The sequence below is a fragment of the Taudactylus pleione genome, unplaced genomic scaffold, assembly GCF_031769625.1.
Source record: "Taudactylus pleione unplaced genomic scaffold, aTauple2 ptg000533l, whole genome shotgun sequence".
Lineage (NCBI taxonomy): Eukaryota > Metazoa > Chordata > Amphibia > Anura > Myobatrachidae > Taudactylus > Taudactylus pleione.
This window is the reverse complement of record NW_028284935.1, coordinates 5402689-5691046: the sequence shown is the minus strand read 5'-3', so window position 1 is coordinate 5691046 and position 288358 is coordinate 5402689. Positions and strand designations below refer to the sequence as shown.

At 46.5% G+C, this 288358-nt stretch overlaps 1 protein-coding gene across 4 annotated transcripts; it reads right to left on the bottom strand.

Moving 5' to 3' along the window:
* Positions 1-84497: 84497 nt before the first annotated feature.
* On the bottom strand, positions 84498-216115 carry SLC4A11 (solute carrier family 4 member 11). 4 transcript variants are annotated; one of them, XM_088450891.1, is made up of 21 exons: positions 216026-216115; positions 177673-177723; positions 164658-164816; positions 151694-151740; positions 145893-146124; positions 138359-138440; positions 132589-132712; positions 128917-129120; positions 127761-127829; positions 124003-124087; positions 119667-119792; positions 115397-115510; positions 111831-111963; positions 111280-111353; positions 107774-108008; positions 106727-106833; positions 105311-105479; positions 104502-104675; positions 103075-103270; positions 87554-87723; positions 84498-86975 (listed from the first exon to the last, which is right to left on the bottom strand). In XM_088450891.1, exons 1-21 carry the CDS (start codon positions 216063-216065, stop codon positions 86912-86914), a joined length of 2655 nt encoding a protein of 884 aa, XP_088307017.1. In that variant the 5' UTR covers positions 216066-216115; the 3' UTR covers positions 84498-86911. The 4 variants fall into 4 exon arrangements, with proteins under 4 accessions (XP_088307017.1, XP_088307018.1, XP_088307019.1 ...); XM_088450892.1 differs by having other exon boundaries at positions 151694-151737; XM_088450893.1 differs by lacking the exon at positions 127761-127829.
* Between the last annotated feature and the right edge of the window lie 72243 nt (positions 216116-288358).

Below are 288358 nucleotides of genomic sequence, written 5' to 3'. Positions count from 1 at the left end.
GGGGGAGACCCTGGATAACGCCACCCCCAGGTGGCGTTATTATGACCGGGATTTCCCCGATATTTTTTCACATTTTATTTTTAGTCACTTTGGCCAGATCACATTTCCCATTACAATTATGGGAAATGCGATCTGCTCACTACAAATAAGTGATACTTAGGGGTTGGAGTAGAATTTTACGAAATCTACTCCAATTGCCCTGTAATAACTACAGGTGATACTAACATAATGTGAAAAGGGTGTGAAAACACAAAACACCCTATTTCACTTCATTTTAGTAAAAATAATGTTAATAAATAGAGCTCATAGTCACATACTTGAGGTATGAAATGACAAAAAACCAGATGATTAATCCACAGTGGATTAATCTCTCGGAGACAATGAAGTCATTTGCCGCCGGGCTCCAGCCCTTAAGGGGGCACCTGGCTCCATTGTCCCCCGGGTCGTTCCGGGCACTGCTATGGAGATGGAGCACTCCTGATCAGTGCTACACCTCCAGCGGCGTCACTACGGGGGGTGCGGTTGCACCATAGTTCCGAGGAGCGGGCGCCGGGGACGGAAGGCAGCAGCACTGGAGCGGGGATTCAGGTAAGTATTGTTTTGTTTTGTTTTTTGTATGTGTGTGCGCTCGCGGGGGTGGCTCACTACAGGGGGCATTACTGGGGGCTCACTACAGGGGGCATTACTTGGAGCACTACAGGGGGCATTACTGGGGGCTTACTACAGGGGGCATTATTGGTGGCTTACTACAGGGGGCATTACTGGGAGCACTACAGGGGGCATTACTGGGGGCTTACTACAGGGGGCATTACTGGGGGCTTACTACTGTGGGCACTACAGGGAGTTTATTACTGGGGGCACTACATGGGGCTTACTACTGGGAGCACTACAGGGGGCTTACTACTGGGGGCACTACAGGGGGCTTACTACTGGGAGCACTACAGGGGGCTGACTACTGGGAGCACTACAGGGGGCTTACTACTGGGAGCACTACAGGGGCCCTTACTACTGGAGCACTGCAAAGGGGGACCACTACTGGAGGTACTGCATAGGGGGACCATTACTGGGGAGCACTACATAGGCGGCACTGCATTAGGGGGACCTCTACAGAGGGCACTGCACAGGGGGACCACTACTGGGGGAACTGCATAGGGGGGCGGCAGCTGGGGCTGGCATAGGTGCTGGGGGGTGGTACATTTTAATTTTGGGGGGGCGCCAACATTAATCTTACCTCCAGGCATCTGGGATGAAGTTACACCACTGTTAATCCATATTCATGCAAGATAACTCCGATGGAAAAGTGTGTAAATCTCCATCACCAACAGTATAGATCCCTCTCCTTCTCACCCCTATGTGGCTGCCCTTACTGTAAAGGAAATGGTATACAGCGTTGTCGAGGTTTCTTTATAGGAGCTAATCTTCTCCCACATCAATTTCTCCAGCAATCAATCTTGCATGTAAAATGAATGAATAAAAACATCTAGTGCATTATCCCTATGGGAAACCAGCTTTAATATACATAAAATACACTGACAAGAAAAACAACTTTTAAAAATGCATGATATAAAATCCTTCATTAAAAATCGCAGCTCTCCTACCAGACGGTTCGGTGTTACAGGCGGGTAGCGAGATCTATCTATGCCGCAATGGTTTGCTCAAGGTGGATCAGGTTGGAAGGTCGACACTAAAAAGATCGACAATGTATAGATTGACACCAATTGGTTGAAAGTCAATAGGTTGACATGGACAAAACAATCCCATTGTAGGCAGTTTTCGGCAGTGGACAGGGGTCATCATAGGCACTCTGACCGGTCTGTGGATACGCAGCCCCATACGCAGCAAGCTGCTATGCACCGTTCTGGCGGAATCGCTATGATATCAGCTGCCGGCTGAAATCCTTACACTGGAAGGCCGCCTGGTGCAGAATCCCGGCAGCGGAAGGTAAGTACCCCACGCACATCAATATGACCCTGTCACCGGTTGTCCTTGGACCACTTTTGGTAGGTACTTACCACACCATACCGGGAACAGACCACAGGACCTGCCGTTACGGAGATTCTCTGGCCCAGTCGTTCAGATCCTTACACTCCCCAGTATTCCTGCTTCCAACACATCAACTTCAAGAACTGAGTGATTACTGGCTGCCTAATATTCCCCACCCCTGACAGGTGCCATTGTAATGAAATAATCAGTGCTATTCCCTGCACCTGTCAGTGGTTTTCATGTTATGGCTGATGGGTATATATAACAATGAGCCTAATTCAGAGATGGACACAAATAGCTTCTCAGCTGCCTTCCCCGTACGCAGTGTGCTTGTAAAAGTCTGCAAATGTCTCAGCCGCCTAGCTTTGCTTTGAGACACCCACCGGCTGCTGCTCAAGTCTGCCGCTAGCCGACAGGGACACAACTATTGGACGCAGAATGGCCCCTGGGAACTGAGACGCTAGAGCCATTTTTACTGCATATGGGATCGTAGTCACACACTGAGACATGCCGCAAAAATGGTCACTACACTCCTGCGTTCCTGCTGCCACTTACCCGCTACCTCCCACAAATGCTCCCTGACTGTCAATAACACTGTGTCCAAATCCTCGCTGTGACCACCGATGGTGATGAAATCTTAAATATGTGCGGTGCAGACTAGGGAGGCCAATCTCGGGTGGGATTGGCCTCCCTAGGATCAATCCCAAGATTCCCGGGATACTCGGGATTGAGTAGGCCAATGGGACAGACAGGCACGGCTGAAGGGGTGGGCCAGCGTGGGGCTGTGCAGCGCGACATTTGATATCACGTCATGCTATGCACAGCCGGGGGCCAAGGCAGCCGGGCGGCGTCTGAGCAAGTGCTACAGGTGCTCAGCGCTGCCCGGCATTAAAAAAAAATACTAAATAGCGCATGTGAACATTAGTCCTGAAATCCCAGGATTGGAAGCTCCAATCCCTGGATTGACAACCCACCAATTTTAGGCCAAAATCCCGGGAACCTGCTGATCCCGATCCCAGGATTGGCCTCCCTAGCGCAGACCACCAATAAACTCTCAATAGCAAAAACATCGTCATTGCAGCCACCTCTGAATTAGGCCCAATGCGAATATAAGTTCCCGGTATGTACAGGTACGGCCGTATGCACACGCATGGTTATGGTGCACATGAGCTTCTCTGCTGATTGGATGACTATGGGCGGGCTGAGTGAGGATTGGTTCCGTAATAAAAAAAAGTTGTGATGGTTGCACCAAAGCTCTAAATGTCCTCTGGGATGCTGCCTAGGGGGTTTACAGTGATTCTCCTTCCTTGTATAGAATATTTATCAAACAAAAGAGGGGAGTATCCCTTGGCGCTTCACCTGTGGACTTATTTAAAAAGAAAAAAAATTTCATGAATCAGTGATTATATAAGCAAATCTATATTTAGCAAAAAATCAATTTGTAAATATATAAAAACATTCCCAAATCACGGTAGGTTTTAAAATCTCTATATATATATATGAATCGACAGACTACTACCATTAGACAAACAAATATACAGACAACATGTACAACAATTATCACACAGTGCAATCCCAGTATAGGAGAGAGGTGATCAAATGCGAGGAGAGATAGACCTAGGGTGTTTTACTCTATCCTCCTATAGTCAGGGGATGTTTAACACCCACCGGGGTGCAATAATTTGTAATTCCAGAGGGAGGGTCAGTGTCTGGTAGTAAGTCAATACCTTACTTTCACTGTTAGGCTGAATATCCAAATGGATGTCCTTGCAGGTAGAGGCAGTGAGTCGGAGAAGAGGTCATTTGCAAACTTGTAGGGGTGAGGGACGTGTGGGTCACGTCTCTAGATATCCCTTTCCTCACTAGTATCAACGCGTTTTGCCCATGCGTCGGGCTTCGTCAGGATGGTATGTCCTTTTCTTACTCCTTAAGTACCCACTAGTTTCGAGGGCTGTCCTTCTTACTTCCACTGGCTCTCCATGTGTTGACTTCCGCCCGGCGGCACTTCCACCCGGCTCGTACAATGTCCATTTAGTCACCATGTCTTTGCTTCCATTCTGGCTGCCTGAACGTCACTTCCGCCTGGCTTTGAGTGAGATCCGTCTGGTTTCTATGCCATTGCTCATGCCCGCAATAACTGATGTAGTCTCTATTCAGTGAGTATTTAAGGAGTAAGAAGAGCCCATACTCACCATACTGACGAAGCCTGAAGTGCGGGCGAAACGCGTTGATGCTAGTGAGGTAAGGGCTATCTAGAGACGTGACCCACACATCCCTCACCCCTTTCACTCTCATCCTGTTATGAGGGTCTACAGTAGCAGAATTATTGATTAACATGTATAAGAATAAATGTACAGTATGATTTTAAAAGTATTTTTTATTCTGTCATAAAAATGAACGTCATACAAACGTTAGCAAGAGAAACCGCTTTCGCAAGAAGAGGAAGTAAAAAACCCATGTCTGGAACCGGTGGTTAAGCCAGAAGTTTCCTGTGACAACGAGCGTAATTGCTAAAGCAAATGCTTTATATGTATATCGTATTAGACACATAGACTGTATCCAATCATTACAAGCCATATCATACATTAGAAATGTATTTGATTGGTGGGTAAGAAATGTATGCCTATAAGCAGTGGCGTAACTAGGGCAGGGCGAGCGGGGTGCCCTGGGCGCCGTTGGACCGGCGGTGCGGGGGGCGCCGCCGGCCACGGTACCGGCCCGCCCGCCCTAGTTAGCCAGTGTAGCGCCAACCGCAATGAGTGCGGTCAGCGCTACACATTTACACAGTGTGCTTCACACCTGAGCCCGTTCCCTCCCCCTGAGCGCTTGCCCAATAGCGCTAGGAGGCGGGCTCAGGCTGTGCATAACACACGCATCGCCGCCAGCGCTGGCGGCGATGCGTGTGTTAAACAGCAGCCAATGAGAGTCAGATAGACTCTCATTGACTGCTGCAGCACCCACTGCAAGAGCCGGGCTTCCGTCCGGCTCCTGCAGTGGGTAATGAGACTGACGTCATGACGTCTGTCCCATAATGCTGAGCGCGCCAGTCCGGGCGGACTGGCGGGTGGCAGCGGCGTCGCGGACAGGAGCAGGAGCAGGGATTCAGGTAAGTATATTTTTATATATATATATATTTATTTTTTTAACCTATCTGCACAATGGGGGAGGGGGGTGGATACTACTGGGGGGACCTCTACTGAGGGAGGGATGGCTACTACTGGGGGCGCCATTGGGAGGACCTCTACTGGGGGGGGGCTACTACTGGGGGCACTTAATCGGGAGGGGGAACCTCTACTGGGGACTACTACTTGGGGGGAACTACCACTGGGGGCATTATAAAAGGGGCCTATTACTAGAGGCACTGCACTGGGGGGACCACTACTGGGGGCAATAATTTGAAGGGCCACTACAGGGGGCACTGGATAGGGGGGATCACTACTGGGTGCCTGCAAAAGGGGACCACTACTGGGAAAACTGCATGGGGGGGACTACTGCTGGGGGTACTATATAAAGGGCACTGCATAGGGGGGGACTACTACTGGGGCACCATATAAAGGGCACTGCATAAGGGGATACCACTACTGGGTGCACTGCATTGTGGGGACTGCTACTGGGGGCACTGCATAAGGGGGAACACTACGTGGGGCACTGCATTTGGGGGGCCACTACTGGGGGTACTGAGTAAGGGGAACTAATTGGGGGCTGTATAAGGGGGACCACTACTGGGGATACTGTATAAGGGACACTACTATGGGCCTGCATAAGAGGGACCACAACTGCATACTGGGGGTACTGTATAAGGGGTACTACTGGGGTTAAGGTGCATATGGATATGAATGTTCAGTTTGAAAATAATGGGGTGTGTCATGTTGACACGCCCCATTTTTAAGTGACCACACCCATTTTTTTTGCCGCGCGCCCATCTGGGGGGGCGGCTCCCTTTTCAAATTTGCCCTGGGCTCCAAATACCCTAGTTACGCCACTGCCTATAAGCTTTTTGGTATAAATAAAGACAGACTGGGGTGTGGTGCCCAGTTCTGACTGAGCAGACTTGAACCATGTATTGTGTCCATCTCTTCTCTCGCTGGCCAGCTGTAAGAACCAGAAGGCAGATTTTCCTAGACCTTGGTACTCGGTTGTACCCTGACACTGTCATTCCTTTCTTTCTACCTCGACTTTCAATTTTTCTCCCTGTCTGTTCTCTGCTACCATGTCCTGCCCCCACCTCTCTTCCAGTGCCCCCACCTGACTGGCTGCCTACCTCATTCCTCAGAGCTCTGCAGCTGCAGGCTCTCCTGATGTCCCCCTGCTGCAGCTGTGGCCATCGACCCCGCCTGTGCCTCACTGGTAGGAGGCGGGCGGCACTTCCCGTCACTCCTGCCTCCTCCTACAGTGTCCGGCATGGCCGCCATACCCCGGCCTGTAATGGGATTGGGGTCGCGGCCTTCAGCGTGTCAGGGGGTGGAGCCGCTGCTGGGGAGCTTGCCCCTGGCTCCGCCTCTGTATTTGAGGATCAGCCTCAGGATGTTAATGAGGGGAGGGCTGCTGCTGCACACTCTAGGCATGGAAGGTAGCCCTCCTCAGTGCGCCCCGCTGCCCCAACATTATCAGGGGTCACTCCTGTGTTCTCTCAGGCCAGCACTGTCCCTCCTCTCAGTCAGGCAATATTGCTGTCTGTGGCCACATGTACTGCAGCACCTGCATCCAGATCTGTCCCCATGGCTTTAGCTGTGGGGCATAGTGGTGCACAGGCGGATGACAGGGTTGGGCCCACAAGGTCCGTGCGAGTTGTGGCTTGGACCAAGGGTTTGGCCCATCAGCGCCTGTGTCATCCGTCGGGCTTTCCCCCCTGTTTAGACATAGACAGTCCTGTTTACAGCGGGCTTGGTTTGTCCCTAGGCTGTTGTCCACCCAGGCCATCTTGGTTACACCTACGTCACCTACGGTAGCCCCCACGTTGTTGGCCTGTTCCTCTGCGTCTTTGGCGGGCACGCTGACTTCTTTGTTGTCAGCGACGTCTGTCTCTCCGGGTGCTCTTGCAACACTGTCCTCATCTCTGTCCTCTCCGGTTCCTGCGCAGCTGGGCCCTTTGGCTGCCCAGCTCCTCTCTGCATTGGGCATCCAGGCCCCCATTCTCTCGCCTCCTCTGATTTCTCCTACACCTGTACCTATGTCTCTCATGCATTGTCACAATTCGACTGGCGGCGGTTTAGGTAATTAGCCCCTCAGGCCGAGTTGTCTGGTGACCCATGTCCTCTTTATGTTTGGCAGGTCATCAGGCCGGCATGCAGGAACTAGCTTTGCGGCAACTGCCCCCAGGACTTTACGCTGTTATCAGGCAGGTTGGCTGGAAAGGAAGCGTTTTCCGGGTCTCTTGCAGGTAAGAGCTTGCAACCGGTCATGCCAGCTATTATTTGGGATCTGTACTCATGAGGGCGCTCGCTCACTGTAGTGTGGCGTATTTTAGCAGGCGTGTAATTTTTTCTCTGCATTATATGACAGGCCCGACCCCTCCAGGTCCTTCATAGTCTCGAGGGCTTTGAGGGGTTGGTCCAGGTTGACCCCTACAGCAGTTAACTCCAGTCGTCCCATTTACATTTCCATTTTGCCTCGCTTGTTGTCTGAGGTCCCTGCAGTTTGTTTTTCACATTTTTAATGCTTATTATTTCAGTTAAGATTTGCCATGGCGTTTCATGGAGCGTTTCGGGTCTGTAAATTAGTTTCCCCCTCTAAGAGGGCTGACCCACCACTCACTGTTGCGGATGTAATTGTACGCCCGGATGCGGTGCTATGCCTTATACGACGCTCCAAGATGGACCAGGCTGTTAGAGGGCGCTGGCTTTCCCTTCAACCATGTCCCATTCCTGCAGTATGTCCAGTGGCACTTTCGCACGCCTTCGAACAATTGCGAGGCGAACAGGATGGGGCGTGGCTGATACACGAAGATGGGTCCCTGGTTACGAAATACCAGTTTTGTCATGTCTTGAAGCGTTGCTTGGCATCTATGGGGCTCGAGCCGGGTGAGTTCTGTACCGACTCGTTTAGAATTGGAGCTGCAACTTCTGCGGCTTCTGCTGGCTTATCCGACGGGGATATACAATCCCTGGGTCGGTGGCGCTCTGCTGCCTTCCGTCACTATATTAGTTCAGGTTTATCTGTTGGCTCCAATGTAGCTCACCGGAGGCCTAACTACTCGCCGACATACTGCGGGAATCTGTGAGGAATTTTTTATATTCCCCCAGGGGGCCCAATTGTCTTCTGAATTATATGATATACCGTGATTAATAGTTTACTCTGGGTTTTTTTTTAGGTTTTTTGCCTCAGGTCCGATTGGCTACGTTCCCCTATTTTTTGTTACGCTTTCATGTCTTGTCGGTGTGGTGTGTATGTCATTCGGCTGCTTTGTATGTTTTTCCTTTCCACCTCTCCTTTCCACATGTTTTCAGGTGGATTCGATGTCAAGCCGATCTGGGTGTTGGGGCATTCCTATATTTTCTGGGCTGCTCAATCCCCATAAGCATTTGATACTAGTAGTTTCTCTCAGGCACATTTGATTAGATGGTTAGGTTTTCGAGGGATGTGGAGCATGTGTTCATCCAATTTCACAATGTTCATTTATATCGGGGTGATGGTGTGCACCTTAGTCCTGCAGATATGGCTATTTTTCTGGAAGGTATATTCTGCTGGTTAAGGTGTTTCTGTTTAGAGGTTTGAGCTATGGTGGTGGTGCATCGGCTTAGGCCTCGCTTGGCAGAAAAGAACGGCACTTGGTTAGTTATGTTAATAGTTAGGCTTAGTGGGTGCTCTTTCCTTGAAAGTGGAATAAGCCAATGTCAGCCAATTATCTTGGACGGGAAATGGCTATACCACACGGACGGGTGCTTAAAAGAAAGGAGAGTTGATCACCAATGCTTGGCTTCTGTGTGTGTGTTTGATCTGTTTGTGGTTATTGTCACGTGCGTTCTTTTTGTGCCATCACCAATATTCGTATTAACTTATAGTCAAAAAATCTAGTGTTTGTTTTAAAAGATTTAAAACGCCAAAGCTGTTGTCTGTGTCTTTATTTTAGGAGTTAAGTTGCATTATTTATAAGGTATTATAAGGGTACACGAAATATACATGTTAGTGAGTTTAATGTGACACGTGTCATACACCAGAAATTCTCCCACTCTCCTGATTTTATTAAGACACATATAAGATCCAAATGAGGGGAATTTAAGAAGAACAAACTGTAATAAATAAAGGGTGCCGGGCATAAAATGTTAGCTGGTAGTATTTTTACCTACTGTACGCTATCTTGTGTATTTCCACTTTGCCAGCAATCCTGCAAACGCCCACGACTTTAGTTTTATAGATGATTTTCTCTCAGGAATGGTACATTTATTAATGACTGTACATTGCAATCTGGCTGTACCATTAATATTAGTTTTCTCAGGTGTGCGTGAAGAGATACTGCAGGAACTGTGCGTACAGTATTTGTAATAGCGCAGATTATATACTTTGCCAAGAGGGGATCCTAGATAGCACCAGAGGCCTATAGACCTCCACTGGTGAGGCACAAAATGGGGCAATCTCGATAGAGCAGAGTCAGAGGGGAGGCCACAGGTCTGTTGACCAGGTTCTGCGAGATTGCCCTAGACGCCGCAGCCAGGGGCGTCTTAAGCAGGGCCGGATTAAGGATTTTGGGGGCCACGGGGCAAATAAGTTGTGGGGGCCCCATAAAAAACGCAGGATATAGAGTGGGGAGATATTTATATAGATAGATAAGATAGACTGAGATATATATATATATATATATATATATACAGTCAGGTCCATAAATATTGGGACATTGACAGAATTTTCATATTTTGGCCTCTATTCACCACCACAATGGCTTTGAAATGAAACAAACAAGATGTGCTTTAACTGCAGACTTTCAGATTTAATTTGAGGGTAATTACATCCAAATCAGGTGAACGGTGTAGGAATTACAATGGTTTCTATATGTGCCTCCCACTTTTTAAGGGGCCAAAAGTAATGGGACAAACTAAACAATCCTAAATCTAACTTTCACTTTTTAATACTTTGTTGCAAATCCTTTGCAGGCAATTACAGCCTGAAGTCTGGAACGCATAGACATCACCAGACGCTGGGTTTCATCCCTGGTGATGCTCTGCCAGGCCTCTACTGCAAATGTCTTCAGTTCCTGCTTGTTCTTGGGGCATTTTCCCTTCAGTTTTGTCGTCATCAAGTGAAATGCATGCTCAATCGGATTCAGGTCAGGGGATTGACTTGGCCATTGCATAACATTCCACTGTTTAGCCTTAAAAAACTCTTTGGTTGCTTTTGCAGTATGCTCTTCGGGTCATTGTCCATCTGCACTGTGAAGCGCCGTCCAATGAGTTCTGAAGCATTTGACTGAATGTGAGCATATAATATTGCCCGAAACACTTCAGAATTCATTCTGCTGCTTTTGTTAGCAGTCACATCATCAATAAATACAAGGGAATCAGTTCCATTGGCAGCCATACATGCCCACGCCATGACACTACCACCACGATGCTTCACTGATGAGGTGGTATGTTTTGGATCATGAGCAGTTCCTTTCCTTCTCTTCTCTTCCCATCACTCTGGTTCAAGTTGATCTTTGTCATCTGTCTATAGGATGTTGTTCCAGAACTGTAATGGCTTTTTTAGATGTTGTTTGGCAAACTCTAATCTGGTCTTCCTGTTTTTGTGGCTCACCAATGGTTTGCATCTTGTGGTGAACCCTCTATATGCACTCTTGTGAAGTCTTCTCTTGATTGTTGACTTTGACACATATACATCTACCTCCTGGAGAGTGTTCTTGATTTGGCCAACTGTTGTGAAGGGGTTTTTCTTCACCAGGGAAATAATTCTTTTGTCATCCACCACAGTTGTATTCCGTGGTCTTCCGAGTCTTTTGGTGTTGCTGAGCTCTCTGGTGCGTTCTTTCTTTTTAAGAATGTTCCAAACAGTTGATTTGGCCACACCTAATGTTTTTGCTATCTCTCTGATGGGTTTGTTTTGATTTTTCAGCCTAATGATGGCTTGCTTCACTGATAGTGACAGCTCTTTGGATCTCATATTGAGAGTCGACAGCAACTGATTCCAAATGCAAATGTCACACCTAGAATCAACTCCAGACCTTTTACCTGCTTAATTGTTAATGAAATAACGAGGGAATAGCCCACACCTGTCCATGAAATAGCTTTTGAGTTGATAGTCCCATTACTTTTGGCCCCTTAAAAAGTTGGAGGCATATTTTGAAACTGTTGTAATTCCTACACCGTTCACCTGATTTGGATGTAATTACCCTCAAATTAAATCTGAAAGTCTGCAGTTAAAGCACATCTTGTTTGTTTCATTTCAAAGCCATTGTGGTGGTGAATAGAGGCCAAAATATGAAAATTCTGTCAATGTCCCAATATTTATGGACCTGACTTGATAGATAGATAGATAGATAGATAGATAGATAGATAGATAGATAGATAGATAGATAGATAGATATATTTATAGATATATACAGTATAGATAGAGAGTGGGGGGAGGGGTGGAGGGAGGAAGGGACAGGCTGGGCGAAACTAACTCCTCGCAGTACTTACCGCTGGACACCGCCTCCCTGCTGATCGCATAGGCACTAATATATGTGATCAGCAGCACAAAGGACAGCTCTTCCAATAAGAGCTATCATATGCGATCTGCCCTGCGCCATGGACTTCCAGGTTTATGACCCGGGAGTCCATCTGCGCATGTGCAGAGTGAAGCGGCGGTCGCGGGGCATGCTGGGAGGGATCCAATCGGATCCCTCATAGCAGCGCGATGCGGTAGAAGCCCATAGGCTTCTATAGGGTTACGCCAGCAAAAGCTGGCATTACTCTCCGCATCGGAGCCCGGGGGCCAGGAGATCGAAGCATACAGAAAATGCGGTAAATGGGTTTTACCGCATTTTCTGTTTAGTGCATCCCGGCAAGGGAGAGAGAGAGAGGGCGGGAAAAAGGCAGGATAGGAGAGGGAGGAGAGAGACAGAGAGGGAGTAAGGACAGAGGTAGTACGGAGAGAGAGAAAGGAAGGGACAGGGAGGGAGGGAGGGAAGGAGAAAGGGAGAGGGGGAGGGAGGGAGACAGAGGGATGGGGAGGGAGACAAAGAGGGAAATAGAAGAAGAGAGAGGGGGAGGAGGGGACAGAGGAAGAGAGAGATGGAGGAAGGGAGCTCACACACTAATCTCTTGCAGCTGCAGCAGGCAACCCATCAACCTTCTGAGGGGGCAGGCACTTCTCTGCATTAAACCTACCTGTGCACCAGCGAATCGCGCCAACAAGGGGGCGGAGCTTCCATAGACAGCCACTGTCGGGTGAATCAGTGGCAGTGAGGCTGTGATGCTGCCGGGACCGGAAGCCGGCCAGGGTGAGTGGCCAGGTTCCAGTCATTATTTTCGTCAGTGTGGGGGCCATGTTGGCCCCTCCTATAATCCGGCCCTGGTCTTAGGAGAGGAGCGGGCCCATGTGCATTCCCTGACCGGGAGCCCCTCCTCTCTCCCTTGTAGCCGACTGAGGCGGCTGGCCGGCCACTGCAGCATCAGTAGACTCTGGGCACTAGAGTGTGCCCAGAGTCTACTGCGCATGCGCAGATTGCCAGGGAAATGGCGCGGCTGCCAAGTTCCCAGCGATTTCCTCACTGTGCATGTTCAAAATGTCGGAAAAATAAGCGTTACTCAGCTGACCAATGTATTATCACACAGCCACTGACTACAAAGATGTAGCGGCTCTGATTCAGGCCTGTAGAGCGCTACACAACTAACAGCCAATAATAAGGGGTATAACATCTGTACTTATTATCATTTGCATCTAAGGACATAAGTAAGATGGCTGATCCTGATGGAGCTGGAAGACTCCGACCACAGAACTAAAGCGCTACCAGTTATTTATAGCGTGTACACACATTCCGCAGCCCTTTACAGACAGTATTTGTCCATTCACATCAGTCCCTGCCCCAGTGGAGCGTGCAATCTATGGGCCTGATTCAGAGCCGCTCGTAAGCGGCCGCTCGTTCGTTCCGAGCGATGTTTGCTCAACCAGTCAGTGCGGCCGAAAATTGTTTGTTCGTTAAATAGCGAATGCCTGCTATTTTGAGTGACAGGAGGAGGCGTATGTGGGTGGTAACAGGGGAAGGTGCTTGAAAACGGGGAGTGGAGATCCGAACGCAGGCGTGCTTAAAGGTCAAAATGGGCGTTTTAAGGGTGTGCATAATTAATACAGCAGCGTCAATGACCACGTCACTGGGTTATTTTCTAGTCAGAACTGCTCGCAAGATTGCGGTCGGAAAAACCAACCACAAGAATAGCGAGCAGTTCATACGCTGGTCGATGTACTCGATTAATCTAATAAATAGCGGACATGACATAGGATGCGAGCGGCCAGGGGGCGTAGTTATCCAAAAAACGACCGCAAGTTTTGTTCGCTCGTTCAGACATAGAGGCGCGAACAGACCGCAAAGAGCAAACAGTTCATTTGAATAGCCACCCCTTTTTTCTGAACGAACGACCGCAAACAGCGTCCGGCTCTGAATCAGGCCCTATATTCCCTATCACATGTATGTACACATACACACTAGGGCTCATTTTTGTCCAAAGCCAATTACCCTTCCAGATTGTGGGTGCACAAGAGGGAACCCACACAAGCATTAGGAGAATATACAAACTCCACACAGTTAGGTTATGGTGGGAATCAAACCCAGGACCTCAGTGCTGTGAGGCAGTAATGCTAACCATTACACCAACCGAGCAGCAGGTATATTATCTGTGGAAATCTCTTTTTCTTCTTCACATCAACTGCCCAGAAAAAAAACAGTAACAGGTAAACACCATTTACAGTCCATTTATGAAACAAACAGAGACAGCTGAAGCCCAAATAATATTGCTGCAAAATGTCAAAATATTCCTGTTTTCCCATTTACAGAAGAGCTTGTCGCTGGCATCTTACTACACATTGCAGATAAATCACAACGCTTTACGGGAGAGCGTCTCCCAGGTTGAACGCTGAGACTATAGTATGACAGTTTAATCCCAGCCCATCTGCCTAACATAACGTAGATGAATAATTAACGATTTTATTCTTTGCTGTGGTAACCACGGACGTGGAACATTGCCTGACTAATGGAGACACAAATCTGTAGCGCACACTCCTGACAACGTTCCATATAGCTCTGCCTTAGATTACAGGGAACGCAAATAAATGTTTTGTGACAGACTAGACTGGGAGATGGATCCTGGAGGACACAGAACATTTCCTGAGCAAACCGACTTTCAGCAGAGCCAGTTTTTGATATACGATTTATAAGACACCAGCAAAAGTAATAATTTATATACAGCTCTTTACTGAAAATGATCCCAGCCTGACACACAGTGCTGAAAGTCAGAACGGTAATGAAAGTCTCTGAAGCCTACAGCTTCTATAGTAATTGGCTTGGGATGCAGTCAGGAAGCCGACGGTCGAAATGCCGACTGCCGGCCTCCCAACTGCCTACTCCCGGCAGGGGTCTAATTACAGACATCGAAATCCCGACGCCTGTCATTTTACCTACTCTGGGAGCCGGACGCCCCCGGCATACTGATCAAAGGGAAGCCAGGCGCGGACAGCTGCGGGGGGGGGGTTAAGTTAGGGGCTCCAGGGGGGGACTTAGGGTTAGGTTTAGGCTGCGGGAATGGGGAGTTAGGGTTAGGTACCCCCATGGGGAGGTTAGGATTATGCTAGTGGAAAGGGGGGTTAGGGTTAGGCACCCCCCCCCATGGGAGACTTAGGTCTAGGCTGCGGAGAAGGAGGGGTTATGTTTAGGCACTTACAGGGGGGGTTAGGCACTTAGGGGGAGGTTAGGGTTAGGCACCCTTACGGGAGGGTTGGGGGGGGTTAGGTTAGTTAAGAGTAAATATACTCACCTGTCGGGATCTTCACTGCCGTCGGGATTAGAACATGCGTCCGGCGGTATTCCATACCGATCCCATTGGCTTGTGGTCTCCTGAATCAGGTGAACTGCCCTGATAGGTTGAAGTTCCTGGTGCATGGATCTCAAGAAATACTTGAAATAAGTGTTTGGCCACCGCAAACCGCCAGTGATTGTTGTCACGCCGTCATCCGCAAAAACATGGAACTTGCATCAGCCCTGTGGTGGGTGGAGTTTCTGGCTACGGCCCTCCTATGGCTGCAGCCGTACAAGAAGCTAATTTCTACCCACCGCGCAGTCACTGCCTGGGAACGCCCAATCACTTTCCACAGCAATTCTCATACTGTCTGTCTCAATCACAGCAGCGCCGTTGTGCGTACTCTCTGTGTAACGCATGCACCACACGACTTTTGAGAAATTTTTGCACATGTGCAGTTGCAAAAAAAAAATCGCACAACTACGTGAAAATTGGCACGCGAATCAGAATCAGGCGCTATGTCTGGAAGGACCAGCTTTCAATATACTTTCCATCCTCAATGCCCGAAGTGTTACCTTTTAGTCAGAGATGCGTAGTTCCGTTTTCCTGAAAACCGAACACACTCAAACTTTGGGGTTCCGAGTCTAATAGAGTCACGGCTCTGATCACTTTTGGGGATTAGAACTGAGTCCCTTTGGGGTTCCGAGTACAGCGAAGTCCCGGCTCGTGTCTGCTGTAAGTACGGAATTCGGATTTTAAAAAAACAATCTCGGCGTTTGGATTGCATGTGACAGGTCCAAGCTATACGATTTTAGCTGTTCTTATCAATTTAAACAAAAAACAAAACCGAATACGAACCAAAGCCAGAAAATTTGAGTGTGGTCTTACCAAAACCAAAACACGGCGGTCTGCACACATCCCTACTTTTAGTTGGCACTTTAACCAGGGCCGCAACTAGGGGGGGGCTGAGGGGTCATGTGCACCTGGCGGCATCCTCCAGCGGCACCGGGCACACACTTTTCTGTGCCGGAGGTCTGCAGATAGAGACCTCCGGCTGTGGTGCGCGCCGGACATTGAATATCGGCGGAAGATCCCGCCCTCCCTCCTGCCGTCGGAAGGTAGGGTGATCGCTTGGGGGGGGGGGGCGGAGAGTCAGTGAGAGGGGCGGCAGTGCTGCACTGGGCGCACTGCCGTCTAGCTACAGCGCTGCTTTAACACTTTAACATTTTCCCAGAGCATTATTTTACTTTTGATCTTTTTGAAATTCATCGCCATCATCATTACGTCATGTCATTAACTTCAGACTGCCGGGAAGTCTCTGCTGTTTGCTGATGGAGCAGGATAGAATACTGGTCTCCATCTCGCTTTATTTGTAAGGCTCGCTCGCAAATAGGCGCTAGGAAAATGGAAATACGTAGGTTTTAATAAATACTGTATCTGCTGTACTGGAAGGAGAGGAACGTCCTACTGCATTCTGCAATTGTATATGTAGTCCTACAATGTTAGGACACCAGGGGTCTCCTTTGACTCTAACCTGACACTTGTTTTTAGTGTGCTTAATTTTTTTGATAGGAGAAAAGTGCCGATAAGTAATTGAACATTTCGCTTTACATCCACTCTTTTTACCTAACCATGGACCTGATTACGACATGAACGGTACTGTACATCTATGTACGCATCGGCAGTGCTAAAATATGCAAAAATCCGCAGGAGGCGCCTGTAGTAGAAAGACTCCAACTGACGGCTATTGTCATCCGCTGCTGCGTCCAAAGTCTCAGCATTGGATTATCTGCTTGAACATTGGTCACCTGAGCAGTGCTGTCCCACCCCGCGGTGTCACCAGGTGCGGAGAGGGACGATGTCTGCGAGGCACCGCCAAAAAGGGAGGGCGGCTACGTGAGAATGGGGAGTGGCCACATGAGAGGGGCGTGGTCACATGAGAAGGGGGTATGGCCAAACGGTTCAAACCCCCGTGCCTATTGCTTGGGGGGGAAGGGGGGGTGTAGGAGGTCCCAATGTGAAGTGACGGTCGGCTCCCTCAATGACAGGAGCTGAGTATTGCTACAGTGCAGCACCCGGCTCCTGTCAGTGAGGGGGAGTCTGCACCTTGGTGTCACCCCTCGGTGGGTGACACCCGGGTGTGGACCGCACCCCCCTTGCGATGCCACTGCGTCTTAGTAGCCCCCAGTTTATACAGGGTGGCCGGTGTTTTCACTCTGGCAGGGGCAGTGAAGCTGCGTCAGAGGTTGCAGACCCTGGGCTCGGCACGCCTACAAAACAGGGCCACGCTGACCTCCCTGTTTTGTAAAACTCTCTCTCCCTGTCACCAACACCCTCCCTGCACCAAAGTGATTGCGACTGTCACCTGTCTGCAGCTGCACTGCGTCCAACAGCGCAGGACCCGACCGGCACATTCTCAGTTCAACAAATATCGGAGATGTACGTAAACCATTGGCCTTTACATTTTTATGTATTTTTTGGTTCTTTTTTTTATTCACTGTGAGGTCGGCGACGGTCACAGCACTTTCCAATGGGTTTAACAATCTTTTGCAGAAGGGAATTTTGTTTTTTGCTCTATCCGGCTACTTTATTGTTGTTATTATTAGTTGTCTATTTGATTAATGCGCAGCCGCAGGCAAACACATCCACTTGTATTATCATTTAATATACATTCTCTACGAGAATTGTACAATTACCTCTTTTGCCCAGTTTCTTCTTCTTCCTCGTATTAATGGCCTCCAACTATTTTGCTAATTCAGTATAATATTCATGTTGAATAACAATGCAGAGCGTATAGCCAATACCTACAGGGCAAAAAATGACAATAAAAATAGAGCTTGTAATAGCAAAGAGATGAAAAATTACAACGCTCTTAAGCAAACTGAGGTATAGATGTGTCCTCATACATTGTTGCTCCAGTCGCTCCAAATAGCTCCTCTTGCTGTTGCCAGGTCCCGTGTGACAATGCTTAGGCCAAGCATCTTTTTTTTGTATCGTTTTCGGATAATGTATCTTAGTTGCAATGCGATCGACTACTAAGATGCACCAGGAGACTGCACTGATTCATTTGATATACAACACTGGTGTATCTGTGCAGTGCTGGGACCAGGAAAAGTTCTGGAAAGATGCTATCCTCTGAAAAGGTTAGTGCCATGGACCCACTGCAGCGACACATGGGGGTACCCGAGGAGACAAAGTGGTAGTTCTGAGTCAGGTAACAGGATCTCAGAGTCCAAAGTTGTGACAACAGATCACTGGATCGCTGCCTACTCTGACCTTTGCTTGGGAGCTGACTACTCCCTGGATTTCTCCCTATCCTGACCTTGCTAGGGACCTGGACTGCTCTCTGGGTTGATGCCTGCTGTGACCTCTGGGACATCACTACACTCTGTATCACTGCCTGCCCTGACCTTTGCTTGGGAACTTACTGCTCTCTGGGGTTGATGCCTGCTGTGACCTCTGGGGACATCATACTCTCTGTATCGATGCCTGCCTGACCTTTGCTTGGGAACTTACTGCTCTCGTGGGTTGATGCCTGCTGTGACCTCTGGGACATCATTACTCTCTGTATCACTGCCTGCCCTGTCCCTTTGCTTGGGAACTTACTGCTCTCGTGGGTTGATGCCTGCTGTGACCTCTGGGACATCATTACTCTCTGTATCGCTGCCTGCCCTGTCCTTTGCTTGGGAACTTTCTGCTCTCTGGGTTGATGCCTGCTGTGACTTCTGGGGTGATTGGTATGAATGATATAAGACATAGGTCCGGCGGTTCAAATCCCGATGCTGGAACCCTGGCAGTAGTGACAATCCCGATCAGTATATAGAGGACTATCCCTAACCCTTTTCCCCCCAAAACCCTCCTTTAGGGGTGCCTAACCCTAACCTCCCACCCTATTGCCTAACCCCTGTAAGTGCCTAAATCTAACCCCCCCATTCTTGCAGCCTAAACCTAAACCCACCCAGGGGGCTGCCTAACCCTAACCTCCCCCCGGGGGTGCCTAACCTTAACCCCCCCTTCCGCTAGCCTAACCCTAACCTTCCCGGGGTGGTGCCTAACACTAAGTCCTCACGGGAGCCCTGAAACCTAACCATCCCCCCCCCGTGGCTGTCCGCGCCCGCCGCCCGCGCTTTACCTTCGTTCAGTATGCTGGGCGTCGGGCTCGCCGGGGATAGGGATAATGATAGGGCATCGGGATTTCGATGCATATCATTAGTCCCATCGGCATTTCGACCATCGGTTTCCTGACTGCACCCCCCCTCTGGGACATCACTACTCTCTGTATTGCTGCCTGCCCTGACCTTTGCTTGGGAACTTACTGCTCTCTGGGTTGATGCCTGTCCATGACCTTTGTTTGAGACCCTACCTACTCTCTGGAATGTTCCCCTGCCATAAACCTTTGCATTGATCATGACTACGCTCTGGATTGCTGCCTTATCTTTTGCTTGAGACCTGACGATCTCTAATTTTAAACATAACATGAGGTGCTACCGATGCTGAGGACTTGTAGTACCGTGCAGCAAAAAGAAAAGCAGGTGCACGCTCTGCGGCCCAGAGCCGGATTTAGACCTCATGGGGGTCCTAGGCAAGACACCGGTTTTTGGGGCCCCCCTCCCCCAAGCAATCCATAGCACTATACTTTCATTCCTAATTCATGCTGCTGTACAGCACCCCTGATACGCCCCCGGCCTTGAAACGTTGGCTATGTATGTATAAATACACTTGATTTTTGCTAAGCTTTTCAGAGTTTGGCCCCACTGATTGCCCCCTCTATAGCTCTCAGACTGCCAGTCCATATCACACTGACTCACTGCCCTCGTCAGCAATCACTCATTCAGCACACTGACCTTCATCCCTACTCACTTGTTTCCCCCCCATAGTACATCGACCCCCCAATGCACAAACTGACCCAGTTACTGCCCACTTCACAGCACCACATACTACACCCCCTTCACTGCCCCCTCACAGAACCACGTATTGCCCCCTCACAGAACTACATACTACCCCATTCACTTCCTGTCTCACAGCACAGAACCCCTGTCACCTCAGAGCACAGAACCCACTCAGCACAGACCCTCTCCCCTCACGCACAAACCCCTCTCAGCACCCCTCTCCCTTCACAGCACCCCTCTCTACTTGGCTCCGTCTTGACAAAGGTCCGTGCTGTAGGACCGAAACGTTGACATTATGCTGTTCCCATGTATTCTATGGATTAATTAAAGGACATTTTTATCAAGTCTGGTGGGGTTATATAAAAAACAATGTACAGACCAGCACGCCGAAAAACAACAGGAGTATCTGCAGGCGGTGCCCCCACAAAGAGTCCAGTATACATATGTAAGATACGGCACTCGTCCCAAAAGAATCATCCGAGTCAGGTATAAAGTAGGGGTGAGCGGGTTCGGTTCTACTCGGTTCCGTTCGGATTTAAAAAAACGAATCTTATTATCGACATTTCAGTGTTTTTAATACATTATCTTCAGGATACAAAAGAAATAACAAGCCATCTTACCTTATAAACACTCCACCCCTGAATACCTGATGCGGATGATTCTTTTGGGACGAGTGCCGCACCTTACACACATATATATATATATATATATATATACGGGTTCGGTTCTATTCGGTTCCGTTCGGATTTAAAAACCGAATCTTATTGGCTATCAGCTGTCATGAGTTTTGGATAGCCAATAAGATTCGTTTTTTAAATCCGAACGGAAACTGAGTAGAACCGAAACCGCTCACCCCTAATATATATATATATATGTGTGTGTGTGTATGTTGCCTTGACAAAAGGACGAGTGTCCTGAAACGTTGGCTATATATATATATATATGTGTGCATATATATATATATACATATACACACGTACATGTGTGTGTGTGTACTGTATATATGTGTGTGTATATATATATATATATATATCCACATATATAAGATACGTACATAGACTACGTACATATATATACACACATATACATACACACATGTGTGTATATATATATATATACACGCATATATTATGTACATACATACTGTATATATATATATATATTATATACATAACACATGTACATACCAATATATATATATACACACATACAATGCTATAGGACCCAGTGCCTTCAATTACAGTAATTACATTTCATTTGGTGACAAAAAAAAAAAAGCTCTTCAACACTGTCTGTCTTACTTTTATGATGATGCTGACAGACTGTGTGACACACTGGCTCAGTCACAGCCGCCCTCGAGCTGCATCTCGGCATGTTCCAGCTTCTACCTTCTCTTCTGTGGCTGTGTGCCCAGCGCCCGCCCCCTCCTTTCCACGTCACACCCCTCTCTTCCCTGCAACCTGCGCGCCAACCAGTCACTGGGAGCCGCAGGCTGCTACTCGGCATTTGATTGGTCCACCAATGTAGCACTGCTCTGCGGCGTCGGCGGGGACTCTGTGAATGCTACTTCAGTGGCTGCGGATCGCGGGATCGGATCCGATCGTGCGGCGGGGGGGCCCGGGAGGGCTTACCTCCAATGACCACAACCCCCCCCCCCCTTTAATCCGGGATTGATCAGACTGCTTCCTCCCCGGGGCCCCAGCTGGTGCGCTCAAAGCGCAGAGCAGCACTGCAGGTTCTCTCCAGGGTCGGATTACCGGGGGGGGGCCCGGCTACGGGCCCCTGGGGGACCCCGCAGGGCCCTAGGCGGCCACCTTGGTTGCCTGGCGGTAAATCCGGCCCTGCTCTGCGCACTAAGAATAATGATACCGGCAGTCAAAATCACTGTGATAAACTCTAAAATTAAAATGGAGCATAAATAAGGTTCTCAGCACGTTTGACCAAACATTCATGCCCGTCCGCTTGGTATAAGCATTAGGCATGTTAGGGACCCATCTCATGAGGATCACCTTGGTAGATGGGTATGTATTTTTGGTCAAACGTTCTGAGAACCTTATTTATACTCCAGGTTAATTATAGAGTTAGCCAAAACGATTTTGATAATCAGTATTCCTAGTGCTTGGAATGTGCACCTGCATTTTCTTTTTCCTGCATGATTCATTGTCTCTGCAAGCCTTGGCCTTTGTTCCGGACATTGACAACTGATAGGCAGATTCCAGGGAGGGAGCAAACGTGACTAAAACTGGGTTATATCTGCAGATGATGGTTGTTCATACACACTGAACAACCTTCATCTATGCTGTGTGTGTAGGAGGGGGGCGTGTCGCGCCCCCCCCTCCCCGCGGCTGCCGCTGCAAGTACATAGGTGGTCGGCTGACCACCCGTACACACAACACGATGCCCCGATGTGTCTGAAGATATATCGGGCATCGGCTGTGCAGCGCAGCCGACGTGACATGTCTGTGAACTACGTCGTTCACAGACATATCGCTAGTACACCCTGGCCGACGGGCACCCGATATATTGGCTGATCAATTGATCTGCCAATATATCTGCCAGTGTGTGCCCAGCATAGGATCTGGGGACAGTAAAGTACTAAACATAACATATCGGTCTATGGGAAAGAGCCTGCCATATTTATCCTGGCTATAGGGGCTCGGTGTAGAAATGTCTGGTCTCACGTCTGATAAAAATATAACTCTTAAGGTGCGTACACACTGGGCGATAAAGTGGACGATTGAACGATAATGATATCGTTATTGTTCAGTCGTCCACTTTATCGTCCATGTTTAACCCTAAAAAGATGAACGATGACGACGACGCGCGTTCCCGCGGGTCGTTCATCATCATCGTTGATCGGGCTGACATGCAGGCCAACCTGACGACCTCGTCAGGTTAGTGCATGTCAGGGAATGGGGGAGAGAGCCCAGTGCTGAACAATATCGTTAATGATATCGTTCAGCGGCTCTGCTCAATGTCATGAACGACATTGAGCACAGCCTGCCGGGGACAACACTACACGATATCGCTCAGGGAGCATATCGTGTAGTGTGTACCCACCATTACAATGATGAGTCTCTGTTGTTTGCATTTTATCTCAGAAATTATAAGTAGTTTTCTAAAACTTAACCATAAATGGACAGTACAGGAGTAGAAGATCTAAATCATCAAACTGAATCAATGTACAGTAAGATCAAGGAATGCGATCATGCATCGCCGCGTGTGTGCCCACAATACAGCCCTTTTGTTTTGAGCTCAGATTAACTATTTACACCCTTTTAAAAAATTCAAGATTAATAAAATGGGCTTGTTCCTTAATAATTATTAGGGATGTGCACCGACCCCCGTGTTTTGGTTTTAGTTTTGAATCTGTATCTCCTTCAAGGTTTTGCATCTGGATTTGGTTTTGCAAAACCACCCTCAAGTGCTTTGGTTTTGGATCTGGATTTTAAAAAAATAAAATAAAATAGATAAAAAGTTTTAAAAACAGCTAAAATCATGTAATTTATGCAATCCAAAACCCAAAATTCGGATTTAAAAATCCGAATTCCGAACCGCAAAAAGATCAGAACCATGACCCAGATGTACCCGGAACTCCTCAGGAGATTAGAATTGCAACTTGGATTTACCCGGATTCACGAAATTCGGGTTCGGATTTCTGGAGAACGGAACCGCACATCTCTAATAATTATAAGGGGTAAATTGACTAAAGTTAAAATTTTTAGAAGTGGAGATGTTGCCCATAGCAACCAATCAGATTCTAGCTATTATCTTCCAGAAGGTTTTAGTTAAATGTTAAGTAGAATCCGATTGGTTGCTATGGGTAACATCTCCACTTCTAAAAACCAGCACTTTAGTCAATTTACTCCTAAGGGCCATATTCAATTTGAGGCAAAAAGTCAGAGGTCGGACTTTTCGCATCATCGCCGTTTTTTCCTGGGATAAAGTATCGGGCGCGTGCCCGCTTATCCCCGTACTCAATTAGGAATCCGCGAAAAAAGGACCCGGCAGAAAGGTAAGTATCAAAAAATCCTGTCACTTTGGGAGAAATCAGCCTGTCACCCCCTAGAAGATGGTCTGACATGGGGGATCACTATGGGTACCCCCCGATTTGGCCTGCTGAAGGTAATTGGGGTTTTTAAACAGCCATGGCAGGTGAATAAATGTGGCTTTGAAGAAGTGGTGAAGAATAGCACTTAGCTTTTTTGGGGGGGGAAATAACTAGTCCCATCAAATTTGGGGTACATGAAAATGGGTGCAAGCATATTTTTAAGTCCCTAAAAGGATTTTTAAAAATTCTTCAAAAATCCACCTTCCGCAACCACCCGCATTCCACAAAACACCTGCCGCATACCTGGGAACCCCTCCGGGGTCGATGTCGCTAGTTTAGAAGTTTGTCCCCCATTTTTTTTTATCGCCTCCAAAATGAAAGTACCTTTTTTGGGGTATCCAGAGGAATTCGTTTTTTAAAATGTTGACACAGAATACCTTTGGGGGACATTCCAAGGGGAGCAGGCTACTTTTTTAAAGTCTGCACCCCAAAATCCCAATTCTGCACTTTTTTTCGCCACCTATTCTATGGTGAAAAGTTATCCCCATTTTTTTACAAAGACTTTTCGCACCTGCGAAAAGTCTTTGTAATTGAATATGGGGATAAGTGAAAATGGCAAAAATGATAAATTATCGCCGATAATTGCCGTTTTCGCAGGCCAATTGAATATGGCCCGAAGAGTCTACAGAAACTAAATAATATTTGTTTTTACTGACCCCTTGAAAGACAATGGTGTAATAAAATTTTATTTGTGTTATTTCACTTTTCCCTATTGTATAATAAACCTTCAAATGCTTTTTTATTTACAAGGAGCGATGGTCAGTGATATATTCACAGCTAACCTCCCACACATTTCTGTGTAATAGTCATTAATGAAACACAGTTTATGATTTTCCCTCTGGGAATTTGCCTTGTTGTAAATGCGTTTTTATTATACAGACGAGGGGAGGGAATGCACTAGGACTTTTAAGTGGGATTCCCCTCAAAGGGTGTGATTCAGCAGGGGACGCAATGCAGATTTGTACGCAGTTCGAACGATTATTTGCCATTGCGCATGTGTGTAGGTCGCACGGTCCACATGTCGCAATTGCATTGCGATTAAGTAAGTACAGAGAATCCATTCACAAGGTAAGTGTTATGTGGTCAGCGTTTGGGGGAGATATCGGGGGGGTGGTTAAGTAAACGCAGGCGTGTCTGGCCGTTTCGCCGTTGAATGGGCGTGCACAAATTAGCCATAGCGATTGCATTCACAGCAGGAGACATCTCTGCAGGTAAGAAAGGCTAAATGCACCAGAAATGCGCTAAACACTTACCCGATTCTCACCAGAAAATGGCTCTGACCAGAGAGATTATTAATCATTTGCAGTTTATTATGTACTATCTGGGGCGGGTTCTGAGCTGGGAGCAAAGCATTAAAAAATAAAAGTAACTTTGCACCTTGGCTAAACAATTGAAATGACTGTATAATATTTCTGAGCGATCATTGGCCCAAGGTTGCGGATGTGTTTTTGCTGTTTGGGACATGATCAGCTTTGCTATTTTAACTTTTTGACCCACATCGGTAACCCTTCAGTCATTGAATGCAAACATTAGACTTTTTTTTTTTTAGTCACTTATGAACGGTGAAACAAACTCACCAACGCATTTTATTTAGAAGCAGACATTTCTTTTTTTTTAGAAGCAGAACCTTATTTTTCTCGTACTCAAGAAACAATCCGCTCAAATACTGCAATATGGTCTGGCTCAAAGCCCTGACTGTATTTTATTAATGGCTTCATGCCTTAAGTAGTCATTCATGCACAAAGCATTATAGCCTATGAGGGACTAACAGTCCTCCGCTACAAGCTGCAACATATTCAATCCATTTATTTTGTGACATCTGGGCGACCTCTGCAAGGGAAGAACATATATAATGCATATCTTCGTATATCATTTAAAACTTTGCTGTAAAGTGCAATCACAGATAAAGGACTGTCTTTTGTTGCCAAAGGGAACACAACTCCCCCCCTCCTGCTCCATCCAGCAGCTAATTATTACAAATGTATCTTGACTCAAACATTTCCAGCAGGACTCAAAATGAATTCATGCTAAAGGATCAATTAGGCTTAAAAAAAAAACTACTGAGGATAGTGTGAAAGCGTATATTTATCTTGTTCTAAATGTGCTTTTTATTATAGAAACAGGAAAATGTAGCCGCAAAATCAATGTGGATTCACCTCCATTTAAACAATGTGCAATTTAATAGTTACGTCTGTTTTTCACATGCAGCATCCATTGGGTCTGAAATGATGGAAAAGAATAGCAGCCACTGGAGGCCACTCATGGCTAGCAACCAGCTATATATACAAGATACATTAATGTATGAATTGTATGGCGGTGTTGGGCTTGAGGGAGATCCACCAATGAATATTGGGCCCGATTCAGACCCGGACGCTAAGCCGCGATCGCTCGCTATGGACGATTGTCAGCCGTCTGCACATGCATCGCAGTGCGCTAGCCAGTCACTGCGATGGGGAATCGTGAACTCGTAGCACAAAGACTGAGCGCTACCTTGAGTGACAGACAGTGCCGTTTGTGGGTGGTAACAGGGGAAGTTGCTTGTGAATGGGGGAGTGGTGGTGCGAATGAAGGCGTGTCTGGGCGTCAAAGCGGCATTTAAAGGGCGTGCATAATTAGCATGGAGGCGTCATTGTACACGTCACCTAGTTAGATTTCAGTCAGCAGTGATCACAGTGCTTGCGGCAGGGTAGGGTCTACCTGAAGCGCTGCGTGCAGCTCCGATGGCTCTCGATGTTACCGATTAATCATACACTTCCTGGAGATGACGTGTACTAAGAATGGAAAGTGGGCGTCTTTATACACCAGCATATGCTCACTTCCGTCGCTCTATAAGACATAGTGGGCGTCCTTACGCCACACAGTGTGATCGCGGAATTTGCATACCCGGCCCCTTTTGGCAGCAAGCGATCGCAGCTTAGCTTCCGGGTCTGAATCAGGCCCATAGTTCCCAATGTACCTAGTTCAATTCATAGATGTCTAGTTAGACAGTCAATAGGTCGACACCAAATGGTGACACTGGCAGGAGGAACCGCCAGTAGACGTAATCTCTCAGCACACACTGACAGGAGGAACCGCCAGCAGAGGTGATCTCTCAGCACACACTGACAGGAGGAACTGCCAGCAGACGTGATCTATCAACATACACTGACAGGAGGAACCACTAGCAGATGTGATCTCTCAGCACACACTGACAGGAGGAACCACCAGTAGACGTGATCTCTGCACACAATGACAGGAGGAACCACCAGCAGATGTGATCTCTCAGCACACACTGACAGGAGGAACCACTAGCAGATGTGATGTCTCAGCACATTTGAAATGATGAACCACCAGCAGATATGATCTCTCAGCACACACTGACAGGAGGAACCGCCAGCAGATGTAATCTCTCAGCACACACTGACAGGAGGAACCACCAGCAGACGTGATCTCTGCACACAATGACAGGAGGAACCACTAGCAGATGTGATGTCTCAGCACATTTGACATGAGGAACCACCAGCAGATATGATCTCTCAGCACACACTGACAGGAGGAACCGCCAGCAGATGTGATCTATCAGCATACACTGAAAGGAGGAACCGCCAGCAGACGTGATCTATCAGCATACACTGACAGGAGGAACCACCAGCAGATGCGATCTCTGCACACACTGACAGGAGGAACCACCAGCAGACGTGATCTCTCAGCACACACTGACAGGAGGAACCACCAGCAGACGTGATCTCTCAGCACACACTGACAGGAGGAACCGCCAGCAGACATGATCTCTCAGCACACACTGACAGGAGGAACCACTAGCAGATGTGATGTCTCAGCACATTTGACATGATGAACCACCAGCAGATATGATCTCTCAGCACACACTGACAGGAGGAACCGCCAGCAGATGTACTCTCTCAGCACACACTGACAGGAGGAACCACCAGCAGACGTGATCTCTGCACACAATGACGGAAGGAACCACCAGCAGATATGATCTCTCAGCACACACTGACAGGAGGAACCGCCAGCAGATGTAATCTCTCAGCACACACTGAAAGGAGGAACCCCCAGTAGATGTAATCTCTCAGGAGGAACTGCCAGGAGACGTGATCTCTCAGCACACACTGACATGAGGAACTGCCAGCAGATGCGATCTCTCAGTACACACTGACAAGAGGAAGCACCAGCAGACGTGATCCCTCAGCACAAACTGACAGGAGGAAAAGCCAGCAGAAGCGATCTCTGCACACACTGACAGGAGGAACCACCAGCAGACGTGATCCCTCAGCACACACTGACAGGAGGAAAAGCCAGCAGAAGCGATCTCTGCACACACTGACAGGAGGAACCACCAGCAGACGTGATGTCTCAGCACACACTGACAGGAGGAACCACCAGCAGACGTGATCTCTCAGCACACACTGACAGGAGGAACCGCCAGCAGACATGATCTCTCAGCACACACTGACAGGAGGAACCACTAGCAGATGTGATGTCTCAGCACATTTGACATGATGAACCACCAGCAGATATGATCTCTCAGCACACACTGACAGGAGGAACCGCCAGCAGATGTACTCTCTCAGCACACACTGACAGGAGGAACCACCAGCAGACGTGATCTCTGCACACAATAACGGAAGGAACCACCAGCAGATATGATCTCTCAGCACACACTGACAGGAGGAACCGCCAGCAGATGTAATCTCTCAGCACACACTGAAAGGAGGAACCCCCAGTAGATGTAATCTCTCAGGAGGAACTGCCAGGAGACGTGATCTCTCAGCACACACTGACATGAGGAACTGCCAGCAGATGCGATCTCTCAGTACACACTGACAAGAGGAAGCACCAGCAGACGTGATCCCTCAGCACACACTGACAGGAGGAAAAGCCAGCAGAAGCGATCTCTGCACACACTGACAGGAGGAACCACCAGCAGACGTGATCCCTCAGCACACACTGACAGGAGGAAAAGCCAGCAGAAGCGATCTCTGCACACACTGACAGGAGGAACCACCAGCAGACGTGATGTCTCAGCACACACTGATAGGATGAACCGTCAGCAGACATGATCTCTCAGCACACACTGACAGGAGGAACCGTCAGCAGACGTGATCTCTCAGCACACACTAACAGGAGGAACCGTCAGCAGATGTGATCTCTCAGCACACACTGACAGGAGGAACCATCAGCAGAAGTGATCTCTCAGCAGTAGTGCTTCAGTCAGTTCTGTGTGTGGAGGAGCTGATGGGAGAGGTCAGGTCTACGGGCAGCTCCTCTAGGCATCTCTCCACCACGTCACTGCCTGTGAGGAGACGGACAATGCAGCTGCACAATGTTTCTTAAAGGGCACCAGCTAAAATCTTTCCTATGGCACCATGTTAGTCAGGCCCCTGCTCTGCGTATCAGTTTATTTATTCAGTTGATTATGGGGACATTTCATTGGAAGTCATTCCTCTTTGTCAGAGCCTCCTAATGAGTGTGATGTGGACCTTTTAGAGCCCTGGGTGAGATAGAAGGTGGCAAACTACACACATCTGCTGGGGTGTTACACGTCACACTTGTTCCAGATTACATAACTGCCTTTTGGCTGTTAAGTTTGACCATACACATGTGTGGGGCCAAGTACAGTATGACAGATTCAGCCATTCAGGACCACTATGCAGTCTCAGGATGGCCATACTACCATCGCTTTCAGCTGACTGCAACCCATAGTCTTTTCGAATCCATACACTCAGAAATTTCCATTCAGTCTTAGCTCAAGGACATTTGTATTGAATCATTTTGGTTTATTTTTCTTCATATTTCATATTATTATATAATTTTATATTATTTTCTATGCCCTACTTGAGTGTTATACTGTCTACTAAAACTGGACTGATTGTTTCGGACTGGGTACGGGATGCAGGCATTTAGGATACCAGCGGTCAATATCCTACCCCTCCCCCTCCACTGCCTTAACCTAACCTCCGACCCTAGTGCCTAACCCTAACCTCCCCCTCCACAGCCTAAACCTAATCCTCCCCCTAGTTCCTAATCCCATACGCGCATGCAAGGGGGGTTTCTGAGTACCTGTTGATCAATGGCCTAGCGCCATCGGTTTCAGTAAGTGTAGCGTGGACCACAGTGAGTGTGTAACACCCCAAATCTGGTAGTGTCATGTAGAGTAACCTACCACTTACTCAAATCTCTCTTTCTTGGGAACACTTCTGTAGATGCCCCCCTTGTTTGCTAGTAGGGACATAACCAGATGGCTACGAAGTATCTCACGCCAATTGGTGTTATGCGATTTATAATTGTTTACTAACAATAGAACATTGACAACTGCAAACTCTAAGAGCCATTCTACTGTACTCAATACGTTGCCAAGGTCAGGTACATACAACAACAATACAATATAAAAGATTGACACACTAGTTGCCCATGGTGGTAAAAATTACAGCTGATATTTTATTTCACTGGAACCCGTAACTACTCGATCATTGTGGCAGCGTATCTGTGAATAGAATTGGTTATAACATAGCCACTAAACGGGTTATAACATAGAACTAAACCTGGTACATCCTCTTTTCATGTAGCAAGGGTACAACACAGTAGATATTTTAAATAACAAAGACAGTATATATATATATATATATATATATATTAGGACAAGTCCCGCACTCACATCTGTAACGGTCAGAGGAAGTGACATCACTTCCGGGTTGTACGTTCCAAGTGGTGGAGCGCACGCGGTGGTGTAGCACGCGCAAGTTTTGATTGCTGGTGCTATATATGGTATCCCCGAGGTAAGGTAAGTCAGACCTGCGGGCTGAGGCTGTATCTTTGAAATACCTAAAGGTTGTTGTGATATGCGGCTGGCTTGATAATGGTCCTGATTGGACCAAAACGTTGCTGCTATTTGTATGCTGCTGCTAGAACCTACTACCTTCACATTGTGTTGATGCTGGAATAAAACTACCTTGAATGTCTCCTTGGTGGGTGCATCCTTTTGGATATATATATATATATATACATACACACACACACACATATATATGAGTATATAGTTCACAAATGGCTGGCCAGCTAAATATAGGTGGTGCACATTGAACTTGCTGTTCCTAGTGTCTTTAGGTAGCTGTGAACCACACTGTCCTACAGAGCTTATATAATCCTTTTATAACTCCCAATGCAGCTCAATACTGTTCTGAAATGGCAACAAAGTGGAACAACTTTTGCTTCATTTGTAACAGTAGTAGGAAAGTGTTCCAAAGGGAGTAAACTAGTTGCCAATGGTGATAACAATTACAGCTTCTATCCCTGTGTACATTGCGTGATCTTAATGTTGCATAAACTGTAGCGATGACCTCACTGTAGGATTAACTTTGTATGGTAGCTGAATCACTCCTTACTGCAGACTGTTACTCTCTCCCTATGTCCTTTGGATTCGTAGGTGAGGTTGTCCTGCGTGTAGGTAGCAGACTTTGGCAAAAGGGCCTTGCTGTCTCTCCCTAACTGAATCTTGTTGCAAATTTGGGCAGTTATTTAACTGAAGGCAAAGTAATAGCTGGGTACAGTCTTGTCTCTACATCAGGCTGACTGCTTCTACTCCTTAATGTCATTTACTGCGAGCACCAATGCTGTCTGTAGTTCAGGCAAGTCTAATGCTAAACATGAATTCTCAGCTCCTTGCTGAGAGAGCTATATGTTCTCTTGTGCAGTGACAGCTGGGTGATTATGTACTAAGGCCAAGTGGGGTTTGTTTAATTACAGATCTCTGCTGAAGACATCAACGGTAGAAGGGACTTTCTCCTTGGAGCACCACAGCCCTCCAAAGGCCGCTCCTCTCTCCACTTGGGTGGTCTCTGGAGCCTTACTGCCACCCCCAGCCTGCCTCCTGTTCTCACAAGCCCGCCTCTTCTCTCGGCTAGCACCGGACTTCCTAACAACCAGTTGCTGATCACTGCCTCATGGCAAGCGCGCAGGTCCAGCGCTCCACGCTACTCCCTCAGGTCTGCCCAATGGTCAGTTGGGCAGCCTCTTTTATAGCCTTCCGCCGGGTCTCTTAGCACACGCCGGCTCCCTTCCAGCCGGTTCCGCATGCTCAACCACTGCTCCTGGTTCGTAGACATGCAGGGCTCCCCTCCCAAGTCCGCTGGAGGAGTCCTGGCCTCGCAACCCATTATTATTAGTAGTTTAAGGCAGGGGGGGAAGTTCACAATCCGGAGGGATTAGGGCACAGTCTCTGGCACACAGTGAGGCATACAATTACCAATTCAAGGCACAAATACAATAAATATATACATATCTCATAAACAGGGGCACTTTAACCTTAATAGGGCTCCGAGGTGGTACTCTCAGAATTAGGAGTACCACAAGTGCAGTCCACACTACACAGTAACAAACACGCCGGTGCCGCCTGTGGTGATAAATCTGCCTCATCTATTAACAAGCTCAACACAGGTGTCTGCAATCATTAATTAGGTGGGAAGCCCAGGAGCAGAGCATTTTGTCCTGGATGAAAGAGGACATGTTGGAGGGTAGGGGTTTCCCGAACCAGAGGTCATTATGGCCCTCATTCAGAGCCGTACGCTCTGAGCAGAGCGCACGCTCTGAATGAGGGCCGGGCTCCATTTTCATGGAGCGTCCTCCTGGACGCTCGTATAGCTGTGGGTCACCACCCACAGGCTATACGAGCGTGCATTGTGATGGTCGCGATGGTCGAGACCATCGCGACCATCGAATTTGCGAGCCGGAGCCTGCGGTTGAGGTTTTCAACCGCAAGCTCCGGAGTGATTTTGGCTCTATCAGAGCCAAAATCACTCCCACTGACATCACTAGTGATGTCAGTGGGCCGGCTTTTGACGGGAGGCGTTCCCGTGGGAACGCCCCCGTCAGGGAGGCACGCCCCCGGCACGCCCACCAAAGGGGGCGTGCTGTCAATCAACATTGACAGCACGCCCCCTTTGATCGGACACAACGAGCGAAGGACTTTCCTTCGCTCGTCGCGTCTGGCGCATGCGCGCGACGGAGCTCCCTCCGTCGTGCGCATGCTCAGTCCATAACATCGACCCACTTGCGAGCGGACAGCCGCTCGCGAGTGGGTCTGAATCAGGCCCTATATTTCTTAGTTAATAAATGAGTCAATCAGAGCCTCGTCCAGTAACCATTAACACGAAGGGAGCCAGGTCGTGCACCAGCAGACCATATTTTAATAGAAGACATTTAGTAAATATCTTTTTCTCAGGATTTTTTACACTGGAAAGATGACGCGTCTGAGTAACAGGTTGGACATATTGTTACACCACCATTTGTCTTATTAGAGCGCACAGCAACGGCCGTCACGGCTATTACTCACTAATAGTAAATATACTGTCTCTCTAGCTGGAAGGAAACTTGTACGGAACAGGATCAGTGTAACATACAGTAACGTTCTCCGAAGGCCCCGCGGTCTCGGAGGTTTCTTTAATGTGGCTTTAGCTCCCCCTAGAGATTTATAGACATTTTTTTGTCATACAAAGCAGTGTAGGAACTAAAAGGATTTGTCATACCCATTTACTATCATTTGTGATCATTTAGCAAATTGTTTTCTTATAAATAGGAAACAATATATAAATAGAAAACCTTACAAATTTTTTTTTTATAAAGAGACATAGGGCATAATAATAAGAATAATTATAATTATTATTATCATTATTATTATTTTTGATCTGCACCAAAAAATAAAGATTCCTTTATCACCGCAGTTTGCAGCAATAAGGAATCTTTATTCGTCCAGATATTCTGTTTCTGTGTGACCGGGACACGATAGGGGCCCGTCCCGACGATCAGTGAGAAGTAAAGGGATGTTATTGCGATTAATTTAAATTCTGCTTAGCTACACTACTGAGCATGTGCCGACACCTGTCTTGGAGACGTGCTGAGCCCAGGGTCTGCGCCGACGAATGGACGGAGACTTCTGGGACCCAGCTGTCCAATTTGAACGGCCAGGCTGCATAAGCTTCAGCTTACGCAGCTTGGCCAAAGCGGCAACCATTGCGACTGATGGTCACCATGGTGATCCGAGGCAGCACATACGGATGCTGCCCTCAGATCGCCGATACACGCAGGAGGTGTCTATTTCCTACACACCCCTCTCTGCATTTTAGTTGGACGGTATTTGTGCAGCTGCTTCTTAACGGCTGTGCAATATGATCCTTTTCTGAATCAAGCCCAGAATAGACTTAGCTTCACACTGATTCTATGGCAGTTGGGGCACGCTGAGATCATACCATTCTTGGGGGCACATTTATCAGTGATCACTTTTACAAAGCGATCAGGGCTTCCAGTAACGCCTCTGATCGCTTTGCAAAAAGCGATCTCTTCGGCCGGATGTATCATCCGGGACATGCAGGAACACGTGCTCTGAAAGGAGCCCGCCCCTGCGATGTCTCCAGAGAGCGGCTGGCCAGCGCAGGGGGTGGTGCGCCATCGCAGTCCCATGCACATCCACCATAGCCGGGGAGGGATCTGGCGGATCACTTCGCCAGCTAATAGTGCGTGGTGTAGATCACAGGCTACAGCGGCTAGCGCCATGTTCAGACAGCGTTAGCTGCCTCGGTCAATATCCAGAATGCATCGCATTCCAGATATTGATACATTTGGCAGCATCGCTTCCCCCATAGAAACCTACGGGGGAGGCAGCTGCCAGCGGCAATGGATTTTACCTCAAATACACTTTGATAAATGGGCCCCTTGGTGTTACATCGTTAACATGAAAACTTTGACAGCTAAAACTTAGCAAATTGTAAATAAAAGCTAACTAAGTAAGCAGTGCTCAGTGGCTAGTTACAAAGGTGAAACCATTTCAGGATACATTGCTACAAAGTCTCATGAGAAAGTGATTATCATATAAAGAAACATTTCTCCTCCCAGTAATTGCTTTAGAGAAAGAGCACAGACTCTGGTAACAGACGCAGTTAGTACAAGTTCGCAGCGGCGAATTCGCGCGCACCCGGCCAATGTTTGTGTTCTGCGCATGCGTATGCATCACGGTGCGCGTGTGCAAACCAGCCGGGGAGCACGCTGTCTCAGCACACATTGATTGACAGGAAGTGACCATTTGTGGGTGGTGACGGGGGGTGGTCAGTGAAACGCAGGCGTGCCAGCGCATTTGAATGCCGTTACAGAGGCGTGCATAATTAAACCTCTGTGACGGAAGACGCAGCCAGAGCTCTAGATGCACACAGGAAGCGGCCCACATCCTGAGTGAGGTCAGGTCAACCACTATTATGCTAATGGGTTCCATGGTTCTCAATGTTTTCGCTGTCTAGCGAGGTATTGCGGATGTGAGTACAGGGAAGTGGACGGCATTATGTAGTGGGTTCATTAGCATATTTTCACAGTGGCCGGGTGTGTGCGTATGCAGACTTGCTTTCTGTGCTGAATCAGGCCCACAGACTGAAATGTAACCTAACAATCTCCTATATCTCCTACAACATTTAACAAACAGTGAAAAACTTAGCAAGCCTGGGCTGAAGAAAACAGGAATAAATACAAAATGTGCACCACCGAGGCCTAACATACAGATGTGTCCTCCCTCGTTGCTTAGGTCGCGTCATACAGGCGTCTTAGTAGTGTTATGAAAATACCGTGGAAGGGTGCAAAGAGACGCGACTGATTCCACGGCATGTAACACACAGCTTATCCGCTGGGTGGCCAGTGCTCCACTGATGAAAACTACAGATATGAATACAATAGCAGTGGAATATGTCTTTAATACAATTAGGTGTTTTCATGATGAGACTTGTACTCTAGTTAAATGATGACATATCCTCTAACAGCTTACAGTACAGTATCTTATTGCTTGCAATAATGGTGCAAAGACAAAGGCCTTATTCAAAGCATGAACTTCTCATACTGATGAAGTACAAGCACAGTATAATGCATTACCCAATTGCTGCTCTCCTGATCATGGTGAAGTTACTGTGAAAAAAAACATGGTACTGTAATGCTGCATACACACGGGATGATTTTCCTGAACGATATGCACGATAACGATATCTATCAGAGATAAATCATTCAAATCGTTCATTTTTATGCAGTGAACGATTGACCAACGATGCGCATTCCAGCATGAACGATAATGATGTCTATGGTCGCCCGTACATGCAGGCCAACTTGGACGATTTTGTCGAGATTTGCCTGTAAAGAGATGACTTCACTGATATATCTGTCATAGATATCTATCAGTGTTTACACCCAAAATCGTTTGCCCTGCACTACAGAAAGTTGGAGGGAAATCTATCAGCGATATCTTTGGTTGTGCAGGTTGTACCGAGTGTATGCAGCTCAAAGTTTGCCTCAACCCCAGGGCCGTAACTAGGATAGTGCGACCAGTGCCATGGCACAGGGCACCGCAGGGCAGGGGGCGCTGTTTTGGCCGGTCAATGTCCCTGTTTATTATCATTCTCACTTGTAGCTTCCTCTTCTTTTAGCCCCAGCATCTCCTGGCCTCCCCTATCTCTTCCCTGGCCCTTCCCCATGGGGCCATGGCCCTTTTTCAGGTGCACTATCTTATGTCCCTATTTAAAAAATGTGGGAGGGGCGCTAATGCTCTCTCTAGCACAGGGCACCAAAAAGTCAAGTTAGAGCTCTGCTCAACCCCATTTGAAAAAATAAATTAAACCCCTCTCCTGCACTACAGTACAAGTTTTTAGAGAAAACCTCAAAAATAACAGAAATAAATACACAGAAATAATGTATTAGACATGAATTCCAATACAGTACTGTACAAGAGTTACACTGGGCAACAGTGAAAATACTGTAGTTACTTTTAACGGATTTCTCAATTTCTGATGATGGACAGTACTAGGGGTATTTTGTTAGTGTTAATAATATGGAATTTTGTAGTCTATAAAATATATACAGCACAGCAATATGCAGTCATGTGCATAAATATTGGGACATAGGCCCTCATTCAGAGCCGTACGCTCTGAGCAGAGCGCACGCTCTGAATGAGGGCCGGGCTCCATTTTCATGGAGCGTCCTCCTGGACGCTCGTATAGCTGTGGGTCACCACCCACAGGCTATACGAGCGTGCATTTTGATGGCCGCGATGGTCGTGACCATCGCGACCATCGAAATTGCGAGCCGGAGCCTGCGGTTGAGGTTTTCAACCGCAAGCTCCGGAGTGATTTTGGCTCTATCAGAGCCAAAATCACTCCCACTGACATCACTAGTGATGTCAGTGGGCCGGCTTCTGACGGGAGGCGTTCCCGTGGGAACGCCCCCGTCAGGGAGGCACGCCCCCGGCACGCCCACCAAAGGGGGCGTGCTGTCAATCAACATTGACAGCACGCCCCCTTTGATCGGACACAACGAGCGAAGGAAAGTCCTTCGCTCGTCGTGTCTGGCGCATGCGCACGACGGAGCTCCCTCCGTCGTGCGCATGCTCAGTGCAGACCATCGACCCACTTGCGAGCGGACAGCCACTCGCGAGTGGGTCTGAATCAGGGCCATTGACAGAATTTTCATATTTTGGCCTCTATTCACCACCACAATGGCTTTGAAATGAAACAAACAAGATGTGCTTTACCTGCAGACTTTCAGATTTCATTTGAGGGTAATTACATCCAACTCAGGTGAACGGTGTAGGAATTACAACGGTTTCTATATGTGCCTCCCACTTTTTAAGGGGCCAAAAGTAATGGGACAAACTAAACAATCCTAAATCTAACTTTCACTTTTTAATACTTTGTTGCAAATCCTTTGCAGGCAATTACAGCCTGAAGTCTGGAACGTATAGACATCACCAGAGGCGCCGAGAGGGGGGGGGGAGCGGGTACAGATTACCCGGGCCCGGGCTTCCTGAGGGGCCCGGGTCCGGCGCTGCCCCCCCTCGCTCACAGCAGCCCAGCACACAACGTGTGCTGAGCTGCAGTTGGAGACTGCTCGTGGCTGCTGAGCAGCAGCCGCAGCAGTCTCCTATGCCTGTGCGGGGGAGCGATCACACTGATCGCGCCCCCCCTGGCTTTGCGCTGGGCTGAGGGGGCTCAGAGTGCCCCACTCCCTGGCGTGCAGCGCCGCTTTGCGGCGATGCAAATCTTTTTTATTTATGTTTTTGTCAGCAAGGGGGCGTGGCCACGCCTCCCGTGATTAGGCCACACCCCCTATTACCGGGGCCCGCCTTGGCTCTTGGTGGCCCTGGACATCACCAGACGCTGGGTTTCATCCCTGGTGATGCTCTGCCAGGCCTCTACTGCAAATGTCTTCAGTTGCTGCTTGTTCTTGGAGGCATTTTCCCTTCAGTTTTGTCTTCATCAAGTGAAATGCATGCTCAATCGGATTCAGGTCAGGGGATTGACTTGGCCATTGCATAACATTCCACTTTTTAGCCTTCAAAAACTCTTTGGTTGCTTTTGCAGTATGCTGCGGGTCATTGTCCATCTGCACTGTGAAGCGCCGTCCAATGAGTTCTGAAGCATTTGACTGAATGTGAGCATATAATATTGCCCGAAACACTTCAGAATTCATTCTGCTGCTTTTGTCAGCAGTCACATCATCAATAAATACAAGGGAACCAGTTCCATTGGCAGCCATACATGCCCACGCCATGACACTACCACTACTATGCACCTGACTGTATGTTGACTGGCAAACCTGAATACGGGAATGCTGAGTCAGTGTGGTTTACAAAAGAAGCACAGTATACTGTAAGCAGAGTCACAATTGACTGTAGTAAGGCTTTTGACACATTCCCACATCGAAGACTGCTACTGTAATCACTGTACTGTCATCAGAAAGACTAACAGATCTTATTATGTATAGTTTTGACCAGAGAAGGTGAAGGTGGGACAGGAGAGAAAATTTCAAATACTGTACATTGAAGGTTTTATTAAACTATAGTACAGGAGATACTGTATACAGATATAAAAGGTAGAGAAGTACAATAGTAGAACACGCTGTACAGTACTTACTGGGAGGGTGGCTAGGTCCTGCCTCTTCCTCCTCCTGATGTTGCGGTTGAGGTACTGTACTGTACACAGATATAAAAGGTAGAGAAGTACAATAGTAGAACACGCTGTACAGTACTTACTGGGAGGGTGGCTAGGTCCTGCCTCTTCCTCCTCCTGATGTTTCGGTTGAGGTATTGTGAAAAAAAAAACTGCACTGTAAGTTTTCCTCAGCACCATTTAAAAAAAAAAAAACCTTCTGTACAGTACAAGTCTTTAGGTGAAACCTCAATAAAACCACAAACAAGGACACAGAAATATTGTATTACACAGGAATACCATCACAGTACTGTACAAAAATTACACTGGGCAACTGAGAATCTTCCCACATGAAAATAGTTATTTTAATTGATTCCCCAATTTATGATGATGTACAGTACTAGGGATATTTTGTTAGTGTCAATAATAGACATTCTTAAAAGAAAGTAGTGGAACAAGTACAGTACTTAGGGCCTGATTCAGAGCTGGACGCTCTTTGAGAGCACTCGCTCTGAATCAGGGCGTCTCTGTTTTTTTTCAAAGGTGGTCTCCTGGCTGCTTGCTAAGCTGTGGGTGACCACCCACAGCTTTAGCGAGCGGCCAGGTAATGATCGCGATGGTCACGACCATCGCGATCATCGGGGCTTGCGACGAGACCCTTGTCGTAGGGTCTCAGTCCCGCAAGCCCCAGTGAGCTTTCGGCTCTAATAGAGCCGGAAGCTCACCACTGACATCACTCGTTATGTCAGTGGGGCCGCCCCCAAACGGCAGGCGTTCCTTCGGGAATACCTCCGTTTGGCCAGCCACCCCCCCTGCCCGCCTCCAAAACGGGGGAAGCTGTCAATCACAATCGACAACTGCCCCGCTTTGGCGTGCGACCCGTAGCGACGGAGCGCCCGTCGCTGATCGGGTCTCGCACATGTGCACACCAGAGCCGGCTCCGGCATGCGCATTCGCAGTGGGGGACCATTGACCCGCTTGCGAGCGCTGTTCGCTCCTGAGCGGGTCTGAATCGGGCTCTTACTGTGCTGTGGAGGGTGTCTTGACCCTACATTTTCCTGTTGTGCCAGCCTGCCAGATCGCTGACATTCTGTGAAAATAAAAAAATACCAACTACAGTATATCCATAGCTAATACTTTAGTAAGCGTAACAAAATAATTGTTAGATTTTAAATAAAAAAAATCATTCAACAGAAGAGAAACAAAGAAATCCCAAACACATTTGCCACTGACAGGATTAACATAAACGCACAATAGGGGGGTATAAAATAAAATAAAAAAATGAAAATCACATTGTCGCAAACATGGTAAATCAATCCATATGATGTACCCTTATGGAAAAGAAAAAGAAAAAACACACAGGACTTGCCACCAATAGGATAAAATGAAACACATAGCACCGCATAAAAAAAAAAAGAAAGAATTGTCCCCTACAGGGTAAAAACAATCCATACAATGTCCCCATATGGAAAAAAAAACATATATTGCTGACATGATAAAAAAAAAAAACACTCAATAGCCCCACATGGAAAAACAAGTCTCTGGTTTAGGGCAGTTTTCATGTGCGGCCAATATGTTTTAATCTCATTGCAGTGATACTTAGGCACCAAAAGTTTAAAGCAGAATTTGAGACACTTTTAGGGGCATGTTCCAGTACACATTCCTGCAAGAAAACATTCTGGACGTGAGACGCTCGCTAACTCTTTGGTCAACAAATCGGCAATATTGTTTTCAGTGTATAAATGAAACACACTAACTAAAGCACCCTCTATCAGCTCCCTGACAAAGGGCCTAATTCAGGGATGGATGCAGCATCGATGTTTGCGCAGTTGAGCGATGTTTTGCTACTGTGCGTGCACGAAGTCTAGAAAAACCTTACTGCGTATGTGCAAACCAATGTGTGCATTGCCATTCACAATTGCGCACAGCAGCGCTAACACTTGAGGAGGGGTTTGCTATCCCTAAGAGCTTTTCTAGCAGGTTACTGGGAGGTGACCTAAAGGGGGCGTGTCTGGGAACGCTGCTGCGTACTCCATGGAAACTACAATGCCTCAGAGGCCATGTTTAGTTGGATTAGAGGAGAGTAGCTAGAATAGACCCTAGGCAAATGTAGATGTTGTGACTGATGTTGCATCGATGTTGGAGTGTTTACAATCTCCATCACAAACGCGCAGACTGCACAGCCTGAAAGTGGGCATCTCATCGCTCGCACACCCCATCGCACCGTCCCGAACAAAGGGAAAACTGAGATTAGCATTTGCAGATCGAGCGATTGTTAGCCCTTGCTCAGGCGTATAAGCCGTACTGCGATTGCACTGCGATTACTCACGCGCAGAGGAATCCATTGCAGAGTGAGTGATAGGCTGTGAGCCTTTGGGAGTGGTGATGGGGGAGTGGTCAAAAGAAAGCAGGCGTGTCTGTCTGTCTGAACGCCGTTGCTTGGGCGTGCATAAATCAGCCACCGCGATGGCATACGCAGCTTGAGAGCCAACTGCGTGCCAGGAGACTTGTAGTGTCTACGGCTGGTCAGAGCTGCTGTAAATGCTGCGTGAGTGGTCGATGGTACCGATGTTTACACGGAAGAGCGACACTGGACGGATATGAGAAAGCAGCAGTGGGCGCCTCTATGCCGGCTGAGCTGTGGCAGCCATTAGCATATCATCGCAGCTGCATTGCGTGTGATTTGGCAGCCTCGATCAGAATTGCGATGTATACTGAATAAGGCCCTTAGGGCCTGATTCAGAGCCGCTCACAAGCGGCCGCTCGTTCGCTCCGAGTGATGTTCGCACATCTGCGCATGCGTATGGGTCGTAATGCGCATGCGCCAACCAGTCATTGCGTTCGGAAATCGAGCGCTCAAAAAATAGCGAGTGCCTGCTAATTTGAGTGACAGGATGAGGCGTTTGTGGGTGGTAACAGGGGAAGGTGCTTGAAAACGGGGAGTGGAGATCCAAACGCAGGCGTGCCAAACTGTCAAAATGGGCGTTTTAAGGGTGTGCATAATTAACAAAGCAGCGTCATCGACCACGTCACTTGGTTGTTTCTTAGCCTGAACTGTTCGCATGATTGCGGTAGGAAAATCCAACCACAAGCACTGTGAGCAGTTCAGACGCCTTTCGATGTACTCGATTAATCAAATAAATAGCGGAGATGACGTAGGATGCGAGCGGCCAGGGGGCGTCTTTACAAAATAGCAAGCACATGTTTCATTCGCTCGCTCAGACATAGAGGCGTCAACAGACCGCAAAGAGCGAGCGCTCAATTTAAATAGCCGGCCCCTTTTTCTGAACGAGCGAGCGCAAATAGCGTCCGGCTCTGAATCAGGCCCTTAGTCCTAACAGTAGGTATGGCAGCTGTAAGTACGTCTCTATCTTCCCCTATTGCATTTTGACATACATTGGGCCTGATTCAGACCCACTCGCGAGCGGCTGTCCGCTCGCAAGTGGGTCGATGTTCTGCACTGAGCATGCGCACGACGGAGGGAGCTCCGTCGTGCGCATGCGCCAGACGCGACGAGCGAAGGACTTTCCTTCGCTCGTTGTGTCTGATCAAAGGGGGCGTGCTGTCGATGTTGATTGACAGCACGCCCCCTTTGGTGGGCGTGCCGGGGGCGTGCCTCCCTGACGGGGGCGTTCCTAAGGGAACGCCTACCGTCAGAAGCCGGCCCACTGACATCACTAGTGATGTCAGTGGGAGTGATTTTGGCTCTGATAGAGCCAAAATCACTCCGGGCCTTGCGGTTGAAAACCTCAACCGCAGGCTCCGGCTCGCAGTTTCGATGGTCGCGATGGTCAAGACCTTCGCGGCCATCAAACTGCACGCTCGTATAGGCTGTGGGTGGTGATCCACAGCTATACGAGCGTCCAGGAGGACGCTCCATAGTTATGGAGTACGGCCCTCATTCAGAGCGTGCACTCTGCTCAGAGCGTACGGCTCTGAATGAGGGCCATTGTTTTATACCTTCACACTTGTCTTTAACTTCAGGTTTTAAGGTAGATTATTTCCATTCTTGTCTGTAACAATCGCTGAATACTTACAGTATATTGGGGAATAAAAATAATCTCAAATAATTACAATGTTGCTAAAAGAATCACATAGCATAAAATCAGCTGGTAATAGGATTAGCCTATACTGCACACTGATAATCAGATTACTGAATTCAACACATATATTAAGGGACCTCATAAAAAATAAGAATTGTTTCTTAATTGGATGAGATTCAAAAGACAAAGGGCCTGATTCAGACCCGCTCGCAAGCGATATGCGCTCGCAAGCGGGTCGATGGTTGTGCATTGCGCAAGCTCGGCGTGTGCAAGCCCCGTAGCGAGAGAGAAATTCTCTCGCTCCGGGGCTCGCTACAAACAGGGCGGCCGTCGATGTTGATCGACAGCTCGCCCTGTTTTGTAGGCGGGGGGGGGGGTGGTGGCTGGACAAACAGAGGCGTTCCTGAAGGAGCGCCTGCCATTTGTGGCTGGCCCTACTGACATCATCATCTATTAGAGCCGGAAGCTCACTGGGGCTTGCGGCAGACGAGACCCTACCACAAGGGTCTCGTCGCAAACCCGATGGTCGCAACCATCATCTGGCCGCCCGCTAAAGCTGTGGGTGGTCACCAACAGCTTAGCGAGCGGCCAGGAGGCCGGATTAAAAAAAAACAAAAATGGCCGCCCTGCTTCAGAACGAGCGCTCGCTTTTTGCGAGCGGCTCTGAATCAGGCCCAATGTCCAATGTCATAAAATTAAGCGCTTCACTGGTATTCCCTTTGTCGGCTAAATAAGGGATGTAGTTAATAGACCGACAGACGCGATGCTGCCGGTCTAAATCCTGACTCGTCCTGCCCGACAAGGGACTTAAGATAGGCATTGAAATGCCAGTGCCTATCTTAATCCCGACGCTGGAAGACCAACCCCCACCACCCCGATCGTCCTCTGATGAGTAAGTAGAACACTTAGCCCGGGGATGGGGGGGTTAGATTTAGGGACCCCCAGGGGAACTTAGGGTTAGGCAACCCCCCAGGGAAGGTTAGGGTTAGGCTAGGGGAAGGGGGAGTTAGGGTTAGGCACTAGGGGGGATGTTTGGGTTAGGCAGCCCCCGGGAGGGTTAGGGTTAGGCTAGGGGAAGGGGGAGTTAGGGTTAGGCACTAGGGGGGAGGATTGGGTTAGGCAGCCCCCGGGAGGGTTAGGGTTAGGCTAGGGGAAGGGGGAGTTAGGGTTAGGCACTAGGGGGGATGTTTGGGTCAGGCAGTCCCCGGGAGGGTTAAGGGTAGCGTGCGGGGAGGGGGAGTTAGGTTTAGACACCCCTGGGGGGAGGTTAGGCACTAAGGGAGGAGGTTAGAGTTAGGAACCCCTAAAGGAGGGTTAGGTGGGGGTAGAGGGGAAGGTTAGGTTACTTACCTTTCCCTGTCGGGATTTCCACCCACCGGGCTGCCGCTGTTGGAATTTGGCTCTACATACCGATTACCTAAATAAGGAGCAGGTAACCCATTAAGCTTCTTTCCGAAATATTAACAAATGGAGATATATAGTCTGCTTAAGGAAATATATGGAATTATTTTATGACATTGGACATTGGGCCTGATTCAGAGCCGCTCGTAAGCGGCCGCTCGCTCGTTCCGAGCGATGTTTGCACAACTGCGCATGCGTACGGATCGTAATACGCATGCGCGAACCAGTCAGTGCGGCCGAAAATCGTTTGTTTGCTAAATAGCGAATGCCTGCTATTTTGAGTGACATGAGGAGGCGTATGTGGGTGGTAACAGGGGAAGGTGCTTGAAAACGGGGAGTGGAGATCCGATCGCAGGCGTGCTTAAAGGTCAAAACGGGCGTTTTATGGGTGTGCATAATTAATAAAGCAGCGTCATTGACCACGTCACTGGGTTATTTTATAGTCAGAACTGCTCGCATGATTGTGGTAGCAAAAACCAACCACAAGAATAGCGAGCAGTTCATTTGCTGGTCGATGTACTCGATTAATCTAATAAATAGCAGACATGACGTAGGATGTGAGCGGCCAAGGGGCGTAGTTTTCCAAAAAATGACCGCAAGTTTTGTTCGCTCGTTCAGACCTAGAGGCGTGAACAGACCGCAAAGAGCGAACGGTTCATTTGAATAGCCACCCCTTTTTTCTGAACGAGCGAGCGCAAATAGCGTCCGGCTCTGAATCAGGCCCATTGTCTTTTGAATTTGTATTCCTCAATATAAGTATTCATCAATTGTTATAAATAAACGAAAGAATATATTTTAGAATTGATAAGAGCCTCTGACTGATTTGAAATTTACCAGCACAGTTCTTTCTAAATTTTCTGTAGTTTTCCATTCTTGCCAATCATAACTTGGTTTTGGGTCATGAAGTGAGTTACACAGCAAATAAGCCCAGCAGATTCCTCACTATACTTTCTTGGAGGTTTCCCCTTGTTGCTCCTCATGGAACTCTGCTGCAGGCTCGTGTAGCGTCACAAATCACTGTGGCTGCACAATACTCTGGTTGTCATTAGCTGAAGTTGTCTCATGAAACCTAATGTCCCGGGACAGTATGTGCGTTTTGTTGGTAGAGCCCCATAGGCAGTATGCTCTGCTCTGATTACAGTATCCCAGCATGATGCACTCAATGGAGTTTGTGTCCTCTCTCTTTAGTTACATGAGCATAAGCTTTGCTTCCAAATACATGTAAATGGCTGATGTTTGGGTTTTTTTACCAGTTGACGTCTCCATGGTGTCTCGCCTTTGACTGCTGCTGTAGGTGATACATTTTTTAGGTAAATAGCTGTTTGTGCTGCTTCAGCCCAAAGTCTTGTATCATTCAGCATATCTCCAGTTTTTTAAACCATTGTCCTGTTTGCTCGCTTAACTCATGCTTTTCTGATCCAGCGTACAGGTGATAGTTAGCTGATGCTGTACGCCATTTTCTCTAAGGTAGTTGGCTAGATCTTTATTCTCATATTCTCTGCCATTGTGAGATATTAGTACCTTCAGTTTTTTTTTGTTATACAACATTATTGTATACTTGGAACTTACTTGTTACTTTGATTTTGTTCTTCAGAAAATAACATGCATCATCCTTGTAGCATCATCGATGAGTGTCATGAAGTAACGTTTCCCACTCACTTATTCTACCTCCATTGGTCCACACACATCAGTATGTACTAACAATGGCACTTGTGCTCTGGAAGCAACTGAGAGAATGTGCTTGCCCTTCATGCAGCTCTGACGTGCTGGTCTTACAAGATCGTCCATCAACATCCCAGTCACCATACCACTTTGAAGCTTCTGTATATGGTTATAGCCTAGGTGTACTAGCCTCCTATTCCACAACTCCATTGACTGGTTGGATTCAGCAGCTACCATTGCACTGCATAACACTGTGTATAGTTTTTGGTACAGGGTTGCTGCAGCAATTGCAGTCCCTCTTTGGTTGTAAACAACACACCGACCCTTTGCTAATTGGACTCAGTATACTCTCCTTTCAAGTACACTGATGGCAATTAGATTAGTTTCTAGGTTAGGCACAAATAATACATTTCCTTGTTTTTCACATTCATGCTTAGAGAATTGTATTGTCTCCAATTCCTCTCACCTTTACAGACTCACATGATTTTAATGTTTTGAACTAATGTACGGTGCAGCTAAAATGCCTTGTGGCTCCTGGGTCCATGTACTAGCTGTCCTTACTGTTGGCTATCTGCTACATTCAAAGCTGACTCATTCCCGTTATTATGTTTAAGTGACGAGGTGTCAATTTGTTCTGCAGTCTGAAGCCTTATGTTCCACTTGTGATATCTGAAACATCTGTACTTAGGTTTCTGTGATTTGATCTATTAAACAATAGAATTAAACAATATTTCAGCATTTATTTGTGTAGGTATGTGTTCTTGGAGCAGCAATAATTTTGCCCATACAGTCTCTGTGGTTTGCTTCTTAGTAATTGACTTTGATGCTACTACCAAGAAGAAGTACTCATACGTAAGGTTTTGCAGCACTGCCATTGCAACCTCCTTGTCATTTATTATGATGCACTAAGAAGTCAATTGCTGAGAGAGGGATAACATTTTGTCTGTATACTCATTAATGCGCTTATGCACACTAAGCTTTGTTGCATAACATGTGCACCTAAAGTTAATTCATTTCATTAGCTCTTTATCTTCATAAGCCATTTGCAGAGATTTTCACATATCACGTGCGGTCACTTTAGCATGGATGATGGAATAATCATGCGATTCCCGCTCATACCCATAGTTCTATCTACTTCTTCCAAGCTAGGATTACCACAAGAATTGCTAGTAACTTTCCATAACTTCTTTCGCTTTAACTGCATATCTATGGCAAATCTCCATGTAGCATAGTTTTCTTTTGTAGACAGCTTCTCAAAACTAATACTGATCCCTGCACTGTACATTTTCATACAGGTGAATAAGTTATTTTCTGTACTCATTCGAATTCTCTTATTCCTTGTCCCTGCAGTATGTATTCTTAGTATTGTCTACTTCGGCCTGGTGAGGAGTCCGTAACCTAGTAGCAGAGTGATAGCATCAGTGATCTGGGTCTCAGAACCTATTAGCAGAGTGATAGCATCAGTGATCTGGGTCTCAGAACCTATGAGCAGGGTTGCTGGGGTTCTGGGCTGGATGCGCAATTGATGTGCGAGTGGCAGTTAGTCCACACAACAAGTAACTTAACCAGGTGGAAAGTTTATTAGCCAAGTAGAAACAGGTGGCATTAGACACAGGGTTTATCACAGGTACAGATTGCAGATATAGTGCCAGGTACAGCCTGGAGCTTATAAGTTACACTGGGCATTGTAGTGCACCTGATAGTATTAGCAGGGTTGGGTACATGATACCGGCGCTGATAATGCCGGTGGTCTGAATCCTGGCAGTGGAACCCAGATGGTGGAAATCCAGATGCATGCAAGTACTCACCCCTCCCACAGCCTGACCCTAACTCTCCCTCTAGTTCCTAACCCTAACCCTCTTCCCAACCCCAATACTCACCATCAGGATCACAGCTGCCTGGATTCTGGAGCCGGGATTCTGACTGCTGTCGGGATTCCGGCACCGGGGTCCTGACCGCTGGCATTGTGTGTTCTGAGATGCCGACTACATTCCTATTAGCACATATGTGGTGTGTAGCGTGAAACAGGGTATTAGGGCACAATGTAGGGTCTTCTATGGCTCAATGGAGAGTCTCAGGTGTGCGTCAATGCAGTATGGATGGTAAAGGTGCACATGTAGTGCACGTTGGAGGTCAGACCTCTAGGAAAGAGCTTTCGGCAGGTCCTAATGCCTGCCAGCTCTCAGCAATGAACAGAGGTGGCATTGGGCACTCCTCACCTAGCAGGAAGTGACCTCACTCTCAGTTTTGGATTCGGCAGCTCGTATGCTGCTGTGGGTCACAAGCACATCATACTTAGGGGTAAATTTACTAAAGTGAGAGTTTTTAGAAGCGGAGATGTTGCCCATAGCAACCAATCAGATTCTACTTAACATTTAACTAGCACCTTCTAGAAGATAATAGCTAGAATCTGATTGGTTGCTAAATTTGCCCCTTACTCGGTTCCTGCCACTGCTTCGTAGCAGCTGCAGGCTTCCAGCTAATGATAATACCTCCACTATATATGGATGCAGGGTAACTCTCTGTTGGTACTCTGTTAAGATAACATAACAAAATAGTGACAAAACCACCACGTTTTCTACAAAGCCATCATCTAGCCTATATATATATATATATATATATATATATATATATATATACGATGGTTAGTATTGCTGAAGTACATATATTATAGCTTATGCCCCTTGACTGGCATCCCATCATAAAAGAGGTTTGTTCATCAAAATCATGTACTAGGAGAGACATTCCGCTACACAACGTCACACAGCAACAAGCTGAGCGGCCATGATTTCCACCACATAATCTCTGAAGCTGCCACTTCTGCTTAGCAGAGAGAAGGCTGCGCTGAGTGAGCAGGTTCCAGGGGGAGATGAGTCAGGACGCCAGCTTGTTACAGCTGCTGCTGGTCGGATCTGCTGAAGCCATGAACCAGAACGGCGGGGCCAGCGCAGCATACGTGGTGGGGTTCTTTAAATATTCATCATATAAATACAACATTTATGAGTCTAATTAGAGTTGAGAACATTATGCCCCATAAAACCTTTAATCCTGATTAGTTTAAAAAAAAATACAAAAATACTCCAAATATTTGGTCGTTAGAAGCACGGTATGCAGCGTGGATATCTACTATATAAAGGCGAAAATTTGTCCTTCTGTCTTTCTATACAAATCCACAGTTTACAAGCCAAGATCATGCAATTTTACATACGAGCGTATTAAAACACGCCCGAGGCAACTAAAAAAATGTGAAATTGAAATTAATTACTGTTCATTTTTAATTAATTTAAAACCTCAATTTTAGCTGTGCGCTCATTGTGGGGCCTCACGGCATATGGGTAGGGCCACGGAGCCTGCGTTTTGTGTTGTCATGTTTTGTCATGATCTTAATGTTTATTATCGGAGAGAGCTTTAGCAGGCTTACCCTGCCTGCTCAGCTCTCGGTCTATACCAAATTACGCAACAACATTCACTTCTTTCTTTGAACTGTCTCAAAATGATGACTTTGCAAGGACCCTCTGTACTGTGAGCTGCCATAATATTACACATGGAATGCTTCTGGAAAAGATTGTATGCGCAGAAAATTGGGAATCGCTGTAGATGGTCATCCTGGTATCAGAGCAACAGAAGCTCTTGGCCGTGTTTACACTGTACATCCGGCAAATTTTTAATGCTTTTATCTCCGAAGTTTGCTTTACACCATTACAGGTCCTACTTCCTTCGAAGACCTTAGGACTGTGGATGGGGAAGTTTGTCACACTTTTCGTGAAGCCTGCCTAAGGAGAGGTTGGTTGGAGGATGATGTCTAAACAAACATTCTTAAAATCCCGGGCAACGCCGGGTACTCCAGCTAGTAATGAATAAATACAGAAAATTTATTACACTATGTAATAACATCAATAAACAGAGTAAGGCATACTTGCTGGCATTGTAAAGCCGGGGGCAGGGTGACAATGACGTGATTCAGCGGAAAGTGGGTGGACGCAGGCAACCCCGGGAGACTTGAATTTTCTTATAGGCAGCCGGGATCGCCACCCAAGATTGGGGAGCCTAACGGCCGCTCTGGAAGAATAGGCAAGTCTGGAGTAAGGAGCCCTGGAAGATGTCATCTCCTTATTGTTAGAAAACAAACTATGGTTCGGTGAGAGGTTGGTATCCACTTAGAACAGTGATGGGCAACAGACAGCCCTCCGAGACTAGGGCGAGTCAACCCATAGGACTTAGCCCTGTGCTCCCACCAACTCTGATTTAAGCAGCCCACACAGAAGCCCAGAGAGGAGATGCAACTGACCACTATGGAAGTGATCAGTGGGAGGAGCTAAAACAATGTTATTTGCTTCATTTTATCCATAACCCTCTCTATGGACCTGCAATTCCCAGTATTCTTTCCAATTCGGCTTACTTACTTCATGAGGAAGTGGGCGGGATATGGAGAGCTTTTCCCTCCCCTGAAAAATCGGGAGTCTCCAGCACCTCCTGGGAGAGTAGGTGAGTATATCATGGAGCCCCCTGCTGTGACACCTATCCAGCACCCCTCTATGCCCCAAGGGGAAAAAAAACAATAGTTATGACCAAAAAGGAAAGAAAACACACCCACCCGACAGGTGGCCCAATCAGCACACTGTTAATATTTCTAGTGTGCCCTATGACTAATAAGCCTCTGGCCACAAATCACCTGGAATTTATCACACATTCTTGGGCATACAGCCACTTATGTAGCCATCAGTGTGCAGGAGATTGGCGGCCATTGTCTTGTAGCTCACATTCTCCTTTCTCATTGTTTCTTCCATGGTGGACAGAGCAATGACATCATCACTGTATTGCGCACTTGGACTAAGGAAAATTGCTAAACTCTTCAGGTAGATACCTACAGGTGTGTCCTCTTATATCTTTGCTGCTGATGCGGCAAATCGCGCCACGTATGGTGGGAGTCACGCGCCTTTGACCATGTACACGCGCTGCGTTTGCACCCGGGCTCCATAGGATTGCATGGTGCGAACACTGTGGTGGCTTGCCATACCATGGCGCACACATGCACAGCAAGTCGAATGGCGCAATGCGTGCGCACGTTTGCCATCAAAGCGGCAAAGATGGAAGAGGAGACACCTCTATTATTTCAGGGGGTCTCCCTGATATACATGGATAGTAGGTAAGTACAGAAAAGTAATTTAAGCCTGTCATAGAGGATCACACGTTGGGCCTTTGAAGTCTATCAGATTACCCATCTCTGACTTAGGAGAAAGTTAATTAGGTATTCATAAACTAATTAAGTTTTGTGAAAGAGAGCTAAATGGCTATTTTGTTAAAATCTTTAAAAAGTCCTTCCAATATATATATTTTACATTCATATCCCCCAATTGATTAACTGAGTTCTCCAGTATACAATAAGCACAAAATAAAGTTGGTCTTCAATTATCTATTTGTGAGCCAGAGACTCCAGATGATTATAATTTTTATATATATATATATATATATATATATATATATATATTGTGATAGGATCACTGGTAAAGTGGTCGGTGGCAGGTACATTGGTCCCAGATTCCTGTCTTATGTGTTCTAAACCCCCAGGAGAAAGTCTGCACTGTAGCAGGCTTGAGTCTCGGCTTTTTGAAAAGCCGGTTTGGGACCTGGGGGTTGTGGGTGAGAGGAGAGGGAGGGCTCCACCTACGGCCACTCCAGGTTTTGGTTCTCTTAGCCTGGTAACAGGCTTGTTAGGGTTTCCACCTGAGAGTGGCCAATATAAGCCTAGTGTGTTGAGTGTGTTGATTGTCTCACCTGGGAGAGCAGACAGGGAGTTTGCTCAGAGACACTTGAAAACCTAACTGTGAGTGTTGGTGAGGGCATTAGGCCCTGCCAGGTTCTGGTAGTGAGGGAACCACCTGTGAAGTTAGTGCCCCGACAGGGCTAGGATTTATGTTTATGTTTTCTTTATGTTATTTCTGTTTTGCACAATAAAGACTGGCGCCGACCAGCTTGTACTCGCATCCAGACTGGTGTGCTGCTTCCCTGCTGCTGTGTGTGTGTAAGGAAGGAGTCCCCTACCCAGGAGAGGGACCTCCTAATCTGACTGTGTCACAATATGAAAAACAAATAAAGGGCACTCAGTGGGACTTGCGCAACTAGTGTAAATAAACTAGGCAGAGCCACAAATAGCTGTCAACGTTTCAGCAACTTAATGCTTTTATCAAGACATTCACATAATGAAAAAAACAGTACTATATATAACAGATAACTCACCCATGTGCTGTCACCTCCACGATCCCCAGCCGCGGCTCATGCTGCTGACGTCATCGAAGGGAACACCAGCGCGCGTGTTGGCCTGGGGGGCGTGGTCAGAAATCACCCAGTGCCATCACCATGACAACCTGTATAACAAAGCAGGAGGACTGACTCCTAGGGATAAATGAACGGTGTGAAGCCACCGCAAAAGTGCGGATAAGGAAACCTGACTGTAAGCAAAACACGAGTGGCGTGCATATAAGCAACCGACCACCAGCTGCAATAGCACAGTAAAGCAGGCATGTCCAAGCACAATGGATACTGACCAAGGCATATAGAAAACGGTAAAAGCATACATAAAGGGACACTCACCAAATGAATAAAACATGTCAGGGATACATTTTCATTGAGACCCAGGGGGTGTACAGTCTGCGGAATATGGATCCATTTTGCCTCTTTCTGAAGCAAAATGCGACCCCCGTCTCCACCCCTAATGCTAGGGGGCACCCAAGCGATCATTTTGTATCTGATACTAGACAGATTATGTTTGAACTGTAAAAAGTGGCGTGCGACCGGCTGGTCACAAATCTTGCCATCCAATGCCACCCTGATGCTAGAGCGGTGCAACGCCATGCGTTCTTTAAGTTGGCGTGTCGTCTTCCCTATGTAGAACAAACTGCATGGGCACTTGATGTAGTAACCGACTGTGTTAATAAAATGTCCAACTCCTTCTTAACTACCATGGTGGGATCTTCTGATAATTCTTCATAAAGTAAGGTAGTGTTCAGCTGGCTATAGGCCTCCGCCTTATATGTTGATACATCCTGCACTGTTATTCCGCCACCCTTAGTCATCACAGTCTGTACAGGACAACATCATTAATCAATATACTAAAGAAGCTCGTATGCAGCCTTTCCCGAGAATTTCTGTATTCTATACCATTCCCAAACTTCACAAGAATGCCACCTTGCCTCCTGGGATGCCGATTATATCAGCCCGTGACTCTTTATTTTACAACATTTCACGATACCTGGACCATTATTTACAACCGTTGATTCCGTTGATTCAGAAAGAGTCTACTTTTCTAAAGGACACTACATCCTTCATTTTACATCTTCAAGCCTTGTCACCCCTTCAAGGACAACATCTGATGTGCACTATAGACGTTTCTAGTTTATACACAAGCATTCCTCAGGCGGAAGGGATTGAAGCAGTTTGCAGATATATCTTAAGCCATTCAGATTACAAAGGCCCGCATATTGATTTTTTTCATCCAACTTCTCACATGGACCCTTACTCGCAATTATTTCATTTTTGACAAAAACATTTATTTGCAACGCTCGGGGTGTGCCATGGGATCATGTTGGCAATAGAGCAAGATTTCTTCTTTTCAGACATCCAAGTGGCCCAATACATTTATGGATACCGCAGGTATATAGACGACATATTCCTATTGCGGAAGGGCACTAAAAAAAGATTTTGATAATTTGATTCAGAAAATTAATGATGGCGATTGCCCCATCAAATTGACATCTGCTAGTAGCTATACCTCTGCCCACTTTCTGGATGTCTCTATCCATCTTACAAATGATGGCATTATTGAAACATCCACGTACTATAAAGACCCTGCTAGCATGTGACAGTCAACATCCCAAGTCACTTAAATATGGCCTGGCTTTTTCCCAATTTTTAAGGGTGGTGAGAATTTGTAGTGATCCTGATGATGCTAGATTTCAAATCCACAAAATGATGTTAAAGTTCCTCTCGAGGGGCTATCACCATTCCTCGCTCATTAAGGCTAGAGACCTGCACTGACAGTTAGTCGTAAAGATGCACTGGTACCTGTTTCAGCAAAAAAATCAGAGAATGCATAGTTTGGACACAAACCTTTACGGATGATAGTAAACCCCTTATGCAAACAGCTAAGGCTATGTGGCCACTAGTAGCCACTGATAAACAGATCCCGTCGGTAATGGGATGTTCCATTCTGCCGTCCTTTAAACGAGGGAGAAGCATTAGAGATAGGGTGGTACATAACGATATTAGTGATTTTGCCATCAACCAGCCGAGCCATTTTCTTACTCGGAAGCCAGGCAATTATAGATGCACAGGTTGCACGACGTGCAGTTTTCTAGAAACAGATGACAAATTCACCCACCCTAGATCGGGCAAAGTATTTCTAATTAAGTATGCACTGACCTGCTCGAGTAGATATGTAGTACACTACATCAAGTGCCCATGCAGTTTGTTCTACATAGGGAAGACGACACGCCAACTTAAAGAACGCATAGCGTTGCACCGCTCTAGCATCAGGGTGGCATTGGATGGCAAGATTTGTGACCAGCCGGTCGCACGCCACTTTTTACAGTTCAAACATAATCTGTCTAGTATCAGATACAAAATGATCGCTTGGGTGCCCCCTAGCATTAGGGGTGGAGACGGGGGTCGCATTTTGCTTCAGAAAGAGGCAAAATGGATCCATATTCTGCAGACTGTACACCCGCTGGGTCTCAATGAAAATTTATCCCTGACATGTTTTATGTCATTTGGTGAGTGTCCCTTTATGTATGCTTTTACCGTTTTCTATATGCCTTGGTCAGTATCCATTGTGCTTTGACATGCCTGCTTTACTGTGCTATTGCAGCTGGTGGTCGGTTGCTTATATGCACGCCACTCGTGTTTTGCTTACAGTCAGGTTTCCTTATCCGCACTTTTGCGGTGGCTTCACACCGCTCATTTATCCCTAGGAGTCAGTCCTCCTGCTTTGTTATACAGGTTGTCATGGTGATGGCACTGGGTGATTTCTGACCACGCCCCCCAGGCCAACACGCGCGCTGGTGTTCCCTTCGATGACGTCAGCAGCATGAGCCGCGGCTGGGGATCGTGGAGGTGACAGCACATTGGGTGAGTTATCTGTTATATATAGTACTGTGTTTTCATTATGTGTATGTCTTGATAAAAGCATTAAGTTGCCGAAACGTTGACAGCAATTTGTGGCTCTGCCTAGTTTATTTACACTAGTCGCGCAAGTCCCACTGAGTGCCCTTTATTTGTTTTTCATATACATTTAACCTTTGGTTGACTGTGGCACCAGGGCTATTGATATTGAACAGGAGAGTGCCGGACTATTATCTTATATATATATATATATATATATATATATATATATATACACACATATACATACATACATACATACATACACACATATACACACACAGTGCATCCGGAAAGTATTCACAGCGCTTCACTTTTTCCACAATTTGTTATGTTATAACTAGGGGTGTGCACCGGCCACTTTTTGTGTTTTGGTTTTGGATCTGGATCTTTCTTCGTGTTTTGGATCTGGATTGGTTTTGCCAAAACCACCCTTCCGTGTTTTGGGTTCTGGGTTTTGTGTTTTGGATCTGTATTTTTTTGAAAAAAAGCATAAAAACAGCTAAAATCACAGAATTTGTAGGTCTTTCTGCTCCTATGCTATTATTAACCTCAATAACCTTAATTTCCACTAATTTCCAGTCTATTCTGAACACCTCACGCCTCACAATAGTGTTTTTATGTCCAAAAGGTTGCACCGAGGTAGCTGGATGACTATGCTAAGCGACACGAGTGGGCGGCACAAACACGTGGCCCATCTAGGAGTGACACTGCAGTGGCAGACAGGATGGTAGTTTGAAAAACTAGGCCCCAAACTGTACATAATGCAAAGAAAAAAAAGAGGTGCAAGATGGAATTGTCCTTGGGCCCTCCCACCCACCCTTATGTTGTATAAACAGGACATGCACACTTTAACAAACCAATCATTTCAGCGCCAGGGTCTGCCACACAACTGTGGCTGAAATGATTGGTTCGTTTGGGCACCCACAAAACAAACTGGCAATTAATCTGTCCCTGCACAAACTGGCTCTACGGAGACAAGATGTCATCCTCTTCCTCCTCATCCACCGATTCCTCACCCTCTTCAGTGTGTACATCCTCATCCTCACAAAGTATTAACTCCTCCCCACTTGAATCCACCACCACAGGTCCCTCTGTACGTTCTGGAGGCTGGTCTCCCTGGAAGAGCTGATAATTCATTTTGATGAACATCATCTTCTCCACATTCTGTGGAAGCAACCTCCTACGCCTTTCGCTGACAAGGTTCCCGGCTGCACTAAACACTCTTTCGGAGTACACACTGGAGGGGGGGCAACTCAGGTAAAATAGAGCCAGTTTGTACAGGGGCCTCAAATTGCCTCTTTTTCCTGCCAGTACAGGTATGGACTGTCTGACATGCCTACTTGGATGTTGTCACAGATGTAATCCTCCACCATTCTGTCAATGGTGACAGTATCATATGCAGTGACAGTAGACATGTCAGAAATTGTTGCCAGGTCCTTCAGTCCGGACCAGATGTCCAAACTTGGTCCTGCCTGCCCTGCATCACCGCCAGCGGGTTGCTTAGGATACCTAAGTTTTTTCCTGGCAGCCCCAGTTGCGGGAGAAAATGAAGAAGGAGCTGTTGACGTGTCACGTTCCGCTTCAGCTGACAGTGTGTTCACCAGCAGGTCTTTGCACCTCTGCAGGCTTGTGTCGGCTGGAAAGAGAGACACCACATAGGCTTTAAACCTAGGATCGAGCACGGTGGCCAAAATGTAGTGGTCTGATTTCAACAGATTGACCACCCTGGAATCCTGGCAAAGCAAATGAAGGGCTTCATCCACAAGTCCCACATGCTGAGTGGAATCGCTCCGTCTTAGCTCCTCCTTCACTTTCTCCAGCTGCTTCTGCAAAAGCCTGATGAGGGGAATGACCTGACTCAAGCTGGCAGTGTCTGAACTGACTTCACGTGTGGCAAGTTCGAAGGGCTGGAGAACCTTGCACAACACGGAAATCATTCTCCACTGCGCTTGAGTCAGGTGCATACCCCCTCCTTTGCCTATGTCATAGGTGGATGTATAGGCTTGAATGGCCTTTTGCTGCTCCTCCATCCTCTGAAGCATATAGAGGGTTGAGTTCCACCGCGTCACAACCTCTTGCTTCAGGTGATGGCGGGGCAGGTTCAAGAGTGTTTGCTGGCGCTCCAGTCTTCGGCACGCAGTCGCTGAATGGCGAAAGTGGCCAGAAATTTTTCGGGCCACCCAAAGCGTCTCCTGCACGCCCCTGTCGCTTTTCAGAAAATTCTGCACCACCAAGTTTATTGTGTGAGCAAAACATGGGACGTGCTGGAATTTGCCCAGATGTAATGCCCGCACAATATTGGTGGCGTTGTCAGATATCACAAATCCCCAGGAGAGTGTAAGTGGGGTAAGCCACTGGGCGATGATTTCCCTCAGTTTCTCTAAGAGGTTGTCGGCGGTGTGCCTCTTACTGAAACCGGTGATACACAGCGTAGCCTGCCTTGGAACGAGCTGGCGTTTCTGAGATGCTGCGACTGGTGACGCTGCTGCTGTTGCTGCGTAAGGTGATACATCTACCCAGTGGGCTGTCACAGTCATATAGTCCTTAGTCTGCCCTGTTCCACTTGTCCACATGTCCGGGGTTAAGTGGACATTGGGTACAACGGCATTTTTCAGGACACTGAGGACACTTTTTCTGACGTTTCTGTACAGTCTCGGTATCGCCTGCCTAGTGAAGTGGAATCTACACGGGATTTGGAACCGGGGACACACTACCTCCAGCAATTGTCTAAATCCCACTGCACTAATGGCGGATACCAGACGCACGTCTAACACCAACATAGCAGTCAAGGCCTCAGTTATACGTTTTGCTTCAGGATGACTGCTGTCGTACTTCATCCTCCTCGCTAAGGACTGTTGGAGGGTCAATTGTTTAGTAAAAGTAGTGGTGTTCCTACTTCCTCTCTGGGATGATGAACAACTCCCAGCAGCAGCAACAGCAGCAGCGGCAGCAGGAGGCGTAGCAATGCAGGATCCTCCGGAGGAATCCCCGATAGGAGAGTCAGTCATGCCAGTGACATGGCCTGCAGGACTACTTCCGATCCTGACTAAGGAGGAAATTGACAAGGAGGGAGTTGACTGTGTGGTTTGCAGGCGCTTGGATACAACAGGACAACGGGATTGAGGTGTCCCTGGACTGCTTACGGTCTTAGCCAAAGTTTCAGAACTTGACAGTAACTTATTATGAACGCGCTGCAGGTGCCGTATAAGGGAGGATGTTCCTAGGTGGTTAACGTCCCTACCCCTACTTATTCCACCTTTACATAAGGTACATATGGCAAGACAGTTGTTGTCCGGATTTGGATAGAAATATTGCCAGACCAAAGAGGTGGAATGTTTGGTCTTCTGCCCAGGCATGACCGTGATGGGCTTTTTCATCCCACGGACAACAACTGTCTCCCCCGGAGCCTGATTTAAACAAACCACATCACCATCAGAATCCTCCTCGCCAACTTCTTCCTCAGCGCCAGCTACACCAGTATCCTCATCTTGTTGTACTTCAACAGTGACATCTTCAATTTGCATATCAGCAAGTGGACTGTGGGTGCTCCTTTCAGCACTTGCAGGGGGCATGCAAATGGTGGAAAGAGCCACCTCTTCCCGTCCAGTGCTGGGAAGGTCAGGCATCGCAACCACCACCACACTTGGACTCTCCTTGGGGATTTGTGATATCTTCTTAGAAAGCACAGTTCTTCGCTGTGCTTTTGCCAGCTTAACTCTTTTGATTTTTTTAGTGGGAGGAGGGCTTCCATCGTCATGTGAAGCTGAACCACTAGTCATGAACATACTAGGGATCGACCTTAGCCGTTCCTTGCCACTCCGTGTCGTAAATGGCATATTGGCAAGTTTACGTTTCTCTTCAGCTGATTTAAATGTTTTTTTCAAGGTCATTTTCCTGAACTTTGTCATTTGGGATTGTATGTGCCCTCTATTATGACATTGGGCATCGGCCTTGGCAGACGACGTTGATGGCATGTTATCGTCTATGTCATGACTAGTGGCAGCAGCTTCAGCACTAGGAGGAAGTGGTTCTTGATCTTTCTCTATTTTATTTTTATCGGAGAAAGTTTGGTCCTCCATTTATGTTATATCGATTTGATATATACGTGCGGCTAAACACAGAAAATATTTTTTTATTTTTGCTGGAGAGTAGTGCACTTTGTGGGTTACACCAGCCTTTAAGAAATGAGCCAGCCGGCTCTTTACTTATGGGACACAGGCGCACGCTTGGCGCTGCTCCTTTGTTGATGCACGTGCGGCTACTGCGCACACAATTCACAAACACAGAAAATATATTTTTTTTTGGTTTGAACTGGAGTGTACTTTGGGGGTTACAGCACCCTTTAACGGTCAAGCCAGCCGGCCCTTTACTTATGACACAGGCGCACGCTTGGCACTACTTTGTTGATGCACGTGCGGCTACTGCGCACACAATTCACAAACACAGAAAATAATTTTTTTTTGGTTTGGACTGGAGTCTACTTTGGGGGTTACAGCACCCTTTAACGGTCAAGCCAGCCGGCCCTTTACTTATGACACAGGCGCACGCTTGGCACTACTTTGTTGATGCACGTGCGGCTACTGCGCACACAATTAACAAACACAGAAAATAATTTTTTTTTTGGTTTGGACTGGAATGTACTTTGGGGGTTACAGCACCCTTTAACGGTCAAGCCAGCCGGCCCTTTACTTATGACACAGGCGCACGCTTGGCACTACTTTGTTGATGCACGTGCGGCTACTGCGCACACAATTCACAAACACAGAAAATAATTTTTTTTTTGGTTTGGACTGGAGTGTACTTTGGGTGTTACAGCACCCTTTAACGGTCAAGCCAGCCGGCCCTTTACTTATGACACAGGCGCACGCTTGGCACTACTTTGTTGATGCACGTGCGGCTACTGCGCACACAATTCACAAACACAGAAAATAATTTTTTTTTTGGTTTGGACTGGAGTGTACTTTGGGGGTTACAGCACCCTTTAATGGTCAAGCCAGCCGGCCCTTTACTTATGACACAGGCGCACGCTTGGCACTACTTTGTTGATGCACGTGCGGCTACTGCGCACACAATTCACAAACACAGAAAATATATATTTTTTTGGTTTGGAGTGTACTTTGGGGGTTACAGCACCCTTTAACGGTCAAGCCAGCCGTCCCTTTACTTATGACACAGGCGCACGCTTGGCACTACTTTGTTGATGCACGTGCGGCTACTGCGCACACAATTCACAAACACAGAAAATAATTTTTCTTTTGGTTTGGACTGGAGTGTACTTTGGGGGTTACAGCACTCTTTAACGGTCAAGCCAGCCGGCCCTTTACTTATGACACAGGCGCACGCTTGGCACTACTTTGTTGATGCACGTGCGGCTACTGCGCACACAATTCACACACAGAAAATAATTTTTTTGGTTTGGAGTGTACTTTGGGGGTTACAGCACCCTTTAACGGTCAAGCCAGCCGGCCCTTTACTTATGACACAGGCGCACGCTTGGCACTACTTTGTTGATGCACATGCGGCTACTGCGCACACAATTCACAAACACAGAAAAAATATTTTTTTAGCACTTGGGGGGAGCACCCCTGATGGACAGAGCACCCCCTGGACAACACTACAGCACCCCTTTAGGACTGGGACACTGCACAGGACTTTGGAGTGGACACAGCCCCTATGGAGAACTGACTGCACAACACAGTCCAGCAAGCCCCTATGGACTTTGAAGTAGTGGACACAGCCCCTATTAACAACAGCAGCACAGCACAACACAGCCAGCCCCTATGGACTTTGAAGTAGTGGATAACAGCAGCACAGCGCAGCACAGCACAGCACAACACTACTCTGCACTACACTACACTACACTACACAGCCCAGCCAGCCCTAACTCCCACCCTCCCTCTTCACTGTCCACAGCCGAGTGAGAAAATGGCGCCGACGCGGGTACCTATATAGGATCCAAAACCCGCGAGACTCGGAAGGCGGGATGATGACGTTTTGCCTCGATTTCAGATCCGAGTCAGGCGGGAAAAGTCGAGCCTGACTCGGATCTGCCTCGGATCGGGGGGGGCTCGGGGGGGTTCGGATTTCAGAAATCCGAACCCGCTCACCCCTAGTTATAACCTTATTCCAAAATGGAATAAATTAATTTTTGTCCTCAAAATTCTACACACAATATCCCATAATGACAACGTGTAAAAAGTTTTTTTGAGATTTTTGCAAATTTAATTAAATAAAAAAACAAAGAAATCACATGTACATAAGTATTCACAGCCTTTGCCATGAAGCTCAAAATTGAGCTCAGGTGCATCCTGTTTCCACTGTTCATCCTTGAGATGTTCCTACAGCTTAATTGGAGTCTACCTGTGATAAATTCAGTTGTTTGGACATGATTTCGAAAGGCATACACCTGTCTATATAAGGTCCCACACTTGACAGTGCATGTCAGAGCACAAACCAAGCATGAAGTCTAAGGAATTGTCTGTAGACCTCTGAGATAGGATTGTCTCAAGGCAAAAAACTGGGGAAGGGTACAGAAATCTATCTGCTGCTTTGAAGGTCCCAATGAGCACAGTGGCCTCCATCATCCGTAAATGGAACAAGTTCGGACCCACCAGGGGAAAAAGGGAGGGAGAACAGGAGAAAAAGGGAAGGAGAACAGGGGAAAAAAGGAGGGAGAACAGGGGAAAAAGGGAAGGAGAACAGGAGAAAAAGGGAGGGAGAACAGGGGAAAAAGGGAGGGAGAACAGGGGAAAAAGGGAGGGAGAACAGGCGAAAAAGGGAAGGAGAACAGGAGAAAAAGGGTAGTGAGAACAGGGGAAAAAGGGAAGGAGAACAGGGGAAAAAGGGAGGGAGAACAGGGGAAAAAGGGAAGGAGAACAGGGGAAAAAGGGAGGGAGAACAGGGGAAAAAGGGAGGGAGAACAGGGGAAAAAGGGAAGGAGAACAGGGGAAAAAGGGAAGGAGAATAGGGGAAAAAGGGAGGGAGAACAGGAGAGGAAGGGAGGGAGAACAGGCAAAAAAGGGAGTTAGAACGGTGAAGAGGAAGGGAGAAGAGGGAAAATGCAGGGCGAACAAGGAAGGACGAGTGGGATCAGATGTGAAGAAGGTAGAGAGAAGATGGGAGGAAGAACTGGGGAGAAAGGGAGGGAGAATAGGTAAGGAAGGGACGGAGAAAGAGAAGGGGTGGTAGGAAGGGAAAAGAGAGGAAGGAGAAGATGGGAGGAATGGAATGACAATAGGGGAGGAAGAACAAGAGAGGAAGGTAATAAGAACAAGAGGAACGGAGTGAGAACAGGGGAAGAAGGGAGAAAGAACTGGAAAAAGGAGGCAGAACTGGAGAAAAGGGAGTTGGAACAGGGGGATAATTGTGTTTAGGAATATTACCAATTAGAACTCCCAGGAGAGGGATCTGACAGATCCCTTTCTGTTTTCCCATGGCTAGCGCATGCACAGGGTGACCGCACATCCCGGGTGTTAAGGCTAAAAGTCCTCACAACGCAAAGGACAGCACATATCGAGAGAACTGTCCTTTGCATTTTATTTCATGCATACGCTGTTAATATACGCGGCTATGCATGTGATAAGTGGCGGGATTATCACTTGTAATATGCGATGCATGATACTTCTAGGCCTATATGAGAAGGCGTAATACAGGGGCTTCAGGTCTGTTATGGTACTGTCTTCATCCTAACCCAAGAGTGCGAGTCCCCACCGCCCTGGGATTAAGAAGGAAACTACAATGTATTAAAGTCAGCTGTATGAATCCCCAGGTACTGTTTTTGACTTTGGGAAACATCTTCGTTTGATCCCTACTGCTCCCCCTGCAAATAGGCACTGAAAGCAGAAACAAAGATTTGTGATCTCCATAATTAGATTGAATCTGTTTGTATAAGAGGAGATGTGCAGTAAAAACTCATAGGAGAAGCCTCAGTCACTAGGATGAAAATTATGTTCAAAATGCATTAAGAATATTTATTTAAAAAAAAAAAATGAATCCAATTATTTTATTAAACCAAACGCAGGCAGTTACCTCATCTCTAATTGTAATTATAATCATTATGACGCAACTTTTTTTTTTTTTTTTTAGTCGTAAAACTTCACATGGACACTAGATGGCATCAGGTGGCAACTAATTTCACTTTTGGGAATTTGTCACCATGAACGGTATTGAAATGTTTAAAAATTAACATTGAAGTTCTGCTACTCCATCTAAACAGACCGGACACATTTTATTCCTAATATTTGAATTTTATTATATACAGACAGCACAGATGAAGTGGTTAGCATCACTGCCTCACAGCACTGGGGTCATGGGTCCGATTTTTACTGGGTCAGGGACTGAGGTGATTGACCAAAAAGTCTCTGTAAAGTGATGTGGAAGTACCATGTAACATTCAGAGGTGGACGCACTTGCGTCAGTCACGGCCGCCGGAGATTCTTTGCACGCCACCATCGACATTTGCACCTGCGTTATGGCAGTTGCAGCTTCGTCTATGGCTTCTATTGCTGCGGCTCTGCCTCTAAGAATGCAGCTGCTTTTATGGATACGCCCACGACATGCCCATGAGAGACTTTTTATTTATTTTTTTGCGTTCACTTCAAGCCACCTCCCAGTCTCTGTACAGGACGCCCATCACTTTGCCTTCCCATTTCTGAAATCATCTGTCCCGATTCCAACAGCGGCGTTGTGCGTAGCTTCCATGTAACACGTGCCATAGGGTTTTTTTTAATTTTTTGCGCATAAGTAGTTGCAAATAATCACTCAGCTACGAGAACATCGGCACATACCAGGCCCTAAATGTTAATAAAAAAAAATACGATATTAGCAGGCGTTTGTTGAAATTATGACCAAAACATACACGTGACGTGGGAGCAGGGAAATGTGTACCTGCACACTTACAGTGCATCCGGAAAATATTCACAGCACTTCACTTTTTCCACATTTTGTTATGTTACAGCCTTATTCCAAAATGGAATAAATTCATTTTTGTCCTCAAAATTCTTGAAAATTTACATTTTTGGAAATGCAATTAAAAAAACAAAAACAAAGAAATCACATGTACATAAGTATTCACAGCCTTTGCCATGAAGCTCAAAATTGAGCTCAGGTAAATCCTGTTTCCACTGATCATCCTTGAGATGTTCCTACAGCTTAATTGGAGTCCACCTGTGGTAAATTCAGTTGATTGGACATGATTTTGTAAGGCATACACCTGTCTATATAAGGTCCCACACTTGACAGTGCATGTCAGAGCACAAACCAAGCATGAAGTCCAAGGAATTGTCTGTAGACTGCCGAGATAGGATTGTCTCGAGGCACAAATCTGGGGAAGGGTACAGAAAAATATCTGCTGCTTTGAAGGTCCCAATGAGCACAGTGGCCTCCATCATCCGTAAGTGGAAGGATTCTTCCTAGAGTTGGCCGAACCTCTAAATTGAGCGATCGGGGGAGAAGGGCCCTAGTCAGGGAGGTGACCAAGAATCCGATGGTCACTCTGTAAGAGATACAGCATTCCTCTGTGGAGAGAGGAAAACCTTCCAGAAGGACAACCATCTCTGCAGCAAACCACCAATCAGGCCTGTATGGTAGAGTGGCCAGACGGAAGCCACTCCTTAGTAAAAAGCACTTGGCTGCCCGTCTGGAGTTTGCCAAAATGCACCTGAAGGACTCTCAGACCATGAAAGAACTCTTTGGCATGAATGCCAGGTGTTATGTTTGGAGGAAACCAGGCACCGCTCATCACCAGGCCAATACCATTCCTACAGTGAAGCATGGTGGTGGCAGCATCATGCTATGGGGATGTTTTTCCGCAGCAGGAACTGGGAGACTAGTCAGGATAGAGGGAAAGATGAATGCAGCAATGTACAGAGACATCCTGGATGAAAACCTGCTCCAGATCGCTCTTGACCTCACACTGGGGCGACGTTTCATCTTTCAGCAGGACAACGACCCTAAGCACATAGCTAAGATATCAAAGGAGTGGCTTCAGGACAACTCTGTGAATGTACTTGAGTGGCCCAGCCGGAGCCCAGACTTGAATCCGATTGAACATCTCTGGAGAGATCTGAAAATGGCTGTGCACAGACGCTTCCCATCCAACCTGATGGAGCTTGAGAGGTGCTGCAAAGAGGAATGGGCGAAACTGCCCAAAGATAGGTGTGCCAAGCTTGTGGTATCAAATTCAAAAAGACTTGAGGCTGAATTTGCTGCCAAAGGTACATCAACAAAGTATTGAGCAAAGGCTGTGAATACTTATGTACATGTGATTTCTTAGTTGTTTTTTTAATGACATTTGCAAAAATCTCAAAAAAAAACTTTTTACACGATGTCATTATGGGGTATTGTGTGTAGAATTTTGAGGACAAAAATAAATGTATTCCATTTTGGAATAAGGCTGTAAAATAACAAAACGTGGAAAAAGTGAAGTGCTGTGAATACTTTCCGGATGCACTGTATCTACACTTTAATAATCATAAATTCACCAAAAATCCTGTAATCCTGTACCTCACATCTAGGAATGCACATCGATAACCGTTATTTCAAAATCATCGATAGTACAGGCTCATGATATTTCAGCCGATACGGTGCTCTCGATATATCATAAGTATCAATTCTACTGCTATGATATATCTTTCCCATCCCAACCTACTCATGCATTCATTTCAGGCTGTCTTGAGATTCCCTGAGAGGCTAAAAGAGAAATTAGAAGATACCACAAACTTCTTGGTGTCTTGTGAGACTCTCAGAGGCTCTCTGAGCAGCAGCCCTGCGCCCTGGACCTGCCGTATACTGTAGTTGCATATGCACAGCATTCAATATTAATCTCTATAAATATCTATATATTAATAGTAGAAGAACGACTTTTACGAGTGACATATTTCTATGATGCCGTTCTCTGAGCATCATATACCAGATTAAAAGGTCTTGGTCCGCAGATTTGCAGAAAAATATTGGCTCTGCAATTGGTTGCTTCGTTTCGGAGTTATGTGGCAAAACGTCCGCCTGCCATTTATAATGCATCACCATTGTGCACTGGAAAATGTGACAGTTGGTGGACTCTCCCTGTGCTGGGTGACGTGGAACATGTAACCTGCTGGGAAGTCTGGAAACTGCAACAGTTATTTGCAGCCACATATATCAGCGTGTCTTGCGGGGACCTCAATCACCGACTGCTGTGTTATTTCACTATTCACTTCACCTGGCATTGTTATTATTATGCTTTATTTCTATGGCTCCGCAGGGGGTCCCCGCTGCACCTTACACAGTACATAAACAATGGAGCAGAACAAGAGAACAGTGACTTACAGTTCAAGACAATGCAGGACAAGTACATGGTATATAAACATGGCTGCAACAGCTTTCATAAACCTCAAATAAGTAGTACAGAGTAGTAGTACAGAGGCAGAAGTCAAGGGTTAGGTGTTGAAGATAATAGTAAGGGAAGGGAGAGCAAATGGGGGGAAGAGGGCCCTGCTAGTGAGAGCTTACATTCTATAGCTTGCATCGGACATGACATATTCGCCACAATACTACTCTATGGGTCCTATGGACGGGCAATGTGTGAGCTTAACTGTTTTAAATTCAAATATGATTAATGTAATGGGTCATGGAAACTCTGTTGAAAACTGGGAGATTGAGCTTAGAGCACAGGAATTGTTTAACACTTTCCAGTACTATTGGGTCTTTTATAATAAGTATTTACTGTGTGGTGCAGACCCCATTCCGGCACCATTAATATATACTGGTAACCGCAGCAGCATAATAATAATCATCTTCAGGGCTCTGGAGGGTTCAGCATTGTAATTATCTTCATATCATTGGCACAAAATGTAAAATACATTCTCTACATAACAGGACCAAGAAAGGTCTATGTGGTGCATGATATACGAGCGTTGAGCAGGAATCCTGGCCCCTCGCCATCCCTTAATGCTGCTCCGCGGCCCGGCATTTAGGACGTGTCATTCTTCCTGTTCGATATTAATTATTCTCATTCCATTACTGTACAAATCTATCCAGAAATGACTATACACAATATTAAAATGCCAAAGCTATCAGTGTCGTGTAATTAATTGCTCTATTACTGTATCTGTGTAATGTCTCCCTATAACATTATTTTATAACATTGTAGCAACACTAGTATTTTACACCCATCATTTGCTGTGTTGGGAACAAGAAAATGCATAAAAAAATACAGGGGTCTATTTACTAAGCAGTGTTAGGAGACAGAGTGAAAAGTGATAAGAAAGTGATAAGGTGCCAGCCAATCAGCTCCTAACTGTCATTTTTCAAACACAGCCTGTGAGATGGCAGTTAGGAGCTGATTGGCTGGCACCTTATCACTTTTCACTTTTTTGTCTCCTAACACTGCTTAGTAAATAGACCCCATAATCTGCAAAGGTACCTGTACCCGCTGGTTTTGTTTATCGTCTGTCCTCCCTCCCCTTCCCATCTCTCTCTCCCCCTTTCTCCCTCAAGTTTTTCTGTCCCCCTATTCCCCCCCCATGCCATTCCTCATTCCCTCCGTCTTTGCCCCTCACCTCCCTATTCTATTCTTTCCACATCAACCTGGTCTGAATTTCCCACAGTGAAGCAGCACTCACCCCCTTCTCTAGCAGGGACGTGCAGCCAGTGGAGACAGAACCTCCCCTGTCCTGCTCCTGAGATTTGATATAAGCAGGATTAGAATAATACAAAGAAGATATTTATAACTTATAAATATCAGCTTTGTTTGTTGTAATAATTTTTATAGTTAACACTCACCGGCTTTGTGGAGCTCCCTGGGACTGCAGGGAGACATGAGATGAGGCAGCAACAGCTCAGCCTCGCTTCTGTATAGTCAGATACTGCTTGTGGAGCTGGGGGCGGGGCCACACCACAGGCAGTAAGCTGCACAGAAAGAGAGCTAATAGAGGCATGCCTGACTATGGGGGGAAGGGGGGGCGCGTGCCTTGAGCACTGCAGTGTTTAGCGATCGGAGCTGAGTCAGCAGCAAGAGAAGATGCAGTGATGTAAGTAGGAGAATCAACGGAGACTGGAGCTTAGTGTAGTGAGGAGAGAGTTACAGTGAGTAGGGGGTGAGGCAGGCTCCCAGCACTCAGACCCATCTACTTGTGTGCCTCCCCAGTCATTGACCTCACCATACGTCACTGCCTACCTTTCCTGCACCCTGGCCTCTCGCTGCCCATCCCAGTTACACATGCTCTGTAGGTGGCCTGTGCTTAGTTTACATACAATCTGTATATCTTCTCTGCATGCACACACGGTTGTATTGCAGGGGAAAGCTGCATGTGCTGTGTTGTTACATTTCACTGAACAATTCTGTATATTTCCTAACACAAATATGTTTATATAATGTTTCACTTTACTATGACGTTCCTCCTGTACATTGCTATCTGCATGCTGTACATGTGGCCCTATTACAGGTGCTGGTGATAAAAACATTATTCCTCATGTAGCCACAATGCTTTGTTAATGTAACGGGAAACGTCGTCCTGAGGACCAAGGTTTCCCCTTAGTGACACCCAGCACTGGGCCTGATGCAGGGATGGACGCCGGTCACAGCCGCTGCCTCTGTGTACACAGCCGCTAACGCCGCAGGAGGAGTCTCGTGTAGTTAGACACTTCCTGTCTGCTACTCTGGTCCGCTGCTGCAACCGAGGACATAGCATGGGATAAAATGCATAACATCGGTTATCTGAGTGACCCGCGGGTTACGCGGGATGACTGGGGAATTCCCGCTGCTGAAGCTACGTCCAAGGATGCAGCCACTGGACTCAGCACGGCCAGAAAACAGGCGTGTCACCCGTGCTTCCCGCCGCCGACCCCAAACGGCTGCAGCGTCCAGGGCACGGCGTCCGAGCTCGCAGAAAGAGATCTGCAAATGCGCAGTGCGGTATCTGCGCAGATCTCACACCATGGGAGATGTACGTAAACCATCGGGTGTGCGCACACCTCTGAATTAGGCCCACAAAGTGATTGTCCAGCTGATACACAAACGCACGGTCAGAATTGGGTTAGGCTAGAGACACCTGTTGGTAAATATCATAAACATAACCCTCTCCCCTGCACCCTAACCCTAGCCCTAGCCCTCCCCCTAACCTCAATACTTGCAGTCAGGATGCTTTCGCTGGGACTCTGACTGGTGTAGGGTTTCTGGCGCGGATTACTGGGTGTCGGCATCACGACAGCCAGGATATAAACTACATCCCATACAATAGATTTATTATATTAGTCAGCAAAAAGCATTGAGGAAAAGAATCTTTGGAATAAGGAGTTGGCAGCGTGGGGGTGTATTCTATTTGTACTGTAATTAGGCAGATGGAGGTCTAGTTCTGCAGATATACTTCTTGCTAGATAGAATTGCAGACTTGGCCCAGAGGTAGGCGATCCTTGGCTCTCTTGCTATTGTGGAACATTAAATTGCGTCTTTATTTATTATATGCTGGGACGTCCTGTATTCAGGACCAACACTGCCATTCATGCAGTATTTCTCAGATTCGCACATGAACCTTTAGGGGACCTGAGGACTGAAGGGGTCATTCAGACACGCTCGCGAGCGGCAGGACGATCGCAAGCGGGTCGATGTTCCCCACTGCGTATGCGCACGACGGAGGGAGCTCCGTCGTGCACATGCGCGAGACTCGGCGAGCGACGGGCTCACCATCGCTCCGGGTCTCGCACCAAAGGGGGCATGCTGTCGATGTTGATTCACAGCACGCCCCTTTTGGTGGGCGTGCCCGCCAGATGGAGGCGTTCCCATGGGAACACCTACCGTCTGAAGCCGGCCCCACTGACATCACTAGTGATGTCAGTGGGAGTGATTTTGGCTCTGATAGAGCCAAAATCACTCCAGGGCTTGCGGCAGCGAGACCCTACCGCAGGGTCTCTGTCGCAAGCCCGATGGTCGCGATGGTCAAGACCATCGCAACCATCATCATGGACGCTCACTATAGCTGTGGGTGGTAACCCACAGCTATGCGATCGTCCATGAGGACGCTCCAAAAAAAGGTAGGAGGGACCTGATTCAGAGCGAGCGCTCTGGTCAGAGCGTTCAGCTCTGTATCAGGCCCTGAGTTTGAGAAACTCTTCATTAGACAAACCAGGGCAGTTGCCTGATGCACCGGGGGTTAGGGGCCACCTAAAGCAATGTAAGAGTGACAATGTCCCCCACATAGAGAGCTGACCTGTAACGAGGAAGAGAAGGAGCTAGCATGGATAACATGGAAGGCACCATCTATGTATGAAATTATGCCATGACTATAAGTGAGAGAGCCGGGGGCTCCGCTGGACTGCTAACAGCTGAGCTGAGCCAGTGTTAAGTCAGCGAGGCGGGCCAGCACACCCCAATTTCCGGCACACGTGACGTCACACACACACTGACTGTGTGCGCGTGTTGTTGAACCACTGGACTCTGAGCCAATGGTGACTTGCTGACAGCCTAGTAAGTTCTGCGCTTGTTAGGAATCCCACTGCCTGCTCCATGTGAGACCACTAGAACCCGGCTAGCGAGATCTTCTGCCAACAACAACCGCCCATTGTTCCCTTAGAACTAGGATACGTTCACCGGTACTTAGGCGGCCACCTGGACTTATGCTCGAGGTAGTAGCAGCTCACATGGATATACAGAGGAATTCAAAAAGGTAAAGAATGTACAGTTAGGACTGACACAGTTGATGATTATAAGGATATCGGTGGTACAGATGTTGTGAGAGTACAGTTTGATTTTTTGGCCAATAGCTTGGGAGTCGATGGTGTGGCAGCTGTGCTGATGGTGCAGCAATGGTGCGGCAGTGATGCCGATGGTGCGGCAATTATGCCAATGGTGTGGCAATGGTGCAGATGGTGCGGCAATAGCCGTAAACAGTCTAGGGTTAGTAAATGGCTCTGAGAGTTGATGGCACAGCAACTATGCCGATGTTGCAGCGATGGTACCGATGTTGGGGCAGTTTCCGTAGATAAGCAGTCTATGGTTTGATAACGGCTTTGAGAGCCGATGGTGCGGCAAGTGTGCCGATGTTGCAGCGATGGTGCCGATATTGGGGCAATTGCTGTAGGATGAACGTTGGTAGCATGGGAGCTGCTGGATACGGCTAGGAAACCATTTGGTGGTAGCATGGAAGCTACTTGGAGCGGCTAGGAAGCCGTATGGTGAACGATGGCAGCACGGGAGCTCCTAGATATGGCTAGGAAGCCATTTGGAGATAGGTGGTAGCACAGAAGCTACTTGGAGTGGTTAGGAAGCCGTGCGGGAGTTCAGTGAACCGGAGAACAGGAACAACCTGACTCTGCAGCCAGACTGAGGGAACTCACACACACTCTATAGTCGGCACAGGTGCAATAGATCAGTGAGTATAAATAGGCTGAAGTCCCAATCAGGTTTGCACTTGTGGAAAACACATCACTTCCTGAGGCTTGCCGATTACCTAGCAACAGGAAGAACTGGAGTAACCCCGTCCTGTCTGGGCATACTATCAAAAAGTGTCAAGTCATGACCGCGACTTGTAACAGTACTCCCGCCTTGACGCGGGGTTAAAGAAACCCCCAGAACCTTGTTTGTCTGGAAACTCCTGAAAGAAGCATGTTCTCAACCTGGGAGCATGTAATGCAGTATCAGGAACCCAGGAACGTTCCTCCAGACCATAGCCCTTCCAGTGGACTAAAAATTGTAGACGACGCCTGGAAATTCTAGAGTCCAAGATCTTCTCCACTATGAACTCGTGTTGACCATGGACCATCACCGAAGCAGGCCTGAAAGAGGACCTGAGTTTGAATTTGGCTGAAGAGAAGACCGGTTTGAGCAAGGAACAATGGAAAGTATTATTAATATGGAGAGAGTTGGGCAATTGAAGTTTGAAGGCTACTGGGTTCACCTGTAAAATAATTCGGAATGGACCAATAAATCTGGGACCCAACTTCTGTGTAGGCTGACGGAGCTTGATGTTTTTGGTGGAGAGCCAAACCAAATCACCTTTCTTAAAGCAACATGACCTCCGATGCTTGTCAACAGATTTTTTGGTGCGGAGAGAAGGCTTTGATGAACCTTGCCCCAAATATGTCGGAGCCAAGAGACAGAAGAAGAAGCTGGTGATCCGGTGTCAAAGGCATTAGATCTTGGATGTTGTCCTGTAACACAGAAGAATGGGGATACAGAAGATGCAGAATGGCATGAATTATTAAAAGCAAACTCAGCAAGCGGCAGATGAGATAACCAGTCATTATAACACTTGGAAACATAGCAGTGTAGATATTGTTCCAGACACTGATTAATGCGCTCAGTCTGTCCATTCGACTGAGGATGGTAACCTGAAGAAAGACTAAGCTCAATGCCCAGAGAGGAACAGAACACTCTCCAGAAGTGTGCCACAAATTGTGATCCTCGAGAGTTCCTTAGCGGAAGGAAGTTTTTGCAATGGTATGAAGTGTGCCATTTTGCAAATCCGTTCCATCACCGTCCAGATAACAGAACATCGAGCAGATAGTGGGAGGTCAACGATGAAATCCATGGCAATGTGAGTCCAGGGTCTCCTCGGTATGGAAAGTGGAAGTAACAGACCAGAAGGAGCCATCCGAGGTGTTTTATTACGGGCACATACCTCACATGCCAAGACAAATTCAAGCACATCTTTGTTCAAAGACTGCCACCAAACAGAGCGGGAGAGTAATTCTAAAGTCTTACTGATGCCAGGATGACCAGCAACTCGAGAGGCATGAAAATCCAGGAGAGCTGCTCTTCTAAACTTCTCTGGGACAAACAATCGACCAGAAGGCTTCTCCGGAGGTGCTTCCGATTGACATGCCCGAATGAGATCTGCCAGATTTCGGGTGAGTGAAAGAGGAAGAGAGAGTCAGGAATGATAGCTTCATCTGACCTGGATATCTGTGGACTAGGTCCAAAAATTCTGGAAAGGGTGTCAGCCTTGATGTTCTTGGAACCAGGACGGAAGGAGATGAGGAATTTGAACCCCGTAAAAAATAAAGCCCCGCGTGCTTGCCAGGAATTCAACCTTTTAGCGGACTGAATCTAGGACAGGTTCTTGTGGTCAGTGAGAACCAAAATTTGGTCTTTGGCCCCCTCCAGCCAGTGTCTCCAGTCCTCGAAAGCCCATTTAATAGCTAGTAATTCCCGATTTCCTACATCATAATTGCATTCAGCAGAGAGATGAATGCACATGGGTGCAATTTACTATCTGCAGGGTCTTTCTGTGACAAAACGGCTCCAGCTCCTACTTCAGAGGCATCTACCTCTAAGATAAAAGGAAGGTCAGGATCAGGATGTCGAAGAACAGGAGCCTGAGTGAAAGCAACTTTGAGAGTTTTTAAAGACTGGATCGCCTCAATTGGCCAGTTTAAAGTATCTGCTCCTTTTTTAGTCAGATTAACAGTGGGTGCCACAATGCTGGAAAAGGATTTAATAAATCGGCGGTAATTTTAGAAAAGCCAAGGAACCGCTGGACGGCCTTAAGGGAAGTTGGTTGGTCCCACTTAAGTATGGCCTTGACCTTTCCATGATCCATTGAAAATCCCTCGGACGAGATTGTATACCTCAGAAAAGAAACCTGAGTGACGTCAACTTCACATTTCGCCAACTTGGCGTACAGATGGTTCTCCCACAATTTTTGGAGAACTTGTCGCACGTGGTGATGTTGATCCAGTGAATGGGAAAAAATTAGGATGTCGTCCAGATATATGACCACGAACATACCCAAAAACTCCCGAAGAATGTCATTGATCAGGTCCTGAAACACAGCTGGGGCATTGGATAAGCCAAACGGCATGACTAGATACTCGTAGTGTCCAGAATGAGTACTGAAGGCCGTTTTTCACTCGTCTCCACTCTTGATTCGAATCAGGTTGTATGCCCCTCGGAGGTCAATCTTGGAGAAGATATTAGCCTGACACAGTTGATCAAACAGTACCGGAATGAGAGGTAACGGATATGAATTTTTTACCGTAATGTTGTTGAGTCCTCTGTAGTCAATACAGGGACGAAGAGATCCATCCTTCTTACCCACAAAGAAAAAAAACAGCTCCCAATGGTGATTTGATGGACGGATGAATCCTTTAGCCAAGGCATCCTCAATGTACTCTCTCATAGCTTTGTCCTTCGGTATAGAAAGGGAATACAACCGACCTTTGGGTAACTTGGCATCTGGAATCAAGTTGATGGCACAATTGTAAGATCTATGTGGAGGAAGAACATCCGTAAGTTGTTTTGAGAAAACTTCAGTGTAATCCCGGTACTGAAGCGGAATCGCTAGAGACGTCTCAGCAACGGTAGCAAGTACGGAATGAATAGGCATGGTCAAACAACGATTCTGACAAGTCTGACTCCATCTGATTATCTCACCGGATTGCCAATCAATCACGGGATTATGTTCCTTAAGCCATGGAAAACCAAGAACGACTGGAGCCAAGGGACAATGGAGGAGATAAAAAGACAAAGTCTCCGAGTGTAAGGAACACACCGATAAATGGAGAGGTGTCTTAAACTTCACATGACCTGATGAAATCAAACCTCCGTCTAGACCGCAGATAGGAATTTCTTGTTCCAAAGGGACAGCTGGTACTCCCAGAGTGCGGAAGAAAAGAAAATCCATAAAATTGCCTGCTGCCCCACTATCCAGGAAGGCTGAAGTAGACAAAGTGGAATTGGTGAGCTGGATAACTGATGGGATTAATATAGAATTTTTGGAGGAAATGGATGCCAGGCCTAAGTGCAAATCCTCCCAAACACTTAGGCCTTGTCTTTTACTGGTCTGAGTGGACAGTTATTCACAGTGTGCCTCTTGTCGCCGCAGTACATACAGAGGCCAAGAGACAGTCTTCCGCATCTCTCTACTGATGATAGGCGAGAGGCGCATATCTGCATAGGTTCCTCTGTGACCGAGGATGGATCCCAAGCGGGAGAATGAGGTGATCTGACGGGAAGATCTTTTTCACGTTTGCGTACACGTAACCGCCGGTCAATCCTTATGGCTTGTTGCAGGAGGTCATCCAAGGATTCAGAGGTTGAATGTTGCACAAGGATGTCCTTGATGGCCTCAGAAAGACCAACACGATATTGGCTACGTAAAGCCGGGACGTTCCAACCGGAGTCAGTAGCCCATCTGCGGAACTCTGATGAGTAATCCTCTGTTGCCTTCTGGCCCTGTTTGAGAGCACACAACTTGGACTCAGCCAAAGCAGCAAGGTCTGGGTCGTCATACAATAGGCCCAAGGCCGTAAAGAAAGCCTCCACTGACTGTAATGCCGCGTGAGTAGAAGGCAGTCCGAAGGCCCAAGTCTGTGGGTCCCCCTGAAGGAGAGAGATTACCATTCCAACTTGTTGCAACGGTGTCCCTGAAGAGACCGGACGATGTCACAAATAGAGCTTGCAACTTTCACGAAACTTTAAAAACTGTCGGCGATCCCCAAAAAACCGATCCGGCAAATTCATCTTAGGTTCTAGATAAGGAGCTGCATGCACAGGAGAACGGTTCTCTTCAACTCGCATAGTGAGTTCCTGGACTTTCTGGGTAAGAGTTTGGATCTGGGCTGCAAGCATCTGAGCAAGACTCTGGGCCTCATTCAGAGGCGGTCGTAGGATGCAAGGGGTCGTTCTGAAACAGGGCGGCCGCTTGCATCCTGAACAGCCACCTCCATGTCGGTCGTTTGGCTGTGGGTTAACACCAATAGCTCTAATGACCGCTAAGGGTGATGGTCAAGAGCATCGCGACCATCGGGGCTTACGACCAGACCCTAAGTTAGGGTCTCGTCAACCTTAAGCCCCAGGGAGCTTCCTGCTCTGTTTGAGCAGGAAGCTCCCCACTGACATCACTGATGTCAGTGGGGCCGCCCCCAAATGGCAAGCGCCCCCCGGCCCGCCCAAACGGAATGAGCTGTCACTCAACATCGACAGCTCGCCCCCTCTGCTATGAGACCCCTAACGACGGCTCACCAGTCATTAGCCAGGTCTCGCGCATGCGCACGACGGAGCGGCTCCGTCGTGCGCGTGCACACTGGAGCAACATCGACCCGGTTGCAAGCCCGTAGAGCTAATGACCGAGTCTGAATAAGCTCCTCTGTTCCTGTTCCATGACAGCAGAAGTTATAAGTCCGACACAACACTTTCTGTAACTATATCCTAGTGTATCAACTATTATCTTGGGCCGACTATAATGTTAGGAATCCCACTGCCTACTCCATGTGAGACCCCTAGAACCTGGCTAGTGAGATCTTCAGCCAATAACAACCTCCCACTGTTCCCTTAGAACTAGGATACGTTCACCTGTACTTAGGCGGCCACCTGGACTTATGCTCGAGGTAGTAGCGGCTCACATGGAGATACAGGGGAATTCTATAGGTAAAGAATGTACAGTTAGGACTGACACAGTTGATGATTATAAGGATATCGATGGTACAGATGTTGTGAGAGTAGTTTGGTTTTTTGGGCAATAGCTTGGGAGTCGATGGTGTGGCATCAGTTAGGACTGACACAGTCGATGGTGTGGCATCAGTTAGGACTGACACAGTTGATGATTATAAGGATATCGATGGTACAGATGTTGTGAGAGTAGTTTGGTTTTTTGGGCAATAGCTTGGGAGTCGATGGTGTGGCAGCTGTGCCGATGGTGCAGCAATGGTGTTGATGGTGCGGCAATTATGCCGATGGTGTGGCAATGGTGCCGATGGTGCGGCAATAGCCGTAGATAAACAGTGTAGGGTTAGTAAATGGCTGAGAGCCGATGGTGCGGCAACTGTGCCAATGTTGCAGCGATGGTGCCGATGTTGGGGCAGTTGCCATAGATAAGCAGTCTATGGTTTGATGATGGCTTTGAGAGCCTATGATGCGGCAAGTGTACCAATGTTGCAGCGATGGTGCCAATGTTGGGGCAATTGCCGCAGGATGAACGTTGGTAGCATGGGAGCTGCTGGATACGGCTAGGAAGCCGTTTGGAGATTGGTGGTAGCACGGAAGCTACTTGGAGCGGCTAAGAAGCTGTATGGTGAACGATGGCAGCATGGGAGCTGCTAGATGTGGCCAGGAAGCCGTTTGGAGATAGGTGGTAGCACGGAAGCTAATTGGAGCGGTTAGGAAGCCATGTGGAAGTTCGGTGAACCAGAGAACAGGAACAACCTGACTCTGCAGTCAGGCTGAGGGAACTCACAGACACTCTATAGTCGGCACAGGTGCAATAGTGAGTATAAATAGGCTGAAGTCCCAATCAGGTTTGCACTTGCAGAAAACACATCACTTCCTGAGGCGTGCCGATCTCCTAGTAACAGGAAGAACTGGAGTAACCCCATCCTGTCTGGGCATACTGTCTGAAAGTCGTGACCGCAACTTGTAACAGCGCTGCAGTGCAAGCATGAAATATGAAACCATCGAGCTCAGGGCTACCATCGGTGGTGGGAAACTATCCGGACCTCTGTCTTCAATGGAAAAAACCATCGCCGGTCAATGTCCATCCATGCCTGTGAAGGTGTTGGCTGCTGCTTTGGCATGTAGGAAAGGCCCGTTGGCAACAACCAATATCTCCATTCCAACGGAGATGCTTTTGTCATTTGATGCAGAGACTGTCCACACTATCGCGCGCGTCTTTCATATCTCCTGCTGTGAACAGCAGGAAGCAGACATTGTGTCCATTAGCAAAACTCATTTGGGCACCATCAAACTACAGCTGCCCATTGTGCATGCGCACTACACTAGCATGGAGTGGTCAACAGGCAATAATTACATGCCATCAGAAGGCAGGGTGCAAACTTTTAATGGCGCCCTTTCAATGGCCGTGCCTACTTCAGTGGCAGTTATGAGAGTGGCATTGGGCCGAGCACCGCAGTCCCGGATTGAAAAGGCGGAGATGTTGCCCTCCCCTTTCCTTCCCATGTGCTAAGCTGAATAAGCAAAGAGGTGTGTGGGAGCTCTCTCTGTAGGGGAGTAATGGGTGCCAGCTGCTTTGATTACCTAAGTGCTTCCATCACCACTGCCCGCACCCGTACAAGTTAAAGTGATTTGTGCACTGGTTCCCTAAGACTCTTAGCTATGAAAGTAGAATGATTATAATGAGGGTTACTGTGTGGAACTGGTCACTTTTCCAAGTTCAAGTTTGCAGAGAGAGCAAATTGTGAGAGATTACAGTACCAACCAGCGCTGGTTTTCCAGACAAGCAGGTTCAGGAACTCATTGGTGGGCGGAGCTGTGGATAATGTGGGTGGAGCTACAGCAGGGTGGGGCATCAATTGGTGCATAAAACATATATATTTTTTTTTAAATTGTCGAAGTTTGGGCTGTAGGGGCGGGTGTGAGTGTAACATGTCAATCATATCATATATAAAACTATACAAATATAGAAATATAGGAGGAAAAAAACTGCTATAAAGTCACACGCAGAAAACCCAAATCCAGAATAAATATATGGGGAAAGCCGCATAGAAAATACATAAATATAGAAGAAAAGCAGGATCAATATTAATATTGAAAAGGCCAGATCCATATATACATTACTTTGGAAAAGCCAGATCCACATAAAAATACATTGAAAAAGTATTATCCACTTAAAATAACTTTGTTGAAGAGTCCCCCAATGCTTTTCGAAAAAAGCAAAAATTAACCTGCCACTTTTTCTTTCTGTTCAGTTGAGGCGTTGAACACGTTCTGGTCTCTGTTCACCTATTATTGATCCTCAGTCACCAGCCTTGGGTAGGAGGCAAAGGGGCCTATTTATCAACAGTAAAATAACATTTTTAAGGACATTTTCCTTAATTAACGTTATTTTAGTATTCATGAAGAGAATTAACACAGGAGATATCACAGATATCTCCTGGTTAAGTCCCCCTGCGTTAATTTCCACACTCCCCATACATTAGTATGGGGATGTGGAAATTATGGTATTCATCAAATTCCGAAAATTATGTATTTTCGGAATTTGATGGAGTTACTATTCGCCACTGTGAGGTGGGAAATAGCAGGTGACACTTACCTGTGTCAGCGTGGACAGGTCCCCCGGCGTCTTGCTCTGGCCCGACACAGTGTTCTCCCAGCAGAACACAATAAAGTTTAGGGGAAAAAAAAAAGAACTTTTTTTTTTTTTTTTCTAAACTGTACAGTGTGCTGCTGGGAGAACAAGTTTCTGAACAGGCACCGGAGTCAGAGGGCAGGTAAGTGCGGGACGGGGAAGTGACACACAAACTTACCGCCGCTGTAGGTAATGCTGCGCATGCGCTGGTTTTACAGATGTAACAGCGCCTGCGCAGCACAGGTTACAGCTGCGATAAGGTAGTGTAGAGAGGGAAAAGTATCTATTTCCCGAAAAGCTGTCATCGCAAAAATGAGAGCTTTTCAGAATAGATAGTTATGGGGAGGAGGAATGATGAATTCCTCCGGTAATTAGGTAGAACTCCATGCGAGCTCTAAACCCAATTATCTCCAGAAAAGTTTTAGGTATGATGAATAGGCCCCAAAGGCACAGTTGGGAACAGCAGTGTGGTCACAGTAAGAGATGGGAAGGAGGTCAGAGGCACACATGGATAGGGGGGATCAGAGGCACACCTGGGTAGGGGACATAAGAGACACACTCCTGAGCTCCGGCTTCCGGGTCCCGCAGTGCACTATGGGAGTGACGACTCCCATAGTGCCGAGGAGCTGGCGCCGGGGACGGACGGCAGCAGGCACTGGAGCGGGGTTTAAGGGGGTTTTTTTGTATGTGTGTGTGCACGTGTGGGGGGGGGGGCTTACTACTGGGGGCATCATATGAGGGCACTTCAGGGGGCATTACAGGGGCCTTACTACTGGGGGCATCAGATGGGGACAGTACAGCAGCATAGCATTACTACAGGGGCCTTACTACTGGGGGGGCACTGCATAGGGGGACCTCCACTGAGGGCACTGTATAAAAGGAACTGCATAGGGGGTGGCGGCAGCTGGGACTGGCACAGGTGCTGGGGGTGTGGTACATTTTAATTTGGGGGGTGGGGGGGCACCAACATTTATCTTTACCTGGGATAAAGTTACGCCACTGGGCACACCTGGGTAGGGGGTAGGGAAGGAACAGAAGCACACCTGGGTATGGAAGGGTCAGAAGCACACCTGGGTAGGGGGGAAACACACCTGGGTAGGGAAGGGACAGAGGCACACCTGGGTGGGTAGGATAGTGAAGCACACCTGGGCAGGGAAGGGTGAGAGGCACACCTGGGTAAGGAAGGGAGAGGCACACCTGGGTAGGGGACAGAAGCACACCTGGGCAGGGAAGGGTCAGAGGCACACCTGGGTAAGGAAGGGAGAGGCACACCTGGGTAGGATAGTGAAGCACACCTGGGTGGGGGGGGGGCAGAGGCACACCTGGGTGGGGGGGCAGAGCCACATGGGTAATCTCTCTGCAGGATCTGATCTCCCTCTCCTCATCACATTCTCTGCAGGCAGATATCAGGCTGTTTGGAGGGTGGAGGGCCGCCCTGGATGAGTGACACACTGTGGAACCTGACTGGCTGCTCAGGGTCCTGACTCCGGCCAGCCAGGACTCTCCAGGTTCCCCAGCATTTTCGCTGCCTCCAGCTAGCCGACCCTGACTTCCAGTCTGACAGCCACATACACACTGTGTATAGCGCCTCCTGTGCTCCTGGGGGGCAATATACTGTGGTATTTGGCCAACCCCAGCAGCACAGCTCGTCTTTGAGCGTTTCGGCACTAATATAGTCCTGGTACCAGCCAATCAGCTCCTTCAAACACAGCTTTTAAAATGTAAGTTAGAGGATGATTGGTTGGTACTTTAGCTCTCCAACTTTGATGGAGTATTTAGTGTCCCTGTATATTACTAATGATTTGAAGGTGGACAGTCTCGCTGTTAGTAAATGGTTTAGGAATTTCATTTATTTAGGCTGTATCGCTGGGTTATCCCTGGAGGACACAAGGACAGACGCGTTTACATCATTAAACCCGAGTGATGGGCGATTGCGCAGATAACCAGGAAGACCAACCACAAACCGTATCCATTGATAAAGTCAGACCAGACAATGCTTCTGAACTGCCGGAAATGCTATCTTAATGCCTTTATTGATTTGCTGGGCAGCATAATGCATTTCGACGGTAATCTAGACTGACAACGTCCGATGGAAACCAAACTGATCAACAGCTTAATGCATGTTGAGCTTTCTGTAGAGCTAATATGCCTCAGCCTCCTAGGTTGATTCTTGTAGCATTCAGCATAATTGATTAAATTTAGCCCTAAAATCGTGGTAAGTCCATCGTAAAGCTCAAGACATTTATAGTCTACTAGTCAATGTAATAGTGTGCTGGTTCCAATACAAAAGCACACAAACAATATTCGCGGGCATTGAGGATGATACCCCAAAGAAACCCAGTTACAGTAAAATGCCCAGTTCAGTTACCACCTCCTGTTACATCATAGCAGCACAGTCCCTTAGGTATGATGCCCTCAGGGCAGCAAGACTTTAGGCGGATACAAATCAGTGCCAAGTGCCGCCATGATGTCCTGCTGCCCATATTGCTGTACAATACAGTAATATTGGTAATTTTCCTGCTCACCTGCTGGTGAGACGAGGGAAAGTCACAGATGTTATTGGTCGCAAAGGGTCTTCACCCACCGTTCCGGGGTGGCATTTTACTGCCACTGGCCTCACCGCCTAAAGGCCTAATGGCAAAATCTCCCTATAGGTCACTGCACAACCCTAGTGTGACCCATTGCAGAAATACTATTTATTATTATTATAGCGAGAGACAGGCATGGACCCGAGAACGCTGTGTGCAACATTATTAAAATAATGCTTTCACTCTTCACAGAATTACAGATTTGAGAAGTTACTGTAAGAGTTGGTGGCAACTAACCACAGCAATAGTTATAATGGACCATGTATATAAGAATGGCCCAAAATGTACGACTGGTCTGTAATGGCAATGGATAGGTAGTGTAGTGCATACTGTATTCTAAAATTCTCCAGCTGTGGCCCTGACAGAGTTGCGGAGAGGAAGCAGAGGTGCAGAAGGGCCATCTTAGTTTTACTGCCAGGAGAGCAGCATGACCAGGGAGAGAGCAATGTCTAGGAAGGCTCCCCATCACCTGCTCTGGCAGAGACCATCTGTGCAGGGGCTTGAAGAGACACGGGTGGGCCTGGAGAGATACAGAGGGGCTGGAGAGACACAAGGGACTTTGGGAGATGCAGAGGGGCCTGGAGAGACACTGGGGGCAAAGATGGAGAGACGCAGAAGGGTGTGGAGATGAAGAGACACAAGGGGAACTGAAGAAACAAAAAAGGGGGCCCCACATCAGGCCACAGCTGTCATCACTATATACATATGTACCATACATGCAGAGTAAACCGGTCGGCGTGCTGGAGGCTATGCTGCGTTTATAGCTCAACTCAACAAGCCAGACACAGTGGGGCCCGATTCAGACATGTGCACTAATGCGCCGCAGCAGCAAATTTGTACCCAGCGGTTGTGGCAAAATATGCAAATGCCACAGCCGCCTGTATTTGTATTGAGACTCCCAACAGCGCCTTCACAAATCTAAGCAGCTGCGGGCAAAGGGGCAGCATCCGTCGCAGATCAGTTGATGATCGGCCTTCCGTGTAACCCTTTGGTTGTGCAGAACGGCTGCGGGAACTGAGATGCCAGAGCCATTCTGGAATTGGGCTTCCGATGCCTAAACGTAAACTCTTCTTCCTGCGGTTATAATGCTTCTGTTCCATCATGTCTTCCCGGAGTCACCGCTGCAAGTCTCGCCTTCACATGCGCCATTCTACTATACACAGCGCAAGCATTTAGACGTTTTGGGGGGCACATCGTGACCATGGTGCAGAACTAAAATGACCTCCCCGCTCCCTCTGTGTTAGGCTGCACTCTCCTGAATGGTGGTTCCACTCACAAACAGCTGGCCAGGGGCACTGTGAGCAATAGTCACCCACCCCTGACCGTATCCCTAACTGGCCTGCTCCACCTTTCCCATTACACCATGGACGTCATACCTCTTACCCAATGTTACATGACTGATCCATGCAGCAACCCAGACGTTACACGTAAACTCACTCCCACCTCATCACCAGCTAACCCCCTCCTCGGTGTCCCCACCATATAGATGCCTCTAGACCAAACAGACTGAAGGGGAGGTGCATGAAGCCTTGGAGAGATATAAAGTGGAGTGGTTGCCCAAAGCAATTCAATAACGGTGACAGAAGCTGAGCAACTCTCCCCTCTCTCCAAGACGTGATACCTCGCCCCCTAAGAGTTGGAAAATAACCCACATGGGCCCTTTTCAAATCTGTGACCCGTGTTCTAGATGAGGCTCTAATTAATGGACGGAATAGTCCAAAATCCCCCCAAATAATCAGGAATGTTTTTACCCGGTAGTTTGGCTCGCAGCGGCTCTATTCTATGTCTACAGCGTTAGGCGCATATGCAGTACTGGCACCACCGAAGGTCAACTAAGTGCAGCAGTTGGGATTGATCTAATGGCATCGGCTTGCATTGATCATCAGCAGGTAAGGGGCATGATTTGCTGCCAATCAGCGATGCAGAATTCAACGCGGCTCAGCCAATCGGTGCTCTTCCTGCTGGCTGCAGCAGACCGCATGCTGTTATATAGCGACAGATCCTGTTTGGTCCCTGCAATGGCTCCTATGCAATACAAGGGATCCTCTATACCTATGATGGCAACAAGGGTAATATAGCACCCATCACCCCTCCCAATAAGCTTTCATTTTTCGTTACTGGTTCCATATTGGGAGTTACAACCTGTAGCGTTACATGCCAATGTTCTCCACAGCATAGAGTATTTAAGGAAATGACAGTGCTGTTGCTGTGGGAGGCAGGGACCTGTCACCTGTTTGAGGGTTGCATGTGACAGGGGCAGTGACATGATTTGAGGAGGGGAATGGAAGCAGCAGGAAGCCACAGGCTGAGAGTTATATAGAAAAAGGAGCAGGTTCCCCCAGCAGCACAGAGTATATCAGGAGATGAGTGATGTGTCAGTGAGGACAGGGCTGCATGTGACAGGGGCAGTGACATGATGTGAGGAGGGGAATGGAGGCAGCAGGAAGCCACAGGCTGAGAGTTATATAGAGGAAGGAGCAAGGTCCCCAGCAGTACAGAGTATATCAGGAGATGAGTGATGTGTTAGTAAGGACAAGGTTGCATGTGACAGGGGCAGTGACATGATGTGAGGAGGGAATTGGGGAAGCAGGATGCCACAGGTTGAGAGTTATATAGTGGGAGGAGTAGGGTCCCCCAGCAGCACAAAGCAGTGACCAGAGGCTCATCATATCGAATCAGCATTGCAGAGTCAAATACATGCTATATAAAGACATTTTGTACTTCTAATGTGTTACAGTATATAGACCTAGACAAAGGCAGCTATAACAATGTAACGTGTAATTGTCACCATGCCACTCAGTTTTTGTTTTAAACCATTGTTTATTAATAGAATTTTCTTCGGTGCTCTGTTCTCTTTGATTCCAGACATATCAAATATTTACAAAAAAAAAAAAAACAATTGACCCGCTCATAACAAACGCTAGACTTAAAGCAGCCAGTGGCCATCAGGACCCATCCGACATCGTGCATGCACAGTACGGTTACACAGAACAAGGGAGGGTCGACACTTTGCAGCTCTCGTAATACATTCATCTGTCTCAATGTGACAAATCGCAGCTAATGGGCTGTCTGCCCTGCGCAGGGAGGCAGCTGCCGCGAGACACCCGCCGTTGCGCACACACACATAAAAACTTGTGTCTCGTGAAGAGGACAACTCATCCCATATCTGCCAGAAGAACGTAAGGATGGTGCCAACAGAAATACTGTATATTTATTGACGGTATCCTTTTAAAACAAGTATTTTGCTTTCAGATGTTGTGCAGTCAAGTGCTTATAGTGATACTTAGTATCCAAATAGGCTGCAGCATGCTCAAAGTCAAAAACGAGTGGATTGTTTTTCTCCATCTTCTTCTCCCAGAACATGGTACTGCTGTCTTAAGTAACCAGGTTTCATGCAATTTTTTTTACAACGCAATAAGAGATAGCAAAACAAGTAAAACAAATAAAAAAACAAAAACTCAAAAAACATCACTGCAAAAGGAGACACAGAACAAGTCCTGGACAAAATTTTTTGTCTCAATGTCATTTAGAACCTGAAAACCAACATACACGTATGTACAAAAATAGCCTTTTTTTTCTCATAAAACTTTAGCCCATTAGAATATCAGGGACACATTGAAAACATCATACAAAAATTCACGTCAGATACAACAGATTCTGGAGAGGTCAGTGGAGGAGCTCCTGGAGCTCTGTTGGAGATGGGACCTTCGCCAGATTCTATGGAGTGGGTTGGGGTGGGTTTGGGACAGGCAAAAAAACAAACAAACCATACCCTGCATTTTGCAGGAAGTAACTCAGCATCTCGCCTGAAACACCAGCAATGTAACAGGTGACCACAAACGTATCTTTGGTGGCATGGCATGGCACAGGATGTTCAACCTCTCCATATAGACTACATTCAAAAACGTATCGATCATCCATACATGAAAAAGACCACAATGAACCACACACTGGGGATACCACCTGTCCGACCAATGTGCAGAGAAGACATTGTAGTCATTTTGTGCAATGAAACCCTCATACGTGAAGATGCATCGGATGGTCCTCTAGTTGGACCAATGGTGGTTCAAATGTCATGCATGGGTCCGGGACCATCTTTCAGGAAAGTGCAGCAGAAGATGTCGAGTCATTGATGATCACAACGCAGTCATCCATGTTTTTGACCTCTTATTGACTGACTACGAGAGAAGTGTGAAATCCGGCCATCACCACTGTGAAGCTGTTTGGACGTCCAGAAGGAGGTCATATAAAAACGCTAGTGTGACACCGTGCACTAGTGTTGTATAAACATTATACATAAAACATGCATTTTCAATGCACTGTTGAGCATATACGTGTGGAGGTTTGTCAACACACACATACACATATATATATATATATATATATATTTATCTATAATACACAAAAGCTTTAGAGTTGAAAAAGTGCTGGTATCTGAGTGAATTTGTGCATAATGCCAAGTCTCTGCTGTGCAAATTTACAACTCCAATTAAACATTTTTTTTTTACTTATATTACAAAAAGGGGACATACACACACACACAAAAAATAAAAACAGAAAAAAAACAATACAAAAAGATAAAAATAGCTTAAATTCTAAGGCTGGTTTAGCTACAAAAGGGGGAGAAACACAAACAAACACTTTTGGTTGATCTGTAGACATCGCCATTCCTGTGCGCAGTGACACCATAGTTTTAAAAGTACTTTGTTTTTTTCAACCTGACTCAATAAAAAAAAAAAAACACAATAAACCGGTCTCAGACTCTGCTCAGCCGCAGTCCTGTTCACGCTACACTTGCATACAGCTACCGTTTCATTTAAAAATGTGGTTCATCGGAGGAAAAAAATAAAAAATATGTATATTTTTGGGAAAAAAAACCCCCTCACCGTTTTATACCCTAGAAAGGAAGTCTGTAGTCCTCGGACACATGGACATTTGGTTCGCTGGATATATAAAAAAAAGGTACAACACAAAACGTCAGGTTCAGATGCGAGACGTGCCGGGCTCCGGCGCAGCAGAGGATCTTTGGGGTATTCCAGTTATGGTTATGACAAATTCTCCGCGTGCACCAGGTTCCACTTCTGTCAATCGTTACAGTAGAGATCCAAAAAGTTACATGACTCAATATAAAGCTTAAAAAAAAAAAAAAAAAGATGAAACCCTACAATTCTTTCATCGCAGAGGGACGTCCACACAATCTTGGCAGAGTAAGGCCACCCCCTAATGCTCAGCATCCATAGCATCCAGGTATTTGGATTCAATTATTTTCGGTAGAAGGTTGTATCTAAGGAAGGATACAGACTGCATTAGATGGAGGCTAGAAGTTACAGCAGCTTTATAATTCAGCCAGTTGGGGGAGCCGCAGAGTCAGTTTGTGGCTAATATATTATATATATATATATATATATATATATATATATATTATATATATATATATATATATATATATACACATACATATATATACACACACACATATCTGCACAAGTCTGCAGTTAAAGCACATCTTGTTTGTTTCATTTCAAAGCCATCGTGGTGGTTAATAGAGGCCAAAATATGAAAATTCTGTCAATGTCCCAATATCTATGCACCTGACTGTATTTTATATATATATATATATATATATATATATATATATATATATATATATATATATACACACACACACACACACACACATATATATATATATATATTATATAGGGGATACAAAATAATCAGATAAAAAAAAAAAAAGTGCAACATAAACAGGTGGAACAAATACAGTATTCATTTATTCATTTTCTGCACCTCACACTGATTACGTGGCAAAACAAACCCGCCGTTAGTGAAGCGCACACATTTTGCTTGCGTGTAACATACCTGATTGGGATCATTCCTATCATGATCAGGGGAAAGATCATCTTCATGTAAGGGAGAGGTGACATGCCAAAACCGCACAGAATGACCAGCTGCAGGACCTGGAGCCCCGTGAAGTAGTGAATCTTCCTCTGGGGGACTCTCCTGATGTAATGGGTGGGGGGATACGCAGTCTGTAGGGAGAAACCCACATCAGAGTGAGGCAGGAACGCGGGAAATGTAGATACAGCTCAGGGATTGTGACTTATATAAAAGACACGAAACGTGTCCAGTTCTCATGTACTATAAGTTACTTCATGATCACAAAATGATTAAAAAGTAATGCCATTACTTGCCAGCCCTATATATCCAAGGTAGTGTATTGCTGAGCTGACTGATATTCAAAATATTAGAACTGCAAGGTGGTGCTTCTCTATCTACAGGATTACAGCGGGAAAGGCTTGCTCTGTAGGACCGTGCTGTGTGGAGTGGGGGATTCATATACAAGGACAGGATCTAGTTATGTTACCAGCTGCATAACACAATATATAGATGTGTCCACATCTATCCACAGAGCTCTGTGACTGGTAGCGCTGAGCGACTTTTCATGAGACGCATTGTCTTATTCAAACAACGGTGTGAATAGGACGCACAGGCAGCTTCTACTGATTAAAATGATATGAAGCATGCCTATATTCTGTGAGCAACTGCGGGTGTATCTGCATGCGAAATGCTACGTTACAGTGTCAGCGGCTGCGAAATGCTACTTTACAGTGTCAGCAACTGGGAAATGCTATGTTACAGTGTCAGCATCTGGGAAATGCTACGTTACAGTGTCAGCGGCTGTGAAATGCTACGTTACAGTGTCAGCATCTGGGAAATGTTACGTTACACTGTCAGCGGCTGTGAAATGCTACGTTACAGTGTCAGCATCTGGGAAATGCTACGTTACAGTGCCAGCGGCTGTGAAATGCTACGTTACAGTGTCAGCATCTGGGAAATGCTACGTTACAGTGTCAGCTAAATGCTACGTTACAGTGTCAGCATCTGGGAAATGCTACATTACAGTGCCAGCGGCTGCGAAATGCTACGTTACAGTGTCAGCGGCTGCGAAATGCTACGTTACAGTGCCAGCGGCTGTGAAATGCTACGTTACAGTGTCAGCATCTGGGAAATGCTACGTTACACTGCCAGCGGCTGTGAAATGCTACGTTACAGTGTCAGCGGCTGCAAAATGCTACGTTACAGTGCCAGTGGCTGCGAAATGCTACGTTACAGTGTCAGCGGCTGCAAAATGCTAGGTTACAGTGTCAGCGGCTGCGAAATGCTACGTCGCATTGTGAGCGGCTGCAAAATGCTACGTTACAGTGTCAGCGGCTGTGAAATGCTACGTTACAGTGTCAGCGGCTGTGAAATGCTACGTCGCATTGTAAGCGGCTGCGAAATGCTATGTTACAGCGTCAGTGGCTGCGAAATGCTACGTTACAGTGTCAGCAGCTGCGAAATGCTACGTTACAGTGCCAGCTAAATGCTACGTTACAGTGTCAGTGGCTGCGAAATGCTACGTCGCATTGTAAGCGGCTGCAAAATGCTACGTCGCATTGTAAGCGGCTGCAAAATGCTACGTTAGTGTCAGCGGCTGCAAAATGCTACGAAACAGTGTCAGCGGCTGTGAAATGCTACGTCGCATTGTAAGCAGCTGCGAAATGCTATGTTACAGCGTCAGCGGCTGCGAAATGCTACGTTACAGTGCCAGCTAAATGCTACGTTACAGTGTCAGCGGCTGTGAAATGCTACGTCGCATTGTAAGCGGCTGCAAAATGCTACGTTACAGTGTCAGCGGCTGCAAAATGCTACGTTACAGTGTCAGCGGCTGTGAAATGCTACGTTACAGTGTCAGCGGCTGTGAAATGCTATGTTACAGCGTCAGTGGCTGCGAAATGCTATGTTACAGCGTCAGTGGCTGTGACACTGTAACGTAGCGTTTCGTATGCAGATACACCTGCAGTCGCATACAAAATCCAGACGCACTGGAAGGTAAAAATTCACACAAAGATGATCGGCGCTATAGAGTCACGTCACGGCGCGACTAGAAGGACTGGGGGGGGGGGGGGCACATCCTTTGCAGTAAAAGGAAATTTCCCATATAAAAGGTGTATGCCGTATGTTATACTTAATTCAGGTATACAAGAAGGAGAAAGAATACTCAATACTACAATCCTTAGGATAGGATAGTGGTGGGTTGTGGGTAAAACAGACTAGATGTGTGGGAAGTGGGAAGAATAGAGATGGTGAAGTCTGGGACAACATGAGACTGGGGGACAGCCAAAAGCTCTAATGCAACCAAAATAAAAGAGGCTGCATACAAAACGTATTGTAGTTGGTTTATACCCCTGAGAGACTAAAATGTTCCAGTCTTCTTCACCCGATGGTTGGCGAGGCTGTGGCTGCAGGGGTGCTAGGATCCACATTTGGTGGACCTGCCCAATTATTGGGACTCTGGTCACAGCCTCCTGAATTCCCTCCTAGAAGCTCCGATTTCAAAAGATCCCCGGATAATTGTATTGTGTCACCCACCCCTGACATTGGCGGAATCCCTTATTGCTCTAAACTGGAAGTGACCTCTCCACCTTTTTATGATGCTTATTGTGTATCAGCCCTTATGATGATGTCATGTCACCCCGGATTTCCCCTCATCCTACTTATTGATTACCCCTTTCCCTTCTATTAAATACTTGTTTTGTTTTTTCGAATGTTTATTACAGTTTAAAAACTTTGCTCTGTATTGGGCTCATGTTTCCCCCTTTTTTCTGCATTAACCTCTATTTTGGCTGACCATATAAAATAAAGAATTATACAGAAACAAAACAAAAATAAATAAAAGAATAGAGGCTGGGGTAAGCAGGTAGAGTAGAATAGAGGTGGGGTAAGCAGGTAGAAGAGAATAGAGGTGGGGTAAGCAGGTAGAAGAGAATAGAGGTGGGGTAAGCAGGTAGAAGAGAATAGAGGTGGGGTAAGCAGGTAGAGTAGAATAGAGCTGGGGTAAGCAGGTAGAGTAGAATAGAGGTGGGGTAAGCAGGTAGAATAGAGGTGGGGTAAGCAGGTAGAATAGAGGTAGGGTAAGCAGGTAGAAGAGAATAGAGGTGGGGTAAGCAGGTAGAAGAGAATAGAGGTGGGGTAAGCAGGTAGAAGAGAATAGAGGTGGGGTAAGCAGGTAGAGTAGAATAGAGCTGGGGTAAGCAGGTAGAGTAGAATAGAGGTGGGGTAAGCAGGTAGAATAGAGGTGGGGTAAGCAGGTAGAATAGAGGTAGGGTAAGCAGGTAGAAGAGAATAGAGGTGGGGTAAGCAGGTAGAAGAGAATAGAGGTGGGGTAAGCAGGTAGAAGAGAATAGAGGTGGGGTAAGCAGGTAGAGTAGAATAGAGCTGGGGTAAGCAGGTAGAGTAGAATAGAGGTGGGGTAAGCAGGTAGAATAGAGGTGGGGTAAGCAGGTAGAATAGAGGTAGGGTAAGCAGGTAGAAGAGAATAGAGGTGGGGTAAGCAGGTAGAATAGAATAGAGGTGGGGTAAGCAGGTAGAATAGAATAGAGGTGGGGTAAGCAGGTAGAAGAGAATAGAGGTGGGGTAAGCAGGTAGAAGAGAATAGAGGTGGGGTAAGCAGGTAGAGTAGAATAGAGGTGGGGTAAGCAGGTAGAGTAGAATAGAGGTGGGGTAAGCAGGTAGAATAGAGGTGGGGTAAGCAGGTAGAATAGAGGTAGGGTAAGCAGGTAGAAGAGAATAGAGGTGGGGTAAGCAGGTAGAAGAGAATAGAGGTGGGGTAAGCAGGTAGAAGAGAATAGAGGTGGGGTAAGCAGGTAGAGTAGAATAGAGCTGGGGTAAGCAGGTAGAGTAGAATAGAGGTGGGGTAAGCAGGTAGAATAGAGGTGGGGTAAGCAGGTAGAATAGAGGTAGGGTAAGCAGGTAGAAGAGAATAGAGGTGGGGTAAGCAGGTAGAAGAGAATAGAGGTGGGGTAAGCAGGTAGAGTAGAATAGAGGTGGGGTAAGCAGGTAGAGTAGAATAGAGCTGGGGTAAGCAGGTAGAGTAGAATAGAGGTGGGGTAAGCAGGTAGAGTAGAATAGAGGTGGGGTAAGCAGGTAGAGTAGAATAGAGGTGGGGTAAGCAGGTAGAGTAGAATAGAGGTGGGGTAAGCAGGTAGAAGAGAATAGAGGTGGGGTAAGCAGGTAGAATAGAGGTGGGGTAAGCAGGTAGAATAGAGGTAGGGTAAGCAGGTAGAAGAGAATAGAGGTGGGGTAAGCAGGTAGAAGAGAATAGAGGTGGGGTAAGCAGGTAGAAGAGAATAGAGGTGGGGTAAGCAGGTAGAGTAGAATAGAGGTGGGGTAAGCAGGTAGAATAGAATAGAGGTGGGGTAAGCAGGTAGAATAGAATAGAGGTGGGATAAGCAGGTAGAATAGAATAGAGGTGGGGTAAGCAGGTAGAAGAGAATAGAGGTGGGGTAAGCAGGTAGAATAGAATAGAGGTGGGGTAAGCAGGTAGAATAGAATAGAGGTGGGATAAGCAGGTAGAATAGAATAGAGGTGGGGTAAGCAGGTAGAGTAGAATAGAGGTGGGGTAAGCAGGTAGAATAGAATAGAGGTGGGGTAAGCAGGTAGAATAGAATAGAGGTGGGATAAGCAGGTAGAATAGAATAGAGGTGGGGTAAGCAGGTAGAATAGAGGTGGGGTAAGCAGGTAGAATAGAGGTGGGGTAAGCAGGTAGAATAGAATAGAGGTGGGGTAAGCAGGTAGAATAGAATAGAGGTGGGGTAAGCAGGTAGAATAGAATAGAGGTGGGGTAAGCAGGTAGAAGAGAATAGAGGTGGGGTAAGCAGGTAGAAGAGAATAGAGGTGGGGTAAGCAGGTAGAGTAGAATAGAGGTGGGGTAAGCAGGTAGAGTAGAATAGAGGTGGGGTAAGCAGGTAGAATAGAGGTGGGGTAAGCAGGTAGAATAGAGGTAGGGTAAGCAGGTAGAAGAGAATAGAGGTGGGGTAAGCAGGTAGAAGAGAATAGAGGTGGGGTAAGCAGGTAGAAGAGAATAGAGGTGGGGTAAGCAGGTAGAGTAGAATAGAGCTGGGGTAAGCAGGTAGAGTAGAATAGAGGTGGGGTAAGCAGGTAGAATAGAGGTGGGGTAAGCAGGTAGAATAGAGGTAGGGTAAGCAGGTAGAAGAGAATAGAGGTGGGGTAAGCAGGTAGAAGAGAATAGAGGTGGGGTAAGCAGGTAGAGTAGAATAGAGGTGGGGTAAGCAGGTAGAGTAGAATAGAGCTGGGGTAAGCAGGTAGAGTAGAATAGAGGTGGGGTAAGCAGGTAGAGTAGAATAGAGGTGGGGTAAGCAGGTAGAGTAGAATAGAGGTGGGGTAAGCAGGTAGAGTAGAATAGAGGTGGGGTAAGCAGGTAGAAGAGAATAGAGGTGGGGTAAGCAGGTAGAGTAGAATAGAGGTGGGGTAAGCAGGTAGAGTAGAATAGAGGTGGGGTAAGCAGGTAGAGTAGAATAGAGGTGGGGTAAGCAGGTAGAGTAGAATAGAGGTGGGGTAAGCAGGTAGAATAGAGGTGGGGTAAGCAGGTAGAAGAGAATAGAGGTGGGGTAAGCAGGTAGAGTAGAATAGAGGTGGGGTAAGCAGGTAGAGTAGAATAGAGGTGGGGTAAGCAGGTAGAAGAGAATAGAGGTGGGGTAAGCAGGTAGAATAGAGGTGGGGTAAGCAGGTAGAATAGAATAGAGGTGGGGTAAGCAGGTAGAATAGAATAGAGGTGGGATAAGCAGGTAGAATAGAATAGAGGTGGGGTAAGCAGGTAGAATAGAGGTGGGGTAAGCAGGTAGAATAGAGGTGGGGTAAGCAGGTAGAATAGAATAGAGGTGGGGTAAGCAGGTAGAATAGAATAGAGGTGGGGTAAGCAGGTAGAATAGAATAGAGGTGGGGTAAGCAGGTAGAAGAGAATAGAGGTGGGGTAAGCAGGTAGAAGAGAATAGAGGTGGGGTAAGCAGGTAGAGTAGAATAGAGGTGTGGTAAGCAGGTAGAAGAGAATAGAGGTGGGGTAAGCAGGTAGAAGAGAATAGAGGTGGGGTAAGCAGGTAGAGTAGAATAGAGGCTGGCGTAAGCAGGTAGAATAGAGGTGGGGTAAGCAGGTAGAATAGAATAGAGGTGGGGTAAGCAGGTAGAATAGAATAGAGGTGGGGTAAGCAGGTAGAAGAGAATAGAGGTGAGGTAAGCAGGTAGAAGAGAATAGAGGTGGGGTAAGCAGGTAGAAGAGAATAGAGGTGGGGTAAGCAGGTAGAGTAGAATAGAGGCTGGGGTAAGCAGGTAGAATAGAGGTGGGGTAAGCAGGTAGAATAGAGGTGGGGTAAGCAGGTAGAATAGAATAGAGGTGGGGTAAGCAGGTAGAAGAGAATAGAGGTGGGGTAAGCAGGTAGAGTAGAATAGAGGTGGGGTAAGCAGGTAGAATAGAGGTGGGGTAAGCAGGCAGAAGATAATAGAGGTGGGGTAAGCAGGTAGAGAATAGAGGTGGGGTAAACGTGTAGATTCTGGAATACATTAAGCTGAATTTCTGGGTGATGTCGGAAGGTTGTGATGGTTCAGATCAGAACATTTTTATTTAACATTAAACATAGTGCAGGATACTGTGTGTGATATTGCTCAGTGCAGCTACACGACGGTCTGTGACTCCAGTCACACTGCATGATACCAGCACAAGAATCTGCTATATAACATGAAAGGCTACAATAATAATCCCTGCTCTATGCAACACTTCTAATTAGGCTTTAGCAGCTTGTTAGCGGAGGCATTTCAGCAAATCACTTGACCATATCTTTCACCAAAATACGACATCACTTCTGAGGCCGGAGACCTAGGAATGAAACGTGTTTGATGCATGAGGGAGCCCTGCGTCACCTTCCTCATGTGCCTTCACCTAATGGCCTTGTTACACAGCAAGCGGTTAATGAGCAATTAGCAGACTTTGAGTCGTCACTTCGGCCTGGTGCTGAGGGAGCACTTGTCTTAAAAGTTTTAGGCAGGTGTGGAATGCTTTCACAAATAGAAGTGTTAATAGTTTATTTTTATCAATTAACAAGATGCAAAGTGAATGAACAGGGGAGAAATCTAAATCAAATCATTATTTGGTGTGACCACCCATTGCCTTCAAAACAGCATCAATTCTTCTAGGTGCACTTGCACACAGTTTTTGAAGGAGCTCGGCAGAGAGGTTGTTCCAAACTACTTGGAGAACTAAGCACAGACCTTCTGTGGATGTCGGCTTGCTCAAATCCTTCTGTCTCTTCATGTAATCCCAGACAGCCTCGGTGATGCCGAGATCAGGGCTCTGTGGGGGCCATATCATCACTTCCAGGACTCCATGTTCTTCTTTATGCTGAAGATCGTTCCGCATATATAGGCTTGAAGTTGATGTGGTGGAGGCAGGAAAAATGGCCAAGCTGAAGGATCCGAGTGACTTTGACAATTGCCAAATTGTGATGCCTGGGGTACTCGATCAAAGATTCTCCAAAACCACAGGTCTTGTGGGGTGTTCCCGGCATGCAGTTGTTAGTACCTACCAAAAATGGTCCAAGGATAGCCAGTGACAGGGTCATGGGTGTCCCAGGCTCATTGATCTGCGTGGGGAGCGTAGGCTAGCCCGTCTGGTTCTATCCCACAAAAGAGCTACTGCAGCACAAACAGCTGAAAAAGTGACCGCTGTCTATGATGTAAGGGTGCCAGAACAAACGGTGCATCGCCGCAGACCGGTCAGAGTGCCCATGCTGACCCCCTGTCCACTGCCAACAGTGCCTACAATGGGCCCGTGAGCATCAGAACTGGACCACAAAGCAATGGAAGAAGGTGGCTTGGTCTGATGAATCAAACATTCTTTTACATCATATGGATGGGCATGTGTGTGTGCGTCATTTACCCGGGGAATAGATGGCACCAGGATGCACTATAGGAAGAAGGCAAGCAAACGGAGGCAGTGTGATGAATGGCAGGGCCATGGGTCCTGCCATTCATGTGGATGTTACTACGATACGTATCGCCTACCTAACCATTGTTGTAGACCAAGTACACCCCTTCATGGCAACGGTAACCCTGATGGCAGTGGCTTACTTTAGCAGGATAATGCGCCCGGCCACAATGCCAACATTGTTCAGGAAAGGTTTGAGGAACATGACAAAGAGATCAAGGTGTTGACTTGGCCTCCAAATTCCCCAGATCTCAATCTGACCGAGCATCTGTGGGATGTGCTGGAAAAACAAGTGTGAGCCACGGAGGCCCCACCTCTTCAGGTCTTCAAGGATCTGCTGCTGACGTCTTGATATCAGTATAGAGAAGGCATTCAGCAGAGGTGGCCAGGAAAGCAACAGTAGAGGAATGCAATTAAAGCTGGGATGGGGTCGTTTATCCTAAAAAAAAATCTATACTAATATAATAAGAACGTTGTGTCTGTCTGTTCCAAGTTGGTGTGAAGACTACTGAACAGATATCCATGAAAATTACATCATTTTGTAGTGGAGACTCCGAGAAATAACCTGCACTTTGTTTCAAAACCAAAATGTATTGTCACCATCAAGGCAAGAGATGGGTGCGACACTATGCGCGCGGCCAGTAAGGGGTGGGGGGAAAGGTGCTTTGGACCCGCGAGAGGTTACATAGCAGTCTGTGCACAGGGCACACAGTGTCACTGGTGTGAGTGGTGGGTGAATAGGAGAGGTTACATAGTCTGTGCACAGGGCACACAGTGACATTGGTGTGAGTGGTGGGTGAATAGAATAGGTTACATAGCAGTCTGTGCACAGGGCACACAGTGACATTGGTGTGAGAGGTGGGTGAATAGGAGAGGTTACATAGCAGTCTGTGCACAGGGCACACAGTGACACTGGTGTGAGAGGTGGGTGAATAGGAGAGGTTACATAGCAGTCTGTGCACAGGGCACACAGTGACATTGGTGTGAGTGGTGGGTGAATAGGATAGGTTACATAGCAGTCTGTGCACAGGGCACACAGTGACATTGGTGTGAGGTGGGTGAATAGGAGAGGTTACATAGCAGTCTGTGCACAGGGCACACAGTGACACTGGTGTGAGTGGTGGGTGAATAGGAGAGGTTACACAGCAGTCTGTGCACAGGACACACAGTGTCATTGGTGTGAGTGGTGGGTGAATAGGAGAGGTTACATAGCAGTCTGTGCACAGGGCACACAGTGACACTGGTGTGAGTGGTGGGTGAATAGGAGAGGTTACATAGTATGTGCACAGGGCACACAGTGACATTGGTGTGAGTGGTGGGTGAATAGAATAGGTTACATAGCAGTCTGTGCACAGGGCACACAGTGACATTGGTGTGAGAGGTGGGTGAATAGGAGAGGTTACATAGCAGTCTGTGCACAGGGCACACAGTGACATTGGTGTGAGTGGTAGGTGAATAGGATAGGTTACATAGCAGTCTGTGCACAGGGCACACAGTGACATTGGTGTGAGTGGTGGGTGAAGGCGCTGCTGCCAACAGTCTATATAGTGCTGCTGGTCACGTGGGCAACTCCCACAACAGGGCCCCTATGCAAAGCAATACAACTATAACACCTCAAATAAATAAATGTTGGCAGAAGTTATTTCATCGTGTGCGAAGCCGCGGGCAACAGCTAGTGACTAATAATACAGAGTAGATGGGGTCCTATGTATCACCAACATTTTATCTATATCACCTGGACCTGAAATACTAATCATTCTAATTCCTACACAGGAGCAGATGTAGAACGTTGCTGGGCTCAGGAGGAATGAGGTAAAACAGAAGCCATTATCTATAGATGTGGAGCAGAAATAGAGAGTTGGACAGGGGGATGGGAAAGAGTTAAGGGACACACGCCAATGAAGGCGCCAGAACGGATGATAACAATTACAACAGAATTGGTTTCAGATAAGATTTATTACAGTGATAACTGGTTTGCGTCTTCCATCTGAATTTATGGTGATGACGGGACTGGACGGGGACTGGTTGCGAGCCAGATGATGAAGCTGCACGATGTGATGGGAGTAAGCGATTTCAGGGGACAGAACAGGCAGGAAATGCTATAGACATCAAATATAAACACACATTCCAGGTGAATCGGCTTTCACACTAAAGTCAGACAATTTATTCAAATAAACACATTAACCATTAATTAAGGTGAATAACTAGATCTCGGTTGCAGACCCCCGGCAGCATGGATAAAAGGACTACCCTAATTATCTACACCAGGAACGCTACACTCCATGCCATTCTTAGAAGCACACCATAACCAATGAATCCAAATGTTCCAGTGGTACAAGATTATTTTATAGCAGAGGTGAAACGCGTCAGCAGTCCTTTCCTGCACTGTGCAGTTAGTTTATATGGAAGCGTATGCATTTGAAACTCAGCAGCTAAAGGACGTCTTGGATAGGATTAACCAGCTATCTTGCCCAATATTGGTGGCCGCCCGATGGGTTAAATAACATATTCTCTCTTTAATTACTCTGATCTACACTGGACAACAGCTTTCTTACTATTATACTGGTAACAGCTGCTGGATTTAAGGCACTTGTTAATTGAAGGCACGCTTGGTGGTGGATTGCTGGGCATCTCAGTGTTGGATTACTTGTGGGAGAGTAAGCAGTTTGCATACGCTCGCCTTATACGTGCGAGTCGAGTTTTGTATCGACAACTAATTACTAATTTCTTGGGGACTCTTAATACTTGAACATTTGGATTAATCTGGGATTGTATTCTAATAGCGGGGCTGAGTGTAGAGCTCCTGGTGTCAATGTGTACATAATTACATCCCATTGTCCTTGCTGTCAGGGGTTCACAACTGATATACAATTAAACACTTTATTAATAATCACTTTAAGAGGGAGATTTATCAAATCTCGGGGAGAAAGAGATAACCTACCAACTAATTGGCTCCTGTCATTTTTCAAACACTGCCTGTAAAATGACAGTTAGGAGCTGATTGGTTGATATTTTATGTCTCTCCAAGATTTAATAAATCTCCCCTCTAGGCGTTAATGTAAAACGGCCAGAACTTATCGTGAAAGCAGATTAATTTGGAATTTGATATTATTACTATGAATACTTTATATTTCTGATATTCAGCACTGAATCTTTTTTCTATTTACTTTTTTTCTTTTTCAGAAACAAGTTTAAGCAGCGCGAGGTGAGGTTTAATTTGCACTTTCATTGCCGATGGGGGAACTCTGACCGAGGGCGAGCGGCCTGATCATTTCATGGTGACAATCCGGGGAAGTCGTGTCCGATGTGCCTTTCTGTTACAGGGGTCTGGCAGGCGATCCATCCATGTGCAATTAAGGATTATACCCGAAGTAAGGAGTACTGTATCCACACAAGGGCAAATTTGTGTTATTGGTGAATTCATGAATAGAATCCACACCGATGAATGAATTTCTTATCCTATTGGAATAGGGCACCTTTCTCTCATGTACACAACATTGTCTGATATTTGTATGGTATCGCACTATTGTGTATTGTTTACTTTTTATCTAAGATCAATCTGTACTACAGAGCAAGAAGGCAGTCGTCTTTCCTGGTGCAGTAACAGCAGTATTTAGCAGGGTTTTAGATTTATTTCCAAATTTTATAAATTGCAGCAGACCAGGCACCCCCATAGCGGCGCCTGTAACTCACCACGCGTGCAACTCCCCATGTGGCGATTACGCATGTATTCTGCGCATGTCTGCCTAAGGCTCTATAACATGGTACTTGTGTACCGTACACTGCAGCTATGTAAGTGGCCACTGCAGTCTGATAGGAACTTTCACTTCAGCGATTATAAACACTCTCTATACACCGAAAAGGGACAGGACACAGCCCCAAAACTCTAACCATAAAGCAGCAAAACAAGGCGGTGTGTATATCAGTGTGTATGAATGTAAATAACACCGGTACAATGTATAGAAGGGAAGAGAGAAGTGATATCAGTGTGTATGAATGTAAATAACACCGGTACAATGTATAGAAGGGAAGAGAGAAGTGATATCAGTGTGTATGAATGTAAATAACACCGGTACAATGTATAGAAGGGAAGAGAGCAGTGATATCAGTGTGTATGAATGTAGAAGGGAAGAGAGCAGTGATATCAGTGTGTATGAATGTAAATAACACAGGTACAATGTATAGAAGGGAAGAGAGAAGTGATATCAGTGTGTATGAATGTAAATAACACCGGTACAATGTATAGAAGAGAAGAGAGCAGTGATATCAGTGTGTATGAATGTAAATAACACAGGTACAATGTAGAGAAGGGAAGAGAGCAGTGATATCAGTGTGTATGAATGTAAATAACACAGGTACAATGTAGAGAAGGGAAGAGAGCAGTGATATCAGTGTGTATGAATGTAGAAGGGAAAAGAGCAATGATATCAGTGTGTATGAATGTAGAAGGGAAAAGAGCAGTGATATCAGTGTGTATGAATGTAATTAACACCGGTACAATGTATAGAAGGATAGAGAGCAGTGATATCAGTGTGTATGAATGTAAATAACACTGGTACAATGTATAGAAGAGAGCAGTGATATCAGTGTGTATGAATGTAAATAACAGGTGCAATATATAGAAGGGAAGAGAGCAGTGATATCAGTGTGTATGAATGTAAATAACACCGGTACAATGTATAGAAGGGAAGAGAGCAGTGATATCAGTGTGTATGAATATAAATAACACAGGTACAATGTATAGAAGGGAAGAGAGAAGTGATATCAGTGTGTATGAATGTAAATAACACAGGTACAATGTAGAGAAGGGAAGAGAGCAGTGATATCAGTGTGTATGAATGTAAATAACACAGGTACAATGTAGAGAAGGGAAGAGAGCAGTGATATCAGTGTGTATGAATGTAAATAACACAGGTACAATGTATAGAAGGGAAGAGAGCAGTGATATCAGTGTGTATGAATGTAGAAGGGAAAAGAGCAGTGATATCAGTGTGTATGAATGTAAATAACACGTACAATGTAGAGAAGGGAAGAGAGCAGTGATATCAGTGTGTATGAATGTAAATAACACAGGTACAATGTATAGAAGGGAAGAGAGCAGTGATATCAGTGTGTATGAATGTAGAAGGGAAAAGAGCAATGATATCAGTGTGTATGAATGTAATTAACACCGGTACAATGTATAGAAGGATAGAGAGCAGTGATATCAGTGTGTATGAATGTAAATAACACAGGTACAATGTATAGAAGGATAGAGAGCAGTGATATCAGTGTGTATGAATGTAAATAACAGCTACAATGTATAGAAGGATAGAGAGCAGTGATATCAGTGTGTATGAATGTAAATAACACCGGTACAATGTAGAGAAGGGAAGAGAGCAGTGATATCAGTGTGTATGAATGTAAATAACACCGGTACAATGTATAGAAGGATAGAGAGCAGTGATATCAGTGTGTATGAATGTAAATAACACAGGAACAATGTATAGAAGGGAAGAGAGCAGTGATATCAGTGTGTATGAATGTAGAAGGGAAAAGAGCAATGATATCAGTGTGTATGAATGTAATTAACACCGGTACAATGTATAGAAGGATAGAGAGCAGTGATATCAGTGTGTATGAATGTAAATAACACAGGAACAATGTATAGAAGGGAAGAGAGCAGTGATATCTGTGTGTATGAATGTAAATAACAGCTACAATGTATAGAAGGATAGAGAGCAGTGATATCAGTGTGTATGAATGTAAATAACACCGGTACAATGTAGAGAAGGGAAGAGAGCAGTGATATCAGTGTGTATGAATGTAAATAACACCGGTACAATGTATAGAAGGGAAGAGAGCAGTGATATCAGTGTATATGAATGTAAATAACACCGGTACAATGTATAGAAGGATAGAGAGCAGTGATATCAGTGTGTATGAATGTAAATACACAGGTACAATGTATAGAAGAGAAGAGAGAAGTGATATCAGTGTGTATGAATGTAAATAACACCGGTACAATGTATAGAAGAGAAGAGAGCAGTGATATCAGTGTGTATGAATGTAAATAACACAGGTACAATGTATAGAAGAGAAGAGAGCAGTGATATTAGTGTGTATGAATGTAAATAACACCGGTACAATATATAGAAGGGAAGAGAGCAGTGATATCAGTGTGTATGAATGTAAATAACACAGGTACAATGTATAGAAGGATAGAGAGCAGTGATATCAGTGTGTATGAATGTAAATAACACTGGTACAATGTATAGAAGAGAGCAGTGATATCAGTGTGTATGAATGTAAATCACCGGTACAATGTATAGAAGGGAAGAGAGCAGTGATATCAGTGTGTATGAATATAAATAACACAGGTACAATGTATAGAAGGGAAGAGAGAAGTGATATCAGTGTGTATGAATGTAAATAACACCGGTACAATGTATAGAAGGGAAGAGAGCAGTGATATCAGTGTGTATGAATGTAAATAACACAGGTACAATGTAGAGAAGGGAAGAGAGCAGTGATATCAGTGTGTATGAATGTAAATAACACAGGTACAATGTAGAGAAGGGAAGAGAGCAGTGATATCAGTGTGTATGAATGTAGAAGGGAAGAGAGCAGTGATATCAGTGTGTATGAATGTAAATAACACCGGTACAATGTATAGAAGGGAAGAGAGCAGTGATATCAGTGTGTATGAATGTAAATAACACCGGTACAATGTATAGAAGGATAGAGAGCAGTGATATCAGTGTGTATGAATGTAAATAACAGCTACAATGTATAGAAGGATAGAGAGCAGTGATATCAGTGTGTATGAATGTAAATAACACAGGTACAATGTATAGAAGGGAAGAGAGCAGTGATATCAGTGTGTATGAATGTAAATAACACAGGTACAATGTATAGAAGAGAAGAGAGCAGTGATATTAGTGTGTATGAATATAAATAACCCCGGTACAATATATAGAAGGGAAGAGAGCAGTGATATCAGTGTGTATGAATGTAAATAACACAGGTACAATGTATAGAAGGGAAGAGAGAAGTGATATCAGTGTGTATGAATGTAGAAGGGAAGAGAGCAGTGATATCAGTGTGTATGAATGTAAATAACACTGGTACAATATATAGAAGGGAAGAGAGCAGTGATATCAGTGTGTATGAATGTAAATAACACTGGTACAATATATAGAAGGGAAGAGAGCAGTGATATCAGTGTGTATGAATGTAAATAACACCGGTACAATGTATAGAAGGGTAGATAGGTGTTATTTACATTCATACTTACAGATATATCACTAATGTGATGTATAATACAGTACATTCCGTTACTGCACAATGAGTATTAGATTTCTTGGCTTGTGATTAATTCTTTAACATAAAGCCACGTCTGACCCTGTAACCCAGACAGGAAGACAGCAATGCGGTGATCTAGGCTGTGCACAGCACAATAGCGTCTTTGATGTGTGTTCTGGGTCAGTGATACACACAATAAATCCATTTCCTCAGGATGCAGATAGTGAATCTATACCTGCCGCACATCCTGCGCACACTTTCATCGGCATAGCTCACGTACCTGCTCTTTCAGCAGCAAGGCCACCCTCTCAAAGAGCTGGCTGCCGTCGATGGAGGTCAGGGCGATGTACAGGAAGAGCCCGTACAGGACGGGCTTGGGGATCCACTGCAGGGGACGAGGCAGGAGGAAGAGGGAAAGGCCAACCAGCACGTTGGCGACCAGCGATGTCAGACGAGTCTCCTTCACGCTGACAATCCTGTGACAGACACAGACAGAGCTTACCGACAGGGCTGCTGGCATGAAAACACCGGACGATAACATATTTGTGTGTCTTGGTTGATATTTCACTCAAGGGGCCTGTAGATAAACCCTGTGTAATCAGACATGCCCCCTGTTGTTCGTGCACCAGCGAGGGCCGCCCTGCCCGCTTACTATGCATCCCTCCGTCCCATACATGGTCCTTCTATTGTGGCTTATGGATGGCTCATAAGAGTACAAGGTAGACCCTAATTGTACTCCACATTGGTATTACATTCCTGGACCATGAAAGTGAATATGATCTTTAAGTGTACCTGACTCTACATGACGTGTTGACACATGCGTGTACGAGCTTGTATTTGCTGGTGCACCGTGAGGTATGTACTAACTGGCATAACTTCCTCCATACCAGCCAACACAAAGAAGCATCGAGTTACTTCTTGCCTATTAGTACGCTCACCTCCTAACCTCCTCGGAACAGCACCTCATTGTGCAAATAATAAACCCATTCTGTTATTACACTACGGCAGCCCATATTATATAACCCGTCTTGATACAGAATGCTGCTACATGATTCTACATGTTAAATATAAAAGCACATAAATATACAAGTATACAGGCTAGTATAAAGCCTGTATACACATATCAATCAGTTTCGGGAGGTTTAAAAGCCTCTAGAGTGACTTACTTGCTGCCGATCACCGGGAAGCAGGGACCGGAGACGGGGCGGGCTTACAAGATGCTGCAGAGACTTATGGGAAAATTTCCCTCTGTCCCCGCAGTTTTTCAGGATATTTAAGTATTTTCTTCGTATAACGCTATTCTGAAATGGCGTTATATACAGGAAATATTTAATGAGTGATTTAACACTTTTTGCTTTGCTGAATAGCAAAAAGCGTTAAAGCACTGTAGAGATCAAATGGCCTGATCCCTACAGTGCGGTACTCTGCGAGATGGGAATCAATGGAGAAGATAATTGCGTTATCTTCTCCATTATCCCATTGCTGAATAGGAGAGTTACATAAAAAATACAGAAATCATAGTTTCCATATTTTTTTATGTAAAAAAATCAATGCTGAATAGGCCCCTCAGTGTTGCACTGGAGAGGGACCTGGGTATACCATACATCTCTCTCCAGGACTGTAAAGAATAGGGGTGTCACCTTAGAATCTGATTATATTTCCAGCATGCACTGGCCAGGGTAGTGCGACTTAATAATACCCACTTACGTCTCATATATATGCCCGTGTTCCACTCTCTCTTCCACGTTAGCCAGGGCTCGCACGTGCATGGGAGAGTGCGGGAAGGCAGCGTGAATCCAAGGCATACCGAAGACCGACAGTCCTGTATTAATAAGTGCAACGAGGAGCAGGTCCCAGTGATAGGCTGTGCCCTTTACCAGCCTGCAAGAGAAGACAAGCGACATAAGTCTGTACGAAGGGCTGAGTGTCGGCGGCTGGTGGCCGGGAGGCTTCCCAGTACATCTTCTACGTCCAATGAAAACGGAGCAACAGGGAAAACAAAAGCCAGAGACGAGCACAGACGTGTGTTGTGCAAGGTGCATTACAGAAAAGGGCAACCCACAGGTAGATATCAGTGCCATCACTAGAACTATACCGTAGATCTGGTTTATGTCATTAAACGGCCAAACCAAGATAAGGATCTTTACCGTGACTCTTCTCTATGGACAGGTGTAATAAAATGATCAGATAACATTCAAATCTGAACATCAAAGTAGGGAATGAAATATCACAGAATCTTCTTTTGCCGATGGCCAAATGGAGACTCTAGCAGAAGCCTCCGGAAACCCGTATATAACAACCTGCGGTACGTAAACCACAGAAATCTTTGTATCTGACTATATAAAGTTAAAATTACCCCCTAGTCCTTTCATTTCAACCTGGGTTTTCCACAAATGAGAAGGGGGGATTGGTAACAAATTTCCAGCATGGGGGGTGGGGAGGTATTTAGAACAAGAACTTGTACTGTGATAAAGGTGCAATGTTCCAAGTTGACTGACCAGAGACGGTGGACTTACCTGTTCTCCGGGGCGTTGGTGAGGGAGGCCACAATGTTCTGCTCGATGAAGAACAGCATGGAGAGGAGGAACCCTAACCCCATGGCACTGGTGATGGAGCCCATGGACAGAGACCCGATCGGAGCCAGCACAAACAGACTCTCCGTGTCGATGTAATTAAACTTGGCAACTGCAAAACAAAAACCGGAGAGGTTTGCGAACAAGTGCGACCTTTGACGTCTCCTAATCGACCGCCAAGGTTTGCACGAGCATTTTCCAAAAGAATGTCATCAAAACAAGTATTGTCACAAAAGCAAAAAAAATATGAGGACATTGACAATGAGCGAAAGACAATGATGTTCCCATTAAAATTGCTAACGTCCCCACAGGACGGTGGGAATTCCTGGCTGTCCTACATGGCTCTTCCTGAAGCGGAAAGGTTTCACCCTTTTTGCCAAACTGATCTGATTCAGTTCCTATAACCCCCATTGTGTACAGAGGTGGTCGGTCTGTACCAAATGTGGAAAGAGAAGACAACAACACGGACTCTGTGGCCCAAACACCTGCAGAACGAGCGACATATCCCCTTCCTGTTATTTGGGTGAGAACAATTTAAAAAAAAAAAAAAAGAAACTGGGTAACTTAGAGAAATTATTTTCACTGCGGCAACGCTGACCATAGAGTGATACGAAATACTGGTGAGCACGGACATGCCATCCACAGATTATAAAACGATTCGGTAGCCTGGGCCCAGAGAAAAGCTGGGACAGGCAATCTCATGCCGTGTGCAATACGGAAGCCTCAAACTAGTATGACAATGATCCCTATAGCCGCGCACCGCTCTATAACTTAATGTAGGCCAATAAATATGTTACATGAGGTCACAGGGGACCTGTAGCTGTAATAAATGCGGAGAATGGACAGTCTGGCCCTTACTGCCTAGTCTGGAGCTGGTTAGAATTGATCCCAGCGTTGGCTGAGTCTATCCTGCAACTGCTAGGGGGATATGCACCAAGCCTTTTAAAGAGTGGAGAAGTGGTCACCCATAGCAACCAATCAGCGTTGAGGTAGCATATATTAAGTCCAGTCTATAAAATGACAGGCGGAAGCCTATCTGTTGCTATGCACAACTTCACCCTTTAGAAGGTTTAATACTTGAAAGAGTGAGGGCACCACAGCTCCTTAGGTATAGTGAGGAGTGTCTCTCATAGTGTTTCCCTGTGTAACGCCCATCATGACCATGGTGAGAGGTGCACAAATTAAACAGCACCAGGAGCTCGTGTTATTTGAACATGAAAACCGGCTTAAAAAGGATCTTTAATTCCCTTTAATTGTGACATTAATCTGAGGCCCCCATGAGACCAGCGCTCAGGCACTCACCCGGAGCCAGCTACTGCTATGTCAACAGAAGGAAATAGTATTGACTCGTGGACTTACTGCTTATATCCTGGAAGAAGTAAGATCCCACCGCGGAGAAGGTCAGGACGGAAATGGGCAGCGCACAATCAGACAGCAGTTCACGCACTCGCGAATGCAGGTACGGGCTGAAAATCACAGGGACGCTGTTAATCATCTTGAATTTGTACATTTTGATTATTCATTAATACTTTTTTTAAAGTCCCAATCGAATTGTACAGAATCCTTAAGGCGGATACACACTAGACGGTATGCTCCATGAGTGATATCGTCCGCGTTTCCCCTTGAACTCCCGGGGAAAACGACACTGGGCATCAGACTGAACGATATCGCTCAGTGATGTCACCCTGCCACATCCCCGAACTTGCAGTATCAGACGATATCGTCAGATTATCCTGGAAGTTCAGGCATTGGAAGACATCGGTAACGATTTGCGGGAGAGCGCATCGTTAACGATATAGTGCATACACACTGGGCGATCTCATTCACTTTTATCGTCTAGTGTGTATGCCCCAGTATTAGATCTAACTAACACATTGGAACCACAACAAACCATAGCGGTCACTCCCTAGAGCTAAAATTACAATACATGACTTTTTATACTATTCAATTTTAATATAGTAATTTCAGTACAGATTAGGCCTGGCATTCAGCAGAGTCTTTTTTTTATTTTTCTAAAGAATTCTGTTTTGGTCAGAACTTTAAACAATGAGATTGGTGCATTCCTATCATGCAAGTAACACAATTCCCTATGCATTGGTATTCGTACTGGCTCTAACGGGAAAGATTAATAGTCCTCTACCTGGGCCGGGTTTAAATTGCGACACCCGCAGCACTTCTAAATAGCACAGGCAGCGTTCAGGTGACAATCTGCAGAGACCCAGTGTCCCTATCACTGACCCAAACGCATCTAATGACAGAGTGTGGGATGTAATAGTTCCCATGTAGTGGAAGCTTGGTAACGGAACAGTTCCAACTCTCCCGCAGTCCCTGATTGGCTTAGAGAGAGGACTCTTCTTCCATTGAAAGGTCTCTCATGTATCTGGCGCAGAAGGGTCTCCCCCGTACCTTTTCTTGAACTGGTACAGTGTGTGACCTAGCCACAGAGTCCCAAACATCAACATGAGGCTGAGGACGGCGGACTCCTTGCCGTGCTGTGCGTCCTCGTGATCCAAGCTCTGGTTTGTGTGGATCGAGTTGTTCAATGTGCCGTTTAATAAAGGGTCCATAGTAAAGCTTATGTTCGGCACCATTTGGTAATTTAGTTGTTTTCCTGGAGATTCCAGATAATACTTCTTGAAAACTGTAAGACAATGATTGCAGAGAATGAGTGGGAGAGGGAAAACGAATTCGCTCATTTTATATCGTTCCCATAGAGAGGAAATGTAGGGTCCCACAATACGTCCAAAATTCAATCCCCAAAATACAATTGTATTGGCAACTATTTACACAGGGCTTCAAGTAAGACTTAAGCTGCATATATACACACACACACACACACACACAACGATTTAGTAAATGAACGATTTTAGTAAACGATTTTCGTAAATTTTTTCAAGGGGAAAAATTAACGAAAATCATTTACTAAAATCGTTCATTTATTAAATGGAATGAACGATTTTTTTGAACTACAAACGATTTTTTCATATTCCCTTACTGAAAATCGTTGAGTTGGTCAGTCTGACTAAACTACAAAAGTGAACGCGCATGAACAATAATCGTACATCGTTTTAAATCAGAAAGTGAACGATTTTTTCAACGATTGAACGATATCGTTAATCGTTCAAAATATCGTTGTGCGTGTATGCACCTTTAGTAATGTACATGTATCATTCTCATTCAGTTTTACAATCAGCAGTACACAATGCATTCATGTCCCACACACCACTTTTCAAAATGTGACATCATGGTAATTAGTCTGCTGCCTTATGGATGAAAGCAAGCACTTGTGAACGCAGGTACGAGCACAGCAACTTGTACAAAGCAGTGTTATGTCCCCTTTTATCAGGGAAAGAGACTGGCGTAGATTTGCTAACCTGCGGTTTGTCAAATCCGCCGATGATCTGCGACCGATGAATTTAAAAACGCCATCAGAAATAAACGTTACATTTAGCATTTATTTCCGCCGAGGGGCTATCAGTCCACTGGCCAAAGCCGTCGATCAACAGTGGCTTTGATAAACCGCGTGTTAGTAAATCTACCACCAGGTACTTTAAATAACCATCTTTCTACCACTCATCAGCCCCAACAAGATTGGGAAAATAACCTATTAACTATACAGGGGAGCTGATAAACTAAAAAAAAGAGATTGGAGTACCCCTGTTAATCCATGTGTGGCTGCTAGTTAGGAAGGCAGAAATCACCCTCATTTGGGATCCCTAAAGCAGAGCGGCTAGGTGACCGATCCATGGTGGATTGGTGTCATGTACTCCTGGTTAGAGGGTATATGTGAAGAGGTCGGTGGTCACCCACATCTGTCGTAGGCAATGGGCTGTTTCCCTGTGTTTTTTCCTCTTTGTGATCAGTGAAGAGAACATTTGAGGGAGAACGTTGATAACTAAGGACAGTTTTCCCCGGAAATGACAGCGGCCGGAGCTGGATTTAGCAGAACAGGTGTGGTAAGAGAGAGAGAAGGACTGTTTCATGTGCCGAGTGTATCCAGATGTTTGATCCCCCCGGCTTCCTGAGCCCCAACCAGCCAGCCATGTGGGGGAGGCCGAAATGTGTCAACTCCTGTGGAAAAGCCTGACCTGCATTGTTATACCTAGAGCCCTATGCTGTGCATTAGGAGGACACTAATGAAGCACGTTCCAGGTCATTTTCTGCAGCAGATATTCATTATTAGGTGATGCCCTAGTCTTAATATGGGACACTGCGGCCATTTACTTTCTGACATAAACGTTTTATGTATAATCGCTGCCATTTCATCATTGCCCTCTCACGCTTAACCATATCTACACGTCCAGTTGTTTATAATATAAAGCGTACGGTCGCCGCTCCATACAAATGCAGTTTTCCACAGAGGAAATATCTCCAGTTAATATCCCTGTGGATCACCACTTATAACGCTACTCAGGCTTAATATCTTCTATTTGTCTCCTATCCCTCAGATATATATGTATATAGCGTTTTCCCTAGTCCTAGAACAGGCATTTTTGGAACAGTATCAAACACTTTTGTAAAAAAATTAAAATATAAAATTAATTGTTCTACCGTGAGCCAGATTGACATTTAATTCCTCACAAAAACAAATCATATTTATATATATTTCATGAATAATCCTTTGTGACGGGTCCTTCTTTATAGTGACACTGCATTATCAGATCATTACATTTGTCATAATCGCGTCCCCTCCGGATAATTTACCCACAACACAGGTCAGCGCTCTATAACGTCCCGATGTCGATTTTGTTGCCTTTTTAGCGATTTCTACTTTTCATTGACTTCCTGGCAGCTCTGAGGCGCAGAGCCAGTAATAAGGGAACCCATACATAAATGGGGAATACATGACTGAACTTAGCTCCCCTTAGCACACACGGGTGGAAGCCATCTGATTGTGGTGCCTTCAGTCATCTCTAGGTACAGGATAACTGCAGCTGCTCCTGTGCTAGTCCATACAAGATACTGTAGGTCGTCTTCATTTTTGCTTCAGAATATATATATATATATACATACATATATACACAAATCAATCAGTGACAGGTTACATGTTCTATTTTTCTTGATTTATATGTATTTGCAAAACAGTTTGTGACTGGTTGTGTTTTGCGATCCATTACTCAGCTTAGGGGGTCTATGTACTGAGCCTTGGAGAGAGATAACGTGGAGTGGAGGATAAAGTACCAACCAATCAGCTCCTGTCATTTTTCAAACACAGCCTGTGACATGACAGCTGACTGGCTGGTACTTTATCTCCGTCCTCTATCTCCATTTAAGGCTTAGTAAATAGACCCCTTATCCAAGGACCTTATCCGCGGCCCCACAGGCAACACCTCCGCGGCCCCACAGGCAACACCTCCGCGGCCCCACAGGCAACACCTCCGCGGCCCCACAGGCAACACCTCCGCGGCCCCACAGGCAACACCTCCGCGGCCCCACAGGCAACACCTCCGCGGCCCCACAGTACCACTAATACTGTATATATGGTCACACAGGGAATACATACACATGCAGCGTTGCATACATACTAAACATAGCAATATGACAGAAGGTGTAGAACACGTCAGTCACCAGACTTTCCACAAAGGTCATAATGAGGCTTATGGGGAATTGTGTAAACAGGAGACGACAACAACAAGCGTCCAAAAATATATCTGCCAACGCTCTCATGCCTCCAGCAAATCCTGCTACATCCTCATAAAAGACAGAAAAAGACCCCGTCCTCTCCACAGGGTCCTATGTCCCCTCCCGCATCACATACCCGATACCAAGATCACCTGGCACTAAAATCCCGGTTATAAAGCGATGATCCGCAGCTGCCATTGCCAGTTACTGGTCTGCTGTGATACGCGTGGCTCGTAGAGCCTCAGTACATACCTGCCCGCGCTATAAATATATATTACACAGTCACTTACTTTTGATGATCCCTTTAAGTGCATCCAACACAAACGTTATGGATATAAAAAGTGCTATGATTTCTTCTGTGGACCTGAGGAAAAAAAGGGACACAAAATGTAAGGAGAGACCGGACACAGGACCACATCACAAAATGGCTGACAGAGCTCACAGGTAACCTGCCTCTGCGTTACACTGCTTGTCTATATTATACAGATGTAGGTCATGACCCACTGAAAACTCGGAACATATGTAATTTATATTACACGTTACATATCCTTATATATAAAAGAGGTCAGCAAGACTAAAATTACCACAAGTCATATCAAAGCCCCACTGATCACGTTTGACAGATATGTCTGTGTTAGCTCTCAGGAGCCGCAGTTAAATAAATAAACTAGGCTGAATAAAAGCTATAATTATGGGTTGGGGGCTATATATTGCTCCCCTCCCACACATCGCTGGATTTCTGACACGGTCAGCGACGACAGGTGACGACAGAATTATAGCTCTCTCAAGAGTACAGACACTTCCACATTACATACAATATAAATGTCAGAGAGCCAATCACCTCTTGAAGAGTTTCATCAGCAGGCTACAATTGAACAGAGAGTACAAGACAAGAAAACAGCTATTCCACAGCCCCGTCCAGGCATAGAACGCCTTAAAGTCCAGGTCGTAGTCGTCGCAGATTCCTCGGATAACTGCGGGGGGAGGAGACCGGTGGTTAGATGCCGCCTGGTGCGGATTGACATGACACATTCACAATGCACATATATTTAGCTCAGTGTCCACCAGTAGTCACGCAATGCCCTGAGCAGTACAACAGTCTCCTACGTCTTATATGTAAATACAAAACAGGACTTACAGAGCTACAGCGAATAATGAAATCTTACATCTGTGTGTAACTAAATGAGTAATGGATTGTTTATCATCCAAACTTTAAATGTGTATTAATGTACATCCTGCCAGAGAGGAGCCCTCGCTACTCCTACCATCAGCTTACATGCATGATGTCCTGCACTGTACATAGCAATAACTAATCTACAGTAACACATGGCAGGAGGCTACTGACAGCAGCATATACGATGTAGCTCTCTATTTATCCCGTACACGTCCCCCCCGTAGGTCCCCTTCACTGGTCTCTGGCTCATGTTATCTTGTACCTATGATGCAGCAAATGTCAGACCGTAGGAACAACCGGAGGGGGGCGCTTGGGTGCTGCCTCAGCCTTATAGTCTGTTGCTGCCCCAATACATTTGTTAGTTTCCCGATAGTTTGTCATTGCCCTGGGAGCCGTCAGTCAGGCTGGAGGGGGCAGCTGGCTCAGTGGTAGCTCTGATCACAGGATTAGTACACTCTGTGCCCGGCAGCAGAGCCCACCTCATGGCCAGCAGCTCCCAGGCCTCTGAATTCCTGAGTTAATAACCAGACGCTGCACAACCTCCAACAGAGCAATGCTAGCGAGGGCTGCGTTCCTACAGGCGTGATATTCTGGGCTATTACAGGAGCAGTCAGTGCAGTGGTTACCTCCATGGGCACAATGCACAGAACGCCAACATTTCTGGGGAACACTGCCAAACGCAAATGTATAACTTCAGTAAAATGACATGCAGTGCTTTGCGGTGTGGGCAATGTGGCACCGGGGAGTATATGGTTATTGCCAGTGATCGCTGTATGAGCAGTAAGACAGCACACAATGCTGGTCCTGTAATACGGTTATACCAGGCCACTTACAGAAGAAACCAGCAGAGCCGCTGAATGAGCATCACTTAGCCGGCAGCGCCTCGAACGCCAACTCATATAAGCAAGTGACAACGATATAGTAATATAGAGGGAATGGAGATGGGATTTATGCTCTCAGGTAGGAGACACAAAACCAGAAATATTCAGGAGAAAAAAAAATAGATTTTACAAATGTATCCGGCCAGGAGAAGACTATTACTGATGTAAGATGAATAAGAGCCCATATATTGTACTGTTCACCTTACTGATGTATGGACAATGCACAGCACCACTTCTCTTGTTGTGTACACTGGGCTATATGACAATGCACAGCACCACTTCTCTTGTTGTGTATACTGGGCTATAGGACAGTGCACAGAGCTCCTTCTCTTGTGTATACTGGGATATATGACAATGCACAGCACCACTTCTCTTGTTGTGTATAATGGGTTATAGGACAGTGCACAGAGCTCCTTCTCTTGTTGTGTATACTGGGCTATAGGACAATGCACAGCACCACTTCTCTTGTTGTGTATACTGGGCTATATGACAATGCACAGCACCACTTCTCTAGTTGTGTATACTGGGCTATAGGACAGTGCACAGAGCTCCTTCTCTTGTGTATACTGGGATATATGACAATGCACAGCACCACTTCTCTTGTTGTTTATAATGGGTTATAGGACAGTGCACAGAGCTCCTTCTCTTGTTGTGTATACTGGGCTATAGGACAATGCACAGCACCACTTCTCTTGTTGTGTATACTGGGCTATAGGACAGTGCACAGAGCTCCTTCTCTTGTGTATACTGGGATATATGACAATGCACAGCACCACTTCTCTTGTTGTTTATAATGGGTTATAGGACAGTGCACAGAGCTCCTTCTCTTGTTGTGTATACTGGGCTATAGGACAATGCACAGCACCACTTTTCTAGTTGTGTATACTGGGCTATAGGACAGTGCACAGAGCTCCTTCTCTTGTGTATACTGGGATATATGACAATGCACAGCACCACTTCTCTTGTTGTGTATAATGGGTTATAGGACAGTGCACAGAGCTCCTTCTCTTGTTGTGTATACTGGGCTATAGGACAATGCACAGCACCACTTTTCTAGTTGTGTATACTGGGCTATAGGATAATGCACAGCACCACTTCTCTTGTTGTGTACACTGGTGTATATATAGTGCAATGCACAGCACCACTTCTCTTGTAGTATACTCTAGGCTATATGGCACTGCTCAGCGCAAAAAAAATCTTGTGGTGTATTCTGGGATACGTGGCAATGCACAGTGCCACTTTTGTATAATATGGGATGTAGGACGATGCACAGCAACACTTCTCTTGTGCATTCTGGGTTATAGTACAGTGCACAGCACCACTTCTCTTGTGTATTCTGGGTTATAGTACTGTACACAGCACCACTTCTCTTGTGTATTCTGGGTTATAGTACTGTACACAGCACCACTTCTCTTGTGTATTCTGGGTTATAGTACTGTGCACAGCACCACTTCTCTTGTGTATTCTGGGTTATAGTACTGTACACAGCACCACTTCTCTTGTGTATTCTGGGTTATAGTACAGTGCACAGCACCACTTATCTTGTTGTATATACTGGGTTATAGTACGATGTACAGTGCCACTTCTCTTGTTGTATAGGCTGGGATATATGATGATGCACAGCACCACTTCTCTTGTGTATTCTGGGTTATAGTAATGTACACAGCACCACTTCTCTGGTGTATTCTGGGTTATAGTACTGTACACAGCACCACTTCTCTTGTTGTGTATACTGGGCTATAGTACAATGCACAGCACCACCTCTATTGTTGTGTATACTGGGTTATAGTACAATGTACAGTGCCACTTCTCTTGTTGTGTAGGCTGGGATATATGACGATGCACAGCACCACTTCTTTTGTGTATCCTGGGTTATAGAACAAAGCATAGCACCACTTCTGGAATCTATAGTGGGTTATAGGACTATGCACAGCACCACTTCTCTTGTTGTGTATACTGGGTTATAGGACTATGCACAGCACCACTTCCCTTGTGGTCTACTCTGAGATATAGGACTCGGCTCGGCACAAGTTCTTTGTGGTGTATTCTGGGAAGTGTGACAATGCACAGTGCTATTTCTCTTGTTGTGTATATTCATCTCAGCCTGTATTCTGGGATAGGTGATCATGCACAGTGTCACTTCCCTTGCTGTGTGTACTGGGGTAGAGGATGTGCAGAGCCACTTCTCTTATTATCAGGGTATGTTATCAGCACCATATTCACAAGTCACATGTAAAAAGTCGTGTTTTTCAAACTAAGAAAAGTTTGTACATCCCCCTACAGGCGTCACCCTGAATTACACCAGGGTTTAGCACAGTCCTGTCTGCAATTTCTGCGCACCGTTATACGTACCGTTAATATACAATGCCAGGGGTGCCGTCGTCAATAATACAACCAGAGGCTGCCCAGAAAAGAGGGCGTAAATAACACCCCCAATGCACTGACCAACAATCGTCTTCTGCACATCTGGAACGAGAGTGAAGTGGTGAACGGCATTAGCTCATGCGCTATGTATATCTGTGCTCATGAAATATTAGCTCATGCTCTATGTACTGTACATCGGTGTGCATGTAATAGGAGGACATCTCTTGCATCAGGTAACCTATGTGCCGCACACTATGATACAGATACTGTGACATTTTGAAAGGAAAAAAATCCAAAAAGAGATATCACCTTAAGAATCAGAGGAATGTGTTTAGGCCAATAAAGGAGATATATGGACAAAGAGGTTGAGCTCAGTCAAAAATCAGCCACTGAACAGGTGCCCCAGGTAATTACTATAAAAGGTGTATGTCTAATAGGAGAAGCAGCTATTATCTGGGCTTAATCAACATCCAGTCACTAGGGGCCATAGACATCACTGAGATTGCAGCCTATCCAGTCACTAGAAGTCAGTGACATCACTGAGATTGCAGCCTATCCAGTCACTAGAAGTCAGTGACATCACTGAGATTGCAGCCTTTCCACTCACTAGAAGTCAGTGACATCACTGAGAGTACAGCTTTTCCAGTCACTAGAAGTCAGTGTCCAGTCACTTGGGGTTAGTGACATCACTGAGATTGCAGCCTATCAATTTACTAGAAGTCAGTGACATCACTGAGAGTATAGCCCATCCAGCCACTAGAAGTCAGTGACATCACAGAGTACAGCCTATCCAGCCACTAGAAGTCAGTGTACAGTCACTTGGGGTTAGTGACATCACTGAGATTGCAGCCTATCAATTTACTAGAAGTCAGTGACATCACTGAGAGTATAGCCTATCCAGCCAGTAGAAGTCAGTGACATCACAGAGTACAGCCTATCCAGCCACTAGGAACCAGTGACATCACAGAGTACAGCCTATCCAGCCACTAGGAACCAGCGACATCACAGAGTATAGCCTATCCAGTCACTAGAAGTCAGTTTCCAGTCACTTGGGGTTAGTGACATCACTGAGAATGCAGCCTATACAGTCACTAGAAGTCAGTGACATCACAGAGTACAGCCTATACAGTCACTAGGAACCAGTGACATCACTGAGGTACACTGTACTGTGTATGTAGTGATTGGATAGGCTGCTTACTTCTGATTATTGGTTTAGCTCATCAGATGCTGCCCAGTTGCCCAGTGCACACACACAGGAAGGATAACTAGGACACACAATTACAGCTAGACAAGTCTCCCAGCCAGCGAATGTAATCAGCATAATGAGATAGACTTAGACCACACATATATTTTACATTGAAAAAGAACACTGTGAATTTGGTTTACTGCATCCCACGGTATTGTGGTGGATTACATGCTGCAAGGGGCTCTAAAAGAACAGAGGTTTTATAAACAACAACAACCTCACTAAGTGCCGAACTGAGCAATTATACTGCTAAAATTACATAATTAGGTATAACACAGAGTCTGATCATCACCGGGGAATACACCAAATGCTGAGAGACCAATGAGAGTGGCAGTTAACATGAAAACCTTTCCAGAGTTGTGTGTTCGTTTTTTTTTGCTCTAATACTTGCAATAATGTATCTGAGGGGGCATTATACACATGTTGTCATAATGGTCACTGACGTGCTGACACCTGAGTTTATAAGTTGTTACAGCAAAACTCGCTATTTATACAGATACATTTTACATTACATCACAATGAGTTTATAAGTTTGTTCACACATTTGCATAACTATACTACATCTACAAAGAAAAACACTGTACCATAAAAATAGGACACAGCCCAGTCCTAAAGTACCACCAACAGGTCATGTTTTGTGGATTTCCTTAATCATGCACAGGTGAGATAATCTATTTTGCTGGATCGGTTCTCATCCCTCCTGTTTCCCCAGACAGAAATCAAATAAAACATGACCTGTTAGTGATACTTGAGGGTGGTGGTGTGGGGGGGGGGGGGGGGGGAGAGAGAGAGAGAGAGAGAGAGAAAGAGGGGAGAGAAAGAGGGGAGAGAGAAAGAGGGGAGAGAGAGAAGGGAGAGAGAGGGGGAGAGAGAGAAAGAGGGGAGAGAGAGAGAGAGAAAGAGGGGGGGAGAGAGAGAGAGAGAAAGAGGGGGGGAGAGAGAGAGAAAGAGGGGGGAGAGAGAGAGAAAGAGGGGGGAGAGAGAGAGAAAGAGGGGGGGAGAGAGAGAGAAAGAGGGGGGGAGAGAGAGAAAGAGGGGGGAGAGAGAGAAAGAGGGGGGGAGAGAGAGAAAGAGGGGGGGAGAGAGAGAGAAAGAGGGGGGGAGAGAGAGAGAAAGAGGGGGGGAGAGAGAGAGAAAGAGGGGGGGAGAGAGAGAAAGAGGGGGGGAGAGAGAGAGAAAGAGGGGGGGAGAGAGAGAGAAAGAGGGGAGGAGAGAGAGAGAGAGGGGGGGAGAGAGAGAGAGGGGGGGAGCGAGAAAGAGGGGGGGAGAGAGAAAGAGGGGGGGAGAGAGAAAGAGGGGGGAGAGAGAGAAAGAGGGGGGAGAGAGAGAAAGAGGGGGGGAGAGAGAGAAAGAGGGGGGGAGAGAGAAAGAGGGGGGGAGAGAAAGAGGGGGGAGAGAGAGAAAGAGGGGGGGAGAGAGAGAGAAAGAGGGGGGGAGAGAGAGAGAAAGAGGGATGGAGAGAGAAAGAGATGGAGAGAGAAAGAGATGGAGAGAGAAAGAGATGGAGAGAGAAAGAGATGGAGAGAGAAAGAGAGAGATGGAGAGAGAAAGAGAGAGATGGAGAGAGAAAGAGAGAGATGGAGAGAGAAAGAGAGAGATGGAGAGAGAGAGAGATGGAGAGAGAAAGAGAGATGGAGAGAGAAAGAGAGATGGAGAGAGAAAGATGGAGAGAGAAAGAGAGAGAAAGAGAGATGGAGAGAGAAAGAGAGAGAAAGAGAGATGGAGAGAGAAAGAGAGATGGAGAGAGAAAGAGAGATGGAGAGAGAAAGAGAGATGGAGAGAGAAAGAGAGATGGAGAGAGAAAGAGATGGGGGAGAGAAAGAGGGGGAGAGAAAGAGGGGGAGAGAAAGAGAGGGGGAGAGAAAGAGAGGGGGAGAGAAAGAGAGGGGGAGAGAAAGAGAGGGGGAGAGAAAGAGAGGGGGAGAGAAAGAGAGGGGGAGAGAAAGAGAGGGGGAGAGAAAGAGAGGGAGAAGAGATAATGAGGGGTAGGGGTGAGAGAAGCAAAGATGGAGAGAGGCAAAGAAAGAAGAGATGGGGAAAAGAAAGCGGAAAGAGAGCGAGTGAGAGTGAGGCAGGGAAGGGGAGAGAGGCAAATAGAAGAGATGTGAAAAAAATAGTGGAAAGAGAGGGAGAGAGAGAAAGGAAGAGGAGGGAAGAGGGGGAGAGAGAGGGGGGAGGGGCAGAGAGAGAGAGAGAGGCAGGGGGAGATGTAGAGAGATAGAAGAGATGTGGGGAAATGAAAGGAAAAAGAGAAAGGGAGAGGGAAAGAGGAAGAAAGAGAAAAGAGAGGGAGCGAGAAATGGATAGATGGAGGTTTATTATTTATTATTATCATCTTTGCACTAGGAGATGTGAAGGAAGGAGAATATATATATATATATATATATATATATATATATATAAATAACCAGTACCCGCTCCCTACTCCAAAGAAAAACATACTAAACAAAAACATATTTGTGCAGTACTCCCTCAAGCAGTAAGGAAATGTGGGTGGCTTGTTTCCTTAATGACGGAGGGCCCTGCGCTGCTTGGGAAGAAACAGCTGTGACACTTACTCAGAGACCGCGAGAATGGTGGCCGAGCAGACACTCGCTCATCTATGTGACCTCATAAGTCTCCTGCGGTTGTCTGGATTCGGAGAAACACTGTCTACGGCAAGGTCAAGTCTTATAACACAACTTGTGAAAATGGCGGACGGGGCAGCGTACAGCCAATACACCCTATAAGACACCTCACGGTCTATAGGAAAGTCGCATCTCCAACATCTAACCAAAGGTCATCTTGGCCTGGTCGAAAAAGGACCATACGCAAAAGGGGCCACTCAGAATCCAGGCAAGGAACTCGTTCACAATGTCCAAAAAAGAAAGGCATGAGATGTCTACTCGCCCACTCGTCTCGCCAGTGGGTAAGTAAGTGGCACTGCTGCCTGATGCCACCTCTGCTACCCACCTGTTCAATCTCTTCCAAGTTGATAGTTGCAAAACAAATGATCTTCAAAGAAAATCTTACCAATCACCCCTCCAGTGCTTTCATCGTTCAAAGAGCCAAAGGCGATAGAGGGCAGGAGACAAGCAAAGTACAAGAAAATCATAGTTGTAATGTACTTTCCGATGGCCTTGTTATGTCCGATAATGCCTGTGAGGAGAAGCAAAGTGTAGTTACTGTATCACCACCAGGACATCTGTTCTCACATAGGCTCACGCATAATGGATTACATTGGCCGGCCCAGGTCCAACCTATGACATCGGCAGAGGTAAAAGTGCACCACCACAAATCGGTGCAAATAAACCTGTTGTGTACATTGCACCAATATTTATGATCATGCACAATATGGATTACTAGGAACCACTGAGGCATAGAAAGACTGGACCAGTATTCAGGAGATGTATTGAGACGCCCGCCGTCAGCTATGCGAATCCAAACACCTGCGAGTGCACATACGAAGCATCAGTAGGTAGATCGTTCACTTGTCGCAGTCCTGGGTAAGTCTATGGTTCCACAGAATGGGCGTAGGAAGTGAGACGCCGGGGGCCATGCTTCCTGCGTACGGGAATCGAAGATGCAGGCAGCGACACTCCCTGAAAAAACAGCTGCGACATGCCTGTGTTTTTGCCGCCTCCCCCCAAACCCTGCCGGCCTGTCAAGCACAAAAAAAGCAGCGAGTAATTACGGTAAAGTATTTTGACGCATGCGCAGTTTACAGATAAACCCTCTCTGAATTAGGCTCTGTATGGGGGGGGGGGGCTGATGCAGAGTGAGAACTGCGCCCATTTGCGCAGTGTATGTTGCGTATATATGCTGAGCATACCCAGGAAAGCTACCGTGCACGTGTGCACAGATTTCTGGGATTCTGACACCCGAGGCTCGGTATAACACAGGCCAATTACAGCAAAAGCCTGTTCACGAAACTGAGAACTGATGCAGAGCGGCGCAGATACTGAATATACCGCAAGCACTAGCGATATGACCGGGTAGCTGCTAACGGCCCATTATTTGCTTCCTTTATTACTTGTATGTATATTATTTGCTCTTGTTTGCCTGATTGAGCTATCTTTTTGTTGTTAGTTTTTGTTCAATGTCTTTTCCAATCCTAAAGACAAATGCCCAAATCACAAGTTAATCACACTGTCTAGAACATGTCTGGAAGTGCATGGGACGTAGGATAGGACACATAATGCATGCTACTGCTGCATCTGGCGATATGGATGACTGCGCATTTGCACACAATTGTGGCTTTTAGTAAAAGCATTTTACTCCGGTGATTCGTATAAAATGCTACTCAAGCCCCCCCCCCCCTTGAGTGTAGGCACCAGGTGCTCTTTACCAATGCAGTTTGTCTAAGATATTCAGGAAGCTTCACATCAGGGGCGAGCGCCAAACTAGGTCGGATTTATAGATGAACTGTGACCGGTCACCTGAATGATTCCCAGCTTGTCTGTTTCACATAGAGGACATACATTTTTGGGTGTGCAAACCACGCTAAACCGCCTGTATGCGGGCCATTCATTAAAACATGTAGAAAAAGGTTAAGGCATGGCGGCTTCCTATTGGAGAAAGACTTGAAAGTAAAAATCACCCTTAAAAAAAATGAAATAAAAATGTGCAGCAAATATAGGCGACTTCTGGATCGCGAGCGGTATTGTAACACTATAATCCAACACCACCCTCTCTAAACTGGCGGCGATGGAGCTTTGTAGTGCTACAGGATGCAAAAACAAAAAAGGACCAAATAAACCGCAGCGTCAGTAAGTGACCTGGAACATGTATGACGATTGTTGGGAAACTAAACGGTGACAGCAGCAGCTTACGGCCTTATCTGCGCGGCCGCAGGGGTTACGGATTTAAGGGCCATCCGTCATTTCATGGCAGGCAGAACTTAATTGGCTTTGTGAAAGTGGCTCAGGTTATAGCAGAATATATCACTTAACCATTTATCCTAGGGATAAATGACACCATTAGGCATTAAATGGATACAGGTAGAGAGCAATACTCGTGGCGGCTTATTAGTGCCCTGCGCCGTCTGCAGAGAGAGAGCTTCTTGACCCACTTCTTAACGTACAAGATATTTTTCAAGAGAAGAGATGTCTCAGGCAATAACTGGGTCACATAATGATTACCAGTGAGATAGCAGCATTCCTTTCACTAACTGCTATTTATCCGCTGGTTTGGCTCAATGGCCTCCCGCTAAATAATTACCAGTAAGGGATGGCTTACACCCTTCACGCCGCGGGGGATCTGTGCGCTCTCTGGCTAAACGCCACTCCGTCTGGGCTTCTGAAAGGACGCGTAGAAACATGTGGAGCAGAGGCTAGTGTAACGAATGGTGCACCACGTTTAGAAATAAATTACATTTCTCAGATTAATTTTGGCTGCGGATAGCTGAAGACTATCTGCGTGAGCCGTATTATGGCCCTGATTCAGAGCCGGACGCTCTGACAGAGCGCTCGCTCTGAATCAGGGCCGTCCTTCTGAATTTTTATAGCGGCCTCCTGGCCGCTCGCATAGCTGTGGGTGACCACCCACAGCTATAGCGAGCGGCCATCGGGCTTGCGACGAGACCCTTGTGGTAGGGTCTCGTTGCCGCAAGCCCTGGAGTGCTTTTGGCTCTATCAGAGTCGAGAGCACTCCCACTGACATCAAAGGGGGCGTGCTGTCACTCATCAATGACAGCATGCCCCCTTTGTAGCGAGACCCATAGCGACGGCTTGGCCGTCGCTATCCGGGTCTCGCGCACGACGCCAACATCGACCCGCTTGCGAGCGCTCAGAGCTCGCGAACAGGTCTGAATCAGGCCCTATATACCATATATAGTGATGTCACTCTCCAGGGCATATACTTGCCATTCCCTGTTTTGCCGCTGTAAATGTATTCATAACACGGCCCGATTGCTTCTCTGCTTACCCTGCAGATTGTCTCATTTGTTACTATTATTTAGTATAATTTATGTGGCGCCAGAGAGCGGCTGCTGCGCCGTACACAGGGGGGAAAAGAGCGGCTGCTGCGCCGTACACAGGGGGAAAAACATACAAACGCAGCGAAAAATTACAATATGGCGCAGGTAAGAACATACATATATACATAATTGCAGCACTCAGATTTCATCATTATGTACAGGGTATAGAGGGCCCTGCTCGTGAGAGCTTACAATCTAGTGGTGCAATGGATGGACACAGGGGGCGAGTGGAGTAATTTATATATTACTGTAGGATGAGCAACAAACTCAATATAATGGAAGAGTATTCCACAGGGCAATAGCCCAGCTGCTAATCCCCAGAGATTATGGGGTAGAATTACTAACATGACAGTTAGGAGTTGATTGGTTGGTACTTTCTCTCTCTCCAAGGCTTAGTACATCCTTGATGTTTGGGGTACGGAGTTTGCTTTGCTATGGACATAACCACCAGAGATTAGTCCTCTCTCGGAATTTCGCTTCACGTCAGACCGGCGTTTATGGTGGGCTAGGGAAAGACTAAGGAGGCACATCGGTGCCCAGTGTAAGGCCACAACGCCAGCCAGCCAACAGCGGGGAGACTTCGACTTGGCCACGGCTTGGTCTGCAGGGAAGAGGTGGAACGCTGCAGGTTTTGGGTCCAAGGATCGGAGGACATCAATCTTTGATGTAGTGCTATAGGCAAAGCTACTTCCCTTGTAAGTTATCCAGTGTTTTATCAATGGGTTAGTTCAGTATATTGTTTTACTGTTTCATTTGTGAAGGGTAGTATATGCTCAAAACAAACGTTTTATTATTACATGGACCACTAATTGAGCTGTGATTCCTATAATGTTCCCTAATTTCTAATCCCTAGCAAGGCGTATTTTCAGGCTGAGTGGTCATACTGATGGAACATCTGTCTAGTAGGGACCAGCATTTCCTTTAGGTACGGCCAAAGGTCCCCTACGACCTTCTCTTGGTAAAGGCTGCTGTGGATCCATGATGATCGAGAAGGTCCACCTGAGATATTTCTAGGATAACTGGGAGGAATAAACCCTGTAACGAAAACTCATTTCTGACACTTTTACTGAAAGCTCGTGATGAACCCTGTCCAAAAACTAAGCTCCCGCTTCCCTACCACGAACCGATAAAAGTTTCCGCAACACTGCGGCCATTCGGCTTGCCGATCTCATGGTCCGAAACTCCTTCACCCCTTGCTATCGGGAGGCAGGTGACAGACGAGACCAGGTTCTGGCAATACAAAGGGGGTTATCCCAAGTGATCGTTACCCAGGAAAGAAAAAAACAAGTGCATTTTAATTTGTGGGGGTTCAGCTGGGGCGTCCTAGCACAGCCAAACAAATGAGTTACACTTTACATGAAGGATAGAGAGGAAATAAAAAAAGTTTCTTACCGTCCGTGAAATCCAGAGGGTAGACTGGCAGCCTACGCGCAATGTCATCGAAAATTCCCTTTCCCACATTGAAAAATTCTTGCAGCTGGAGAGAGGAAGGAAATCGTGAGAGACGAATTGCGATCGTGGCGCTCACCTCCACCATAGCTCACACAGGGACAGCCACAGGGGTCACAGAGAACTAATGAGGCCTTTTCAGCACCGTAACTAAAACCAATGCTCACAGGATGTCCTGGACAACGGCAGATGACAAACACAGCCTGTAGCCATTCGCAGTTAACACATTCAAAGCTCGTCTGCGTTCTCCAATCATCGTCTGTCAATCAACATTCTTCTTACCGTGAACATGCCGGGACCACTTCTACAAAACAACATGTCAATTGATCGGAAATCACCGCCCGCTGCGCACAATGGATTTCACACATTACATTTTTTTTCTTTTCCTATCTATTGTCTTCTTCTAACTGGGGCGGCAGTCACTAAGGGGCCTATTTACTAAGCAGTGTTAGGAGACAGAGTGAAAAGTGATAAGAAAGTGATAAGGTGCCAGCCAATCAGCTCCCAACTGTCATTTTTCAAACACAGCTGTGAGATGACAGTTGGGAGCTGATTGGCTGGCACCTTATCACTTTTCACTCTGTGGGCGGAATTGAATTGATTCCAGCCCCTATCGCGCCCGACGGAGCTATTCAATTCTTGCTCCTGTCGGGCACGATGAGCTGCCAGCGCTACATTTCAGCTCGCAGCCCCAGGGGGGTGAGAGCTGAATGAAATGTGCGAAAAGTGACATGTTTGGGCGCCCAAACATCACTTTTCGCGATCGCGCCCAGCACTTTGGTTGGGTTTAGCTGCTTTACGCGGCTAAACCCGACCACTTTGGGCGCGACCGGCACGAAAATCTGGAACAATTGCATAGCGGCCCGCGATCTCCTGTCACTTTAGACGGGAGATGAGGCAGCGAAAAAAATTGAATTCCGCCCTATCTCCTAACACTTTTAGTAACTAGGCCCCTAAATCTGTAGCGTACGGTGTGCGAGTGCCTTGGGACAAACAGATTTAGCGCTTGCAAAGCCTAATGGAGCACACTGACATTTTGGGCCTGATTAGGACTGGCATGCGATGCCGATGTTCACGGGGGTTAAGCGATAATTTTGCGCAGATACTTGGATCTGCAAAGCCACTGGCGAAAGGCTCAATAAATCTCCCGGCAACTGCGCCATTTGCATATTCTCGCTTAGCAGCTGCATACACAGGCGCAGCGACCCGGAGGCATTAGCGTGCAATTTTGAATCGGGCCCCGACAGTAAGGAGAGCGACCCTTTTCAGACCGATGTACGAAGCCGCGAATTCGGAGCTGGCAGACCGCCTTTCAGAATTAAGAGCGGCAAACGCCGGAACGCACAAAGGGAACCAGCAGCGTAGGTTCAAATGCACACGATTTAGCACAACTGCACTCTATAAAATAAGCCCTCGCACTTACAAGCCGTTCATTTTACGTGCTCTACGCTTAATGGATAAGACGCGATTTACCACCAGTAGCCCAAAATAATAAGAGCCTGGGCGCTTTCTGACAAACGGACCCATTTCTTTAATAACTGCCTCGTGCGGTCAGACGCAGCTCCGCTCGGTGCAATAAGAACTACATACTACGCCACACAGCAGCTATGAGTAATGTTGGCGTGTAGCACCCTAGTGAGTGCACAGTACAGGGCTTAGCAGGACAAGGTTCTCCAATCCCTGTGTGTATGAGCAACATGCAACAGACACAGGGCTTTATAGAGAGTTGTACGCGATGCTGACGTTTGTGCAAATGGAGAAATATCCTGCAGCTGCGCATGCGGAAAGGTACATTACCACAGTCGCGCGCTGCCAGCCTTTAAATCGCATTGTGAGTGACAGGCAGGGAGCGTTTGGGGGAGGCAACAGGGATTCTTGGCTAAAATCGCAGGAGTGTCCCGACCGTTTTGGGGGTGCGTCACACCCGGCGTCTGAGATCCCGTACGCAGTAAACATGGCGTCTCGGTTACGGCGCCCATTCCCGAGTGACCGTAGACTCACTCGAGGAGTCCATGTTTGCCGTATCTGCGTCAGATGCTGCGTAGGTGTACGCAGTTTCGGACAGCTGCGATGGCTCCGGTGGGCGTCTCAGTACATGAATGAAAAAAAATGGCAGCCGCGGCAGCTATAGCGTGCAATTCCGAATCAGGCCCATAATTCCTAACACGAGCACGCCTGTGTATTACAGAACGTGCTCATACAGGACACTTATTGTGTGATGGACGTTGCAGTGTAATGTTTCTTATGATCAGTATTCCAGTGGCGGAGGCACAATATTACAGTATTCCGTTGCAGAAATGGGTTCCGCATTACACCAAATTGCTATCCAAGGCACTGGACATAAAGATCACTTTATATGATGCCCGACGTGCAGATGAAACCCTGACAGCAAACACAGCAGCTGAGAGTATCGTGCACTGGGATGATCCGCCAGTCTACCATGGTAACACAAGGAGATCTTATGGCAAACATCCGGGAGGGGAACATTGCAGCACAAGGGAACAATGCGGCATAAGTATCCACTCATCTTTATGGTGCACCTTATACACTGCCCAGACAAAGCAGAGAGAGGTGCACGAGTCCATGTCATTGTGGTCTGAGTGGATGCAGGAACCACTGCACAGAGATCAATGGAAGACTTTGCTGCGCTGGGTTCCCCGAGATGCTTTTGGAACAGTACACGAGAGGAGACGAGCGGTTGAGCCCTTCGTGAACCTGCCCAAGCCCCATCAGTTGCGATAAGATTATGTTCACAGTAAGAGTTATCTACTAACATTGCTCAATGGTGCAAGACATCACTGGACCACCGGCAACCAATCAGCGATGAGCCTTTATCTAGCACAGATTAGACAGTGAAAGCAAACGTCCGATTGGTTCTACGGTGTTGCTGCACCTTTTCGCAAGGTAATAAATAACCTGGCGAGTCAAATACAGTAGCAGAGCTAAATATATAGTACAAACACAGATGGATCATTATGTGCATTCACATGCAAACAGTACGCTGCGGAATACCTCATACAAGCCAATGTTGGAGATGTGCAGGGTTTGGGTATGATATAGATAAAGACGTATTATATATATATATATATATATATGTTACTTTACATGAATAGCACTGCGTGTCTATCAGAAACTGCATGACGTCAATGGAGAACATGAATTATAATGAAGCTTTTGCAGAATGTGCTCCTAGCGCTGCTGGACTGAATATGGACAGATGTTATAATAGCGGCATAATAGCAGTATGTTATCCAATGTGTGATATCGCAGGCAGCTTGCATGGAACTTTGTAAAACTGCAAAAACAGAGTGAAATGAAGCACAAACAGGTCAGAACTATAAAACAGGTTTGTAGGGCTCATCCGCTTCTAGTGCCGGGGGCCGGCTGGTTTGTGCCGAGTGATGAGATTTTTTTTTTTGATTTTTTTTTAAATGTTCTTCGATCCACCACTGGAGACCTGTGTCCCACAGCGGTGCTTACCAGGAGACTGGCCGTCCCTTCCCAAGAAGCCTTGAACTACCTGGTCACCGACAGGTGTTCGTCTACCTTGGGAGCACAGAATGCTCGGATCCCACTGCTGTCTCTCTTGCTACAGTAGAAATATAGAGGGTCCCCATGATGAGACACCCCCAGGAAGAGCTGCCAGCCGGCCCCCGGTCGCTAGAGCAGATAGGCCGGAACGCGGCTCTCGGGACACAGACCAGCAGACAGAAGAAGGAGTTGTGGCAGACCTGCCTGGGAGGCCCAGCCCTCGGAAACAGTAGCAGATCCTCCAGAGGCAGAGGCAAGGGGCAGAAAGAAAACAGACGTAAACCAGCAATAATACAAAGTACAAAAATAACCCCAAAAAGTAAAAAAAAAATTTAAAAAAATTATATTATGGGCTCTGAAGATGATAAAGGACAGGTTGTCAGGGTTTCAGGGTAGACGGGCACGGCCTATGGGTCAGAACAGGCTATCAGTAGAGGTTGGCGTGACTTATGGACCAGGACAGGCTTTCAAGGGAGGGGTCTCTGACTCTCTGTTGCTGATGACAAAAGTGGGCGTGGCCTATTGACCAGGACAGGCCGAAGCCCATCTGGTGGATTGGGGCACAGCCAACGTTACTTAGGACGTGGTCTAGGGTGCCCCATATTTGGGGATAATTTTAGCAGGTGTGTGCCATAACGTGAATCCTGCAATCCTGTCCTGTCACTACACATTCCTCTCTCCTGTATCAGTGCAATGTCAGGATTACATATACAGGGAGGCAGAGCAGCTACCTACCAGTATAACGGGCTGAGCGGACAATCGGACTGCGGGGAACCTATACTGTAACCTGCCGCAGATACACTCTGTAAACAGATTCTGAAATCTTTGGGAATATTTAATGTGCGTTATCCTTATCTCCAATATCTATCGGGTCCCTGAAACACGCAAACTCAGATCCTTTACTCAATAAGACAGAACACTCCGAAAGCCTATGTATGGACAGGGGGCAGGGGCAACTTATATCAGAGCACAGAGAGAGAACGTATACCCAGATGTCAAACTCTGATCATAGAGATCAATGGAAGACCAATGTCAGTCCTCGGCATGGTGAAGGGGTTGGGAAATCTGCGTCTGAGCTTATAGTATAAAGGGTCCGGGAGAGGGAGGGGGATACCAATCACCCAGCCCAGAGAATGATGGCCGGAAACCCACACAGAACAACAAGGAGAGGAGTATGTATGTTATATGGGGGAAGGGGGGGGGGGGGGGGGTATATATCTGCACCATGGTGGCAAGGGGAAGCTCTTTATTATTTCAGAGCACAGAGGAGGTGAAGGAGCACGCACATTAGATGACAGATCATTAGCGGGGGTCTGCGGCACTTACCTTTAAAGGTTTGTGGCTGTGGACCTTGTGGCCGTCATTCACGGAGGAATGCCTGTTTACCACGGTCAGGAGATGCCTCTGGTGCACCAGCGCCTCCTTAAACTCCTCTTCCGTTTTGGTTTCTAAGAGCTTTTGCCGGAAGGCGATGTCCGAGAACATTGTGGAGAACGTCCTCCCGACTTCCGAGGCGGTTTTGGTGCTTTTCTGAGGAATGGGGAGAAAGGACGGTGGTGAGAGGGCATGTGTGCCCACAGTACAGCCCACACGGCGACCATTATACTGTCCACAGGGCATTTATACCCATCCACACATGTACTACACTGTCCACAGGGCATTTATACCCATCCACACACTACACTGTCCACAGGGCATTTATACCCATCCACACACTACACTGTCCACAGGGCATTTATACCCATCCACACACTACACTGTCCACAGGGCATTTATACCCATCCACACATGTACTACACTGTCCACAGGGCATTTATACCCATCCACACACACACTACACTGTCCACAGGGCATTTATACCCATACACACATGTACTACACTGTCCACAGGGCATTTATACCCATCCACACACACACTACACTGTCCACAGGGCATTTATACCCATCCACACACACACTACACTGTCCACAGGGCATTTATACCCATCCACACATGTACTACACTGTCCACAGGGCATTTATACCCATCCACACATGTACTACACTGTCCACAGGGCATTTATACCCATCCACACACACATGTACTACACTGTCCACAGGGCATTTATACCCATCCACACACGTACTACACTGTCCACAGGGCATTTATACCCATCCACACACACACTACACTGTCCACAGGGCATTTATACCCATCCACACACACACTACACTGTCCACAGGGCATTTATACCCATCCACACACTACACTGTCCACAGGGCATTTATACCCATCCACACATGTACTACACTGTCCACAGGGCATTTATACCCATCCACACACACACTACACTGTCCACAGGGCATTTATACCCATCCACACATGTACTACACTGTCCACAGGGCATTTATACCCATCCACACATGTACTACACTGTCCACAGGGCATTTATACCCATCCACACACACATGTACTACACTGTCCACAGGGCATTTATACCCATCCACACACGTACTACACTGTCCACAGGGCATTTATACCCATCCACACACACACTACACTGTCCACAGGGCATTTATACCCATCCACACACACACTACACTGTCCACAGGGCATTTATACCCATCCACACACGTACTACACTGTCCACAGGGCATTTATACCCATCCACACACACACTACACTGTCCACAGGGCATTTATACCCATCCACACATGTACTACACTGTCCACAGGGCATTTATACCCATCCACACACACACTACACTGTCCACAGGGCATTTATACCCATCCACACATGTACTACACTGTCCACAGGGCATTTATACCCATCCACACATGTACTACACTGTCCACAGGGCATTTATACCCATCTACACATGTACTACACTGTCCACAGGGCATTTATACCCATCTACACATGTACTACACTGTCCACAGGGCATTTATACCCATCTACACATGTACTACACTGTTCACATGGCATTTATACCCATCTACACATGTACTACACTGTTCACATGGCATTTATACCCATCTACACACACACACACACACACACACACACACACACACGTACTACACTGTAAATAGGGCATTTATACCCATATATAAACTAGGGATGTGCAGGCTCGGATAGGTTCGAGTTTGCACGCCGGGTTCGGATTTTTCCCTCCAAAAAAACGGAACTCAGAAAGAGGCAGGAATGATGATGTTCGTCCATGCAAGATGACGTTTTGCCTCTTTCTGAGTTCCGTTTTTTTGGAGGGAAAAATCCGAACCCGGCGTGCAAACTCGAACCTATCCGAGACTGCACATCCCTAATATAAACACACATGTACTACACTGTACACATATCCTGCAGTGCTTAGAGTATTTCAGTCATTCAGTGCCACCATGCACACTCTCTCACACTATCATATCACACACTCAAACCATACACAAACCGCACACACACTCACACCATACACAAACTGCACAATGCTAGGGGGCGCTCAGTAATGACTTATATCACATCAGGCAGCAGGATGTCCTTCCTTATATTACATGGTTGGGGCAAAAGGTACATAATGACTGAATAGTAAAATGCCCCATTTACCAGCATCTGGCTATTGAAAATGTCTTTTTCATTCACAAATGGCACTAATTATTCTGTATCCTTAAGCAGTCATTTCATTAATGTATATATTTGGAACTGGACACATAAAAAGGAGGAAATTGAGTCACACAGTAATTTAAGCCAGTGTTCTGAGACTTGTAGTTCCACAACGTTCATTTTTTTGGGGGGATTCTATTTGCTAAAAACATCTTGCCTTCCACAATATTATTTAACGGAGAGACTTAATGGGTGGTATTAATTGGGTGCTATAAATGAAAACGTTTACATTGATCAATCGCCCGCGTGGCAACAAGTTAAAGTGAAGGGGGATGTTTCTGTATAACCCCGAAATTCAACCCAGGTAAGTGGCCAAACTGCATTTTTATAAAGGTGCAATCCCTTTACTTCGCTGCCTATCATTAACTTAAATCACTCTAGTTAGCTTTAAAAAGACTCATGACTCGTTAACGTCTCCCTCCAGCCGCTAGCAATGATTTGCAGTTTACTAAGTGTCATGTGATGACCGTAGTACCCCAATCACATGACAAGTAGTAAATATAAAGGCTTTGGAATGTTCATAGCATAACCCCACCCCCACACACTTCCTGAGCCGTCACATGACCAGAGAAGAGCTGGATGACTGACTGACATCAATTTCCCCCAGAGAGAAACTTTGCAAAGGGAAGACTGTGTTATGTTAGAACCTCCTAGAAAATGGGCTACACTATATATAAAGAGAAAAAACTAAATAAAAAAGTATAACAGCTATGTGGGATTGCACCTTCCTCTAACCGGTTTCATATTAAATGATTTGACTGAGAAGGGGCAGATACTGAATCTTTGGTTTATGATAAAACCATACCCAAAGTTTAGGTCAAGCTCTAGGTCAGGCTTAGTCAACCTCTGGCTTTTCAGCAGTTGTGAAGTTAGAATACCGAATGTACAGCCAACTCCGGCTATGCTGGGACTTGTAGTTCCACAATAGCTGGAAAGCCAAAGGTCGCCTACCTCTGCTCTAAATTGTGAGCTCTGATCATCATGGACTTGAACGGTTATATTTTAGGGGCGCAGTAACAACGCTCCTCTGAGCCTAGGTGAATAGGAAGCAGTAGGACATTTTAGGCTGCTGTATATGGGCAACTAGAAAAATTTGATTAAATAAATAAACTAGGCACTTCAAAGTAAATGTACAGAAGAGGACCATGATGCAGGGAAATAGACCGTCTATTAATGTTCTATTATTATAGTTGGATTACGGGCAAGGCAGGTGTGCCATAAGACAGATCTCACAGATGGAGTATTGGGGGCACCACTGATCCTGACACCTCTACACGTTCTGACAACTTATCGTCCTCACAAGGTAAAGTGTTTGTGCACCTTGCACTGCTGTGTGTATCCAGGACCACGGGTCGTGTACTCACCATTTTTGGCGGAGCTAGAACCAGGATGACGAACCTCACTTCACAGGAGTTTTCGCCCCAATTCTGCGGCCTCTCCAACCGGCTGATACAAACATGTCGTCGCTGAAGGGACTTTATAGTGCAACTGCGGAGGATACAGAGACCACGTCACTGCTGGTTCCCAACATTGCACAGAAAACATGGCACACGATGGCATGGGACACAATAACGGGTCCCTGGCACACTGCATTTAGCAGCGGATTTATACTAACTTTCCCGATCAGCTGCAGACAGACCACACTGCTAACAAAGTATATACTCATGTTACTGTACTGCTTCAGAATGACAGAATAGAACATCTGAAATCACATGTACCCTTTAAAGCCAGCAAAGGTGCATTTCACCCAACAATTATACTTACACCACTTAGGCCATGTGGTCGTTTACTTTTGGAGATGGACTACATGTTGGTCTATAGCCCAGGCTTGGCCAACCTGTAGCTCTCCAGCTGTTGTGAAACTACAAGTCCCAGGATACCCTCCCTCCGATCAGCTGATAAAGCATGCTGGGAATTGTAGTCTCACAACAGCTGGAGAGCCACAGGTTGGACAGGCCTGGACTCTAGCCTTTTCCCCACTAAGGCTGGACACATGTACATTAACTCAGCTAAAACACTCTGTGCTGCGCTTAACAATTTAAAGATGTGATTTGTGACAGGGCGTTCCAGCTTGTCCCGTTTAGTTTCCTGCTTACAGAATCCACTGTTGCAGCGGTTTACAGTATTAACACAGACACAGATGAAGTGGACCATCACGTCTTATCGATGATAAGCCGTTAACCCCGTAAGTGCTGCGGCAATAGCAGTGTCACAGAGGCACTATTACAGCGATTACCTGTTTTGCAATAGGTGCAAAGACCCCAGCAAAACACACCTGATAATGACAGGGCCCATTAGTCGCTATAGGTTACAGCAACTTGTATCCTGTGCATCATTTATAAATGTCCCTACCTAGAGTTTGCAGCTATTTACACAGAGGAATTACAATACTTCTAACACAAGACAGAAGAGGTAGAACTGCTAGGACCTATGATAATAGTATCACTTGGTATTTACCGCACTGCTCCTGGTGTCATTATTATTGATCTGTCGAAGCCATCCTCATCCTGACGCCAGCCTGTAGAGTGCATGCGAGCGTGCGCAGCAGCAGACGGGCATAAGGGAGACTGAATGAACGCATTGTTCTGTGCAGACCTAAACAATTAGCTTGTAAGCAGATCCATATGGGGGATTTTACTTGTAAACTGATTTTTTTTTTTTTTTTTTTTTGATGGACCCTCCGATAGTTAAATTGCCAGGTTTATGCAATTGAACGCTTTGGCAAACAGACGGAAAGCCTGGGGACTTAGTGCGCTTCCATGTAACATATTTATTCCGCTGTTATCTGAAATCTATTTGGAACTCCCTGAGCTCCAACATATTATTCCACTTTATTTTTTTTTTTAAATGTAATTTGCTAAACGTCCTATTTTCTTCCAGGCTGATAGAGAAAGATACTGACCTCCAGATGAAAGGATTCATGGGCATGAGCTGGTGATGCATCCACTTAAATTTCCTTTAAAAGGGGGAGGTGTGATGCCTGTGCTGTGACTGGTCTTTGGTTGTGTGACTACAAGTCTCAGCATGCCCATCAATCTTGGACTTTGGAGATCCTCAACTTTTGTATAGCCCAGAGTATGCCTGGAGCTCCCTTATATTATGAATCCTAATACTAGAGGGCAATAAGGTTTCGTAGAAATACTGCCAAATTAAGCAGCACTGCACAGGAGCTTCCAAGAGCGAGGGAGTTACTTCCCCAAAAACGTTCCGCAAAACACGACCCCTAACCAAGCAGGAGTAGCCGGCGTGTAGCTCGCCCCTGACACGCAGCAGGATGGATCATTATCACAAGGTGCAAAGCCCTTCGTCAGGTGCTTAGAAGTGAATACGATGATGTTCCCCGCACCAGCCCTTTGTAGCAGCTACAAAAACTTGGCCTACGATGAAAACCTTTCCCCCCGTTGAATAACGACAAGTTCCAAACATAGCTCCACTTCAAAGATGCGCTCACGGATTGGATGAGAGAACTTAAAAATATCTGACGTACCAGAGAGGGAGAATACACAAACTGTGAGCGGGCTTCCCCGCAGGTGTTATGGGGACAGTAGCGGTGGGGTACGGAGAGGACAATCAGAAGACTTCTATCCATAACAGAAGAGAGGATGCAGAAGGCAAGGTCATGGGCTGCTACCAAGCATGCAATTACACTTTTTCCTTATGTACTTTTTAGCTTTAGAGTTCCTTTAAGATATCAATTTCTGAGACATGAATATCACCCATTAGATAAGAGCTTGTCGCTGCATTTTGTTTTCCATCGTCTTATCTTGCATTAGGACATCGTTTCCCCAGATACAAAGCCGGTTTCCATGATCATAACCAAGCATTTATTTGCAGTAGAGGTTTCCAAGGTCTCGGGTTTTCATTGTGTACGAATTCCTGGGAGAAAGACGATACTTCATACATGAAGCGGCACGCAGGGCATTGTCCAGGAGTAACACCTCACTGCCGGACCCCCCCCCAGCGCCGTTACACAGGGCCAAGCTATTTGGAAATCCACCAAACTGGAATTTGTTTATCAACTTATCACAGAGAATAACAATTGCTGACGTGTTCAACCTTTTATCTCGGATTAAATCCTACACATTACTCATAGACCATGGCAGATGATGCCAAAAGGACATTGTAATGGAGATTTATTTATTATTTGTGTGGCGAGACTCGGATATTGCTGTCGGTAACCTCCTGATACACATGGTGAAGTCCAATGGTCGGCAGTAATACATGATCCTAAATATACAACGTCTGTCAAGACAAGCAGGAGGAAAGCTACAACCTGGTTCCAGTACTTCTTAAGGCATGGCGTTGGATTACCAAAGATGGAGTGCCTTGCCCACTGGGCAAGACTGTTTCATGGTGTACGACACTCCACTTGAGATGAAGAACACGACTAGTGGCCTTGCTTTCCCTAAAGACCACCAGCCGTGCAGAGTAGGGTGCTGCAAGCCAACGATTAAAGCCTGATGGCTGGCGTCTGTAGGCCTTAAAGAGGATGCAGCCGTGGCTCAAGTCGCCTGTCGCCAGCCACCACAGGATAGAGACGGTCCTCACCTGATAAACCTGGTGGCAAAGTGACAGTTGAACCAGGACACCCCTATGCAACCAAGCTCAGAGTAGTCTGAGATTCGGGGAATTCTCCCATCTACTTGTAAGGGGCTACCGCATACAAAACTGATGTGCTCTAGTCAGTCCAGACCGTTCTCTCTCACTATGGTTCAAAAGGACCTTGATGTACCGAAAACTCTTAGCAGGTCTGTGTTTTATACAAGGCCTCAACGCACACGACACAGAGATGGGGTCAGACCTGAGCATTTAAAGTCTACAATCTACCCCTTTAGAGAGACTCCAACAAATCTTAGTGAATTGGAGGTGGATTCATCCCTGAAGGTGAGAACACCTCAGTCCTTGCTGCAGCAATTCAAAATGAGAATAGTTTAAATGCATGGACAGCAGAAAATTCCTCCTGCTTCATACTAACCCGGGACAGATTCTTTAGGGAATAATAAGTACAATAGGTACTTATCAGGTATAAAATCCAATATTAGGCCTGAGGAAAAGCCCCTGGGTCCTCCATTCTCTCAAACCCTGAGCACTAGACCGAATGATGGAGGAGCCAATTTGACAGCCCGTTACTCAGGGATACCCCTTTTAAAGGAACTCTATAAAAGAATACCTGCAGTAGATCCGTTCTGGGGTCTGGCTGTCCCCTGGGCTCCAGAAGGTGGGCAGCCAGATCTCCAGGCAGCAGTCTCCCTACTACTGCTACTGAAGCCCTCCATGATCCAAGGTAGCACTTTGCTGCCTGGGGCTGTCTTGAGTCACTGCGCCTGCAGTGTTCATTCAAACTCACGAAGCGTGATGGATAGACCATGCAGCAACTGCTGGCTGGTGTTGCTACAGTACGTCCACTCCTTCATTAAAGGGGCTGCGTCTGCGAACCCTCCCCCCCCCCCCCCCCACTGGAGCCCCCTAACATGCTTCCGACGCAATAACTTTTGAAACAACCAAAAGATTAAATACATATAATAGTAAACAAATGGCAGCGATATTTGCAGTACTGATGGGGCATTTTGGCCATGAGAATCGGTCTCCCCGGCCACACCGGTATGGCACTGAGAGATTAGTGAGAAGGAAGTGTAGTGCCAATATTCAGGGAGATGGTAACTAAACGTGTAATATAGCGTGGAAGGTATTCGAGGAACTCTGTAAGAGGGCACTTTATTGTGCCATGTTCACGAAAAGAATATCAGTGGCAAACAATATGGTTTTATAAAAGACTGATCTTGTCTAACAAATCTACATGCAATATAGGAGAAAGTGACAGAGGGCCATCTGTATATGCAGTAGTTATACAATGATTATGAAGTTGCGCGTTGATTCAGGACGTTGTCCGGTTGCCAGTATGGAACCAGCAAGGATTCCCCCCCCCCCCCCCCTACACACTGTACTGTGCTTTATTGGGTTTATTTCTGCTTTCACTCAAATCAACGGGAATATTTTAATTTTTTTTCGGGGAAAATATTAATAAAAAAATAATAATAATTTTATAGGTCACGGGAGTTTTTTTTTTTTACCAAATTCATGACTTCATCTTTATGGCGTCTGCATTTATTTTTTTAGCCATACATTGACCTAACCAGCACAAAGCATTTAATTTTCATAAAACGAAGCTATGAAGAGGGATACATAGAGCAGTTTTGTGTCATATCCATGGGAACTGGGAATAAAGCGCCCTAAACAACTGCACAAAGATGTGTATAAAAAGCGCAGAAAGAATAAACAGTATTTATTCATAGGGGCAGGTTCTAAGCTCTTATCTAAAGGTCATGCGCAAAAAAAAAAAAAGGGTCTGCCAACGGGGCAGATTACAGTCTCACCCAAAATCAGTGATTTAGGAGTGGTACAGAGAAGGATACACTGTGCAAAACTGTAAAAGTAATAGATTCTCAGAATGATGAAAACTAGTGTAATAACCAAGGGCCAGTGAGACTAAATAGTACCGTACACCTCCCTAAGGTAACTGTAATAACCTGAGCATTCCACCAAGTCACACTGGGCTCGATTCAATTGAACGTGAATTAAATAGCGTCAGGAGGGATCTCCCGGAGCTATCCAATTCAGCGCACTGTTAATGATTTCTTCTCACACCCCACCAGGGGTGCGAGCAGAAATCCGACAAAAGTACAGGCGCAATGCTGTTTTCTGCCCTTAGTGCCGTGGAAACAGCATCGCGCCGGGAAGATTAGTCGGAGAATGCCCGTTCTCGCAACTAAACACCCTGTTTAAGGCGTGAGGGGCGGGAGAACGGGCATTCTCCGACCTAACGGCGCGCTGAATTGAATAGCTCCGGGAGCTCCTTCCCGGCTCTCTTTAATTCGCATTCAATTGAAATCGAGCCCACTGAGCACTTTGAGGGGTCGACCCCTCTGCTTTAGATTGCTACGCGCCTGTTCACCAGTGACATACTATACATGCATACAATAGATATTATATCATAGTAACGTGCCCCTAGCACAAATAGGAAGTCAGTGGGAAGCATCTGTGACCATAAATACGTTTATTAGGATCCACAGTCCACTTTAGTATTTGCATTTATATACAGTAGATTATCATTAAGGATTCCAGAAGCATACTCACATTATACAGAGCCAGGATTGCTGGTACTGAACCCCCATTGCGGTGGCCGTAACCCCCTGAATTGTATCAGAAAGGAGGTGAACTGGAAAACAACAAAAATACACAGTTTTAGGATGATGTAACAAAACAATCCGTCTAACATTTCTTTATGTGACGGAAGCCGCTCTTCACGTGTTGTCACAGCCAGAGCCCTGGCGATTGGCTGACACGTGTGCGGTATATATAAAAGCGGCTGATCTACAGAGTTGTCTGTGAATATCGCCGAATGCACTTCCACGGCCTAATGATGCAGACTCTGACCATACAGACCGCCGCAGGCCTCTGCCAAGGTATAACAGACCGCACTGACGCACTACGGAATGATGTAGGATTGGCAGGTGGGACTCGTGCCACTATATACGCAAATTTGTTACTGCCCAGCTACAAGCGGCAAAACCCCCGCGCGGAGGAATCTGTGAAATACGGGCACATGCTATAAAGACAGTTTATTATCAGTTATTAAAATAACGCGTAAATATCCCATAGCGCTTTACAGCGAATATTTGGCATTCACATCAGTCCCTGCCCCAGTGGAGCTTACACTCTATATTTCCACATGTTCACGCATACACATATACACTAAAGAAAAAATATGGTGCACTTTCTGTTTAAATAATGTCTGATACCGACACCAAAGGGATTCCTGCAGAATGCCCTCCCAAAAGAACATATATAGAAAGTAGGTGTCTGCGCTGAGGTACTGTGTCACCAGAAGGTGTCTCTCATTGAGACCTTCTGGTGACACAGTACGCAGTGTGTGTATCCAGAAAGCCTCCCCCATACACAGTCTGCGATATCTATCACCCCCTCTGGGTGTAGGCGCGATATATTCAATACGTAAAATAGTTAATGACCCCGGATCTTTCTCATGAAATCTACTGAAATGCCTTGGAACGCTATGCTGTTCAAAGCCATTAATAATGTTCCTCCTGTGTTCACAGAATCTAATCTTAAGTGATCTTGTGGTGCGGCCGATATACTGTAATTTACATGAACATTCTAAGAGATAGATAATAGAAGTACTATTACAGTTTATGAAGGACTTAATTGGAAAACTCCTATCAGAGTCCTTAGCCTTAAACATAAGTGTCCTATGTCTAATAGAGTTACACGTAATACAGCGAATATGGCCACACTTGTAGCGCCCCAAAATTCTTGTCAATTTGTCAAGTGCATTATAACCATCAGGTCGTACAACACTAAGAGATTTATTCTGGTCTTTAATTTGCGTTCTGCTCCTAAAAAAACTAGGGGCTAATATATCCTTTAAGTTATTCGCTTTTTTAAAAATCACCATCGGACCTAAGCCTACTTCTGATCTGAGAAGGGGATCTGTTTGCAGAATCTTTGACTTCTTTTTAACAATATTTTTAATCTTATGTGCACAACAATTATATTTAGAAATAAATATGTTTGATTTGTCCAAACTCTCTCTAGTCTTTTTGGTCCCTTTTGCTAATGGGTCCAGTAAATCAGTTCTATTTAATTTTGACAATGAATCAATATTATTTTGCAATATTTGTTCGGGATAGTTTTTACCTTTAAAAGCTTCAACCAAAACAGCCGCCTGTTCCTCATAGGATTTATTGTTTGAGCAATTGCGACGGATACGTCGCAACTGTCCAAAGGGAATATTCCCCAACCACTTCTTGTGATGATTACTATGGTAATCTATATAGTTGTAAGAATCAACTTCCTTCCGATGTGTACACGTATGTATACAACTATCTACCACATCCAGCTTAATATCCAGAAAGGTAATGGATTTGGAATGACAAGTGCTCGTGAAAGAGAGATTAAATCATTGTGATTCAAATAACTAATAAACTCAGATACAGAACCCTCATCCAAAACCCAAATAAAAAATAAATCATCTATATATCGTCGATAGAGGACAAGGTTCGCACCGAATCTACCACCCCATATCATGGATTCTTCAAAGTGACCCATGTAAAGGTTCTCAAAACTCGGTGCGAACCGGGTCCCCATCGCGGTGCCGGTGCGCTGTAAATAAAAATGGTGATTGAACAAAAAATAATTGTGCTTAAGTATGAATGAAATGGAAGAGAAAATAAACTTACGCTGTCTCCCTGAAATTCCCTCATCTCCCATGAGATAGAAACCTATAGCTTCTATACCACCCTCATGTGGGATATTGGTATAGAGTGAACTAACATCACATGTCAAAAATAGATAACTGGACTTCCACTCAATATCTATCAAACAATTCAAAAATTCTGTGGTGTCCTTGAGATGTGATTTGAGGGAAGCAGCGTGAGGTTACATGGGTCACTTTGAAGAATCCATGATATGGGGTGGCAGATTCGGTGCAAACCTGGTCCTCTATCGACGATATATAGATTTATTTTTTATTTGGGATGGGGATGAGGGTTCTATATCTGAGTTTATTAGTTATTTGAATCACAATGATTTTAAACTCACTTTCACAAGCACTTGTCATTCCAAATCCATTACCTTTCTGGATATTAAGCTGGATGTGGTAGATAGTTGTATACATACGTGTACACATCGGAAGGAAGTTGATTCTTACAACTATATAGATTACCATAGTAATCATCACAAGAAGTGGTTGGGGAATATTCCCTTTGGACAGTTGCGACGTATCCGTTGCAATTGCTCAAACAATAAATCCTATGAGGAACAGGCGGCTATTTTGGTTGAAGCTTTTAAAGGTAAAAACTATCCCGAACAAATATTGCAAAATAATATTGATTCAGTGTCAAAATTAAATAGAACTGATTTACTGGACCCATTAGCAAAAGGGACCAAAAAGACTAGAGAGAGTTTGGACAAATCAAACATTTATTTCTAAATATAATTGTTGTGCACATAAGATTAAAAATATTGTTAAAAAGAAGTCAAAGATTCTGCAAACAGATCCCCTTCTCAGATCAGAAGTAGGCTTAGGTCCGATGGTGATTTTTAAAAAAGCGAATAACTTAAAGGATATATTAGCCCCTAGTTTTTTTAGGAGCAGAACGCAAATTAAAGACCAGAATAAATCTCTTAGTGTTGTACGACCTGATGGTTATAATGCACTTGACAAATTGACAAGAATTTTGGGGCGCTACAAGTGTGGCCATATTCGCTGTATTACGTGTAACTCTATTAGACATAGGACACTTATGTTTAAGGCTAAGGACTCTGATAGGAGTTTTCCAATTAAGTCCTTCATAAACTGTAATAGTACTTCTATTATCTATCTCTTAGAATGTTCATGTAAATTACAGTATATCGGCCGCACCACAAGATCACTTAAGATTAGATTCTGTGAACACAGGAGGAACATTATTAATGGCTTTGAACAGCATAGCGTTCCAAGGCATTTCAGTAGATTTCATGAGAAAGATCCGGGGTCATTAACTATTTTACGTATTGAATATAACGCGCCTACACCCAGAGGGGGTGATAGATATCGCAGACTGTGTATGGGGGAGGCTTTCTGGATACACACACTGCGTACTGTGTCACCAGAAGGTCTCAATGAGACTATAGATATGGATTTTTGATTAGTGTTCAATGCATTAATTTGAATCATTGAGTTCTAGTAGATATAGTGGGGATCTTTGATCATACATGGAACTATTCCAGTTTTGTATGGGTTTCAAAATATATATATATATAATTTTCTATTTTGGTATGCTATTAGTCATGGGGATTTATACAATATGTGTAGATTGTGGGATTAGGTATTCATATGCCGGTAGTTATATACGTATGTATATGGGGGTATTCACAATATTAATCATGCTTTTAGTTACATTTATTTGCATCTGGAGATTGTTAGAAGTTGGGGTGTTTTTGGTAGTTAAATGTGAGTCTCTTCTCTGTATGTGCAGGTTTTTATACCTGCATATTTCTATTTTTATAATATGGTTATATAATTTATGCAAAGCATTGAATATAATAACTATTAACTAATGGAATTAATCCGGTGAATAAGATATTCATCTCCTTTTGTATCTGCATGTTAGGTGTTAACTGCATACATTTTAGGTGTTTTATTTGAGAACCACACTGATGGATTGAATTTGGATGAATTGATCAATTAGATACAGGTTTAAAAGACCTCTCCATGAGGGAGGTTCTCTTACTCGCCTTTTGAAAAACCCCTGCTATAGGGGAGAAACGCGTCAAGGATCAAGGAAGCTGTGAACTGCATTTCATCTACCCAGTGCGGCTTTCATCCATAAACAAGTCACCAGCAGCTCCGTCCACCAGTGTATGTGGTTGCCTGTCACACACTCATTGTTTGCCACACACGTGGAGCCCACGATCATTCCAAGCTGTATACCTGGAGCTCACACGCAGCGCTGAGCTGCCGGCATCTGGATATTTCCACCGCTATTATAGTCATCAGTCGGGAGCCGCTGGAACGGCGCGACTATACACACCTTACCTTCAGCTGGTCTGGGTCACTCACAGTGGGGTAAGCTTTGGGGAGCCGGACTCCCCTATACGAGCATCAGGACTGGTGACTACACTGTAACTTTGTTCAGGAGCGGCTTGGCTCAATTATCAGCGTTTCATCATCTGATACATCTGCTGCGATATGACTTACCTCTTGGGTCACTGCTTGTGATCACACAATACATGACTGCATCTGTGCCTATTCAATGGACTTTGGGCCTGATTCAGAGCCGGACGCAATTAGCGCTCGCTCGTCCAGAAAATAGGGGTGGCTATTCAAATGAACCGTTCGCTGTTTGCGGTCTGTTCACGCCTCGAGGTCTGAACGAGCGAACAAAAGTTGCGGTCGTTTTTTGTGAAACTACGCCCCCTGGCCGCTCGCATCCTACGTCATGTCCGCTATTTATTAGATTAATCGAGTACATCGACCAGGGTCTGAGCTGCTCGCTATTCTTGTGGTTGGTTTTTGCTACCATAATCTTGCGAGCAGTTCTGGCTAAAAAATAACCCAGTGACGTGCTCAATGACGCTGCTGTATTAATTATGCACACCCATAAAACGTCCGTTTTGACCTTTAAGCACGCCAGCGATCGGATCTCCACTCCCCGTTTTCAAACACCTTCCCCTGTTACCACCCACATACGCCTCATTCTGTCACTCAAATTATCAGGCATTCGCTATTTTGCGAGCACATGAATTTCGGCCGCACTGACTGGTTCGCGCATGCGTATAACGATCCGTACGCATGCACAGTTGGGCAAACATCGCTCGGAGCGAACGAACTGCCGCTTACGAGTGGCTCTGAATCAGGCCCTTTGTCACTTTGAAATAATATCCATCGGGACACTGATAGCTACTGTTGGTGATTATCAATATTTGTGTCTGCATATGTGCTTGTTTATTTAGCTTTTGTCATATTGGAACCAAATTTTCCATTCGTTTGTTACAAGATATTTATCTTGAGATCAATTATCTTTTTTTCTCAAGGATGACAGGATACATTTACAGTCGTATATAATTGCATGATTATATTTATTTGTTTTATATTGAACTGCAGTTCATTTTTTATGTTTATTAAACACAATTGATATTACATATACACTAGGGTTTATTTTTGGATTCCGAGTGGAAAACGGAGTACCCACTCAAACACAGGGAGAACATACAAAGTCCACACAGTTAGGGCCGTGGTGGGAATCTAATCCACGACCTCAGTGCTGTGCGGTCGTAATGCGGGCCATTACATCCACCGTGCTAAGATAACAGGCATTCAGAGAATGAGATTTTCCCGCCTAAATCTTTTCCAGAGGCAGCAAAACATAATCTCCCTCAGTCTGCCAGCGCAGTTACTTTTATTTTGGCAAGTATAGAATTAAAAGAATGATAATAGCTGTAGATTTTGCCGATATGAAACCACATTATCGCCTCTCAGCCACGCAGAGCTGGCCCAGGAGAGGTTTATGTGAGGAACTGGCAGCACAATACGCCATCGGTATGCTATTTGTACCAAAGTGATGTATTTCTACTCAAAACAAATATTAATCTGCATATATTTGTCCTGCAAAGTAAAACGTACGCCGGTCCACATTACTATTAGAATGCATAGATACATCTACCAAATCTTCCATTTTACCAGAGGTTTTCTGGTCTTAGCCGAATCACCAAAACAGGTCCACGGGTGGCAGCGAACACCAGATCACCGGACACGAGGAGTTTACGCAAATGCATGTTTGTTTTTTTGTTTTTCGAAAGATCATATTTGAGAACCGGCTTTTGTATCTATAGGCCTGGTTTAATTTGCTGATTTTTTTCTAAGGTTTGCTTCATTTTTTCGCTTCTATTTAAGAGCAACTTCCTACGTCTGGCGATCCCAAATCAGATTCGGTGTAAGCAAAACAATTATTTAATCGGATTGGCGACTCTGTCCCCTGCCATAGACTAGCATGAAACAGGTTGGGCACAGTGCGTAAATAAAGCAAGACACGGCGAGCTAAAGAGACGTGACGGGGGTGCGCTGCGTCTATCAGTACACGTGCTGAAGCTCCCATGTAAATAGGGTTATTGCCTAGTCAGACAAACTCCAACAGCTGCTTTACCTCAGCCAGAGCTGGAAGGAATTATGTTCCAGTCTCTTAAGTGCATGAGTCACCTAAGAAATATTTATGAAGGAAGAAAACAAGAGGCTAATTGGTAGGAGATCCTGCCGCCCATCGCCATGCCAAGCACGCTGCGTGGTGCCAATACAAAGCGTAAACACGGGAACTGTGCATATTTATTATTGCTTAAAAATAAATATATCTGTCCGCACGGCTGTCTCTCTCGTTCCTCCCATACATGTCGTAACACAAAGAAATGTACAAAGAAACAAAGCTGCAAGAGAAGCAGATTTTTCTAAAAAAAAAAAGAACCATTATACAGCAATATCATATTGTGCAATTGTCCCAGGAATGCTGCAAGCTGTAAGCAAGCCCTGCAGGAGTCCTACCCCTTGGAAAAGCCAAACACTGTCCTGTTCTGTCCCGGCCCCCCGCTGAGCCGTCATAAAATCAGATACTACACAGTCCCAGCACATTCACAACGTTCCCCCAATACAAGTCTACATTCTGCTAAGGTATGCATAATTTAGGAATGCTAATAATTCCTATGGATCTTATGTATTAACAGGTTTTTTTCTATAGCACACACATATTACCAATTGTGTGAGGAAACCGCAGTACCCAGCGGATAGCCATTCGATCACGAGAGAACATACAAACTCCACACCGTAAGGGCCTCGCTGGGAATCAAACCCAGGACCTCGCCTCTGTGACGCTAGTAATGCTAACCATTACACCGACCGTGCTGCCCCGGATAAAGCGCTGTGCACTCTTCAGTGACTGCATTGTCGATAAGGCGGTCGGCGTATCACGCAATGCAACGCAACATCCAAAAACAATTTCTCCTTGGGGGGAATAAAACAAAGTACCAAAATGGAAACGGACAGCTACGCGTGCAGGACATAAACCCATAGGTGGACAATGGTAGGTTATAGGAATGATTGGAAAAAAACCTATAAGAGACTCACCGTTGCCTTCCCTCGGAGCGCCAGAGTCCGTGAATAAAGTGCTCATGATTTTGTCAAAGTTGCAGCTGGGTTCGGCGTTCTCCGGGTCTTCCACAAAGTGCTTGAGCATTTCCCGCAGCACGTCGTCCAGCGAGGTCGCCGTCTCGTCCAGAATGATGCTGGCTTTGGCGAGGAAGCCGTCCAGGTCCCGGTGAGCTCTCACCTCCTCCTCGAAGTTCTTTAATTTTAGGTACTGAGTAAACAAAAAGGACGAGAGCTCAGAAATCGTTTACGTATTTCTTGTGTTTAGGTGTCGTTACTTTCAGAGGTTATGGATGTATACAGGGGTCTTCTTAAACATGTATTAGGGGGAATCGTTGCTTTGATCTGCGATGTTTATTTATAAGGAATATAAAACGAATTTGGATTCTGAATATATGAACCTTTCTGGCCTTAGGAATTTAGTCGAAAGACAAAAACAATCTTAAAAACAGTTAAGAGAAAGGTATAATCTGGTCTTTCAAATCCTGACAGCCGACACCAGGGAGCTCTAGTCTACAGACTACAAGCTGATCACAAATGACAGATGTCGGTGTAGGTTAGCAAATAACGGTACACTTATGCTGCCCATCCATTAAACGATGCGGGGGACGATGGCACGATTACTACGCCATCATCTCCCGCGAGGTGAACTGCATGCACTGAACGTTCAGAGTATGCAGATCAATCATCCCCAAACATGGCAACCTGATGGCGGTTGTCAGGTTGACCGGCATGTTCGGGTGATGATTGATGTTAAAAATGACCAGCGGGCGCACGCATCGCTGGTCGTTTTTAACCTTTTACTGCCCGATTTGCGGGGGATTACCAAGCCATGGAGCGATAACGACCGCCGTTATCGCTCTATCGCTAGGTATAATCGCCTAGTGGATGGGCAGCATAATGCCGCATACACACTAGACCAGGCCTGGCCAACCTGTGGCTCTCCAGCTGTGAAACTACAAGTCCCAGCATGCCCTGCTACAGTTTTGCTATTAGGGAATGCTAAAACTGTTGCAGGGCATGCTGGGACTTGTAGTTTCACAACAGCTGGAGAGCCACAGGTTGGCCAGGCCAGCACTTCACGATCTTTAAGGACGATAACAATATCGTTCAACGATATATTGCTCAGAGTGTATGCAGTGAACCACCGAGGAGCGCTCCCGCGGGCCGTTAACGATGTCTTCTGTCATCCGTACATGCAGCCCAATCTGACGATATCCTCCAGAACTGCCTGTTCAGAGATGTGGCAGGATGACTACACTGAAAGATATCATTAAAGAGATCTCTCAGTGTGTGCACCCAATATCATTTGTGCACTACGGAAAGTCCAAGGGAAATCCTTCAGCAATATCGGTCGTACAGCTCATCGCCCCGTGTGTATGAGCCTTAACGCCTGCAGTTATCAACTTCCTGCCACTTCTGAAGAAATCAGATTGGTGCTCGTAGAGTCACTATATGCAAAGTAACCGCAAAACAGCATTTTTACAAATTGCCAAATATATGTATGCAGGGAACAAGTGAAGCGTTGCCTGTGCTGCCTTCGTTTTATTGGTATAAATAAATGGGTTTAATTAAGCCGAATTCCACATTCTGAAACTCACCTCTCTGGTCATTGCCCTTAGGAGACAACAACTGAAGTACAACAAAAAAAACAAATTCTAGACGACTTGTGGGCCGACAATCTGCTGCGTCGTAACATCAACAAGTTAACGAGGAGCAGGAACACTGCTGCGCTAATTACATGTGTCACTCAAACAGGAATGCGTCCTCTAATGAGCCAGTGCTTCAAATGAGTTCATTCATACTACCCCAGCAAGATGGGTATAAGTAACACTCGCATTTCTCCGATTGCCTACTGAGCGCTCATCGGAATAAAGTAAGGACTTCAATAAACACACACAAGTATACATTGTCAAAGCTACTTGCTGCAATTAAAACTTTACCAAAAAGAAAAGCATGTCTTCCAAAGTGGCATGATACAGTATATGAAAACAAACTACCTGGAATTATATTTTGATCATTCTTTAGATGGGATAGCCCATGGACAAGAGTAAAGAAATGGAGAGGAAACAACCGAATCACAGGACAAGTGATCTACCGCTGTATCGTACAGATGCGCCCAGTTACACTGTGGCTGATCGCGCCACAACGTGCGCACGCATCGAGTCATGTGATTTCCTGTGCCTGCACGCGCTACGGTACGCTGTGGCGCGCACTGCGATCGTACCATGCATTCCTATGGAGGTGTGGGTGTGAACGCAGTGCACGTCTCGTGGCAAGCGCGGCGCGATATATGCAGTGCCAGCGGCAAGGATGTAGCTGGGAATATCTGTATGTGGGATCTTCTGCAGAAAACTAAGTTATATGACAAGCACCCCCAATGCCAACGCGTGATGTCATCATTTAAGAGCAAACCGCGCAGACGCAAATGGAAGTTTTACAATCGATTGGGGGAATTCACTTGTTTCACGCTGCCCAGCTCCCATCTAAGGTGACCGGGAGCTATTCAGTTGTCTGTGCCGCTGGGCGCCCATTATCTCCGCTTTTACCCTCGAGGTGGCGAGCAAAATTCATGAGGTTTGGACAGCGCGCCCTGCAGTTTGCACGAATTTAAACACTTTACGTTGTTAATCCCGATGCATTTTTTACGCAACATACGCAATAAATAATAGGCGTCCGTGACACTCACGTCCATCGGCACAAACAATTGAATATAGCCTGTCACTTTAAACGGGAGCTGCGGACGTGAGAAAACAACTGAATCCCCCCCAATGTGCTTATAGCAGCATCACAACAACTATTACTCGCGTGCCCTGACAGAAAGAGGGAGAGGACCTTTGTCATTCTAGCCCAAAAAGGAGAACTATGAAAAGGCGTTTAGTCAAAATGATTTCCTGAAGCTGGATTGGTTATTCACAGGAGGTATCCAATCAGCTTGCCGGCATTCAGAAAATCGACACCAGAATGCTGACAGCTTCTGAATGTTGACAGTCAGAATGTTGTCATGGTCATTAGGTCGAGCAGGGCCGGCTCCAGGGGTCAGAGTACCCTGTGCCGGCTCTTTCTAGTGCGCCTGAAAATGGGGGCGTGGTCTAGTTACCATAGGCCACACCTCCTGTGTGACATTAGGCTGGGGGGGGGGAAACGGGGGGAGCCTTACCAGCTGGGCTTCCCCCAGCCCTCTCCTGGTTGCCGCGTGCATGTGCTCAGCAACCATTCAGACTCCAGGGTCCGACACCACCGCACAGCTGTGGTGGTGGGGGTCCCCGACCTCCCGATTTGACCACCCACGGGCCACTTCGGCCCACAGGTGGAACAGCGGGACAGTAATATCCCGTTGAAATCGGGATGTCGGGGAGGGGTGCGCCCTCTATGTGTGGCGCCCCTGGTCAACCGCACTGTTCGAACACCCCTAGAGCCGGCTATGAGGTCGCCAATCAATATGTAGACATGTTTTTAGGTCGACATGGTTAAAATGGGTTGAGTACAGGATGCCGGTACTCAGGATCTTCGCGGTCATAATCCTGACACCGGCATCTTGACAGGGTTAGGATACAGACACCTGTAGGTAAGTATGCTAACCCTACCCCTAAACCTCCCTGCAGCCTAAACCTAACCACCCCCCTCCTCCCGCAGCCTAACCCACATATTTACTAACGGGATGCTGACGCTGAGTTTCTGACTGGTGCCGGCATTCTGAGTGCCTGCATCCCAACAGCCATGATATGAACTACATCCCGTTAAAATGACGATACGTTCAGAAGGTCGACATTTAACAAGTTAACACTAAGGGGTCAATCCAGATAGGTGCGAAGTGCGAGTTGCTATTTTCTCTTGGAATTCGCACAGCGAACTAATTTTGCAATCCAATTAGCAACTCGCACTGAATCAGTCAGACTGAATTCGCATCTTTCCATTCGCACCGATGAAAAAAGTTTTGTTTTTTTATCATTTTCTTGCATTTAAAAAAAAAAACACACAAATCACCATTTAAAAACCTACAGTACCTTCCGAATGCCCACAAACAGCCTTCTATAGGGTCCGGATAATGAAATGATCCATTTTGGGGGGTCCAGGATGGTCTCCCCACATTTTCATGTACTACTCTCACATCTCATTTGGCAGTCTATTCGCGCCCCTCTGCTGTGAGTAGTGAGAATAGGCATTTTTAATTGTGTTGGAGAATTCTCGGGAGCGCGCATCGATGTAAAGTCTGCGAGTTTCAGAAACAAATGCACACCTCGCAATTCGCACCTAAATTGGATTGACCCTCCCCATAATGTGTTGGGGTTAGGTATTAGGGTTAGGCTAAAATAAAATAAAAAAATAAAACACATGACATGTTAAATGATTATATTATGAATGTGTCAACATTTTAACCATGTCGACCTTATCACGTCTACATATTGATTGTCAACCTGTCGAACGTCTGAATGTCGACAAGTCATGCAACACCCTTCACAGACACCCTTTATCATAAAAGTAACCATATGTGCAGCACAAAGCACCATCAAAGATTGGATAAAGGCCAGAAAGAGCCATATATTTAAAATCTAAGTTCAGTATATATTCCTTACAAACAGAAATGATTAAAGCAATACTTCCCCCTGAACAGCTTTAGGAAGATCTCTGTATACATTTGTAGCCTCAGAAAGGAGCAAAACATGTGTCAGCAATATTTACATGCCCCCCCCCCCCCCCTAGTGGATCTATGATGAAGAAACTCTCCTTGGATTTAACAGAACAATGATATTTCCCATGTATATGTGCGGAAAATGATACACGGTTTAGTGGAATTGAGGACATATCTTTGGTAGGGGAGTTATGGTATATTGTTGGGAGTCAATATTGAATTGTTGGGCCATAAGGCGATAAAACCAGATGCCAGAGAGGTCATGTATGTGCTTTTTTGGGCAAGAGAGGAAAAAAAAAAAAAAGTTTAAAAACAGTGAAAGACAGTTAAATGTATATAGGTGATTCTCTGTGTGACGTACAGGACATTTACATACATTCAAGTAAGGAAACAGTTCACATTCAAGCATTCTTCGAGGTGGAAGACTACATGAATTTTAAGGAGCATAGTCTGCTTACGTTTTATATTATTAAATTCTTTTGAATGTCAATTTGACAACATTAACGTTATTCAAATAAGCATTGTGACTTTCTGTCACATTAAATCCAATTCTATAATGTACTGTCTTTGTGTTTTTTACAGTCACATGTCAGACAGATTTAATTTGGTTTACAGTAACTGATTTAGAGTTCGTGGAGATAGCATTTTGGAACAAATTTTTGTTGAAGCAATGCTTTGTGTTTAATAGTGAGTTTTGGGGGTGCGTTTCACACCATTTTAGAAAGATGGGGTGGTTTTGTGTGTTGATTAACCCTTTTCACACCAACGTTCCCAGGTGGCTCTTGTCGTGAAAAGAACCTTTAAGCCAGCAGTAACTTTGACAGTGCAAAGGGGATTTCCATCAACTTCACGGATGTAATCAATATAAAATTTATGCTGAAGGCCACTAGAGGCAAACCCTACAAGCACAGGTAGGCAGCACAATATTTTACAACTGGCACTTCATGCTGGGAACTGTAGTTCAGCTGAGGAGCCACAGATTCTGCTCAACTCCACAACTAATATATCACTGAAAATGATGATGCTTTATTTCTTGGGCCAATACATCCTCAACTAATATAAAAAGTGACAATCAGAAAGGAGTCTACTGAAAACAAGATATAAAGGAGGCAGGGTACAAAGAGTCATGTAATAAAACGTTACTTACTTTCCGTGAAGTATGCAGCAATACGCAGCCAGAGCTCTCATTTTCTGCTGGAGCAAAACAAAATGAAGTAAGAACGTGCACATTTCAGAAACATCCATGCGACAATAGCTTCTCCCAATCACGGCCGGATTCTCATTCTCACACAGTTCTGTCCATATCTAGCACATTTTAGCAAACTCCACATCATATATCTATAGCCTGCGTGCATACATCATATATCTATAGCCTGCGTGCATACATCATATATCTATAGCCTGCGTGCATACATCATATATCTATAGCCTGCGTGCATACATCATATATCTATAGCCTGCGTGCATACATCATATATCTATAGCCTGCGTGCATACATCATATCTATAGCCTGCGTGCATACATCATATATCTATAGCCTGCGTGCATACATCATATATCTATAGCCTGCGTGCATACATCATATATCTATAGCCTGCGTGCATACATCATATATCTATAGCCTGCGTGCATACATCATATATCTATAGCCTGCGTGCATACATCATATATCTATAGCCTGTGTGCATACATCATATATCTATAGCCTGCGTGCATACATCTTATATCTATAGCCTGTGTCAAATTTGTAATACACATTTATTGTGCCATTTTGAACAATTTCAACCATAAACCAGGAGTGGCCAAAATCATACAGACAAATCATGGAGCCAGAGCACCATTGTAACAGGCGTTCTTACGCAGTTAGTCGTAGCTGAAAATATGGGCTACTTACAGTGTATCACCATTATTTTCTGACTATTATTTATTTTGCTTTGTTTTTTTTACAACTAGTAATAAATAATGAACAATTTTCATTGCGCATATTTACACTGGACCAATGACAGACATTATGTGGGCTTGACACACAGAGCACGGACAGATGCAATATGAACCACCATTACCAATGTCATCCGACAGAAAATAATAATGACCAAAACGAATGAAAGGGGAAGCTATTCCTGCCGGGTGAGTGTCACTATCACCTATAGAGATGCTCTTTATTATACAAGTGTGAGCATGCACATCAAGGGTCATGTTGCTAGGCAACTGCGATACTCCAGCCATGTTTACGCCTGGTTGTCAAGCACTGCTTAGCAACCACGGCTTTCAATGTAAGGATTTTATTTATTTATTTTTTTTTTCTGCCGTCATTTAACAGAGCAAAATAGGGTAAAGAAAAATTATTTTGCAAGTCCAATTAGCGAGTTATGGTAGAGCGGTTCTTTAAGGATAATCACCACCTTTCTGATGGCGACAAAGGGTCCTACTAACCAGATACTAGGGAACAGTACCCAAATGGGACCAGAGCACAGGCTATTCACACAAAGCGGTCAGTCCATGCAGGAGCCTATCAATGACCACTCTCTGTGTGGGTGCCCCAACAGGTCATGGCCAAAAATCATCAGATGGATTCCGACTGGACGATCTACAACAGGGGGTATTCAACATGTTGGCCCTCCAGCTGTTGTGAAACTACAAATCCCAGGATGCCCTGCATGAGTTTTGCTTTTAGGGCATGCTAAAACTGTGTGGCAGGGCATGCTGGGCAGTATAGTTCCACAGCTGAAGGGCCGCCTATTGAACACCCCTGATCTACAAGCATGCCCTACAATTTGGCAATAATGGTGCCTACTGTATATTGCTGTGCGCCAGTGGCCAGCAACTTGGACAAGTCGTAATTGATAAAATTTATAAAAATGCATTTATTAAAGGCAGTTTTTGTCAGGTGCTAAAGATGTACCTATAACGGTCGCTTATTAGCACCAGGTTTTTAAAAGAATCAGCATCGCGCAAAATTTTACACCCATCTCTCGCCGTTTCCCAAGTAATGCTGTATAATTGGGAAGATAAACTATCAGCGCTGAGCAAAACAAATGTATATCGCAATAGTACAGTAAGTTCTACAAATACCTGCACGCTGACACATGGTCACAGAGCACAAATCATAGCTTTCCAAAAACATTCAGGAGACCAAAGAACGTCTACAGCCCTCCAAGAACCCCCACAACTGAGGATTCCCCCTGCGGATTAGCAGCGAGATCTTCTCTGCGACCTGAATGAACCCGTCTCACCCATATCACAGAATGTGCATCGCATTGGTCACACTGCCCGGGCAGGTGAGTAAAGGCCCCTCATACACGGCACGATATACGGATGGGCACGATATAGGTGCTATATCGTGCCGTGTATGGGGGCCTTTACTCACCTGACAGGCCAGTATGTCAAATGGATTGCATATTCTGTGATTGCGTGCAGTGCTGCGGGGAGCGCACGACTGCCATCGGTGACAGCACGATCCGTCTTCCGACGGATCGGCAATCGCCCTGCACGGTGCATCGCACCATGTATGGGCACCTTAAGAGTGCTAGGAACCACATTCACATAGCAGCAAAGGAATCTGATCGCTGGAACGATAAGAGCTCCCACACACGGAGGTGATTACAGGCATCAGAACAACCTGGCATGGAGGGACGGGAACAGGTGGATTCTGAGCTCAGGGGTCTATTTACTAAGCAGTGTTAGGAGACAGAGGGCCTGATTCAGAGCCGCTCGTAAGCGGCCGCTCGTTCGCTCCGAGCGATGTTTGCCCAACTGCGCATGCGTACGGATCGTTATACGCATGCGCGAACCAGTCGGTGCGGTCGAAATTCATGTACTCGCAAAATAGCGAATGCCTGATAATTTGAGTGACAGAAAGAGGCGTATGTGGGTGGTAACAGGGGAAGGTGCTTGAAAACGGGGAGTGGAGAACCGATCGCAGGCGTGCTTAAAGGTCAAAACGGGCGTTTTATGGGTGTGCATAATTAAAACAGCAACGTCATTGACCACGTCACTGGGTTATTTTATAGCCAGAACTGCTCGCAAAATTGTGGTAGGAAAAACCAACCACAAGAATAGCGAGCAGTTCATACGCTGGTCGATGTACTCGATTAATCTAATAAATAGCGGACATGACGTAGGATGCGAGCGGCCAGGGGGCGTAGTTTCCCAAAAACAACCGCAAGTTTTGTTCGCTCGTTCAGACCTAGAGGCGTGAACAGACCGCAAAGAGCGAACGGTTCATTTGAATAGCCACCCCTATTTTCTGGACGAGCGAGCGCTAATTGCGTCCGGATCTGAATCAGTCCCAGAGTGAAAAGTGATAAGAAAGTGATAAGGGGCCAGCCAATAAGCTCCCAACTGCCATCTCACAGGCTGTGTTTGAAAAATGACAGTTGGGATCTGATTGGCTGGCACCTTATCACTTTTCACTCTGTCTCCTAACACAGCTTAGTAAATAGACCCCTTAGTCTGTTATCCTGATGTATGGCAGCCCCTCTGTAGGCATGGCGCTCACCATAAACATTCGATTAACGCAAGACAAATAGTCTGCTCAACAGTACAATTACTTACAAGTATTCTGCTTTTTAATGGGACACAGACAGCTACCTAGTCATCCACACGGGACATGTTAAACAATGTTGTTTACAAAGGGTAGGTAACAGAGAGGTTATAGGATAGCAGCCAGAATCAAGCTGTACAATAAAGGTGCAGGAACCCTGATGGAAATAGAACAGAACAATACTCATCAAAAGAACAAAATAAAATGTTACCAAACCATTCAGTTACACCACAGCCTATTGGGGCATATTCAATTTACACGCGAAAAGCCGTTTTCGGCAAAAAAGTTTCGCCGGTGAGGTCATTTCGCCAGGCGAAAACTTATCCCCGTATTCAATTCCAAAGACTTATCGCCTACTCAGAAAGACAATCCATTGGCGAAAAAGATTCGCCTATGAAACCAGGCGGAAAGAAGTGCAGAATTGCGGTTTTGGGGTGCAAAGCTTGGAAAACCACCCTGCACACTTGGGACAGGTCCCCAAAAGGTTACCTGCGTTAAGAAAAATTCCCCAAAAAAATTGACATAGAAAAAGGGGGCAAAAAACTCCAAAGTTGGGGTACAAACTTAAAAACTAGCGAAATAAGCTTTTGGGGGGGTCTGCAAGTATGGGGGAGGTGTTTTTTTGATTGCAGGTGCTTGCTGAACGACTGAACGTGCGTTTTTCAAAACTTCACTTTTGCGATTTTTAACCATGCTTGCACCCATTTCCATGTACCCCGAATTTTCTGGGACTAGTTATTTTCTCCAAAAAAAACTAAAATAGTCTTCATCACTTGTGCAAAGACGCTAATTAGCAGCTATTGAGAGCATTTAAGTACCCCTAATACCTTCAATAGGGCTATTCGGGGGCAACAACATTGACTCCCAATGTTAGTGCATCTTTTGGGGGGTGTCAGGCTGATTTCCCCAAATCGGACAGCACTTTTCGCCTGTGAGTTTCGCCCGGGTCCCGTTTTCGCGTCCTTTGGAACTGAGTAGGGCGAATAGCGGGGCCGCGCACAAAAAGTTTTTGTCTCCAAAACACGCGAAGACGGCGAAAAGTACGCCAGGCGAAACCTCTCCGACTTCTCGCGTCTATTTGAATATGCCCCTATAATTGTATTGAAAAGTCTGACACTACAGCAGCTAAATAACTATGTATGTAACACAGAGGAATAGTCTGACACTACAGCGGCTAAATAACTATGTATGTAACACAGAGGAATAATCTGACACTACAGCGGCTAAATAACTATGTATGTAACACAGAGGAATAATCTGACACTACAGCGGCTAAATAACTATGTATGTAACACAGAGGAATAATCTGACACTACAGCGGCTAAATAACTATGTATGTAACACAGAGGAATAATCTGACACTACAGCGGCTAAATAACTATGTATGTAACACAGAGGAATAGTCTGACGCTACAGCGGCTAAATAACTATGTATGTAACGCAGAGGAATAATCTGACACTACAGCGGCTAAATAACTATGTATGTAACGCAGAGGAATAATCTGACACTACAGCGGCTAAATAACTATGTATGTAACACAGAGGAATAATCTGACACTACAGCAGCTAAATAACTATGTATGTAACGCAGAGGAATAATCTGACACTACAGCAGCTAAATAACTATGTATGTAACACAGAGGAATAATCTGACACTACAGCAGCTAAATAACTATGTATGTAACGCAGAGGAATAATCTGACAATACAGCAGCTAAATAACTATGTATGTAACACAGAGGAATAGTCTGACGCTACAGCGGCTAAATAACTATGTATGTAACGCAGAGGAATAATCTGACACTACAGGGGCTAAATAACTATGTATGTAACACAGAGGAATAATCTGACACTACAGCGGCTATATAACTATGTATGTAACACAGAGGAATAATCTGACACTACAGCGGCTATATAACTATGTATGTAACACAGAGGAATAGTCTGACACTACAGCGGCTAAATAACTATGTATGTAACACAGAGGAATAATCTGACACTACAGCGGCTAAATAACTATGTATGTAACACAGAGGAATAATCTGACACTACAGCGGCTAAATAACTATGTATGTAACGCAGAGGAATAGTCTGACACTACAGCGGCTAAATAACTATGTATGTAACACAGAGGAATAATCTGACACTACAGGGGCTAAATAACTATGTATGTAACACAGAGGAATAGTCTGACACTACAGCAGCTAAATAACTATGTATGTAACACAGAGGAATAGTCTGACACTACAGCGGCTATATAACTATGTATGTAACACAGAGGAATAATCTGACACTACAGGGGCTAAATAACTATGTATGTAACGCAGAGGAATAGTCTACCACTACAGCGGCTAAATAACTATGTATGTAACGCAGAGGAATAATCTGACACTACAGGGGCTAAATAACTATGTATGTAACGCAGAGGAATAATCTGACACTACAGCAGCTAAATAACTATGTATGTAACGCAGAGGAATAGTCTGACACTACAGCGGCTAAATAATTATGTATGTAACGCAGAGGAATGGTCTGACGCTACAGCGGCCATATAATTTTATGCAGCGATTGTGCAAATATACGCTTATTTCGCCGCCACCAAGATCTGTATGGAGACGCTCCCCAGCGGCTTTGCCAATCCAAGCAACCGCATAGAAGGGCGTAGCTTGGTCACAGACCAGTCGATTATCGGACTTCTGAGGAGTAACCCTATGAGGCTAAAGTAATTTTCACTGCGTACAGGATTGTAGTCGCCTTCGGACACATGCCACGAAAACTGTTGCAAGACGCCTACGTTTCAGTCACCACCTCCCCGTTGCCGCCCACACACGGGACCTTATTCAGAGGCGGCCATACAGTCTACGACCGCCTCGATGTTTTGCCAGTGTGCAAGCGCACGAGGGAGCCGGCTCCCTCGTGCGCATGCGTGAGACCCGCTACGACCGACAGCGCAGGTCGTAGCGGGTCTCTTTCTAAAGGGGGCGAGCTGTCGATGTTGATTGACAGCTCGCCCCCTTTGGAAGGCGGGCCGGGGGGTGGCAGCCCAAACGGAGGCGTTCCCATGGGAACACCTGCCGTTTGGGGGAGGCCCCACTGACATCACTAGTGATGTCAGTGGAGAGCTTCCGCCTCTGACAGAGCCAGAAGCTCTCCGGGGCTTACTACAAGTGAGACCCTACCCTAGGGTCTCGACGTAAGCCCCCGATGGTCGCGATGGTCTTTGACCATCGCGACCATCACCCGAGCGGTCGTTAGAGCTGTGGGTGTTAACCCACAGCCTAACGACCGAAACAGAGGCGGGCGGTCAGGATGCAAGCGGCCGCCCAGTTTCTGAGCGACCGCTTGCATCCTCCGACCGCCTCTGAATGAGGCCCACGGTCCCTGCCTGTCAATCACTTTGTGAGTAAATCCACACGGCGAGTGGCAACGAAACTTTAACATGACGCATGCGCAGTGCGACTCATATGCATTCTCAGATTACCGATAATCGCTCCAACTGCCTAAAAACAGCAGCATTGTGTGCCCATCTCTGGATCGGGCGGAGTGTGATAAATACCAACCGACGCAGTCACTCATTGGTCAGAGCCCGGTCTCCTGCTGGCAGAAGTACCCTGAAAGTGCCGAGAGAATTTCACATACTTTCTAGATTAAGGAACTGACCTCTGCTAACTTTTATCTAAACCCCTCTACTCTTTAGAGAGACCAGATGGCAGAACCCCACCTCGTTCCCCTCTCCCACCCACCTACCCCTGGAACTCAAACGCTCTAATTCTGCATCAAACTTCCTCTATCAAAGCAGGACCTTAAACGCTACAGATTACAAAGTCCAACCGGTAACCGTGCTATAAGCACCTTTCAATGTTCATGACATTCACCAGGACATCTCCTTCCTAGTGCATTTGAATGGTGATATAAGTTACATATTACTCATCATGTATACAGCAAGGCCTTGCACACAGCATGTCACGGAGTCTGAATGAACCACATACACCCACCCACTAAATACATATAGGAGGCAGCGTGTTGCCGTCTTGCAGGCTTGCCAGCGCGGGGTCTTATCAGTACAGGAAGACGTACAGCGCGAGCCCCTTGTGCAGAAGCATTTGAGAGGTGAGGCTGCTGTGTGCATTGTCTCGCTGCTCATAAACAGCATTCATGTGAGGAAGCAGGTCCCTATTGTGTGCTGAATGCGGTTCCATCAGCTCCAGACCTCCTGCCGCTAGCCAGTGGTCTCCGAGGAATAGCGCGCTGAATCAGCTCTGAGCAGTGTATATAACGGGGGCTGCCACTGATGCACAACAACTCCCAGCATGCTCACTGCAGCTGACACCGCCATAGCCGTGTACCAGTCCCTGACGTGTTGTTACACTGGATAGTTCTTAATTGTCCCCGTTTTGCAGACACTGTCCCAGGTTTTAAAGAATCAGTCCCTGTAAATGTCCCTATTTAATCGACACCGTCCCGGAGCACAGTACAGTTTCATTTATTATACCTGCTCTAAGGATCGCTTATTATTATTCTCAGGGCTGCGTAACTTTATATTTATTGAAGTGGTCGATTTAATATACAAGAAAACTGTATTACTAAGAACAAAAACACGACGTGGACAGCAACTAATCTGCAGAACACGGATCCCGTGTCTATATTGTAGGAGCCACTGTCATGGGATCCCCCGGCCACCCCCCTGCATCGGCCCCCTGCTTAGTGTCTGGCCGGGACCCTTAATAAGATGCCAAGTCACTGGATGGAGGACGCCGTAGTTCTTTGTGCTAGAGAGCAGCGACCACTTACTGTACATACATGGAGGACATCAGCGGCCTGCCAGTAATTAGATAAAGCACGCGCTGTACAGTAATGACACACAACGCTCACACACTCCCCCGGCGCATGGGGACATGAGCTGCTTTACCTCTGGCATCATTCTTGGGATATCATGAAAGCAGACGCAGAGACACATGATCTCAGCCTGTGCCTGCAATGTGTTCTCCATCTGCCACAACACGGGGATCAGACAGAAAATACTGCATTATTTATACTGCTGATTAGTGCCAAGGGTAAACAACACACAAGAAAAAAAATGCCAGCGCGCTGCGGCAAGCGGCCAGATGATGGCGCTGCTCAGGAGCCTAATAAGACAGAGCCACGGAGGTGTATGCGGAGAGTAACACTCACAATGGATGTGTTCATGATACACCAGGAACAGACCCGTAACTAGGGTGGTGCGACCAGTGCCATGGCACAGGGCACCGCAGGGCAGGGGGCGCTGTTTGGGGCTGTCAATTTCCCTGTTTATTATCATTCTCACTTGTAGCTTCCTCTTCTTTTATCCCCAGCATCTCCTGGCCTATCCTATCTCTTCCCTGGCCCTTCCCCATGAGGCCAAGGCCCTCTCTCAGGTGCACTATATTATGTCCCTATTTATCCCCAGCATCTCCTGGCCTCTCCTATCTCTTCCCTGGCCCTTCCCCATGAGGCCATGGCCCTCTCTCAGGTGCACTATATTATGTCCCTATTTATCCCCAGCATCTCCTGGCCTCCCCTATCTCTTCCCTGACCCTTCCCCATGAAGCCATGGCCCTCTCTCAGGTGCACTATATTATGTCCTTATTTATCCCCAGCATCTCCTGGCCTCCCCTATCTCTTCCCTGACCCTTCCCCATGAGGCCATGGCCCTCTCTCAGGTGCACTATATTATGTCCCTATTTATCCCCAGCATCTCCTGGCCTCTCCTATCACTTCCCTGGCCCTTCCCCATGAGGCAATGGCCCTCTCTCAGGTGCACTATATTATGTCCCTATTTATCCCCAGCATCTCCTGGTCTCTCCTATCACTTCCCTGGCCCTTCCCCATGAGGCCATGGCCCTCTCTCAGGTGCACTATATTATGTCCCTATTTATCCCCAGCATCTCCTGGCCTCCCCTATCTCTTCCCCATGAGGCCATGGCCCTCTCTCAGGTGCACTATATTATGTCCCTATTTATCCCCAGCATCTCCTGGCCTCTCCTATCTCTTCCCTGGCCCTTCCCCATGAGGCCATGGCCCTCTCTCAGGTGCACTATATTATGTCCCTATTTATCCCCAGCATCTCCTGGCCTCCCCTATCTCTTCCCTGACCCTTCCCCATGAAGCCATGGCCCTCTCTCAGGTGCACTATATTATGTCCTTATTTATCCCCAGCATCTCCTGGCCTCCCCTATCTCTTCCCTGACCCTTCCCCATGAGGCCATGGCCCTCTCTCAGGTGCACTATATTATGTCCCTATTTATCCCCAGCATCTCCTGGCCTCTCCTATCACTTCCCTGGCCCTTCCCCATGAGGCAATGGCCCTCTCTCAGGTGCACTATATTATGTCCCTATTTATCCCCAGCATCTCCTGGTCTCTCCTATCACTTCCCTGGCCCTTCCCCATGAGGCCATGGCCCTCTCTCAGGTGCACTATATTATGTCCCTATTTATCCCCAGCATCTCCTGGCCTCCCCTATCTCTTCCCCATGAGGCCATGGCCCTCTCTCAGGTGCACTATATTATGTCCCTATTTATCCCCAGCATCTCCTGGCCTCTCCTATCTCTTCCCTGGCCCTTCCCCATGAGGCCATGGCCCTCTCTCAGGTGCACTATATTATGTCCTTATTTATCCCCAGCATCTCCTGGCCTCCCCTATCTCTTCCCTGGCCCTTCCCCATGAGGCCATGGCCCTCTCTCAGGTGCACTATATTATGTCCCTATTTATCCCCAGCATCTCCTGGCCTCCCCTATCTCTTCCCTGGCCCTTCCCCATGAGGCCATGGCCCTCTCTCAGGTGCACTATATTATGTCCCTATTTATCCCCAGCATCTCCAGGCCTCACCTATCTCTTCCCTGGCCCTTCCCCATGAGGCCATGGCCCTCTCTCAGGTGCACTATATTATGTCCTTATTTATCCCCAGCATCTCCTGGCCTCTCCTATCACTTCCCTGGCCCTTCCCCATGAGGCAATGGCCCGCTCTCAGGTGCACTATATTATGTCCCTATTTATCCCCAGCATCTCCTGGCCTCCCCTATCTCTTCCCTGGCCCTTCCCCATGAGGCCATGGCCCTCTCTCAGGTGCACTATATTATGTCCCTATTTATCCCCAGCATCTCCTGGCCTCTCCTATCTCTTCCCTGGCCCTTCCCCATGAGGCCAAGGCCCTCTCTCAGGTGCACTATATTATGTCCCTATTTATCCCCAGCATCTCCTGGCCTCTCCTATCTCTTCCTTGGCCCTTCCCCATGAGGCCATGGCCCTCTCTCAGGTGCACTATATTATGTCCTTATTTATCCCCAGCATCTCCTGGCCTCCCCTATCTCTTCCCTGGCCCTTCCCCATGAGGCCATGGCCCTCTCTCAGGTGCACTATATTATGTCCCTATTTATCCCCAGCATCTCCTGGCCTCCCTATCTCTTCCCTGGCCCTTCCCCATGAGGCCATGGCCCTCTCTCAGGTGCACTATATTATGTCCCTATTTATCCCCAGCATCTCCTGGCCTCCCCTATCTCTTCCCTGGCCCTTCCCCATGAGGCCATGGCCCTCTCTCAGGTGCACTATATTATGTCCCTATTTATCCCCAGCATCTCCTGGCCTCACCTATCTCTTCCCTGGCCCTTCCCCATGAGGCCATGGCCCTCTCTCAGGGCAACTATCTTATGTCCCTATTTAAAACATGGGGAGGGGGGCAATGCGCTCTCTGGCACAGGGCACCAAAAAGTCCAGTTACGGCTCTGACCAGGAACACGCATATAGGACAGACTTTCTACTCATCACAATATCTATGTGAGTGCTCTTAACCCCTTGGTCCCCAGGAACGGTTTGTGATGCATTAGTTTGTAATACAGTACTTTACTCTTCGTTTCCCCCCCCGGGTAAGTAAGACTTATGCATAGGTTAGGATGCAGCTCAAAAGGTATAACATGGTTTCATTATGTAGGAAAATACAACACTTACATTACTATTATCCTTCCCGTGGTTATAGGTTAATGTTGCCCTAGAAATTTACCCTGAAACGCTTCCGCTACTTCTACACAAATATGAGCGCTGTATGTGAGGCCTGATGGTGTTCTAGGACCAGAAACAACACTACAGACTGATGGTACTTACACCTTAACATCCAATAAAACATTTTATTGCTCATTCGTTTTATAAACTACGGAGGTTCCTAAAGGGTTCAGAGCAGAAAAAAAAAAAAAAAAAAGCACACAGAGAGCTTGGCGCGCACCCTGTTCCCTCTAAACCGAGCAATCTGGAAAAGAAAGGGTTAAATGGGTCTATGTCATGGTGACTCCTCCCCGGCCGGCTGAAAGCACAATCTGTGGGATTTATTACTGGAGTGCTGCTTTTAACACTATCATCCCCAGATTGCTAAGCAGAGAGGGGATCTGTGGCTATGGGTGCAGCCGAAAAAACCGAGACCCCCACCTTTCCCGCACTCAACACTGAAGCCTGTGGCTGTCAGACAGAAGGGTACGCAAGAAAGGAGCGCGAGACGGTCGCCTTCAACGTCTTGTGGTGATTTTACATACAATTCTGAGTTACAATTTGCAATTCTAAGTAGTAATATGACATTAGTTGGACAAGTCTTATACCTGCTACTCGGCCAAGCCAAGCGAGGCACTGGCCCGAGCCTTCACTTTACAGGGCGCAGTGTCGGCTGTCTCCAAGGTGAGTAATCAAGAAATTATAGTTTTAAAAATGTAAAGTGCTAGGAAAGCCCTAGAGATTGTCAATGTGCCCCTTTAGGACGCAGATCTCATTACACTGAGCTTTGAGCGGATACATAGGTGGCAGCGGACCACTCACCCAGCGGAGCACAAGGAGGAGGTGAGCTTGCGGGTTGCACAGTGACCATGGTACATGGGAGCACAAGGAGGAGGTGACCTTGCGGGTTTGCACAGTGACGATGGTACATGGGAGCACAAGGAGGAGGTGAGCTTGCGGGTTGCACAGTGACGATGGTACATGGGAGCACAAGGAGGACGTGAGCTTGCGGGTTGCACAGTGACATTGGTACATGGGAGCACAAGGAGGACGTGAGCTTGCGGGTTGCACAGTGACATTGGTACATGGGAGCACAAGGAGGGCGTGAGCTTGCGGGTTTGCACAGTGACGATGGTACATGGGAGCACAAGGAGGGCGTGAGCTTGCGGGTTGCACAGTGACATTGGTACATGGGAGCACAAGGAGGGCGTGAGCTTGCGGGTTGCACAGTGACATTGGTACATGGGAGCACAAGGAGGGCGTGAGCTTGCGGGTTGCACAGTGACGATGGTACATGGGAGCACAAGGAGGGCGTGAGCTTGCGGGTTGCACAGTGACGATGGTACATGGGAGCACAAGGAGGAGGTGAGCTTGCGGGTTTGCACAGTGACGATGGTACATGGGAGCACAAGGAGGGCGTGAGCTTGCGGGTTGCACAGTGACGATGGTACATGGGAGCACAAGGAGGAGGTGAGCTTGCGGGTTTGCACAGTGACGATGGTACATGGGAGCACAAGCCGCTGACGCACCACACTCTTAGCCTAACTAGATACCAGCATGGAGACCGTCACCCACCTGTGGTGCTCTGGGGACCTTCTAGATTGACATTCACAAAGAAGCGGATACTCTCCCCGGACACGATGGAGGAGTGCACAGTGTCGAACAGCTCCTCGCCTCCGCCTCCCTCCTCTTCTTTGGGGTCGCAGCCATCATCGGTATCGCACTTAAGGTAACCTGCAAACAAAGCACAGATGTGAGGTGAGATGTGCTGGCCTGAAAGCATATTACATATCAGTACTGTATACAGCGCTCCGTCGTTATAACGCCAGCTGCCACCACAGGCTGGAGATACTGTATAGCGGGGCGGTGCTGTACAGAGGGGGGGCACTTTAAGACGCTTTGTGCTGCCAATATACATGGTGTTAGTCAGAGATATGTGATACAGCAGGGGGGGAAAGGGGTTGGAGATCTTTATATTTAAAAGCTTGCATACAGAGTATAAAGATCCACTGCCGGACAGAAATACAAACAGTATACAGCACCAAGCTAAATAATATACCACAAGTAAGTAAGATGTTTATACACAACAACATATCTTTTAACATGGTGAAAGCAGTCATGTCTAAATGGGTTTTCACAATTTTCAAAATGGAGCCTGGACTGTGAGGGATACTGGTAGATCCAACCCCACACGCTGTAAATACACTTAGTGAGGCATCTTCCTCGCTAATGGTCGAGCTCAATAGGCCACAGATTCAACATAGAAAAAAAAAATATGCATTATCAAAGTTCCTGATGTCGGCGACCATAATAGGCGAGCTTCGGGGTTGGGCTTGTTCTTGGGGAATTTGGGGCATGCAGCGTAATCAGCTAAAATCCAGCAGCTGTAACCTTTTAGCAAGTGATCCAGTGGTGTCCGGCTGTGGGAAACAGATAGTCCGGTTACTGTACCTCTTCAGCATAGTTTAAGATTATGATAAAGGAGTAAATTCAGGTTGAAGTATCGTCACTGGATAAAGCCATCACAAAACGTCTCCCCATATCCAATGCCTTCGCCACCCCCAAGCCTTTCATTACGGAGAACAAGGTATTCACACTACTGTCTTCATCACCAACCGCTCCACTCTCATCTTTTCTAATTCCTTCCCCCCCAAAAAAAAGCTTGCCTGCACCCAGCTCACCTGTGCACCCTGTTACACTCCACTAATACACAATGCTCCCGAGGGTACCTGTGACTAAGTCTGCGAGTGTGAGTGAGTGGGCTGCAGTACAAAGATGGCCGCCACTGAAGCCCTCAGACGATGCAGGCATCTCAGAAGCATCACAGTACCGTTGTGTTCCTGCGCTCCCCTCACTCACAGACCCCTCACTAATACAATTGTTTGCTCACTTTATTATGTCAGGACATGGCTGTCAGCCAAAGAGAAACACCAGGAATGTAACCCTAGCACGGCTGCAATGTCAGAGCAAAGAGGACACTGGACACTGAAACAACCATTTTGTGACTGAACCAATATCTATGAGCATGCAGCCTGTCACTTAATGGATCATCACACAGAGATGTGACCAGCTTCTAACAGTCAGAACGGGTGCAGTAGGTATTACCGCGGGACACATGTCCGGCGGTTCAAATCCCGACAGCGGCAGCCCGGCAAGGGTGAAAATCCCGATCGTCCCTAAGGTAAGTATCGCTAACCTAATTCCCCCCCTAACCCTAATTCCCCCTCTAAGTGCCTAACCCCCCCCCCCCCACTTCCCCTAGCCTAATCTCCCGGAGGGGTGCCTAACCCTTAGGGCCCCCCCGGAGCCCTAAAACTAATCCCGCAGCTGTCCGCGCCCGGCATCACTTTGTTCGGGATGCCAGGCGTCGGTCTTCCGGCGTCTGGTTAATGACAGTCGTCCAGATTTAGACGCCTGTCATTAGTACCACGCCGAGATTAGAACGTCTGGAAGCCGGCGGTTGGGATTTAGACCGTTGGCTTCCAAACTACATCCGGTCAGAACCATTCACACTAAGGGAAATATTTACTAACAGTGCAGGTTTGTAGAAGTGGAGATGTTGCCCATAGCAACCAATCAGATTCTACATAACATTTATCTAGCACCTTCTAGAAGATAATAGCTAGAATCTGATTGGTTGCTATGGGCAACATCTCCACTTTTAAAAACCTGCACTTTAGTAAATATGCCCCTAACAATCCAAAAGGAACTAGTTTCTAGGAGATGTCGTGTCTGCATTATAGTGTACGGTTCAGGCCTGAAAATGGCTTTTCTAATCTTTGTTTTCTCTATTACTACAAAAATGTCTCATCTCCCCTCCCCCACGCTTACTAATATCACTCCCCAAACCCCCTTCCCCTTACTCATCTATTAGGGCAAACCTACTTCCTTCCCTCCAGAATCAAGGCTTTAATGACACCGTAATGACATTGCATGGTAGAATGTGGCACTGGCCTGCAGCCTACATTTATTACTGCGATATGCAAAGTCTTCTTCAGCAACGAGCCCTTATTTAGGGGAATAGTGTGCAGTCTCCTAATGAGGCTGGCTGGTAGGCGATCAAAGGCGCTCGTTTGCAATTAATCTGAAAACCACAGTGGAAAGGAAGACAAGTAGGCCAAATATGGGATGAAAATGTAGTAAAAATGTGAGAGCTGATCGCTTTGAAGGTGCTCAGGAAGGAGGAGAAATCACAGCGTAGGAGGTATTCCCAGCGCACAGCGTGTGTACAGCATCCATCTTATTTTCTTACTCAATTTTATTTTCTTATTCTTTTACGCTGTGATTAACACCTCAGCGTCCATGTGCAGAATATTTCCCACCATTGTGCGGTGGGAAACAAATGTAAGACCATACGAATATTACGTCAGTTACTCCCAAACTGGGAGCCGCTGGACGTTTAAAATTTTCACCACGCTAGCAGTTCATCATTTCGCCAACGCTTCGCTGTTAGCGGCCGCTGATTGGCAGCCGGGATGAGCGAATCGGTGGAGAGGTCACACAGGCGATTGCATGGTGATCAATAAAATCAGCAGTGTGCATTAACCCTTACAGGACACTGGTTACCCCCCGGAGAAATGCAATAAGGCCGGCTGTTCATGGTCTTGTTACTGAGTGACATAGGCTCTGTCACCTTGCAGGGATTGCTAAAAAAACGACCCGGGGCACTCCCTATAACGTGCCGAGCAAACCAGACCAAGATATAAATAGAAGGGCAGTTTCTTACAGCGCTCACCTGCCAAACACGTGTAATCGGACGTGGAATTCAGCAAAAATATTGTTGTTTTGTTTTATTTTTTTCCTTTTCAATTAATTTTTTACTAACAGGTATGTAAGTTGTAAGGACGGAAATTCCTATGAAGCATGAGGAGGTTTGGCAATGGCTGCGTTAATAAACAGAACGGTTACCCTAAATATTTCTTTAGGGCGGGCAGCAGCGCAAAACGAGACAATTTGGGAATCACGGTGCAGGCGCTATAGGCTGTAGATACGGATAATTGAGATATATGAGGAGATTAGCCAGTACAGCTGAGGGGGGACAATTACACCGACAGGTCAGTCAGTGTTGTGCTATTAACTTATTTATCCAAGTCCTCATGGGAATAAGCACGTAACCAAGCGACCAGCAAGCTACAGCGCCCGATGGCGCGGATGGTGTCTAATCGGAGAAGTCGAGTCGTGAGCGGTTTTTCCTGAACGTTTCAGTTCAGCAACGAAGGGCGTTATCGCTGGTACCAGGTCACATATGGTCTTATGCAGAGTTCGACGCAAATCTGCCGTAATTGCTCACGTATTGAGTGCACGGAAATGCACATAGGCATCTATGCGAGCGGACCAACCCTTATCCCTGTGCTTCGTTACATAACCGTCGTCATTATCAGTGCTCAGTACCAGCAGCTCTGTCTATGGTGCAGCAGACACGTCTGAAAATGGGCGTATTAAGGCGCATTTTCGACAATGCGTAGCTCACGTTTCCTCTGACGCAACCTCTCCGAAGGTGGTCTAGGATGAGAACGCCCTATTATGCCTACTCAGCCGCAAGTGTAGACGCAACTGTAATGCGCACGACTCTGCAGCGGAGAGGAGGGCTGTCCTGCGATACATTCTGTGACTGGACACAAAGTTAAAATGAATGCTCAAGGACAGACAGTAAGTAGGCAAAATAGCAGTAATTACACAGGTGTTTGGCTTAACAAGCCATATCTAACAATGCAATCCTTAGCAGTAATCAGAAGAGAAGTGACTGCTGTGCAAGGCTCTTATAGAGACATCTGGGAACTGCATATAGTTATTTCCAAATAATGCATTGGAGAAAATAATTCCCCCCCCCCCCCCCCCCCCCCCCCAACACCTGACATTGCGGACGTGATATGAAGCAGTTCCTGACTTGACATAACACCGTGCATCCTAGTCCATCAGCATTCCCCTGGTATAGCCCCATCTGTATGTATGACAGTACAGGTGTCTGACTGACAGCTCTGTAGAACCGAGCAGGTCAGTGATGCAGGAAGGATCGCTCCAGAGAATACAGAAGCCGCCAGCGTCTCCCTATTCCATATTCCCTCTATCCCTGACTGCACACTACATAGCAGGAGGCTGATTCTCAGACAGAGAGAGAGCGGTCCCAGGAGATGGGCACCTGCACGCCGAAATCCGATTGCGGAGCTGTGGAGGAAAACTGTTGCACCAAGTCAACTCATATGTCACCCTCGTGTCACTTACACCTGCATTACCACCAGGATCGGGGGAAAAAAATAAAAATAAACCCACACATATACACTACAACAACCCACAAGTTGCAGAACTCCGGTTAAGAAGCCTCCGCAATCAACCATTTTAGTTTCTCCGAGCCTCTGCGCAGTGTCCTACAAGAGACTGACAGGCCCAACATCGCATTACAATGTGCGTACCCAACAATCACAAGTTTGTATTAATGATCTTTCCTTCTATGCTTGGCATGAGTGCTGGCAAATGTTACCGGGGCAGTTCCACCGAATAGAGTTTTGACTTTATCAGACCTCTGTAAAATCTTAAGAAAACATCTCATAAAAGGAAGAAAAAAAAAAGTAAAAACACTATAATAAAACTGAAATACACAGAAACAAAAGTAGAAGAGAGGAAGAGGGAATATATATAATAAGGAATCCAGCGTCATTCTGCAGACAGCTTTAGGGTAGCTCCCGGGCTCCATCACAGGCCTGTCCGGTCAGCGCCAAACCAGCCCAACAGTCAGTCAGCGAGAGCAGGGGTCTGCTGCATCACCCGTGAAGGGGGTCTCCCTCCCCTGCACCAGCTGTGACCGTGTGTGGTGTAGTGTGGCCCAGCAGGGGAGAGAGTGCGGGGAGACACCGGTGAGGGAGGGGGGAATGGACTTTAAGTGCTGTGAACAATGAAGACATTGCTGGAAGAAACTGAAGTACACCTGCAGCTCTTGAACCCAGGGTAGAACAAAAAGCAGATCTAGATGCAGGTGTGGATGTGTAACGACACTAGTCAGGATATTTCTATGTCCTCTGCTGGGAGCCCTCTGGGGTAAAGAGCAGAACTGATGGCTGTGCAGTATTGCAAGCAGCTGAAAAGCTGAAATATACTGCAAATGGCTCTTAGCAGCAATTGCCATAACGATGCTTATGACCGACACACACACACACACACACACACACACACACACAATCATTGCTGAAGCCTTTATCCCTCTCGCACTGAACCGCTCTATCTTACATCTAGCAGTATTTTGTGAAAACACCAATAGGTAGATTTGCAAAATGTCATTTTAGAACACACAGATATTGTAACAATCCGCTTATTCAGCAACATGAGGCGGATACAAACAAGTCTTAAGGAGCGTACACACTAGACGATATGCTCCCTGGGCGCTATCGTCTAGTGGGAAGCGTTATGAAATACTGCTGGCCGCATGGCCGGGAGCTCGAATCCCGGCAGAGTCAGGCAGACAAAAGCAGAGATCCCGGCAGCGGCAGCCCGACAGCGCTGGAAATCCTGATCGTCCTCAGGTAAGTATCTACTAACCTAACCTCCTTAGGGGTGCCTAACCCTAACCCCCCCTTCCCCGCTGCCTAACCCTAACCTCCCCCCAGGGGTGCCTAAACCTAACCCTCCCTCCTCTAACCCTCCCGGGGGGTGCGTAACCCTCCCTCATCCTAACCCTCCCGGGGGGGTGCCTAACCCTAATTCCCCCCCGGGAGCTCTAAACCTAACCCTCCCCCCCCCCCCCGCAGCTGTCCGCTCTCGACGCCCAGCATCCCTTCGATCGGGATGTCAGGCGCCGGTCTCCCAGCGTCAGAATAATGACAGGCGTCTAGACTTAGACGCCTGTCATTTAACCCTCGCTGGGATAAAGCAGTCGGGAAGCCGGCTGTCGGGCTTACGTCAGCCGGCTTCCCAACTGCATCCCCGTCTAGTGTGTCCCTGGCAGGGAGTGCTCAATGTCGTTCATGACACTGAGCACACCCGCTGAGCGATATCATTAACGATATCGTTCAGCACCGGGCTCTCTCCCCCATTCCCCAACCTGACGATATCGTCAGGTTGGCCTGCATGTTTGCTCGATGAACGACAATGACGAACGACCCGCGGGAACACGCATCGTCGTTATCGTTCATCGTTTTGGTGTTAAAACATGGACGATATACTGAACGATAACGATATTGTTATCATTCAGTCGTCCACTTTATCGCCCAGTGTGTACGCACCTTTACTAAACTTATTTCCTTGCTGCCAGTAATAAATACCCAATAATTAATTTTTCATCATATATTCGGTCACTTTGGGCTTAATGTAATGTAACAAGAAGAAGAGCCCCTGGATACAGATTAAAAAAAATTGTGCACCTATCAAGGTACATCAGGGACTCCAAGTAAATGAGAAGCAGTGCAGGAAACATTAGACCACAGCCTATCAATGAACTAGGAATTAGTGATATTGCTGTACGCTGCCTCCATGCCACGGGGACTTGTGTTATTTTGCCCCCTACCTTTTGTCCTGCCAGTCACTGTCATGGCTCATGCATGGGTTTCATAAACTAAAAACAGTACCAAGAATACCCTGCAATCATTTACTAAACCAAGCATGCGGCAACCAGACGCATTTCAATCCATCACCAAAACTGTATTTCAAACAAAACGCTGTACTCATAATTAAGTCCCATCATAGTCTACATGTTAAAATGAAAATGGGCCTCAGACTGCACACCCTGAATAATAAAATATATATATTCAGGGTGTGCAGGCCCATTTTCTACGTAATCCAATCAGTGCATTGCTTTGCAAACCTGAAAGCTTGAGACACTTTCCACTCTTATTACATTGGTTTAGAGCATGGAGTCTGGCAATGTAATATGCACACCAGTCAGAGGGACAATATAGGTAAGTCCTGCAAATATTAATACTGTGTAGTGCAGCTTTGGATCATTTTTGGGGCGTGGGTCCTCCTGGATTGCTTTGGTTGATCTGCCTCAGGGCACCACATTATAACACATTTTTCCTTTACAGCACATTTTAACGTTTTACTGTCTGTTTTTTTATATATGTATTTCACTTTTTTATTTTTATTCTTTATATGCACCTGCTCTTAACCATTTCCTTTACACTTCACTTTTCTTATTAGAGCGGTGCCTTGGGGCAGCTTGGCTGGGCCAGTTTGGGGGGTGTCCTGCGCTCTGGATTTGAACCCTAGTATGTTAGGGACCTACCCTACAGAGGTTACCCGGATATGGTGGGTAAGCCCATAACCTTGGCCAAGATTATGCCAAAAACCTCTATTTACTGCAAAAATTTATTTATTTATATATAATCAGTTAATTTGGAGCTGTGTACTTGTCTTTCTTCTTTTTGTGTATATTCAGTTTAAAATGATCAGAAATAATTATTTGACTTCCATTCAATTCTTCACAATTTGGTTGTACAATAATCCACTGACGTTTTACTGCCCCTTTAAACGGCAGACAAACCCTAGTGTAAAAGGAACACGGTGCGGAGACATTCCAAGGGAGGATTTGCATACAGGAACCTAAATTTAGATATTGCTGCTGCAATGATGATGAAACAGCAGTTCCGCCTGTTAGCAGAGAGACACATGGATATTAAAATAGGAAGTTTTGTGTGCGAGTACATCTGACAGCCTCCAATGAGGTTACACCCACTGAAGATATGTTTACGCTTACAGGGCAATTATTAAATAGAGCAAAGGGCATTTCAGACATTAATCACCAAATCAGTGTTGTGACTATGAAGACAGTTTAATGCTTTACATGCTATTGGCAGGATTCCCGTGCCGGTGTAAATATTTCATGTGAGAAAAAAACAAAAAAAACACACATTATGTAATAACTCAAAAACACCAGAAGGCAAAAAAAAAAAAAAAAAAAAAAGAGTTATTTGTAACATAAATCCTTTAACATTGCTGTGGCTGTTTAAAGGAGATTCCTAGGTCTGTAAAAAACTTAGAGCAGGCCTACCTGCAGGTCTCCAGCTGTGATCACATAACAGTTCATGCTGGGACTTGTAGTCCCACAGCAGGACCAGAATATGCCTCTCTGCCTTACACTCATCTGCCCTGGTGAATGTGGTTTGATATGTGCTACAAACAAAAACCAGTTGCCCAGTACAGACTGGCACATTACGCAGTAACACGCATTTCACATGTCCCAGGTTATGCTCAGAGACATAAACGAGTGAAATAAATAAATACCAACAAACATGAAGGAATTCCGATGTAAACAGCGAGATGGCGAGATACAAGGATATACAGAAAACATGTGCGGCGTACAGGGTGAGCAGGGGTCAGATGACAAGAGATCTCGTATCCACAGGATGAATGCGAGACACGTCCTGCACAACAGTCTCCTCAATCTAGTGCAGGGGTTCCCAACCACAGTCCTCAAGGCACACTAACAGTCCATGTTTTAAGGATAGCCATACTTGAGCACAAGCAACTTAATTATTACCTCAGTTATTTTGACCCATCTGTGCTTTAGCATGGATATCACCAAAACCAGGACTGTTAGTGTGCCTTGAGGACAGAGGTTGGGAATCACTGATCTAGTGTGACAGGTCAAAAGCTGAGCAAATTGGTCCACACATACAGATGGAGTAGGATGTAGTTCCACTATGCATACAGGGCAATATCTGCAATTCCATTCATGTAACGGGCCTGTAAGCCACCCAGAATTATTGCCCCCACCGGAGTTACCATAAAATATAGGAACTAAGGGCCTGATTCAGAGCCAGACGCTATTTGCGCTCGCTCAGAAAAAGGGGCCGGCTATTTAAATTGAGCGCTCGCTCTTTGCGGTCTGTTGACGCCTCTATGTCTGAGCGAGCGAGCGAACGAAACATGCACTCGCTATTTTGTAAAGACGACCCCTGGCCGCTCGCATCCTACGTCATCTCCGCTATTTATTAGATTAATCGAGTACATCGAAAGGCGTCTGAACTGCTCGCAGTGCTTGTGGTTGGATTTTCCTACCGCAATCATGCGAACAGTTCAGGCTAAGAAACAACCAAGTGACGTGGTCGATGACGCTGCTTTGTTAATTATGCACACCCTTAAAACGCACGTTTTGACCTTTTGGCACGCCTGCGTTCGGATCTCCACTCCCCGTTTTCAAGCACCTTCCCCTGTTACCACCCACAAACGCCTCATCCTGTCACTCAAATTAGCAGGCACTCGCTATTTTGCGAGCGCACAATTTCCGACTGCAATGACTGGTTGGCGCATGCGCATTACGACCCATACGCATGCGCAGATGTGCGAACATCGCTCGGAGCGAAAGAGCAGCCGCTTACGAGCGGCTCTGAATCAGGCCCTAAGTGTACCCCCCCACCCCAAAAAATGCTACATGGCCTGAAAATGATAATGGGCATAGAAACTATTTATCTGCAGCTCTAATGTGCATGTTTTATTGGTAAAGCTATTTCCTGGCTGCCAAACTACATAAACGGTCTCAGCCCCTTTTAATTATTAAATAACAAAATGTCATAAAATAAATTAAACAGTAAGTGAAGCCACAATTTAACATGGACACATATGAAAGACTGTATTACATATCAGGATAATAAATCTAGAATAACTATTATATATATACTTCATATGTGATCAACCCCCACCCGTCGTAGCTTACCCTGTGAGGAGAGCGCCAGGTCTCTAACCGATCCAGCAGAGTGTGAGTGACCGTCTTCCAGTCCTGCTCTACAGAACAGCGCAGTGCGGACTTTTTGTTTTACATTTTCATATATATGAAGATAAAAATTAGTGTCTCGTCTCCAAGAGAGATTTGGTACATATAAAAGGTGCTAAATATTAGCAAATCCTCAGAAGAAGATTCTGTCTCATCTCTTACACAATTATTTATTACCCGTTATTGATATAGCGCAAACATATTCCGCAGCGCTATCCAGAGAATATTTGGCCATTCACATCAGTCCCTGCCCCAGTGGAGCTTACACTCTATGGGCCTGATTCAGAGGCGCTCGCAGAAAGCGAGCACTCGCTCTGAATCAGGGCGGGCGCTTGGTTTTTAAGTTGCGGCCTCTTGCATAGCTGTGGGTTACCACCCACAGCTTATGCTAGCGGCCATGATGATGGTCGCGATGGTCAAGACCATCGCGACCATCGGGCTTGCGACGAGACCCTTGTGGTAGGGTCTCGTGGCCGCAAGTCCCAGAGAGCTTTTGGCTATAACAGAGCCGCAAGCTCTCTCACTGACGTCACCGGTGAGGTCAGTGAGGCCGCCCACAAACGGCAGGCGTTCGCCTCCGTTTGTGAAGCCACCCCCCGGCCACGCCTACAAAAGGGGTCGAGCTGTCGATCAGTATCGACAGCCGCCCCTTTTGTAGTGAGTCCCGGAGCGAGCGCTTTTTGCGCTCACGGCGTGCGCACTGGCCCACCATCGACCCGGTTGCGAGCGCACAGCGCTTGCGACCGGGTCTGAATCAGGCCCTATATTCCCTATCGCATGCGCACACACATACACACTAGGGGTAATTTTGTTGGGAGTCACCTACCAGTATATTTTTGGAGTGTGGGAGGAAACCGGAGCACCCGGAGGAAACCCACGCAAACACAGGGAGAATATACAAACTCCACACAGTTAGGGCTGTGGTGGGAATCGAACCCATGACCTCAATACTGTGAAGCAGTAACGCTAACCATTACACCGATGCATAAAGTTTGTCATCTTGCCAGCAGGGATCTCCAGCCTCTCTCTACGTCTGTTATTACCCAGTCTGGCACAATATAAGTAAACTAGTGATGTGCGGGTTCGGATTTACTCAGTTCTTAATCGCCATTTTACCGCAAGTTCGGATTAGTTCGGATTTATTTTATTGGCTATCCAAAACAAGTGATAGCCGATAGCCAATAAGATGCCGTTTTGAGATCCGAGTAAATCCGAACCCGCTCATCTCTAAAATAAACGTTAATAAATTGATAATATGACGGGAAAGAAAAAGGTTAAAGATACCAAGCACAGCAGGTCAGTTATGCTAGCTAGGATATCACTGTGTGTGTGAGTATACAGAGCATTCTGTTACCTAGGAGACGGTAAGCCCAGCAATCCCACACTGGTAATGAATACAGTTGGGGAAATAAAACACTAATTTAGCTGCTTTTTATCTTCGTAGAACAGTAATCTCATAAAACAAAAAACAAACTAATAATAATAATGATTCATAGTGGGTTTACGTGATCTGGGAAGTGTGGGACAGCGACACCCCCTCCCCCCCATGCTCTGAGAGTGTCTGTGTGAGAATGAGATGTAAGCTGCACAAATCCGTATTTCTCCACCATATAATGCATCTGATTATGCGGTCATGTGCTTTCATCTCCCGTCATTTGATGGGCCTTGGTGGAAGTCACGGCACTTATTTCTAATTAGTCGGATGGGGAGACACTTTACAGCTAGTTCAGCCAACTTGAAAAGGCCGGCGGTCGTCATTCATCTCAGCCTCCGTCCCGCGCAGAAAGTCTCACAGCCGGGAGAAGATTGCTTGGGAGACCCAGTAGAACTGCCGGGCTATTTCCATATCAAAGCAGGGCTCGTACACCACATAAAGACAGGGACATCCTCACAAACAAACCGCTCGGCAACGGTTTAGGATCCCAACGCCGGGAACTAATTGGCTGTAATCAGCTGCTGCTGACTCGCTGGGCCATTCAGCTGCTGCGGCCCACAGGGGTTTGTAGTCATCCCGGCAGGTTGGGAAAGTCATGTCTGGGACGTGGTACCATTAACTACTGTGCAGTATTAAAGATACAACTCAAAGCGGTTTTATCATGACAGCAAAGTGCGCTCTGCAGGCCCAACGGAAGCATTAAAATAGGGACTGCAATAACTGGGCCAACTTGCAGCCAATGCTTAAGGTGCATACACACGGAACGATATATCGTTACGATACGAACGATGATGATATCGTTCAACGATATATCTTTACGTGTGTATGCAATGAACGACATACGATGCGCGCTCCCGCTGGACGATAACGATATCGTCCATCGGGCATGCATGCACGCCAATCTGGACGATATTGTGTATTTTCCATAGGGGTTTGCGATCGTTGTTCGTTCATCGTTGGTGATATCTTTGGTGTGTGGATGAACAATATCGTTCATCCAGCACACCAGGAATTTCAAAGGTAGATCGTTCAGCGATATCGTTCGATGAACAGATCGTTCCGTGTGTACCCAGCATTATATCAATACCGATGATACACTCAGTGCATCATTATACTCCACTTGTGGTCAATTGTCACTATTTTAGGAAAAAGGGGAATAGACACCGTGGACTCCATTCGGCATGTACGTGTATGTGTCAGCCATACTGTAGTCATTTAAAAAGAAAATAATAATAATTACTATACACACTATTTATCTCTAACACAGCTGTGAAGTGTGCTGCAGACATTCTGGGTGTGGAGCCCCTGCCCCCTCTGACCACAGGTACCCGGTGCCCGCACTGATGGTATAAGAGAGGTGCAGGACCAGTTTGGTGCCAGCAGTATACTTTGCATGGTCTGTGGCCTTACATAAACCCATATTAATAAATAGAATAAAATGGCCGCTGCAGACTTACCAGTCTCTTCAAAAAAGTATCCATTCCTGGACATCGCTGCCGGGGGGGACTCTGCGGAAATGAGAAGAGACAGGGAGTAAGTCCTCCTTTATTTGCTTAAGAAAATGCCAAATTGTACAAATACTGAAATAAAATGTTTTTGTTCGCTTCTGTTCTATGCTGCCAGGTGGTTGTACAAGTGCCCTGTGACCTTCTCCCACCATTACTATTATGAAAGATAACTACCCTCTATTCCACAACCACCAACAACACTCCTAGCACCCTGTGCCACAGCCACCACCCCTAGTACCCTGTGCCACAGCCACCACCCCTAGTACCCTGTGCCACAGCCACCACCCTGTGCCACAGCCACCACCCCTAGTACCCTCTATGCCACAACCACCGACAACACTCCTAGCACCCTGTGCCACAACACTACCTCTAGCACGCTGTGCCACAGCCACCACCCCTAGCACCCTGTGCCACAGCCACCACCAACAATCCTAGCACCCTGTGCCACAGCCACCACCAACACCCCTAGCACCGTGTGCCACAGCCACTGCCAACACTCCTAGTACCCTCTGCCACCACCAACACCCCTAGCGCCCTGTGCCACAACGCTACCTCTAGCATGCTGTGCCACAGCCACCACCAACACCCCTAGCACCCTGTGCCACAGCCACCCGCCCCTAGTACCCTGTGCCACAGCCACCACCAACACTCCTAGCACCCTGTGCCACAGCCACCAACACCACCCCCAGCAACCGAACCGGTGCTACAGCAACAACCCAAACAAGAATCACACTGCTACTGTCCCCACAGTACAGAGATTCCCTTGTTAACTAATCAAATATTAAACAGTACATGCATAAACCTAGGACTCTAAATGATATCTCGTGGCAATGGTAAAGAATAAATGGGCAATTCTGGCACATTCCAATGGTCTGATCCCAGCAGACAGAACTGATGGTACAAATGTCCCCGATAGTCCACACAATCCCTCCAGGACCCTTTGATGACTGGTAATGCAGGCTGGAGGCAGGCAGGCAGGCAGTACCCACTACTGGCTGGGCACAGAACCAGTCACCAGGGTTCTCTCATAACGCAGGACTCTGAGCCTTCTGTTCCCTGGTTAGTTCACTGCAAGCGGATACACAACCTCAGGCTTTGTGTGTTACATGACGCGACCCATCTGAGTCAACAGACTAACATGCAAATCAGCCCCCTCTGACATCACTCAGGAATAGAGTTACCAGGCACACGCCAAGCAGGGAAACACAATATACTGCATTCAACAGATACAGGGGGAAATGTACCAAGTTTTGGAGATCATCTCTCTCCACTTTATTAAAGTACCAACCAATCAGCTCCTAGCTGTCATGTTACAGGCTATGTTTGACAGGAGCTGATTGATTGGTACTCTATAGATCTCCACTTTATCTCTCTCCCAAATTTTTGTACATCTCCCCCACAGTTTGGAATTGTCCTGCAAAGAACAATTTCCAATATGTGTAGTGGTTGCAACATGGCCCCAGCCCAACGATCCCTATGAGGGAGGGATAGTTAAGTCCTCATCGTATTAGCAGATACTACATGTATAAACACTGGAGAGGTTAAACAGATAAATAATACAATACACATAAGCCAGCCTAAGTTAAAAAATGACAATATACAGTATAAACATGTTATTTAAATGTAATATTATAGGGCTGATGCGGAGGTGATCGCACGGCGGAAAAACGCTGCACATGCTCCAGAAAGGAGCGCACGCAAGTATGGATGAAGCAGTGCCGTACACGTTTCAATCGCATCTACAGTCACGACTGAAAAGGGGTAACTGGGCGTCCTCAGAAAGGCAGACTCCATGGAGTACGTGACGGCGGAACCGCGGGCTACGCAGGCCTGGGCGCATGCGTGAAATGTTTATTTCCAGGCATAACTTCTGCACTTGGGGCCCGTATTCAATTAGACGCGAAAAGCCGTTTTTCACAAAAAAGTATCGCGGATGACGTCACTTTGCCAGGCGGAGACTTTACGCCACATTCAATTCCAAATAGTGTTCGCATATGCGAAAATTCAATGCAATGTAATAGGCGAATAGGTGGTCGAAAAAAAAAGTGCAGAATTGCGGTTTTGGGGTGCAAATGTTGGAAAACCACTCAGCACCCTTGGCACAGCCCCCCAAAGCTTAACTGCATCAAAAAATCCCTAAAAAAAAAAAAAAAGAGGAACCCCACAAAAAATTACTTTGAAAATTGGGGCAAAAAAGTGCAAAGTGGGGGTACAAATTTTTAAACTAGCGAAATCGACTATTGGGGGCTCTGCAAGTATGGGGGAGGTGTTTTTTTGATTGCAGGTGCTCGGTGAAGGTGCGTTTTTTTAAACTTTATTTTTGCGACTTTAAACCATGCTTGCGCCCATTTTCAAGTACCCCAAATTTGACAGGACAACTTATTTTCTCCCAAAATAAAAAAAAACTGCTTAATGCTATTCTTCACCACTTGTGCAAAGTCGCTAATTAGAGGCAACTGACAGCACTTAAGTAACCCAAATAGCTTCACTAGGGCTATTCGGGGACATCTATATTGATCCCCAATGTTAGTGCGTCTTTTGGGGGGTGTTAGGCTGATTTCCCCAGTTTTACACGCACTTTTCGCCTGTTTGAGTTTCGCCGGGAAGTGTTATCGCGTCCTTTGGAATTGAATAGGGCAAATAGCGGGGGCTCGCCAGATAACTTTCCGCAGAAAAAACTCGCGATGTAGGCGAAAAGTGCGGCAGGCGAAACCTTTCTGACTTTTTTGCGGCTAATTGAATACGGCCCTTGGTATAGGATATATGTAAGAGCACACTGAATATGAAGGCGAATAGAAAAAACCAGTGTACCGATAGGGGGCGCGTGCACCGGGAAATGCCATGGCGAATATGAAAAATATAATGTCCCTTACACACAGTACGGGAAGAAAATACTCCCGAATTCCATCAAACACTTCATCAAGCCCGATAGGATTTATTAATGTATGTAGCCCTTTGTCACCATGACTGGCATTAGGGGGGGCATAGGTTGGAATTATAACTCCTTATTTGTGCCCACCCTGTGCCAGGCTCCCTATGCGGCTCTCAGCCTAATCTCACACCTCAGTCTTCAGGGGCAGATACTCCCTCTCTCTCTCCGGGCATCAGCCGGCTGCCTGTGGCAGGGTCAGGTCTCCTTGTGGCTACTGTCTGTTCTGGGCACCATCTCTAACGGTCACTAACTGCCACTCAGCGCCAACCCTTCATGGCGATTCCCACCCATCCGAGTTGGCGCTCCAAAAAAAGCTGCAAAATGTCACCTCAGGACCAAAAGATTCCAGAAGGGACAATGGGCAAAAGATGCAGGTAGGTGAAGGACTCTAGGACACACCAGATACCCTGTATCTCAGTAAGATACACCTATGCCTACCACATGCCAATAGATATAAATAAATAACAAACAACTTATTTTTATCTATTAGGAAGATCACTCAAACCTTCTAAAAAAAAAAAAGTGGAGGTGTTGCCCATAGCAACCAGATTGTAGTCTCTCTCTAATACATTGTACAAAATGATAGCTGCAATCTGATTGGTTGTTATGGGCAAGTTTTCATTTTTTAAGTTTGCTAATTCTCCCCCTATTACCGTTTAAAATTTCTCTGACATCTCCCCACAGTCCCTAAAAACACGCTTTACGCCCCGATGGGTTTTAAAATTGTAAATATTTAGATATTTGACTAGAATTTTTCCTTTTTTTTTTTTTTTTTAATTAACCCCCTACATTCAGAATGTCGACAGGTTCTGAGGGGGAAATGTAATAGTTTTTTTGGGGTGCTCTTAGTAATGAGCACCTGACAGAGCAATTAAATTTTTGCTCCGATCTGGCGCGGATGTCACATGCACCCTCAGTTCTGCTCACCGCCTCCTGAGGGGACGAGCAGAAATGTGCAAAAAGGTTGGCTTTTGGGCGCCCACAGGGCACTTTTCGCGTCACGCCCATTAGTTTAGACGGGTATGGCTGCTTTGCAAGGCTATACCCAGTGGTTTTGGGCGTGACAAGCGGGATAATTAATGGGCGTCCACAACAATTGAATTTCTCCGTCAGGCGCCCATTAACTATCGCCGCACAAAACAATTGAATGTTGACTGTCAGAATGTCAATAGGTCGACAATCCATATGTAGACCTGTACTAAGGTCGACATGGTTAAAGTGGTGTTGACATTCTGAAAGTGTTGACATTTTAACCATGTCAACCGTAATCCAGATCTACATATGGATTGTCGACCTAATCACATTCTGTCAACATTCAAAGCGACTTTGGCCCACGTCACAATGGTGACCGGCGTCAGGCGGGAGGGAAGAGAAGATCCCTCCCCCCGGATAAGAGGAACGGTGCCGCAGTTGCCAGTGGGAACAGTGGAGCTCATTCAGACCCTCTCGCTAGGTGCGTTCACTCGTTTGATGTGAATGCAAATTCAGAAAAGTGACGGCAAGTCAGGCGATCGCACAGCAAGGCATAAGCACGCCCACTGTGTCCAGGCATGCGATCGGCCTGTGTATGCAGACGCCCACCAGTCTATCTTAAGACACCCACTTGCGCATGTCATCTCCTGGAAGTGTATGCAACCATCGGTACATCGGTGGCGAACGCAGCGCTTGTGGTTGACTATACCCTACCGCAAGCACTGAGAGCACTTCAGTGTAAAATACAGCCAGGTGACGTGTACTATGACGCTGCCTCTTAAGTTATGCACGTATTTGAAACAACGTTAAAACACTCAGACACGCCTGCGTTCGCACCTCCACTCTCCCCGTTTCTAGGGGCCTGTCCCTGTCACCACCCACAACTGGCTTCTCCTGTCACTCATTTTACAGGGTAGTCTATGCTCGGCGAGCGTACGCTTCCCGATCTCACGCACTGCGATCCATGAGCACAATGAGAGCCATCGGCAGCTACGAGCAAATGCATCCTCTCGAGAGGGTTTCAATCAGCTCCTGTGACTGACAGTCGCCTACGAACTGTAAAGAGAGGGGTCCTCCTGCGTTTGTGGCCACCTGTCACTGGGCACCCTCCTGTGTAGCCAGCAAATGGATGCTGTTCAAAAGTAAATAAATAAAACGGTCCCGCCAAAATTTGGCCGGTATCTGAGCACTGTTTAAAAAATAATCTGTGTCAAAAAATTAATTATTGGGCAGAATCTGTGCATTGTTTGTTGCGATGGCCCCCATCGGGATGCCAGCCGGCTGGCAAAATGTTCTGAGGAGAACACCGATTTTATAAATCTACGTTCTTTTTCAAGGTGATTAAAAAAAAATAAAAAAAAAACAACCTGGTAACTTCGCAAACAACTTCTATCGTCTGTGTGACGAGAGCGACGTTCTAAGCGAGACGCAAAACTCCTCCAGCCCTCACTGAAACGCTGGTTGTTTTTAAGGGGACGCGGCCTGAGCGGTTACAGGAAACTAAAGCAAATCATTTATACGAGCTGGCTGCATTCCTTCACGAGCGGCTCTCGTACTGGGGCAGATTTATTAAATTCATATGCTTGAAGGCTTGTAATAAACCCGCCAGCAGACATTTATTCCTGGATTACTGATCACAGGCTGTGCCCCTCAAAAAAACAAAAACACAACACAACACGCATTCCCTGGATGCTTCAAAGCTGGAACCAGATGAAGTGCCGCAGGCGTTTAATTAGGGAGACACGGTCGGGGGATATTCACAATTGCACACCGAGGAGCTAAAGTACTAGTCGGACTTCTTCTCAGTCCCTCCAAGCTGCAAACTTCATGGCATGCTTCTAGTCACAGGGAGAGAGAGAGAGAGAGAGAGAGAGAGAGAGAGAGAGAGAGAGAGACAGAGAGAGAGACAGAGAGAGAGACAGAGAGAGAGACAGAGAGAGAGACAGAGAGAGAGACAGAGAGAGAGACAGAGAGAGAGACAGAGAGAGAGACAGAGAGAGAGACAGAGAGAGAGACAGAGAGAGAGACAGAGAGAGAGACAGAGAGAGAGACAGAGAGAGAGACAGAGAGAGACAGAGAGAGACAGAGAGAGACAGAGAGAGACAGAGAGAGACAGAGAGAGACAGAGAGAGACAGAGAGAGACAGAGAGACAGAGAGACAGAGAGACAGAGAGACAGAGAGACAGAGAGACAGAGAGACAGAGAGACAGAGAGACAGAGAGACAGAGAGAGAGAGAGAGAGAGAGAGAGAGAGAGAGACATTATTCATTGTTACAGTCAATAGAAGTATTTGGAGGTCCATCGTTATTGTGACCACTGGGGGCGCTGTTGCACTGAGTGTACATAGGTAGTGTCAGGTGTGGTGAATCCTGCACCGTGGGCTATTTTAGCGCCAATTTCAGAAACTCCATCCACAACTATGTGTTAGTGTAGCAGTAATTAAATACCCATCCAAAATTACACTCAGTTTAGAAAGCTGAATAGCAGGCACGCACTCCTGACTGGGGGACTCTTTCCTCCAGACCGCAACAATCCTAAGACAAATTTCAAGCAGCAAATCTCATAAAAAAATTTTTAAAAAGTTGTTGTTTTTTTCCCTCTCTCTTTAAATAGCAAGTAAAGTACCTTTTAAATCGGTATCACATTTTCAAAATCTCTTTGGTAGGAAAGGAAATATGGCTGTCAGATACAGACAGTTTGTACACACCACACACACACCTTGTCATGTGATGGCATAATGGAAGTGAAAGAAGGCAAGGATGTCACTAAGATAGAGCTCAGATGGTAATCCCAAAGTCTCCCTGCTCACTACATCAAGTGCACTGTGGCTGCCATGATACCTACATTAAAAAAAAACATCTGCAGAATTATCAATTACAAATAGTAGCCTGAAGACACAAAAAAGGAAAAAAAAAAAACTTTTCATGGGGTTGCCGTTTTATTATTATTACAATATGTATTGAGAATATATTGGATGGGGGGTCATTGATACAAGGAACACTAAGCCCTCAATACCAGCATGATTAATTATGAGCCATGAAGGGAAATATACATGGTTTACGGTTTCCCGTATCAATAGAGATTTGCTTAAAAAAACTACATAGAGCTCAAACCTCTCTCACATCTTCAGGACCTTATCCTAATTGGATTAACTACAGATCAAAAAAAAAAGAGACTGCAGTTATTTGAGCTACTGTGACATCATGGCCCCGCCCCTTGAGTATGAATCACCAATCCATTTCTGCACAATACAGGTGTTATTCATTTTATGTCTGCTGATAGAGAAGCTCCACCTCCTCTCTCTTAAAATGGCAGCCTGCAGCAAAAGAGAGAGAACATGGTGGGCTACACTTAGACTACACAAAGCTCCACGTGATAGCATGCAAGTGGCTTTCTCCACATGGCGTTGCATGAAGTCAGTTAGAGAAAGACCGGATTATATTGTGTCGATGTTATCGCTGACGCACAATAGAACAACCTATCAATTTACTAAAAACTAGTGACATCACAGAGATACTTTATAGGGGGTAGGTGGTCCCCCAGGGAGTAGATCAACAGCCATTTCGCATGGTTCCTGAGCCCACAAATTTTCTGCCACTATGGCGGGAAAATGATGAGTAAGGAGGAAGAAGCTGAAGATAAGAAAGACGTGTCTAACCATCAATAATACCACACCAAGATCAAGACCTCGGAGTCATGTGAATACCCGCCTGCGATATTGAATGGCGTAATACAGCCCCTCCCCGTAGAAAATAAACAATAATGTCATTCCTCTCCTTCAATCAACTCCCCCACCTCCTCCCTCCGTCTCCTTTATCACGCAAGTCTCCCATCCCAATGGCGGCACCCACCTAAATAATTGGCAGTCCATGTCCCAGGCAGCGTGGAGAGCAAAGGTCATGATTTCACGTGCAGAAACGGGGGGAGGCCTTGTGCGGCCATCTTGTTTCCTATTTCTGCAGGTAGAGTCCCAGGTCCTCTCCAGGATTTCATGCAGCACAATCCGGCAACACAACCTTGGCTTATGTGACCGCTTGCTGCTGTGCCGCTTGGTTTCACAGGTCGGCAATGAAGGACTCCTTGGCAGGAGGCAACCAGGACCTGTCTGCTACTCACTATTGTTCTGGAAATCCTCTCAGGAGGTCTCTACCTCTTGAACCGAACACCTTGCCAGTGAACTGCATGCACAGACAGCCGCTATCTCGGCCTTCTCCGATATCAAACGTACAAGACGCATTCCTTCCCCACGTCACGAGAATATGTCAGTCAGTATGTGAACGTGTTGGGGGGGCATAACCAGTAATGGATGGAGAACTGTAACTGCTCTAAAGCTGGGCATCCACTATACAATTATCTGTCAGATATCTGTCCAGTCTGGCTGGTTGAAAACCTGGTAATGTACGGGAGCAAATGACAGTCGATCATATGGTTTTAAACACTGAAAAAAAGGACAACAAATATTGTTCAAATTGGTTACATTTGTGTGTTTTAACCAATTTGTCTGAAAAACCATTTTTGGCTATTTTCCAGTGTTTGTGAGCAAATAGACCAGGCCTGGCCAACGTGTGGCTCTCCAGCTGTTGTGAAACTACACATCCCAGCATGCCCTGCCACAGTCTCTAATAGCAAAACTGAAGCAGTGCATGCTGGGACTTGTAGTTTTACAACAGCTGGAGAGCCACAGGTTGGCCATTCCTGAAATAGACGATTGTCATTTGCTCCCATACATTACCAGGTTTTCATTCCAACCAGCCAGATTGGACAGATATCTGACAGATAATTGTATAGTGGATGCCCAGCTTTAGTCTTCACCTACTGAGACACAGTAGGTGCGGGGTGCTAGAATGAAGACTGTCACAACGCGTGCAGTTCCCGTTTCCTGCCTGGGGTGTCGCTCTCTTCCCTGGTGCTTCTAGAGAACTCAGCTGATGCAGCAATCTATTGAGGTACAGCAGTCTGTGTGCTAGAAGCACCAGAGCACAGCGCGGCACTCTAATCAGGAAAGAGGAACTGCACAGGTTTTAAACAAGTCCAGGGGGTGCTAGACTGAACACTAATTGAGAGACACGCTAAAATAACTTCCTAGAGATCGGTGGGACGGCACTAGCAACAATGGCTGCTTGGAACCAGGTCGCAGTTCTGCATTTCCATTTCATGCAAGAGACAAAACTTCCAGCACACGATGCCGGTAAGAGGCCACGTTGTCCCAGCTCATTCACACCATGCAGAGCTCAACCTATTCTCTGTAATGACAGGTTATGGAATGTTCCCCGGCTGATACACTCCTATGCTGCTATTTTCTGCTGCACCCTGGTGCTTCAATCACCTGCACATTCTCAGAAAGACGCCTATTTCTAATAAAACAATCAATCGCCATTCGCATGGCTGCTTGTACCTGTGGCCACGTGTATAAAGCATTGGGGCTAAAGAGGATTGGAATGCAAGCCTAGTGGCCGAGTGCACCTTCCGTGTTTTTGGAACTGGCAATGCAGAGACGTACGCACTTGCGACTGAGGAAGCTTACCTGGGCGGTAATGGAGCGTTCTGACCTAGGCGATGGTCTGAAGGGGCCGTGTCGGGCCATCTGCTGGCTCTGCAGAGCTGGACAACTCTATGCCCGTTTCCAGGCGTATCACGTGCGTGAATCTGCTCCGAGGGGTACAGATAGAGGGGCGAGCACATTGCAGGATGCGAATAGCTCCGCATACATACAAATATATAGGCATTTACTAAAATGTACACAATGCAGGACACACATGCATCCCGTTTACACCCAACTCCGCGTTAGCCTCAATGTCTGAAGAAACCTCTGAAGCCCCGGGGCTACACGTATAAAATATAGGCTACTATTAATTAGGGATGTGCAGGCTGGGTTTTACTCGGATTTACTCGGTTCTTATCGCCACTTTACCGCAAATTCGGATTTAGTATATTGGCTATCCAAAACACATGATAGGCGATAGCCAATAAAATGCCGTTTAAAGATCCGAGTAAATCCGAGTAAAACCGAACCAGCTCACCCCTACTATTAATAGGACTCAGATTCTAAATTGGATTTTTAGGTATTGCTCCCCTCATCGATCAGTGCCACTGGGGGTTTCATTTGTAGTCACCTGTTTCCAGGCCAGGGTGCACTGTGAGCAGCAAATGATGTAGGTGACTGACTGACTGGGGGAAATCTAAGAGGCCGCAGAGTTACGATTTCTTCCCCCACAACTTTAACAGAAACCTGATCCTTCTGACGCAGCATGAAGGCCAGACTCCAATGTAAGTGGCCACTCAGGCCCAGAGTTGTACTAAATGAGAATTAAGGGCTATAGTGACAATTTACTACTCTAGGGAAACGTCATTAAGCCAACAGTCAGTCATATAAAGGCTAGCACGAAAATGGCACCTGGGTGAAATTAGGTAAACTTAAATACAGCGTGTTGCTTGCTGGCACTCCCTGCCCCCAGTCATTCCGCACGTCCCACAATGAGTTTACTGATTAGAGGATGCTTTGGAGCCTAAACATCGAATGGGATGTTCACTGCCGATTACGCACGCAGTCTGGCTCCGATGATATGCTAATCTATTGCGATTGATATGCCGTCGCAGCACTACATAAAGACGCCCACCGTACCTTACACATCCGTAATTTTTAGCAAGACTGCGAAACCATCGGTAACAGAGTAACATCGAAGCCTCACGCACACTGGCACAAGCTCTGACCTTACTCAGAAGTTGCTCACCTCATCGCATGCACTGAGCAATCGAGCTGCGTACCGGCATCGCAGTGGATAATTCATGCACGCCTCCTGAAACGGCATTCGAACACACTGGCAGGCCTGCGTATCGTCGACCAGCACTCCCCCCCCCGTCACCACCCACAAACGTCACTTCCCGTCAATCGTATGTCTGTGCAACCGAAGTCCCGATTGCAGTGGAGCGTTCGCACACGTGTGTACTGCGATGCATACGCAGATCGCAACAATCGGCCGATTGCGTGTGCGCAATCGCAGCTGTGATCAGTAACGGATGAGGCCCTAGGAGCGAGCTTTGAGAGTTCAAACGAGACTAGTTGGAGCAGAGGGGAGAGGGGGGGTTGATCTAGTGCAGGGGTCAGGTAACTTTACCATTTACCCCAAAATATATTTAGATACGCCGATGTTACCCCCTTGATTTGAAAGGAAGGAAATCATATAGTAGTGGCCCCATATAATGCCCCTGTAGTAGTGCCTCCGTATAATGCCCCTGTAGTAGTGCCTCCGTATAATGCCCCTGTAGTAGTGCCTCCGTATAATGCCCCTGTAGTAGTGCCCCCATATAATACCCCTGTAGTAGTGCCCCCATATAATGCCCCTGTAGTAGTGCCCCCATATAATGCCCCTGTAGTAGTGTCCCCATATAATGCTCCTGTAGTAGTGCCCCCATAGTTATGCCCCCACATGCCCCTGTAGTAGTGCCCCCATATAATGCCCCTGTAGTAGTGCCCCCATATAATGCCCCTGTAGTAGTGCCCCCATATAATGCCCCTGTAGTGCCGCTTGTACAAAAAAAAAATCACTTACCTTAATCCCCGCTCCTGCATCCGCCGCCGTCCTGTCCGCCCGGCTGCTCCTCGGAGCTATGGGAGAGACGTCATGACATAGTGCGCATGGAGAGAGGCGGAAGCTGAAGTTCAGAAGAGATCTCCAGCCTCCGGCTAACGCGGCGCTGCAGGGAAGGAGCCAGACGCCTGCTGGTAATAACATCTCAGCGGGCGTCCGGCTTAGAGCCTCCCTGCGGCACAGCCGGGCATGCATATTAATCATTCTATATTATAAAATGATTCATATACATGCCCGGCCTACTCTCCATTACCCCCAGAAATTTAATTTTCACCCCATGTGGGGTAATTTACCCCTGTTCCCCGACCACTGATCTAGTGCCTCAAGTCACTCCCCGCGAGAAACAGTCAGGTAAATACATTTATTTTAAGTTACAGAATTTCACCAAAAGCTAGTTGAGGGTGGAGGCAGCCTTTCATAATGAAATGAAAAAAAAACAAAACACACATAAGACGCCTCATTAAACCACTTTACACAATAAAGAAACGAAACTGTACTTTTCAAGAGAAACCAATTTCCGTATGTTTTTGAGTTTGTGCGGCAGCTTCTGGCTCCTCGGTGCACAGGAGGAAGTTTGGAGGACAGCTCAGCAGCGGGTTACCCTACAATTAACCTACGATTTCCTGGCTTGTCCACCCGCTGCTGTGCTGTGTGCAGACGTCACAGGCCACAGAATTAATTAGGGCTTTGTTGACATCCAATGATTAAATTATTACAGGGATAAAGTTTCTCAAGTCGAGCTAAAGAGACAGGAGAAGTTTTTTTTGGCAAAGAGCAACGTCGGGTAGAAAGAGACTGCTTGCGCCTGAACGCAGGTCTACAAATCGGAGGTAGATCGCGGCTGGTGAAGCATTCCTAAAAGCCAGGCGTCTCGTAACAGCCTCATAGGGGGATGTGGCCTCATAAAAGACGTCTAATAATTGGGTAATTACTGTAGATGGCATATCAAGTCCTCAACATAACAACTATAATCGGGGGCAGTCAGGAGAAACACAATCTCTGATGTTCCATTTCGCCCTCCCGCGCGGCACATATAGAGGAGTCCCTCTACAAATAGCGGTCAGATGGCGAGAACGATCATTCTGCTCCGTGGACCAGTGGTGTATAGGGCCGGTGATGCCTAAAGCCAATTCCTGGCTGCAAAAAAATGTAATTGCAAAACGAGGCCAACCTAAGGAAAATCTCACTCATCTGTAAATTACGCTTACCGTCCTGTTATCAGCATCATTCAGAGATAATAATGTAACACTCAAGTACCGATGGGAGACCTCTACATCCTCCCTCTTCCTCCTCTCTCCTGTCTTCCGCCTCGTCTGCAACACTCCAAACACAAATCGGAATTTTTCAATTCCATATTCATTAAACGGGGAGGCTTAGGGAACGAATACTGCTGTACTGGCTCTATCTTAATAAGTAAACGTGCTGTAACGCGCACTTGGTAAAAAGGTTATTCAAAATACCATTAAGTTACGTGAATTATGTTCCTTGTAGCATGACTGTAATTACAGAGAACAGAACAAGTTTGGCGCTAGGGCGCAGCAGGGAATTTCACGCGCTCTCCATGCGTAAGATCTTGACATTACACTATACAGAAAAGTAATGGCAGATTGATGATTCATCGTTAGGAGAGTTAAGGCCGGTGCACACTAGACGATGTCTAGTGTGTATCGACCTCGTTAGCGACGGGACATCGGCAAGTGCGTACACACTTGCCGATGTCGGCAGCAACCAAGCAAAGGCGGGGGGCCATGCTGCATTCAACAGCATGGCCCTCGCTAACTATGTTGCCCGTCAGACCTGCATGCAGGTCCGAGGAGCGATGGTGCAGAGGAGACGCGGGAGCGCACATAGTCAGCGACATAGCGGGAACACACTGGCCGATGTGCCCGATATGTCGTACCGATTCGCCGAATAGGACGACATATTGCTTAGTGTGTACCCGCAATTAAACTGGTGACTTTTTAGTTCTATCAACTAAGACCAAAGGAAAAATATGTATAGGAAGCGGGTACAAGATTCCATGGATCTGGTGTGCTTAAATCTTGCAAGGATCCCCTATACCCGTTTGGACAGCTGCGGCAAGGAGCTCCCGCAGCTATTTAACACACCGCGCTGTTTGAGCGCGCTAAGGATTTCTCCTCGCACCCCCCTGGGGATGCGAGGAGAAATCCGACCAAAGTGCCGGGCAGCCCAGCTGTTTTTCTGCTTAGCGCAGCGCTAACAGCAGCGCGCCCGGCACTTTGGTCAGAGAATGCCGGTTAACGCGCCTTAACACCCTTGTTAAGGCGCGATAACCGGCATTCTCCGACCACATAGCGCCCTGAAATTGCGTTGAATTGAATCACCCCCATTGATCAACTTGGCGATACTACATTTTACAAATTGATTAAAAACAGGTCATTTAAACAATTTGATTTGCTTTTTCAAAAATCGCAAATATGGAATTGAATGAATACAGATGTGTCCTCCAATATCTAGCCTTAATACGCCACGCAGAGCGACTTGAGGGAGCCGCCAGGTCCCGTGCTACTCTGCTAGCGTTGGGCATCTTCTTTTGCCAAATATGCGTCTAAGGGCTGGATTCAAATAGCCGAGAAAAGCCGAGCCGCAATGTTTGCGCCTGTTTTTAGGCGATACTTTTTCCCTGCGCGATCCCGCTCATCTCCGTATTAAATTCCAAAAATACACAAACACAGAAACACGCAAAATTGGCGAATAGCGAAACTGGCGAAAAGCACCTAAGATTATGTGGAAGTCAGTCTGTACCCCAGAAAAAGCTGCACTAACATTAGAAATCAATATAAAAGTGTCCTAATAGCCCTAATAACAGTGTTTTGTGTTCTTAAAGTGTCAGTATTGGCTGTTATATGCATAAGTGCTGAAAAATGATAGAAATCAATTTCTTTTGTGAAAAATAAGTACCGAGGGATAAATTTGGGGTACATGAAAACGGGTACTAGCATATTTTGAAGTTTTTAAAGTGAAGATTTATAAAATCTTAAAAATACACCTGCTGCAGCCTGGTGCAATCCCAAAAACACCAGTCTCATCCATATAGTCCAACAAAGTACCAGACCCCCCATTTTATACACATTTTCGCCACAAATATGGGGGTCTTCTAAAAAAAAAAAAAAAAAAGTGTACTTTTTTTTTGTGACCGATTAGGGAGGATGACCAAAGGGTTCTGGCCACATATTTACACCCCAAAATAGAGATTTTGCACTTCCAATTCGCCTGCCTATACATGGAGAAAACCTTTTGCCTGTTTATTTTCCGCTTAGACGTAAACTCCGGGAATTGAATAGGGCGAAATTTTTAAAACAGGCGAAGTCCAAATCGGCAAAAAACTTTTCGCCAAACCAGGCTTTTCGCCTCTAATTGAATCTCAGCCCTAAGTCGCAACTAGGACGCACCAGCAGACTGTGCTGATTAATTTTATATAGGACACAGAAAGGCGTGGGGGTCAATACAATTAAATGTGACGCAACGTTGCATGTCATAGCGCAATGTACAGCGAGCGTATATCACCCGTACATACGGTAGCCCGCTATTGTGCATTTACCTGCGCAGCAGTATGAGGGTGCGAGGTAAAACGCGCAAAGTAGGGGCCATGATGGGTGTCTTATCGGCATTCAAATGCCGTCATAAGGTCACATGGTCAGCGCAAGTGTGGAATTGCCAGACTTCAATGGCACAATGCACTATCCGATCAGTTTCAATATGCCTCTTATACTGTAGATGAGGACTTTACAGCTAATCCGACCGGATTTATGATCAATTTCTAGTCACCTGATCTTAATGATTACAGACAATGTATAGAGGTGTAATGTGTTATCTGTACGCACCGGGCAGAATGGTAAAAACGCTTGTATTCAGCGCCTGCGGTTACTAGTGGCCAGACACCGCGCTGGAGACAGAAGCCTCTGCTGATTGTATCGGCTTTTAATTGCATCTAAATGCAAAGGTTGTTAGTGAGACCCTCAGAGAGAATAGGGAGACAGAGGAATGGAGGAGTGTGACTGAAAGGTGTAAGGAATGGATATTAATGGTACCAAATGTGTGTACAGGACCAGAGCAGATTGTGCAGACAGGGAAAGGCTTATAACGTCCCAGCACAAGGTCATCACTCCTCTGTATGGAAGTCCGAAACTTATGTTCTCACATTTATCATGCCCTATTCCCTTACTGAAACATACATTGATAATATGGCTCCATTTATTAGTCACAGGGTCAGACTCTTAGGGGCATATTCGATTAGGTGCGAAAAGTACGGGACTTCTCGCCGTCATCGCTGGTTTTCCATGCGGAAAAGTATCGCGCTCGTCCCCGCTTATCCCCGTATTCAATTAGAAATCAGCGAAAACGGGTCCCGGAGGATTCGGACCTGGCAAAAAGTGCTGTCAGATTTGGGGAAATCCACCTGACAGCCCCCAAAAGATGCACAGACATTGGGGCTCACTATAGATACCCCCGAATAGCCCTGCTGAAGGTATTTGGGGTACTTAAATGCTGTCATTAGTTAATTAGCGTCTTTGCACAAGTGATGAAGAATAGCATTTTGCAGTTTGTATTGCAGAAAATAACTAGTCCCAGCAAATTTGGGGTACATGATAATGGGTGCTAGCATATTTTAAAGTTGCTAAAGTGAAGTTTTAAAAAACTCAAATAATCCACCTGCCGCAACAACCCCCCAGGAGTCTATTTCGCTAGTTTTTAAGTTTGTCCCCCAACTTTGTACTTTTTCACCCCCTTTTTTAAAGTAATTTTTTGGAATGTTCTTAAGTATTGTTTTAACTTTTTTTTGACCCAGTTTACCTTTGGGGCCTGTCCCAAGGGTGCAGGGAGGTTCTCGCAAGTTTGCACCCCAAAAACCCAATTCTGCGTTTTTTTTTTTGACAGCTGCCACAGGCGAATCTTTTTTTCCGCTCTGGCGAAAAGTCTTTGGGGTTGAATATGGGGAAAAGTTTACGCCTGGCGAAATGACGTCACCGGCGATACTTTTCCGCAGAAACTGACTTTTCGCACCTAAATGAATACAGCCCATAGGGCCATATTCAATTGCCGGCGAAAAGCCGTTATCGGCGATACTTTTGCGCTGATGACGCCAGTGCGAAAAGTCAAAGCATCGGGACCTGCGGAAAAGTATCACCTATGAATAAGTGGCGAAAAAAGGTGCAGAATTGGGGTTTTAGGGTACAAACTTCCAAAAACTACCCTGCACGCCTTGGACAGTCCCCCAAAAGGTATGGTGTGTCAAGAAATCTACAAAAAAAAAAAAAAAGTACCACGGGACACCCCAAAAAACTACTTTTGGGGGCAAAAAAAAAAGTTGTGGGATAAACGTGTAAACTAGCAAAATAGACTCAGGGGGGTCCCCAAGTACGCCACTGGTGTTTTTTATATTGCAAGTGAAATTCTCACGATTTTTTTAAAGTTCTCATCAGCCACTTTCATGTACCCCAAATTTGCTGGGACTATTAATTTTTCCCAAAAAAATTTGCTAAATGCTATTTTTCACCACTTATTCAAAAGACGCTAAATAGCACCTATTGAGACCATTTAAAGACCCAAAATACCTTCAGCAGGGCTTTTCGGGGGTACCCCTAGTGAACCCCCATGTCACAGCATCTTTAAGGGGGTGTCAGGCTGATTTCCCCAAAAATGACAGTACTTTTCGCTCACTTCGTTTTCGCCGGGTCCCGTGTTTTTCGACGATTTGGAATTGAATACGGGGATACGCGGGGACGAGAGTGGTACTTTTTCGCACACCTAACCTCCGATGTCGGCGAAAAGTCCGCAAACTGACTTTTCGCATCTAATTGAATATGGCCCTTAGGGGTAAATTTACTAAAGTGAGAGTTTTCAGAAGTGGAGATGTTGCCCATAGCAACCAGATTCTAGCTATTATTTTCCAGAAGGTGTTAGTTAAATGTTACGTAGAATCTGATGGGTTGCTATGGGCAACATCTCCACTTCTAAAAAAACTCTCAAATACACCCCTTTAGAATCATCTGTATAAAGGGGCCAAAGCTTCAACGCTCACCCGTGCGCTACAGAATCCAACGTCCCCAGCAGCGGAACGACGGTGGTTATGCTCAAACGGAATTTAATAGTCACCCATTTTTTACCCCCCAAATAATAAAACTGAGACTCTCTCCCCACCCCCCTTCCCCACCCCTCACATTGTTCTCAGGCTGCAAAGGGCACCCAAAGGCTGGCAGGGCATGCTGAGGCTTGTGGTCCCGCGAAGTGAAAATAAGCCCAGCTTGCTTATAAGCCTGCTCTAAGTTACCCATTCCCTGCGGTAAAATGAATCGCGACTGGAAGTGTCACCAGACGCGCTCTATAGAGACAGCCAAGGGGGTTAGGGGGGGCTGAAGTGTTTGGTTCCGTAAACTTCTGAGGCTGCAGATTCCAGTTCTTGGAACGGCCAGTGTGACGATGACCGTGCACATCACTACCTCCACCTTTACTTTACCACAGGCTACGGGATGGGGAGCAAGTCAAGAAACAGGGCGAGAAAAAAAAAGAAATACAAATGAATGAGTATATTAATAAATAAAAGAAAGAGGGAGAGAGAGAGGTCATGCCGGTGATGGTTGTAGAATGCGATGCACAGAGGAACTTCGATCTGTGCTGCGAGCAGCCGGGATTCCCGTATTCCAGAGACAATGTCTCCCTCATGTGTTAGAGGCTCAGTGGGAAGCAGCGTGCGGAACACGGCTATCCTGTAGACACACACACACACACACAGGGCAGCCCGATCCCTCTGCAATCCACACACACACACACACACACACACACACACAGGGCAGCCCGATCCCTCTGTAATCCACACACTACACACACACAGCCCATGCCCTCTGTGCATTGTAACCCGAAGTACAATGAGACCTTCCAGGACCGTCGCAGGTACACTTAATCCCGACCTGTCATCTGCTATGTAAGCAATGCATTATACATACACTATCCCAATGTATTATTCACACCCGGCTACTGATAACAAGCACGTCAATGTGCTGGACGGGGGGACATGCATGTGTCACTTTGCTCGTCAACTCTCAGACGTAAAACACTGCAAATAAAATAAAGCAAACATCTATGAGGCCAGTCCTAGTTTGTATATACACCCTCTGTGCCTTGCATTGCTAGCTTTCTGACATTATCCCAGTACCGAGCCAATTGGTTTTGGAGCATTTCCTGCATTATAAAACACCAAATACCCAGCGCACAGATCTGGCTTTCCCTTGGCCATCTCAAACAATTCTTGGGATCATGGAAACCCAATTAGGAACTAAGGGACCGTAGACACTCCTAAAGCGATGTGCAGCGCAGATACCATTAATGATCGTGGCCTGGATATTACATGACTGGGAGCAGCAGCCAGGCTCCTAGCACCATCATCATCTTATGGTCACAAAACAAGGCAAACAGACCACAGGGAGAAAAAGCACAGAGCGCCCCGTTTATCCCGTGCGCACCCGGATTGCTAATCATTTACCGGACCGACAGGTTGCTCGCACCTCTCAAGGTAATGCTGCACACGCTAAAAGGCCTCCGTGCGTGCAAGGTGCTACAACGATTATTGCTACGACCCACCTGGATCTATACCTTACACTGCATATAAACATAGTGAACTCACCTTTCTGGACAGATAGGTCGGCGGGGAGGGAGAAGGCAGCAGAGGAGAATAGGAGTAACTGTGTGCGCTACACCGGCTCCCACAGACAAGTAAAACTTGGTGGCTGGAAAGGAACACTAGAAATTAAGGGGCCACAGTAGTGCTGGGGAGGGGGGAGTAATGTTGCATCCATTGGTGGTGTGCAGGGAGATAAGGTGGAGTTAGAGCAGGGAATAACATGTGCCTGCTACCAGCCCTGACGAGTGACCAGGAAGGAGGGGAGGGGGAGATGGAGGCAATATAGAATAATAAAATCACATTGGAGCGGTCAGAGCCAGGAACTCCGGCAAAGGCACATTCCAGGGACAGCTCATCTCACGGTCGTTGCTTGCACGGAGGATGGAGCAGGAATCAGCCGAGGCGTGTGCCCATGGACACTGGGAGTACCAAGCGGAGGGAGGGGGGCTGGAGAGGTCAAAGCGGAGCAAGTGCACAGACAAGGAATTGGGGCACCCCAGCCCAGCCAGCAGGGAGGAGCAGCCCAGTGACAGACGGTTACATGATGGGAAGATGGAATTGCGCCTCACAGAGGAGACAAGCATGAATCTCCCGCTTGCACCACAGGTAACCAGACCTACAGGATTCTTTGCACTATACAGGAGCAGAGAGCAGCACCTGTGCCCCTCTCTCAGGCATCACAAAGCAGAGCTGTCCAGGTGCTCAGTGCAAGCTGGTATAACAGGGTTAGCAGGAGAGAAATTCATCTCACTGTGAGGTTGGGGAGGGCCGAGGGGATTTGGGTTCTCCCCCGATGTTGCCTTTATGCAGCCGCACTGCTGGCGTCCGGATTAATAACGCATTACCTGATCAGTGGGCACAGGCACAGCTCTAGACTAGCAACTGCAAGTAGGGACTCCAAATAAAGGACTCTTACCTGCACGTTTTTTTTTGTAAACTTTTGTGGGGTTTTTATTTTATTAGAGTCTTCTCTACGAGTATAAGAAAGGGGGCGATGCCGGCTAGCGTTTGTGTTGGTTTGTGCATTGCTAAATTGTGTTGTTGCTGCAAATGGAAAAAAAAAGATTGGTATAATTTATTAACATAAAAGAATTTAAAAAAACAACAGGATTGCTGTAATGCCTGGTTCCCTTATTTTTTTTTTAAATAACCAAAACTTCTCAGTCCAAATTATACCGACACAAACTGTAAGGAGCCGCCCGCATAGCCTTTAGTTATAGCAATGTCCTCTAATGATCGGATAGGACGGAGTTACACAGAAGGCAGAGAGATTGTCAGGACATATAGAGCCTGGGGAACACTACAGGAACGCTCTATGTACCATAGATAAACTGGAAAGCAGTACAAGCCATGATCTTTAGGTCACAGCAAGACAGAGGAAAAAAAAAAAAAAAAAATGATAACAACTTACTATTAAGAAGGCGCCAAAAATATAACCGAGCGCCTGGTCCGCAGAGTGATGAAGGTGTAAAAAAATAAAAGTTTTACCACAGAAAGCGCATTATTGCAGAGTTCCACCTTAGCCGGGGAACTTCATTCAGCATGAGGTGCTGCCGGACATCACCACAATGTCTAGTACTGTATGCTGTACAATCGTGGCTAAGCTGAACGGATATTCATAAGAATAGATCCCAGCAACTTGCTCGGAACTAGTGAACATCACTGGAGGCATGAGGCACCAGCTTCAGTGTGCCTCAATCCTCAGTGACATATCTAGTTGGCCCAAAAGGACCACGTCATAGATAATAAAGCTAGTTTTATGCTGACACCCAATTTTCTGCTTCACGTACGAATTCCTTCCAGTACAAAAAAACAAAAAAAAAAAAAAAACAGAGGGATGAAGGTGGAAGGGACTTGATCTGAAGCCACAGAAAACAGGAGCACCCACAGGGGGTCCTGCAATGTAGGGGCTGCGCTCGGGTGCAGCTGCGAGTAAAGAAACCTAAAAATATACATTGTGCAGATGTCTCCAGTAATTACATCAAGGTGGCGATGAACGGGCAGCTGCATAATGTGCTCATCAAGTTGACCAAGTAGTGGGAGATAGGTCCTTGCGGGGTCAGGGTGTCACATGCAGTGCGGGTCAGCGCTGTCAGGGTGTCACATGCAGTGCGGGGTCAGGGTGTCACATGCAGTGCGGGGCCAGGGTGTCACATGCAGTGCGGGTCAGCGCTGTCAGGGTGTCACATGCAGTGCGGGTCAGCGCTGTCAGGGTGTCACATGCAGTGCGGGTCAGCGCTGTCAGGGTGTCACATGCAGTGCGGGTCAGCGCTGTCAGGGTGTCACATGCAGTGCGGGTCAGCGCTGTCAGGGTGTCACATGCAGTGCGGGTCAGCGCTGCGCTACACTGTAATTGAATGTGCAGAAGTCACTGTTCTAAATCAGGACATCTCGTGTGGGGCCTGTTATTAACTTCAAAGTGCAGAGAGATTGTTTCCCTCCCTGCAACGTGACGGACTTGGGCAAAAATCTCGCTCATTCTGTCCATCAAGGTTTGGTGCGCCTACTTCTCCACAGGTGGGACTACAAATCCCAGCTTGCCCTGCCAGGCAGATAAGTTCACAAAACACGCGCTGTAGTAAGTTATAAAGGCGTGTTAATGGGGCAGGCCTTTTACCAGACTAGGGGGTCTATTTACTAAGCAGTGTTAGGAGACAGAGTGAAAAGTGATAAGAAAGTGATAAAGTGCCAGCCAATCAGCTCCCAACGGTCACTGTGAGATGACCGTTGGGAGCTGATTGGCTGGCACCTTATCACTTTGTCTCCTAACGCTGCTTAGTAAATAGACCCCTAGATTAGAAGATCAGACTTTCTTCATGCTGCCAAAGAAATGCCCTGGGCGACCGCCCAAGGCCCCGTGACCACCAGATGCCAGATAAAAGGGCGTTTTTTTTACACCCCGACTTCCCAGATGTCAGGGCAGAGACGGCCGGGCTGATGTTACGGAGGCCGGCTTTTCCTGTCAGCCTCCGTTTTTACATAACCCTTTTCTGTCCCTCTGTCGTTCTGGTTCTAGTGCAGTGTAAAGTGTGAGCTGTGCTCATTGCACAGAGCTGTCGGTTTTTTGCAAATCAGCATTACACCGCAGCATAGAGATGGGCTATTTAAAGATGCAAAGCTTCCTGTGCTACTTCATAGGGGAAAGGAGAAAAAAAAAAAAAGGTTTTACTGGACAGAGCAGATCTGCACAAAACACACAGGGGCTGAGTTGGGACTGGAGAACAAAGCAAAAAATATAGCTGGTAACCTTGCACCTTGGTCATACTTGCCTCCTGTCCCGGAAGGTGCGGGAGATTCCTGAGTTTTCAGGTAGTACCCCGCACCCCAGGAAGGTGGTCATAATTTGGGTGGTAAATAACGGGAATCACAGCGCCGTAGGGAGGGGGGCTGGGGCTAAAATTATGCAGATCACACAGTTTTAGCCTTCCTCTTCCCCACGGTCTCGCGAGTTGCAGCATTTTGCCACTGTGGGTTGGACAAATGAAAAGAGCCCAGCCCGGCCCCCAAAGGCGGGCCGGTCCAGGAGAGGAGAATGCAAAAGTAGGCAACTAAATTGCAGCATACTTACCGACTGTGATTAAATCTTTTCCGGGAGCAGCCTGCTGTAGGTTGGTTCAGGGGGCGGGCCAGGCTGTTGCCGAAATTAGGCCCCCCCCTTTCCCGGGAAAGTCCGCTATTTGTGGGTTTGTGAGGATGGGGCGGGGCTAAATGACGCAATTTGCTTTAATTAGCCCCTCCCTACTGACCCATTAAATCTCCCCATCCTGCCCGCTAGGTAGTGGGCAGGATGCGGGAGATCGGCCTACACTTCCGGGGGTGCGAGGGGCCTCCTGCGACTTCCGGGAGTGTAGGCAAGTATGATTTGCAGTGTTAAAATAGAGCTGTCTAGCATTTGTGGGCTGCATGCAAAAGCAGACAGTATTTACCCCGCATGCAAAAATAATAAATCTATTTGTACCTCTTGCAATGCAACATGGTTTGTGCCAGCTACAAAGTCACTTGCTTTGCTCCCAACTCAGCCCACCGATGGCCAAAGTGTACGAAAACTGCGCCACAAGTTACTTAACAGGTGCGGTTATAACTCCTAGCTAGCAGCCATCTGCTGCTCTTCTGTCATTTGGGCACTTCCAGCTTTCTTTCCTCAAAATTTACACTTAAAATACAGAGGAACGTATAGAACCATACTACTGCGCACAGCATTTGTACAGGGGAGGGGAGGGGAGGGCGTTTCTGCAATAAGAGATGCAGTGTCTCTAATCCTGATTTCCGTGTGTGCGGAATACTGTATGCTAATCGGAGGCAGGGAGGAGGATTTCAAACCAGAAGACAACAATTGCAGGATCACTGAGAGGAGTATATTACAGAGCACTAAAATGAAAAGGCCTCAGTCATCCTACAGCATAACGGCTCCATTCAGGGACATACATAGAGTTCCAAAAGAGACAGCAAGGAGAGAAAGGATTCCAAGTAATTATGTAATGTGCATCTGAGGAAGGAGCCACAAGTATACAAAAGGACGAAGGGTAATGAACGGCCATCTAGGCGATTTCATTATCCGAGAGGTTCCGTAGTAGGCTTGCACGCTAAGATTCTGTACGGTGTATATATAGGTCATGGTTGTTCAATGAAATAGGCTTATTTTTGCCTGTACCTCCAAGGCTTACGAGGCAAGAGGTTATTTTTTTTTTGCTGCACAGCTGACTCTTATGCCTGAAGCCAAGGAATAGGAAATACTGTAAAGGTGCCCATCCACTAGAAGACAGGCAGAAGATTGCACGATCACGACATTGTAATCGTGCAGTGGTTTGTCAGTCTGTGATGTGCCTGCACTGAGGGCCTGATTCAGAGCCGGATGCTCTGACAGAGCGCTCGCTCTGAATCAGGGCCGGGCTATTTTTTTTTTTTGAACGGCCTCCTGGCTGCTCGCACAGCTGTGGGTGGCCAGGAAGTTGGTCGCGATGGACAAGACCATCGCGACCATCGGGCTTGCGACGAGACCCTTGTGGTAGGGTCTCGTTGCCGCAAGCCCTAGAGTGCTTTCGACTCTAACAGAGGCGAAAGCACTCCCAATGACATCACTTGTGATGTCAGTGGGGCAAGCCCCAGATGGTAGGCGTTCCCATGGGAACGCCTCCGTCTGGGCATCCACGCCCCCGGCCCGCCCACCAAAGGGGGCTTTCTGTCACTCAACATCGACAGCACGCCCCCTTTGGTACGAGACCCGGGTCTCGCGCACGTGCATGACGAAGCCGGCTCAGTCATGCGCATGCGCACTGGGCCACCATCGACCCGCTTGCGAGCGCATAGCGCTCGAGAGCGGGTTTGAATAAGGCCCTGAGTGAGCAGTCGCTCAGTGCAGGCACAATCAATCATCTGCAAACATGCTGAAGCTGATGTTATCGTCAGGTTGACCAGCATGTTTGCACGATGATAGATGTCTAAAAGACCAATTGTTATAAACAATCTGTAAACGATTTTCGAACGATTATCGTTATTGTTCAATCGCTCATTTTAATCGTGTAGTGGATAGGCACCTTAAAACCATTCATATCTATAGGAAGAACGTTGCTCTCGGGTCCCCTGTATAGTAAACCTATGGAAAGCAGGGCGATTTAAATGAACGTGCGACACTTCCCTGAATGGTCGCATGCCAGGCTGCCATACTAGCTGGCACCAGGGCTGGTATGTATATGTGCCACGTGTCTTCCCAGCAGTGTCAGACCTAGGCTGCGGCTTACAGAGCAATAAACACAGGAAATCAGCGCCAGCCAATGCAATGCACAGACTGCTGTGCCAGTGACAGAGTATCGCCAGCAAAGTCTTTCAGTCTTCGCACATCTACAAGACCGGTGGCTTAATGCGGACGGTGGTGGAGCAAACACAATGTGCATAATCCTGGGTGTGCACCGGAACGTGCAAACAGTGACCCTGTGTACACACCTGACATCCTAAGACATGCCCGGGTGAACTTCCCTTCCTCCAACACAATGGAAAGAAGGTTTGATGGCTGCAACGGCTGCCAGTGGGTGGATTAATCTCAAACGCACTTTCATGGCAGAACCTCCAGGAATCTGACAGCGGGATAATAGTTTTGCTATAGGAGAATTCCATAAAACCTAGACACAGCAGTCACAGTCCACATGCTGAAGGCAAGTCACATATATAGGAGGCCTCCAATATATAAAGGCGTGCAACACAATACACACAGGAAAGGTCATCTTTTATCTTTCTGCCTGTGTCAGGCCTTGGCATCCAGAGTCTCCCCAGCTGTTGTGGAACTACATATCCCAGCATGCTTCCTATTTAGGAGGATACCACACTTTCCCTTATTACGAAGGAACCCAAACCCGCAGTCGAGGGTCCCCGATTCGCCAGCACAGACTTCAGAGAGACACACACAGGAGAAAAAACACACAAGACACAGAATCCCGAGCACAACATTACACCGCACTGCAATCATTCCTCTGCTGCGCCCCCAGCTGCAGCGTGACAGAGTATCCCTCGCCTCGTATAGGACGGCGCTCTTGCTCGCTCTCCCGCGCAAAATCCTGACAAAACTGACAAGTGCATTTATCTTTGTTAAGGTTTTTATAAACACAGAAACATTTTGTCTATTCCCTCCTGCAGATACCGCCTCCAGCAGGGAGAGTATAAAAAGGAACATGCAAGTACCGCTGGCATGTGGCGTATCGTAGTAACGGGATCACTGGTATTTTTCGGTCACTGTTTACGTGTAGTCATCTCATGCACTATGCCATTAGCCATAATAGTCACCAGCGCTTCAACTTGCTGCATGGCAGAGCGCAGAAGTGATCAGGGACACTGCCCATTAGAGCTCGCAATCTAATCTTGGCGCTTGACACAAAGTGGCTCGTCCAAGCCGACAGTGGAATTCAAACCCCAGCAAGTCCCTCATTACCGATTTTGCAGCGGGTGCTTTCTGCCTCTAAAGCCAGTCATGGCCCAATCGGAAACCAGGCGATAAAAACCAGCAGACCTGTAACATCTAGCACCAATCAGACTGCTAATGGGAAACAGAGGGGCCTATTTACTAAGCAGTATTAGGAGACAGAGTAAAAAGTGATAAGGTACCAGCCAATCAACTCTTAACTTCCATCCCAATGGCTGTGTTTGAAAAATGACATTTGGGAGCTGATTGGCTGGCACCTTATCACTTTTCACTCTGTCTCATAACACTGCTTAGTAAATAGACCCCTGAGTTTTTAGAGCACCCGGACTTTAACAAACACTGGAGAGCAGGAGCAGAATGCCAGGCACTGGGGAGATCTCAACGTCTTGATACATGGACATGAAAAAGGCGTAGCCTGCGATAGATGGTAAATGTCATTCATGCACAATTGCTACCAAGCCAAAAAAAACAAACAAAAACACACATAACAGGCACAAAGCTATTTTCCTGAAAATAAAAAAGCGTAAATAAAAATGTGATCTCCTCAGACAGGCATACGGTAGAGAGGGTGAAATGAAATCACAGAATTGCTGTAATGAGGTAGAACGCCACAGAACATCGCAGAATGACAGGGGTGGGTGGGAGCGAGCGTTTTGTGACTGCAGCAAATATAAACATTACACGGAGGCCACGTGGCTATTTGGTGACTACGTCCAGGGGAACTGAGATCCCTTTATTATTTCAGCAGGCAAGATGAATGGGGACAGTGTTGTGAGAAATGCACATTTTACCTCGCTGTTAATATTACATCAGCTCAGGGGGTACTGCCATCTTACGCTAGGCCAATGCTTTCTAGGGGCTGACAATGGTAAAGAAAGCCTATAGAACCCATCTTTGCCTGCAGAACATGAAGTAATAGTAACTGCAGTATAACAAGTTCCATTAGCTTCTGACAATAAATAACCCTCGTGTGTGCGTGGCCGGCCAGGGGACGAGGCCTTCCTTGTTCAGCGGCTCCTCACATTAATGGCTGGGGTATCCCGGTGCCTTTAGAGGAGTCATCATTAATTACGTACAAGTTGCTGTTAGGGAATCCAATATTGAATATGCCGGTCTGCAGCAAGTCATGCAGTTGGTCAGACCATCTACAAACAAGAAAGCTTCATCGTGAAAACCAAAGAGCATGCCAAGTAAAAGATGAGCTAAGATTTCTCCAGCGGTAATTGCCCTTGTGTGTTGAGCACAGAATTCCCCCGTATTGTTTTTTTATTTCCCTCTAACACTGCCAATACGATAGCTCATGCCTCAATGAATTCCCATCAGCACCTCTTCATTAGTGGTGAGAATTCTGAAATAAATTTAAGTTTGAATCTTTGAATAAAGAAAATGTAAAAAAAAAAGTGATAAATGCTGTATACGCCGCCGGCTCCAGGGACGGTTACGTGATCACCAGGTGAGCGTCTCAGACAGGTAAGTGTAACGCACGGACACACTTTGTGCTATTACTGACGGTGCTTTGGGATTCAAACCCCTGTGGGACTCTAGAACCTGTCAACACGCTGAGAAATATCTGTGGGAGGACAAATCCTTAGACTCTTCCTAAAACAATACTCCAAATTTTTGGAAATTAAAGCAGAAATTACTTTTTAATGTAATGTTTATGTAAAACATGCAGGAATGCGAAGTGTTACAGGTACGTTAAAGCCTAAAACATCCCTGCTTACACAAAACAATACTCAATCAATCAGCGCTGGCAGCCATTTTGTGGGCTGAACCAACAGTAATAATATAAAATAAAAAATTGCAGTCTACATATTTAATCTTCTATTCCTAACGCCTCAGGTTTTGTGAATATTTTCTTATCTCTCCAAGTTACAGAAGGTCACAAATCACTGTACAGATTAGATCTGTTCACCAGCAGGTTAATCCGGTCTGTCCCACTAACATTTCATCACTGTTGCTCTTTCAAGTTTCAGCCATTACTAAATTCATCCAGGCAGAACACTTACAGATATCTGCAGGAACGGTAATGATAGCGTATTCACTGCAGTATTCATTAGGGGCAATGGTGGCATGGCAGGACAAGCATGCAGACACAACCACACACGCCGTCTCCATATGCCATGCACCATCAATATGCCACCATTCATATTACACCTAACCAATCATCCATGCCCCAGCCACACTCTACCCACCGTACATATCCCACCCTACCCATCCTCTGCACCGTATTCCTAACCACCCACAGCCCACAAATTCTACCCCTACCTTACCCACCATCCATAATCAATGTTACCTTACATCCATACCCCAAGCCTAAGGGCCATCCATGCCCCAAGCCTAAGGGCCATCCATGCCCCAAGCCTAAGGGCCATCCATGCCCCAAGCCTAAGGGCCATCCATGCCCCAAGCCTAGACGCCATCCATACCCCAAGCCTAGACGCCATCCATACCCCAAGCCTAACAGTTACCCATACCCCAACCACCATCCATACCCAACCCTAACTGTCATTGAAAAGCCAACCGTAATAGCCATCCATACGCCAACCATAACCGCCATCCATACCCCAATCCAACTGTCGTCCATACGCCAACCCTAATAGCCATCCACACCGAAACCATAACTGGCATCCATACCCAACCCTAAATGTCATCCATAGCCTAACTGTCGTCCATACGCCAACCCTAATAGCCATCCATACCCCAACCATAACCGCCATCCATACCCCAACCATAACCGCCATCCATACCCCAACCCAACTGTCGTCCATACGCCAACCCTAATAGCCATACATACCCCAACCCTGTCACTCATACCCCACCATTAACAAACCACCTTACCCAAAATCCATACACCAAACACCATCACCTCCACTAGACATTCAAATTTTACAGCTAGAAATAAAACAAGTGAAGATATCGCTGCAAGTAACCACCTAGACCAGTCCTGCAGAACAAAAGCTACAGCCATCTGATACAGGAGACACCCAACTGTCATCCATACACCAACCCTAACCGCCATCCATACCCCACCATTCACAAACCACCCTACCCAACATCCATAACCCACCGTACCCATCAGCCATACTCCAACCCAAATCGCCCTCTATACCCCAACCACCATCAACTCCACTAGAAGTTCAAATTTCAAAGCTACAAATAAAACAAGTAACCAGCCGCACCAGTCCCATAGAGGGACTACTGCAACCATCTGATACAGGAGACCCCCACAGAGCCCCCGCACCGCCCTACACTCCAGCACGCACAATAAATCTAACCTGTCCCTTCATTTCCAGACCAGCCTCACCATTGTACGATATCCCAGTTCAGTTTGGAAAACAAGGAGACCAATGCATTCGCCTAGGTGGTGGGCACAAGGTGTAAGTTAGGGTCAGAGATAGGTGTCATTTATTGTTCTAATTAATTTTCTTCTAACTTTATTATTTTAGTTATTTTTTAAAATCCAAGTCTCCCTCCCTCTTTAAACGGCAGCTGTCACCTGTAAACAGGCCAGGCGGCCATCTTGCAGGTTGGAACAAAAGTCATTAAGAATAGAACTGTATCAGTTCAATCGTAACCAATGGTGAACAGCTGTGTCGAATACGGATTAATTACACAAAATCACTACTTTCCTGCAGAAATTCATACAAATAAGTAACCAGCTTAGGTGGCTCTGTTTTCTAATCATATGCTGGGTTTCCGATAAATAAGTAAATGAGTAATATATTGTATGTTATGAAGTGGAAGCGCAAACACAGGTGTGCAGCATTATACCAGCCAGAGGAGACCAGCAGGGGGCGCCGATGTGTCCGGTGCTGTCCAAAGTGCAAGGAAGACTGTCTATCCGTTACCTGGAGCCCATCGTAGCTATGAAGGAGGAAATCCCATCATATCGACAAGAGCCTGATCACCACTAGTCTATAATTGTCCCCAATCATCAATCCTTAACGTGGACCACAGCCCACACAACCAGCCCAGCCCTACACCCCCAGCGTTCACCGCACTCCCACCTGCGCAGTATGAACAGGAATAACATACGTCATAGACGATATGTTTATGCGGCGATATCTTCAGCAGCAGGCCCGGCATCGGCAAGTGTATACACACTCGCCGGTGCGCAACGGTCGAGATATCCCCAGACTGGGCTGCATGTACAGCCAACTGGGGATATGGTTAACGACCCGCGGGAGCGCGCATCGTTGATCGTTCAGTGGATACACACTGGACAGTATGAGCGACATCAACGATAACGATATTATTATCGTTTATAAAAATCGTCTAGTGCAGGCCTGGCCAACCTGTGGCTCTCCAGCTGTTTGTGAAACTACAAGTCCCAGCATGCCCTGCTACAGGTTTGCTATTAGGGAATGCTAAAAGTGTTGCAGGGCATGCTGGGACTTGTAGCTTTACAACAGCTGGAGAGCCACAGGTTGGCCAGGCCTGGTCTAGTGCGTATGCCCCATAAGTCAGAGCATAACTTAGTTATGTCATTATCCAGACGGCCAACAATGTTCCCCTTCAGTAACGATTGCATTTTTTTTTTTATATAAAAATAGTTCCAAAAAGTTTGGTGGCAACGGCGTCACGACAACCATGGGCGTCCGTGTGATGTGGGCACGGAGTCATTTCCCACAAGAAGAGAAAATGCTCTAATACGGCTTCCATAACAAACTTATCCAGACAGTAATGTGATTTGGGAAACAATTAGGACGCAATGATTAGATCATTAGACAAATGTGTGGGACTGCTACTAATGTGATTAGTACAAGTACTCTGTCCTATTGTATACAGACTGGTGACTGAGCAAATGCCGTTGGGTTAATGACTTAACGGTGGCGTGGAGGGGGCCCCATGCCAACCTTTAACTGGGGGGGGGGGGGGGAGGTATATCAAGTTGCCACCCTGTTTAATGGAATTAAGAATCAGTAATAAAAATATTTGCACAGTTCATATTTCGTCAGGGGCTGAGAATTCATTTGTTTTTGCACACGGCAAGTTTTTTGCACCCATCAGAGCTATTCAAATGTTTCTGCCAATGGGCGCGAATGCATAATTTCTGCTCTCCGCCTCCTGAGGTGGCGAGCAGAAATCGTTGAAAAGTCCCTCTTTGGGTGCCCAAACAGTTTGGGCACGCTAAGAAGGACTTTAGACGGGTTTAGCCGCTTTACGTGTCTAAAGCCGGTCTATTCGGGTAGTGACATGCGCAAAAAACTGAAACAGTTGATTAAAGCCGCGTCAGTTTAGACGGGACGATCGGGCACGCAAAAACAATTCAATTCCCCCATAATGTGCTGGGCGGCAGGGCCTGCGCAGATGTATTTTCATTGTCTGAGATGGGCAGTTAACGCGGTCAGCGCTTTATAAACTGCTGGAAAGATTTAGGCGCGTGAATGACAAACTCTCCATTCACTGGTACAAATGGATGATGTAAATTTGGAGTGATTAGATGCACAGTTATAATGCAATTGTCACCAGTAGCATGGCACTATCTATCCAGTCATAGGACAAGGGACGTCAAGGCAATTCTATAGCAGCGCACGACTACAGGTCCTTAGAAACACAGATGGAGTAAAATGTGTGTGATGTCCAAGTACAAAAACTCTCAACAGCAAACGCCTGCAAAACAGGGACGGGCCTCTCAGAGACTTTCATAGAGTTACTAAAAATTACAGGGGATGACCATAGCTATGTATCTAGTACAGTCTACAATACAACAACTAGTATCTGATTGGTTCCTATGGGAAGCAACACCTCTTTTCCTTCTTGGTTTAAAACTTTTAGTACATCTAACCCCCCTCTCCCCCCCCCCCCCTTCAAAGTGTCAAGCGTCAGGCATCCAGGAGCATCGCTCAGCTTCCCTGACAGTCCCACAGGCCCAACAGGTCTGTCCTACAAACATTCATCTATAAATATCTAACCACAACCTATTTGCTTCAGGCAAACCACGAATGTGCCATTGCAGCAGAACAAAACAACTAAATGTATACAGTATACATCTCTCCAAACATTCCATATTTTGACATAGATAGTCTATGTAATATTTATGCATTATTATTATTTTTTGCGCGACGTTGCACTACACCAGGGTTACCGCAGCTAATGATTACTGGTGGGCTCACGCACAGGCCCCAATGACGTGGTTAGATAACCTTTACTCTTCATCACAAATATATATCTCCAGGAACAGACCCTTTCTTACACTAGAGGCAACTAAGACCCTCATCCACTTACTGGTCATCTCCAGACTGGACTATAGTAACCTTTTCCTATCTGGCCGACCTTGACTCCCACCTCTCTCCACTCCAATCAGTCCTCAATGCTGCTGCCCAGCTCACCTTCCTCTCCAAACATACTACATCCGCCTCTCCTCTCCTACAAGCCTGTCCCCTTCAGTACCCAATTCACACACCCTTACAAAGCCCTCACCCAATCATATCTCTAAAATCATCTCCCACCATACTCACCCACTTTGCTTCACAAACGAATGCCACCTCTCCTCCCATCAGCTTACTTCCTCCAACCCCCAAGATTTTGTCCATGCTGATCCCAACCACTGGAACTCTCTCCCTCTCCTCCCCTCTACAAAACTTCAAAAAGGCCCACAAGACCCAGTTCTCTATCATAGCCATCCAGCTCTCATCATAACCCACCGCTCCATGCTCCTGGCTCACTGTCTCTCCTCTCCGTGTCACCCCTGTCTGTCTGCCCTTCCCTCTTTAGACTGTAAGCGCTCACGAGCAGGGCCCTCTTCCCTCGTGTGCTTTTCCTTCCCTCACTTATACCATCATATCCTCCCTGCCAACAGCACCACACACATGGCATTGGCTGCCCTGCTCGATATTTGGGTACTATGACGGCTGATGCAGCAATGTTTGTAGACCTTGTCCATGTCCTGCTATGTTCTGTACTGTAAGTCACTGGTCTCTTGTGTTGTTCACACGGTTTCTGTACTGTGTGAGGCGCTGCGGATCCCTTGTGGTGCCATATAAACAAAGGATAATGATTATACTCTTCTAGGCCATAAGTCACAAAGGGAATCGGTATGAAATACCGACGCCGGGAGGTCGGCAGCTGGAGTTTCCGACAGGGGAGGTTAGTAGGCTATCCCTTCCCCTCTCCCCCCCCCCCAACCCTCCCTTAGGAGTGCCTAACCTCAACCCTAGTGACTAACCCCGACCCTTCCCCGGGGGTGCCAAAACCTAACCCCCCATTTCCACACCCTAAACCTCACAATCCCTTAAGAGTGCCTAACCTTCCCACTAGTGCCTAACCATAACCTTCCCCCAGGGGTGCCAAAACCTAACCCCCCATCCCCGCACCCTAAACCTAACTCTCCCAGGGAGGCGCCTAAACCTAACTTCCCCCCGGTGGTGCTTAACCCTAACCACCCCTTGCATTAGCCAAAACCGAACCCTCTCGAGGAGATGCCTAACTCTAAGTTCCTCCACCAGTCCCTAATCCAAACACCACCCCCCGCGGCTAAGCGCTCCCGTGGCCCGGTTGCCTATGATCGGTATGCCGGGCGTTGGAATTTCGGCGTGTGGCTGATGATAGGTGTCGGTATTTACACGCCTATCATTTGTCCCATGCCGGGATTTCACAGCCGGGAAGCCAGCGGTCGGCATTTCGACCGCCGGCTTCCGTCACAGAAGATTATTACTTAACAGGTAAAAAGAAAAAATGTATTAAGAAAAGGACCTTCGCAAACGCAAAGTGTTTGGTGCAGCCAGCTCCACACATGCAAGTTGGCCACTGGATATATTAATACACATTACTAAAAAGAAAAGAACGTCAGCACACACACAGGTTGTTCTCTATGCTCCTACTATGCATGCAAGGACAGAAGCAAAAAGGTCATTAATGAAATATACTATAATTACGTACAGGTTTACATTTGAAGCAGCAAAACAGTTGTTAATCCACAACCAGTCTACATTCAGTTACTGGCAATGGTCAGCAGGGACCACATGCAATACATCTGCCAGCTGCAATCTCAGTACAAGCTCGCTGGACGATTCTGCAAAGAAGATACAGATTTTCCTGTCTGTCTGGTCAAGTTTCTCTGAAATGGGGACTAACCTGCTGGAAGCTCCATCCCTGGGCAGTCCAGGGCTACTTCTACATCTAACTGGATGAAAGTAGAACGATCCTCAACAAATAATGGCAAAAGTGCACCCTGGAGGAACCCCGTACCACGCCTAGCAGTGCAAGCCGCAGGCCGTGCAAGGCAATGTGTGCTCTAATTACAGATCAGCGTGCCCAGATGGCGGGGTGGCATATGCTGGGCATCTTATAATGCAAGCTCCCTGTGGCAAACAGACTAGCCAGGGACTGTTCTTCTGTCTCTGGTTAGGGCTGCACCACATCTCTAAGCATGCTCTGCCCCAGCTCAACAACAGGTTGGCAAGATGTGTGCTACCTATTTACAGTCATACTGATAATGGGACTTTATTGATATGGCTATTATGCCTTGTACCTGTCCTTTTGGAGAAAAGTGCTATATAAATAAACATTATTATTATTATTATTATTATTATTATTATTATTATTATGGGAGAGATATATTAAATCTGTCAAACTGTCATTTTAAATTATAAACTACCAGTCAATTAGCTCCTAACTGCCATGTTACAGGCTGTGTTTGAAAAATGACAGTTAGGAACTGATTGGTTGGTAGTTTATCACTCTCCAGAGCTTAGTACATCTGCACCTATGTCAGAAAAATAACAGTTAAAAGCTGATTGGTTGCTATGAGCAACTACTCTACTTTTTCTCTCTTAGGGCTTGATACATCTCCCCCACTGCTATCAATCTGCTCACCTGTCCAGTATAGCTTTTAATACATTAACCTCTCAGCAGATTCTGCCCATGAAATATCTTCCCCCGGGGAGACCCCCACCTAGACACACACACACACACACACACACACGACAAACATGTTTATGTATGCTTCTCTTTGGCAGGTCTTTCTTAAAAGTCAGCGTTTGTAACAGGATATAGCACTTTCCCTGCACACTGGCCAGAAATTAGATAACATATCTCTCATTCCAAGACAAAAAGACATCTACACGGCTTATGACCCCGGCACACGTGTAAATGGACCCAGCACATTCTAAATTCGTCCGTCTTTACTGCATAGCTGCACGCACTGTTCATGGTGACAGAGGACAACCCGGGACATTATATTACCAACAAGGTCATTATTACGTATTATTATTACCATTTTACTCATCGGGGTCCATCTCGCCAGGCTGTCACACAATCTTACCTTGTGGAAGACTACACTGGCATCTGTCAGAGGGATCTACTGTACAGTATATACACAACTATAATCCCCCGTCCATAACACGTACTTGCCTAATTTCCTGGAATAACCGAGAGGCTAGCGAATTTCAGAGAGGCTTATTACATAAGGATCCCAGGATCGTTATTAGAAATAAATGCTTTGCTATATAAATAGAGCGATTATCCCTATATATTTTTTTTATTAATATAATGAAGTAATATTTCTCTCCTATTTTTTTTTTTCCATTTGTTTTAAATATTTATTTATTTTCAAAAGTCCACCTGCGCATGGGAGAGCCGGTAAAGCCGCGCCCTGCATGCTCAGAGACTTCCAGGACTTACCGGAATGTAATCCTTTTAACACTGCCATCCACCATCGCCCTAATGCTGGCCACACACATAGCGATATTTTACCCGATCTGGCCGATTCCGACACATTGGAACGACCGATCGTGTAAAATATGGCCAAATTGAGAGTAAATCGTGAGTCCCCACTCACGATCACGATGGGAAGCGCGTCCCCGCTGGTCGCACATCGCATCGTCAGATCTGCCGTGCAGTAGGGCAGATCTGACAATCTAGGACGCGATGCACTGTGACAGTCTGGATGCAGGAGAGATAGTTTGAAGATTGGACCCCAAATCGTGTGGCGATCGTTAGCAGGGCTGCCGAGGAGAGTTTCAAGGGAAATCGTGCACATCGGCTCATCGTGTGCTGATCGCTATGTCTGTGGCCAGCTTAAGAGCAGACGATCACTCGGCTGCCCCTGGGACAAGTTAAAATCAGGGCAAAAAAAAAAAAAAAAGCACTGCAATAATAATTTGGTGATAGGAAAGCTTTGTTATAGCTGGCGCATAGTAAATACAGACCCTGATTAGCCATGGTTGGAGCTCACATCATTTCGAAATGAGATAAAAAGTTGACCTGAAGTTTTGCTCAGGCCACAAAGTGCACCGTGTACGAACAAGTAAGTAACATAACATCCATGTAATGTATATAATCAGAGCAGAACTGGGCTTATCCTGCACACGAGATGTCGTCGATACTGCAAACAATTAAACTATTCCAAGACCACTCCGGCCCCCTGTCCCGTCTTTCACGTTTACTGTTTATTTCCTGGATCTAAATAAAAACGGATGGTCATTCGTGCACCCCAGGGGTGGGGGGGCTGCTAGGCTGTGTTATATGGCTGGAGACGTCCCTGTTGCGAAATTCACCTGAATAATAACAGGGGGGGAGGTAAAGCCATTTCTCACACAAAAACCATCAACTTCCAACAATAGTCTCTGCGATCACCTACTCGCAAGTTCTATAAGTTACTTCAAATATGTACCCAACATGAGAATAGAATATCAACAGTTTAGAAAATAGCCATGACCACTGATTTTTCCACCATGTTTACATCTTTGCTACGCAGCTTAGCACCACAATAGGCAACGTGTGGCACTCCAGCTGCTGTGGAACTATGCAACCCAGCATGCCCTGCCACAGTTATGCTGTTAGGGCACAGTATTGCTGCTAGGGCACGCTAAAACAAGGCAGGGCATCATAGGATGTGTAGTTCCACAGCAGCTGGAGTGACGGACATCGCCTACCCTAGCAGATCATATATTACACACAGAATCCACATACTGGGCACTATTTTGCAAAACCTCTGAACCAGCTGTTTCCTGCAGCAAATCTGCATTATTCTAAATAATTGAATGAGGACGGAATGCCAGGGACTAAGTGAGGAAAGACAGGGACAACTTCTAAATGTAATTTAGAAAATTTTTAAGCTTCAAATTGCGGAAAGACCCCTTTCCTGGAACACACGTGCCAAGTATTCCAGATAACAGGTCTCGTACCTGTACATTATAAACATAGCTCGGTGTTCATACCTGGCACCAGTATATTCAGTCCAGCAACGGGGAAATGCTGGCGCTGTACAAATACGATGCTGGGGTAATAACAACAGAAGATACATATGTAGGACTCAATGTGCTGTTCTCGTTTCACGGAAACAAATGGCGATAAAGAGAAGTGATAGTAATATCCTAATGCCTATCTGGCTGTGACACAACTGCAGGAAAAAAGGTCACAAAAATAGTATTGTATCTCCAAAACCGAGAGTCACCAACTCACTGACTAATGGTGCTGGGCACAGGATCAGAGACAATTATTGAAAACACCATTTTCAGAGCTCGTCTACGGTAACAAGAAGCAGTTTCCACTATACAGCAAGGGCACATATATATATATATATATATATATATATATATATATACACACACACACACACACCACAAAAAAGTGCAAAGCATTCCTCAGAATAAAGACTAAGATCCCACATAACAGGCATATGTGTTTTTTGGGGGGGGGAGCCCTTTTTGCAAATACCCAGTACATACCCATGCAGAGCATTACTGGGAGCAACAGTCTGTGGCAGATTTTCCCAGCGCACCCCAACACATTAACATACATGCACTGCTAGTACGGTCTGTAGCCTCCCCCTAGCAAATGCTACATACATGTACTGGCCATACAGTATGCAGACTACCCCCTTACTCCCAGCACATGCCAGTTACATACATGCACTGCTAATAAAGCATGCATATAATTTCCCTACATCTAACACATGCTACATACAAGTGCTGAGTACACTTTGTGCAGACTATTCCACTGCCTCTAACACATGCTACATACATGTACTGATAATACATCCTGCAGCCTATAAACCAACCCTCAGCACATGCTACATGCCAGTGACATACATGTAATGATAAAACTCTGCAGACTATCTCCCAGCACATGCTACATGCCACTGACATATGTGCTGTGGGACTCCCAGGACATGCCAGTGACACATGTGTGCTGTGGGGCGATGAGATATGATGCAATAGGAGTCTCTCCCCCCCAGCAGCAGCCCCGGGGAAGCTGTAGCTCTCCCTGCACGGCGGGCGGAGGGGCCCGGGGCCCCGTACACTCACACTCACCGCATGGCTGGAGGTGGAACACCCGTCTCGTCGCTGCCATCTCTGCCGCCCGCTGCGCCCGCTCTCTCTCACCCCATCTTCACCATCTTCTCTCTATAAGTTTTTTTTTTTTTTTTTTTTTTTGCAGGAGGATCCGATCATCAGCCAAACCCAGAGCTACACCCCCTGCCCGGGCCCACACCCTCCCCCTGCCCCTCCTCCCGGGCTCACCCTCCCCCCCGCCGCCACCCGGAGACAGCGAGTGGCTGCCGCCTGCCTGTGTATGTGCAGGGCACCCGGCCCTGAGGAGAGGAGGGGGCACCGGTCATAGTGCCTGGTATACAGCCCTGAGGAGAGGAGGGGGCACCGGTCATAGTGCCTGGTATACAGCCCTGAGGAGAGGAGGGGGCACCGGTCATAGTGCCTGGTATACAGCCCTGAGGAGAGGAGGGGGCACCGGTCATAGTGCCTGGTATACAGCCCTGAGGAGAGGAGGGGGCACAGCTCATACTGCCTGGTATACAGCCTGGACACCCAGCCCTGAGCAGAGGAGGGGGCACCGATCATTATGCCTGGTATACAGCCCTGAGAGGAGGGGGCACCACTCACACTGCCTGGTATACAGCCCGGGCACCCAGTCCCGAGGAGAGGAGGGGGCACTGATCATACTGCCTGGTATACAGCCCTGGGGAGACGAGGGGGCACCACTCACACTGCCTGGTATACAGCCCTGAGAAGAGGAGGGGGCACCGGTCATAGTGCCTGGTATACAGCCCTGAGGAGAGGAGGGGGCACCGGTCATAGTGCCTGGTATACAGCCCTGAGGAGAGGAGGGGGCACCGGTCATAGTGCCTGGTATACAGCCCTGAGGAGAGGAGGGGGCACCACTCACACTGCCTGGTATACAGCCCGGGCACCCAGTCCCGAGGAGAGGAGGGGGCACTGATCATACTGCCTGGTATACAGCCCTGGGGAGACGAGGGGGCACCACTCACACTGCCTGGTATACAGCCCTGAGAAGAGGAGGGGGCACCGGTCATAGTGCCTGGTATACAGCCCTGAGGAGAGGAGGGGGCACCGGTCATAGTGCCTGGTATACAGCCCTGAGGAGAGGAGGGGGCACCGGTCATAGTGCCTGGTATACAGCCCTGAGGAGAGGAGGGGGCACCGGTCATAGTGCCTGGTATACAGCCCTGAGGAGAGGAGGGGGCACCGGTCATAGTGCCTGGTATACAGCCCTGAGGAGAGGAGGGGGCACCGGTCATAGTGCCTGGTATACAGCCCTGAGGAGAGGAGGGGGCACAGCTCATACTGCCTGGTATACAGCCTGGACACCCAGCCCTGAGCAGAGGAGGGGGCACCGATCATTATGCCTGGTATACAGCCCTGAGAGGAGGGGGCACCACTCACACTGCCTGGTATACAGCCCGGGCACCCAGTCCCGAGGAGAGGAGGGGGCACTGATCATACTGCCTGGTATACAGCCCTGGGGAGACGAGGGGGCACCACTCACACTGCCTGGTATACAGCCCTGAGAAGAGGAGGGGGCACCGGTCATAGTGCCTGGTATACAGCCCTGAGGAGAGGAGGGGGCACCGGTCATAGTGCCTGGTATACAGCCCTGAGGAGAGGAGGGGGCACCGGTCATAGTGCCTGGTATACAGCCCTGAGGAGAGGAGGGGGCACCACTCACACTGCCTGGTATACAGCCCGGGCACCCAGTCCCGAGGAGAGGAGGGGGCACTGATCATACTGCCTAGTATACAGCCCTGGGGAGACGAGGGGGCACCACTCACACTGCCTGGTATACAGCCCTGAGAAGAGGAGGGGGCACCACTCACACTGCCTGGTATACAGCCCGGGCACCTAGTCCTGAGGAAAGGAGGGAGCACCACTCACACTGCCTGGTATACAGCCCTGATCAGAGGAGGGGGCACTGATCATATTGCCTAGTATACAAACCGGGCACCTAGCCCTGAGGTGGGGAGGTGGCACCGCTCATACTGCCTGGTATACAGCCCTGAGGTGGGGAGGGGGCATTGCTCATACTGCCTGACATACAGCCTGGGCACCCATAGGAGAGGAGTGGACACTGGTCACCCAGTCCCGAGGAGAGGAGGGGGCATTGCTCATACTGCGTGGTATACAGCTAGGGCACCCAGCCCTAAGGAGGGGTGAGGACACCGGTCATACTGCCTGGTACAGAGCCCTGAGGAGAGGAGGGGGCACTGCTCATACTGCCTGGTATACAGCTAGGGCACCCAGCCCTAAGGAGGGGTGAGGACACCGGTCATACTGCCTGGTATACCATCGGGGCAATCATGGGAGAGGAGGGAGTACTAGTTATACTGCCTGGTATGCAGCCCAGGCACCCATAGGAGAGTGGGTGACACCAGTCATGCTGCCTGGTATACAGTCTGGGCACCCATAGGAGAGGAGAGGGCACAGGTCACATACTACATGGCAGCTGCACTATAACTACCAGCAGGACATCATTAGTGGCAGAGGTGGCAGCAGTAAACAGATGGCACTGCTCTCCTATGCCGTATAATGACACACTTCTTACCTGGAGTAAATGGCAGCTTAATAGCCTAATAAACCTGTCTCTTATCTCCCCCTTCAGTCAGTCTTATCGCACTCAGACAATGATTGTAGCACTTTGTTTGCAGTTTACACACTGTTGGGCCAACAAAGTAGTATTACATTGACTGCACAGTCTACATGTGTATAATAAACACACTGAGTCATCTGCGTACTGTATGCCTGGATCCAGCAATCCGCTGCTGTGCAAGTGTATTTCATATAGAGCTTTTGCCCCTTCATGCTTCTTAAAAAGTTGTAAAATGACATCTACTTCCTGTGAAGATCAATACACATGGTGGGGAGACAGACAATGAAAAGCAAATGTATGGTGTCTGTGACCTACGGCCCTGTACTTTCTCTGTACATTGCATAAGTTCCTACGCTGAGACTCACTGATGTAAGAAGACAAGTCAATTAAATGGGTACTATCGGCAAGTGATCTATGCAGTATATACACATACACAGATATTAGACCTGATTCAGACCTGGTCGCGAAGGAGCGGTCGCTCGCTACTGGGCGAATGTTGCTCAGTGCGCATGCACAAGCCAGTCTCAGCGATGGGGAATCGTGCGCCCGTAGTACACAGACTGGACGCTACTTTGAGTGACGGTGCCGTTTGTGGGTGGTAACGGGAAGGTGCTTGTAAACCTGGGTGTGGTGTTGCGAACGCAGGCGTGTCAGGCCAACAAAACGCCATTTAAAGGGCGTGCATAATTAGCAAAGTAGCGTCATTGTACACTCAACCCGCATGTATTTCAGCCAGCACTGATCGCAGTGTTTTCGGCAGGGTAAGGGTACCTCAAGGGCTGCAAGCTGCTCCGAAGGCTCCCGATGTTACCGATTAATCAAACAATTCCAGGAGATGACGTGTGTTGCAAGGTGAAAGGGGGTGTCCTTATATGCTTGCGAGCGCTCAGCGCCGTAGCTCGCTAAGACATAGAGGGCGTCCTTACGCCACGCTGTGCCAGCATTTAATTTAAATATCCGACCCCTTTTTGCCAGCGAGCGGCCGCAGCTTGCGAGCAGGTCTGAATGGGCTCCATTGAGTGTGGCTGGTCTGGTGAATATGTCTGGAATCACTGACACGCACACATGTTGTTTATGTATAACGCAGTGGTTTCATTGGCGTAATCCTAAAACCTAGTCACGTTAGTGTTAATCAGCCAGCGTATAAAGTAGGTCAATTAGACATATTATCCGGGATTAGGAACGTTAAATGCCATAATCCCGGCCATTGAGCTGGATGTATAGGTTGTGAAAGTGTTCTGTAATTATACCTGCCGCAATCTCTATAGCTATTCAAAATCCAATGTTTGTCTATACCGCAAACTCTTTGTAGATCATCCTGGGAGACTGTGTACAGCGCACTGTGGTGTAATAATAGACGGGCATGTACATGCAGTTATAAGGATATTGCAAGTCACTTGGGGGGGAGGGGGTGTTATTTACAAACGTGCGGATGTAAAGCGGTGATTATACAGTACTTGTGCCCAGCTACCCTGGACAGTGGAGCTTATTCAGACCCGGTCGTTAGCTCTACGAGCTCGCAACCGGGCTGATGTTGCTCCAGTGCGCATGCGCACGATGGAGCCGGCTCCGTCATGCGCGAGACCCGGCTAACGACGGGTGATCCGTCGTTAGGGGGTCTCGTAGCAGATGAGGCGAGCTGTCAATGTTGAGTGACAGCTCGCTCCGTTTGCTGGGCGGGACGGGGGCGTGCCCGGCCAAACGGAGGCGTTCCTGTCGGAAGGCTTGCCGTTTGGGGGCGGCTCCACTGACATCATCAGTGATGTCAGTGGGGAGTTTCCTGCTCAAACAGAGCAGGAAGCTCCCTGGGGCTTTATTGTTGACGAGACCCTACCTTAGGGTCTCGTCGTAAGCCCTAATGGTCTTGACCATCACCCTTAGCGGTCGTTAGAGCTGTGGGTGTTAACCCACAGCCTAACGACCGACATGGAGGCGGCCGTTCAGGATGCAAGCGGCCGCCCTGTTTCAGAACGACCGCTTGCATCCTACGACCGCCTCTGAATGAGGCCCAGTGTCTCTCACCCTTTTGTTATAACGTACCCCCCTGTATCAATGTAAATATTTCGAAGCTATCACTGCTGTGTGATCCCAGTTACCCCATAAGACCCCCCCACCACCACCACCGAGCCGGGAATATTTGGATTTTGGCAGGTGTCCCGGTAAATGTGACTCCTAGCCGCCTTTCAGGTCTGCACAAGATGCCTCGGCGACATGGATAGGGTTAAAGGGATTATTACTTTTGTGACTCATCGGTTCATGGATTTTAATGATTTCTCCCATTTCTTGGCTCATTGATTTTTTTTATTACTCAGCAATTTGTGCATCCACATTACATCACCACCGCGTCCTGCTGATTGCAGAGCCGCTCGGCTTCAGGTCTCACAATGATGCTGGGGGGGGGGTCTCTGTTTCACCATGGTGCCGCCGTAATGGAATTCTCACCCGCCTCCCCCTCGCCACGCAGGTCCTCATTTCTATCGATCGCCTTTGGAGCTGGAGGGTCTGCTCCTGTCATGAGAGGTCACTGTAGTGAAAATACTGTACATCCGGGGAGACAGGACGTGTTATCGATCTAGATACAGCTGTAAGATGGGTTATTAGGGGAGGGGGGTGAGTTTTATATGACACAAATGCTTTGGTGTATTGGACGCCCCTTTTGTGTACACAGGACTAGTGTACCCAATTGGCTTGTATAATGACCTATAAAATAGCACTGATGGAATACGGAATCGATTCCCGGCAGCGCCTGGCCGACAAAAGCAGAGTTCCCGGCAGCGGAAGCCCGACAGCGCTGGAAATCCCGATCGTCGCTAAGGTAAGTATAAACTAACCTAACCCTCCTTAGGGGTGCCTAACCCTAACCTCCCCCCCAAGTGCCTAACCCTAATCCCCCCCCTTCCCCGCTGCCTAAACCTAAGTCCCCCGGGGGGTGCCTAACCCTAAGTCCCCCCCGGGGGTGCCTAACCCTCCCTCCCCCTAGCCTAACCCTCCCGGGGGGGTGCCTAACCCTAAGTCCCCCCTGGGTGCCCTAACCCTCCCCCCCGCGGATGTCTGCTCGCGGCGCCCTGCGTCGGGGAAATGTCTGGTGTCTACATCTAAACGCACAGCATTTCACCCCCGCCGGGATATGACAGTCGGGAAGCCAGCTGTCGGTATTAAGGCAGCCGGTTTCCCGATCGTATACCTGGAATACATGACTAGCGTTCTCTGCTGCCTGGACTGTATGCGAGTTCTCATGGCGGGGACACATTAAGGGCCGAATACAATTAGGTGTGAAAAGCGTTCGCCGATGCGATCTTTTCGCTTCACTCGCCAGTTTTGAAGTTAACTTTCCGCATACTTTCACAATAGGCGCTCCCACTTTTCGCCCTATTCAATTGCAAAACAGACGAAAAACGTATATGTGCAAAAAACAGCGAGTAGCGAAAAGTACAGCATAGTTTGGGGAAATCCGTCTGTACCCCATAAAAAGCCTAACTGACCCTGGAAATCAATATAGACGTGTATTAATAGCCCTCATAATAGTATTTTAGGTTATTAAATTGAGTCAAATGGCTGTTATATGCATTGAAATATGATATAAAGCAAATTTTTTGGGGGGAAATATAATAGTTGTAGTTAAATTGGGGGTACATTAAAATGGGTGTTAGTATATTTTTGTGTCTATAAAGTGCAGATTTAAAGAAAAATGTTAAAATACACCTGCTGCAGCCACCAGCAATGCTAAAAACACCTGTCCCATCCATACAGCGCCCCAAAAATACCTGACCCAGTACTTTACACCCATTTTCCAACACTTTTTAAATTTTCACCCCAAAAATTACGTCATTATTAGGGGGAATTAAGCTTATTTATAAAAAAAAAATGTATTGCCTAATTAGTCATTTGGGGGGGTGTCTAAAGGGTTCTGCACCAAGGGCCTGATTCAGACCCGGACGCTCAGTTGCGCTGGCTCGCTTTGAGCGATGGTCACCCGTCTGCGCATGCGTATAAGTGGCAATGTGCAAAGTAGTACGAGCGATCAGATTTTGCTCGCTCGCTCGCTCGCCCTGAAAAGTCTGCCCAGTGGAATGAGTGACAGCGCCGTTTGTGGGTGGTAACGGGAAGGTGCTTGTGAACGGGGGAGTGGTGATGTGAACGCAGGCGTGTCTGACCGTCAGCACGGCGTTTAATGGGTGTGCACAATTAGCAAAGTGGCGTCCTTGAACATGTCACTTGGTTGTTCTTTATCCTGAACTGCTCGCAGTGCTTGCGGGAGGGTAAGGTCTACCTCAAGCGCTGCGAGCAGCTCCGATGGCTCTCGATGTTACCGATTAATCCTTCAAATACCGGAGATGACGTGTGTTGCGAGTAGCAAGGGGGCGTCTTTATACACGAGCGAGCGCTTTTTGCCAGGGCTTGCTAAGACATAGAGGGAGCCTTACGAGACGCAGTGCTAGCGCTTAATTTAAATATTCGGCCCCTTTTTGCCAGCGAGCGGCTGCAATTTGCGAGCGGGTCTGAATCAGGCCCCAAGTCCCCACATTATTAGGCCAAAATAGGGCTTTTGCTAATTGTTTCACCTGCCTCTGAGGTGGTGAAACATTTTCGCCTGTTTCTCCCTATGGAGCTTTTGCACGTGCGAAAACTCTGGGAATTGAATAGCGCGATACGCTGGTATGGGCGAAAATATCGCAAGGGCGACTTTTCGCACCTAGTTGAATTCGGCCCTATGTTGTACTAACGTGGAATCATTGCATTGCATGTATAATAAGGTTGTCATTTATGTCAGTGTAACCTGCAGCTGTATCTGCTCCCAACAAACAATTCAGACTATGGGGCCTATTTAAGGCTAGCCCCTGAAAGCGCCCGTTTTCTGTGGATATACGCAAATTGACACGACTCGCCGCAAGTACCTTGTGGGGACCACAGCAAATCCTCCGTTCTCTATCACAATAACAAGCCCTCATGGTGGCTGCAACTAATTCTGAGGTTCCCCAAGCTCCGGGATGCAGAGCCATTGTAGCCTATGGGGATAATTACGGCAAAGTCACCGGGAGACCGGTAGTGGCCGCTCGTGCATGAATGGTCTGCTGATGGCTTATGCGGAGCAGCGCAACCCACACCCGAACAAGAAAGTAAAGTCACCACTTTATATTTGCACATCGCAGGGGCGGGCTCCTTTCGGAACCCCTGTCCCTGGATGCGTTTGTAGATACATTCCGGCGATCTTTAATTTCTTACTGCCTCAGAAAACCTTATAATAAATATGTCCCCTTGTCATAAAATGCTTCTTACAAGGGTGCAGAAGTCCAGTATCTGCTATATGGACTATACATGGAGACGTTGGGATATCTATGGTTTATGTGCCATATTAGAGGTTTATCGCCTTATTCGCAACTTAATGTGCACCCGATTTATTTTGTTTCCGGCAATGCCTCTGCCCAATGCCAAAGCCTAGCTTACTCTACAAAGCACAACGTTTCCTCACATAGCACAACTCAGCCCCTTGCTAACAGAAATAAGTCTAGTATTTACATTGTGCACTATTCTGCGGCCACCATGATGCCTTCAGAAGGTCTTGATCCGCCCATTACTCAGAGTAAACATTTGCACTCTTGCCAAATATTTAATCTTCCTGTGTCTCACCCTACATTCTTACTGCATTCCTCCAGCATCAGTCTGACATCTCTGCTCTGCACTATTGTCTTCTTTCTGCCTCCATTCCACTCCTATCATGTCACTGCCCCTGTCACTTGCAGCCCAGTCCTCTCTAACACATCACTTATCTCCTGATATACTCTGTGCTGCTAGGGGACCTTGCTCCTTCCACTATATAACTCTCAGTCTGTAGCTTCCTGCTGTCTACATTCCCATCCTCACATCATGTCACTGCCCCTATCACATGCACCCCTGTCCTCACTAGGGATGGCCATCAAGCATCAATGTTTTCAAAACATAATTGGTGGCTGGCCGATGTTAACTAGTTTTGCCATCGATGGCAGATAACCAATGGTTCTCTGCCATCGATGGATGACTGGGAGCCAATGGTTTTTATTTCTTCTCTTTACAGGACTGAGCTTAGCCCCGCCCCCCAGTGGCCGCTAAGCTTCATCCCCATTTTTTATTAGCCCACGTCCCGGCATCCCCCCGCTGCAGTGTCCAACAAGGGGGTGCAAACCATCGATGGTTAAGCATAGATGGTAAACACTGATGGTGACCATCGATGGACACCCCACCTATGGTCATCCCTAGTCCTCGCTAACACATCATTAATCTGATATACTCAGTGTTGCAGGGGACTCTGCTCCAATTATATAACTCTTAGGGCCTCATTCAGACCCGCTCACGAGCGCATAGCGCTCGCAAGCGTGTCGATGGTCGGCCAATGCGCACATGCGCGAGCACCGGAGCGAGTGAGACCTTCACTCGCTCCGGGGCTCGCTACAAGATGGGGAGGCTGTCGATGTTGATCGACAGCTCGCCCCGTTTTGTAGGCGGGGGGGGGGTGGCTGGACAAATGGAGGCGTTCCCGAGGGAACGCCTGCCATTTGTGGGCGGCCCTACTGACATCATTCGTGATGTCAATAATGAACTTCCTGCTCTATTAGAGCAGGAAGTTCACTCGGGCTTGCAGGAACCGAGACCCTACCACAAGGGTCTCGTCGCAAGCCCGATGGTCACGACCATCGCCAGGACGCTCGCAATAGCTGTGGATGGTCACCCACAGCTATGCGAGCGGCCTGTAGGTGGATCCTGATTCAGAGCGAACGCTCGCAAATAGCAAGCACCTCTGAATCAGGCCCTTAGTCTGTAGCTTCCTGCTGCCTACATTCCCCTCCTCACATCATGTCACTGCCCCTGTCACATGCAGCCCTGTCCTCACTGACACATCACTCATCTCCTGATATACACTGTGCTGCTGGGAGCCCTGCTCCTTCCACTATATAACTCTCAGTCTGTGACTTCCTGCTGCCTACAGGTGCAGAAGTCCAGTATCTGCCATATGGACTATACATGGAGACGTTGGGATATCTATGGTTTATGTGCCATATTAGAGGTTTATCGCCTTATTCGATACTTAATGTGCACCCGGTTTATTTTGTTTCCGGCAATGCCTCTGCCCAATGCCAAAGCCTAGCTTACTGTGCAAAGCACAACGTTTCCTCACATAGCACAGCTCAGCCCCTTGCTAACAGAAATAAGTCTAGTATTTACATTGTGCACTATACTGCAGCCACCATGATGCCTTCAGAAGGTCCTGATCCGCCCATTACTCAGAGTAAACATTTGCACTTTTGCCAAATATTTAATCTTCCTGTGTCTCACCCTACATTCTTACTGCATTCCTCCAGCATCAGTCTGACATCTCTGCACTATTGTCTTCTTTCTGCCTCCATTCTACTACTACCATGTCACTGCCCCTGTCACTTGCAGCCCAGTCCTCACTCACACATCATTCATCTCCTGATATACTCTGTGCTGCTGGGAGACCCTGCTCCTTCCACTATATAACTCTCAGTCTGTGACTTCCTGCTGCCTCCATTCCTCTCCTCACATCATGTCACTGCCCCTGTCACATGCAGCCCATACTTGCCAACTCTCCCTCATTGTGAGGGAGACTCCCTGAAATAGCAGCAATCTCCCCGTCTCCCTGGACAGTCTGCTAATCTCCCTGATTTCACCTTACCCCCATTATGTAGTTGTTATATTTAAAAAAAAAAAAATCCAAGATATATACATTCAAATGTGATCATTAGAATGATGATCCTCACTAACACATCACTCATCTCCTGATATACTCTGTGCTGCTGGGAGACCCTGCTCCTTCCACTATATAACTCTCAGTCTGTGACTTCCTGCTGCCTACATTCCCCTCCTCACATCATGTCACTGCCCCTGTCACATGCAGCCCTGTCCTCACTGACACATCACTCATCTCCTGATATACTCTGTGCTGCTGGGGGACCCTGCACCTCCCACTATATAACTCTCAGTCTGTAGCTTCCTTCTGCCTCCATTCCCCTCCTCACATCATGTCACTGCCCCTGTCACATGCAGCCCTGTCCTCCCTAACACATCACTCATCTCCTGATATACTCTGTGCTGCTGGGAGACCCTGCTCCTTCCACTATATAACTCTCAGTCTGTGACTTCCTGCTGCCTCCATTCCCCTCCTCACATCATGTCACTGCCCCTGTCACATGCAGCCCTGTCCTCACTGACACATCACTCATCTCCTGATATACTCTGTGCTGCTGGGAGACACTGCTCCTTCCACTATATAACTCTGTCTGTGACTTCCTGCTGCCTCCATTCCCCTCCTCACATCATGTCACTGCCCCTGTCACATGCAGCCCTGTCCTCACTGACACATCACTCATCTCCTGATATACTCTGTGCTGCTGGGAGACCCTGCTCCTCCCACTATATAACTCTCAGTCTGTGTATTCCTGCTGCCTCCATTCCCCTCCTCACATCATGTCTGCCCCTGTCACATGCAGCCCTGTCCTCACTGACACATCACTCATCTCCTGATATACTCTGTGCTGCTGGGAGACCCTGCTCCTCCCACTATATAACTCTCAGTCTGTGTATTCCTGCTGCCTCCATTCCCCTCCTCACATCATGTCACTGCCCCTGTCACATGCAGCCCTGTCCTCACTGACACATCACTCATCTCCTGATATACTCTGTGCTGCTGGGAGACCCTGCTCCTCCCACTATATAACTCTCAGTCTGTGACTTCCTGCTGCCTCCATTCCCCTCCTCACATCATGTCACTGCCCCTCTCTAAAAGGGGCAGAAGTTTTGCACTTTTTTTTGCAATGTCCACTGCACTTTTGCAGGGTCGGCAACAGAAATACTGGGGCCCGGTACACTGATAACTCTGCCCCCCCCCGCATCCACACACCCCTCCCATGCATTTGCCAATACACGTAGCCGCCACACATCATCATTCTGAAAAATATCCCATATACAAATCCATTACAAACTTAAATAAATGACTTTATTGACTTAGCACACCACACAGTTGGTGCAGGTTCAGGCAGCTGCTGCGCTGCCAGTCACTCAGGACTGGCTCATGGGTAAGGACTGCCAGTCACAGAGAGCTAAATGACTTTAGAGGGACTGAAGTGGTGCTGCCACTGTGCCTTGCGGGCAGGCAGCTGGCGACTGCTTCCAGGCTGTTCCTCCGAGTCCTCCCAAGCCGTGGTGGCAGTGATGTGCCGGAGCAGCGTCATGTGTAATGATAACGCTGCGAGTCGCGGTACTATTATGGACAGCGAGTGACGGAGGTAACCGGTGACGGCTGTAATACTTGCGCTGGATGGGCGGCCAGACCCTTATTTGGTGCTGCTGACCTTAGTTGTGCCCCTGAACCTTGTGGCCCCTCAGAGCCGCGGGGCTCAGGACGGGTGTACCGCTAGCGCTCCCCAACCCCCCTGTTGCCGGGCCTGCACTTTTGACAGAGCTTCCTGGGAAACTATCACAAAGTGCCTGAGCAATTTCTAATGCCCATAGCAATAGTGTACACAATACATTATAATGTACAGGCCTAATGCACAAACCCTTTTTTTTTCTTTTTGCTGAATGTCTTCACACGTTCAGCACATCTCTACCCACCACGCCTATTATAACAATAATCTACTATGATAACAGCAGATCGCTTGCCAGAGCTTATGCCACATAACTGCTCCTGGCAGCATTATATAATATCTCTGAGTGGTGATTCAAATCACGTCTTCGCAGGAGGCGGGCACCCCACGCTGTCAGGGGACAGGAGCTCACAGATGACAGTCCGAGAGAGGAAAGACAGAACACATTATAGGAATGGGAGAGGGACAAACCTGGCCGGCAGTATTAGAATGGAGCCAGTGATGGAGGAGGGGGGGGGGGAGCACAGAGAGAGAACCAGGGTCCCCCGAATTTGAAGCAAGTAGTGGCAAGGAGAGAGAATGAAACAGAATATAAGGAGACAGAGTCTGACAGTAGAAGTAAGATAGTGTGAGTACAGTCAATAGAGGGACATTTCTGAGGTAAACATTGGGATTAGAGGGCGCAAACACAGGAAGAGAGAGAGAGAAAGGGGCAGAGGGAGTAGGAGAGGAGAATAATACACCAACAGCTTTTATTACATAATCCCCAATATGTTTATTATATATAGTTATACCCACTTACCCCTGTAGAGTCATACTGCCTTACCCCTGCTGTTCTGAAAGCCATACTTACCCCCAGGGACGCCAAGAGAGGGGGGGAGCGGGTACAAATCACCCGGGCCCAGGCTTGCTGGAGGGGTCCGGGTCTGGTACTGCTCCCGCCCCCACCCCCTCTTTCATCACAGCATCCCAGCACACACTGCTTTGTGCTGGGCTGCACTATGAAGCAGCCACAGTAGTCTCCTATGCCTGTGAGGTGAGCGATCAAACTGGTCGCGCCCCCCACTGGTTATGCACCGGGCTGAGGGGGCTCAGAGCACCCCCCTTGCCAATGCACAGCGCTGCTGCAAAACTTTTTTTTTTTCCTTCCCTCGAAGGGGGTGTGGCCACGCCGCCCTCTATTAGGCTACGCCCCCTTTACCCGGGCCTGCCGTGGCTCTCCGCGGGCCTGCTTACCCCTGCTGCTCTATACCCCCTTACCCCTGTTGTTCTATACCCCCTTACCCCTGTTGTTCCATACACCCTTACCCCTGCTGTTCTATATACACTTACCCCAGCTGTTCTATACACCCTTACCCCTGCTGTTCTATACCCCCTTACCCCTGTTGTTCTATACACCCTTAACTCTGCTGTTCTATACACCATTACCCCTGCTGTTCTATACACCCTTACCCCTGCTGTTCCATACACTCTTACCCCTGCTGTTCTATACCCCCTTACCTCTGTTGTTCTATACACCCTTACCCCAGCTGTTATATACACCCTTACCCCTGCTGTTCTATACACCCTTACCTCTGTTGTTCTATACACCCTTACCCCTATTGTTCTATGCATCCTTACACCTGCTGTTCTATACACCCTTACCCCTGCTGTTCTATACACCCTTACCCCTGCTGTTCTATACCCCCTTACCCCTGCTGTTCTATACACCCTTACCCCTGCTGTTCTATACACCCTTACCCCTGCTGTTCTATACACCCTTACCCCTGCTGTTCTATACACCCTTACCCCTGCTGTTCTATGCATCCTTACCCCTGCTGTTCTATACACCCTTACCCCTGCTGTTCTATACACCCTTACCCATGCTGTTCTATACACCCTTACCCCTGCTGTTCTATACACCCTTACCCCTGCTGTTCTATACACCCTTACCCCTGCTGTTCTATACCCCCTTACCCCTGCTGTTCTATACACCCTTACCCTTGCTGTTCTATACACCCTTACCCCTGCTGTTCTATACCCCTTTACCCCTGTTGTTCTATACACCCTTACCCCTGTTGTTCTATACACCCTTACCCCTGTTGTTCTATACACCTTTACCCCTGGTGTTCTATGCATCCTTACCCGTGCTGTTCTATACACCCTTACCCCTGTTGTTCTATACACCCTTACCCCTGCTGTTGTATACACCCTTACCCCTGTTGTTCTATACACCCTTACCCCTGTTGTTTTATACACCTTTACCCCTGCTGTTCTATACACCCTTACACCTGCTGTTCTATACACCCTTACCCCTGCTGTTCTATACATCATTACTCCTGCTGTTCTATACATCCTTACCCCTGCTGTTCTATACCCCCTTACCCTTGCTGTTCTATACACCCTTACCCCTGCTGTTCTATACCCCCTTACCCCTGTTGTTTTATACACCTTTACCCCTGCTGTTCTATACATCCTTACCCTTGCTGTTCTATACACCCTTACCCCTGCTGTTCTATACACCCTTACCCCTGCTGTTTTATACACCCTTACCCCTGCTGTTCTATACACCCTTACCCCTGCTGTTCTATACACCCTTACCCCTGCTGTTCTATACACCTTTACCCCTGCTGTTGTGAAAGTCATACAGCCAGGAGTGTGCAAGCTGTACCGATACCCAGGGCCATGAAGACGGCACCACACCTGGCTTTGTAGGTCCCATAGAAACATTTTGTTAGGGCCCCATGTGGCCACTATCTTCTTTCTACATTAGGGAACATCCTGCCAATCTATAGTTTGATATGATATTATACTAAAATGCAGCCAACAGGTGATAAACTGTACAATCGTATGTATGCAACATATTATTTTGTGTAGTATTACAATAGTTAGCAATGCATTTCCAATGGTATTAATGCACAAATTTAAATCCTGGCAGATTACCTATTACACTAAGTGCAGTACCGTTGTGCCAGTGTCTGCAAATAGATGACTTTAATACATAAACCCATTATATAACTTCACAGCACTAATGAGCAATCGGACAGGATTGCCTAATTAACACATTAGGTGAAACAGTAACCAGCCAACAATAGGGTGAGATACGCTCTCTGCCCCCCGCTGCCTGACGGGACACTAATTATAGCTTGTTAGACATCTTCTTTTAAAGAAATAAAGCTCTAATGTCAGTAGACCCCCAACCTGTAGCTAATAAATGACTAATAATATTAACCAGAATATCTGCGGGGCAGGTGATTCTCTCGCATAAGGCTGGTGATGTCTAGAATATGGACAATTAGGCTATTTTATTCTTATAAAATATGAAATCACTATGTTATATGAAATCATTTTAATTATGCAGCACATGTTATTGGCTGCTTGTTTCTTCAGGGATGCAATTTAAAGTTCAGAGTCTGGCCCCCCAAAGTGCCCTGCGTTTCTTCTTTTATACTCCTTTTACACCAGAGCAAAAACCTGGGTTTTTGCTGGGTCTACCCGGGTCGCAGTTCAGTGTAAAAGGGTCCCTGTAAAATAACCCGGGTCAAGTAACCCGGTAATTCAACCCAGGTAGCTACCTGGGTCGGACCCAGGATGGACCTGGGTAATTGTGCAGTGTAAACGGCGCTACTCGGGTTATCCGACCTGGGTCATGCCTAAAATGAGCTGATTGGTGGATGTGGAGCAGTCACCTCCCATTTTTTATGACCTCACAAGTTTAGCAGGGCAGACCCATGTTCAGTGTGAACAGGTCTGACTTGAGAATAACCCAGAACGATGGTGCTGTGTAAATGGTGTCTGACCTGGGTTGGAACCATGTCTGAAAACCCAGGTCGGACCCGCGTTTTTGGTGGAAAAGAGGTATAAGTCTGTATATACTTTTTGAATGACAATCTGATCTTCCAAGTGTCTGTCATGTCATCCTACCTTATTACTATCTCCTAGTATTTCTACTCCCGACGTTACAAGTGCAGTTCCCACGCTCTCAGCTCCTAAACAGGCATAAGCCGTGTAAACGGCTATACAGTTATCGGGCCGATAATTGAGTGATCAGCCCATGAATTGTTTGTATAGTGTGTATGCAGGAGCGTTCACCATACTTACCTACTCACCCGGAAGGTGTGGGAGACTCCTGATTTTTTGGGTACTCCCGCACACCCCCGGAACAGTGGGTGGATCTCCCACATCTCGCCCACTTCTTAACGAAGTGGGCAGGATGGGGAAATGATTTTCCATGGGGAAATGATTACCAGAAATCGCAGATTCGAATGGAAGGGGTGGGGGCTTAAGTGAATTAAATCACATCATTTTAAAACCCCCTGACCCCCTTTCCACGGACCGGAGGAGCACATTTCATAGTCGGCAAGTATGGCTGCACGCGTTTGGTCTCGACTTACCGATCCAGTTGAAAACATAATATATATATATATATATATATATATATATATATATAATATCTGCTCTATTGTCTCATTTCCTCATTGTACAATGCCATCAAATTCCACTGTGGTTTACAGATCAACTAAAGGAACCTGACATACTCATTAACCTGAATAAATCTCCAGGCACCGAGGACCCTTCCCATAAAAATAGCTTCCAATGTAAAGTTGATGGAGAAGTTATGTACATAAGGTTTGGATAGACTAATAATGGATGACTATAGTGGTAGCACTTTTGATTGTAGACCTTACAGGATAGTGCCTCCTCCTCTCTGTGTAGTTGCCTCGGAGGTATGATGTCACTGAGGCACCACTGAGTATGTGTGGCTCAGCACACGCCACTGTGGAAAGTGTCACAGTTCTGCACACACGTTCACCTCTAGGTGCGACCATTATTCCCTGCATTACCGCTGTTATAGGTATCGCCAGTGACCACCGCTGTTACCCTGCATCACCGTGTACACCCCTGTTATTGCTGTAAACCCTCTGCAGGGCCACAACTAGGGGGGGGGCTGCACCCAGCGCCAGTGTCCTCCAGCCCGGCGCCACAGGGAGACTCCAAGCCGGACGCCCGCTGAGATGTTAATACCAGCGGGCGCCCCGCTCCTCTGCAGCGCTGTGCTAGCCGGAGGCTGGAGTTCTCTCCTGAACTCCAGCTTCCGGCTCTCCCCACAGGGCACAGGCACTATGGGAGAGATGTAATGACGTCTCTCCCATAGTTCCGAGGAGCAGCCAGGCGGACCCGACGGCGGCAGTCACAGGAGCGGGGTTTAAGGTAAGTATTTTTTTTTTGTGTGTGTGTATGCGGCACTACGGGAGCATTAACAGGGGGACTACAGTGGCATTACCACATTACCAGGGGGCTCTACAGGGGCATTACCAGGGGGCACTATAGGGACATCACCAGGGGGCTCTACAGGGGCATTACCAGGGGGCTCTACAGGGGCTTTACCAGGGGGCTCTACAGGGGCATCATCAGGGGACACTACAGGTGGCATTAGCAGGGGGCTCTACAGGGGGACTACAGTGGCATTACCTACAGGGGCATTACCAGGGGGCTCTACAGGGGCATTACTATTTGGTCACTACAGGGGCATTACCATATGGGCACTACAGGGGCATTACTATGGGTACATTACCATATGGCCACTAGTACAGGGGCATTACTATAGGTGCACTGCTGAAGGGGGCTTTACCATGGGGGCATTGCTGAAGGGGGCATTACTATGGGGTAATTACCGGGGGGGTGATCGCCAAAATACTGTCTTGCCCCGGGTGACAAAAACCCTAGTTTTGGCCCTGCCCTCGGTGTTACCGCTGTTACCAATAAACCTGCAAGTCTGGTTAAGGACTCTCTGTAGGACTAACCGTCATTTAACATTCTGCTATTACCCTATTGCAACCACCCAGGGTCCACCAATAGGTGGTTTGGGTATGGGCAGGATGGCACCGGTGAGAATACCGACGGTCAGAATGCCGTCACTGCAAGCTAAGGTCCCTTACCCCTAACCCTCCCTCTTTGGTGCCTAAGCCTAACCTCCCCCTCTAGTGCCTGAACCTAACCTCCCCCTTAGTCACTAACCCTCCTCCTAGTGCCTAACCCCCGATACTTCGCTTTGGAATGCCGGCGGTCGGGATACTGTAGCCGGGATCCCGCCACTGTCGGGATTCCTGTGCTGGCATTTTGACCGTCGACATCCCGCACGCCGGGATGCTGACTACATCCCCAATAGGTTATATCAATATATGAAAGTAGGGAGTCTTTGGAGACCTCCAATGTTTGGAGGCTGAGGTCTGACTGATACTGAGGTAAGGAGGAAGCTTGCAGGCCAGAGGGGAGACTTGTGTAGGTGGTTGGGAAGAAGTTGTGAGAGGATGGATGCTAACTAGACGAGCAGAGATGGAGCTGAAGATGAAGAAGTGATATGAGGTGAGGGATGTATTGTACAGAGCCTCGTAGATTCCAGTTAAAATTGGACATTTTGCTCAGGAATGCAGTTTGTCAAGTTGTCATCCCATCAGGAGTAAAAAGTAGTCAAGTTAGGAAGCGATTAGAGAAAGAATATGTCACACTACAGGGATCTGGGCCGATATACCCTGAGTTGGCACACGTAGTCTAACAGACTCCCTGATTTTCACCAAGAACCACTGCAAAGTAAGATGAACTTTGCTGCCATGAGCCCACAGGTCATGGCCCTCCAAGTTAGCATAGAGTGAGACCGCTTGGGAGCAAGGTGGAACTGGATGACTCCTTGAGGCGTGAGGCACGGTAAAGGAGGCAATGCAGACAGGAGCTGGCACACGAATGAGCGAGATACTGATGGCGAAACAGAAAGTCAGAGGGATCACAGGAGGAGTGCGGAGATGCTGACTAGACCCAAGAGCTACGAGGCACCACTAGAAAGGACTAGAGCTGGAGGCATCGGACCTAGCTGGGTACACTTGGAACATTCTAAGATGGTTGGAGAGTCGGGAACACCAGGAAGCTGGATACTGAAGGCGCACCAGCAGACTAAGGACCTCATTCAGAGCCGCTCGCAAAATGCGAGCGCTCGCTCTTAATGAGGGCGACCGCTTCTAAGTTCAGAGCCGGCCTCCTGGCCGCTCGATAGGCTGTGGGTGACCACCCACAGCTTTAGCGAGCGGCCAGGTTGATGGTCGCGATGGTCAAGACCATCGCGACCATCGGGGCTTGCGATGAGACCCTTGTGGTAGGGTCTCGTCTACCGCAAGCCCCAGTGAGCTTTCAGCTCTATTATAGACGGAAGCTCACCACTGACATCACAAGTGATGTCAGTGGGGCCGCCCCCAAACAGCAGGCATTCCGTCGGGAACGCCTCCGTTTGTGTAGCCACCCACCCCGCCTACAAAACGGGACGAGCTGTCGATCACCATCGACAGCAGCCCCTTTTGTAGTAATTTCTCGCTCCGGGCTTGCGCACGTGCAGTGCGGCCACTGTGCGCACGCAGGGCCTCAACATCGACCCGCTTGCCAGCGCATAGGCACTTGCGAACGGGTCTGAATGAGACCCTAATTCCAAAGAGAATAAAAGAAGTTCTGGCACCGATTGCCAGAACTAGGGGGCTTAAAGAGAGTGCCAAAAGCTAAGGAACCCTGTGAATACTATGAAAACGGGCATAGTAACAAGTATTTAGCTTCAAACACTTTATTAACATTCCATTGAAGTGATTCAGGTGCCCGACATCCAATTAGTCTGCTAACTAGGTGTTAATGTTTCACCTCCTAGGAATTCTTTCATTATGTGTATGTGGTATATTAGTTATCTATATTTATGTCATGTTTTTCAATAAATGTTATATTCTTTAGAACATTCGGTGTGGATCTAGTGCACCTTGCCAGCGCTCAATTATATCTTTATACAGCACAAATCATATGATGTCATTTTTCTGTTATTGTTGTTTCCAGGTTTTTTGTATATCGATATTTTTATTTTGTCTGATCACTTTATTTATATGTGGATTATTTACCTGTGATATAATGATTAGTGCTTTCAAAAGTTTTTTATTGTAATGTAATTGACTGTGAAAGAGACTGTGAGAACAGGTGCCGTGAAGTGGGGGGGTTCAGACAATTACAGTTCTTGAAGTAAAAGCCATGAAGAGATTGAAGCGTGACAGGAGGAGATCTGAGAAGTGATGGATGATAAAAGTTCCCTTATTATACCTCATTATGAAGTTCTAGCTGGGATACCCGGCATTTCCCGGTATGAAGAATGGACCTTGAAGTACATCTGCAGTCTTCATTTTTTATATTGCAAACCAACATTGGAGACCATGGCATATGAGAATGTGCTTGGAGGAAATTAGTAACTGTCAGTGCAGGTGCAGTGTGACAGTTGATCCTCCGATTCACTGCTCTTCCGTTGGAGCTCTGCCTGCCCCCCACTGGTACATATCAGCTTGTGCCTTCAGATCAGGGCAGTATTAGGCACTCAAAGACATCCTGAGTGAACTTGTTAAACCAAATTTTAAAAATCAAAGACTCCACGGCCTATTTGATGGGCACATTGTGGACCTCCATGGCCCTGATGTCACGACCCTGTCTAGTTGCCGTGGGACTTACCCCTGTCAGCTTCCCCATGGAGCTGTGTGTGTAATTTGCCTGGAGAATTTGCTCTGATTATTGCACCTGGCCTCTCCTCTGTCTGTGAGCACTGCTAGCCCTGATTGGAATCACAGGTGTGGTTCTGATTCTCAGAGCTGCAGAGATGAATACTCCCTCTGCATGTTGTGCCTTCCACCACTCAGAATGCTACTACCAGACCACCTGTCCGTATCCACCAATTGCTGCCAGACCCATGGTATATATATCCTCTCCTGATAGCATTCTGGGCCTGAACATCTCGTCTTCCCGTGGTGTATGGTTCATGCATTCAAGTCTGTCCCTGAAACCTGCTACAGCAATCCCTGGCGCTATCCAGAAAACCTATTTCAGCTGTACCTGGCAATCCAGTAAATCTGCTGGCAGCAACCCCCAGTGCTTCAAGAAAACCTGTTACTGCCAAACCTGGCAAATCCAGTAAGCCTGTTGACAGCAACCTCTGGTGCATCCCGAAAACCTGCTACAGTAATACCTGGCATCCAGACGTCCTGTTACAGCAATACCTGGCCTGTGCTCTGCTGTTAGTCCTACTCCTGGTTGGTCCCTGGCACTCTGTAAACCTGCATCGTGTTACCCTGCCTTGCTTCCTGCTGTGGATCAACTCCTGCCCCTGTTACCTACCTATTCCCTCCCTGAACCTAAAATTCCCAAACCTACCCATTCCTTCCTGAAACCTGTTATTTCCAATTATCCTGTCCAGCCTGCAAATTCCCAAACCTACCCATTCCTTCCTGAAACCTGTTATTTCCAATTATCCTGTCCAGCCTGTAAATTCCCAAACCTACCCATTCCTTCCTGAAACCTGTTATTTCCAATTATCCTGTCCAGCCTGCAAATTCCCAAACCTACCCATTCCTTCCTGAAACCTGTTATTCACTATTATCCAATCCAGCCTGCACCTGAGTTCTAGCCTTTGTCATAGTAATTCCAGATTACCCTGTTTAGCCCTAGTCTCAGCATTACCTGACTTACCTTCAGCCATTGTCACATTCCAGTCCTGAGTCAAGTTCCAATCTCATCAGTTCAGTCCACATTGTTCCAGTCCAGAGTCAAGTTCCAAGCTCATCAGTTCAGTCCACGTTGCTCCAGTCCAGAGTCAAGTTCCAAGCTCATCAGTTCAATTCAACAAGTCTTCCTGCCGGTCCCAGTCCGGTCCCTCCAGTTCCTGTCATTTATCATCAAAGGCAGTTTTCACTGCTACCCAAGTCTTGTAAATAGAGCTATTTACATTATCTGTGATTCCAGTCATGCCGGCCTCCGTTGAAACCCGATCACCACCAGAGACAGGTAACTCGTAGACACCAATCATGACAGAATGTTCAGGCCCAACGATGGTGGCGGATCAAGCACCTATTAAGGGACTAGATGCTTTCCGTAACCTGGTCACCCGTTTGGATTCATAGGAGGCCGTACAGCATCAAGTGCTACAGCTTTTGCAAATCCTGAATAACCGGCTAGAAGTTACCCAAACCTTACCTGAACCCCTAACTACCTTCCATCGACTGCTGGAACAGCTTCAGGCTCTACTCAGCAAAATTTTTCAGATAATTCCTGAATTTCTTAGAGCTGCCTCTGTCTTGACTAAAACCTCTGCCTTGGAATCCCTAAGAAACAAGGATTCTTCTGAACCAAGTAATGTCAGACATCGTAGTTACCCACGCCCCAAGCTCTCTGTGGCCGAACGCCAGCGGCGCAAAGATATACAGCTCTGCCTCTATTGTGGGAGTTCTGACCACTTCATTAAAGACTGTTTCCTTTGCAACTCCAGCAGTGGTTCCAAGTGTCAACGTCTCAGTGCCCGTTCCGGCTCCAGCCCGGATTCTGCCCGTTCCGGCTCCAGCCCGGATTCTGCCCGTTCCGGCTCCAGCCCGGATTCTGCCCGTTCCGGCTCCAGCCCGGATTCTGCCCGTTCCGGCTCCAGCCCGGATTCTGCCCGTTCCGGCTCCAGCCCGGATTCTGCCCGTTCCGGTCCCTGCCCGGATTCTGCTTGTCCCAGCAGGGGACTCCAGTCAGCAGCCCCAGGAGGGGGTCTCAAGTCTCGTACCCCAGGAGGGGGTCTCCAGTCTCATACCCCAGGAGGGGGTCTCCAGTCTCGTACCCCAGGAGGGGGTCTCCAGTCTCGTACCCCAGGAGGGGGTCTCCAGTCTCGTACCCCAGGAGGGGGTTTCAAGTCTCGCGCCCCAGGAGGGGGTTTCAAGTCTCGCGCCCCAGGAGGGGGTTTCAAGTCTCGCGCCCCAGGAGGGGGTTTCAAGTCTCGCGCCCCAGGACGGGGTCTCAAGTCTCGCGCCCCAGGACGGGGTCTCAAGTCTCGCGCCCCAGGAGGGGGTCTCAAGTCTCGCGCCCCAGGAGGGGGTCTCAAGTCTCGCGCCCCAGGAGGGGGTCTCAAGTCTCGTGCCCCAGGAGGGGGTCTCAAGTCTCGCGCCCCAGGAGGGGGTCTCAAGTTCCTGTTATAAGGGAGAAGTGTCTTGTGCTACAAAATCTGATTATGGTTCCTGTTCACCGTCTCCTGCATATATTGTTCCAGAAGATGACAATCTCTGTAGTCTGTTCTCAGCTTTGATTGTTGATGCTACTGTCTCTAGCTCCCCAGGACTCCTTCCAGTTCCATCAATTGGTCCGAATTCCGAACAACGGTCTGCCTCAGTTATTTCGACTCCTCATCAATCGGAGCATCCTCAAATTTCCTCCTGCTAGGCACCCGAAAGTGCTCCACAATCCTTGAACACACAGGATTCGTCAGATACTTCACCATGCATTTATTTTGATGGGGACTTAACTCAATACTATGCTTTATTGAAACAATTCTTCGGTATGATGAATTCTTCTCTGCCATGTGGAGTCAAGTCTACTAATATTGTAGAGTTTGTTATCTCATCTTTTCAAGGTAAAGCTTGGACTGGGTTGCCCCTATTTACAACTCCAAAGATCCAATGCTTCAAAATATAAAGACTTTCAGTGAAGCTGTTGTCAAAGAATTTGGTCCTTACCCTGTAAACCAAAATTCTAGCGAAGTTCTCAGTTCCAAAATATTGTCCAAGCACTCTGTTTTTGCTACCAAGAATTCGTTCTCCACTCCTCTGAAATCTGAACAAGGTCAAGTTTTCAAGGGCGTGCCGAATTCCAGGCATCCCAAGAGAGCAGTACTTTTGAATCTGCAACCCAGAACATGACTTGTGCACACACCTCCTTGTCCCCTTTCTGCTACTGTCCCTCCCAAAATTCTGATCCTGTCCTTCCCAGCCACATATTTCCACAGGAGTTACCAAAGATTCCTGGTCCGTTGGTTGGCACAAAACGTTCTCGCAGCAAAAAGAAGAATCGGCGAAGGTCTTGAACTATCTCCTTTGTAGACTTTCCACTCCAAGTATCCCAAGAAATTGAGAATTGGGAAGATGTCTGAAGAAAGTTTTTGTTTTGGTGTCCGGAGTCCACCCATAAAGAGGGGGGTACTGTCACGACCCTGTCTAGTTGCCTTGGGACTTACCCCTGTCAGCTTCCCCATGGAGCTGTGTGTGTAATTTGCCTGGAGGATTTGCTCTGATTATTGCACCTGGCCTCTCCTCTGTCTGTGAGCACTGCTAGCCCTGATTGGAATCACAGGTGTGGTTCTGATTCTCAGAGCTGCAGAGATGAATACTCCCTCTGCATGTTGTGCCTTCCACCACTCAGAATGCTACTACCAGACCACCTGTCCGTATCCACCAATTGCTGCCAGACCCATGGTATATATATCCTCTCCTGATAGCATTCTGGGCCTGAACATCTTGTCTTCCCGTGGTGTATGGTTCATGCATTCAAGTCTGTCCCTGAAACCTGCTACAGCAATCCCTGGCGCTATCCAGAAAACCTGTTTCAGCTGTACCTGGCAATCCAGTAAATCTGCTGGCAGCAACCCCCGGTGCTTCCAGAAAACCTGTTACTGCCAAACCTGGCAAATCCAGTAAGCCTGTTGACAGCAACCTCTGGTGCATCCCGAAAACCTGCTACAGTAATACCTGGCATCCAGACGTCCTGTTACAGCAATACCTGGCCTGTGCTCTGCTGTTAGTCCTACTCCTGGTTGGTCCCTGGCACTCTGTAAACCTGCATCGTGTTACCTGCCTTGCTTACTGCTGTGGATCAACTCCTGCCCCTGTTACCTACCTATTCCCTCCCTGAACCTAAAATTCCCAAACCTACCCATTCCTTCCTGAAACCTGTTATTTCCAATTATCCTGTCCAGCCTGCAAATTCCCAAACCTACCCATTCCTTCCTGAAACCTGTTATTTCCAATTATCCTGTCCAGCCTGCAAATTCCCACACCTACCCATTCCTTCCTGAAACCTGTTATTCACTATTATCCAATCCAGCCTGCACCTGAGTTCTAGCCTTTGTCATAGTAATTCCAGATTACCCTGTTTAGCCTTCGTCTCAGCATTACCTGACTTACCTTCAGCCATTGTCACATTCCAGTCCTGAGTCAAGTTCCAATCTCATCAGTTCAGTCCACATTATTCCAGTCCAGAGTCAAGTTCCAAGCTCATCAGTTCAATTCAACAAGTCTTCCTGCCGGTCCCAGTCCGGTCCCTCCAGTTCCTGTCATTTATCATCAAAGGCAGTTTTCACTGCTACCCAAGTCTTGTAAATAGAGCTATTTACATTATCTGTGATTCCAGTCATGCCGGCCTCCGTTGAAACCCGATCACCACCTGAGACAGGTAACTCGTAGACACCAATCATGACACCTGACTAACATCAAACGTAGCCAAAAATCTAATCCTGGTCAAACTACACCACCATGCCAAATTTGGTGGAGCTAGGTACAAACTCTTATTGTGCATAAAGGACAGACAGACACACACGCTTTCTCGCTTTTTATATAGATGTTGTTGGCACCATATACAGTCAGGTGCATAAATATTGGGACATTGACAGAATTTTCATATTTTGGCCTATATTCACCACCACAATGGCTTTGAAATGAATCAAACAAGATGTGCTTTAACTGCAGACTTTCAGATTTAATTTGAGGGTAATTACATCCAAATCAGGTGAACGGTGTAGGAATTACAACGGTTTCTATATGTGCCTCCCACTTTTTAAGGGGCCAAAAGTAATGGGACTATCAACTCAAAAGCTATTTCATGGACAGGTGTGGGCTATTCCCTCGTTATTTCATCATCAATTAAGCAGGTAAAAGGTCTGGAGTTGATTCTAGGTGTGACATTTGCATTTGGAATCAGTTGCTGTCGACTTTCAATATGAGATCCAAAGAGCTGTCACTATCAGTGAAGCAAGCCATCATTAGGCTGAAAAATCAAAACAAACCCATCAGAGAGATAGCAAGAACATTAGGTGTGGCCAAATCAACTGTTTGGAACATTCTTAAAAAGAAAGAACGTACCGGAGAGCTCAGCAACACCAGAAGACCACGGAAAACAACTGTGGTGGATGACAGAAGAATTATTTCCCTGGTGAAGAAAAACCCCTTCACAACAGTTGGCCAAATCAAGAACACTCCAGGAGGTAGGTGTATATGTGTCAAAGTCAACAATCAAGAGAAGACTTCATATGAGTGAATATAAAGGGTTCACCACAAGATGTAAACCATTGGTGAGCCTCAAAAACAGGAAGACCAGATTAGAGTTTGCCAAACAACATCTAAAAAAGCCATTACAGTTCTGGTACAACATCCTATGGACAGATGAGACAAAGATTAACTTGTACCAGAGTGATGGGAAGAGAAGAGTATGGAGAAGGAAAGGAACTACTCATGATCCAAAACGTACCACCTCATCAGTGAAGCATGGTGGTGGTACTGTCATGGTGTGGGCATGTATGGCTGCCAATGGAACTGGTTCCCTTGTATTTATTGATGATGTGACTGCTGACAAAAGCAGCAGAATGAATTCTGAAGTGTTTCGGGCAATATTATATGCTCACATTCAGTCAAATGCTTCAGAACTCATTGGACGGCGCTTCACAGTGCAGATGGACAATGACCCGAAGAGCATACTGTAAAAGCAACCAAAGAGTTTTTTAAGGCTAAACAGTGGAATGTTATGCAATGGCCAAGTCAATCCCCTGACCTGAATCCGATTGAGCATGCATTTCACTTGATGAAGACAAAACTGAAGGGAAAATGCCCCAAGAACAAGCAGGAACTGAAGACATTTGCAGTAGAGGCCTGGCAGAGCATCACCAGGGATGAAATCCAGCGTCTGGTGATGTCTGTGCGTTTCAGACTTCAGGCTGTAATTGCCTGCAAAGGATTTGCAACAAAGTATTAAAAGGGGAAAGTTAGATTTAGGATTGTTTAGTTTGTCCCATTACTTTTGACCCCTTAAAAAGTGGGAGGCACATACAGAAACCATTGTAATTCCTACACCGTTCACCTGATTTGGATGTAATTACTCTCAAATTAAATCTGAAAGTCTGCAGTTAAAGCACATCTTGTTTGTTTCATTTCAAAGCCATTGTGGTGGTGAATAGAGGCCAAAATATGAAAATTCTGTCAATGTCCCAATATTTATGCATTTGACTGTAAATGAGGGACCATTTTAATAATCATCTTATAAAGTTCATTATTAATATTATAATGATGTATCTATAGTGTGTGTGTGTATATATATATATATATATATAATATAACAGACATTGTAGAAGGTTTGATAGATGGAATCTCACAGAACTACAGAGAATGCAGGATCACTCATCTAATAAGAAACTGAGCATTAATAGTTGGGGATATATAGTGTCGTTCACCTATAGACGCTGGCTGAACAAGCCTTCTACAGTCAGCTGCCTATATTGTATGGTGTATGTTTACTGCAAGGAAACATTTGCCGTGTTCAAACTGGGAACACGTAAACTAATAAATATTAATAAAACCCATACCATGAGCTGCTATATATAACACAGGACCTGCGATGAAAAGCTTTTTTAACGAATTTATGTGGATACTCATAGATTTTTAGCTTCTGAACACGAAAATTACTCCCGATTTTGCATATCACATCACGTTTTTCTGCAAAACGTGTATTTATGAATATCATTTTTTTCATATTCTTTAAAGTAATAAATGTATTCTGCCTACATTTATTATAAAACATTGTCTTAAATGAATTCAGTCGACTCGGTAGTATAGAACGTTGCAATTCAGTTCTCGTCATAAAACTTCCCCCCGCCCAGTGCCAGACTAAGGTCCACATGGGCCTGGAGCTGAAATTTACAAAAGGCCTAAACTCCGTACTGTCTAAAGGAACATTGCACACACAATACAACTACAACTACACGGTGAGCTGGTGAAGGTGGAACCGAATACAACAGATGCAACACAGTTTTGCCCTGTGCCGGCTCATTTTAACCCCTGCCTACCACCACATACACACACACAGTACATATACAGTACACACCACTCATACAGTACAAGTGATTTCAACATTTTCAAGAATCCAAACTACAAAGAATTTGTCAGGGAAATGCATAATAGTTACAGAAACCTTGGCTGCAATATGAGTTTAAAGGTAAATTTTTTGAATTCCCATATTGAGCATTTCCCGAATAATCTCGGAGACTACAGTGAAGCACAGGGTGAACGGTTCCACCAAGACATTAAGATGTAGAAAGAAGATACCAGGGTCGTTGGGACGTCAGCATGATGGCTGACTACTGCTGGATGATACACAGAGACGACACAGAAAAAGCTTTTAAGCGAAAAGCGTTAAAAAACGAAGTTTGAAGTAAAAAAAAACATTAATGATTTTTTCAATAATTATAGTTTTGTTTCTATTATTATTTTTTTTTTAATATCTTTATTTTTGAAGCAATGAATGGTACAGCAAAATATATATCATAATATCAAATTACATATAACATTAAGACGAGAAGTGTAACATGTAATCCAAAAAACAAATAAAATAAAAATATATTAGCATAGGGTCGTCAACTATACCATATGCTATACATTATGATATGAATATTGAGAAACAAATTAGTCCAATAGATAAGGGTAATCTTATAGCATGGAGTGTACATAGTGAGCATAACAATCAACACCATCGTCCCAATATATAATCAGATGAACTGATCAAAACAAATAAAGAGAAAAAGAATTGTGCTCGCCCTCTCTTAAGGGCAGGTCATTTACTAAATGTTCAGTTGAGAAGTTACGTACTTGTACCCAAAACCTACGAATTAATGGGCAAAGCCAAAGGCAGTGATAGAGGTCTGCATATGGCTGACGACACTTAAAACAGTTATGAGTGGTAGATACTCCTATTAAAAATCGTCTATGAGGGGAAATATAGGTTCTATGAAGCACATTTAGAAACATCTCTTTATACATTGAAGAGGATAACATTTTGCATGATCGAGTATGAGCCTGAAATAGATCATCTCTGAAGGTCAGGTAAGTGCCTTAAGCCAACTTGATAGGCCCTGTTGACTAGTGGAGTGATCCAAAATAGTTTGAAAGTGTTTATATGACAAAGAGATTGCCCTCTAAACAGACGGCAGCTGCCTAAGCATCGCATCCACTGGATTCTGCCAATCCACTGGGGAGAAATATCGTAACACTGAGCTGGTGTAGTGTTGTGCAAGAAGAAATGCCACTGGTCACGCCGCCAAATCAGGAAATTTGTCGGTGGCCTCCTGGAACGTGAGCGGCCTTTGAGCATGGTCAGCAGTCAAGTTACCTATGTTAAGTATCCCATTCAGCCTCCAAATATTAAAAGGGTGATGGGCCATTCCTTCGTGAAAGTCTGGATTGGCTATAAAGGCAAGATATAATGACTTGTGTGTATTAACACTAGGGGTGTGCACCGGCCACTTTTCGTGTTTTGGTTTTGGATCTGGATCTTTCTTCGTGTTTTGGATCTGGATTGGTTTTGCCAAAACCACCCTTCTGTGTTTTGGGTTCTGGGTTTTGTGTTTTGGATCTGTATTTTTTTGAAAAAAAGCATAAAAACAGCTAAAATCACAGAATTTGTGGGTTTTTCTGCTCCTATGCTATTATTAACCTCAAAAACCTTAATTTCCACTAATTTCCAGTCTATTCTGAACACCTCACACCTCACAATAGTGTTTTTATGTCCAAAAGGTTGCACTGAGGTAGCTGGATGACTATGCTAAGAGATACGAGTGGGCGGCACAAACACGTGGTCCATCTAGGAGTGGCACTGCAGTGGCAGACAGGATGGCCGTTTGAAAAACTAGGCCCCAAACTATACATAATGCAAAGAAAAAAAAGAGGTGCAAGATGGAATTGTCCTTGGGCCCTCCCACCCACCCTTATGTTGTATAAACAGGACATGCACACTTTAACAAACCAAACATTTCAGCGCCAGGGTCTGCCACACGACTGTGGCTGAAATGATTGGTTAGTTTGGGCCCCCACAAAACAAGCTGGCAATTAATCTGTCCCTGCACAAACTGGCTCTACGGAGGCAAGATGTCGTCCTCATCCTCCTCATCCACCGATTCCTCACCCTCTTCAGTGTTGTGTACATCCTCATCCTCACAGAGTATTAATTCGTCCCCGCTGGAATCCACAACCACAGGTCCCTCTGTACGTTCTGGAGGCTGGTCTCCCTGGAAGAGTTGATAATTCATTTTATGAACATCATCTTCTCCACATATTGTGGAAGCAACCTCCTACGCCTTTCGCTGACAAGGTTCCCGGCTGCACTAAACACTCTTTCGGAGTACACACTGGAGGGGGGGCAACTCAGGTAAAATAGAGCCAGTTTGTACAGGGACCTCCAAATTGCTTCTTTTTCCTGCCAGTACAGGTACGGACTGTCTGACATGCCTACTTGGATGCTGTCACCGATGTAATCCTTTAACAGACAGACGCACGCTTGTCGCTGCTGCTTTGAGGATGCAAGTGCGGCTACAGCCCACACAATTCACAAAGACAGAAAAAAAAGAAGAATATTTTTATTGTTTGTGTAGCACACTTTGAGGGTGTCACCACCCTTTAACAGACAGACGCATGCTTGTCGCTGCTGCTTTAAGGATGCAGGTGCGGCTACAGCCCACACATTTCACAAAGACAGAAAAAAAAGAAGAATATTTTTATTGTTTGTGTAGCACACTTTGAGGGTGTCACCACCCTTGAACAGACAGACGCACGCTTGTCGCTGCTGCTTTAAGGATGCAGGTGCGGCTACAGCCCACACATTTCACAAAGACAGAAAAAAAAAGAACAATATTTTTATTGTTTGTGTAGCACACTTTGAGGGTGTCACCACCCTTTAACAGACAGACGCACGCTTGTCGCTGCTGCTTTAAGGATGCAGGTGCGGCTACAGCCCACACATTTCACAAAGACAGAATAAAGAAGAAGAATATTTTTATTGTTTGTGGAGCGCACTTTGAGGGTTACACCATCCTTTAACAGACAGACGCACGCTTGTCGCTGCTGCTTTGAGGATGCAGGTGGAATCTAGACGGGATTTGGAACCGGGGACACACTACCTCCATCAATTGTCTAAATCCCACTGCACTAATGGCGGATACCGGACGCACGTCTAACACCAACATAGCAGTCAAGGCCTCAGTTATATGTTTTGCTTCAGGATGACTGCTGTCATACTTCATCCTCATCGCTAGGGACTGTTGGAGGGTCAATTGTTTAGTAAAAGTAGTGATGTTCCTACTTCCTCTCTGGGATGATGAATAACTCCCAGCAGCAGCAACAGCACTAGGAGGAAGTGGTTCTTGATCTTTCCCTATTTTATTTTTATCGGAGAAAGTTTGGTCCTCCATTTATGTTATATTGATATATACGTGCGGCTAAAGCGCACACAAACACAGAAAATATTTTTTTATTTTTGCTGGAGAGTAGTGCACTTTGGGGGTTACACCACCCTTTAAGAAATTAGCCAGCCGGCTCTTTACTTATGGGACACAGGCGCACACTTGGCGCTGCTCCTTTGTTGATGCACGTGCAGCCACAGTGCACACAAGTCACAAACACAGAAAATATAATTTTTTTTGGTTTGGACTGGAGTGTACTTTGGGGGTTACAGCACCCTTTAACGGTCAAGCCAGCCGGCCCTTTACTTATGACACAGGCGCACGCTTGGCACTACTTTGTTGATGCACGTGCGGCTACTGCGCACACAATTCACAAACACAGAAAATAATTTTTTTTTTGGTTTGGACTGGAGTGTACTTTGGGGGTTACAGCACCCTTTAACGGTCAAGCCAGCCGGCCCTTTACTTATGACACAGGCGCACGCTTGGCACTACTTTGTTGATGCACGTGCGGCTACTGCGCACACAATTCACAAACACAGAAAATAATTTTTTTTTTGGTTTGGACTGGAGTGTACTTTGGGGGTTACAGCACCCTTTAACGGTCAAGCCAGCCGGCCCTTTACTTATGACACAGGCGCACGCTTGGCACTACTTTGTTGATGCACGTGCGGCTACTGCGCACACAATTCGCAAACACAGAAAATAATTTTTTTTTTGGTTTGGACTGGAGTGTACTTTGGGGGTTACAGCACCCTTTAGCGGTCAAGCCAGCTGGCCCTTTACTTATGACACAGGCGCACGCTTGGCACTACTTTGTTGATGCACGTGCGGCTACTGCGCACACAATTCACAAACACAGAAAATAAGTTTTTTTTTGGTTTGGACTGGAGTGTACTTTGGGGGTTACAGCACCCTTTAACAGTCAAGCCAGCCGGACCTTTACTTATGACACAGGCGCACGCTTGGCACTACTTTGTTGATGCACGTGCGGCTACTGCGCACACAATTCACAAACACAGAAAATAATTATTTTTTTGGTTTGGACTGGAGTGTACTTTGGGGGTTACAGCACCCTTTAACGGTCAAGCCAGCCGGCCCTTTACTTATGACACAGGCGCACGCTTGGCACTACTTTGTTGATGCACGTGCGGCTACTGCGCACACAATTCACAAACACAGAAAATATTTTTTTTTTTGGTTTGTAGTGTACTTTGGGGGTTACAGCACCCTTTAACGGTCAAGCCAGCTGGCCCTTTACTTATGACACAGGCGCACGCTTGGCACTACATTGTTGATGCACGTGCGGCTACTGCGCACACAATTCACAAACACACAAAAAATATTATTTTTTTAGCACTTGGGGGGAGCACCCCTGATGGACAGAGCACCCCCTGGACAACACTACAGCACCCCTTTAGGACTGGGACACTGCACAGGACTTTGGAGTGGACACAGCCCCTATGGAGAACTGACTGCACAACACAGTCCAGCCAGCCCCTATGGACTTTGAAGTAGTGGACACAGCCCCTATTAACAACAGCAGCACAACACAGTCAGCCCCTATGGACTTTGAAGTAGTGGACAACAGCAGCACAGCACAGCACAACACTACTCTGCACTACACTACACTACACAGCCCAGCCAGCCCTAACTCCCACCCTCCCTCTTCACTGTCCACAGCCGAGTGAGAAAATGGTGCCGACGCGGGTACCTTCTATAGGATCCAAAACCCGCGAGACTCGGAAGGCGGGATGATGACGTTTTGCCTCGATTTCAGATCCGAGTCAGGCGGGAAAAGTCGAGCCTGACTCGGATCTGCCTCGGATCGGGGGGGGCTCGGATTTCAGAAATCCGAACCCGCTCACCCCTAATTAACACCATGTTTATGTCTCAACCACACCCATAACTTCTTAATACTCCACAACAGTGGATTTCCCCTCACTGGGGAAGGGACCTCTTGATCGTGAAGATGTAAAAAAGAGATTAAGTCTTGTTTCTATTATTGTTTGATTTTATTATGTAATTAAGATAAAAACACAGTGATATCATCTACACTTCTTCGTATTTCACAATATATATGTCAAAAACAATTAATCTTTTTGTTTTTTCTTAAAAATGTATGTAACCCCCTTATAGGTAAATGTGATGTGGTAATTTTTTTTTATATACTATTTCTTGATGTACACAGGAGTATAATTAAGAATATAAAAGTATTATTAAAAAAGCTTTCGATACTTTAAATTTCGCAGACCTGTGTAATTAGTCAAGATAACTGCAACATAAGCATACTTGCCGACCTTTTGGCTGCCTCCTCCGGGTGGAGGCAGACAGGGCGGCATAGCAGAGGGCGGGGCTCGTCGGAGGTGGGAAGGTCGGGGCGGAGCTTGCCAAATGTGGGTGCGTCTGGGGCATTATGTTGATGCGATTGCGTCATTGTAGCTTCGGCCCCACTATGCAATGCCGGGGGAAGTGGGCAGCTGCGGTCAGGTTGTCCCAAGCACGGGAGACTTTTGCGGATGGCCAGAAGCGTCACTCGATATTACGGGAGCCTCAGGTGGGCAAGTATGACTTAAAGGGGTCTTCCAATTTTAGACAACCACATTTATTATTTAATGCTCCCACGGGGGGGCCTGATTCAGATATGGATGCAGTTAGCCTCGCAGCTGCACCTTTGGGCATTTCTAAGCGTGTTGCAGGCACACAGACCCATCTGCGGACTAGACAAAGGTGAGCCTATGCAGAGATCTGCCCAACTTCAGTCAGATCTGCTCCAATGATACGGGTGGTGCACATGCAGATATTAGTGATGGCAGCTGCTCCTGCAAAGTCCATGAAAGATGACATTTTGCCTCTTTCTGGGACCCGAAATTTGCTGGGAAAATCCAAACCAATCCCAGCCTGCACATCTCTAGTCCTAACTTGGTTGAACCGGCTGGACATGGTTTGGTCACATCAGTTTATAAGCTAATGTTGGCATTAAGATGCCAGACTTTCGGTTGTGTAAACCTACACGGGTTAGTAAAATCTGTTCTCTCTGTGGCCATTGTAAAACACCACAAGGGTCAGATTCTATGGTGGACTTACCAGGTCTTGGCAACGGAGCTGCGAGGGGTCACTCAGATTGGCGATGGTCTCACAGAAGATCTGATGCTGCATCTTAGGATGCAGCACTCAGTTCTGCGATGCGGTCTGGTGGCATATATTTCCACCAGGTGCCTCCTCCTGCATATGTATATTAGTTGTACGGTATTGCATGGCCACTTCCTTGTGGCTGTGCAATCAGGGCCGGTGCTACCATTAGGCAGCTGTAGGCGGCTGCCTAGGGGCGCCAGCCACTGGAGGGCGCCGCTAAGTCCACAAAAAAGTAGAATATTTATTTTATTCCCAGCCCCAAACCCCAGCACTGCACTGTCATTTGTTAGTGTGGTAGAGTCAGCAACAGTGGCGGTATTATCAATTGGCGTCAGTGTTATAAGGCACAGTATGATTCTGGGGCTTTGCTGTGTGGCATATTAGTTGGGATATTTGTATATAGTATATTATCCACCAACCCGACCTCTCCGCTCAGCACAAGATCTGCGTCTCTCATCCTCACGCATTACTTGCTCCCATTTACGGTTACATAACCTTCTTCGGGCTGCACCCACTCTATGGAATGCCTTACCACGCACAATAAGACTTACCTCTAGTCTTCAATCCTTCAAGCGTTCCCTGAAAACTCACCTCTTCAGACAAGGTTATCAGATTCCAGAACCGCCCACATAACCTTCATAGCTTCCATGTCTTATTACATCCCCTCTCACAGTCCACACATAACCTCACACATTGTCTTTCTTTCACATCCTCCTGACATTTGGCTGACATTCCTGTGTGACTGGATCATGCAGCCACCAAGAAACTCTGCATTCTGGCTGGACCAAAATGCAATATATAGCACCTATCCTTATGTATCAATGCCTATTTCCCTATAGATTGCAAGCTTGCGAGCAGGGCCCTCTTACCTCTGTCTGTTACCCTGTTTTGTTCTATAAATGTTTCCAATTGTGAAGCGCAACGGAATATGCTGCGCTATATAAGAAACTGTTAATAAATAAATAGATATTATGAATTTGGGACACTGCTGTGTGGCATATTATAAATTGGGGTCACTAATGTGTGGCATATTATGAATTTGAGGAAGCAGGGGCGGTGGGTGAAATGTTACCTAGGGCGCCCAGAACCACTGTGTGCAATACCATACAAATCTGAACCAGGCCCCGTGTACCCAACTAGTTCAGTGGCACGTCCACGACACTCCCATAAATCGCCCTTAAGACGTACCATCTACGTGCGTCTTTAGAGCCACCGACCAGGAAGGCCCAGCACATTTCCAGTACATTTCTGATGCCGTGTGGCCCAGTCCCAGCTGCAGCGCGGCACACACACACACACAGATTTTAGAGATTTTCACGAACGCACAGTAGCAAAAAAAAAATTGTTGAACACCATGAACATCGTCATGACGTGCCACTTAGAATCAGGCCCACAATGTGCACCAACAGGATAACAATATCTACATGCTGGTCACCAGCTGAAGGACAAAGCTTCACTTCAACTGGCTAATGTTTGCTGAAGTCTGGCCTGACACCTACACAATGAGAACATGCTTACAATTCCATTCTTCAAGACTGTTTTTTTTTTTTTTTTTTTGTGTCTATGTGTGTGTGTTCTTCATATCTCACTCTCCTGTCTCCTCTTATCTATCAAACACGTCAGCCTTCTCTACCAAAAAACAAATTAACTATAATAAATCATTTACTGTAGTGTCTACTGCTGAGTTCCGGTGGAAAAGGTAGTATGCAGTTGTTTCTAACTTATCTTATGAGATTACCATAGGCAAATGCAGAGGGAGGGGGGCTCTGGTTGCTTGGAAACCCCCCTCCCCAGCCCACACCATGACCACAATAGAAATAGTACTATAGAATTTTACTAGTGCTGCATGTCCTCCTCAGTATCACAAATGAAATAATTAGCACCACCTGTGGACCTTTTAACACGTATGTCAGCCAGTAATAAATACACCTGTGCACGAACTAGGAGATCTGGAAAACATGCTCTGTTAGGGGTGCACTGTTATAGACCATCAATAGGGTGAATTATTAATACCATATAATAATACACTATCCAGTGCATGACGAGACTAATATGTACATATATGTCCAGGGCAGTGCTAGGTTCTTCTGCTGCTCCCCCAGACTTGCTCCAATGCTCTGGAATGGTGCCCACATCTGAAATAAAACATTCAGCTCAGGCACGATGACCCTACTGCCGTATTTAATTACTTACTGGATCACTGGTCCTGTACAGTATATGCTAGTATTATGACACAATACACTATGTATGACACATATTAAAGCTGGTTAAGTGCTAATTGTGCCCTCTTCATGGACTGGCCACATTCGCTCTAAAGTCAAGGATTTGGAAACCACCCTTTAGAAATCCTGCGTTTTCCACTGATCGCTATCTAAGGGCAGGTATGGCACATAGAGGAGGTGCAGGCAATGGCAGGATAGCACAGAAAGACAAATTAGGTGGGAGACTGGTGGGGAGTCAAGTCGCTTCTCAGTTGCCGATTATGGAGGATGGGAGGGACTGTATATGGAGATGAGCTCAGAGATGTAAGCAAGGAATATTGGGCAAGAGTGTTGGCGAATAATTCTTAAAATGGGTAAGTGGAAGGATGCAATTACAATGGATAAGAGCTTTGGCTCCCTCTAGGGTAATAAGGGTCATATCTTTTTAATAATGTGAAACTTGAAGAGGCAGGTCCCGGGAAGAGCCTGGACATGGGCAGTGGCCAAATGTTGACGTCAAAGCAGTGGACTTGAAGACCAAAGAAGACTGTACAGATCTCAATGGTGGCTAAGATGTGGGGAGGGAAGGGGGGGCGGGGTAACATGTTGAGACATCCTTGATGAGATGGCATAGAAAGAGTTAAACACAAGATAGGAGAGAAGGGAAGAAGTCGGGAAAGGAGATGTCGGTTGGGTTGTCATCAATGTATCAGTGGAACTGGTTTCCGAAGGAGCCAATTAGTTCATCAGCATGAAGAGCAGAGAGCCCAGGGTAGGACCTGGAGGGACTCCGAAGGCCAGAAGCAGGAGTAGTGGCTGAGCTAGGGGGAGAACTTCGATCTCCCACATTCTGCATCATACTAATTGAAAGAGAAATAGAGGTCTGTTAACAATATTACAGCTCTCACCCATAGTACGTACAGAAGTGAGGCTGATCATTATAGCACTGTATTGCTTTCCATGATAAACAAGTCAGAAAGAGCATCTATAACGCTGCAATGTCACCGACTTTCTAAATGTTACTCCTCTTCTCCTCCCAAGCTCATGCCCCACGCAGAGGCTCCACTGTTTCTATAGAACCCCCAATTCTTTTATAAGTTCAGTATTTTATAATGGCTGGTGGGGGGGGAGTGTGTCTGGGCGGTAATCTCAGTGATTGCAGCATCTGATTGGTTAGCTTGCCTACGCCCACCCTGCACAGCGTCACACAGCCCCGGTTTTCGAACTGGGCTGAAAAACAAAGCGGGAAAATCGGCGGGAAAAACAGCTGCTGGATGCGGGTGAATTTTTCACCTGGAGGAGCTGGTTTAATGCATCTATGTACTTTATTGAAAGCACGGCTGGCGGAGTATATAGATTCCTTCAGACAGTACAGTGTCATAAAATATGTGGGCGTAAAAATAACATTTACTCTGCAATATGTACTGTACACAGCAGTGTAGCTTTCTACATCACTTTGAAAGGTAAAATGTATACATTTGTATTACCGGCCTATGGGGCTGAGTCCTTAGTCGCACGCAGACACGGTTTTGCAGCGTCTTGCGGTGGAGCACCATCGGATATACATAGAAATTGCATCAGCCCTCTGGCAGGTTCGGTTTTTCCATCTGAACATGGCTTTCTGTATGAGTGATTGTGCAAATTTGGACACACCGGCTCACAGCGACACGCCAGCATCTGTTTAGCCACCCCTGTGTTACCTCCCCGAAACGCCCACTGAGTTCCACAGGGGATGCAATCGGGAAACCGGCTGTCTTAATCCCGACAGCTGGCTTCCTGACTGCTTTATCCCAGCGAGGGTTAAATGACAGGCGTCTATATCTAGACGCCTGTCATTTTCCCGATGCCGGGAGACAGGCGCCCGGTATCCCGATCGAAGGTATGCGGGGTACCGCGAGCGGACAGCCGCAGAGGGGGAGGGTTAGGTTTAGGGCACACGGGGGGGACTTAGGGTTAGGCACCCCCCGGGAGGGTTAGGATTAGGCTAGGGGGAGGGAGGGTTAAGGTTAGGCACCCCCGGGGGGAAGTTAGGGTTTGGCACCCCCCTGGGGGACTTGGGATTAGGCAGCGGGGAAGGGGAGGGTTAGGCACTTACAGGGGAGATTAGGTTTAGGCACTTGGGGGGGACTTAGGGTTAGGCACCCCCCCGGGGGACTTAAGTTTAGGCAGCGGGGAAGGGGGCGGGTTAGGCACTTAGAGGGGAGATTAGGTTTAGGCACTTGGGGGGGAGGTTAGGGTTAGGGGGTCAGGTTAGGTTAGTTTTTACTTACCTACGGACGGTTGGGATTTCCAGCGCTGTCGGGCTTCCGCTGCCGGGACCTCTGCTTCTGTCGGCCTGCCGCGGACGGGATTCAAACTGCCGGCCAGAGGGACGCCGGTATTTCATAGCGATTCCGTTCCACAGACCACGCTTCTGTTTTGGATCTGCGTTTCTCTGAGTACTAACAATCGGGGTTCATTGCGCAGATTCAAAACATGGCCAACTGCGTGCGGCTCAGAATCAGGCCCTCTGGCTCATATATTTAATTGGCCACGTTAAATATGTTTTTCCCACATGGTGGGAAATTTCGGCCGCACAAGAATTTTGTCCGTGGTAATATCTATAGGATTTAGTGCAGCTTTTTTTTGTCTCAGTCCAATAGCAGGTGCAAAGCCGGGGAAAAATCTTTATTTAAGTTAAAAATGTCAGGACTTGGTTCAGAAACCCTGGGACCCCCTTCCCCCCCAATGATCAATAAGTCAATTAGAAGTTTTCAATTAGGTTCATTGGCTCAGAAATGACATGCTATTTTTAAGGTATTATTATGCAAAGTGCAGAATAATGGGTTAAAAGATGTGGAGCAGGTATATGAGGGTGCTGTATGGATGGGACAGGTATATGGGGGTGCTGTATGGTAGGGACAGGTATATGGGGGTGCTGTATGGATAGGACAGGTATATGAGGGTGCTGTATGGATGGGACAGGTATATGGGGGTGCTGTATGGATAGGACAGGTATATGGGGTGCTGTATGGTTGGGACAGGTATATGGGGGTGCTGTATGGTTGGGACAGGTATATGGGGGTGCTGTATGATTGGGACAATTATATGGGGGTGCTGTATGGATGGAACAGTTCATACACACGTAAAGATTTTCTGTCCATCCATCCAACTTGTTGATTGGTTTGAGTGAACACCTGGTAATGTATGGGAGTAACTGATGATCAGCAATTTGCTCCTAAATGCCAGAAAACAGATGAAAATGGTCGGTCAGACAAGTTTGTGAAATGTTTGATCTAAACAATTTGTTCAAACAACAGTTTTTGTCCATTTTCCGGCGTTTGGGAGCAAATTGCTGATTGTCATTTGCTTTCATACCTTACCAGATTTTCATTCCAACCAATCAACTAGTTGGATGGTTGGACAGATAATCTTTACGTGGGGCCCAGCTTTACATGTGTTTTTTTTATATATATCTTTTAAAGTGGCCTCAAACTTGTTGGCATTTCTATGCGCCCCTAAATTAACTACAGCATTTATTTTAACGACAAATAATCACTCTCTATATCATTTTTTCATGGCTATTAAAAAATGAACAAAACAGCGATTTGAAAAATTTTAAAATTGCTAAATATTTTTATTTGGGACAGTAATAGACATTTGATTTCTACACTGTTATCCAATATTAATTTTAAGTTTTTTTTCAGGGCACAGGATGATTTCCCCATATATATATATACATATATATATATATATATATATAGATATATATATATATATATATATATAGATATATATAGGTATATATAGTCAGGTGCATAAATATTGGGACATTGACAGAATTTTCATATTTTGGCCTCTATTCACCACCACAATGGCTTTGAAATGAAACAAACAAGATGTGCTTTACCTGCAGACTTTCAGATTTAATTTGAGGGTAATTACATCCAAATCAAGTTAACGGTGTAGGAATTACAAAGGTTTCTATATGTGCCTCCCACTTTTTAAGGGGCCAAAAGTAATGGGACAAACTAAACAATCCTAAATCTAACTTTCACTTTTTAATACTTTGTTGCAAATCCTTTGCAGGCAATTACAGCCTGAAGTCTGGAACGCATAGACATCACCAGACGCTGGGTTTCATCCATGGTGATGCTCTGCCAGGCCTCTACTGCAAATGTCTTCAGTTCCTGCTTGTTCTTGGGGCATTTTCCCTTCAGTTTTGTCTTCATCAAGTGAAATGCATGCTCCATCGGATTCAGGTCAGGAGATTGACTTGGCCATTGCATAACACTCCACTTTTAGCCTTAAAAAACTCTTTGGTTGCTTTTGCAGTATGCTTTGGGTCATTGTCTATCTGCACTGTGAAGCACTGTCCAATGAGTTCAGAAGCATTTGACTGATTATGAGCATATAATATTGCCCGAAACACTTCAGAATTCATTCTGCTGCTTTTGTCAGCAGTCACATCATCAATAAATACAAGGGAACCAGTTCCATTGGCAGCCATACATGCCCACGCCATGACACTACCACCACCATGCTTCACTGATGAGGTGGTATGTTTTGGATCATGAGCAGTTCCTTTCCTTCTCCATACTCTTCTCTTCCCATCACTCTGGTACAGGTTGATCTTTGTCTCATCTGTCCATAGGATGTTGTTCCAGAACTGTAATGGCTTTTTTAGATGTTATTTGGCAAACTCTAATCTGGTCTTCCTGTTTTTGAGGCTCACCAATGGTTTACATCTTGTGGTGAACCCTTTATATTCACTCTTGTGAAGTCTTCTCTTGATTGTTGACTTTGACACATATACACCTACCTCCTGGAGAGTGTTCTTGATTTGGCCAACTGTTGTGAAGGGGTTTTTCTTCACCAGGGAAATAATTCTTCTGTCATCCACCACAGTTGTTTTCCGTGGTCTTCCGGGTCTTTTGGTGTTGCTGAGCTCTCCGGTACGTTCTTTCTTTTTAAGAATGTTCCAAACAGTTGATTTGGCCACACCTAATGTTTTTGCTTTCTCTCTGATGGGTTTATATTGATTTTTCAGCCTAATGATGGCTTGCTTCACTGATAGTGACAGCTCTTTGGATCTCATATTGAGAGTCGACAGCAACTGTTTCCAAATGCAAATGTCACACCTAGACTCAACTCAACTCCAGACCTTTTACCTGCTTAATTGATAATGAAATAACGAGGGAATAGCCCACACCTGTCCATGAAATAGCTTTTGAGTTGATAGTCCCATTACTTTTGGCCCCTTAAAAAGTGGGAGGCACATATAGAAACCGTTGTAATTCCTACACCGTTAACTTGATTTGGATGTAATTACCCTCAAATTAAATTTGAAAGTCTGCAGTTAAAGCACATCTTGTTTGTTTCATTTCAAAACCATTGTGGTGGTGAATAGAGGCCAAAATATGAAAATTCTGTCAATGTCCCAACATTTATGCACCTGACTGTATATATATATATATATATATATATATATATATAATCATGATGATGTTCCTTGGATATATGCTGATTTAGCTGTATTGCTGTTTTGCTGATGGTCTTGAAAAAGGTCATGCTTGACCGAAATGTCGACACCCTGTTTTTGGAATACTGTACAAGCATTAAAATCTACTGTTGCCTACTAAGGGGGAGCACCCCGAATGTTGCCTAGGATGGAGATGTGAGTGCAGACCTGTTCTGGATATATATATATATTTTTTTATTTTTTTTCCTATTTTGTTTTGCTGCAATGACATCTTTATGTGTTGCCTGAAGCAAACAGGTTGTGGTTAGATATTTATAGATAAATGTTTCCTGCGGGTTTTTGAAGAAAAAATAGATCGAATTTTTTTTCAATGGTATAGGGCGACAATCGGGAGCAGTCACAGACAAGTTAGACGAAAAAATGTTTGCGATAGCCGCCTTCAGATTTTCGGCAAAAATCTTGCAGCCAATTCTGGTTTTCCAGTATGCCAACGCTTCTATACAGTGATCTGTGAGCCTCTGAGAACTGATGACAGATCGTTACAAGTTGGTAAATCTTTTCCTGGACACAGCGTAATGTCCGCACGGCCTGTGTACACAGTGACACTGCAGGAGAGAGCTTTGTCAGTCAAGTAAAGTGACTTATAATCCAGCTGCCAGGGAGATGAGGCTTCCTGACTGCAATCAGCTGTTATGTGTATGAAATCCAAGCTGGTGGAATGAACTGGTCAACTGAACACACAGCAGGACAATAAAGTACAGCACCATGGCAGGGCCGCAACTAGGGGGGGGCTGGAGGTGCACGTGCACCGGGTGAGCCGTGACCTCCAGCCCGGCTCACCTGGTGCCAGTGACCTCCAGCCCGGCGCTGCAGAGAGGCTCCAAGCCGGACGTCCGCTGGTAATATTTATTACCAGCGGGCGCCTGGCTCCTTCTCTGCAGCGACGCGGTGTAGCCGGAGCCGGAGGCTGGAGTTCTCTCCCAAACTCCAGCTTCCGGCTCTCCCCACGGGCACTATGGGGGAGACGTCATGACATCTCCCCCATAGTTCCGAGGAGCAGCCGGCGGACCGGACGCGACGCTGGATGCAGGAGCGGGGTTCAAGGTAAGTATTTTTTTTTTAATAAGCTGCACTACAGGGGCATTATTATGGGGGCAGGGGCATTACCACAGGGGCATTACTATGGGGGCATGGGCAATAAGGGGCATTACTAATGGGGCATGAGCACTACAGGGGCATTACTATTGGGGCATGGGCACTACAGGGTCATTACCACAGGGGCATTACTGTGGGGGCATGAGCACTACAGGGGCATTACTGTAAGGGCACTACATGGATATTACTATGGGGGCATGGGCAATACCGGGGCATTACTATGAGAGCATGGGCACTACAGGGGCATTACTATGAAAGCATGGGCACTACAGGGGCATTAATATGGGAGCATGGGCACTACAGGGGCATTACTGTATGGTGGGCACTACAGGGGCATTACTATGGGGGTATTAACATATGGGCATTACTATGGGGGCATTACAATATGGGCACTACTGCAGGGGGAATTACATGGGGGGCGCCAAATTACTGTCTTGCCCCTGGTGACAAAAATCCTAGTTTCGGCCCTGACCATGGTAACACTGGTAAACATCCATTATGCTGAACATATATTAACTCTGACCATGTGTGAGTTTGCCCTTAGGAAAAGAGAGAAACGCGTGGAGACCGGCGAATGGTATCAGAGATGAATTTAGTCCAGTTTGTCATTGTTTTGTGAAGCCATATTTAATTTTTCAACTGGTTGAACCTTTTTAAACAATGCTGGGACTTCTAGTTCTACAGCGTTGGAGAGCTGCAGACTGCCTGAACCCTGCAGAGCACTATTCACCACAGTGCTCAGGCAGTAGTGGAAAATTGGAAAATATATTAAAATATAAAGTGAGTATGGCGCTGCTCTCCTGTCACATAGCCCCCCCCCCCCCCCACACACATTTCCCAGAGGGGGCAAAGCCTCCACAGTACACAAATATTTATTCTGCATTGGTTAATATGGTGCCTGCAGGGGAGTAGGTTAAATGAATTGCAATTAAAGTAGCAGGAATTCCCGGGTAAGAATGTAGATTAGACTAAGCAGAGAGTTTGCATAGACCTTTATGTGGGGTAGAGGAGGGGCAGGGCATGATGGGATGTAACTATGAGACCGGCCACTGTGATGCCGCCGATCTCAATACCGACATCAAATCCCCACAAGGGACTTGAGACAGGCGTCAAAATACCATTGCCTATCTTACTTCCAACACCAGAACGCCGAAGGACACCAAGCCGAATGGGGTATATCCTTAGTGTTAGCCGTGGGGGTGTTAGGTTTAGGGAGCACAGCGGGGTTAGGGTTAGGTTTTGGGGGGTCAGAGGGTACAGTTAGGCACCCCTAGGGGGAGGGTTAGCATTAGGCACCACTGGGGGGCTTAGGTTTAGGCACTAATGGGGAGGGTGCGGGGTGGGGAGGGTTAGTCTACAAGAAGGGAGGGTTATGGGGGGAAGGGGGAGGGGAAGTATACTTACCCTACCCCTGTTGAGATACCAACCATCGGGATGCCGCTGTCGGTATACTGACAGGAGGCATCCCGACAGCCGGCATATCACCTGTCATAGGGCTTGACTCAGAGTTCTATGCAGACCCAGCAGTTGGCATACAGCTGAGATGGCAGAGTACCCGCTAAGCCGCTGTCTGCATCTGCTGACTATGATTTTCTGGCCCCTGCAGAGGAGTTCCAGGCGGCCATCCTGCTTAGGCTTACCGTGATGGCCAATGGCTGTCCAGTGGTGATCCGCTGCTTCGTCCTCGGAAGCAGCAGCGGATCACCGAAGCCGGCAGTAGGCATCTAATTACACAAGACACCTCCTGCAGAATTAGCACATGTTAGCATTGTTGCTGCGCCAAAGGACAAAGCAGCGATGCTAACAGTGAACAACCCTGAATTAGGCCCATAGTTTGTGTACAGGGCTGCTATACCGGGCACTTATCCTATCATTGGCTGGTGCAAACCCCCCCAGTGTTACGCTGCTAACCCATCGTACAAACAAAGGCACCCAGAGCTTTCCCACCTATAATGATGTCACACTACAACGCTGCATGTGGGTGCGTCGCAAGCACTGGCGGCTCCAGGGGTGGGGCTGCAGCATGGTCTAAATTCAAATAGGGGAGTCACACCAACTGTCACCCCAAACGCTGCTAAACATCACTGGCAGTTGGTGTTTCCAACACAAACCACATTTTGATTTTGCAGTTCTGCAAAGCAATGTTTAGGGGTAGATTTAGTAAATCTTCCAAAATAGAAGATTGAGGGCTTCATTCAGAGGCGGCCGTACGGTCTACGACCGCACGGCCACCTCGATGTTTGTCCAGTACGCATGCGCACGAAGGAGCCGGCTCCTTCGTGCACATGCGTGAGACCCGCTACGACCGACAGCGCCGGTCGTAGCGGGTCTCTTTCAAAGGGGGCGAGCTGTCGATGTTGATTGACAGCTCGCCCTGTTTGGAAGGCGGGCCAGGGGGATGGCAGCCCAAACGGAGGCGTTCCCATACCGTTTGGGGGAGGCCCCACTGACATCACAAGTGATGTCAGTGGAGAGTTTCCGGCTCTGACAGAGCCAGAAGCTCTCCGGGGCTTACGACCAGTGAGACCCTACCCTAGGGTCTCGTCGTAAGCCCCGATGGTCGCGATGGTCACGCTGTGGGTGTAAACCCACAGCCTAACGACCGAAACAGAGGCGGCCGGTCAGGATGCAAGCAGCCACCCAGTTTCTGAGCGACCGTTTGCATCCTCCGACCGCCTCTGAATGAGGGCCTGAATGTGTTGCCCACAGCAACCAAAAAATGCTACAGTCTGATTGGTTGCTAGGGGCAACTCCTCGACTTTTTTTCCACTCCACAATTTTAGAAGTGGAAAAACTATTTTATAACGCCTCTGTTTTATGACATATATCAACGCTGGGAGAGAGATAAAATTGTGAGAGATAAAGTACTAAATCACCAATCAGCTTCCAATTTACATTGTTGCAGGCCGTGTTTAAAAAATTATAGTTAGGAGCTGATTGGTTGGTAATTTATTTGTTACAATTTTATCTCCCTCCCAGCTTTGTTACATAGGCCCCTAGGCCCCATTGTCTCCTGGGGCAAACCCCTGTCACACGTATATTGGAAACACCCTGGAATTCTGTAGTTTTGTGCTTTGTATGTTTTCCATTGATGCACAGGCTAATAAAAGTTTAACGGCACTACTGTCTAGTGTGTAATTGTATTCTATTGTCATACAGGCTCTGCATCTCTGTGTTCCCCTATTTCTATGGTTACAGTTTGTAAGTATAACATTCTGGTTTTGTGAAAACATGTTCCCTTTAGATTTTGGAGTGTAACAGTGATTAGGAGACATGTGACAGTCATGTGACTGTGGAGTTCATGTGGGTGAAATGACTTCAAGTGTGTAACACAAAACGGGAACTGAAAAACTTTACACCTTAGTCCTGCATAGAGCAACTTTACACCTAGATTTACATGTTTATCCCCCGGGAGGCTTTGGTTTGGCATTTTGGCACTGAACTTTGAAGTGTGTCCCTCCTATCTGGACAAATGTAGAAAATTTACAGCATGATATAAAAATTTAACTGTACAGGAACATGGAAATCACTTCACATAACAATCACAGTATCAAAGCGTTTCCGATAGTCCCGATAGTGGGGAGACTGCCTGAAATCGCAGAACCGGGAAATGACCGGTTTTATAGGAGCGTAGAACTCCAGCACAAAATCGATGCGCCCGGGGCAAATTAGGGCACGTTTTTGTGAATATGGGGTGTAATTACTGCAGATAGGGACAGGGCTTATTATTGTGTCTCATATATATATATATATATATATATTATACACAGTGGTGGCCAAAATTGCGGACACTTTTTGAAATTTGAATGTTTTTCAACTTCGAATGCTTATAAAAACTGTTACACTTCAGGATGTTACGGGCATTGCTGTAATCACTGGCGAGTGTGGCACGGAGGGGGTGTGGCCTGCACAGGGCACGCGAATAATGTTATATTTATACAAAATGGCCCTCGGCAGAAAAACCTTCCCCACCCAGGTCTAGAAATGGTAAATTTCAGGTAGGAAGTGATTTATAATCTCAAAAGGCTGATCATGTGACTTGCTATGGAATTGTTAGTTATGAACTGTGTCTACTAATATGCCTATTGACTGGGCATAAGCTTATTTCTAAATGATAGTCATATTATAAATAAATTATAAATAGATAGATAACAATGGCTAAATGCATGCATGCAGGAAGTGGTTTTTCACCTCTGTATACTGACCATGTGACTTGTTACATCATAAACAGCCATTGTGATGTCACTCAGCTTTGGAAGAAAGGTCACCATTTTGTATAGAACTGTCAGTTATCAACTGTATCTGATGATTTGACATCTCACAATGTAATGATGATTCATCTCACAATGATTATGATTATGATGATTTGACATCACACAATGTAAGGTATGCCTATTTTAATCAGAATTTTGTATATGAAAAGTATGTTAGATAAACAGAGATAGAGAGCAATGGTAAAATGCAGGTAGGATATGATTTATAAGCTGATTATGTGACTTTCTGTATAACTGTCAGTTATCAACTATGGGCCTGATTCAGAGCCGCTCGTAAGCGGCCGCTCGTTCGCACTGAGCGATGTTCGCACAACTGCGCATGCGTACGGATTGTAATACGCATGCACGAACCAGTCAGTGCGGCCGAAAATCGTTTGTTCGCAAAATAGCGAATGTCTGCTATTTTGAGTGACAGGAGGAGGCGTATGTGGGTGGTAACAGGGGAAGGTGCTTGAAAACGGGGAGTGGAATTCAGAACGCAGGCGTGCTTAAAGGTAAAAATGGGCGTTTTATGGGTGTGCATAATTAATACAGCAGCGTCGGCGACCACGTCACTTGGTTTTTTTTTAGTCAGAACTACTCGCAAAATAGCGGTTGAAAAAACCAACCACAAGAATAGCGAGCAGATCATACGCTGTTCGATGTACTCGATTAATCTAATAAATAGCGGACATGACGTATGATGCGAGCGGCCAGGGGGCGTATTTTTCAAAATTTTGACCGCAAGTTTTGCTCGCTCGTTCAGACTTAGAGGCATGAACAGACCGCAAAGTGCGAACGGTTCATTTGAATAGCCACCCCTTTTTTTTAAACGAACGACCGCAAATAGCGAGCGGCTCTGAATCAGGCCCTATATCTGTTAATATGCCTACTGACTGTGTAGTGTAAGCTTATTTTATCCTGATAGATAGATAGATAGATAGATAGATAGATAGATAGATAGATAGATAGATTATATATAGATAGCAATAGCAAAATGCATGCAGGAAGTGATTTTACGCCTCAGTACACTGACCATGTTACTTATTACATCATAAACAGCCATTGTGATGTCACTCAGCTTTGGAAAAAAGGTCAACATCTTGTAGAGAACTGTTAGTTATCAACTGTATATGCCGATATGACATCTCACTATGTAAGGTATGCCTATTCTAGCCTACTGTATATGTTATATATGTTAGATGAAAAAAGATAGATAGATAGATAGATAGATAGATAGATAGATAGATAGATAGATTGAAATGCCGGTAGGATGTGATTTATGAACTGTTAGTTATTATCTGTATCTGTTAATATGCCTATCGACTGTGTAGTGTAAGCTTATTTCTAAATGATAGATAGATAGATAGATAGATAGATAGATAGATAGATATATTATATAAATAAATTATAAATAGATAGATATCAATGGCAAAATGCATGTAGGAGGTGATTTTTCACCTCAATATACTGACCATGTGACTTGTTGCATCATAAACAACCTTTGTGATGTCACTCAGCTTTGGTAGAGAAGTCACCATTTTGTAGACAAATACCTGTGGGCAGGGCCAGAATAGCTGCAGCTACAGGACCCCACATGGTTCTGCGTTTTTCTTCATGCATACCGGCGTAATTAACGCCCCGAAAAGTGAGCCAAACCCGGACTCGATTCGACTCAAAACCCCCAAGTTCTATGCTATGGGCAATTTCTTCACTTCATCTCTCTCAAAGATTTGATACATCTCCCCCTCTGTGTGGTGGAACCCTGGATTAGGGCCGTAACTAGGGTGGTGCGGCCAGTGCGCCCACACAGAGCGCACATGCCCCGTGGGCGGTACCAGCCGCCTCCACCCGCGATCACGGCCACTACCTCCACTACTGCCCGCTACAATGTATAATAGTAGAGCGGTGTGCCCTGCTCTTTATCTGCCGAGCGCACCGGTACTAATACACATTACAGCAGCTGCCTGCCCCTGTGGTCCGCCCCATCCCTGTCTCTGGTAGTAGTATCACTGTCTTCAGGGAGGGACTGGGAGAGACGACATGACTATGTAATGTAATGTGAATAAGGGCCACTACTGTGTATTGTAATGTGAATGGGTGTGGCCACACTCTTTCCCTACAAGACCACGCCCTTTTTCTGGCCATGCGCCTGTGACGCGCACTGTCCCTGTATTATGAAGAGGATAGAAGTAAAGGGACCAGGCATAAGCCGAGCCACCCCAGTCTTCCCACTGCTCAGCCTCTTCCCGCCCTTACTCTGTCCCACCCCGCCTCCTCTGCCCTGCCCCTGCTCTGTCCTGCCCCGCCTCCTCTGCCCTGCCCCTGCTCTGTCCCGCCCCGCCTCCTCTGCCCTGCCCCTGCTCTGTCCCGCCCCGCCTCCTCTGTCCTGCCCCTGCTCTGTCCTGCCCCGCCTCCTCTGTCCTGCCCCTGCTCTGTCCCGCCCCGCCTCCTCTGCCCTGCCCCTGCTCTGTCCCGCCCCGCCTCCTCTGCCCCTGCTCTGTCCCGCCCTGCCCCAGGAAGCTTGGATAATGATGACGGGGTAACAGTAGGGAGAAGGGGGGGGGTGCTTTGATGCATGTGATAGAGGGGAAAATGTAAAGAACTCTGAATTGTCGTAATTGCTGATTGTATGCATTTTTTGTTCTTCCAGAATTTGAAGGGGTAATTTTAATGGACAAAACCAACCTGGTTTCGGTTTGTAGAGGGGAAAGGTAAAGAGTATTGTGGAGGGGTATAATATGGGTGAGAGCAGAGCCATAACTAGAGGCGTGCAAGCGGGCGCCCATGCAGCGCCCTGTAGCTGGCACCATAGCTGCCCCATGGCATCTGCCTCTGGCAAGCAGGGTGCTGTTCAGCCAGAATCGCTGCTGCAGTGCCGCCCGTAGTGTTCTTTGAACGCTCCAGACAGCCAGCCGGTACATACTAAGGTGCTGTAAATCCCGGGCGCTGGCGGTCCAGCCACCTCGCCATGATGTCATATGCTCAGGGGGTGTGGCCATCACAGGGTGCCCTAAAGCCCTGTTATAGCATTGGGTGAGAGAACACCAGTCTGCATGCCTCACTCCAGTTTAATAAGCCCTGCCAGGACCATGTCTTATATGGAGTGAGCCCACAAGCAGAGCGAGAGGTAAAAAAAAACATCAACAGTTCTACAATATAAAAAAAAAAAAAAAAAACAGGCCCAGCCAGCTGTTAAGAATGTAAGCTCTTGCGAGCAGGGCCCTCTCTCCCTCGGCTCTACGTAATTATGTAATCAGCGGATTTCAATTAAGTATATTTGTCAAGTTTGTAAATTGTATATAACTGTCCAGTTTGATTTACCATGTGCTATGTAATTTGGACCATTCACTATGTGCGGGCAAGGCCGGCTCTACCATTAGGCAGCTTTTGCCAGCTGCCTAGGGCACCGAGATCTGGGGGGCACCAAAGAGTCTGTCTGTCACAATTTAAGAATGTCTCTGGAAGACAGTCTCGTTGGGAAACTTATAAGACAGGAGGCTGAAGTTTTGCCTTGGGTGCCGAGAAACTTTGTACCGGCCCTATATGCAGTGTTATGGGACCCTTGTGGCACCATATAAATTAAATAGCACAATAACAGTAATAATAATAATAATAATAGATTATGATCAATAAAAATACTAAAATCTGCCCTACCACCCTTTTCCTCACAATAAGCCCCTCTTCATTAGCCCTACTTTTATTCTCATTGTTTGTTTTGTTTTTTTATTTGGGGGGGGGGGGGTTGTATTTATCATTACAATCTCTTCATCTAGTTGTTGATTTTTGTTTTTGTTTATTCTTTCAAACGTCTTTAAACTTATTTCAATTAAATTAAATTTTGGTACTTGTTAATTAAATGGATGCCACTGTACTTCACCCTTCTTCAACTTAAACCACTGCTTTTACATCTTAGCCTGGCTGACGTGATGCTTCATTCTCTGAAGTAGTAATAGATATGTAACAGCGGTTGAGGTGGGAGACACTGGTGAGCTTTTATGGCACCCATATAATTGACAAGTACCTTTCCAGTTTTAAATCAATGGAAAATAGGGTAAAAAAAAATTAATTGAAAAAAGATTTCATTTAAAAAATAATAAAAGCTTTTTCTTAATGTTCCTTGAGATATCTCCTTGATGCTTAACAACGGAGTTCGGTCAGCGCTACACACTGCCAAACACATAGCCGCCAGAGCCGGCAGCTATGTGTTTGCTGTAATCAGCAGCCGCTGAGAGTCTGTCAGACTCTCAGCGGCTGCTGCTGCTCCCACTGCGGGAGCCATCTTCCGGCTCCCGCAGTGGGTGATGGGAGACACGTCGTCATGACGACGTCTCTCCCATGCAAAGCGGCCGGAGGAGCGGACAGCGGCGGGACCAGGAGCAGGAGTTTCAGGTAAGTGTTTATTTATTTTTTTATTGTTATCACGTCTCTCTCTACTAGGGGGGGGGGGGACTACAGGGGGCGATGACTGCAGGGGGCACTACTAGGGGGCGATGACTACAGGGGGCACTCCCAGGGGGCGATGACTACAGGGGGCACTACCAGGGGGCATTATCAGGGGGCGATTACTACAGGGGGCACTAAAAGGGGGGAATACCACTGGGGGAACTACCAGGGGGGGATTACTACAGGGGGCACTACCAGGGGGGGATTACTACAGGGGGCACTAAAAGGGGGGATTACTACAGGGGGCACTACCAGGGGGGATTACTACAGGGGGGGATTACTACAGGGGGCACTAAAAGGGGGGGATTACTACAGGGGGCACTAAAAGGCGGGATTACTACTGGGGGTACTACCAGGGGGGATTACTACTGGAGGCACTGAAAGGGGGGATTACCACTGGGGGCACTACCAGGGGGGGATTACTACTGGGGGCACAACCAGGGGGAATTACTACTGGGGGCACTACCAGCTGTTGCCATTTCCCACACTAGGCTTATACTCGAGTCAGTAAGTTTTCCCAGTTTTTTTCTGTAAAAGTAGGTACCTCGGCTTATATTCGGGTCGACTTATACTCGAGTATATACGGTAGCTTTAGAACTCTCATGGAGTTCTAGCTAATTATAGGTGGAATTCATCATTCCTCCTCTCCATAAGTATCTCTTCCGAAAAGCTGTCATTTTTGCGATGACAGCTTTTTGGGAAATAGATACTTTTCCTGCCTACACTACCTTATCGCGTCTGGAAACAGTGCTGCGCATGCGCTGTTACATCTGTAAAACCAGCGCATGCGCAGCACTGCCTACAGATGCGTTAAGTTTGTGTATCCCCCCGACCCCCCCCCCACTACCCTCCCTGCTCCCCTCCCCCCCCCCCCCTGACTTACCTGTCCGCACAGCAGCCTCCGGCTCCGTCCTGCTGGTCTGTCATGTGGTTTCCCAGCAGACCACATGACAGATTAGAAAAAAAAAAAACCTTTTTTTTTTTGTCTAAACTTTTTTGTGCTCTGCTGGGGAGCACACATGTCCGACCAGCCTCCGGAGCCTGAGGACGGAGCAGAGCGTCGGAGGGACTCGTCGGGGGACCTGCACACGCAGATACAGGTAAGTCGATTCTGCTATTCGCCACCTCACAGTGGCTAATAGTAACTGCATCAAATTCCGAAAATTCATAATTTTCGGAATTTGATGAATACCACAATTTCCACATCCCCATACTAATGTACTAATGTACTAATGTATGGGGAGTGTGGAAATTAACGCAGGGCAACTTAGCAAGGAGATATCTGTGATATCTCCTGTGCTAAGTGGCTACGTGAAAACCAAAATAACATTATTTAAGGAAAATGTCCTTAAAAACGTTATTTTAGTGTTGATGAATAGGCCCCTAACTCAGAAGACAATGCAGAAACACACATTATGTGCATGCATAACCAGGTGTTATGTACATATACAGTACAGTATGTGCACATGGTATAGAGGATACTGCTGTGTGCTTTGCAAGAAATAAAAGACACAGGACCTGATTCAGACCCTCTCGCTCTTACGTGGCCGATGTTATGCATTTGCTTATGCATCGCAATGCGCGTGCGCGAACTAGTTCGAGCGATCGGGAACCGCTCGTTCGCCTAGCAAAGACAGCCCAGTGGAATGAGTGACAGGAGAGGATGTTTGTAGGTGGTAACAGGGGCAGGGCAGTAGTAACGGGGGAGTGGAGTTGCGAACGCAGGCGTGCCAGAGTATTTCAACGCCGTTTCAGAGGCGTGCATAATTAACAGCCAGCGTCAGAGTACTCATCACCTGGCTGGTTTTTACACTGTAATGCTCGCAGTGCTTGCGGTAGGGTAGAGGCAACCGCAAGCGCTGCGGTCTGATCCAATATACCGATGGTTGTATATACTTCCTGGAGATGACGTGCGCTAGTGGGCGGCTAAAGACAGGCTGGTGGGCATCTGTAAACACAAAGTGATCGCTCGCCAAGACATAGTGGGCGTGCTTATGCCTTGCCGTGCGATCGCCTGCCTTGACGTCACTTATCTGAATTTGCATACGCTGGGAGCGAGTGGCCACATCTAGCAAGCGGGTCTGAATCAGGTCCACAGTTCCAAAAAACTTTTAGCTCAATGTTCTCAGCAGGGCATTTTTGATGGGCGCTCCACCCGGCATTTTTCTTCCATCGCCCGGCGCCATGGACAGCAGAGGCGCTCGGTGAGCAAGGTCGCCTCTAGTAGGATCCGGCTGCCCCCTCCATCACGGCCCCGGCCCACCCTGCACTGGAGACAGGCTGCGGGCACTTCTCCTGCTGATTGCCACCTGTCTTCCATCTTCCCCCGCATACTTTATGTTGAAATATTGGCGATGGCCATAGCAGGGTAATTATATACACCAGTGGATCCCTCACGAAAACAGCCCAGTGCTTAACCAGTGAAGTGGTTTATTTAGCAGTAATGTGGATGTACAGCCGCACTCACAGTTATGCACATAGCAGACGCAGCATACAGACCACCAGCCGGTGACTGTATGTAGATTGCGGTGCAGGATACAAGCTGTGATTTGAGGTGTGGTATACAGTATAGCGCAGGGTCTCATTAAGCTAAGTGGAACACGTCTGTGTCCTAATGTGAGGCTCCTTCACAGTGACAAGATGGCGCCGATCAGGTGCAGAAGACCAAACGGCGGCCATCTTGGTTATGTACTGATGCCTCCCTAAAGGTGCATCATGAAATCTGCGCTGTAGCACTCTCCAGCTATCAACACTTTACTAAGCATATAAGCAAGCATATGTGTTCAATGCCCGGCTTTGGAGAAACTCTGAGGAGAGCACTATAGCTGCACTAAAGATCCTAAGGGGTTTCACAGATGATTAAAGCAAAACACTGTAGGACTTTCTATTACAAAACAACTTGCTGAAAGAAGCTCATTGCTAATAACAGGACCAGGGGAAACGCTTCTATTATGTAACAACATGAAAGGAACTTTTTCACAGACTCCATTGTTACTGAAGGAGCTGGTTACAGCACTAGGAAATGTCTGGTAATGAACGGCTATATCGCTGTCTCCTTGGAACAACACATGCAAAACAAAATGAGAAAATAATATCTTCACGCTAGGGGGCTGCTTCTACGGAGGGAGCCCGGCAATATATAGCTAGGGATGGCCACTGAGGGTTAACCAACAAAGGGCTGGATTCAATTAGGCGCAAAAAGTCGCGTCTTGGTGAAAAGCGTTCGCTGATATGGACTTTTTGCACATAAGTGCGTATCGTGCTATATCCAATTCCCGAAGTGTTCGCATGTGTCCGAAAACTCCATAGACAGAAACCGGTGAGAAGTTTTCACCATCTCAGAGCAGGTGGAAAAAATTTGCAAAATCCCTATATTTATTAGAGATGCGCAGCGCGGTTTTACTCGGATATGTTCGGATCTCAGAAACGGCATCATATTGTTTATTTGCATGTCACGTGTGTTGGATAGTCAATTGGATTAATCCGAACTTGCGATAATTTGGTGATAAGTACCGAATAAAACCAAACCCGCACATCTCTACTATTTTTGGTTAAAAATGGGGGGCTTGGTTCAGAACCCTTTGGAACCCCCCCCCCTCCTAATGACTAATTAGGCAAAAATGAATTTTTATTTAGCTTAATTCCCCCTTATTATGACATGTCATGTTTGCGGTGAAATATTGTGTTGTAAAATGGGTTTAAAGTCGGGTCAGGTATTTTGGGGGGGCTGTGTGGATGAGACATATGCATTTTTGCGTGTTTTGTAAATAGATACGGCAAAACAACGGGAGCGCGCAATTTAAAAAATATGCAAAAATGTCGCACCACAACTGCCGAATAGTGCGGAAACTTCTCCGGCGATAAGTTTTCATTTTATCACGGCTAACTGAACCCGGCCCGGAGAGTCCAGAAGGCTGCTTCTAGGGAGGGAGCCAGACATTATAGACCTGCCTCCTCCCCAGAGCCTGGGAGCCTGCTACCCAGAAGGAAGGTGGGCACAATGGAAGGACCACAGAATCTTCCTCGACTTGATATGAGGGTCCTCACCAGTGCTTGTCTCTGGTGATACTCATTGGCACGATATAGGGCTCTATTTACTATTCTGTGTTAGGAGGTAAAGTGAACGGTGATAAGGTACCAGCCAACCAGCTCCTAACTGCCATATTTCAAATACAGCATGTGAGATTGCAGTTAGGAGCTGATTGGCTGGTACCTTATAACCATTCACTTTAGCTCCTAACACAGCTTAGTAAATAGACCCCATAGAAGTCTGTTTAAAAAGCCTTGGAGAGAAATAAAGTGGATGAAGTTTAAGGGACTCATTTATCAACGATAGGCAAAGAGTGATAAAAATGGTTGTGTATGATAAATGGTGCTCCAGCCAATCAGCACCTGTCATCTATTTGAAAGAAGACACTTGGGAGCTGATTGGCTGGAGCAGCATTTATCATACACAACCAGTTTTTGCCTATGATAAAACTCATTGATAAATGGGCCCCAACGTAACAACCAATCAGCTCCTAAGTGTCATGTGTCAAACGCAGCCTGTAAAATGACAGATAGGAGCTGATTGGTTGGTACTTTAGGGTCTATTTACTAAGTATCTGAAACCGTCTCCATAGTATGGGGGCTACTATAAATCTTGTAACTTTAGGTGACTACCGACATCTTTTTTTCCGATTACCGGCAGATAGAAAAAAAAGCCCTGGTCCCCGGACATGTTTTCATGCAGGGGGTTTATTTATAAAATGAGGAGTTTTCAAAGCCGCCGACTATTTGCATGTTTTCCCTGAAGGATTTAAAACAGCAATACTGTGCAAAAAAAAGAAATAAAAACCAGCTTGTGGTAGTATTACTGCTATAACTTCTGGAGGCAAAGAACGGAACGCTGATAATCGTAAATGAGCCCCCAGGGCTGAGAGTTCATGTAAGTTTACTTTAACAATTGGTTTTAGATTTCCACCATAGAGTTTGAAGTGTCCGTAGGACCGTAACTAGGGTGGTGCGACCACGCAGGGCAGGGGGCACTGTTTGGGTCTCTCAATTGTCCTGTTTATTATCATTCTCACTTCTAGCTTCCTCTTCTTTTATCCCCAGCATCTCCTGGCCTATCCTATCTCTTCCCTGGCCCTTCCCCATGAGGCCATGGCCCTTTTTCAGGTGCACTATCTTATGTCCCTGTTTAAAAAACAGAGGGGGGGCACCAATGCTCTCTCTGGCAGTCTAGTTACGGCTCTGAGTGTCCGGGCTATTGTCACATGGTCAGTTTCTCTGTCATGGAAACCTACAACTCTGACAAAGTCGCCATAGACCGCTTGGTGGCCTCCCAAACAAGTGACCTTCTTGCAGGGGTGCTCAGTTTTGGAGGCCGGCTATTTTTATTTAAACAAATTGCTATTTGGCCTTATTTCCTCAATTTCTTTGTAATGGATTTCATAGTGCCCCTGCCTTTGGAATCTTCTCACACCCTTCGGGGAATATTTACTAAAATGCGGATTCATAGAAGTGGAGATGTTGCCGATAGCAACCAATCAGATTCTTCTTAGCATTTATCTAGCACCTTCTAGAAAATAACAGCTAGAATCTAATTGGTTGCTATGTGCAACAACTCCACTTCAATAAACTTGTACTTTAGTAACTATACCCCTTCATCTTATTGGTGTTTTCCAATAACCTGTTCTCAAATTAATCTTTAAATGTTTTTTTTTCTGCTCTTCATGATGAAGCTTGTCTGGCTTTGCAGAAGCAAACTGTGCAACCTCTTACAGACCAATTAGTCATTTTGAAGCCAAGTGGAAAGCTTTAATCGTGGACATGTAGCTGCCAACTAAACGATTATGTTACCTCTGAAAACAATTGATTGACCCAGGGTTTATACAGGCGTGTCTTAGCATAACAAGGGAATACTTATGCAATCAATTGTTTGTTTGTTTTTTTTCTTTTACATGTAATTAATTTTATTGTTTGGCATGACATATAGTATTTTTGTGTTGATCAGCGCTAGGAAATCCTGAATAAATTCATTTTGTATCCTGCAATTTAATTAAATTAAATGTGAAACAATGCAGAGGGGGCACTTACTTATTATAGCAGCTGCAAATGGGCCTCATTCGTAGGATTATAAATATTTTTTTACACTAGTAATCCTTTAGCATGGTAATATTTACCATGCTAGTTTATGGGTGCCTGTGTGTACATATTCCTGTTTGTGGAGAGTGTTTGTTGTAAAGGCTTCGTGCACTTCTCACGCGATAGTCTTATTGTCAACATGAGAACTGTTCCAGAGAACGCGATGAGCTTTCTGATAATAGGATGTTCCCTTCAGCTGCCGGAGACCATATCCATGCTTGTTCATGCCATGTCAAATATATGGTATTTGTTTCAGTGCCAATACTCCCGATTGTTTTTATTGTCTCTATTTAAGAGGCTACAAAAACTATTTACCCCCTGTGGATTTTTTTTTTTAAATTATTGCCAGTGCTTCAGGTGATGTTATTAAAACCATTGAAATCTTCTTTATTCCTATCCTCTGAATTTCAATAATTTTTTTTTAGATCTTGTTTGAATGATCTGTGATCTTCAAGATGAAGCTCTGGGTGTGAAAATGCACTAAAAGACTGACCTTGCAAAGACCAAGTCAATTGGGACACTTAAATTTTTACAATACAGAGTAATTTCCATCTCGTGGGAGTGTAATCTGACTTGCATGCTTGTTTAAGGTACTGTAGACGGAAATGGGATGCCTATTTTAGATGCATGGGGTGGGTGTGACTCATGCTTGTCGACATTGTGGCTGCCCCCTCCGGGAGGACGCAGCCAAGTCAGCATAGCAGGGGGCGTTGCCGGCATAGGGGGCACGGCCGGACATATTACCCGGCATTTGTGGGCGGAGCGGGGGTCGCATTATTTTGGACCCGCTACACAATGCTGAGATTATAGGCATTGTGACGCAGGGGGCGGGGTCATGAAGATGCGATTCTATTGTAACTGCGGAGGGGTCCAGAGGGGTCAGCAGATGCTGGGAGACTTGCCTGCCTCTCCAGGGGCCCAGGAGCGGCACCCAATTTTCGGGAGGCTTCCAGCCGAATCGGGTAGGTAGGCAAGTATGGTGTGACTAATGATGCCGGCTGCAGGTGGCAACGGAAAAACAGTGGTTGGTGTGACCGTATGTGTGAAGGTGGATGCGTACTACTACTCGCATAGATGGACAGATAATTAGCATAAAGTAGAAAATCCGGCTGCCGCAAACGTCCGCACAAGCCCCACGTGAGCAAAATGCAGCTTAAATATTACAAAATATTGAAGTGCAGAAATGTTTTGTTTTCACAACACATAAGTTCTCTCTCACCACAATCTGTTAATGGTCCTGATGTTTGAAGTGTTTTCAAAGTGGTTTGCTCAGGCCATGTTCCGTCTGGAACATAGTGTAAGGAGATTCTGGCCAAACGCGTGCCTGGACAAGCCCTTACTTAGCAGTTACGTATCCCCAGATACTGAGTGACAAGTGGGCACAGGTTTCAGATCAGCAGATTAAATAAGATTGAATCGATATCCTCAGTAGCTGTCACTGTTTCCAGAATTGTCTCAACTACTATAGGGGATCATGTGCTCCCCAATGGAAATCACAGGGACATTACAAGCTACAGGGTATAAAGTAGTATAAAATAATAATAGTAGTGTAAAATGTGATAATTTTATACAGAACACGGGACATCAAAGTAATGTACATTATAATTTCAAGTAGGGGGTAAATAATTACAAATTCTATACATGGGACCAAATGTAACAGGCTCAGATTTGCTGGTTCCGGTGCGATTTCCAGAGATATACTGTAGTCGTATAGATATAAACCGCCTATTAGTTTTAAGCCAAGACCAACCTGGTTCTTTGGCCTTCAGTCTGACACTCAGCACGCTCACACTGACACAGACTCATACTTAGGGGTAAGTTTACTAAAGTGAGAGTTTTTAGAAGTGAGTTTTAGAAGAGGTGTTGCCCTTAGCAACCAATCAGATTGTAGCTATTATCTTCTAGAAGGTGCTAGTTAAATGTTAAGTAGAATCTGATTGGTTGCTATGGGCAACATCTCTTCTAAAACTCACTTCTAAAAACTCTCACTTTAGTAAACTTACCCCTAAGTATGAGTCTGTGTCAGTGTGAGTGTGCTGAGTATCAACCTGAGTGTCAGACTGAAGGCCAAAGAACCAGGTTAGTCTTGGCTTAAAACTAGGGGTGAGCGGGTTCGGATTTCTGAAATCCGAACCCCCCCGAGCCCCCCCGATCCGAGGCAGATCCGAGTCAGGCTCGACTTTTCCCGCCTGTCTCGGATCTGAAATCGAGGCAAAACGTCATCATCCCGCCTTCCGAGTCTCGCGGGTTTTGGATCCTATATAAGGTACCCGCGTCGGCGCCATTTTCTCACTCGGCTGTGGACAGTGAAGAGGGAGGGTGGGAGTTAGGGCTGGCTGGGCTGTGTAGTGTAGTGTAGTGTAGTGCAGAGTAGTGTTGTGCTGTGCTGTGCTGCGCTGTGCTGCTGTTGTCCACTACTTCAAAGTCCATAGGGGCTGGCTGTGTTGTGCTGTGCTGCTGTTGTTAATAGGGGCTGTGTCCACTACTTCAAAGTCCATAAGGGCTGGCTGGACTGTGTTGTGCAGTCAGTTCTCCATAACGGCTGTGTCCACTCCAAAGTCAAGTGCAGTGTCCCAGTCCTAAAGGGGTGCTGTAGTGTTGTCCAGGGGATGCTCTGTCCATCAGGGGTGCTCCCCCCAAGTGCTAAAAAAATAATATATTTTCTGTGTTTGTGAATTGTGTGCACAGTAGCCGCACGTGCATCAACAAAGTAGTGGCAAGCGTGCGCCTGTGTCATAAGTAAAGGGCCGGCTGGCTTGACCGTTAAAAGGTGCTGTAACCCCCAAAGTACACTCCAGTCCAAACCAAAAAAAAAATATTTTCTGTGTTTGTGAATTGTGTGCGCAGTAGCCGCACGTGCATCAACAAAGTAGTGCCAAGCGTGCGCCTGTGTCATAAGTAAAGGGCCGGCTGGCTTGACCGTTAAAGGGTGCTGTAACCCCCAAAGTACACTCCAGTCCAAACCAAAAAAAAAATAATTTTCTGTGTTTGTGAATTGTGTGCGCAGTAGCCGCACATGCATCAACAAAGTAGTGCCAAGCGTGCGCCTGTGTCATAAGTAAAGGGCCGGCTGGCTTGACCGTTAAAGGGTGCTGTAACCCCCAAAGTACACTCCAGTCCAAACCAAAAAAAAAATTATTTTCTGTGTTTGTGAATTGTGTGCGCAGTAGCCGCACGTGCATCAACAAAGTAGTGCCAAGCGTGCGCCTGTGTCATAAGTAAAGGGCCGGCTGGCTTGACCGTTAAAGGGTGCTGTAACCCCCAAAGTACACTCCAAACCAAAAAATATATATTTTCTGTGTTTGTGAATTGTGTGCGCAGTAGCCGCACGTGCATCAACAAAGAAGTGGCAAGCGTGCGCCTGTGTCATAAGTAAAGGGCCGGCTGGCTTGACCGTTAAAGGGTGCTGTAACCCCCAAAGTACACTCCAGTCCAAACCAAAAAAAAAAATATTTTCTGTGTTTGTGAATTGTGTGCGCAGTAGCCGCACGTGCATCAACAAAGTAGTGCCAAGCGTGCGCCTGTGTCATAAGTAAAGGGCCGGCTGGCTTGACCATTAAACGGTGCTTTAACCCCCAAAGTACACTCCAGTCCAAACAAAAAAAAAATTATTTTCTGTGTTTGTGAATTGTGTGTGCAGTAGCCGCACGTGCATCAACAAAGTAGTGCCAAGCGTGCGCCTGTGTCATAAGTAAAGGGCCGGCTGGCTTGACCGTTAAAGGGTGCTGTAACCCCCAAAGTACACTCCAGTCCAAACCAAAAAAAATATTATTTTCTGTGTTTGTGAATTGTGTGCGCAGTAGCCGCACGTGCATCAACAAAGTAGTGCCAAGCGTGCGCCTGTGTCATAAGTAAAGGGCCGGCTGGCTTGACCGTTAAAGGGTGCTGTAACCCCCAAAGTACACTCCAGTCCAAACCAAAAAAAAAAATATTTTCTGTGTTTGTGAATTGTGTGCGCAGTAGCCGCACGTGCATCAACAAAGTAGTGCCAAGCGTGCGCCTGTGTCATAAGTAAAGGGCCGGCTGGCTTGACCGTTAAAGGGTGCTGTAACCCCCAAAGTACACTCCAGTCCAAACCCAAAAAAAAAGAATTTTCTGTGTTTGTGAATTGTGTGCGCAGTAGCCGCACGTGCATCAACAAAGTAGTGCCAAGCGTGCGCCTGTGTCATAAGTAAAGGGCCGGCTGGCTTGACCGTTAAAGGGTGCTGTAACCCCCAAAGTACACTCCAGTCCAAACCAAAAAAAAAAAAATTTTCTGTGTTTGTGAATTGTGTGCGCAGTAGCCGCACGTGCATCAACAAAGTAGTGCCAAGCGTGCGCCTGTGTCATAAGTAAAGGCCGGCTGGCTTGACCGTTAAAGGGTGCTGTAACCCCCAAAGTACACTCCAGTCCAAACCAAAAAAAAATGTATTTTCTGTGTTTGTGAATTGTGTGCGCAGTAGCCGCACGTGCATCAACAAAGTAGTGCCAAGCGTGCGCCTGTGTCATAAGTAAAGGGCTGGCTGGCTTGACCGTTAAAGGGTGCTGTAACCCCCAAAGTACACTCCAAACTAATAAAAAAAATATTTTCTGTATTTGTGACTTGTGTGCACTGTGGCTGCATGTGCATCAACAAAGGAGCAGCGCCAAGCGTGTGCCTGTGTCCCATAAGTAAAGGGCCGGCTTGCTCATTTCTTAAAGGGTGGTGTAACCCACAAAGTGCACTACTCTCCAGCAAAAATTAAAAAATATTTTCTGTGTTTGTGTGCGCTTTAGCCGCACGTATATATCAATATAACATAAATGGAGGACCAAACTTTCTCCGATAAAAATAAAATAGGGAAAGATCAAGTGCTATTGCTGCTGCTGGGAGTTGTTCATCATCCCAGAGAGGAAGTAGGAACATCACTACTTTTACTAAACAATTGACCCTCCAACAGTCCCTAGCGATGAGGATGAAGTACGACAGCAGTCATCCTGAAGCAAAACGTATAACTGAGGCCTTGACTGCTATGTTGGTGTTAGACGTGCGTCCGGTATCCGCCATTAGTGCAGTGGGATTTAGACAATTGATGGAGGTAGTGTGTCCCCGGTTCCAAATCCCGTCTAGATTCCACCTGCATCCTCAAAGCAGCAGCGACAAGCGTGCATCTGTCTGTTAAAGGGTGGTGACACCCTCAAAATGTGCTACACAAACAATAAAAATATTGTTCTTTTTTTTTCGGTCTTTGTGAAATGTGTTGGCTGTAGCCGCACCTGCATCCTTAAAGCAGCAGCGACAAGCGTGCGTCTGTCTGTTAAAGGGTGGTGACACCCTCAAAGTGTGCTACACAAACAATAAAAATATTCTTCTTCTTTTTTCTGTCTTTGTGAATTGTGTGGGCTGTAGCCGCACTTGCATCCTCAAAGCAGCAGCGACAAGCGTGCGTCTGTCTGTTAAAGGGTGGTGTAACCCTCAAAGTGCGCTCCACAAACAATAAAAATATTCTTTTTTTTTTTTCTGTCTTTGTGAATTGTGTGGGCTGTAGCCGCACTTGCATCCTCAAAGCAGCAGCGACAAGCGTGCGTCTGTCTGTTAAAGGATTACATCGGTGACAGCATCCAAGTAGGCATGTCAGACAGTCCGTACCTGTACTGGCAGGAAAAAGAAGCAATTTGGAGGTCCCTGTACAAACTGGCTCTATTTTACCTGAGTTGCCCCCCCTCCAGTGTGTACTCCGAAAGAGTGTTTAGTGCAGCCGGGAACCTTGTCAGCGAAAGGCGTAGGAGGTTGCTTCCACAAAATGTGGAGAAGATGATGTTCATAAAATGAATTATTAACTCTTCCAGGGAGACCAGCCTCCAGAACGTACAGAGGGACATGTGGTTCCAGCGGGGACGAATTAATACTCTGTGAGGATGAGGATGTACACACTGAAGAGGGTGAGGAATCGGTGGATGAGGAGGATGAGGATGACATCTTGCCTCCGTAGAGCCAGTTTGTGCAGGGACAGATTAATTGCCAGCTTGTTTTGTGGGGGCCCAAACGAACCAATCATTTCAGCCACAGTTGTGTGGCAGACCCTGGCGCTGAAATGATTGGTTTGCTAAAGTGTGCATGTCCTGTTTATACAACATAAGGGTGGGTGGGAGGGCCCAAGGACAATTCCATCTTGCACCTCTTTTTTTTCTTTGCATTATGTACAGTTTGGGGCCTAGTTTTTCAAACTGCCATCCTGTCTGCCACTGCAGTTTCACGCCTAGATGGGTCACGTGTTTGTGCCGCCCACTCGTGTCGCTTAGCATAGTCATCCAGCTACCTCGGTGCAACCTTTTGGACATAAAAACACTATTGTGAGGTGTGAGGTGTTCAGAATAGACTGGAAATGAGTGGAAATTAAGGTTATTGAGGTTAATAATAGCATAGGAGCAGAAAAACCTACAAATTCTGTGATTTTAGCTGTTTTTATGCTTTTTTTCAAAAAAATACAGATCCAAAACACAAAACCCAGAACCCAAAACACGGAAGGGTGGTTTTGGCAAAACCTATTCAGATCCAAAACATGAAGAAAGATCCAGATCCAAAACCAAAACACAAAAAGTGGCCGGTGCACACCCCTACTTAAAACTAATTTCCGGTTTATATCTATACAACTATATCTCTGGAAGCTCTCACTTTAGTAAATTTACCCCTTACGGTCACGTTTGTCTGTAACAGTTTGTATGTTATTTCATTTTCTTTCCCTATATACGGTGCTAAAGAACGCTCGAGGCACCATATAAATAATGTATAACAGCCGCTAGAATTTTGATTTTCAGTTGCAGGGTAGAAAATCAGTCTTGGTAATTTTTATATATATTTTTATGTATATTATATATATTATATTATAAAAATCCCTATTATAAGCCTAACATTTAAGGGACCCCTTCAGAAACCCCCCCTATAACTAGTTAGGCAATTAGAAGTCTTCAATTAGCCTAATTGGTCCAAAAATACATGTCATTATTAGTTGTTAAAACCAATAATGACTTCAAATTAACCCAAAATCAACTGTTTCGTTAATTTTAACCTCAAATTTAATTAAAACAATTATTTAAGTAAAAAAATAATTGCTTAATTTTTTTTTATATTTTTATCTAATTTTTTAATTGATCTAAACTGACCCCCCCACCCCCCGAAAAAAAAGCAGCACATTTTTTTGCACTTTATGCTTTATTTATTTGCAATTAAACAAGTTTGCTTTGTATATATTTTTTTTTTACTTAAATAAATTTGAACAAAGCATGTATATGCTGCACTTTTAAAGATCAATTTATTTTTCTTTAAGACTGTAATAACCATTAGTACTGTTACCCAATTTTTATTGGGGGGGGGTTACGGGTACAGGTACAGGCTGTCCCATATTTCTTTTAATTTTTTTAATTTCCTGCATAGTTTTGTCTATTGGATACAGCAGGTATCGGGAGCGCACATACAGTAATATGTCTACTTCAGAAGGAAAAAATAATTTTACCGTGTACTCAGTCAATAATAAATATGGGGACATTTCTTAGGATAGAAATTTCCAGGGTCAAATCTTTAAAACCTGTGGCTGTCACTGCAGATTAGCCTCAGTCTGCAGCTGTGTAACAGACACCTGCCAATAACACACGTATTAGTTACAGATATGCCAGCAAGCAAGAGTCATTCATTTTATGCTACAGGAACATTTTCTTCAATCACAATCCTGTCACGTAAACTGATTTTCTATTAACAAACCTCATAGAATGAGTCAGTGACTGCTGGGGAAAACAATTATTACCTCAGGGAAAAGCGTCCAACTACTGCACATCTGTAATGTGTCAGCTTATTAATGCACTGTGCAAAAATGTATTCATTATGATAGGGGAGACAAATGTTGATTCTGGAGACAATTAAGACAGGAATGTCGTTCTTAAATCAATCTTTGCAAAAACTCTACTGAGGCAGAGAATTTCGGTTGCTTATTCTGCACCTGCTCCTCTGTCTGCTTCGGCGGAGGACAAGCAACGCTCCTGTTATGGCCTCTGAACAGTGGTTTTATCTGTCCACACAGGATGCGCTTCTGGCACGCCGCTGTAGATAGATCTATATTTGTTAATATTCAAACAGAACCACTCCAAATCTCAAAATAGCTCTAAACTGGGAATTGGATCAGGGTTATTCAACATGCCGCCCCTCCCTTTGATGTTTAACTACACATCCCAGCATGCCCTTGCTACAGTTTTGCTATTAGGGTATGCTAAACCTGCGGCAGGGCATGCTGGGATCTGTAGTTAGACCGTAGCTGGAGAGCTATATGTTGAATAACTCTGCTTTATAGCCTATGTACTTATATCTCCTCATCCTGCCCACTTCACTTCATTGATATACTTGAGACTGGGTGACTGACTGAGACTGTGCAGTATTTTATCAGACATTGAGGAGCTTAGCCACAATGGTTAGACCATGAGCCATTGAGGATTAGCAGCCATCGATGGTCTATGGTTGATGGTTTTATGATCCATGGGGGGAGGTATGATGATGCACATCTGAGATCGCGGTGGTCCGTGCATGTGCGGCAGTGGTCTGTGCATGTGTGGCGGTCAGCCATTAATGTTTTCCGGCCAATAAGTAGAAACCATCGACCATTGCTGGAGTGTACCTTACTGGAAGACTTTACTCCATGTGGCAGTGTAATGGGAATGGTAGTGAGTGTGTTGGGGAGCGTATTAGGAGTATAATGTATGGGGAATGTACTAGGAGTATAAAGTGTGATAAGAGAGAGATAAAGTGACACAGAGCCAAGATAGCGGTGGGTCGGCAAGAACTTGCGGTGCACCATTTAGCAATGACACGGGGTAAGTACAGGCCAGTGCCCCGTGTCATCTTAATCCACCATAAAATACCAGTTTAATAACCATCAATCTCTCACTACGTCAGGCCTAGCTGCAGTGCACCCAGGGGCAGATGTATGAGGCTCTGGAAAGTGATAAATTAGAGAGTGATAAACTACCAGCCATTCAGCTCCTAACTGTCAGGTTACAGGCTGTGTTTGCAAATTGACAGTGAAGGGCTGATTGGCTGGCGATTTATCACTCTCCACTTTAACACTTTCCAAAACTTAATACATCTGCCCCAGTGTCCTCTATAGTGACTGACTCATGTCCAGCTGGGCTCATATTAATGGGCAGGTGCTGTGATCGCTCTACAAATCTCATTGTTACAGAAACCGCTTGATACGAGAACTACTTACTTTGACACTAAATGAAATGGCTGATTAAATACGAAAAGAGAGGTCATCGCTTATGTTTCCAGGGGCAAATGGTCACGGATGTACAGTACTCACACAGTTGTATTGAAGCTAAAGGCAGGGGAGATACTGTGCTACAAGGGACACGCTCCCTGTCCTTCGTACACAGCAGGGAAGCACATCTTGACATAAAAAGTGTTCTGCACAGCTTGGTCCCCTCTGAATTTATACCTTTTTCGAAGACGGTGTTCTTGTGTTGCCATGGAAACGCTGACCATGTCCAGCTCTTCACCGTCCAGCTCTACACTATGTGCATCTCTCCTGCTAATCATCCATTTGCATCGATATATATATATATATACATATATATATATAGATTGAGAAAAGAGGGGGGTGAATTGACAATTGGGCAACTAGTTTGCTACAATACCATGTGTATATTTACAAATCTATAACATTCTGCAAATTATTTCAATAATGCATAAATATAATGAATACGGTGAGACAAAGTGCCAGTGCAAAATAAATATATATAAAAAAATTAACAATTTATCTAGAAATAAAGATAAAAAAAGACTTCATCAAGAAGTCTTAGGATGAAACGCGTTGGAAGCGGTTGCTCTATGCATCCTGAACTGTGGAAAAACTACATTTCTTATACACTCAGATAAGCTGCCATATTTATTAATTTGCTCTTTTTTTACTTTCATCTAATCTCATTATTGTATGAATTGCCTCTTAATTTTATCTGTTTTTTTTTTTAAGTGTTGCCTATATTGTATTGTCTAGGAAAAGCCTGGAATTTATTAAGGCTTTTTTTTATCTTTGTTTCTAAATAAATTGTAAATTTTTTTATATATATTTATTTTGCACTGGCACTTTGTCTCACCGTATTCATTACATTTATGCATTATTGAAATAATTTGCGGAATGTTAGAGATTTGTAAATATAGACATGGTAGTGTAGCAAACTAGTCGCCCAATTGTCAATTCACCCCCCTCTTTTGTCACTGTTTCTAAATACTTACATTAGTATTACATTGTTGACTTGGAGCTTATGCCTTAATACTCTAGGCCTAGTTGCTATACCTGAATAATATACACATTACACTTTTTCACTCCATTGTTAAAGAGCATTGGCGCCATACCCACCTATTTCTTTATATATATATATATATATAATATATATTGTGATAGGAGAAGTTACAGATGGCGTGTATTTGTTTCCCAGATTCCTGTAATATGTATTCTAACCCCCAGAAAAAAATCTGTTTTACAAACAGATCTGAGTGTCGGCTTTTGGTAAAAGCCGGAGAATGGGTCCTGGGGCTGTGGATGTAAGAGAGAAGGGAGGGCTCCATCCACAGGGCCGTTTCAGGTGTTAGGCCTTTCAGCCTGAGAGCAGGCTAATTAGGGATTACACCTGGAAGTGGCTCAATATAGCTTTGTAAGAGTTTTGTTGCAGTGTCTCACACACCCTGGGGAGAATAGACACTGAGGTTTGTTCAGAGACACTGGGACCTGTTGAAAGTGCTGTGTTTGTGGTGAAGCAGTAGGCCTTGCCACTTGTAGAGAGGAAATTACCTGTCTAGTCAGTGCCCAGCCGGGCTAGGATTTATTCTGTGTTTGGTTTATTTGACTATTGGTGCTGCACAATAAAAACTGGTGCCGACCAGCTTGCACGAAGATCCACGACTGGAGTGTTGTTTCCTGGCTGCTGTGTGTAAAGAGGTGTCCATCTACCCCATGAGAAGGACCCCTACCCCGATCATATCACAATATATATATAGCAGTAGTCCAGGGCAGACGATTAGCAGCACACCAGTGTATGTGCCAAAAAAATGTCCTGGTCACACTTTCGGCCAGGAGCCGGCCAGGCTGAGCAAGCTTATGCAGCCTGGCCAACGGAGCAACCAATGCGTCCAGTGCCGCTCTTGGATCGCTGATGCGTGCAGCAGGTGTCTTTCCTACAGACACCTCCTGTTGTATTAGCATATTGTTTGGACGGTATTAACCACTTAACTGACGATTTTTTTTTTCTTTTCTAAAAACCCCTCCGAAATTGTCGTTTTTCTTTATGAGTGAATTAGGTGAGGAACATCTACAGTACTTGTCAAAAGTCTGAGCACACCCCCGGAAATGGAAAAGAAGCTTATCATACATTCTGCTACTTGTGTATGAATGGAGTATGATAAAAAAAAATAACAAAATATATTATTTCCGTACCGATGCAACCCTGAAAATCAATAGAAATGTGGCAAAAAATTAGTAAACTATAGTAGCCGTGTTGCTTATACTCATAATAAATGCCCACGGCGGCAGTGCCACTTATACACATAATAATGCTACACACGTGCAGTACACACACCACATGTACACATACACACTACACACACAGTCCAAAAACAACAACTGTTCGTGAGGACAACTCCATTGTGACTACTAGCAAGCGTAGCAGATGTTTGACCGCTCCAGAAATAGGAAGGGAGTTGCAGAAAAGTCGTTCCCAGCCTTAGTGTTCACTCTAGGTCCGGCAGCAGGCAGGGCGCCAGACCTAGAGATAGGGCCAGAAAGGGGGCGTGGCCAAATGGGGCGTGCCTTTATGGCGCGTCCCCTTTTCGTCACTCCTGGGGGCGTGCCTGCCACTTACGGACATGCCGGGCAGCCCCCAAACGCTGCAGTCACTGTGAATGGATGCTGGGCGCATGCACCCGGCATCCATTCACCAGCGGTTACCGCTACGCCACTGTTGGAGACAGAACCCGCAGGCTGTCTCAGCAGGGCGCCGTGCTGGAGGGCAGGGTGCTTTCTGCCCTTCAGAAATAGGTCAGGGTGAGGCACCCCGCTGAAACAGCCTAGCGGGAACGCTACAGCCGGTGTCTGATAGGACGGTGGCCAGGCGCTTGCAGGAATATGGCCTTAGTGGTAGGGTTGCAGTAAGAAAACCACTTCTACGTGCTACAAACGTAGCAAAAAGGTACATTTGGGCTAAGACGCATAAGGGTTGGACTGAGGAACAGTGGAAGAGGGGGCTTTGGACCGACGAATCGAAATTTGTACTTTTTGGCTCGCATCGCCGGGCTTTTGTGCGTCATCCTCCAGGTGAGCGCTTTCTCCCAGACTGTGTAGCGCCAACAGTTGAGCATGGAGGAGGCAATGTGGTGGTTTGGGGATGTTTTGCGGGCAACCAAGTTGGTGACTTAGTCAGAATTGACAGAATAATGGATCAAAAGATGTAACATAACATATTAGTGCGTCATGCGATTCCCTTCGGATGGCGACTTGTGGATCCAAAACATCTGTCCGAGTAAATAACTATCTAAATAAACTTGCCCAAAAGTCAAAACAAGTATTTTTATTTTGTTTCCTTTAGGTGCCCACAGACATAGCGATCAGCACACGATCAGCCGATGTGTACGATTTCCCTTGAAACTCTCCCCGGCAGCTCAGCACACGATCTCCACACGATTTGGGGTCCAATCTTCATACGATCTCTCCTGCATCCAGACTTTTTACAGTGCATCGTGTCCTAGATTGTCAGATCTGCCCTACTGCACGGCAGATCTGACGATGCGATGTGCGACCAGCGGGGACGCGCGTCGCATCGTGATCGTGAGTGGGGACTCACGATTTACTCACGATTTGGCCATAGTTTATGCGATCTGTCGTTCCAATGTGTCGGAATCGGCCAGATCGGGTAAAATATCGTTATGTGTGTGGCCAGCTTAATTGTTCAAACAGTTGTTTATTTTGTAAACAAAGCCAATTAAACATGTTTTATTTCGTTACTGTGCAGTTAAATTGAAAATTCCTTAAAATATACTGGTGTGCTCAGACTTTTGCCAAGTACTGTATTTCAAGTTTTCAACTTATCCAAAAATGAATTCATTTAAAAGAAAAAAAAAAAAAAAAAGTTCCTTTTCAAAGATTTGTAAAAAAAATAAATAAATCGGATTTTCAAACATCGGAACCACCATCGTAACATCGGAAACATCACAACTTTCAATTTGACACCAGTTTCAGGCACCAGGGATCTGATTCAGACCCGCTTGCCAGGATGTGTTCGCTCATAGCTTGGCGATTTTCACATTCTGCGAGAGATCGGGAAGCATTCGCTCGCTGCACATAGACTGCCCAGCAGAGGAGTGACAGGAGTAGCTGTTTGTGGGTGGTGACAGGGGGCTGGCCATTAAAAACGGGGAAGTGGAGATGCGAACTCAGGCGTGCCTGAGCGTCTTAACTCCGTTTCAGAGGCGTGCATAATTATAGGCAGCGTCATAGTACACGTCACCTGGCTGTTGTTTTTTACACTGAAGTGCTCGCAGTGCTTGCGGTAGGGTATGGTCAGTCTCAAGAGCTGCGATTGCATCCGATGTACCGATGTTTGCATACACTTCCTGGAGATGACGTGCGCAAGTGGGCGTCTTAAGACAGGCTGGTGGACGTCTGCATACACTGAGCGATCGCATGCCAAGACATAGTGGGCATGCTAATGCTTTGCCATGCGATCTCCTGCCTTCCCAAATTTGCATACGCTGGGTGCGGGCATACACATCTAGCGAGCGGGTCTGAATCGAGCCCCTGGTTCTTTAAGGGGGTGAGGGAGGAAGTTAATTTCGTTTTTTCCAAGCGGCTGCTAATCTTTGCAGCTGCTGGGTTGGGGGATCCTGCTTTGCTGACCAATCGGCAGTGATAGGCAGTACAGCAAACACACTGGGAGAAGGCGCTGGCAAGCATAGGGACCAGAAGATTCCCTTCCTGCAGCTGCCCTCATCTTTATCTGAGTGGTTGAAATTTTGTCACCAGAGCAGATAAAGAACTGCCTGGTGTGGTCAGAAAATTGCAATGGGGCTGATTTAGTTGCGTGCAATGCTGAACACAGATTCCCAATTACCAGGAATCTGCGCGTGCGCAGGACCTATTCAGCGATTGTGCAGAAGGAGTCCTGCTGTGCTGAATCACCCCCAATGGTTGTAATCAAGGCAATCCCAGCCTTGAATGGATAAAGTATCTCCATCGGTTCCAACATAGGTTCTGATGGCCATCCCTAACCTATAGAGGTCACTGCATGGGGCCATTTGGAGACAATTGCAGAAAAATGATCGTAGTGCAGTGT

Coding starts and splice junctions, on each gene's coding strand:
- SLC4A11 (XM_088450891.1), bottom strand. CDS start 216,065: ATGGCAGCGACGAGACGGGTGTTCCACCTCCAGCCATGCG. Junction 111,964..115,396: donor CCTGGCATTGTATATTAACG/GTACGTATAACG, acceptor CTCCCCCCGCAG/TTATCCGAGGAATCTGCGAC. Junction 105,480..106,726: donor CTTCTTCCAGGATATAAGCA/GTAAGTCCACGA, acceptor TTTGTTTTGCAG/TTGCCAAGTTTAATTACATC.